Here is a 288,358-nt window from a genome sequence, read left to right as displayed (position 1 = left end):
TAGCAACATTATATATGACAAAATAGACTTCAAAACAATGGCCATAACAAGAGACAAAGAAGGCCACTACATAATATTAGAAGGAATGATTCACCAAGAAAGTATAACCCTTGTAAACATATACGGTGTATACCCAATAATAGAGCACCCAAATATATAAAAAACTAGAGGCCCAATGCAAGAAATTAATGAAAGGGTAAGCCTTTGAAGCCCCAGCTGCCTTGTGCCTCACAGCCCCAGCTGCTGCCTCAGCCCTCACAGCCCTGGCTTCATATGGAAGGTTGTCCGGCCAGTCATTCTGTTGTTTGGTCTAATTAGCATATTAGTTCTTTATTATATAGGATAAACTCTTGGTTGACTTTAAGGAAGAGATTGATAGCAGTACAGTCATAGTAGGGAACTTTAATATCCCATTCACATCACTAGAGAGATCTTCCAGTAGAAAATCAACAAGGGAACAGAGGCTTTAAATGACACACTAGATCAGATGGATCTAACTGATATTTACAGAAAATTTCACACAAAAGCAACAGATATACATTCTTCTAAGCTCACATAGAACATTCTCAAAGATAGATCACATGTTAGGACACAAAACAAGTGTATACAAATTAAAGAAGAATGATAACATACCAAGCATCTTCTCAGAAAACAATGACATGAAGTTAGAAATCAACTACAATAAAAAAAACAACTCAGAAACACAAATACATGGAGACTAAATAGCATGTTATTAAAAAAATGAATGGATTACTAATGAGATCAAGCAATAAATTAAAAAATTCCTGGAAACAAATGAAAATGAAGACACAACCACCCCAAATCTATGGGATGCAGAAAAGCAATCCTGAGAGGGAAGTTCATAGCATTATAAGTCTATCTTAAGAAACAAGAAAAGCACTAATAAACTATCTAACCCTACAACTAAACAAAGTGGAAAAAGAAGAGCAAGAAAACCCTAGAGTAAGTAGAAGGAAAAAATAAAGATGAGAGCAAAAATAAATAACATAGAGACTAAAAACACAGTATGAAAGATAAATGAATCCAAGAGCTGGTTCTTTGAAAAGATAAACTAGATTGATGAGCCCTTAGCCAGAATCATCAAGAAACAAAGAAAGGGGACTCAAATAAATAAAATCAGAAATAAATGAGGTGTTATTAAAATGGACACCACCGAAATACAAAGGATTCTAAGCAAATACTATGAACAAATATATGCCAACAAACTGGACAACTTGGGCAAAATGGACAAATTCTTAGAAACACACAATCTTACAAAACTCAATCCAGAAGAATCAGAAAACTTGAGTAAGCCAATTACAATAGATGAAACTGAAGTGTCATAATTAAAAAACTCCCAGCATATAAAAACATTGACTGGATGGATTTACAGGAGAATTTTATCAAACATTCAAAGAAGAACTAGTTTAAGGATGATCCTCAAACTATTCCAAAAAAATTCAGAGGGAAGGAACATTTCCAAACACTTTTATAAATCCAGCAGTATCCCAATTCCAAAACCAGATAAAGGCACTACAAAGAAAGAAAACTACAGTCCAATATCTTTAATAAACACAGATGCTAAATTCCTCAACAAAATATTAGCAAATTGGACCCAGCAATGTATTTTAAAAAAGTATACACCATGATCAAGTGGGTTTTATTTTGGGGATGCAAGGCTGGTACATTATTCACAATTCAATAAATGTGATTCATCACATAAACAAAGTGAAATATAAAAATCAAATGTTCATACTAATAGATTCAGAAAAAGCATTCCACAAAATCTAGCACCTTTTTTGATAAAAAAAAAAACAAAAAACTTTTAGCAATGTGGAAATAGAGGGTTTAAACCTTAGTATAATAAAGGCCATATATGACAAACCTGCAGCAAACATTATACTCAATGGGAAAAATGCTAAAAGCATTTCCCTTAAAAACAGGAACAAGACAAGGATGTTCACTTTCACTACTCTTATTCAACATAGTACTGGAAATCCTAGCCATGGCCATCAGAAAAGAAGAGATAAAAGACATCCAAATTGGAAACGATGTAGCAAAACTGCCATTATTCATAGATGACATTATATTGTACACTAGAGGCCTGATGCATGAAAATTCATGAAAGAGTAGACCTTCCTTCCCCTGGCTGCTGGCAACGGCTTCCCACTGGCACCCGGGACAGAGCCTGGCTTCCCTCGGGCCACCTGCAGGCACCTGGGACCTGGGCTGGCTTCCCTCCAGCCCCTGCTTCATCAGGAAGGACATCCAGAAGACGTCCAGTCTAATTAGCATATTACCCTTTTATTATTATAGATAGGAAACCCCAAAGACTCCACCAGGAAACTACTAGACTTAATAAAGGAATTCAGCAAGATAGCAGGATACAAAATCAACATCTATAAATTGAAGGCATTTTTATACACCATTAATGAACTCTCAGAAAGATAAACTAAAAAAAATCACAATCAATTTAATATTGTAACAAAAAATAAAATACCTAGGTATAAATTTAACTAAGGAGGTAAAAGACCTGTTTGGAAAACTATAGGCATTGAAAAAAGAAATAGAAGATACAAACAAACAGAAGAATATACCATGTTTATGGATTGGTAGAATTAACATAATTAAAATGTCAATACTAACTGAAGCAATCTATAGATTCAATGCAATCCCTATTAAAATACCAACGGCATACTTCACAGAACTAAATCAAATACTCCAAAAATTTATATCAAATCATAAAAGACCCTGATAGCTGTAGCAATCTCGAGAAAGAAGAACGAAGTTGGAGGCTCATGATACCAGATATCAAACTATACTACAAAGCTACTGTATTCACAAAAGCCTAGTACTTGCACAAGAATAGGCATATAAACCAATGGGATAGAACAGAGACTCCAGAAATCGACTCAACATTATGGTCAATTAATATTTGACAAAGATAGCAAGACATATAACACAGTCTCTTCAAACAAATCATATTAGGAAAACTGGATTAACACATGTGAAAAGATGAAATTAGACACCAACTTACACCTAACATGAGAATAAACTCAAAATGGATAAAATATTTAAATCTAAGCCATGAAACCATACAAATTCTCGAAAAAAAACATAGGCAGTAAAATCTCAGACATCATGCATAGCGAAATTTTTGCTGATACATCTCCTAGGGCAAGAGAAAAAAGAAAAAAACACACAACTACAACAAATCTGACTATTTCAAAATAAAAATCTTCTGCCCAGCAAAAGAAATCTGCCTCAAAATGAAAAGGGAACCCACTACATGGGAGAACATATTTGCCAATGATATATCTGATGAGGGGTTAATGTTTAAAATATATAAAGTACTCATATAACTCAACAAAAAGAAGACAAACAATCCAATTAAAAAATGGGCAGAGGATCTGAATAGACAGTTCTCCAAACAGGACATATAAATGGCCAAGTGACATTTGAAAAAAGCTAAAAGTGACTAATTATCAGAGTGGCTGAATGGATAAGAAAACATGACTTATATATATGCTGCCTACAAGAGACACACTTCAGAACAAGTGACTCACAAAAACTAAAAGTTAAGGGATGGAAAAATATCTATCAGGCAAATGGAATTAAAAAAATGGGGTAGCAATACTTGTATCTCACAAAATAGACCTCAAAATGAATGCCATACCAAGAGATAAGGAAAGCCACTTCATAATACTAAAGGTATGGATACAACAAGAGGATATTACTCTTATAAATGTATATGCTCCCAGTACAGGAGCACCCAAATACATAAAACAACTTCTGAAAGATATCAAGGGAGAGATCTACAGCAATACAATTATAGTAGGGGACTTTAATATGCTATAGACATCACTGGATAAATCCTCTAGACAAAAAATCAGCAAAGAAAGAGCAATCCTAAATGACTCAGTAGATCAGATAGACATGATCAACATCTTCAGAACATTTTACCCCAAAGCTAAAGAATATACATTCTTTGCAAGTGCACATGAGGCATTTTCAGAGCTAGACCACATATTGAAACAGAGGCAAAGTGTCTTCAAATTAAAGAATATTGAAATCATATCAATCATCTTCTGATATCACAATGGCATACTATCCTACATAATAAAGAGATAATATGCAAATTGACAACCATGTCCTTGCACAAGATGGCTGCCCCCATGTAGTCAAAAGATGGAAGCCCCCATGTGGTTACAAGATGGCAGCCACAAGATGGTCAGCAGGGGAAGGCAGTTGTGGGTAATCAGGCCATCAGGAGAGGGCAGTTAGGGGTGACTGGGACAACAGGGGAGGACAGTTGGGGGCAATTGGGCCAGCTGGGCAGGGTAGTTGGTGGTGATCGGGCTGGTAGGGGAGCAGTTAGACATCGATCAAGCTGGTAGGGGAGTGGTTAGAGGGTGATCAGGCTGGCAGGCAGGTGAGTGGTTGGGAGCCAGTGGTTGGATTGTGAGAGGGATGTCAGACTGCCAGTTTAGGCCCAATCCCACAGGGATCTGCTGGTTTAGGCCCTGCAGTCAGACATCCCCTGAGGGATCCCATATTGGAGGGGGTGCAAGCTGGGCTGAGGAACACCCCCACCCCCCAGTGAACGAATTTCATGCACAAGGCCTCAAGTTAGAAATAAACTACAATAAAAACAGTTATGAAAATGCAAACACTTGGAGGCTAAATAGCATGTTATTAAACAACTAGAGGCCTGATGCATGAAATTCGTGCTCGGGTAGGGTCCCTAGGCCTGGCTGGCGATCAGGGCCCAAAGGGTTTCCCACCTCCCCACCTCCCCGTCTCCTCCTTTCTTCGCCACTGCCAAACATTTTCTATGAAGCTAGCATTGCCCTAATCCCACAACCAGATAAAGGCACTACAAGGAAAGAAAATTGGAGGCCAATATCCCTGATGAACATAGATACTAAAATCCTCAACAAAATCATTGCAAATTGGATCCAGAGTTACGTTAGAAAGATCAGACACCATGACCAAGTGGGATTTATTCCAGGGATGCAAGGCTGGTACAATATTCATAAATCAGTAAACATGATAAATCACATAAACAAATTGAGAGACAAAAATCACATCATCATATCAATTGATGCAGAAAAGGCATTTGACAAAATCTAACATCCTTTTCTGATAAAAAATGCTCAGCAAAGTGGGGATAGAAGGATCATACCTCAACATAATAAAATCCATATATGACAAACATACAGCCAACATCATACTCAATGTGCAAAAACTAAAGCCATTTCCCCTAATAACAGGAACAAGACAGGGATTCCCACTCTCACCACTCCTGTTTGACATAGTCCTGGAAGTGCTAATCATAGGGATCAGACAGGAAGAAGAAAAAAAGACATCCTAATTGAAAAAGAACAAGTAAAATTGTCATTATTCACAGATGACATGATATAGTACACAGAAAACCCTAAAGACTCCATCAAAAATCTACTAGACTTAAAAAATGAATTTGGCAATGTAGCAGAATACAAATTTAACACCCAGAAATCTATGGCTTTTTTATACGCCAATAATGACCTCACAGAAAGAGAAAAAACTAAAACAATCACATTTATTATTGCACCAAGAAAATTAAGATACCTAGGAATAAACTTAACTAAGGAGTTAAAAGACCTGTTCTTGGAAAACTACAGGACATGAAAAAAAGAGATAGAGGAAGACATAAACAAATGGAAAAACATACCGTATTCATGGATTGGTAGAATCAACATCATTAAAATGTCCATACTACCCAAAGCAATGTATAGATTAAAAGAAATCCCCATTAAAATACCAATGGCATATTTCACAAACCTAAAACAAATTCTCCAAAAATTAATAGGGAATAAAAAGTAAATAAAAAGACCCCGAATAACTGCAGCAATTTTGAGAAAGAAGAACAAAGTTGGAGGGATCATAATACCAGATATCAAGCTATACTACAAAGCCATTGTTCTCAAAACTGCCTAGTACTGGCACAAGAACAGATATATAGACCAATAGAACAAAACAGAGAATCCAGAAATCAACCCAAATCATGATGCTCAATTACTATTTGACAAAAGAGGCAAGAGCATATAACATAGTCAAGCTATTCTCTTCAATACATGATGTTGAGAAAATTGGACAGATACATGCAAAAAAAATGAAACTAGACCACCAAATTTCACCATACACAAAAATGAACTCAAAATGGATAAAGGACTTAAACGTAAGATGGGAAACTATAAAAATCTTAGAAGAATCCATAGGCATCAAAATATGAGACATATGTAGTAGCAATATCTTTATTGATACAGTTCCTAAGGCAATGGAAACAAGGAGAAAATAAAGAAATGGACTACATCAAAATAAAAAGCTTCTTCACAGCAAAGGAAACCATCAACAAAACTAAAAGAAAGCCACTACATGGGAGAATATATTTGCCAATGTTATCTCTGATAAGGATTTCATCTCCAAAATTTATAGGGAACTCATACATCTTAACAAAATGAAGATAATCCAATCAAAGAATGAGCAAAGGCCTTATATAGACACTTTTCTAAAGTGGACATACAGAAGGCCAGGACACATATGAAAACATTCTCAAAGTCACTAATCACCCAAGAAATGCAAATCAAAACAATGAGATACCATCTAAAACCTGTCAGAATGGCTATCAACAAATCAACAAACAATGACAAGTGCTGACAAAGATGTGGAGAACAAGGAACCCTTGTGCATTGCTAGTGGGAATGCAGACTGATGCAGCCACTGTGGAAGACAGTATGGAGTTTCCTCAAAAAATTAAAAATGGAACTGCCATTTGGACCCACTAATCCCACTTCAAGGAATATATCCCAAGAAATCAGAAACACCAGTCAGAAAGGACATAAGCACCCCTATGTTCATAGCAGCACAATTTAAAATAGCTAAGATTGCCCAAACCGGTTTGGCTCAGTGGATGGAGCATCAGCCTGCAGACTCAAGGGTCCCAGGTTCTATTCCAGTCAAGGGCATATGCCTTGGTTGTGGGCATATCCCCAGTGGGGAGTGTGCAGGAGATAGCTGATAGATGTTTCTCTCTCATAGATGTTTCTAGCTCTCTGTCCCTCTTCCTTCCTCTCTGTGGAAAATCAATGGAATATATTTTAGAAAAAAAAATAAAATAAAATAGCTAAGATTTGGAAACAGCTGAAGTGCCCATCAGCAGATGACTGGATTAGAAAACTGTGGTACATCTACACAATGGAATACTATGCTGCTGTAAAAAGAAAAGAACTCTTACAATTTGCAACAGCAGGCATGGACCTGGAGAGCATTATGCTAAGTGAAATAAGCCAGTCAGGAAAGATAACTATCACGTGATCTCTCCCATTTGTGGAATATAATGAACATCATAAACTGATGAACAAAAGCAGATCCAGAGATAGAGAAGCAGCAAACAGACCTTCAAACTTTAGAGGGATGACAGAGCAGGGGAGGGTAAGATATCAACCAAAGAACTTGTAGGCATGCATATAAGCATAACCATTGGACACAGACATTAGGAGGGTGAGGGCATGTGCAGGGGGGTGGGGGTAGCTGGGGAGTGGTCAATGGGGGAAAAAGGAGACATATGTAATACTATGTGTAATACTTTAAAGAATAAATAATTTTTTTAAAAAAAAAGAGGGATCTTTTATCCTTTGGGGCAACATAGATGGACCTGAGACCATTATGCTAAGTGAAATAAGCCAATCTGATGAAAAAAAATATCATTTGATCTCACTTATTTGTGGAATCTAATGAACAAAACAAATTGACCAACAAAATAAGACCTGAAGCATGGAGGCATGGAACAGACCACCATACCTTAATGTGGGGGTTGGGGGTCGAGGAGAGATACACCAAAAAACTTGTATTCTTATATGCATAGCCCATGGACACAGGAAATACAGTGGTGAAGACATAGGGGAGGGGGTGTGGGCTGGTTGCAGGGGTATAAAACAGGGGAAAATGGGAGACATCTATAATACAGTCAACAATGAAATGGAAATTTCACTTTGGTTTGACTATAGGACTTAACTAGTAGAGTCTTATCTAATAAAAGAGAAACATGAAAATTAACCATACTTCCGCTACACTCAAAAGCCATGCCTACCAGCCATGCCCACCAGCCAATCAGAGCGACTATATGCAAATTAACCCAACCAAGATGGCGGCAGGCATGAGCTGGAGTGAAACAGGAGGCTTGGGTTGCCCCTAGGGATGGAGAAAGCCAAGCTTCCCGCCTGCCCTGGCCTGCTGTGGGACCCACTCAAGGCTACACAGTTTCAATTATAGAAGATAAATAAATCCCAGATACCTGCTTCTAGCCGCTGTGGCCTCCTCTCAAAGAGGGTCTGGGAGCCTGGGTTGCCCGGGGCCGTGGCCAGGTTGCAAATAGCCATTAGACCCTCTCCCAGGCTGGCTAGGCACCCCAGTGGGGACCCCCACCCTAAAAGGGGTGTGGCCAACCGGCAAACAGCCATCAGCCACTCACCCAGGCTAGCCAAGCCCCCAGCAGGGAACCCCACCCTGAAAGGGGTGTGGCCAGCCTGCAAACAGCCATCAGCCCCTCACCCAGGCTGACCAGGCACCCCAGAGAGGACCCCCACCCTGAAGGGGGTGTGGCCAGCCTGAAAACAGCCCTCAGCCCCTCACCCAGGCTGGCCACACCCTTATGGGGTGAGGCTCCCTGCTGGGGGGCTTGGCCAGCTTGAAAACAGCCCTCAGCCCCTCACCCAGGCTAGCCACGCCCCCATGGTGTGAGGGTCCCTGTTGGGGGAGCGTGGCTAGCCTGCAAACCACCACAGGCCCCTTTCCCCAAGGAAACCTCCACCCTGATCCGGGACACCCTTCCGGGCAAACCAGCCGGCCCCCAACCATACACCAGGCCTCTATCTATACCAGTGGTTCTCTATTTTCCTAATGCTGCGACCCTTTAATACAGTTCCTCATGTTGTGGTGACCCCCAATTTCATTGTTACAAATTGAACATAATTAAAGCATAGTGATTAATCACAAAACAATATGTAATTATATATGTGTTTTCTGATTGTCTTAGGTGACCCCTGTGAAAGGGTCATTCGACCTCCAAAGGGGTCGCGACCCACAGGTTGAGAACCCCTGATAAAAGGGTAATATGTTAATTAAACTGGGAGACCTTCCAGGAGACCTTCCAGACATTCTTCTGGACAAAGCCATGGTGGCGGGGCCGAGGTAAAGGTGGTTAGAGGCCAAGAGGTGAGGGAAGTTGTGGGTGATCAGGCTGGTGGGGGGCAGGGCTGTTGCGGGTAAGCAGGCCATCAGTGGGAGTCAGTTGGAGGTGATCAGGACAGTGGCGGTGGGGGGGGGAGTTTGGAGTGAGCAGGCCAACAGGGGCACAGTTGGGGGAGAGCAGGCTGGCAGGGGGGCGCATTTGGGGATAAGTAGGTGGTTAGGAGGCAGCAGTCCTGGATTGCGAGAGAGATGTCTGACTGCTGGTTTAGGCCCAATCCCTGTAAACCGGCAGTAGGACATCCTTCAAGGGGTCCCAGATTGGAAAGGGTGCAGGCTGGGCTGAGGAACACCCCTCCCCCATGCACAAATTTCATGCACTGGGCCACTAGTAGGTTTTATAAAGACTAAAAAGCCATAGTGCAATGGTGAATGCCAGTTTAGGAGATTGTAGCCTCACTTGAAGACTCATGAAAACTGAGGATTAAGCAATTAGCTTGCTTTGGAAGGTTTGTTTTGTACTGTGATCAAAATAGTGATTTAGGAACATGTTACCTAGCAATGGCATCCTTAATAACAAACACTATCAACAACAATATTAGTAAGTTTACTGAAATAGGCCAATAATGAAGAATTAAGGATCTGGATCCAGTTAGTAGAGCGGCAGGAGGGTTGGGAAGGAAGACATGAATGTGTGTCTGGACAGAAGCATCAAAGAAGAGAGAGCAGTACAGACAGGTGGCTGAGGTTCTAAATCCATAGGCTGGAGAGTAGGAGAAAAACTAGTTTCCAAAATGATTAGATTTTAGTGAAATCAGTCACACATACCGAGCTTGGGATATTCATAGTGAAGGCTGACAGGCTGATAAAAACCCACCCTAACCTCTAGAACCTGTGAATGTTAAATTCTATGGTAAAAAAAAAATGAAAAGACCCCCAAGTTTGAGATGGAGAGTCTGCCTTGGACCATCAGGGCGGGCCCTTCTGTGTTTACACACAGAGGCAGAGGGGAGCTTGTCACAGGAGGAGGGAAGATGGTGGCACCACCTCAGCAAAGGGAGGATTAAAGTTCTGTACTGTGGCCTTGAAGGTGGAGGAGGGCTCATGAGCAGGGCCTGGTGCAGCACAAGGAATGCAGCTCCAGTCTGGAAGGCAGGGATGCAGAATGTCTGGAGGGAGCTGGGCCCAGTGAAACTGGTTGCAGACCGCCTGCTTCCAGATTCATAAGAGAACCAATTTGTGTTTTTTAATTACCACTGTGTCTGTGGTAATTTGTTGCAGCAGCCCTAGGAAACTAACATGGAAGACATGACCAGAATGGGGGACATGGGTTGGGACAGAGAAATAAGACTAGGCTAATCTGAAGGTACTCTTATGGCTAAGAAAAGTAAACTCTGAGCCAGGTAGCTAAGGAACAGAGAGACAGAGAACATGTTTGAAAGGGAGAGAAGTGCTAACTAGAATTTAATTAACAAAACAAAATAAGATCAGAGTGTGGACTGATTGGGAAGGATAAGAGAGAAAACTGTTAAGGTTTGCTGCAGACTCTGAAGCTACACACCCTTCATGGATTTTTAGAATATATGCAGGTCTTCAATTATTTTGGTTTCTGATCTCTTAGTTATTTTCAATTGGATAAAATTGACATATAACATTATATTGGTTTCAGGCATATTACAAATTCAATATTTGTATTTATAATAATAAAAGCATAATATGCTAATTAGACCAGACAGCCAAATGACCTTCTGGATGTCATTCTGGACGTCCTTCCGGACAAAGCTGGAGCAGCGGGGGCCAAGGCAGAGGTGGTTAGGGGCAATCAGGCAGGCAGGGGAGCAGTTAGGGGCGATGAGGCAGGCAGATGAGTGGTTAGGAGCCAGTGGTCCTGGATTGCGAGGGGGTGGAGGCCAAGATGAGGGACCCACCCCCGCCATGCACAAATTTCATGCACTGGGCCTCTAGTATAATATAAAGTGCTCACCACAATAAGGCACCATACAGTTGCATCCATCATCATACATAGTTACAATTTTTTATTGTGATAAGAAATTTTAAGATCTATTCTTTTAGCAGCTTTCAAATTAAAATGCAGTATTATTAACTACAATCACTATGTTGTATACTATATTGCCATGATATTTATTTTATAACTACAAGTATGTACTTTTTGACCACCCTAACTCATTTTGTCAATATGGAGGTTCCTCACAAAATTGAAAAGAGGACTACCATATGATTCAGCAATAACGCAATCTCACGTCTGAGCATTTATCTAAAGTAAACAAAAACACTAATTTAAAAAGATATATCTACCCCATTTTTTTTCAATAGCCAAGACATGGAAGCAATGTAAATGTGCATCAATGGATGAATGAATAAATAAAATTGGATACACACACGTGTGTGCGCACACACACACACACACACACACACACTGGCGTACCTTTGAGCCATATAAAGAAAATCTTACCATTTGCTACAATGCAAATGGAAATTGAGGGCATTATGCTAAGTGAAATAAATCAGACAGAAAAAGACACATACTGTTGGATCAGATTTTTTTTGTCTAAGATTTTTATATCTGGTTGAATTATATAGGTTCTGTATGTCAAGGATTTCATTTTGAATAATGATAACTTTCTCCCTCTAGAGAAGCAAAAAGTTTCCTAAACAAAATTAGGTTTCTCACAGCCTTCCTCCTGCATTCAACTCTCTCTCCTATAGTCCCCACCAAAGTGATTCTGCTCTCTTTGGGACTGTTTCTATTCATACCTATTTCTAAATGCATTGGGTGGTGACTCAGGATGTCTGCTTTATAGTGTAGTTCATGGGAGCTTTTAGCCAGGCTTGCACTACCTACTTAGCAAGGATGACATGACATTTCCCTGACAAAAACTGAAGAAATTCACATCATCAGTCATCTCTTCCAGCATCACTGTAGGTTTAATATCAGCTTCATCCATCACTCAATGCTTTTTTATTACTTGATCTTTGACATCCATCAAAAAAGGTCTTCTTCACTCATTCATTTAGGCAGTTATTTCCTAAGCCTTCACCATTATGGACTTATTATTCCAGGACTCTGGTTGGCTCCCTATAATTATCAACACCTGATGACTAAGTACTTTTTAAAATATATTTTTATTGATTTTAGAGAGGAAGGGAGATGGAGAAAGAGATAGAAACATAAGTGATGAGAAAGAATCATTGATTGGCTACCTCCTGCACACCCCCTACTGGGGATAGAGCCTGCAACCCGGGCATGTGCCCTGGCACCCTTCAGTGCGAAGGCTGACACTCTATCCACTGAGCCAAATTGGCTAGGGCTGACTAAGTTTTCTTGCTATTTCTTAATACCTTTTGGGACTTTTTTTGTATTTCTCTTATTTCCATTCATTTCATATTAAAAGCACAACTTTGGAGCTGAAAATAGTAGTGAAGTTCATAAACTAACCCGCCCATCTACACCTGTCAAATTAGCATCAGAAAAACGGAGTCTCAGACTAGTTAGATGATTTTTCCCAGGGGAAGACAACTAGTTATCAAAAAATGCAATGCCGGAACCCAGTCTTCCTATGTCTCAAGCCAAAATAAATACATTTTTCTGATGTGAGATATTCTTCCATTTCCCTAAAAGTTTGACCTTTTGTGCCCACATTTATTTCTATAACAATACAAACTCCAAAAGGATGAAATCTGGATATTAAACCTCTGGGAATGTGTTTTGTATGCAGAACATATACTTTTTTTAAAAAAATTAAATTCTTTATCAGTTAAAATATTGCATGAGTCTCCTTTTCTCCCCATTGACCTCTCCCAATTAGCAGCACGTGCCCTCATCCCCCTATAGTGTCTGTGTCCATTGGTTATGCTCATATGCATGCATACAAGTCCTTTGGTTGATCTCTTACTCCCTCATGCCCCTCCTTCCCTCATAGGTTGGACAGTCTGTTTGATGCTTCTATGTCTCTGGTTCTAGTTTTGTTCACCAGTTTTTATTGTTCATTATAGTCCACAAATGAGTGAGACCATGTGATAGTCATCTTTCTCTGACTGGCTTGCATTGTTTATCTTCCTTTTGTTAAGTTGTATGAGTTCCCTATAAATTTTGAAGATTACATCCTTATCTAAAATAACATTAGCAAAGATGTTCTCCCATGCAGTGGCTTTCTTATTGTTATGTCAGTTAATGGTTTCTTTTGCTGTGCAGAAGCTTTTTATTTTTATATAGTCCCATTTGTTTATTTTCTCATTGTTTCCATTGTCCTAGGAGTGGTATTGGTAAATATATTGCTACAACATATGTTTGATACCTTGCTGCCTATAAATTCTTCTAAGATTTTTATGATTTCCCATATTACATTTAAGTTGTTTATCCAATTTGAGTTTATTTTTGTGTATGGTGTAAGTTGGTGGTCTAGTTTCATTTTTTTGCATGTGTCTGTCCAATTTTCCCAACACCATGTATTGAAGAGACTGTCTTGACTCCATTGTATGCTCTTGCCTCCTTAGTCAAATATTAATTGAACATAATGGCTTGGGTCAATTTCTGTGTTCTCTGTTCTGTTCCATTGTTCTCTATGTCTGTTATTGTGCCAGTACTAGGCAGTTTTGAGAACAGTGCTTTGTAATATAGCTTTATATCTGCTATTATGATCCCTCTAACTTTGTTCTTTCTCAAGATTGCTGCAGCTATTCAGGGTCTTTTTTTTATTCCAGATGAATTTTTGGAGAGTTTGTTCTAGGTCTGTGAAATATGTCGTTGGTATTTTAATGGGGATTGCATTGAATCTATAGATTGCTTTGGGTAGTATGAACATTTAAATGATGTTGATTCTACCAACCCATGAATATGGTATGTTCTTCCACGTGTTTATGTCTTCCTCTATCTCTTTTTTCAGCATCCTGTAATTTTCTGAGTATAGGTCCTTTACCTCCTTGGTTAAGTTTATGCATAAGTATCTTAATTTACTTTTTATATATATTTTTATTGATTTCAGAAAGGAAGGGAGAGGGAGAGAGACAGAAACATCAATGATGAGAGAGAATCATCAGTTGGCTGCTTCTTTCATGCCCCTCACTGTGGATGGAGCCCGCAACCCAGGCATATGCCCTTGACTGGAATTGAACTTGGGACCCTTCGGTCCACAGGCCGACACTCTATCCACTTGGCAAAGCTGACTAGAGCTCTTAATTTATTTTTTGATGCAATGGTTAATGGGATTTTTTGTTTGTTTGTTTCTCTTTCTTTGAGTTCATTATTGGTGTATAAAAAAGCCATAGATTTCTGGGTGTTAAGTTTGTATCCTGCTACATTGCCAAATTCACTTATTAAGTCTAGTAGATTTTTGATGGAGTCTTTAGGGTTTTATATGTACAATATCATGTCATCTGCAAATAATAACAATTTTACTTCTGTGAAGATACTCTTTTCACCTTCAATTTTTAATGATAGCCTTTCTGGTTATAGTATTCTTGGAATGAGTCTCTTGATTTGCATCACTTTGTGTATTTCATTCCATTCTATTCTGGCCTGATGTGTTTCTGTTGAGAAATCATTTGATAGTCTATGGGACATCCCTCATGGGAAACTTTCTGTTTCTTCCTGGCAGATTTTATGATTAACTTTGTTGTTGATATTTGCCAATTTTATTATGATGTCGGTCTTTTTGGATTCACCTTATTTGGGACTCTGTGTTCTTCTTGGATTTGTGTGGCTTTTTTCATCCCAACATCAGAGAAGTTATTTGTCATTATTTCTTCAAACATTTTTTTTTTATACTTTGCTCTGCTTCCTCTCTTTCTGGCACACCTATTATGCAGATGTTGTTTTGTTTCCTGTTGTCCCAAAGCTCCCTTAGGCTCTCCTCCTGTTTTTTAAGTATTCTTTATTTAGAGTTGCTGTTGTCCTTGTATGGTTTTTCTACCTTATCTTCTAACTCACTCATGCAGTCCTTAGATTCCTCTAGTCTACTGTTGAAACTTTCCATTGTGTTCTTTATTGTGGCTATGTTATTCTTCATTTCCTTTGATTCTTACACATGTTGAATTTGTCTTCCCTCCTTTTCAGTGTCCTTATAATGATTGCTCTAAATTTTTTCTCTGACAAATTGCTTGCCTCCATTTCATTTATTTCCATTCTGGTAATTCCTCCTTTTCTTTTGAATGGGGGTTGTTTCTTTGTCTCCTCATTTTTGCTGTTGCTTTGTGATTGTTACTACGTATCAGATGAAACTGCTATGCCACCCAGATTTTTTGAATTTGTCTTACATAGTAGATGTTTTGTGGGACCCAGTGGTACAATATCTCCAGTCTTCTGGGCTGGGCAATCTAGAGATGCCTCTTACTTGGGATATTTGGGTTCCCTTGGTGCAGTTTGGTCTTGAGTGTTATTGTCCCATTTGTGATGGAGTCTCCTCTCAGGGTGTCTGGTTATGTGGCTAACTCTCTAACATGTTGACTGAACAGCACAAAACACAACTCAATAAGACATGACACAAAAGGAACAAAACACAAATGTACTCAGGACACTGACAATCCCAGTATAAGTGACCACCAGAGAAAATAAAATTAGGGGAGAGATAATAGAGCAAATATGATCGAGGAAAGAAAAAAATGGTAAGAGAAAAATGAAAAAGAAGAAAAAGAATATATATATACGATCCTTCTATCTGCTCTGGGATAAGGCGCTTGGGACACATCTGGCTATTCGGTCACCATTTGCCCCCCCCCCCCCCAGAATGTATATATAGATATGGAGAAAACACCACAGAACAAACAGATAAACCAAAAAATGCAACCAACAAACACCCAGAAAAGCAGGTGGGTCAGAATCTGAATCTGTAGAGGCAGAGCTTATATACAGAACATAAAGTTAAGGAATTAAATGTATATGAGGAGGACCTCGGTTCAGTATAGAGGAGGCAGAAAGAGGATAAGTGAATAAAAAGAAAAGAAAGATAAAGAAAAAAATTAAAAGTATAAAAAATAAGATAAAGTAACAATAAATAGAATGAAGAAAAATAATTCAAAAAAATAAAAATAAAGAAATAAACAAAAAATTCCCTCACCCCCCAAAATAAAGAAAAATATTTAAATAAAAGATAAAAATAAAATAGTGAAGTGTTTGTTTCAGCCGAATTTTAATGCCCCATCAGGGCTCATTTAAGATCCCACTGTACTGTCTGCCAACTCTCGGTTTCCTGTTAAGTAGTCAGCACCATGTTGAAGTTCCAAGTGATCCACCGCTCCTCTGTTTGTGTCTATCTCCACCGCCTTGACTGTCAGTAGGTGGGGCCAATCTTCCCACTTAGCCTGTCTGTCCCTGTCAATCTTAATTTCTCAAGCAACTGTTTGTTTCAGGACTATAGTTAGGGAGGTTGCTGTGTTTCTTTCAGGGACTGAAGCACCTCTCTTCAACCCAGTCCCTGAGGTCTCTAAAGGCTATTCAGATTTGTGTCCTTTGTACCACTCAGGGTGTAGCCTGTTTGGCTGTATTGGTTGTCTGGAGACTGCTGGGAAGGGCTAGCTCTTAAGAAGAAAGTGGCTGCTTAGGTCAGGATGGTCAAGAATATCCTAGTGCTGGATTCCTGGTCACCTCTCCCCAATCTGCTCTTCTTCACAACCTCTCCCCAGATTCCACAAGTGCACACCTCCACCTGAACCTCAAAGATGGGTGAGTGTTTGTATTCGAAAGATCCTATGAACTGGGTTTAGTGAATAAAAACAAGGACCAAAAAGAGGGGAAAGAGCTGTGCCACTGAGAGTTTCTCTCCCCCTGGCACCACACGGCTTAGACAGTTCTTCAGGCTGCCCCATTGGGGTCAGCCTCTCATGGCTGTGGAGTTAGATCTAGAATCCCCTGCCACCAGCAGCCCCATGGACTTCCTTTCCACAATCAGATGTTATGCCTGTCCCCAATGGACATGAACTTGGTACCATGTGGCTTCCTTCTGACTCTCTTGGCTCAGAGGTATCACAACTTTCTCCAGCACAGAACCCTGATCCTACTGTTGTCCAGGTTCCTCTGCCCTTGCTGACTGCAAATTGTCTCACCAGCTGTATCTACTTCACCAATTCTGGTGGATGTTATTCAATTTAGATGATCCTTCTATCTGCTCTGGGATAAGGCTCGGGACACATCTGGCATCTGGCTATTCGGTCACCATTTGGTCCCCCCTCCCCCCCTCCTCGCCAGAATGTATACTTTGACCTTTTAATTTGCTATGAACTGTATTTAGAGGAAAAATAAACAGGTTGCTGCACTTTGTCTCACCCATTTCAGAAAGAAGTCAGAGATCAAGTAACTGATGGATCTAGGAACCAGACTGACAGAATATCTTAAATGTGTCCTGAGAATTGTGGGAAACATGTCAGACTGTAGAAATTTATTGTTAAGTTATTACAGAGGTAGCTCAGTGCAGTATGTTCCCAACTCTGTTATTGGTGATGCAGAGAGGAGAGGGTTAAATTTGTTCTCTTTTCTGGGAGCTTAAAGTATAAAAGACATCCACATGTTTATTATATCAATTTGATACCCAAAGAGCAAAAAAGGCATGCACACAGACACACACAGCACTTAAAAATATAATAAATGTGAATAAATATATGTGAGGGATGGTAATTTATTTCTTAAAGCAAGTAGGCTATTCTGTTTATAAAGAAAGATTTAAAAGAAACAAAGATAAACTATTTATAATATCTAGCTGTAAATATATTACTGATATGTAGATAGAGATATACATGTGGAACTATAACTACTGGAAGCAAAGATCAACAGTAATTAATACAAATGCAAGAAGTCCAGTCAGAAGGCTGAATAGGGTTTTGATATTCAGAAGGCTGAATGTCTGCATGTTATTACCTGCTGCTGACTTAATGGCTGAAGGCATCCCCCCTAACCTGACAATCTTTCACTGTTTACTAAACATTGCCTTTGATATGTCTGTTTGCATTCCTAAAAGGCAATTGTGTATTCTAGTAAATAAAAAGAAGACAGGTGCGGAGATTCAGTGGAGCTTAGTCACTTGAACTAAGTTCACATCTGGCTTCCCCCATAATTTCAACATTTATATTTCTTGTCTTGTGTATTAATTTGCATGTCAGCCCTTTCTTCACGCCTTTGAACCCAGGCCACGTGGGCTGTGGCTTCACACATAACCACTGGCATCTACTTCCTGACCTTACTTTGACCTAGACCTGTGCCTAAATCAGTCTGTATTCAACTTACTTGGTCAGAATATTATGACTCAGGTTCTGATAACCTGTGTTTTGTTCTGGGTTAGAGACTGCACTAAACTTGCTTCCAAGTGCCTACCTGGATTTTTTGATAGGGTCTTAGTAAATAATAGAGAAAAATTGAACAGGTTTTTGTCAATACAATTATTTATTGTTACACTATTATCTAAGAACAATTCTACCCAAAACATAGGCAAGGAACTCAGATAAACCAAGCCATGATATTAATACCATACACCTGTATAATTCTTAAAAACTTCCATTTATAAGGCTGTCTCTTTTTTTAATTAAATCTTTATTGTTCAGATTATTACATTTGTTCCTCTTCCCCCCCCATAACTGCCCTCCTCCCAGTTCTCACCCCACCCTCCGCCCTCACTCCCCACCCACTGTCCTCATCCATAGGTGCACGATTTTTGTCCAGTCTCTTCCCGCATCTCCCACACCCTTTCCCCCCACCCCAACAATAGTCAGTCCATTCCCTTTCTATGTCCCTGATTCTATTATAATCACCAGTTCATTCTGTTCATCAGATTATTTATTCACTTGATTCTTAGATTCACTTGTTGGTAGATGTGTATTTATTGTTCATAATTTGTATCTTTACCTTTTTCTTCTTCCTCTTCTTAAAGGATACCTTTCAGCATTTCATATAATACTGCTTTGGTGGTGATGAACTCCTTTAGCTTTTCCTTATCTGTGAAGCTCTTTATCTGACCTTCAATTCTGAATGATAGCTTTGCTGGATAAAGTAATCTTGGTTGAAGGTTCTTGGTATTCATCACTTTGAATATTTCTTGCCACTCCCTTCTGGCCTGCAAAGTTTCTGTTGAGAAATCAGCTGACAGTCGTATGGGTATTCCCTTGTAGGTAACTGAGTTTCTTTCTCTTGCTGCTTTTAAGATTCGCTCTTTGTCTTTTGCTCTTAGCATTTTAATTATGATGTATCTTGGTGTGGTCCTCTTTGGATTCCTTTTGTTTGGGGTTCTCTGCGCTTCCTGGACTTGTAAGTCTATTTCTTTCACCAGGTGGGGGAAGTTTTCTGTCATTATTTCTTCAAATAGGTTTTCAATATCTTGCTCTCTCTCTTCTTCTGGTACCCCTATAATTCTGATGTTGGTACGCTTGAAGCTGTCCCAGAGGCTCCTTACACTATCTTCGCATTTTCATATTCTTTTTTCATTTTGCTTTTCTGGTTGGGTTTTTTTTTTTTTTGCTTCTTCATATTTCAAATCTTTAATTTGATTCTTGTACTCCTCTGGTCTGCTGTTGGGAGTCTGTATAATATTCTTTATTTCAGTCAGTGTATGCTTAATTTCTAATTGGTTCTTTATCACAACATCGAGGGTCTCATTAGATTTCTTGAGGATCTCACTATATTTATTGGTGGTCTCACCAGTCTTTTCGAGGGCCTTACTAAATTTATCGGTGGCTTCTAGACAGTTCTTGAGAGACCTTAAAAGTGTGGTTTTGAACTCTATATCCTCCATTTCTGTCGTTTGTGTCCTGTTTCTTTGTCTCCGCATTTTTTATGCTTTCTTGGTGCACCCCCTTGTGGTCTTTGTGCGCAGTCTTGTAGTTAAGCCTTGATTGTTGTAGGTAATACTGGGGGGGATTTGACCTTATAAGGCTGTCTCTATGTTGTACTTGTTAAGCCACTTCTGTTAGCCTCTCCGGATCCACCCTGCACCCTTCTCTCCATCCATTTTACTCTGGAAGACTCACTGGATGGATGACATCATTGGGGTCCCTTGCTTTCGAGTTTCTAGTTAATTAACCTAATGCAGAGTTCACAGGTCAGAGGGCCAATAGAGTGAGGCTCAGATACCTACTTCCCTAGGTATCTGCTCTTGCTAGGGTGCCTTGGGGTGATTAGTCCTATGATGAAGGTCACTGTCCCCCTCTATATAGTCATCTCTATGAACTCTCCATATGTTCTTCAGTACCTGTTTCCTCCTCCAAGCCCTTTGAGACTAGGGATGGCAACAATTCTATGGTTACTAGTTTCAAGCTACTGCACTCATTGCATCTGGAGCTATACCTGCCTCCGGCTCACACAATCATGAATAGTGCCTTATTAACCTACCTCAAATTATCCTAATTTGGTTATGTCAACTGTTTCCTTCTATAGCCCCAACTAATATGCTTTTCTTAAACTATTGCAGCCATAAGAGAAAAAATGTAATTTCCTTCCATATTTTTAACAAATCCTAAGGAAGCTTAGGAAAGTATTTATGCTGAATGGCTTTAGATGACAATTTGTGAATGTTTCCCCCCCCCTGTTGTTAAATTCTCCTGGTAGAGAAATAATTCTGTAGATAACCACTATGGTGTACTGTTCCTCTAGACATCTGGGAGCACAAGAGTGGTAATCTAATGTTAGAAAGTATTGAATCTTATTCTACAAATGTAAAATAAGTAGATACAGGCAAACAGACATTAAGAACATGTTCCAATTTATTAAAGTCTTTAGATGTTTTCAGAAGCTCAAAGGCCAGTCTTAGAAAGTACTCCATTGATAAGTCACTAGGACTATATAAAACACAAGTGACATCCTGAGTAATGAGAAACTTACAAAAGCTGACTCGCCATCTCTTCTGCTGATGCACTCAAGGGTGTTCTGAGAAGTCTGCACAATATTTTGGTTTTGGTTACTTGCTTGAAGGTGATAAGGCCAGATGGTGGGACTTAGGCACAGGTTCCTTAAAATGAGCTACAGTAAATAAATATACACTGTTGAAAATAATGAAGCCAGGTGAGTCTTTTATTTAAATTAACTTTTACAAAGCCATGGTTGTTGACACAGAACTTCAACATGGACTTTGTGACTCCATGTAGAGTGTGTATCAAAGTTGAAGATATTCATCCCCTGAGAGAATCCTAATGGAGTCTTGATTAAGTTTTCAGGATTATTTGTCTTGAAAGAAATGATGAGAGATTATGCAAGTTAACTGGCTATTTAGTACATCTTTGATATGTTTTTCAATTCAAGAGTTAATTTTAGGCTACCTAAAATTTTATTACCCTGAGCATCCACTGAAAGACTTCTATGATGGATCAGTATAGGCAGGATTATATGATAACTATTATCTAAAATAAAATACAATTTAAAAATAATATAATGTGTTGTTTATGGATAAATAGTGTTGGCTATTGAATGGTTTGAATGTCAGTTACTTCTCCCACAAATATCAGGATTTGTAAGTGTGAAAATCCACAAATCCGCAACACACACACACACACACACACACACACACACACACACACACAAACAGATTAATTTGATTACCCACAGGAGCAGATGAAAGTGTTCTAGATTAAAATTTCCAGCATAGGATTTGCTGAGGCATACAGCACCTGATATCAGCATTTTGTATTGTTCCTCTTGACTCACAAGCAAGTTTTGATTTTGCCACTAAACATGAGAAATCACTCTTCCCACAGAATAATATGATTAAAATAATGGACTTAATAAAAGAAAAGGGATCTCCAAAACACACTACTGAGAGTGATTATATCAAGTTGTACATGTGACTGTGGAAACATTCAGATGCCTCATTTTAAAAAGAGTTTTTTTGGTGTGTATGCGTGTGTGTGTGTGTGTGTGTGTGTGTGTGTGTGTGTGTGTGTGTACATTGTGGTAGTCTATCAGAGTGTTCAAGGCTTTGTAGCGACACAAATCTGTGTTCAAAATTTTTTTCCTCATGTACCAGTGATGTGACTTGGACAATTTGTTTTTTATCCCCGACTTTCTGGAATTTCATCTATTAAAAGAGATAATTACAGTTTCAGTATTAAATGTTAAACACCAATGGACTTCATTCAGAATAAAGAAAATACTATGGATTCACCACTTAAATATTAGATCTGAAATTGAATGAGCTCCTGATCAGGTGATATTTCCAGCCTGCAGTCCCATGTTCATTATTGGGACCACTTCCTTGGAATTGGCACCATACTTTTCCTTGCCTAATTGTGATGAATACTGGATATGTGAGACTCCTCTAAGCATAAAATGGTTTAGTAAAATTTAAGTACTTTAGCGCTGGTGCAATTTAATCAGAGTTCCTGGGGTCATGCTAAAAGGAAACTTCTCAGGAGACTGAACTCTGGATACAAGGAGTTTAAGATAGGGTACAAGTCACCGTTTTCTTTCCCTTTAACTCATCCTGTCTTTACTCCTTTCCTTTCCCCCCACCCTTCTCCTCTTATGTAGAATATTCACTTGGAGGTAAGAGAATTTCATATACTATATGGAAGCCATGCCAACACCTTCCTTCCCCCAGAATGAATTTTTTCTCTTCAATGCTGCAATACTCTCTATGTGTACTATCTACACTGATAGTGTCTTCCTCCTCCTCCACTTTGTTCCCTTCTCCTCTTCCTCCTCCTACTTCCTCATCCTCCTTCTCCTCTTATTCAAATCAATTCTTCCCCTTTTTATTTGGTATGGAGATAAATGTCATATTTTGAACCATCAGAGGAGAAGGAGACAAATATTGTCTCAGTACTATTATGAAAAGGATTTGGGCCTGGAGGACACACCAAAATAATCTCGGGCATCTTACAAGGAGACTAGGGACCACTCTTTGAGTGCTGCTGGCCTGTAACCACAATTCCTATCTTCTTAGTAACATATTTTCTTCTTTAAAAGGTTATAGCCAGTTCTCCAATGTTTTCTGACATTGTTATGCTCAAACTTTGCTCATATTAAATCTTTTTCTATGCCCTTGGATAAATTTTCTCTATACCTCCTCATACTTATAAGTCATCTCCTTATTGACTTATTTTGCATTAATGTAGAAATACTTATTTCATTTTTCTTGACATTTAGCCACTTAAACACGATATTTAAGTGACTGGAAAGATTTTTCTATTATATATTTAAATGTTCTGTTCTCTATGTTTTGACTTTTCTTCAGAGAGAATGCCATGTCCAAGTCTGGTCATCCTTGCTTTTCATGTCTATTATCTAATCAAATTATATCTCTATTTGCATTATGAGTTGTCTTTTTTCCAATGCATCTACCATGATTATCTTAAAACTTCTATATTTCAGAAATCCAATTTTTCATTCATGTCTATTCTGTTCCTTGCTATATCTAATTTATTTATGAGTTCTATTTTTGTTTGTGTACTCATTTTGAACCCTTAGCTCTGAAATATTTCTTTTTATGTGATTGTGCATTTTTATCATTTTTGTCTTTGAAATTACATTTGTACTGAATTATATTCTAAGTTACTCTTTTCTGTTGCAAATTACTGGTACAAATTTTATGTGTATTCTTCCATTCATTTCCCTTTAGAGATGCTTTTATTTTTTATTTTTTTAAAATATATTTTATTGATTTTTCTACAGAGAGGGAGGGAGAGGGATAGAGAGCCAGAAACATCGATGAGAGAGAAACATCGACCAGCTGCTTCCTGCACACCTCCCACTGGGGATGTGCCCACAACCAAGGTACATGCCCTTGACCGGAATCGAACCTGGGACCCTTCAGTCTGCAGGCCGATGCTCTATCCACTGAGCTAAACCGGTTTGGCTAGAGATGCTTTTATATTTGTGTGTGTGTTTGTGTGTGTGTTTCAAATCCTCATCAAAGGATATGCTTTCATTGACTTTATGTTATTTATTGATTTATTTATTTATGCATGTATGTATATGTGTGTATATATATATATATATATATATATATATATATATATATATATGTATGTATTTTTGCTTTTTAGAGCAAGTGGAAGGGAGAAGGGGAGAGGGAGAGACAGAAACATCAACGTGAGATAGAAATATTGATCTGCTGCCTCCAGAACCACCCCCGCCCCCCCCCCCCCGCCCACACACACACACACACAACCAGGGATGGAAATTCTGTTAGCCTCCAGGTACTGGTTTGTAAAATGGGTATAATGGTATCTATTAGCAGGGTAGACTTATCACAGGATGTTTACTCTGAATCTATGCTCATATTTATTTAGGATTTATAATAATGCACATAGAGATCCCAATATAACATATGGCACTGAAGGAAGTGACAGTGATGATAGTAGTAAGAGTTGCCCTGTGAGGGAAGGAAAGCTGGTGCCTTCAGGGAAATTGTTCCCAATCAAGTCTAATTCATTTGTATTCCCCAAGCATTTTTGTGTGCTCCATCCATCCCTGGACAATTTTCTTATGTACCAGTTCCCAGAAGCAACAAGAAGATAAACGCAAAGTGAAATGTGAACTTCCAAGTGAATTAAAGCATCTGTCAGTGTGATCAGTTCTAAATTGAAAAGTAAACTTAATTAAAAAGGAAAGAAAACTCTTGCTGACAGAATGAAATTGAGGGTTTCAAGGCTGACAAAGATGAAGCTGTGCTGAGAAGCTCATAATTAAATGATGGGGTAGACATCTCACAGGATGTTTACTCTGCATCTATGTTCATATTTATTTAGGGGTTTTTTTTTGTCTTCCAAAAATAGATACTATAAAATTGAGCACACAATTAAATTATACCTGTTGTGCTCCAATTCACCAAACCGGGCACATTTTGATTTGTGCATTTAGACAGTGTGCATTCAAAATCGAACATGAAGTGCTAGGAAATGTCTCCATAAGCTAATTTCCTGGCACAGATTAAAGAGCTGGCTGTTAATTGTTCTCTGAACTCCTCTAAGCCTGTCTTGCTGTTTTTGAAGGTCAAGCAAGAGGCTGCAATGTGAATTTGCAAATGAAATGTGCAAAATGGATCTTGAAGTGTGAGGTATAGATTGCTGGTGACCAGAGGTAAACAGAATATATCTGATAAGATTTCAGAGGGGCAGCAACAGTTAAAATGTTTAAAATTCAGGTGATTCTGTGGTTTTCTAATTAGTAAACGTTTAAGTTTGAACATATGCTAACATTTGGGCATATTTTGTTTAGTTTTTCAAGAAAACAATTTAAATTTTTTGGCTTATGCTTTTACATCACCTCCTTCCTTTATCTCTAGAGCCCTTTCTACATGAACACTATTAAGAAATCCGTATATGAGATTACCACTTATTGTATAATGTTTTGAGTCTATATGTGTTCATTTACACACATTACATGGTGTTTTCTTGTGTGTAAATTCAATTATATAAATGAAGTGCTCCTATATGGGCACACAGAGAAATATAAAGTACGGTCATTGCCATTCTGCTTATATTAGTTAAAAACTGAAAAAAAAACACCAATATAATCACCTATGAAAGATTGATTGAACTATAATTTATTCACACAGTGAGATATTTAAAGCAGTTTAAATGAATGAACCATATCTATGTGTATTAATATAACTATATTTCAAAAATATAACTTTGCATGATAAAGTTGCATTTTAGTTTTTAAATGCATGGCATCAGGATGAGAAGAGTTGAATGGGAAAACGCCCATGGTCTGGGTGTGAGAGAGACACATACAGGGCATGGAGTGTCACTTCTCAGTTGTTTTTGCAAGGTTTTGGCTGTGTGACTGAGGTCTTGTCAGTGTCATATTGGAGCAAGACTTCACGGTTTTGTTGGTCTGACCCATTCAGATATCCACTTGTATCCTTCCAGCCTGGCCTCTTTCCCTCTCCTAGATGGATGCAGAGGACCCAGAGGAAGAATCTTCAGCCCTAGAGGGTGGGAGGGAGACTGAATGGGAACAACCTGGAGCCCCTCCACAACACACACTGTTCTATGATATGGGCAAGAAAATATCTTTTATTGCATTAAGCCACTAATATTTTGTGACTGAAGCTCTACCTGACATGCTCAGTGTGTGCATGATAAACCTGTTTCTAAATCACTTCTCAAGGATCCACCCTGATATGTGGTGCATCTGTAAGCAATTTGGAGAATATCAGCCATGAGAAATAATATATCTGTTAAGAAGGACTTCTTGTGGTTAATTGGGTCAAAATTCATAATCAGAGGCTAGCAACCATTGGTTATGGGGTCTGCTTTTCATTGAAAAGCCACAGATGGGGCTGCCAAGCCTCCTGCACTGTGCTCCTGCACTCTGAGCTGACCCTTAAAAGGACTTCCTGGAATGTATTTTCAACAATAAGGATGAGACCATCTTCATCCAAATGAAGCTGTGCAGCTGTATCAAATTTACATCTTTATTGATCAATCAGAGTGGCTCCACAACAACCAATCAGAATGTGTGGAGCCAGCCAATGAGGACAGTACTATTTGGACTACTTAAATTGTGCAGATTTGGATTTCTCATTTGCATGAGAAATGGACCAATCAGGGGCTAGTGGTGGGAATTTCTCTCTATATATGCCAACCTCCCTTTGTCTTGGTGGCCTACACTATTGTCTGCCTTTCTCAGACTTGACCTGCAACACTTGGGTCGCTACACTTGAGCAGTTTCACTAGAAAACAAAAGTCTCTTCTTTCACGCACCTCAGATTGGGGACTTCTGGTGGTATTAGCTTGGTGGCAGTGAACTTCAGGTAACTAGAGGAAGAGCAGGAACAACTAAGCCTCAGTTCTCCTCTCTGGAAAGAACATTGTGTCCTGTGCCACATAGCTTCTGGCTCTGCACTTGCTGCTGTTTCCCATCACCGTTTAGCAAGATCTGAAATAAGTGCCTGGCTGCTTTGGGTCCTGCATAACATTATTAGCCCTCCTGCTGGGGGAAAATTAAAGCAGATCATAATTATCAGGATTTTTAGTCTAGACTCATAATTTCCCTGGAAATGCATTTCTCCAAAAACTTAGAAGGTATTTAGTATATTGGCTTCCAGTCCATTCTTCTTCTTTTTTTTTAATCCTCATCAGAGGATTTTTAAATATTGATTTTAGAGTAAGGATGGGAGATGATAGATGATGACAGATAGATGATAGATAGATAGATAGATAGATAGATAGATAGATAGATAGATAGATAGATAGTAGAAAGATAAAGAGAGAAAAACATTGATGTGAGAGAGAAACATTGATTGGTTGCTTCTTGGATATGACTTGACTGGGATCAAACCCACAACCTAGGTATGTGCCCTGACTGGGAATTGAACTCACAACCTTTTGGTGTGTGGGTCCAACCAACTGAGCCATCTGGCCAGGATGCTTTCAGTCATTTCTATAGCCAATAACCACATCTGAACTCTATTTAATTACACACAAACACACACATACACTTTTTTTCCTGTTTGTTTCCCTTTCCCCATGCCTTTCTCCAAAGTTTTTGTGAAGGCTCCCTTAATTTATGGGCTTGAATGAAAAGACCACATGATTAATCTAATGCTACTCTGAGTTTATGTATCTAGCTGAGATAGTTTAATAGGTCATTTTCACTCACATTATTTGTTTTTAAGTAACTTTTAAAATAGTTGTTTTAAACACATAAGAAATTAGGAAAATAGTAGAGAGTTTTCATATAACCTTCACCCAGTCTTACCCAATGCTAACTTATATAATCATATCCCAAGAATGGAAACTGGGATTTAACACTGATACTATTAACTAATTTAAAGAACCTTATCTGAAGTTCATTATTTGGTCCACTAATTAGTGTCTTTTTCTCTGTGCTATGGCCCACATTGTTTGCAGTTGTCATGTCTCTGGCAATCTGTGACAGTTCCTCAGTTTTGTATTTTATGACCTTTCACTTTTGAAGAGTACTGGCCAACTATTTTGTAGAATGACAATCAATGTGGCTATGTCTGATGTTTTCTTATTAGATTTGCGATACTTTTTTTGGCAAGGGATACTTCAAATATGACCTATGTTCAGTACATCACATCAATGTACATGTCTTATTACTGATGAAGTTAATTTTCATCACTTGGTCGATATAACTTAAGGGTTTCTCCACTGTAAAGTTACCATCTTTCCCCTTATAATTAATCAATATTTGGGAGGAAATACTTTGAGGCTATGCAAACTCTATGCCCTGACCGAGAAGTGAACCTTGACCCCCTGGTTCATGGGCCCACACTCAACCACTAAGCAGGCAAAGAAAGTAGGTCTTAAATTATTAAATAAAGCTTGAATTCTTTGTGAGCTTTAGGTTTCTGATTTAAATGTATTTTTATTCTTGGGTTTGACACTTCTCTTATGATGCAGAATTAATCACAAGGTGCTTGAGAAGACTGATTAATGCTGGACTGGACAAAACTTCCTCCAACCTCCCCACAGATTGCCTGGTAAGGGTAGGCCTCTCTGTTCCCTGCCCCCTTCTATTTTCTATATACTCTGAACTCCAATGAGGTTGAAAAATTACTAATATATTATTGTCCTTCTCTTGAGTGCAAAGGACATAAGAACTCCTGTGAACCTTAACTTTCTACTTCATAAAATTGAAGGTTTTATGTTCAGGACTTGCTCAGGCTTGTCCTTTAATGAAACACTTGGTCCAAACACTTTTATCATTAAAAAAGTAATAATGAATCCGTTAGGAAGCTACAGAGGAGGGTGGAAGGTTAATACTTGTTAGAGAACAGGAAACAATTTAGCCACAACAGCCAATGAATACAGATTTCCTTTATTCTCTTTAAAGTCTCCAATAACATTTTTAAACACCACTCTCTATTCTCGCTGACATCCACATATGAGGCCTAAATGAGAGAAGTAAAACTGACCCTTCAACCAGAAAGCTCTACGACTTGCAAGCTGTAGCAGTAAAAATGAATGCTTTCAGCAGTGACCCGAAAGCTCTGTGAGATCTTTAGGACTCAACAAAGATGAAATTCCACTTAGAAGTGTATCTTTTGCTGCTTCTTTGAAATATTAAAATTCACATATAATTATAGTATTTCAGTGAAAAGGCAAATATCACCGACCAATGACATAAACCCATCTCATGATATATTCCCATCTCACCTGTCATTGCTCACTATTAATTAGAATACTTGATTGATTAAAATAATTCCATTTCCTGACCAGGCTCAATAGCAACATTTAATTAATAAATAGGAACAATTATGATTTAGGCTTCCTTCCTGACTGCAGCCCTCAATTCCTTAATGTGAATAGAACCATGGAATCAGAAAGCATATTCAGTTTGCCACGTAAGGGCTAGAGAGTTACCACTCTGTCAATGTGATGGGACAAACAGACCCTGGGAAACATGGGGAAGTTATTGGGTTCTTCCAGGAGAAAGGTACTGCAGTTTGGCTATTGGAGGACCTCCAAACCCACTTCCCCTATAGACACACCCTAGTCCAGTAGCAAGTCATACCTGGTAGAATGCAATTATTTCCCATTGTCTGCTTCCCTCCAAAAAAGTACACATCTATATGTTTACAACATTTGGCATAACATTTCTTGGGCATTGGTTGAACTCCTGAAGTTCATACAATGACCTCATATTGAAACCCCTAGTTGAATACATTCTACATTCCAGAATTGATATGAGTGCAAAATGACTAGTAATAGCATGGGGTTTTAGCTTTCTAGGAGCCTACAGTCAACTGGAGAAGAGAGTGACCTTAGCAGACTATTATACCACAGAAGGAATGGGGAGAGAATAAAAGATGCAATTTGAATTCTTTGGAAGGATACTTATAATTATCTTGGGAGAGGGCTCAGATAGATTCTCAGAGAAGAATGTTTTACTGACAGCTACATGAAGAATGAATTAGCCAAGCAAAATATGTGAAAGTGTGCCCTCAGTGGATGGAAAATAACATGTAATCTCTTGTCTGAGGCAAGATATCACAGAGAAGTGTTTAGAAAAATAAAAATAGTTTAATATGAATCCAGTATGGTGAAGGGATTAGGCTGGAGGACAGAGTGAAAGCCATATACTCTCCATTTTAGGACATTTGATTTTTTACCCTGAGTGCAAGAGAAAAAGCTAATTAACATTCTAGCCTTGGTGTGAAAATAGTTCAAAGACATAAAAATAGTTAATGTTTGCTATCCCAAAGGAAGCCATTCTAGTTAGAATGTGGTGTGTAAGAGCATGGAATCTACTGCCCCAGGTTGCCTAGACATAAGCCTGGTTTTATGTCCTACTAAGCGCTTAAATTGGGAACATTATTTAGCCTATCTCTGCTTCAGCGTCCTCATCTGGAAAACAGAGAAATTTATGCATTTACCTAGTAGAACCAGTGTGAGGACTGAATGAGTTAACATGTGGAAAGTGCATGGAACAGTGCTTGGTACACAAATGCTACTTAGATTTTGCTTATTACTGTCATCACCATCATCATGACCAACAGGATTATTCAAAAAGGTGTCATGTCAATAGATAAAGTTTGTAACAGTGCAAATAGAAAGAAGTAAACTGGTTTGGCAGTGTGGTGACTGATTAGATGTATCACTAAGGAAGTGAATCTCCATGGATTTTTGGGTTTCTGTATTTAACAATTAGACGACATACTAGTATGTTGTCATCATCCTATAGACTGAGGTGTAGGAAGATGGAGTCTTCATGTATGCTGATTTAGACATGTCTCCATGTGAATAACACAGAATGTAGTTAGCTACAAAACCACGCAGTTTACAATCCAGGACTAGAGGTACTGACATACAGCCACTGATTCCTACGTGAGTAGGCCCTCCTTAAATGCCATTTATTCTAAAGAGGGTCTACACCTTTCTAAGTATACTCAGTTGATCTGTATGTGACTTTGTGGGTTAGGTGAGTTTTATGTCTATTTTGTAGATGAAAAAAATTGAAGAACAAGTGTTTTCTCCCATGAGCACATATTGCTGAAAGAATTGATAATAAAAATAGCCCATTTCTCCTTTATTCAGACTTCTGCTTATCTTTTTCTCTTATAATGCAGGCATTAACTAAGCATCAACTAAGGTAGTCCATGCATTTATTTAGATTAATAAAATTGGCTCAAACCCTCTTCTACCTGTAGTAGGAGGCTTGAGCCATTCCCAGTCTTTCTAGGAATGTTAGGAAGAGTGATATGGTTTATGGATTTTCTACATACTATGTTTCCCTGTGGAATCAATTTTCCTTTAAAAGTGCTGTATTTCTGAAGCAAATTCCTAATAAGTTGGCTAGCTCTCCTTCTCCTCTCTCTTTTAATTATACCACAAAGTCAAGTTATTTTTTATTTTGGATTAATTTTACTCTATGTTTGTCCTTGTTTCCTATTAGCCAGGTGTCAAGTTACCAAATAGTTCACCAAATCATTCCAACAGCTGTTAAGAGTTACTACCCCCACAACGATGTACTCTATTGTTAGTGTAATCTCTCTGAAACGAATGTTTTCCCCTTATTTTTTGAATAAGTTACAAGCTGGACACTGCTCATTGCAATATTTAGATATCACCATACAGGAAAGAACCCCATCCACCATGTCATCCTAACAGCACCAAGCATGAGCAGGTGTTCGTTACAAAAAGAGAAAAAAAAAGATGTTTTTTTCATTGAATTCAGTTTTAAAGATATTTAGCCAATATTGTGTTTTCTCTCTCTCTCTCCCTCATTATCATTTTCCCCATGTTTTTCACTGTCTAATTGGCATCTCAAGAGTAACTAAGTCACCAAAGGAGAGAAAATGATTCTGTGAGGATCCAATTAAACCCCAAGTGAAAGACCAAAACAATGTGAGGACAGGTAAGTCCAAACAAACGACAATAAAACAGCATATTCATTTATACCTCTGTACCTCATAAATTATGTCTCAAATGTTTTTCATTTGATGAACATGAAAGTAAAACACATGAATCTTCATTAAGTGTCAGAGTGATATTGTAGAAGCTTAATTATTACCTTGGAAACATGTTTATTATGTAGATTAAGAAAAGTGATTTCATACAATATGACTATTTTTGTAAAGACTAAAAATCTATAGGTATATCTGTGTTACTGAAGGAAAAGAAAGCCTGAGGGATATGCCTGTTCATGAAAAGACCAACAATAGGCATCTATTTTGAGAAGCAGAACAAAAGATGGTCTTTCTTATTTATTTATCTTCATTTACCAAGTTTACAATGAAAATTTTTATTCCATTCTATCTTTTTAAGTGACATATAATTGACATACAATATTCTATTAGTTTAGTTGTACATTGTACTGATTTTGTGTTTATATAAATTATAAAATGATCCCCATGATAAGTCTAGTTACCATATGTCACCATGCAAAGTTATTGCATTATTATTGATTATATTCTCTTTCTCAATTTTAAATCCCTATGACTTACTCATTTTATAACTGAAAACTTAAACCTCTTAATCTCTTTCACCCATTTTCTTTCCCCCCCCTCTGGTAACTACCAGTCTGTTTTCTATTTCATTCTATTTTTAAAAAAATATTGTTTAATTTTATAGAAATATATGCATAAAAGATATACATAATCTACCAGACATGTGCTTAACTCAGTTATCAAAATTAGCATTGTCAATAATAGTAAAAACTGGTATCAAATGTCTCCTGGTTGTTTTAAATAACATCTTTTCTTATGGCTGAGTAGTATTCCACTATATGTGTGTGTGTGTGTGTGTGTGTGTGTGTGTGTGTGTGTATATATATATATATATATATATATATCATATCTTCTTTATCTAATCATCTATGTCACCCCAATAAATTTAATTTAAAAATGCACAACTATATATATATATATATATATATATATATATATATATATATACGCCTAAGCGACCATTATGACTGAACAACAGGAGCAACCAGAATGAAGTCTACCAGTCCCTATGATGCGCACTGACCACCAGAAGGCAGACGCTCAATGGAGGAGCTGCCCCTGTGGTCAGTATGCTCCTACAGGCAACATCCCATATCCCCTTCCCCCAGCTGGCCAACCTCCCACAGCCCCTTGCCCAAGCTGGTTGGCCAACCTCCTGTGGCCCCTCCCCTTGGGCCCCAATAGGGGGACAGCAGGCCAACCTCCTGTGGTCCCTCCCCCTAAGCTGGCCAGCCCCCTGACTGGCCAGCCAAATTCCCAGGGTCTCTCCCCTCTGCTGGCTGGCCCCCTCAATAGGCCTCGATCACCAGCCAGGCCAAAGAACCCCACCTGTGCACGATTCGTTCACTGGGTCTCTGGTAAATGAATACATGCAAAAAAGTCTTCTGGTATGATGCATTGAGAAAGACACTACATTACTTTTGATTTACTTCAGCCCAAAATGCATAACTACAATTAAATGAGGACAAAAATCATGCAAACCCTAATTTTTTTAAATTTATAACTTCACTGTGATTATGTGAGGAAACATTATTGCTTTTAGGAGATAAAAGTTCAGGCTTCGGGGGATGCAGGGTCAGGATAGTAAAATAGAAAAAATAAATGTTGGAATGAAGGAAGGAAGGAAGGAAGGAAGGAAGGAAGGAAGGAAGGAAGGAAGGAAGGAAGGAAGGAAAGAAGGAAGGAAGGAAGGAAGGAAGGAAGGAAGGAAGGAAGGAAGGAAGGAAGGAAGGAAGGAATGTGGGGAGGAAACAATTAGCATTTTAGGTATTTATTTTAGCTATTATCTTGAGCTCTTTGAGATTATTGAGATTCAACTTTAAACTTAATTTTAATTTGTAACACATTGCCTTGCAATAATTGATGTGTACGTTCCTAAAGAAGGGTAGAATAAATGAATAGGGTATTTTAAAGTAGGCCTAGTACATAATTTTCTTGTCACTCCTGAGAAAGTAAAACAAAACTATGTATGGATGACATTTATAATATTGACATAGTGACTTTATTCATAGTAGCACCAAACTGGAAAAAACCCAAATGTCTATCAATAGCAAAATAGATAAATCATGTTGTATTTGTATAATAGAAAATTGTGCAGCAATAAACAAACAAACAAACAAACTACTGCCCTAGCCCAGTGGTCAGCAAACTGCGGCTCGAGAGCCACATGCGGCTCTTTGGCCCCTTGAGTGTGGCTCTTCCACAAAATACATGTGGGCGCACATGTACAGTGCGATTGAAACTTTGTGGCCCATGAGCAGAAGTCAGTATTTTGTGGAAGAGCTACACTCAAGGGGCCAAAAAGCAGCATGTGGCTGGCGAGCCACAGTTTGCCAACCACTGCCCTAGCCAGTTTGGCTCAATGCATAGAGCGTCGGCCTGTGGACTGAAGGGTCCCAGGTTTGATTCTGGCCAAGGACACATGCCTGGGTTGTGGACTCGATCCCCAGTTGGGAGCATGCAGGAGGCAGCCAATCAATGATGTTCTCTCATCATTGATGTTTCCATCTCTCTCTCCCTCTTCCTTCCTCTCTGAAATCAATAAAGAAATATATTTTTTTTAAAAAAACTACTGTTAGGCATAACAACATGAACAGTTTTATTGATATATAATGTTGAGTAAAAGAAGCTTGTCACAAAAGACTTTAGATTGAATAATTTCAGTTAGCTCAAGAACAGGCAAACTATATCTATGATGATAGAAATGAAATAAAGCTTACCTATGGGGAAGAGGTAGACTGATTGGGAAGTGTATTGGGAAAATTTCTGGTGTGCTATATCTTGATTTCATTGATAGTTATATAAGCATAAATGTATAAAAATGCATCTCACTGTATCTCTAATATTAGCATGTTTACCAAATGTATGCTCTACCAACTTTCAACTTATTCCATACTTGCAAAAAGATGAAACTAGACCACCAACTCACACCATACACAAAAATAAACTCAAAATGGATAAAAGACTTAAATGTAAGATGGGAAACCATAAAAATACTAGAGGAATCCATAGGCAGCGAAATAGCAAACATATGTCGAAGGAATTTCTTCTCTGATAATGCTCCTAGGGTAATGGAAACTAAAGAGAAAATAAACAAATTGGACTACATTAAAATAAAAAGCTTTTGCACAACAAAGGAAACCATCAACAAAACAAGAAGAAGACCCACTGCATGGGAGAACATATTTGCCAATGATATCACCAATAAGGGTTTAATCTCCAACATTTACAAAGAACTCATGAAACTTAAAAATAGGAAGATAAACAATCCAACCAAAAAATGGGCAAAGGACCTAGATAGACACTTTTCGAAAGAGGACATACAGAGGGCCGAAAGACATATGAAAACATGCTCAAAGTCACTAATTATACGAGAGATGCAAATCAAAACAACAATGCGGTATCACTTCACACCTGTCAGAATGGCTATCATCAACAAATCAACAAACAACAAGTGTTGGAGAGGATGTGGAGAAAAAGGAACCCTTCTGCACTGCTGGTGGGAATGCAGACTGGTGCAGCCACTGTGGAGAACAGTATGCAGCTTCCTCAAAAAACTAAATATGGAACTCCCATTAGACCCAGTGATCCCACTTCTAGGAATATATCCCAAGAAGCCAGAAACACCAATTAGAAAGGATATATGCACCCCTATGTTCATAGGAGCACAATTCACCATAGCTAAGATTTGGAAACAGCCTAAGTGCCCATCAGCAGATGAGTGGATTAGAAAACTGTGGTACATCTACACAATGGAATACTACGCTGCAGTAAAAAAGAAGCAACTCTTGCCTTTTGCAACAGCATGGATGGAACTGGAGAGCATTATGCTAAGTGAAATAAGCCAGTCAGAGAAAGATAAATACCACATGATCACACTCATTTGTGGAATATAGAGAACAACATAGACTGATGAACAAGGACAGATCCAAAGACAGAGAAACAGCAATCAGACTATTCATCCCCAGGGGAAAAGTAGGGGAGGGTGGGGGTAAGGGGAAGAGATCAACCAAAGGACTTGTATGCATGCATATAAGCCAAACCAATGGACATGGACAACAGGGGGATGAGAGCATGAGTGGGGGAAGGATGGGGGTTAATGGGGGGGAATGAGTACACATTTGTAATTCCTTAACTAATAAAGAATTTAAAGATAAAAAAAAATAAATGCACTCTATCATGTTCTCACAATGAAATTCCCTAAAGATGCATTTCTCAGAATGTCTCCTTATTATTAAGTGGTACATGAACTTTACAACATCAGAAATTACCACCACAGTCAAGATAGTGACCACATGTATTACGCTGGAAGGTATCTGCTTTCCTGACTATAATCTCACACTCACATATCTAATAACCACTATCTGCTTTCTGTGACTATTTGTATGTTCTACAGTTTCATATAAATACTAGAGGCCTAGTGCATGAATTTGTGAACCAGTGGGGTCCCTCGGCCTGACCTGTGGGATCAGGCCAAAACCAGCTCTCCAACATCCCCTGAGGTTTCCTGGATTGTGAGAGGGCATAGGCCAGGCCGAGGGACCCCACTGGTGCACGACCAGGGAGGGATGCAGGAGGTTGACCAGCTGGGGAGGGACTGTGGGAGAGCTCCAGGGCATTCCCATCCCATTTCGTTCAGTCCCAATTGGCCAGACCCCAGCAGCAAACTAACATATCAGTCAGAGTGTCTTCCACCTGGTGGTCAGTGCATGTCATAGAGAGTGGCTGAGCATCCTTAGCATATCATTAGCATATTATGCTTTGATTGGTTGAATGGCCAACTGGTCGACAAGGCTCTTAGCATATTAGGCTTTTATTATATAGGATACTCTTTTTGGTCTGAATTCTTTCACTCAGCATATTTTAATGATTACTCATGTTGTCATGTGTACCAAATGTTTATTCCTTTTTATTGTTGATTACTAAGTATTACATTGTATAAATACACACACACGCACACACACACACACACAGTTATATTTTTTTCCAGATTGAATTGTGCTTGTAATATGTGTTATTATTTGTATGTAATTTCATTAGATATTATGTAAGCAGATGAAATTTTACAAAACAAATATTGTTGAACCCTTAACAACACAGGTTTGAATTGCATGGGTCCACTTATATGCAGATTTAATATATATATATATATATATATATATATATATATATATATATATATATAGTCAGTCTTCCATATTTCCAGGTTTCACCTCTGCAAATTCAACTAACCACAGATTAAAAACAGTATTTTCCATCTGCGATTGGGAATCTGCAGATATGAAGGGCTAACTGCGTGCAATATTCTCTGCTACTTTATATAAGAGACTTGAGCATCTGTAGATTGGGGTATCTGTGTGCCTAGAACCAGTTCCCCACAGATACTGAGGTATAGTTATGTTTTGGGAAGTCAAAATTTATATGTAGATTTTCAACTGCATGGGAAATAGGCACCCCTAAACTTGCACTGCTCAAGGATCAACTGTAATTCTTTTTCTTATTAAAATAAATCATAACACCATGGAAAGAATAAACAAAAGAAAGTTGCTTTAAAATATTGCTTCTAAATTAAGAATGGGTTGATGCAGATTTAGTATGAAGAAAACGAAATTAAGTTTTAGGATTTCTTATCTCCACAGGTTCTCTTTGCAACCTGGAGGAGCTCCTAGCAATATATTTTTATAAAATTTGTGAAAGTGAAGTATTTCAGTTTTAATTGGTCAAAGCCTCTGTGTGTTCCACTCCAGGTACCTTCCATTGTGCCTCACCTCTAACCTTGCAGTTTTGGAATGAGGCAGATGTTGAGTTCTCGCTCAAGAGCTATTAAATTGGGAGTACATTTATCTGATTTTTAGGCAGGATATTTCTGCTGTTTAAAGTCAGATTTTGTTTGCACAAATGTGAATTATTATTAACTATCATGCTGTAAGAATTACATACAGGAGGAGTTGTGCAGTCCTTTGTACTTACTCACCAGGCATCAGGAAGGCATGGGAGTTATTCTATGGTGCTTGTTACCAGAAGTATGTGGGTAGCTTTGAAACGTATAAAGCCAGAGCTAATCCACAGAAAGTCTTTCAAATTCTTAAACCTGTTAAAACTCATATAACCCACATAGCACAATCATACTGAAAACATTGTTAATGTTTTTCAAGTTAGAGAGTATTTAAGATTAATCAAAATAGTCCACAAAACTCAAAATGACCTATGTGAATTTGATAATGATCCTCATTATGTTTAGGTTATCATTTAGCAAGCTGTAAAGCTGAAAAGTTCAATAATAAAAACAAATTTTAAATCAATAAATCTAGAAGAAATATTAAGTGATCTTTCTGTTCTGTTTGTATCAGTGATATTACAATAGTATTGTTATATGAAGAGGCAATCAAAATGGTGCAGCCAAAAATATAGAGCCAAATATTATAAAGATAGTCAAAGTGTAGATTATTAAAAATTATATCTGGACATCTTTATGATTTTTGTGGTATTTATTAGCTCTTTGAAAACTTTTAATTTGTTGTGATTTCTTTTCCCATTCTAAATAAATATTCACTTTCTCAACTTTGTTTTAACAAATTTGTATTATTTCTCTTAAATATTTTTGTAATTATATGAGCTTCAGGGCCTTTAAGACTTTCACTCAGTCAGTGAGCAAACAGTAAATGTTTGGAGAGAAAAATTATAATATTTTGAGGGTACCTCTATTTGGTAAACTTTATGTCTCTTTAAAATTCTGTGTGCTTTACATAGTAAAATTTTGATCAGCACCAAACTTAGGGAATAAGCCTGGTAACACAAGATTAGTAAATACATGTAAAGTACTATCTTATCATAAAACAATGTTTGAGGTTATGTGTGTATCATTTTTAAATATCTCCTGCTTAAATACTTTTAATTTGCTGATCTAACTGATGACAAATATCACCTTAGGTAGGTGCACATTCTATCTAATAAAGATGGAATATGCAAATTGACCATCACACTGTCACAAAGATGGTGGCGTCCACAGCAGAGGAAGGGTTTCTGTAACACAAGATGGCTGTACCCACAGCGGAAGCTGAGTTCCAGTAACAAGCCTTAATTAGCAATCAGCAGGGACCTGAGGCTGTGCCCCCCGCCCACTTCCCTGTGGGGCTTGATGGGGGACCTCAGGCTGCACCCCCACCCTGGCGTGGGCCAGGGGACCTCAGGCCTTGCCCTCCACCTGGTGAGCCTTGATGGGGGACCTCGAGGTATGCCCCCCACCCTGGTGCTGGACCGGCAGACCTCAAGCTGCACACCCCCCCCCACCAGCAGGACTTGACAGGGGACCTGAGGCTGCACCCCCCACCAGGTGGGGCTTGATGGGGGACCTGAGACTGCGCACCCCTTCCAACGCTGGTCTGGGAGACCTGAGGCTGTGTCCCCCGCCTGGAGGGACTTGACAAGGGTGGGGCCTCAGGCCATGCTGCCCACCCTGGCACTGGGCTGAGGGACCTCAGGCTGTGCTCCCTGCTGTGGCGGGGCTAGATGGGGGAATTGACAAGGGTGGGGCCAGCCGAGTCTGGTTCTCACTCAATGGGGGTGGGCCCGCCAGGGTCTTGGTCTCACATGATTTTGAGGCACCGCAGGTGGGCAGGGATTTGACCCTGGGTCCCATGGCATGCCCCAGACTGTGACAGGAGGAAGATTTTAACACTTTGCAGTCCAATTTTATTTTTGGAATTCAAAAAGTCTGGTCCAAATTAATTGATGGGATTGAATGTTGAACTTTTTAATGTTCTTATTTTAAAGTTTAAACCAAAAATTCACTGGTTATATTATTAAGTATGTTCAATCAAAGAGTTTATTCTTTAAAACATTTCATAGTGTGGTATCTTTTGAAACATTTCCCCACATGCAAACCAGGTTTGCGGTCACATGTTTCACAAATAAAAATTATTTCCCTTCTTCCATCAGGCACATTTCTTTTGGAACATACAATACAGTCTTTGTGCTTCCCCTCTGGATGCTGAATAATGATATGAAGCTTTCCATTTAGTCTCTGTTCCTTGTCCGAATTGGAAGTCCTTCCTCTCTTGGTTGCAGTAGTTCCCTGGCGGAAGTTGCCAATTAGCTCAATCACCAACTCTCTCCGGTGTTTTATGTGCCTCAAAGTGTTTGTACCATTTCTTTTGCAGCATTCTAGGTAAAGGATGTGCCCGTTTATTATTGATACCTCCATACCCCAGAAAAACAGCTTTCGCACCATTTTAGAGTCATCCGAAGGAAGCAGTAGGAAGAAGTGTACTGGTCTGCAATATCAATCCCACCCATATTTTTTGTATAGTGTTCGATAACACTTGGTTTCTCAGCTACTCGGACCTGTCCACTTCCCTTTTCTGGATACAGCCTCTGATGAAGATGTTCTCTATGTACTGAGCATTGAAACCACACATTTGTCTCTCCAAGTCAGGAAAAGAATGTTATAATCGCTTCTAAATGCAATTTCTTCCCCTGTCTTCAGCTTGAGCTTTTTGAGAAACATGGGGACATCTCGCCTGTTAGTAAGTAGAGTCCCAGTTAGGTGGCACCCTACAGCAGCTAGCTCTTTAGTCAGGGTAGGACTTGTATAGAATTGAACAGTGAACAGATGATAACCTTTGATGTCAGGCCATGACTCTCTTAGGTTGTTGTAAAGTTGCAGGACAATTCTAGATGTGAAAGGAAGGTCTGGTTTTATAAGACTATTAGTAGTGATTTTTCCATGGTAGGGAATGAAGGTATAAATATAGCTGGAGGCAGAGTCTGCTAAAACATATATCTGGATATCCCATTTAGTGGGCTTTTTTGGATTACATGTCATGAAGGAAATCTTACCCTTGAAGCCAATAACAGACTCGTCCACTGCAAGATTCTGGCTAGGAATGTAGTATTCTCTGCATCAATCATCAATATAACTGAGGAAATTACTCACCTTTTATGTTCTTGTTTTCAAGCTGTGGTTGTTTGGGCTTGTGGTTTCTAAATGAAGCATCCAAAAAATCTGAAAGAAGCATTTTCTGGTGAAAATTGTACTGAAAAAAAAGGATCTTATATATGAACTCTTGGGACCGATACTCTTTCATATTTCGATGGCCAACCAATCCCATATTTATGATTACCCCCCAAAAATCCCACATTTCATCTTCTGACACATCATTCCAGTTGTTCCATATAGAGTACTTGGATAATGCTTTGCTTGCAATATTCTCTCTAGCATAATTGTTGGTCTCCAAAGTTATCTGTCTCACTAGACCTCAGCTCGACTTTGGACCTGCTCCTAGCACCTGGTCTGTTGAGTCAGCCTCCACGTTGGACCGAAAAGGGTTTTATTTTACATTTTACTAATTTTCTTTCATCTCTGACACTTCTATTATAGAGAAAGGGCAAATAGCAATACTAAAATATTTCCTCTAATTAATTCCCTTTTAATGTGCATGAATTTTGTGAACCGGGTCACTAGTCTACTATAATTAAATGGAGGTTCCACCATTTGGCAGATACTTCTCAGACTTTGACAAGATCTCATTTCACAGGGAGGCCAAGAGTGGTGTGGAGCTCCCTTTCTTCCAATCTCTCTCTCGACAAACTCCCTACATAATCTATGTTTGCAATCTAAGTATTGTAATATAAACATGCACAAACACACACACACACACACACACAAACACACAGCTTTACATCAAGTTGTAGAACACATTGTCTTTCTTAAGTTTCTGCTATATAGAAATTTGGGAACTTCCGTGGATTCAGTCCATTTTTATATAACTCAGTGTTGTACAGGAAGACAGAACTGAGGCATTAGGGTAAAAAAATACCTTGCTCAAACTCATCTGAGTTAAATAATAGGTAGGCTGTATCTGTCTGATCCCAAACAACTCCATTCTCCTACTTCTGAGGTTTTCCCCCAGTTGCAACCTTCTAATAGTTGCCTCCTTCACCACACTAACATTTCAGCATCCTCTAAGGCTGTGCCAGATGATTAGGCTTCATTCTTAAACATCCAATGAGTTTGGGTATCTATATATATAAAAGCCTAAATGACCATTACGACGGAACAACTGGAATGACCAGAACAACCAGTTCCTATGATGTGGACTGACCACCAGGGGACAGACACTCAATGCAGGAGCTTCCCCCAGCCTGCAGGTCCCAATCTCTGATGGGGCCTGCCAATCAACCTCCAGGTGCCCCCCCAGGCTGGCAGGCCCCAATTGCCCAACTGGGGCCGGGCCCCTGGGCTGGGATGGGGAACTGGGGATGGGTGGTGGCAGATGTGGCCTCTTCCCCAGGGGGGCTGAGGGCCAGCTCCCTCCTTGGGGCTGGTGGCTACCTCCTGGATCCCTCCCCCATCCCTCCTCCCGGCTTCTCCCCCCCGACCAGTAGGCCCCTCCCCCCAGTTGGCAGGACCCGATCTCCTTATTGGGGCTGGCCCTCAGCTGGGGGGAAGGAGGAGGTGGGGAGGTGGGGAGGTAGGGAACCTGATCGACCATGATTGCTGACCAGACCTAGGGACCCCACCTGTGCACGATATTTCGTGTACCAAGCCTCTAGTACTAGATAAGCCTTGTCTTTGGCAGTTTGAACTGCTATAGCAAAGTATTATAGACACAGTCACTTGTAAACAACAGAAATTTATTTCTCACAGTTCTGGAGGCTGGAAGTCTGAGATCAGAATACCTATCTGTCAGGTACTGATGAGAATCCCTCCTGGATTGCAGACTGATAACTTATATTTTTACATGGAAGAGAGCAGAGAGAAGGGTCCCATGTCCCCTCCTTTTTAAAAAAATCTATTTTATTGACTTCAGAGAGGAAGGGAGAGGGAGGGAGAGAGATAGAAACATCAGTGATGAGAGAGAATCATTGATCAACTGCTTCCTGCATGCCCCACACTGTGGATCAAGCCCACAATCTGGGCATGTACCCTGTCAGGGAATTGAACCATGACCTCCTGGTTCATAGGTTGAAGCTCAACCACTGAGTCATGGATAGGATCCTACTTTTTAAAAATAAAGATATTAATTCCATTCAGGAAGGCTTCATCCTATAACCTAATTCACTTCTAAAGGCTACATCTCCAAATATCCTCTGATTGGGGAGTAAGCCTCAATATATGAATTTTGCAGGGATACAAACATTCAGTCCATGGTAAGCCTTAGTAGCAAAATTGATATGAATGAAACCAGTGAATTATTAGAATAAATTTTGTTATATATGCATATATATTTATTGCTTTTTTGAAATATAAATTTGCAGTAAATATAAAAATATTAACATCATTAAATTATTAAGCATTAATCATTTAGATGTTTATTCCCTCTTTCTGAGAAAATCATCCTAACATTTTGTAACATTTTTTTTTGCTTTCTCAAGAGAATACAAAGAATATACAGGTATAATTCATATTTTCAGAGAGATAATCTATCTTCATCTCTACTACAGTTAACATTTCTTACAAAAATAAATTAAATAGAAATAAAATGTTAGAATAACAAAAAAAATAAAATAAAACCTCTACCAAATAGCAACATACTCACTTTATTATACATGTTTTTGTGCTCTCACTTAAAACCCTTTTACTTATTGATAATAAAAATTGCTGACAATCATTTATGGAGTTCTTATTACAGTAGTGGTTTTATGTTTATACTTTATGTAAAATATCCCAGAATTTTATCAGGTTGATAATACTATATAATAAAAGGGTAATATTCAGATAGACCGAACAGCGGAACGACAGGTCACTGTGATGTGCACTTGATCACCAGGGGGAAGATGCTCAATGCAGGAGCTGCCCCCTGGTGGTCAGTGCGCTCCCACAGGGGGAGCACCACTCAGCCAGAAGCTGGACTGATGGCTGATGAGTGCAGCGGTGGTGGCAGGAGCATCTCCCACCTCACCCCAGTGCTAAGGGTGTCCAAATGCCAGCCTAGGCCCACTCCTCACTCCCCAAGGATTCCTGGACTGCAAAAGGGTACAGGCCGGGCTGAGGAACCTCCTCGCCCCCCAGTGCACGGATGTTGTGCACTGGGCCTCTAGTTAGTTAATATCCCACTAACAACAAACTTCTTAACTCATTAATTTAAATGAGTTAAGATATAGGGAGAAATTTTTACTTAAATGGAAAACTACGCATGTTATCTGACTCTAGCCTTTCATGGACTTTGGACTACTTTACAATTTTGCTAAGTTGTAGATGACAGTTGGGAATGAAAAGTTATGTCTGTAGACATGCAAATATATTTTGCTTTCCTTCCCCATCGTGAAAAAACTGTTTTTACATCTATTTGTAAGTTTATTTCAATATTCCTTTAGTCCATTTTTCCTTTCTTTATGTTTTTTTTTAATTGGGTATAACATATTATCAATTCTCTTATTATTGAATTAAATAAATATTTTTTAAAATGTTTATTTTATAGACGAGTCATGACCTTACTTCTTGAAAATTATCCTTTAACAAACTATAACCTAGCATGTGTGTCTTAAAAATATATTTTATAAAATACTAGAGACCTGGTGCACAAAATTCATGCGGGGGGGGGGGGGAATCCCTCAGCGCAGCCTAAACCCTCTTGCAATCAGGGACCACTGGCTCCTAACCGCTCACCTGCCTGCCTGCCTGATCGCCCCTAACTGCTTCTGCCTGCCTGCCTGATCACCTCTCACTGCTCACCTGCTTGCCTGATTGCCCCTCACCTTCTCTGCCTTGGCCCCCGCTGCTGTGGCTTCATTTGGAAGGACATTCAGAATGATGTCCAGAAGGTCATTTGGCTGTTTGGTTTAATTAGCATATTATGCTTTTATTATTATAGATTCTCTCTGATTTCTCAGAGTTCTTTTGCTACCTTTCATCACTGTAAGGTTTCTATCTCTAAATACAGCCTTATTTTGCTACCAGTTTTAACTGTTGGATTTCACTGTCTCTCATTTTTATTAAAGTCCGTGAATTTGTGACAGTTATCTTTCTTATTCAGAGAGGAGAACTTTCAAATTTACTTTGGGTAAAGAGTTGGACTCTTTGATATGAAACAGTGAAAGGAGTGGTAAATGAAGTGTTTGATTTAAGGAAATATCAGATATGCGTCTTTGTTAGCAAGCTGGTAATTACTTAAAATGACGTCCTTCAAAGTCTCACTAGACAACTGAAACAGAGATAGAAACCTGCTCTAAGTGTCCTTTTAATAAAAGAAATAAAGGTAGCTGAAAAGTAAAGGAACTGCAATCAATCCTCTCCATACTCCAACCACATTTACATCTGTCAGTTTCTAGGGCAGAGCTTTCACTTGTGTCAGTGAGAACTATGGGGTTTTCCTGGTCAATCCCTGCTGACTAAATCTTGCAAAGGAGTAGCTTAGGTCCTTGTTTCCACACTGTCACAGCCGAAACACAGATGGTTATATATGATTTTAAAAACTAATGTGACTGAAAGTCTCCTAATGAAGCCAGCACTCTACCAGAGATAGACTAACACCTGAGGCCTTGAGCCAAGGAAAGATGGTGAAGTTGATTTTCATACCTGACTGGGTTTTGTTTGTTTGTTTGTTTGTGTTTTTTGTCAAATGTGTCAATAATAAATTTAAAGTGTTTCTCTTTATCTAAAGACCCAGAGCATAAGAAGCTATTTTTATCCTTTATGCAAGCCATTTATTTTTCCCCAAGAAGTTAATAAATTCAGGCTAATTCAGTAAATGCTCTTTTTAAATTGAAATCTTCTGCTTTAAAGTTCATCATATCCTGGAGCCTGGAGACTGTTCTTTTTTTCCAAGTTAAATGAAAGCCCCTCTTCCTTCTCCTTTTTTATTATTTGCTATTCATTTATTTTAGAGAGAGAGAGAGAGAGAGAGAGAGAGAGAGAGAGAGAGAGAGAGAGAAAGAGAGAAACACTTATATGCCCTAACCAGGGATCCAACCTTTAACCTAGGTATGCTCCCTGACCAGGAATCCAACCTGCAGCCTTCGGTTCAGGGAACAATGCCCCAACCAACTGAGCCACCCAGCCAGGGCATATGTCTGTTTGTTTGTTTTTTAAAAAACAATATTAAAGTCTGTATCTAAAGGTCTGGCTGGGTATCTGAGAGTGTTTTTCCCCTATGGAAATGAGAAAGGGTTCATTGATTAGGGTAGTAGGTGACAACATTGCTATTAAGAAGGAAGAGAACTGAGTAGAACTTGGGGAGCTAAAGTGGGAGGAGGGAAAGATGAAGTGGATGCAGTGGGAGGATGTTTATTGTGAATGAACACACTTGCAGATTACCAATGTAAATGCAGTCATTAGTTCAAACTTTGCTCTTATTGAAAAGCACTGAAAGGTGATATTTTTCCATTTCTGTGTCATTGAAATATTTGAATTTTTAAAGGAAAGTTAAAATAATTTACTTTGAATCTGTGACCATATTTCATAGGCATTGTTTGATTTGTTCTATTTCAAAAATAATCTGTAACACAAAACAGTTTTTTAAAAACAAACAAACAAACAAACAAACAAACAAAACACAAACAAAAGCACTCCAACTTGTGAAGAGGTTGTTTCGCAGAGTAAATGCATTATAGTATTTCACTATAGACTACCATTCCCTAGAAAAATTAGGTCATGGCACCATGAAGGTCTCCGTTAGACTAATGAGTTAAATGGATACTGATGAAATTCTAGAAGCAAAAAGTTATAGCAGATTAGGATATCATGCTTTTAATACCCTAATCCTCCACAACATCCTGAGGGCAATATTAATAACTGCCTCAGTATTTGGAATTTGGCATAGTCTACCAAGTATCTCAGGGAACAGCCTTTAAGTTGTCTGTACCTACAACTCTAGTTGAATAAAAAGCAAATACTTTTTTAGTACATCCCATTTGCTGTCCTCTGTGTACCACGCAGGCCTTTGCCTCTATTTCCTACCAATGTCCACCCCTGAGATCAGCAGGAGCACTTTTTCCTTTATCACTGCAGCTTGTAAACTGAGTCAGCCATCTGCTTTAGAGAATGGGAAATAAGGCAATGTTTAAAATGTGAGCATTTTCTTGCTCTCTATTTTCAAGCTCATAGTGTTAACTCAAAAATAAGTTTTCACCCGGTGGGGTTCTGAAATTGGCTCCTAATTGCAATTGCTTGAGAAAATTGATTTTGTGCATCTCTTCCCAGCTGTCAGTGCAGTGATTTCAAATTAGTAGCTTAGAATTGATCATGGTGGAAGTAGTTACATTATCAGAGGTTCCTCTGTGGTATCATGGGAAATGAATTTCAGGGACACACACATGGAATATTTTAAGCAATAGTGGCAAGATTTATTAGAGTGGAAAGGAATAGCATGCCCTCAAAGAGGCAGAGAGCAGGTAGGCTCTAGTAGTGGATGCCCCAGGGCCCCTGCTAAGCCTTCCTATAGTATTTTCTTGGGTTCAGAAAAGAGAATCGTCAGAGGTTTGGGGCCTTATCCTACCAATTTCCCCCCGGATTTTTCCAGGACAGTCTTCTCCCTTTTATGTTCACCATTTTGGCTCCTACTGCACATGCCTCATTGTTCCCTTTGGTCATTTGGCTGCTACTGCTCATGTGCTTATCCCTTTAGCTATTCCTCCCTCCCCCATTCATCCAGTGGAACAGTGTGGGTGTGGGTTGTTCCCTGGGGTGATTGTGTTAGCATAAGCAGCTAGTTAGATATTAACAAAAGAGAAGGGAGCTATACTGGCTAAGCCTGATTAACTAGATAGCTTTAGTTATAGGTTAAGAGAGGGGTTCTATTCCCATGGTTGCTGCTGGGATGGAGTTCTTGCCATATCCTGAGAAAAGGAATTTTCTATGACTTTCTGGGGAGGATACAATATAGCAGAAAGCTTTATTTTCATCAAATTACACCCCTGGGTTTCCAACTCATTTCCCTCAGTCCAGTCATAAAAAAGTATACCTGGAGCTTCAGTAGAGCTAAACTCAGAGCCCAAATCAGAGTTTCCTTTCCATGTTGGGCCAGGTAGTTTGGCTTGCATTTTCCCACTGCAGTCTATTGCATGTGGGGTCCACATGGCTGTGGGCCTTCCGAGCCAATGCAAGGAAACAGAGGCAAAAGAGCCCCACAAGCAGAGAGTTAAACACAAAAGGAGAGAAAATTCCTTTGTTTAGGTGATTATGTATTCCCAAATTTTCACACCCATTCTGTCCAATGATTTCTGTTCCCAGGTGTGATTAACAATTACCTTTTGTGTGTTACCCCAACTTTACTGGGCATGTGTCTATCTTCCCTTTGTTGGGTCTCTTAGCCTCAGTGATCTATACGGAATGGGCCAGTGTGAAATTATAGCTTTCTGGTGAAGCTGCCCAAATGGCATACCTATAACATCTGGCCTTCCCTTTGTTCCTTACCTATTATGTGAGAAATGGCAAACCTGAAAATTTCAAATGATGGACTAGGAAACAGACGCATGACAAAAATGAGACTTTTAATAACACTTTTGAGAGTGGGTGCCCATTGTACAGGAACATGTTGGGCAGGGAACATAGCCTATTTATTTAGTCCCCCCTCCGGTTCCTCATTGGCCGAGTACTATTTGGTCACCTATTTCCTAATAGGTCGCCTAGGTCTTGCTGTCTCCCATTGGGTTATTTTTTAAAAATGGGCTGGGGCCTTTTCTAGTTGCCTCCACCTCCCTTTGTCTAGGGAAATCTTCCTAGGACATGTGCTACTAGCCAAGTGTACAGCTTTCATACCCTTCCCCCACACCACATCCTGTTTGCTCTGGGGAAATTCAGTAACCACCTGGCCACATGCTGTTTCTTTTCTATGAAGATGAGTCATAGAGGCATGCTTTCTACAGTTATTAATAATAAGTTTAATAGCCCTAGCCAGTTTGACTCAGTGGATGGAGCATCGGCCCGCGGACTGAAGGGTCCCGGGTTCGATTCTGGTCAAGGGCATGTACCTTGGTAGTGGGCACATCCCCAGTGGGGGGTGTGCAGGAGGCAGTTGATTGATATTTCTCTCTCATCAATGCTTCTAACTCTCTATCCCTTTCCCTTCCTCTCTGTAAAAAATCAATAAAATATATTAAAAAATAATGAGTTAATAATAATGGTATCACTACAGTTTCACAGACACTTCAAGGGACAGTCACATCCTCCACCAAAGGGACTTAATCCCTGAGTGGTAAGGAAAGACCAGCTTTCTAATCTACATGGGAACAACCAGCCTGTTTGCCAGATTACCGTGGGGGAAGGATAAAAGAAGCAAGGGAGAAATTCCTTTGCTAGGCACATGCACAGTAGAAGCCAGATGATGAAGCAGAATTTTGAGGGCATCTAAAATAATAAAAGCATAATATGCTAATTAGACCACACAGCCTAATGACCTTCCGGATGTCATGCCGGATATCCTTCTGGATGAAGGCACAGTGGCAGGGGCCAAGGCAGAGGCAGTTAGGGGAGATCAGCAGGCAAGCAAGCAGTTAGGGGCAATCAGGCAGGCAGGCAGAGGCAGATAGAGGTGATTAGGCAGTCAGGCAAGCCAGCGGTTAGGAGCCAGTGGTCCTGGGTTGCGAGAGGGTTTGGGGCCTAAACTGGCAGTCAGACATCCCCCAAGGGGTTCAGGATTGAGAGAGGGTGCAGGTCAGGCTGAGGGGAGGGACCCTCCCACCCCTGTGCACAAATTTTGTGCACCGGGCCTCTAGTGTACAATAAGAGTCAAAATGGCAACCATAAAGGGAGGAGCCTAGCCTAGAAAAAGCTGGGAACAGAATTGGATAGGATAAGGACACAAAACCCAGGAAGATCCAGGATTGAAATTGAAAAGGGGGAGAGTCCAGCACAGTGCCCAGAAAACCCAGGAAACAGATTGGATGGTTTGAAAGGCAGCCTGCTTGTTCCCAAACCAACACAATATATGGAGGATTAGCAAGGACCTTGGGGCAGTTCCTCCTAGAGCAGCCGTAGGCAAACTATGGCCTGCGGGCTGGATCCGGCCCATTTGAAATGAATAAAACTATTGAAAAAAAAGACTGTACCCTTTTATGTAATGATGTTTACTTTGAATTTATATTAGTTCACACAAACACTCCATCCATGCTTTTGTTCCGGCCCTCCGGTCCAGTTTAAGAACCCATTGTGGCCCTTGAGTCAAAAAGTTTGCCCACCCCTGTCCTAGTGCCTGCTCACCTCTACATCCCTGAAGATGCATTATCTCTTTTCACCCCAATAAATCTTGCCACTATGCTTAAACTTCTCCTATGCATGTGGCTCTTGAAAATTCTTTTCACACGACTCTGCAAGGACCCATTTTCTCCAGCAATAGCTTTCTTTTTCTCCAGCAACAATTCAAAAGCTTGTCTTTCCTGCCCACTCAAATGTTAATCCCTGTGATGGAGCCATTTGGGCTATTCCTTGGAGAGACTATGAAACTGCCCTTTCCTAGTTAATTCAATTTAATCAGATGACTGGCTCCCTTCTCTTTCATATTATCTAACTGCCTACTGAAAGAGTTATCCTATAGAAATCAGTAAATGCTGCACACCAGAGATTGTCTTGTTCCCCTTGGTTTACCAGCTCACAACTGAATGCTGCTAACTTTCTCTTTTAACTCAAGAGCTATCTCAGGTGAAACTAGTCTATTTTGTGTAAACAGGTTTCTATATACCACAAAATTCTTTTGTAAAATTCTCTCATTTCTGTTATCTGAGACATTACTTCTTGATTTATTTTTTCCCTTTCCAATTTTATCCAGTTAAACATCTTATCTTTTGGTTGTCTTTAAATTTAAATTTAAGATTAATTTAATTTAAGAATGCATTCATGCAATTTTGAAGGCTGACAAGTCTTAAATGTAAAAAAAAAAAAAAGATACCTTCACAGCAACATCAAGACTGGTGTTTCACCAAATATCTGGGTACCATTGATAAGCTGATACCTGCAATTAACCATCATAGTGGCTACTCTTAGATTTTTAAATAAACATGTTTTGCATATTAAAATTAGTTTATTTCCTTTGTAAAAAAACATGCAGAAATAATCTTACTTGCTTATGGGAAAGGAAAAGTGAATGTTTACTTTTAAGATAAAGTGCTTTGGGATCCTGAGACCAAAGTTCAATGTCTTTCATCTGGTCTTTCCTCTGACTTACTGTAGACTTTACATGGATCACTTAACTTTTCTGTGCCTAAGTTTGCTGATTACCAAAGTAGACCTTGCTAAATGTGGTCTCAGCAAACCTGCTACTTATGGTTAATGAAATTCATGTATATCTCTTCACACTCCTTTGAAGAAACGGGCTATGCGAATGTAAATATTATTATTTTCATATTTAACAGGTTCATTAAGAACTGCCCCAAGGTCCTTGCTAATCCTCCATATATTGTGTTGGCTTGAGAAAAACCTGTTAAATATAAAATGATCCTGTTAAATATAAAAATGTACAAATTATAGCTAATTACACATGTACAAATTCTACCATTTAATTCTATCATTAGGATAGAAATAAATACTTCTGAATTTATTCTTTGGCTATTCAAATTAAAAGGCTTTCTGAAGTACTTGAAGTGCTGTATTGGGAATGTTAACTAAAGTTTATCTTCACCCAGACATTTATACACTTTCATAATTACTATCATTTTCTGGCAGATATTCACCTCAATATTATATATATACAAGAGGCCTGGTGCATGAAATTCATGCACGGGGAGGGGGTCCCTCAGCCCGGCCTGCACCCTCTCTCAATCTGGGACCTTTCAGGGGATGTCTGACTGCTGGTTTAGGCCTGATCTTGCAGCGGGGCCAGCTGGGGAAAGGGGCCAGAATCGTTGTGGTCTCTGGTCATTCTGGTTGTTCTGCTGTTTCAGTCACTGGGCTTTTATTATATAGGACTAGAGGTCTGGCACGTGAAATTTGTGCACAGTACAGTCCCTAGGCCTAGCCTGTGATCAGGGCCATCTTCCCTGACTGCTGGCAGCTGGCCCCGTCCCCTCCTGCCACCCACACCCAGTTCCTTGTTTGCCATCAGGCAATCAGAGCCTGCTGGAGAGGGGGAGGAACCGAGGTCAGCCGTTCCTCCTGGTGGCTGGCCCCAAACCTGGCCACCACCAACCCCCCATTCCCCATTCACCATTGAGCGATCAGAGCCTGCTGGTTGGGGAGAGGGACCAAGAGGTGGTCAGTGTGCCTCATAGTGACTGGTCAAGTGGTTGTTCTGGTCATTTTGCCATTCCATCGAGTTGCATATTATATATATACTAGGGGCCCGGTGCACGAAATTCGTGCATTGGATGTGTGTGGGGGGGAGTGTCCCTCAGCCCAGCCTGCCCCCTCTCACATACTGGGAGCCCTCAGGCGTTGACCCCCATCACCCTCCAATCGCAGGATCGGCCCCTTGCCCAGGCCTGACGCCTCTGACAGAGGTGTCAGGCCTGGGCAGGGGACCCTCATTTCCCCCCATCACTGGTTCTGCCCCCAGCCCAGGCCTGATGCCTCTGGCCCAGGCATCAGGCCTGGGCAGGGGACCCCCAGACCCCTCCGATTGCTGGCTCTTCCCCTTGGCCAGGCCTGATGCCTCTGCCAGAGGCGTAGACCCCCATCACCCTCTGATCGCCTGATCGGCCCCTTGCCCAGGCCTGACGCCTCCGCCAGGGGTGTCAGGCTTGGACAGGGGACCCCCATTTCCCCCCAATCACTGGCTCTGGCCCCTGCCCAGGCCTGAGGCCTCTGGCCCAGGAATCATGCCTGGGCAGGGGACCCCCATCTCCCTCTGATCACTTGCTCCACCCCCTGCCCAAGCCTGATGCCTCTGACCCAGGCTTCAGGCCTGGGCAATGGGACCATCATATCCCCCCAATCCCCGGCTCCGCCCCCCACCCAGGCCTGATGCCTCGGCCAGAGGAGTTGACCCTCATCACCCTCTGATCAGCAAACACCGGATCGGCCCCTTGACCAGGCCTGAGGCCTCCGGCAGAGGTGTCAGGCCTGGGCAGGGGATCCCCAGCTCCCCGCGGTTGCAGGCTCTGCCCCTGCCCAGGCCTAACGCCTCTGGCCTAGGCGTCCAGCCTAGGCAGCGGGGACCCGCAGTGGCAGCGGCCCCGCGATCGTGGGCTTCGCTTTAGGCCCAGGCAAGGGACCCCTAGCTCCCGGGACTGCCAGCTTCGACTGTGCCCAGCTCCCATTGCTGGCTCCACCCCTACTTCCTGCTATCACTGGCCAGGGCGGAAAAGGCACCTGATTCTCCTATCATGGCTGGGGGGCAGGGCAAAGGCGGCCCCAGCTCTTAGCTCCCCCCTGGGTTTCCGATAACTGTCAGTGGCAGGGGGCTTCTTCCTGCTTTCCCTTTTGCCTCCCTGCATTGTGCCTACATATGCAAATTAGTTGCCATCTTGTTGGCAGTTAACTGCCAATCTTAGTTGGCAGTTAATTTGCATATAGCCCTGATTAGCCAATGAAAAGGTTAGCTCGTACGCCAATTACCATTTTTCTCTTTTATTAGTGTAGACTAGAGCCCCGATGCACAAAAATTTGTGCACTTGGGGGGGAGGAAGAGGTCCCTCAGCCTGGCCTGTGCCCTCTCGCAGTCTGGGACCCCTCAGGAGATAACGACCTGCTAGCTTAGGCATGCTCCCGGCTGGCAGAGGGCAGGCCCAATCCCTAGGTGCAGCCCCGGGTCGGGCTCAGAGCAGGGCTGATTGGGGAGTTGGGGCACCAACCCCTCTCATGCACAGAGCAGGGCGGATCAGGAGGTTGGGGCGCTACCCCTTGTCACTCACAGAGCAGGGCCTATCATGGGGGTTGGGGCTCCATACCCTGTCACACACAGAGTAGGGTCAATCAGGTGGTTGGGGAGCTCCCCCCTGTCACACACAGAGCAGGGCCTATCAGGGGGTTGGGGTGCCTTTCCCTGTCACGAACAGAGCAGGGCAGATAGGGAGGTTGTGGCCCCGACCCCTGTCACACACAGAGCCACAGGGAGATCAGGGGGTTTGGGTGCTGCCCCCTGTCACGCTGATCCCGGTGCCAGGAGGCCTCGCGGCTCCACTGATCCTGGTACTGTGAGGCATATTACCCTTTTACTATATAGGATAGAGGCCTGTTACACGGGTGGGGGCCGGCTGGTTTCCCCTCAAGGGTGTCCTGGATCAGGGTGGGGGTCCCCACTGGGGTGCCTGGCCAGCCTGGATGAGGGGATGATGGCTGTTTGCAGCTGGTCACACACCCTTCAGGGTGGGGGGTCCCCACTGGGGTGCCTGGCCAGTCTGGGTGAGGGGCTGAGGGCTGTTTTCAGGCTGGTGGGTGACTGAAGCTCCCAACCGCTCCTTTCTTTCTTTTTTCTTTTATTCTGGGCCAGCTTTAGCTCTGAGGCTTGGCTCCAGCTCTTAGGCCTCCCCTGCTGAAAGCAGGTATCTGGTTTGTTTGGGTTCTATAATCGAAACACTGTTTCAACTCCAGCTCTGAGATCCTGGCTGGCTGAAAGCAGGTTTCTGGGGTTTTGTTTAGCTTCTATATTTGTAACAATGTTTCAAACTGCAAGCTCAGAGGCTGGCAGTGGCAGGCGGGGAACGTTGGAGTCCTCAGTCACTGAAGCAAGCAAGCCTCATGTTCGCTTCAAGCTGCCTGGCTGCCAGCCGCCATCTTGGCTGCCAGTTTATTTGCATATCGCCCTGATTAGCCAATGGGAAGGGTAGCGGAGGTATGGCTAATTACCATGTTTCACTTTTATTAGATAGGATACACACACACACACACACACACACACACACACACACACATACTAGTGGCCCAGTGCACAAAATTTGTGCACATTAAAAGGGAATTAATTAAAGGAAATATTTTAATATTGCTATTTTGTTTCCATCTCTCCATCCCAGTCTCTCCCAGTCTCTGTCTCTTTTTGTCTTTTTAGCAGTCCTCCAGGTCTCCCTGCCTCCCTCTCTCCCTCTTGCTCTTTCCCGGCTGGGACAGGTTGGGGCCAGTGGGGGAAGCTCCACACTCTGCCCACCCTGGACCCTCATTCTGAGAGAGGCCCTGAGAGTGAGCTGGGAGGGAGGGAAAGAATGGGAGAAAAGTCTGTGAGCTAGTGGGCACCTGTGTGTGCCTGTGTGTGTGTGCATTTGTGAGTGAGTGTGAGTGCCAGCCCCACCTTCCCTGTTCCTGTCCCCACTGCCACATGTCCTCACCCACCAGAGCCTGCTGTGTGCCAACCTGGGCATTAGGTCTAGCCTTCTGTCATTTTGGATGTGACAGACCCCAGCTCTTTATATGTATAGATATATACAGATGTGCTCCAATCCTTCCACTTCCAGGGAAAGGGGCAAATGAGGGTTGCTGAAAGTCATAAGGGAGGCAGCAGGGTGAACTTTTTTTATTTTTTTTTTTGGGGGGGGACAGTTTCCTCCTGATGAGGAGCTTCAAAGGACAGAGCCTACGTCTGCTACCCTCTATCTCCAGAGACAATTTCTGATTGGCATCTGGCAGGACAGAACAGTTGTAGGTACAGGACTGGGAGCGCCTTTTTGCATGCAGCTCCCTGGAGAGTCTCTTCCAGCCAAAGAAAGCTTTACTCTAACCATTTCTCCCAGAACCAGGGCTGCTGGGAAGTCTGGGGCAGGAGGGCAGAATAGAGGTGAGGCAAGGCAGGCAGGACAGGAAGAAGTATGGGGTAGAAGACTGGGGGTGAGGGAAGGAGAGGGTGCAATCTGTGTGTGTTGCGTGGGAAGGAGGGCTGGCACAGAAGGAAATTGGGGGCAGCATAGGAAGGTTTGGAGGTACTGGGGAAGTAAGAGGGACCTGCAGATGCCAGAACAGGAGAAAGGATCTATGGAATCAGGTGGGGGTCACGAGGGTGAGGACAGACTAAGTCCCTTCCCCAGACCCTGCCATCCCAGGTGGCTAGTGGGAGGGGTCCATAGCGAGGAGCTGAGTCCCCTACACTTTGTGTCTGAGGCTCCAGAACATGTGGCCAACATGTCCTGATCCTGCCACCCCCACCAAAGTGCTGCCATTTGGGATGTATTTGCAGACACATAGATTGTTTTAAAGTTATCTTTTTAATTCATTCTGTTTCCCACTTGTCATTTTTTATTGAAAAGGTGGGTTCTTCTGCTGTGTGTTCCTTTGCGGGGGCAGCAGGGGTGTTCTCCACGGGCAGAGATCCGATGAGAGACAGAGACAAAAGGCCCAGGGAGACATGGGGAATGAGTAAGCAGGATCAGACAGCAAGGAACAGGGAGAGAGATGCACAGGGTGAGAGAGACAGACACAGAGAACCCAGGAAGGCTAAGGGAGGGACTCAGCCCTAAGGGAAGAGCAAGAGTGCTGAGAAATCCTGCTTTGGGATGGTGGATCCCTCCACCTCCAACTAAGGCCCCTGGGGCTGAGCTTGCTCTCCTCTGTGCTCTGGTTCCGTTCAGCATAGCCATGGCTGAACTGGCCTCAGGGAAAGGGCTGGAAGGATGTGGCGGGCAATGGACTGAGTACTCAGGACCAGGATCGCTGAGGGCTAGGGATCCGAGACCAGACAGAGAGGAGGACCTGGAGGCGTTCCCTCCCAGGTCCCCACACACCTGTTTTTGAGCAAAGTCCAAATCCCAAATCCCATGTTGAGGCTCTGGAGAGTGGCGGCCCTGGCCTGCTGTGCTGCCTAGGGTGAGTTTCCTAACCTTTCTGAGCCCTGGCTATGCCACCTGCATATATATATGGCAAGATTTTTGATTAAGCATTAGTAAGTTTCACAAATATTACAATTAAATATCTCCTTTCTGGTCAAAATCATAAAACATTAAATGTGCTTTTTAAATTTCAGACATAGAAAATTAATTATGGGAAAATATTGAATCTTAAAATTTCATAGGTTTATGTTATTGACCATAAAAATACATTATTTAAAGTTTAAAGTAGTGGCATCATTTATTTATTTTATTATGTACAAAATTCCGTATTGCTTTATATTAGGAAAAGTGGCTAAAATAATATGAATAATTCTGTAATAAACAAACACCTATTTGTTTTCAAATTTTCCGAAATATTTATGGAAGTGGGGAATCTTGAGTTTAGTACTCACATTTTCAATGTGATTACCCCCACTATTTGTGTAGACACAACTTAGTTTCTTTTTTTTTCACACATGCCTTGTTTTATTGTGCTCCACTTTACTATGTTTTACAGATGTTGTATTTTTTTTTCTTCAAATTGAAGGCAAGGCACTCCACCAGAAAAGCATTTCAGCTTGCTTTATTGCACCACGTGTTTTATCGCAGTGGTGTGTAACCTCCAATAAGGTCTGTCGATACCTGAGTTGACTGATCTGTGGAAAGCAATTGGATGTTTAGCTGAGGGTAAGTAATGCAACTTTGGAGAGCACCTTGTCTTCAGTGCAATTCAGCAACTCTCCAGTTTTAGGCAATGATCATCTGTGCTCTTGTTTCCCTTTAGGAGGAATGTATCCACTGAGACGGGAGGACAAATTCCATTTTTACAAGCTTGTCTTACTTTGAGCTTCATTTTCTTCTTTTCAGGGTCATGAATAACGGCATGCCTAGTGAGGCTGTTTCATTGCAAAAGTATTGCCACAACCAGTGAGTTTACATAGAAACGGAGGCCATTTCTTATGAAAAGAGAGAATATGGCTCTGAAGGTTCTACCACAGCCTTCTCTTGGACATCGACACACATCCCTTTCTGGGTTATGCATTTTCATATGTTGCTTCAGATAATCTTTGTGTTTAAATGTTTTCTGGCATATTTCACATATCATGTTTTCTTTATGGGTTTCTAGCACATGTTTCAGAAGCTCTGTTCATGATTTTGCCACAGAGGAGTATTCTTTTTGACATTTGTAGCCCTCATGTACCTTCCCATGTCGCTTCAGCCTGCGGGGTGCACTGGAACAGTGTTTCATTGCTATGCTGGCACTGATGTGTTTTCAGCTGCTGATAGTCTTCTTACAACCTTCAAAACTGCATACATATTGTTTTTGTTGATTTTCATGTTTGTGTTCAAAATGTTTCTTCAAGTTTGATTTTGTGTTGAATTTTTGGTCACAGCCACTAGCTACCTACACAAACAAAAGGTTTTTCTCCATTGTGAAGCAGGGCATGGTGGCTCAGGTCCTGACAAAGGCTTTGCCACACCCTTCATGGTCACAAAGGGTCTCTCCCCCATGTGCTTGCACAGGTGCACATCTAACTTCCAGGCCTTATTCTAATAGGAATTCTGGAAGGAGCAGATGAACCTTCTAGGAAGCCTGGGGAGCAGCAGGGCAGGGCTCTCACTGGCCCTGACCAAAGCCTCAATGATGGTCACAGATGATACCAGCTCAGGGACTAATGCCAGGGGCTCCAAAGCACCCCACAACTTAGTTTCTTCTCATGGCTAACCTGTAGATCTAGACTTTTAATTGCAATCTCTGAGATTTAAAGTAACTACAAAGGATGGTCTGAAATAAAAACTTTTGTAATTAAAGAGCAGTTTATAGTGGGTCGTCATGCCCTAGGCTGGTATCTTCCCTAAAAAAAGATCAACTTTGATTTTTACTGAGCCTATTGTCTTTTTGAATCTAAAATAACATACCTTTGGGATGTCAGGGTAACTTGTAACTTCCCTTTTTTCCAGACTCCTCAGGGTACAGCCAATGCACCAGGGTGAAACCACAAATTCCCTCCTTATTCTTATTGTGTTAATTGTTGACTGTTAACTATCTTGTAAAAGAAGCATATGTCTATCATTTTACTTTTTATCTAATCCCAGAGGTTTCACACTTTGCTTTCTTCCACCTCCCTAATCTATCACCACTGGATTTCATGTAAGCCACACATGTCTCCTCATTTGATGATAATTTGTAAAACTAGGTGAAAAACTGCCATTCTCCAGAGCATTGTCTCAATATGATGACATTCTGTTTCATGGCAATTGTTGACAGTTTGGCTCAAGTAAACTCACAATGTTTCTAACATTACCATGACCAAACAACACAAAATGGGCTCAGTTTTGATATTTAAAAAAGTCTCCAAAATAGGAATTATAAACATAGTCACAACTAAAGGAAAGCATATTTTAAAAGTAAAAGGATGTGTAATAGCAATATTTCATCAGATAAAAGAATTTAAAAGAATTTGCAAACTTGGGGGTAGATGAATAGAAATTGACCAATCTAAAAAACATCAAGAAACAAACAATGAAAAGAAATGAACAGACCCTCTGGGAAATGTGAGACACTATCAGGTGCACCATCACATCTACACTAATAAAAGAGAAACATGGTAATTGGCGTACGACTGCTACCCTTCCCATTGGCTAATCAGCGAGATATGCAAATTAACTGGCAGCCAAGATGGCGGCCGGCAGCTAGGCAGCTGATGCGAACAGGGAGGCTTGCTTGCTTCAGTGACGGAGGACTCCAACGTTCCCCGCCTGACTTGCCGGCCTCTCAGCTGCAACTCTAAGTAATTATGTTGCAAATATAGAAGCTAAAAAGACCCCAGAAACCTGCTTTACTCAGCGGGGCTTCAGCCAGCCGGACCACAACATTGTATCAAATACAGACGGTAAACAAAGGCCAGAAACCTGTTTTCAGCAGCCGAGGCCTCAGAGCTAAAGCTGGCCCAGAATAAAAAAAAAAAAAGAAAAAAAGGAACGGTTGGGAGCTTCAGTCCCAGCCTGAAAACAGCCCTCAGCCCCTCACCCAGACTGGCCAGGCACCCCAATGGGGACCCCCACCCTGAAGGGTGTGTGACCAGCTGCAAACAGCCATCATCCCCTCATCCAGGCTGGCCAGGCACCCCAGTGGGGACCTCCACCCTGATCCAGGACACCCTTCAGGGCAAACCAGCCAGCCCCACCCATGCACCAGGCTTCTATTCTATATAGTAAAAGGGTAATATGCCTCCCAGCACCGGGATCGGCGGAGCCTCAAGGCCTCCTGGCACCGGGATCAGCGTGACAGGGGGCAGCGCCCAAACCCCCTGATGGCCCTGCAGCTCTGTGTGTGACAGGGGGCGGGGCCCCAACCTCCACGCCCCCCACAGGCCCTGCTCTGTGTGTGACGGGGTAGAGCCATAACCTCCCCATTGGCCCTGCCCTGAGTATGAGAGTGGCGGCGCCCCAACCCCCTGATCGGCCCTGCTCTGTGGGTGATAGAGGGCGGCACCCCAACCTTCTAATCCGCCCTGCCCTGAGTGTGACAGGGGGCGGTGCCCCAACTCCCCTATTGGCCCTACTCTGTGAGTGACAGGGGGGAGCTCCTCAACCCCCTGATTGGCCCTGCTCTGTGCATGACAGGGGGGAGCTCCCCAACCCCCTGATGGACCCTGCTCTGTGCATGACAGGGTATGGAGCCCTAGCCGCCCTGATGGGCCCTGCTCTGTGTGTGACAGGGGGTGGCGCCGCAGCCCTCCAATCGGCCCTACCCTGAGCATGACTGAGGGTGGCATCGCAACCTCCCAGTCTGCCCTGCTCTGTGCATGACAGGAGAAGGCGCCCCAACTCCCCAATCAGCCCTGCTCTGAGCCCAACCAGGGGCTGCACCTAGGGATTAGGCCTGCCCTCTGCCACCTGGGGGCAGGCCTAAGCCAGCAGGTCGTTATCTCCCAAGGGGTCCCAGACTGCGAGAGGGCACAGGCCGGGCTGAGGGACCCCCCCTTCCCCCGAGTGCTCAATTTTTTGTGCACCGGGCCTCTAGTACATAATAAGAGCACCAGAAAAAGAGGAGAGACAAAGAGGAACCAAAAAACTATTTCGAGGAATAATAGTAGAAAATGTCTCAAATGCATTTTAAACAGTATTTTTCATATTATGGAAGCTCAATGAGTTCCACATAGGATAAATACTTCTTGTTTATCTTTCTTATGTAGGTCTTCTTTTTATTATCTTTGTGTCTGTCTTCAGTTCCACAAATGGACACATCATAGTAAATATCAGGGTTACATTGGAATTAGCCTTTTAGCTTCCTCAATAGAAATAGTGGTCATCCTTATATTTTCTGCAACACTGAGTATATGTATGCACATACAGGAACCCTATAATGAATTATCAAGGATCCTGAAGATAGCAGAAAGCACTGATTAAGCCAAGGTTTTATCAATTATAAATATTACCATAAATCCTTTTTTATCCTCATCTGAGAATATATTTCCATTGATTTGAGAGAGAGAGAGGGAAATATCAATGTGTGTGTGTGTGTGTGTGTGTGAGAGAGAGAGAGAGAGAGAGAGAGAGAGAGAGAGAGAGAGAGAGAAAGAGAAACATTCATGTGAGATAGAAACATCAATATATGCCCTGACCAGGGAGTGAACCTGCAACCTAGGTATGTGCCCTGTCCAGTACTGGAACCTGCAACCTTTTTATAGGGACATAAATAGAATAAATAGAATATTGGGGACTGAAACATGAATTTTAGGGGAATACAGGCAGGCTTAGGGAATTTTTAGAATTGGGGTCCATGGAAAAAAACATGGCTACAGCCTGGGAGAAGGTACATTTCCATAACACAAGGAAGCCAGGTGCACTTACATTTCCAAAAGACAAGGGAGCAGCAACAGTTGCATTTACCTAAGACAAGGAAGTAGCAATTGTGCCTTAAATAAATAGGGCCTTATTTTTATCATAAAACTAAAGTCTGGATAAAACTAGGGCCAGTCTTAGTTCAGCTATTCCACATTGTCGTCAAGGACCCAAGGTCTTTTTATCCTTCTGCTCTTTTATCCTTTTGTGTAGACTGGATTATTGTTCTCAGCCATTCACTCTCCTCTGCAATATAACCTTGCAGTGTGCTAGAATGGGTTGATGTTGGACTTGGACTTGCAACATGCATTTGCCAATTGAATGTATATGGAAGGAACTGTGTGTGCTAGTTCTAAGCCAAGATCTTAAGAGATATTGTACTCTCATGCACTACTATGATCCATCATAAGAAGAACTATCTTAGGAAGCCACTGACACAGAAGAATGAGGAAATACATAGAATAGACTTGAACAAAACTCATAGCTTGGAGCCAAGTCCAGCAGAGACAGAGATGACTTTCACATTTTTGAGCAAGAAAATAAATTTTATTGTTGTAATGCACTGAGATTTCAAGGTTTCTTAGAAAGAAAAATTGACTAATATACTTTGCATGTTGACTTTCCATCCTTATGCCTATAGCCTTATGCTCTCAAAGTGGTTACAAGCTCCAAAAATCAGTAATTGTCTTCAAAGGCAGAAAGTTGGGGGTGGGAGGAGAGCAACCAAGGTGGAGAAAAACCTCCTTGTGACTCTTTCTTATCAAGGAATAAAGATATTTCCCAGAGAAAAATTATCTACACTAATAAAAGAGAAAAATGGTAATTGGCGTACAACGATACCCTTTTCATTGGCTAATCAGGGCTATATGCAAATTAACTGCCAACTAAGATTGGCAGTTAACTGCCAACAAAATGGTGGTTAATTTGCATATGTAGGCACAATGCAGGGAGGCAAAAGGGAAAGCAGGAAGAAGCCCCCTGCCACTGACAGTGATCAGAAACCTAGGGGGGAGCTAAGAGCTGGGGGGCAGGGCAAAGGCGGCCCTGGGGCCGCCTTTGCCCTGCCCCCCAGCCATGATAGGAGAATCAGGTGCCTTTTCCGCCCTGGCCAGTGATAGCAGGAAGTAGGGGTGGAGCCAGTGATGGGAGCTGGGCACGGTCGAAGCTGGCAGTCCCAGGAGCTAGGGGCCCCTTGCCTGGGCCTAAAGCGAAGCCCACAATCGCGGGGCCGCTGCAGCTGTGGGTCCCCACTGCCCGGGCTGAATGCCTAGGCCAGAGGCATCAGGCCTGGGCAAGGGGCCGATCCTGCGATTGGAGGGTGATGGGGGTCAAAGCCTGAGGGCTCCCTGTATGTGAGAGGGGGCAGGCTGGGCTGAGGAACACTCCCCCCCCCCCCACACACACACCCAGTGCACGAATTTCGTGCACCGGGCCCCTAGTTCTATTATAACAAAAACTGCTTTATGTAGTAAGATTTTAGGACTTAATCTATGATATAATGTAAAACTTGGCTACATTTTTTCTTTGTAAATATGCAACTTTTTGGCCTAGAAAGCATTTACTAGTCAGCAGCTTATTATTTTTTCACAGATATTAAAAACCAATCAATATTAATAGTGCTGGGAAAGAGCTGACCTCTCAGTAGCTAAGTGAATGTTCAAGGTAAAATCTGATGTTTTCACCCTTCTCGTAGAAAAAGCATGTGTTAGCTCCATGAAGAGCAAGGTGTTATTTTGATAAGCTTATGCTCTCCCACTTTGTAACAAGTGTTTCTTTATAATTCCCCATGACAACTTTTCCAAACTGACTAATGTGAATAATACTACCAAATTATTTCCTTAATGATGAAATAGTAGTATTTTGAAGAGTAGCCTGTTTGCAAAGAAACAGAGAATTCTGCAGATGAGTTTTAAGTTCCTGATTTCAAAGTTGTGATTATTGTTTCTGGCAGTAGTGGGCAAATGGAAATTTGTCATAAGAGATGCTCTGCTAATTGATGTGTTTACATAAGTTCTAGTTTCAGTTATAGTTTTCATATTCTGCATTAAAGGAACATAGATATGACTCATTAATATCACATATTTTACATTTGGAGAGGGTAAACTAATATACTAATGTTAAATAATAAGTCTTGAGAAGTAATGCCATTTAAAAAACTTTTTATTTAAATTTATTGGGGTGACATTAGTTAGTGAAATTATATAGGTTTCAGGTGTATGATTCTATAATATTTCATCTGTATATGTGTTTACCCCAAGTCAAACTTCTTCCATCACCATTTACCCTCCCTCCCTCTCCCCCTCCCCCCGCACTATCTTCTACCAGCCCCATCACCTTTTCCTCTGGTAATCACCATACTGTTCTGTTTCTATGAGGTTTTTCTTTCCTCAATCCCCTTTTTACCCAGCCCCCAAACCTGCTCCCCTCTGACAACAGTCAGCTTGCTCTATATCTAGGATATTGTCTCTATTTTGCTTGTTAGTTAATTTTGTTCATTAGATTTCACATATGAGTGAAATCATATGGTACTTATCTTTCTTTGTCTGGCTTGTTTCATTTAGCATAGTGCTCTCCAGGTTCATCCATGCTCTCCCAAAGGGTAAGATTTCCTTCATTTTATGGCCAAGTAGTATTCCATGGTGTAAATGTACCACTGATTTTTTTTAAAATATATTTTATTGATTTTTTACATAGAGGAAGGGAGAGGGATAGAGATTTTGAACATCGATGAGAGAGAAATATTAATCAGCTGCCTCTTGCACACCCCCTATTGGGGATGTGCCCACAACCAAGGTACATGCCCTTGACTGGAATTCAACCTGGGACCCTTCAGTCGGCCGGCCGACTCTATCCACTGAGCCAAACCGGTTAGGGCACCACTGATTTTTTTTTTAACCACTCATCTGTTGATGGACACTTGTGCTGCTTCCAAATATTGGCTATTGTAAATAACTGCAGTAAACATAGTGGTGCATATATTCTTTCAAATTAGTGTTTTGAGTTTCTTTGGATATATTCCAAAAAGTGGAATCTCTGGGTCATAAGGCAGTTTAGATTTTAATTTTTTTCTTTTCTTTTTAAATTTATTTTTATTGCTTTCAGAGAGGAAGGGAGAGGGAGAGATAGAAACATCAATGATGAGAGAGAATAATTGATTGGCTGCCTCCTGCACATCCCACACTGGGGATCAAGCCCACAACCTGGGCATGTGCTCTGACCCAGAATCTAACCATGCCTTCCTTGTTCATAGGTGGACACTCAACCACTAAGTCATACTGGTCAGGCTGTTTTTAATTGTTTAATGTAACTGCATACTGCTTTCCACAGTGGCTGCACCAGTCTGCATTCTCACCAACAGTGTGGGAGGGTTCCCTTTTCTCTTCATATCCTCATCAGCACTTGTTTGTTGATTTACTAATGACTAGAGGCCCGGTCATGAATTCATGCACCAGTGGGGTCCCTTGGCCTGGGTTGTGGGATTGGGTGGAAACCGGATCTCTGACATCCCCCAAGGGGTCTCAGATTGAGAGAGGGTGCAGGCCAGGCTGAGGGAACCCACGGGTGCACGATCGGGGCTGGGGAGGGACATGAGAGATTGGCCAGCTGGAGAGGGACCACAAGAGGGCTCCAGGACATGTCCAGCCCCTCTTGCTCAGTCCTGATCAGCCAGACCACAGCAGCAAGCTAACCTACCAGTCAGAGTGTCTGCTCCCTGATGGTCAGTGCATGTCATAGCATGTGGTTGAGAGGCCTTAGAATATCATTATCATATTACACTTTGATTGGTTGAATGGACAACCAGAAACTTAGCATATTAGGCTTTTATTATATAGGATAGCCATTTTGACAGGTATGAGGTAATATCTCATTATGGTTTTAATTTGCATTTCTCTGATGATTAGTGACTTTGAACATCTTTTAATATGTCTATTGACCATCCATATGTCCTCTTTGGAGAAGTGTCCATTTAGGTCTTTTGCACATTTTTTAATTGTATTGTTTGATTTTTTTGGTGCTGAGTTTTATAAGTTCTTTATAAACTTTGGTATTAATCCTTTATCAGATATATCATTGGTGAATATGTTCTCCCATTCAGTGGGTTTTCTTTTTAATTTTGTGGATGATTTCCTTTGCTGTGAAAAAATGTTTTAGTTTGATGTAGTCTAATTTGTTTATTTATTTTCTTTTGTATCCCTGAGATGATATATCAGAAAAAAATATCACTACAAGAAAATTACAAGATTTTACTGCCTATATTTTTTCTATAATTTTTATGGTTTTGCATCTGACATTTAATTTTTTATTTCATTTTGAGGTTATTCTTGTGTATGGTGTAAGAAGGTGGTCTAGTTTCGTTTTTCTTCATGGATCTGCCCAATTATCTCAACACCATTTATTGAATAACCAACTTTACCCCATTGTATGTTTTTGACTCCGTTGACCATTAATTGACTATAAATGTGTAGGTTTATTTCTTGGCTCTATATTCTGGTCCATTGATCTATATGTCTGTTTTTATGACAGTAACATAAACATTTGGCTGTTTTGATTACTATGGCCTTATAGTATAGTTTGATATCATGTAATGTGATTACTCCAATTTTGTTTTTCTTTCTCAAGATCACTGTGGCTATTCAGGGACTATTGTGGTTTCATATAAATAGCTGGGATAGTTGTTCTAGTTCTGTGAAATTCACTATTCATAGGAATTGTGCTGATTCTGTAGATTGCTTTGAGTAATATGGGCATTTTGATGATGTTAATGCTTCCTATCCATGAGCACAATATATGCTCCCACTTATTTGTATCCTCTTCAGTTTCTTTCTTCAGTGTCTTATAATTTTCTAAGTACAGGTCTTTTACATCCCTCGTTAAATTTATTTATACATATTTTATTTCTTTGATGCAATTGTAAATGGTGTTGTTTTCTAGTTTCACTTTCTGACAGTTCATTATTGGTGTATAAAAGTGCAACTGATTTCTGGATATTTATTGTGTATCCTGCTACTTTACTGAATTTATTTATCAGTTATAGTAATTTTTTCTGGGGTTTGTTATATACAATTTGATGTCATCTGCAAATAATGACAGTATTACTTCCTCCTTTTCAATATGGATGCCTTTTACTTCTTGTTATTGTCTGATATTTTGGCTAGGACTTTAAGCACTATGTTGAATAATAATAGTGAAAGCAAACTTCTCTGTCTTGTGTCTGATCTTGAGGAAAAAATTATTTTTAAAAAATAAATGACAAAATCCATTTAAATTTCAACTCTATATGAAGTTCAGTGGGTTCTGGTGAGGAGAAATATGAGAAAAATACCTGTGCTATACTTAGAATTTTCCCCTTTTCTTAACGTGTCCACTAGTTTCAAATACATTGGTCTTACTAGCTTTCTCTGCCTCTAGGATAACCCTTTTCCAGAAGTCTTCAGGAACTTATTGCAATAGACCCCAGCTAATGATCACACTTTCCACGGTGTTTAGGGCCCACACCACAATGGACATGGGGATGGGAAGGTACACGTTAAAACACGACAAAAACTTTCCAGGGCTGGCATATAACACTCTTGTTTCTGAGAATTTTACAACCTAAAGGAGCTCTTCATGATACCCTTCTTAGAAACCAGGCTCTGTTTACCTGCTTCTTTACCAACAACTCACACAGAGTTGCTATCCAAAGGGACAAATATCTACTCAGACCCTCCTCACAGCAGGAACTTGGGAAACTTGTCCTGTTTTCAATTTTATTTCAGAGTAGTTAGGGCAGCCAAAGGTAGGTCCTTTGCTAGTATTTTTTTCCCGTGCATATTATCACCTGTGAAAATGAGCACAAAATATAGAACACTGAAATGGAGCAATATAAGTGACACAGCAATTCTTGTACAACATAGCGATATTTTTCACTTCTGATTTTAAAAAGCCTTTCCCTCCAGGTAAAATGAAAGGCATTCTCCCAAGGCACTGTAAACACTTCAGGAAAGAAAAGAAGGGAAGAAGGCAAATGCAGTCACTTTGCTTTGAACTCAGTGGCTTGAGAGGAATGTCTCAGCAAGTCATAACTGTAACACATATTTTCATATTCTGAGTCACAAGATCAGCATCAAATTGCAACTCACAAATAAGTAAAGAGCTCCATTGCTCTTTGGCACCTACTATGTGCCAGGGATGTTTCCAGATGCTTTACATACCCTCATTGACCCTTATTCACAGAGGAGGTGGCTATTTTGCAAATGAAGAAAAGGAAGTGGCCCTCACCAGTTTGGCTCAGTGGATACAGTGTTGGCCTGTGGACTGAAAGGTCCTGGGTTTGATTTCAGTCAAGGGCACATGCTCAGTTTGTAGGCTCAATCCTCAGTAGGGGGCATGAGGAGGCAGCCAATCAATGATTCTCTCTCATCATTGACATTTCTATCTATCTTTCCCTCTCCCTTCCTCTCTGAAATCAATAAATATATTTTTTTAAAAAAAGAAAGAAAATGAAGTATAGAGAGGTTACCTAACATTTTCAAGGACATACAACTTTTGTCTTGCTTTTACATTATAATAAAAATGCTTGCCTATATTTACTTCTTTTTTGTTTCATAGCTGAGGAATTGTGTCAGAGTTTTCAAGTGGCTTTCCATGGTCACATTTCAAGCAAATTGTAAAGCAAGCCAATTAAAGCATATCTATGCTTGCATCTGCTGCTGTGATAGGGTCTGTGTGGACATCAACTGGGAGATGGTTAGAAATGCAGGAGGTTCCAGCCAAGATGGCAGTAAAGATAATTCAGTACTCAAATCCTCACACAATCACATCAAAATTACAACTAAATAATGCAACAACCATCATTCACAACTATGATGTCTAGCTAAACAGAAGTACTATAACTAAGAATATAAAGAAGAAGCCACATCAAAACTGGTAGGAGTGGCATGCCCCATCACAGGGTTCCAATGCTGGGAAGAGAAGCCCCCACAACTTCTGGCTGTGAAAAACAGTGGTGATTGTGGCTGAGTGGCATGGTAAAGGTTGCTCTCGCTGGTTTGGCTCAGTAGATAGAGCATCGAACCTGGCTCAGGCTTCTCGCCAGCTGCCTGTTGCTTTGCACACTGCTACATCCCTCAGGGGATGTTGGGCTGCTGGTTTGGGCCCAATCCCCGCAGGCCTGGTCTTCGGGGATTGGGTGAAACTGATAGTCTGATATCCCCCGAGGGGTCCCAGATTGCGAGAGGGTGCAGGCCAGGCTGAGGGTCCCCACCAGTGAACTAATCCATTCACTGGGCCTCTAGTAGTTAATAATATCATAATAACTATGTATGGGGTCAGATGGGTATTAGATTTATCAGGGTGATTATTTCCTAAGTGATATAATGTCTAATCACTGGATTTTATATCTAAAACTAAGATAATATTGTATGTCAACTGTAAAAAAAAAAAATTATTTAAAGTAAAAACAATAAAGAAATGGAGAGTTTCAGGCCTTACCCATAACTGGTGGATCAAGATCTGCATTTTAATAGCCTTCTCCTTATTATGTGATTCCCATCTACACCAACTTTGGATAGTCACAATTTCATTACTCCAACCCCCTCAAATAGACAGCTTGGCAAGTTAAACATGTCAGGTTTCTAAAGCAGTGGAAGACTTTTCCCAGCTTTATTGAAGCTACCTGAGACTGAAAAAAACCTTCCCCTTCCCTCTTCCACTTGTGCCTCACAACCCTGCCTGGCCCCATCCCAGCACCCACCCAGACATCACTGTCCATCCTGTATATAGAATCTTCAGTTCTTTTCAATTTTCTTTTCAATTAAACTTAACCACATGAAACAGCAGTAACCCTTGTTGCTGGCTCACTTGTGAAGAGGCTGACCTGTTTCTTTCTGGAGTGCCTCCCAAACAGCTCTTCAGTTCTATGAGTCTGTCACCGCCCAATGGGGTGAGCTGAGCCCCTGAGCCTCCCACTCCCTTGTGCTGCATACCTGGAGTTTTGCCTAATGGAGCGTTGACTGGCCATGCCCCCAGCATTAGACCATTACTATCAAGAAACATGTCCTATGTGATGTAATGATGAAAGGGCATTTTCACGGGCACTAAGCAACAAGGAGTGCAGACATGTGGGCCTTCTGCACTGCTTAGAACTTGTAATAACACTTTAAGGCTTGGGAGGATTTTTAAAACATAAAACAGCAAATTTTTGTATTATCTATTTATTACTATGCATCTCGCTTCTGTTATAATAATCTGGCATCTATGTATTGTCATCCTAAATTTACAGATGGGGAAAGTGAGACGGGGATTTGGTATGAGTCTGAAGTCCATTCTGAGATTTATTTTTACAGAATATTAAGGAATATTGAGACTTCTTATGTTAGACCTCACATCATGATTGATAACTCAGAAACAAATATTTTTCCTTTGGGACCATTTCCATTTATTCAGGCAATGGCTTACTATCCTCATTCATGCAGGTGATGAGTTATTAAACAAAGCATAATATATATCTTCATTATCATAGACAACAAATGTCACTAATAAGCATAACTTCACATTGGATTTTCTTAGTGAATCTAATGTTAAAAAGTCCTTTTCTTAGTGGACAACTGTGGCCAAAAATATATATGATTCATAATTTCTTCCCAAGATTGCTTAAAATGATAGTGGTTAGATTATAAATCTGCTTAGATATGATATCTTGATTTTATTTATATCATTGAAGTTATCTTTCAATTTATGGAAGTATCTTCATGTTTCATTTTCTCTTTGACTCAGTGTAAGAAATATCATAGAAACTTAGAGGTCATTAATTTCAACCTCCTCACTAAAACTTTTGTCTAAATATTTTTAAAAATAATTTATAAGTTTCCCCAGTTATTTGTAGATTGCTCTTAATCAAATTATTAAACTTTGCTTTAATGAGCAATTTCTGCAGAAACTGTTTTTCAATTATAATTGCAAGCATAAAAGTGATTATAGTAGATTGTTATTCTTCTACCTTTAAATGAAAAGCCATTTTAGCTACTTAAAAATCTAGTCCTGAATAGACAGTAGACTCTGAAAGAATAAAAGCTGTATTTTCAGTGTGCATATAGTATCGAGCAAGTACTATTTATTTACCTATTCATTCAGGAGAGACTTACTGGATGTCAGGCACTATGATAGGTTCTACAGATACTATGTAAATGAAATGCATATTACTTATTGTCTCTCCTACTAAACGGTGAGGTCAGAGTTGTTTTTTATTTTGCTCATTGCTGCCCTGGCATCTAGAATGGTGCTTGGTACATAATCACTGTTCAATATATGTCTGTTGAATGGGTTGAATAAAGGAAATGAATAATGTCATCAGTCTAGTAGAGGAGGTAAGAAAAAACAAAATATATGAGATTATTTTCAAATTATGACAATTGCTCTGAAGAAATAATACCCTAATTTCTGACAGGGAATAATGGAGGGAAATGTTCTTTTTTTATTTTTAACATCTGTCATAACCACTTTTGGTAAAGTCTTGCCTAATTATGACTATTAAAATAATAATGTAACATAATTTGTATGGTAGAGAAACATTTCTTTTTTATAATTAGCTTATTGGAGTAGTTTAAGGGTGGTCCTTGTAAAAATTATCAACTATATTTGATTAGTGCCTGCCAGCACCTTGCACTGTCCAAGATTCTGAAATCACAGCAATGAACAATACAAATACAGTGAGGCTCCTGGCTCCTTCCTGCTCTGGGCATCCCAACTATGGAATCCTGGGATGATTCCCAAGGTCACTGACTGCAGATGTGTGAATCAGGAGCAGCGGTTCTCAACCTGTGGGTTGCGAACAATAAAAATACATCCTGCATATCAGATATTTACATTATGATTCATAACAGTAGCAAAATTACAGTTATGAAGTAGCAATGAAAATAATTTTATGGTTGGGGGTCACCACACCATGAGGAACTGTATTAAAGGGTCGCAGCATTAGGAAGGTTGAGAACCATTGCAGGGTCAGGATTCAGGGCAGATACATCATAAAAATTCTTTAAGACACATTTAAGGTCCAAGTTACCCTTCAACCTAATAGTAACAGCTATCCCGACATTCATCTATGGCTTAGAGATCCAGTCCAGGACAGTTGTAACACTTTGTTTAAAATTTCTGAGTTTTAATCCCCTAATTAGTAAAACAAGGGTATCGAACTAGTTCTTGGATACCTGAGTAGTTCCTAGGTGTTTGCTTGCCTGAGTATAATTTGATTTTTTTTTTAAATGGAATGCTAAAATTCCAATTGAGAGAATAGTAAAATGTATAGTGCGTTTTGAATCTGTTTGCTTTCTAAAATAGGGATATTATTTTTTTAATGATTTCAGCACTTCTATTCCTTACCTTAGATTTATATTATTTCACATTAAAAAAACACAAAAAAACCCCACACTTGGGTGCAAGTTTTCAATTACTTTTCTCTAATATGACTGCACAATTTAACATAGAAAAAATTGGGGGCATTCATTTTCTTTTGTAATGGGGGTGGTGGTGGATATAGTCAATGAATGTGTCTTTTTACTTGTCTTATTTGTCAGTTTTTGTTGTTTTTCTTTTATTGTTTTTAACCAGTGGAAAGCAGAAATTGGGAGCAAATTTTTTTCTGTTTGGTTATTCTCCCATTATAAAATTCCTTCTGTATAGCAGGTCTTTTAAGAAAACAGTAGGCAGACACTTAAAATTAGATGATAATTGCCTTCAGTTTAGTGACTCACTCCTCAGGAAGTGCTCTTTGCTGTTTACATTTTAATTTTTGATTTTTCCAGCTGGCCTAAGTGCTTAGAGGTAAGCATAAGAAACCTGGCAGTCTGCAGTATACACTGTGTGAAGCCATCTGTTTGTATGGTATAAAAGGCAGCTCTTTGGGTGCCATTTTCATCACTGTGGAAAGGCAGCATAGCATTTATTCCTTCCCAGTCATCTCCTCTCATTGCATTCCCCATCAGTTCCCCCATTCAGTGGATGACCCAATTAATGTCAGGGACAGTGGGTTTGACAGCTTGCCAACACAGGTGCGCTGCAACTGTTCTTCTGTTTTTATGTTCCCTTCTATATAAGGAAAGAGAAAGAGTATATTTTCCTGGTTCATAGGTCAAAGCTCAACCACTGAGCCACGCCGGCCCGGTGAAAGAGCATATTTTCCATCACAGAGCAAAGGATCTGACAGAATATCTGATGTATTTTTTTGAAAATAAAGCTTGGAAAAAATAATAAAAGAGTATTTTATTTTGTAAGACAAATATTTATTCAGTTTATTATAATATCTAAAATGATAACTGCTCACTAATTAATTTAATGATAAATGTGACTAAATATATACTATTTTTCAGCAAATATATGTATACCAAGCATCAAAGATGAGTAAGGTATCAAAGGTTCATTGACCAGTGATGAAGAAAGAACTCTATAAATAGCACATAAAAAACATGAATATAAATGTATAACATAAACCAGAACATCTTATATAATGAAAGGCTAATATGTAAATTGTCCCCTCGACCAGGAGTTCAACCGGGAGTTCAACCAGGGGGCAGGGCCAGAGGCCAACCGCCCAAGGCGCTTCCCCTGGCCAGCACTGGCAGATCGGCCCCCATTGGGGAGGGCTGGCCAGACCCCACCTGTGCACAAGTTCATGCACCAGGCCTCTAGTAATTACTCTAGCAAAATATGTGTGGTATGCTGTGGAGGCATGCTGGAGGAAGCCATGTGTTCTGCTGGGGTCGTGAGGAAAAGTTCGTGGTGAAGATGACATTTAGCTTGGCTGTGGAGGAGGAAAAGTGTTCAGGAAGTGGGATCTGACATCAATGATATAAAAGCAGTTTGGGTGACACTCAGAGAACCAAAATGGCAGAATATGCTAGCCAGGGATTATTTTATTGAATCTAGGGCTAGTAAGGAGAAGAAGATATGACTATGAAGTACTATGAGCTACTGGTAATTATTCTATGCCATGCTAAGCAATTGGATCTTATAATGCAGGCAGTGGAGAACCACCAAAGGTTTCTGAAACACTATCTATATAGAATTCTAACCTAATAGGGAAGTGAATGTAAAGGAATAAGTTGCAGTAATGGAGATCTTAGAACATAGAGATCCTTGATGACATACATCAATAGAAAACCATTAAAAATTTATTAAGCACCTGCTAGGTGTTCGATGCTGGGGATAACATGAATTTAACAAAATCACTTACCTTGAGAAATTTATAGGCCAGTGGAGAAAGCTAGACAAGTAAATATGAATATAACAATATAACTTAGAAAAATACTTCTTGGAGTTTGAAAAAAATAGTGACTACAGTGCCACTGCATGCTGTGAATTGTCTGGGGATATAATAGAGCAGACCACCTTTGAATGTTCCAGGTAAATGGAAATGTTCAAAAACAAGGAGTGTGGTAGGTGTTGTGAATGGGATATTATAGTCTAGTCAGAATGTATAAAATAAAACAATTCAGTCTAGATATTATGGTGACTATAAGCAAGACGAGGAAGGATAGATTTGGAATGAGGAAAAAAAAAACTTGCTGTGTTTAGTTTGGAGAGTATTAAAGTTGAAATGACAAGAGATAGTCAGAAATGTAGCTAGACCTCAGGAGAAAGGAGAAAATCTGAAGATATTTATTTGGGGGTCAGCATCATAAAAGTGGTAGAGTCATGGAAAAGTATGAGATTAAGTAAGAAAAATATGTAGGAAAAAATTGAAGAAATGCTAAAAGCAAGCAGACACTGTCGATAAGGAACAGTTGGAGGGGAGATAGAAATGAAAAGGCACACCACAAAGGACAAGGAGGAGAGGTTTTTCGAAGTGGGATGAGCAATTGATTTGCAGTTGGTTACCGGCCACGCTAGAAAAATCACTTCCACTAGTTCGGTAGCAGAGCACATTGGGTTTTAATGGTAATTTTAACTAAGAAGAGAATATTTGTAAGAAAGTGGAAACAAAATAAACAGTAATGTTTTAAAATGTTTGTTGGGAAAGAAAAGATGAACAAGGGTAATTACTTAAGGGTTTAGATTTTAAAGAAAAAAAAAAGTAAATGATATATTTGAATATCTATTTTAGGAATAGCAGAAGTGAGTCAAAAAGGGAAGACTAAACATTCAGCAGGGAGGGACATAAGAACAGTGTGGGGCCTGAGGTCATGGTTAGTCATTAATCCACCGCAGGGTGTCAGTCTTCGTCTCTTTCCTGAGGTAGGTATGCTGGTGTAAACATGAGTAATATGTGCTAGGTAGGCATTTTCAGCTAACTACTCTATTTTCCCTGTAATATATGAAAGAAAGTTATTTTATGAAAATGAAAGGGTTATATTAATAGGGTCAGATGAAGAAAAATGATGGTAGTTTGAAACATTCACTGGGAAATAGGGTCAGAAAAAGACTACAGAACAGTACCAAATAACCAACCAAACAAACAAACAGCCTTAGTGATCTATTTACTTGTGTTTTAGGAACACATCTCTGTAGTCAAACAACTGGGTTTCAATCCTTGATCTGGCCCCAATCTAGCAGTATGACTCTGGGCAAGTAACTTAGCCTCTCTAAATGTTTCCATATGCAAAATGAGCATAACAAATATGAGATAATATATGTGTTGTGCCCAGATTTCAAGATTCCCAAGGGCCCACCAGGGAGCCAGCCAGTCCTATGCAAAAGCAAAGAGTCCTTCATTCGAACTAGTTCGGCTCCCTGACCACACTCACCGATGCAATGGTAAGCCCAGTGGCCGGGAGAGAGTGAAGCCTGATGGGACTGTGGGTTTTATAGGGGGGTGGAGTGAGGGCAGGAGAGGGGACTGTGGGCCCTGCCGATTGGCCAGGCGTGAAAGAAATCCTGGGCATGGCCAGCAGGGGCCTGGGCTTCCGGGAAGAAGGTACTCTCCTAAGCACATGGCGGCTGCCCCAAAAATGGAAGACCCAGGGCAAGATGGAGGGCGCAGTCCTCGCCCCTCGATAGGCGTCCTTCCCCGAAGGCTGCAGGCCGCTCCCCAGCACCCAGGAGCCCGGGGCGCTGTTCCCCTGCTGGAGGGGGCTCGGGCTGCCCCTGCTCCCCCCAGAGCCCCGGGCCCGCCCCTTCTCCTCGGCCCTGCCCCTTCTCCTTGGCCCTCAGCCTTTCTGGGCAGGAAACTAAATGGGGGGGGGGCGGCCAACCCAGCGCTGGTGCCGGGAGATGGGCGGGGAAGGGCTGGCGGGAGCCCGCTGCGGGGAACGCGGGGACCGACAGTGGGGAGCGCTGGGCATCAGGGCCTCTAGGTTGAGGTCTCGCCCTTTCAATATGTAATTCTCTTGAACTTGAATTAATCTTTTAGAATTGTACTCTAGTTACTTTAGACCTTAGGAAATGGGAAACTTAAGAATTAATCAGCCCCTGGTCTATGTGGCTATTTGTTGGGTGTTGTCTTGTGCACCAAGAGTTTGCTGGTTGGATTCCTGGCCGCCAGGTCACACGCCCAGATTGTGGGCTAAACCTCTGGTTGGGTCATGCAATAGGCAGCCAAACAATGTACAGCTCTTGCATGGATGTTTTGTTGTTTGTTTGGTTTTTTTCTCTCTCTCTCTCTTGTTTCCTCTCTCTCTAAAGATTAATACAAATTATTTTTAACAATTAGTCAGAAGACAATATCAAAAATGAGGAATTAAGATGATTGAACATATAAGAAAACTGAGGGGCTATCTTAATGGAAGGATTTGATCTATTCAGTGAATTTTTCTCCTGTCCTTTACAAAGTATACAAAAATGAGTAACACTTTTTTCATTATCAATTAAAAAAGAATTAAAAATGATAAAACTGTTGGTTTGCTTCAGTGGATAGAGCCTCGCCCTGTGGACTGAAGGGTCCCAGGTTCAATTCTGGTTAAGAGCACATGCCTGGGTTGCAGGCTCTATCTCCAGTAGGGAGCATGCAGGAGGCAGCCAATCAATGATTCTCTCTCATCATTGATGTTTCTATCTCTCTTTCCCTCTCCCTTCCTCTCTGTAATAAAAATATATATTAAAACTAATGATAAAACTTATGTACAGCAGAAAATATTAGTGTTATATATTAAAAAAAACTATCTGAGAGTAAATTATATCCCATGAACCTTACAAAATAAATAGTAGTCTGTATATTGGGAATTGAGACAAATAGGCCACAATTTTTATGTATCCTAAAGAGTTAACTGAGTCATGAAGAGAGAAACAGAAGGAATGGGTTGAGAAAGAAGAATAACTCACTGAAGATAAATTCCTAGGTTCTGATCATCTTTTCTGAGTCTTGATATCAATTTTATGTGGTGTACTTATCATTTCTTTAATAGCCAAAAGTTATATGACTCATAATCCACCCTTTGTATCACCTACTGAGATATCACTGTACCATATAATTGGGGTAAAGGGCATAAATGCCAATCACCCAACTAGATTGTAAATCTTTTAAGGCAAGGAATGCCTTCTGCACATTACATCTGCCATTATAAATAATTGCTCAAAATAATCTCTCAATATATGTCAAATGCATGGATGGATAAATTAACTAATTAAGCACTATAAAATATTATAAAGCTGGATGGTTTTATGTGTACTTTCCACATTGTGTATGCAAATGTACACTGTAAAATCAAGTTTGCAATCAATCTAAGATTTTATCATATGTGAGTCATTAGAAGTGGTTTCCACTGTTCACCACCTTAGGCAGTGAAATATCAAAATCCTTTTGTTGGCTTCAAGAGTAAGTTTGGAAGATGAGCTGCTCAAGGTCTACCTGTGCAAGAAAAAAGTTATACATTTTCTTCACGTGCCCTTGACTTCAGAAAATAATATAGGGAAGTATGTCATTACTAAAGCTACCAAGAAAATATATCACCTACCTAATGTGTATTAAACCTGCCTCCTTTAAATCTTTTCTATCAGGTGTTTGATGTGTGAGTCCATTGTTTTCAACAGTTGGTATCTATTACCCTGAGAAGAAGTGAATGATACACTAACCAGTGTAAAGCAATCTTTCCAGAGAAGAAAGATAATTTTAGTTTTTTAGTTTTTAGAATATTTCTATTTATTTTAAGAGAGAGAAGTGAGAGGGAGAGAAGGAGAAAGAGAGAGAGGGAAACATTGATGTGAGAGTAAATTAGTGGGTGCTCCCTGCTGGGAATCGAGGCCAGGACCCTGGCATGTGTCTTGACCAGGAAGCGAACTTGCAACCTTTGGGTTCACAGGACAATGCTCCAACCAATTGAGCCACACCAGCCTGGGCAAGGACATTTTATTAAAAAGAGTCTGCATCTAGAAAATTTAAAAATAAGAAACATATTGTCAGATTGAAATTGGAGTTAGGCTAACACCTGCTAGAGGAAGGATCAATAGGACCCTGGATGAAAAACAACAAAAGAAAATCACTTCAACATTTCGATAATATCCCTCTTAATTACTGCATTCTGCCATTACTGATTTTGACTGCATGAAGAGGTAAACACAATAAATTATACCTCATATGAATAGCCAAACAGCATCAGAACAGCAGTCATTATCTAAATGCATTTTGCATTAACTTGCCAGAAGATACTCAGTGACTCTAAGGATTATGAATTCTATAACAATTAAAATCCAAAATAATAGATGAAGGTTCTGAAGGTGATTGTTGGACTGCTGCACAGTGATTTCCTGTTTTCAGAAAAAAAAATGGTATTATGGATTTTGAGGTATAGATGAAAAAACCAATAGCAGATATATAAAATCTTGCATCTTGGTGTGCCGGGGTCCAACCCCAGCAGGTCCAGGGGTCCCCAAAGGCGTGGACGGAGTCGGCGAAGAAGGAATGACATGGAGGCAGTGTTCAGGTGATCATCATAGCCAGGTTCTCTTGTCAGGATCTCCAGCCAAGTTCTGGTCTCGATCTCCAGAGAGGTTCTGCTTCGGATCTCCAGCGAGGTTCTGTAGCCATGTTCCCTCGCTAGGTTCTCCAGCCAAGTTCTGTCCAGGCTCTCCAGTCAGGTTCAGTGTCCAGGTTCCAGTCAGGTTCTCCTGCCAATCTCTGTAGTCAGGTTCAGTCCAGGATCCCTTGCCATGTTCTCCCGCTAGGCTCTGTCTCTAGGCTCTGAGGCCAGTCCCTCTCCAGGATCCTCCGGCATGCTCTCTCCAGCGAAGTTCTTCTGTCTCTAGGCTCCGTGTAGGTTCTGTCTTCTTGATTCTGTTCTAAGTTCTGTCTGTTTCTGTCTTGTTACAACTGTATTTATACCAGTTGATTCAATCCTATCAATCTCTATTACAAAGGTTAGGGCGTTTCTTATCTCCATTCCAGGGAGAAAAGATTATGTAGTTTAAGCATGATTGTTCGTAGTTAAAGGGATTAATTACCCACCTGGCACTTAGTTGAGGGGTTTTATTCCCTCCCTAACTTCAGGGGAAAATCCCTACCTGGGGAAAACAACCTTTCTCAGAGACCTTGGTTAAAACACATAGTGCCAAGAAGGTGAGCAAACATATTAAGAACAGTATGCCATATATGCCAGGTCCCTTGAAACAGCAAGCATGGACCGGCTCCCGGCATTGGTGAAATGCTAGTTTCAAGCCAATGGTATTCTCAAGGTTGGTAGTAGTTGCTTCTATGAAATGCAAAGGCTTGAATAAATTTTTTTACTTCAGCATTATTGAATATTTATAGTCAGGTTCTCCAGAATGAGAAACTTTTTCTATATAAAAAACCCTTACTCATTTTCAAAATGAATTGGTCATTTAAAGTCACTTGAAACTGTACTATCCCCTTTGAAAGAAAAGTATCAATATTATGGCATGCTTACAAATTTGGATGTCATTTAGTTCAGATAAATTTTATTATAATTAATAACAGTCTACATTTCCTGAACACTGTACATTGCAGAATATTTCACATACGTGATTATAGTGGATCCAAACAAGAGTCCCAGCTTTTTATACTCCATATATCAAATGAAAAACATAATTTAAAATTGAAATATCTATAATAATAAAAGGATAATATGCTAATTAGACTGGACATCCTTTCGGACGAAGCCAGGGCTGGAGCGAAACCCGGATCCCAGGTGTCTGCTGGTGGCTGAAAGGAAGGCTGGGTTCTGGGTGCCAGAGGGAAGCTGGTGCCAGCTGCCGTGGAAGGAAGGCCTACTCTTGCACAAATGACATGCATCAGGCCTCTAGTATTGTATAAAGAGTGGTAAGTGTGAGATCAGTGTCTCATCAGAAATATAAGTGAGGCATAAGAATCTACAGGTTTCTTTTCTTCTTTTGGGAAATGTATTTGTTATACATGTGTGACTTGAAGACAAAGTAGCCTCAGGCAAAATGAAGGGATGCTGAGCTTGCCTTTCAAACCCCCCTGCTAGTCTTTCTGCTTTGGCAGCCACTAACTCAGCTGAAACATGGGCTTTTGAGAGCGCCCCAATGTGACAGATCCTGGGTAAGACTACTTGCCTTTGTCTTTTGGACTTTTCTCAACCAACAGCATCATTTAGCAGGTGGCCAGATGGTCAGATACCAGATCTTTCCCTGGGTCATCTGTGTGCATAGAAACATAGAGTGAAGAGAGGAAGAGCTATCAAAACAGGCTTATGATCACTGCCTGTGTTTATCATTTATTAGCTCTATAGTACTAGGCACTTATTTAATATCTCTGAAGTACTGATTGCTGATTCATAGCATGAAGATTAAAATGCCTATATTGCAAAGTTTTTGATATGATAAGAGAATATCATAGCAAATCACCTGTGAGATAATAGAAAATATATATTGGTCTCCGTCCCTTTTACCTGGCACAGAGCACCTGAAACCCTTAATTACCTAAGTAATAAGAGTACAAGCAGCATCTTTTCCCCCAATATTTATTCTTTGACCCTGGTTCTTAACACAGGGCTCCTGAAACCCTTATAATTTTCTGGGTGATAAGAGAGTCTTTTATTTTAATAAAGCAACTCTGTTTGGGCTTCTGGATGGCTCCTGGTTACTAGAAAGCCAAGTTATAATTAGAAGCATGGAACAGATTAATGGATCTCAGAGAAGGCAGGGGTTGGAGATTGGCTGGGGAGTGATTACCCTGGGGAATTTATATGCATATATGTATGTATGCATAGCCCCTGGACAAATAATAGAGTGGTGAAGGCCTGGAAGTGGCAGGTGTGGGATGGAGGGGGCAACTGGAAAAACAACACAAAACAACAACAACAACAACAAAAACAATAAACAAAGGGAACATCTGTAATACATTCAACAATAAAGATAAATTAAAAAAACACAAAAAAATAAATAAAAAAACAATGATGATGATAGCTAGCATTTACTGAGTGCTATTTATTAGATTCTATCAATTGACACTTTCAATTCCTTAATGATAGTACATATTATTATTTCTATTTACCTAAGAGAAAACCATGGCTCAGAAGAATAAAATGATTTACATTTGCAGCTGAATGTGACTCATCAAGACTCGCCCCTTAGCACTTGACTTTAGAGTGGATGATTGTTGCTAATTCCCTTACTTCCAGAAGAGAAAAGGATGCCAAAGGGTCACTTCAAAATGTGGATTGTTTTGTTGTCTATACTGATGTTTAATTGGTGTGTATATAGAGTGTCCCAAAAAAATGTATACATAGACTTTGAATAATTATAAAGGCAGTGTTTATTAAAATACATTTCATTTCAAAATTTTTTTATTATTTTATTATTATTATTTTTTTATTGCTAAAAGTATTACAAAGGGTACTACATATGTGTCCCTTTTTCCCCCCCGCCCTTAACAATCCCCTGGCCGCCCCTACCCCCCACTGTCTTATGTCCATTTGTTATGCTTCTATGCATGCATACAAGTCCTTCGGTTAATCTCTTACCCCCACTTCCTCCAGCCCCCCAACCCTCCCCGGCCTTCCCGCTGCAGTTTGACAATCTGTTTGAGGCAGCTCTGCCTCTGTATCTATTATTGTTCAAAAGTTTATAATGGAGAGGAACCAAGATGGCGGAGATATAGGCAGACGTGTCCCAGGTCGTGTCCCGGAGCAAATGGAGCGAGCAGCTGAAGCTAGTAACACTCACACCGAATTGGCGAAATTGCTCAGCTGGTGAGAGGGTTTGCAGCCCGGAAGAGCAGAACTCCCCTGGAAAGGTAAAAAAAAAACAGGGATTTGGGCAGGAAAGTTTGCCAGACCTCTGAGCCCAGAGAGTCGGAGGGAGACCGCGTGGCAGACAGCCGCGTCCTTTGGGACAGGGACAGCCCCTGACGGGGGAAAGGAGAACCGCGGGATTCCTGGCGCCGCCAGGGAAATTGAGAGCTGGGTTCTGTGATCACGGAGGACTGAGCCTAAAGGGGGCAGCCTGAAGAGCTGACCTGACCATGCAGTCCCGGTAAGAGAAGAAGCTTACAGAAACCAAGCCTTCCCCGTTTCCGCGGCCGGCATTTGTTTGTTTGTTTTCACTGAATCCTGTTCATGGGACATTTCAGATACAGACACTCACCTGTGCTGAAGAGAGGGAGAGTGTGCTGAGGAGTGGAATTTGGGGAGAGACTGGGGAAAGAGGGGGAGCCGGGAGAGGTGGTAGTGAATTGAGTGCTGAGTCACCCCTGAGCCCAGGACTGGGGCAGCCACCCTCTCCTGAGAGTGAGTCTCCTCCCCGCAGCCCCCAGGCAAGGAGCACAGCCACACCCAGATTCCACCCTGTACGAGATCAAGGATTAAGATAACCTGATCAGTCCCTGGGAGTTAACAGGGTCTGGCCTATAGGGGGATTTTCAATCCCAGCAACAACATAGCGCTGGTAACTAACTATTACGCAGTCAGCTCTGGGCAGTGAACTTCCACTGGACAGAGAGGCCCTATAGCCTCAGAGGCCAACCCCAGAACACTGCCACCCAGAGGCTGACCCACAAACTGACTCTTTGCTAAACACAAAATAAGGCAGTCTGGGAAATAAATGCGGCATGCTTTAAAATAAGGACTGTGGTTTACAACACAGAGGAACAGTATATCGCAGGGAAACTCAACACTCTCCTGAATACCTGGAAGGTCTAAGGAGAACCACACTGAAGAATAGAAGAAACGAAGGACTTTCACTACTGCAATTTTTTTTCTTTTTTCACTTTTTAACTAAGAAACCAATTTTTTTTCATTCTTTTTTTTCTGTTCTTTTTTTTTTCTTTCTTTTCTTCTTTTTCCATCACCTGATTTTACCCTTTTAATTACTACCTTCTTATTTTTAACCAGTATTATTACTGCTACCATTTTACCATTTTTTAAAGTGCCATTTTATTTTTTCTTTATTTTATTTTGGGATTAGTGTTCACCATTCTATTTTCATCATTATATTATTGGTTGTTTCTAGTTTGCATTCATATCCAGGGAGCTGTTGCTGGAATTTGTTGGGATTAATGGCTGTTCTATAGGAGTATTCTCCTCATATAAAAAGTCTCTTCCCTCTTCCACTTCATTCTCTCTTTTCGCTCTTTTTTTTTTTCTTTCCTTTTCTCGCTTTTATTTTCCCCCTTCCTTTTTCCCAATTTCATTTTTGCACTCCCTTTTTTTGGTCCCTACTTTTCTTTTCCTTTTTCTCTTTTATCTTTTTCTCTTCCTTCTTCCTTATCCCCTAATTCTCTTAATTCAGGTGGTCACCTGCCGGGGTCCAACCCCAGCGGGTCCAGGGGTCCCCATAGGTGTGGACGGAGTCGGCGAAGAAGGAATGACACGGAGACAGCGTTCAGTTGATCAGCAGCCTAGCCAGGATCTCGAGCCAAGTTCTGGTCTCTATCTCCAGAGAGGTTCTGCTTCGGATCTCCAGCCAGATTCTGTGGCCAGGTACTCCAGTCAGGTTCAGTCACCAGGTTCTAGTCAGGTTCTCTTGCCAATTTCTGTAGTCAGGTTCAGTCCAGGATCCCTTGCCATGTTCTCCCGCTAGGCTCTGTCTCTAGGCTCCGAGGCCAGTCCCTCTCCAGGATCCTCCGGCATGCTCTCTCCAGCGAAGTTCTTCTGTCTCTAGGCTCCGTGTAGGTTCTGTCTTCTTGATTCTGTTCTAAGTTCTGTGTGTTGCTGTCTTGTTACATCTTTATTTATACCAGTTGATTCAATCCTATCAATCTCTATTACAAAGGTTAGGGCGTTTCTTATCTCCATTCCAGGGAGTAAAGATTATGTAGCTTAAGCATGATTGTTCATAGTTAAAGTGATTAATTACCCGCCTGGCACTTAGTTGAGGGATTTTATTCCCTCCCTAACTTCAGGGGAAAATCCCTACCTGGGGAAACAACCTTTCCCAGAGACCTTGGTTAAAACACATAGTGCCAAGAAGGTGAGCAAACATATTAAGAACAGTATGCCATATATGCCAGGTCCCTTGAAACAGCAAGCATGGACCGGCTCCCGGCAGTCACCTTTAATTGGGGTTATTAATATCGTGAATATATTTTTGTATAGTGCCTGGTACGTGGTGCCTTGTTGTGTTGTATTTTGTGCCTTTAAATCAACGCAGCAGATCCAAGCAACAGCAACCTCCTGAGCACCACATCCTCTGCTGAGGAACAGCATCTGTACGTGAAACCTCGCCCCACGAGCCAGAAGAGCCACCACAGCTGTGAACAGCACCCACCAGAGGAGCTGCTGACAACTGAAGAGCAGCTGCTACCGCAACCGCCCGAAGAGCAACCACAGACCAAGGAGTCACTGCCACCAAGGGAGCAACCACTGAACAACTCAACGTCTAGATATGTCAGTGAGATCAAACATGGGTAGACAAAGAAACCCCCAAAGGAAAGAGAAGGAGGACTCTCCAGAAAAGCAGCTAAGTAATACAGAGGCATGCAACATGACTGATAAAGAATTCAGAATAAGGATCCTAGAGTGCATAAACCGGATGGAGGAAAAAATCGACAATCTCTGCAAGAAGCAAGAAGAAACAGATGAAAAAATCGATAACATATGGAAGAAGCTAGAAGAAACAGATGAAAAAATCAACAACCTAAGTAAGACCCAAGAAGAAATGAAGAGTGATATAGCTGCAATGAAAAACTCCATTGAAAGTATCAACAGTAGACTAGGAGAAGCGGAGGACCGAATTAGTGAATTAGAAGACAAGGAAGCAAAACACACCCAAAATTTACTGCAATTGGAGAAAAAAATTAAAAGACAGGAGGAGAGCCTAAGGGAGCTTTGGGACAACATGAAACGAAACGACATACGAATAATAGGAGTACCAGAACAACAGAAGGATGAACAAGGATTAGAAAACCTACTCGAAGAAATAATATCAGAAAACTTTCCTGAGGTGGGGATGAAAAAAGTCACACAAGCCCAGAGAGTCCCAAACAAGGTGAACCCGAAAAGACCCACACCAAGACACATCATAATCACCATGGCAAATGTTCAGGACAAAGAGAGAATCTTACAGGCTGCAAGAGAGAGACGGAAAGTTACATACAAGGGATCTCCCATTAGATTGTCAAATGACTTCTCAACAGAAACACATCAGGCCAGAAAAGAATGGACTGAAATTTACAAAGTGATGCAAAGCAAAGGACTGAATCCAAGAATACTCTATCCAGCAAGGCTATCATTCAAACTTGAAGGGGAAATAAGAAGCTTCACAGACAAAAAAAGGCTAAGGGAGTTTGTCACCACCAAGCCAGCAATGCAAGGAATGCTAAAGGGACTGGTATAAAAATAAGAAATAAAAAGCTCAGAAAGAAAACAGCCACACAAAAAAAGAAATGGCTACAAACAAGTACCTTTCAATAATAACTTTAAACGTAAACGGACTAAATGCTCCAACCAAAAGACATCGAGTGGCTGAATGGATAAAAAAACATGACCCATACATCTGCTGTCTACAAGAGACCCACCTCATTAGAAGGGACTCACACAGACTGAAAGTGAAGGGATGGAAAAATATCTTTCAGGCAAATGGAAAGGAAAAGAAAGCTGGGGTAGCAATACTTATATCGGACAAAATAGACCTCAAAGTGAAGGCCTTACCAAGAGATAAGGAAGGCCACTTCATAATACTAAAGGGATCAATACAACAAGAAGATATAACCCTGGTAAACATATATGCACCCAATGTAGGAGCACCCAAATTCATAAAAAAACTCCTGGAAAATATCAAAGGAGAGATCGACAACAATACAATCATAGTAGGGGACTTTAATACACCATTGACAGCACTGGATAAGTCCTATAGACAAACAACCAGCAAAGATACAGCAATCCTAAATGACTCACTAGATCAGATGGACTTAATAGACATCTTCAGAACACTTCACCCCAAAGCCAGAGAATATACGTTCTTCTCAGGTGCTCATGGGACATCTTCAAAAATAGACCACATATTGGGTCACAAACAAAGTATCCCCAAATTCAAGAATATTGAAATCATAAAAAGCGTCTTCGCAGACCACGATGTCATAATATTAGAAATAAACTACAATAAAAACAACCCAAAATACTCAAACACCTGGAAGCTGAATAGCATGCTATTAAATATTGATTGGGTTACCAATGAGATCAAAGAAGAAATTAAAAACATCCTGGAAACTAATGACAATGAAAACACAACAATCCAAAACCTATGGGACACATTGAAAGCAGTCCTGAGAGGGAAGTTTATAGCTCTACAGGCCTATCTCAAAAAACAAGAAAAAATGGTAGTAAATCATCTAACTCTACAACTCAAAGAATTAGAAAGAGAGCAACAAGAAAACCCCAGAGTGAGCAGAAGGAAGGAGATAATAAAGATTAGAGCAGAAATAAATGACATAGAGACCAAAAACACAATACAGAAAATCAATGAAACCAAGAGCTGGTTCTTTGAAAGGATAAACAAGATTGATAAACCTCTAGCCAGACTCACCAAGAAGCAGAGAGAGAGGACCCAAATAAGTAAAATCAGAAACGATAGAGGCGAAATAACAACAGACCCCACAGAAATACAAATGATTGTTAAAAAATACTATGGACAGCTCTACTCCAACAAACTAGACAACCTGGAGGAAATGGACAAATTCCTAGAAAAATACAACATTCCAAAACTCAATCAGGAAGAATCTAAAAATCTCAACAGGCCAATAACTATGGACGAAATTGAAGCAGTCATCAAAAAGCTTCCAGCAAACAAAAGCCCAGGACCAGACGGCTTCACAGGGGAGTTTTACCAAACATTCAAGGAAGAACTAAAACCTATCCTCCTCAGACTACTACAAAAAATCCAAGAGGAAGGAACACTTCGAAGCTCATTCTATGAAGCCAGCATCACCCTAATACCAAAACCAGGTAAAGACAACACAATGAAAGAGAATTACAGGCCAATATCCCTCATGAACATAGATGCCAAAATCCTCAACAAAATCTTAGCAAATCGGATACAGCAGTACATCAGAAGGATCATACACCATGAGCAAGTAGGATTTATCCCAGGGATGCAAGGATGGTACAATATCCGCAAATCAATAAACGTGATACATCACATAAACAAATTGAAAGAAAAAAACCACATGGTCATATCAATTGATGCAGAAAAAGCATTTGACAAAATTCAACACCCATTTTTGATAAAAACTCTCAGCAAGGTGAGAGTAGAAGGATCATACCTCAACATAATAAAAGCCATATATGACAGGCCCACAGCCAACATCATACTCAACGGACAAAAACTAACACCATTTCCCCTAAGAACAGGAACAAGACAGGGATGCCCCCTCTCACCACTCCTGTTCAACATAGTACTGGAAGTGTTAGCCATTGCAATTAGGCAAGAAGAAGAAATAAAAGGCATCCAAATTGGAAAAGAGGAAGTAAAACTGTCCTTATTTGCAGACAACATGATATTATACATACAAAACCATAGAGATTCCATCAAAAAGCTACTAGACTTAATACATGAATTTGGCAATGTAGCAGGATACAAAATTAACCCCTGAAATCTGAGGCATTTCTATACACCAATAGTGAACTTTCAGAAAGAGAGATTATAAAAACAATCCCGTTTACCATTGCACCTAAAAAACTAAGCTACGTAGGAATAAACTTAACTAAAGAGGTAAAAGACCACTACTCAGAAAACTACAGGACGTTGAAAAAAGAGATAGAGGAAGACATAAACAGATGGAAGAACATACCGTGTTCATGGATTGGTAGAATCAACATCATTAAAATGTCCATACTACGCAAAGCAATCTATAAATTCAACGCACTTCCCAGTAAAATACCAACAGCATACTTCAGAGATCTAGAACGGACTTTCCAAAAATTCATCTGGAATAAAAAAAGACCCCGAATAGCTGCAGCAATCCTGAAAAAGAACAAAGTAGGTGGGATCTCAATACCAGATATCAAGTTGTATTACAAAGCCACTGTTCTCAAAACTGCCTGGTACTGGCACAAGAATAGGCATATAGATCAATGGAATAGAATAGAGAGCCCAGAAATCGGCCCGAACCAATATGCTCAATTAATATTTGACAAAGGAGGGAACAACATACAATGGAACCAAGAAAGTCTCTTCAATAAATGGTGTTGGGAAAATTGGACAGATATATGCAAGAAAATGAAACTAGACCACCAACTTACACCATACACAAAAATAAACTCAAAATGGATAAAGGACTTAAATGTACGACAGGAAACCATAAAAATTCTAGAAGAATCCAAAGGCAAGAAAATCTCAGACATATGCCGAAGCAATTTCTTCACTGATACAGCTCCTAGGGCACTTGAAACTAAAGAAAAAATGAACAAATGGGACTACATCAAAATAAAAAGCTTCTGCACAGCAAAAGAAACCATCAACAAAACAACGAGAAAACCCACTGTGTGGGAATACATATTTGCCAATGACATATCTGATAAGGGCCTAATCTCCAAAATTTATAGGGAACTCATACAACTTAACAAAAGGAAGATAAACAATCCAATCAAAAAATGGGCAAAGGACCTAAATAGACACCTTTCAAAAGAGGACATTCAGAAAGCCAAGAGACATATGAAAACATGCTCAAAGTCACTAATCATCCGAGAGATGCAAATCAAAACAGCAATGAGGTACCATCTCACACCTGTCAGACTGGCTATCATCAACAAATCAACAAACGACAAGTGCTGGAGAGGATGTGGAGAAAAAGGAACACTTGTGCACTGCTGGTGGGAATGCAGACTGGTGCAGCCACTATGGAAGACAGTATGGAGTTTCCTTAAAAAACTGAAAATGGAACTCCCATTTGACCCTGTGATCCCACTTCTAGGAATATATCCCAAGAAACCAGAAACACCAATCAGAAAGGATATATGCACCCCTATGTTCATAGCAGCACAATTCACCATAGCTAAGATCTGGAAACAGCCTAAGTGCCCATCAGTAGATGAATGGATTAGAAAACTGTGGTACATCTACACGATGGAATACTATGCTGCTGTAAAAAGGAAGGAACTCTTACCATTTGCAACGTCATGGATGGAACTGGAGAGCATTATGCTAAGTGAAATAAGCCAGTCAATAAAGGAAAAATACCACATGATCTCACTCATTCATGGACAATAGGGACCATTATAAACTTTTGAACAATAATAGATACAGAGGCAGAGCTGCCTCAAACAGATTGTCAAACTGCAGCGGGAAGGCCGGGGAGGGTTGGGGGGCAGGAGGTAGGGGGGTAAGAGATCAACTAAAGGACTTGTATGCATGCATATAAGCATAACCAATGGACATAAGACACTGGGTGATAGGGGAGGCTAGGGGACTGTCTAGGGCGGGGGGATAAAATGGATACATATGTAATACCCTTTGTAATACTTTAAGCAATAAAAAAAAAGTTTATAATGGTCTCTATTATCCATGAATGAGTGAGATCATGTGGTATTTTTCCTTCATTGACTGGCTTATTTCACTTAGCATAATGCTCTCCAGCTCCATCCATGCCGTTGCAAATGGTAAGAGTTCCTTCTTTTTTACAGCAGCATAGTATTCCATCGTGTAGACATACCACAGTTTTCTAATCCATTCATCTGCTGATGGACACTTAGGCTGTTCCCACATCTTAGCTATGGTGAATTGTGCTGCTATGAACATAGGGGTGCATATATCCTTTCCGATTCGTATTTCTGGTTTCTTGGGATATATTCCTAGAAGTGGGATCACAGGGTCAAATGGGAGTTCCATTTTTAGTTTTTTGAGGAAACTCTATACTGTCTTCCATAGTGGCTGCACCAGTCTGCATTCCCACCAGCAGTGCACGAGTATTCCTTTTTCTCCACATCCTCTCCAGCACTTGTCGTTTGTTGATTTGTTGATGATAGCCAGTCTGACAGGTGTGAGATGGTACCTCATTGCTGTTTTGATTTGCATCTCTCGGATGATTAGTGACTTTGAGCATGTTTTCATATGTCTCTTGGCTTTCTGAATGTCCTCTTTTGAAAGGTGTCTATTTAGGTCCTTTGCCCAATTTTTGATTGGATTGTTTATCTTCTTTTTGTTAAGTTGTATGAGTTCCCTATAAATTTTGGAGATTAGGCCCTTATCAGATATGACATTGGCAAATATGTTTTGCCAGGCAGTGGGTTTTCTTGTTGTTTTGTTGATGGTTTCTTTTGCTGTGCAGAAGCTTTTTATTTTGATGTAGTCCCATTTGTTCATTTTCTCTTTAGTTTCAAGTGCCCTAGGAGCTGTATCAGTGAAGAAATTGCTTCGGCATATGTCTGAGATTTTCTTGCCTTTGGATTCTTCTAGAATTTTTATGGTTTCCTGTCGTACATTTAAGTCCTTTATCCATTTTGAGTTTATTTTTGTGTATGGTGTAAGTTGGTGATCTAGTTTCATTTTCTTGCATATATCTGTCCAATTTTCCCAACACCATTTATTGAAGAGACTTTCTTGGTTCCATTGTATGTTGTTCCCTCCTTTGTCAAATATTAATTGAGTATATTGGTTTGGGCCGATTTCTGGGCACTCTATTCTTTTCCATTGATCTATATGCCTGTTCTTGTGCCAGTACTAGGCAGTTTTGAGAACAGTGGCTTTGTAATACATCTTGATATCTGGTATTGAGATCCCACCTACTTTGTTCTTTCTCAGGATTGCTGCAGCTATTCGGGGTCTTTTTTTATTCCAGATGAATTTTTGGAGAGTTCGTTCTAGATCTGTGAAGTATGCCATTGGTATTTTAATGGGAAGTGTGTTGAATTTATAGATTGCTTTGGGTAGTATGGACATTTTAGTGATGTTGATTCTACCAATCCATGAACACGGTATGTTCTTCCATCTGTTTATGTCTTCCTCTATCTCTTTTTTCAACGTCCTGTAGTTTTCTGAGTAGTGGTCTTTTACCTCTTTAGTTAAGTTTATTCCTAGGTATCTTAATTTTTTTGGTGCGATGGTAAACGGAATTGTTTTTATAATCTCTCTTTCTGAAAGTTCACTATTAGTGTATAGAAATGCCTCAGATTTCTTGTGGTTAATTTTGTATCCTGCTACATTGCCAAATTCATGTATTAAGTCTAGTAGCTTTTTGATGGAATCTCTAGGGTTTTGTATGTATAATATCATGTTGTCTGCAAATAAGGACAGTTTTACTTCCTCTTTTCCAATTTGGATGCCTTTTATTTCTTCTTCTTGCCTAATTGCAATGGCTAACACTTCCAGTACTATGTTGAACAGGAGTGGTGAGAGGGGGCATCCCTGTCTTGTTCCTGTTCTTAGGGGAAATGGTGTTAGTTTTTGTCCATTGAGTATGATGTTGGCTGTGGGCCTGTCATATATGGCTTTTATTATGTTGAGGTATGATCCTTCTACTCCCACCTTGCTGAGAGTTTTTATCAAAAATGGGTGTTGAATTTTGTCAAATGCTTTTTCTGCATCAACTGATATGACCATGTGGTTTTTTTCTTTCAATTTGTTTATGTGATGTATCACGTTTATTGATTTGCGGATATTGTATCATCCTTGCATTCCTGGGATAAATCCTACTTGGTCATGGTGTATGATCTTTTTGATGTACTGCTGTATCCGATTTGCTAAGATTTTGTTGAGGATTTTGGCATCTATGTTCATGAGGAATATTGGCCTGTAATTCTCTTTCATTGTGTTGTCTTTACCTGGTTTTGGTATTAGGATGATGTTGGCTTCATAGAATGAGCTTGGAAGTGTTCCTTCCTCTTGAATTTTTTGTAGTAGTCTGAGGAGGATAGGTTTTAGTTCTTCCTTGAATGTTTGGTAAAACTCCCCTGTGAAGCCGTCTGGTCCTGGGCTTTTGTTTGCTGGAAGCTTTTTGATGACTGCTTCAATTTCGTCCATAGTTATTGGCCTGTTGAGATTTTTAGATTCTTCCTGATTGAGTTTTGGAATGTTGTATTTTTCTAGGAATTTGTCCATTTCCTCCAGGTTGTCTAGTTTGTTGGAGTAGAGCTGTCCATAGTATTTTTTAACAATCATTTGTATTTCTGTGGGGTCTGTTGTTATTTCGCCTCTATCGTTTCTGATTTTATTTATTTGGGTCCTCTCTCTCTGCTTCTTGGTGAGTCTGGCTAGAGGTTTATCAATCTTGTTTATCCTTTCAAAGAACCAGCTCTTGGTTTCATTGATTTTCTGTATTGTCTTTTTGGTCTCTATGTCATTTATTTCTGCTCTAATCTTTATTATCTCCTTCCTTTTGCTCACTCTGGGGTTTTCTTGTTGCTCTCTTTCTAATTCTTTGAGTTGTAGAGTTAGATGATTTACTACCATTTTTTCTTGTTTTTTGAGATAGGCCTGTAGAGCTATAAACTTCCCTCTCAGGACTGCTTTCATTGTGTCCCATAGGTTTTGGATTGTTGTGTTTTCATTGTCATTAGTTTCCAGGATGTTTTTAATTTCTTCTTTGATCTCATTGGTAACCGATTCAATATTTAATAACATCCTATTCAGCTTCCAAGTGTTTGAGTATTTTGGGTTGTTTTTATTGTAGTTTAATTCTACTATTATCCCATCGTGATCTGAAAAGAGGCTTGGTATGATTTCAATCTTCTTGAATTTGGGGAGACTTTGTTTGTGACCCAATATGTGGTCTATGTTTGAGTCTGTCCCATGAGCCTTTGAGTGGAATGTATATTCCATGGCATTGGGGTCAAGTGTTCTGAAGATGTCAATTAAGTCCATCTGATCTAGTTAGTCATTTAGGATTGCTGTTTCTTTGCCGATTTTTTTGTCTAGAGGATTTATCCAGTGATGTCAGTGGTGTATTAAAGTCCCCTACTATGATTGTATTGTTGTCGATCTCTCCTTTGATATCTTCCAGGAGTTTTTTTATGAATTTGGATGCTCCTGCATTCGGTGCATATATGTTTACCAGGGTTATATCTTCTTGTTGTATTGATCCCTTTAGTATTATGAAGTGGCCTTCATTATCTCTTGCTATGGCCTTAACTTTGAGGTCTATTTTGTCCGATATAAGTATTGCTACCCCAGCTTCCTTTTCCTTTCCATTTTCCTGAAAGATATTTTTCCATCCCTTCACTTTCAGTCTGTGTGAGTCCCTTCTAATGAGGTGGGTCTCTTGTAGACAGAAGATGTATGGGTCATGTTTTATTATCCATTCAGCCACTCGATGTCTTTTGGTTGGAGCATTTAGTCCGTTTATGTTTAAAGTTATTATTGAAAGGTACTTGTTTGTAGCCATTTCTTTTTTTGTGTGGCTGTTTTCTTTCTGAGCTTTTTATTTCTTCCTTTTACACCAGTCCCTTTAGCATTTCTTGCATTGCTGGCTTGGTGGTGATAAACTCCCTTAGCCTTTTTTTGTCTGTGAAGCTTCTTATTTCCCCTTCAAGTTTGAATGATAGCCTTGCTGAATAGAGTATTCTTGGATTCAGTCCTTTGCTTTGCATCACTTTGTAAATTTCCGTCCATTCTTTTCTGGCCTGATGTGTTTCCGTTGAGAAATCATTTGATAATCTAATGGGAGATCCCTTGTATGTAACTTTCCGTCTCACTCTTGCAGCCTGTAAGATTCTCTCTTTGTCCTGAACATTTGCCATGGTAATTATGATGTGTCTTGGTGTGGGTCTTTTCGGGTTCACCTTGTTTGGGACTCTCTGGGCTTGTGTAACTTTTTTCATCCCCACCTCAGGGAAGTTTTCTGATATTATTTCTTCGAATAGGTTTTCTAATCCTTGTTCATCTTTCTGTTGTTCTGGCACCCCTATTATTCGTTTGTTGTTTCGTTTCATGTTGTCCCAACGCTCCCTTAGGCTCTCCTCTTGTCTTTTAATTTTTTTCTCCAATTGCAGTACCGTTTGTGTGTGTTTTGCTTCCTTGTCTTCTAATTCACTAATTCGGTCCTCCGCTTCTCCTAGTCTACTGTTGATACTTTCCATGGTGTTTTTCATTGCAGTTATATCACTCTTCATTTCTTCTTGGGTCTTACTTAAGTTGTTTATTTTTTCATCTGTTTCTTCTAGCTTCTTCCATATGTTATTGATTTTTTTTCCTCCATCTGGTTTATGCACTCTAGGATCCTTATTCTGAATTCTTTTTCTGTCACGTTGCATGCCTCTGTATCACTTAGCTGCTTTTCTGGAGAGTCCTCCTTTTCTTTCCTTTGGGGATTTCTTTGTCTACCCATGTTTGATCTCACTGACATATCTAGAAGTTGAGTTGTTCAGTGGCTGCTCCCTGGGTGGCAGTGGCTCCTTGGGCTGTGGTTGCTCTTCGGGCGGTTGTGGTAGCAGCTGCTTCTCAGTTGTCAGCAGCTCCTCTGGTGGGTGCTGTTCACAGCTGTGGTGGCTCTTCTGGTTGGTGGGGGTAGGCTTCATGTACAGCTGCTGTTCCTCAGACAGAGGGTGTGGTGCTCAGGAGGCTGCTGTTGCTTGGATCTGCTGCATTGATTTAAAGGCACAAAATACAGCACAACAAAGCACCACGTACCAGGCACTAAACACAAATATATTCAGGATATTAATAACCCCACATAAAGTTGACCACCCAAATTAAGAGAATTAGGGGATAAGGAAGAAAGAAGAGAAAAAGATAAAAGAGAAAAAAGAAAAAAATAGTAGGGGGTGGGGAAGGAGTGCAAAAATGAAATTGGGAAAAAGGGGGGGGAAGAAAAAAAAAAGCTGAAAGAGAGACTGAAGTAGAAGAGGGGATGAGACTATTTATATGAGGAGAAAACTCCTATAGAACCGTCACTAATCCCAACAAATTCCAGCAACAGTTCCCTGGAGATGAATGCAAACTAGAAACAACCAATACTATCAAGAGAGGCAAGGGAAAACAGAAGCACAAAAGTACCCGGGGGGGGGGGGTGGAGGGAGCGGAAAAACCAGCAGAAAAAAAGAGAAAGAAAAAGAAAAATAGCCTCACAACCAGTCCTAAAACACACACACACACACACACACACACACACACACAAAAAAAAAAAAAAAAACAAATAAACAACAACAAAACAATATACTCAACAATCAAGCAAACAGCAACAAAACAATAGAAAGATAAAAGAAGAAGAAGAATAAAATTTTGGATAGTGAAGAAAGATAAGGGACATGTGTATAAGGATTTAGAACAGTGGATTGGAAATAGGATATATAAGTAGGGTGAAATTTTGACAGTAGGTAAACAGAAGGAATAGGGAAAATCTAAAGCAGGAATAGGGTAAGAGAAACAGGACAACAAAAGGGGAAAAGTGAGGGAGAGGGTTTTAGCATAGAGGTAAAATTGAGGTAGGGAAAATTGATGCTAAAGGAACGATGAAAATAGAATAGAGAACACTAATCCCAATATAAAATAAAGAGAAAATAAAATAGCACTTTAAAAAATGGTAAAATGGTAGCAGTAATAATACTGGTTAAAAATAAAAATGTAATAATTAAAAGGGTAAAATCAGGTGATGGAAAAAGAAGAAAAAAAAATTGGTTTCTTAGTTAAAAGGTGAAAAAAGAAAAAAAAATTGCAGTAGTGAAGGTCCTTCGGTTCTTCTACTCATCAGTCTGGCTTGCCTTAGTCCTATCCAGAGCTGGTTCTTTAATTGTTACCCTGCTCTGTGTTGTTGCTGGGGTTCTCATTTTAAAATTGATTTAAAGTGTGTATACATTTTTGAGGATACCCTGTATTTTCTCAGATTTTTAATGTCAATAACCAGTCCATAAAAAACAAACAAACATATTTTGACTTTTAGCCTATTATATATCCAAAGATAGACTGATATAAAAGCTCATTTTGAGGCTGGTTTCTGCTTTCAAAGAAAGGAAACAAAACTGTCAGAACCAGTGGTGAATTGTAGGCAGGCTGCAACCAAAGGTGGCGTGGTAACAGCACTCTGACAAATAGAGAGCTAGAGTCAACATGAAAGTGCAGTGAGACAGCCTTACGGTGGAAGCTGATTTAATGGTATTCTCAGTGCGCAGCAGTGTGGCGTGCCTTCGCAAAGCTGATCTGTTTATCTCCTTCTCTGCAGCAAGTAGAATTGTGCTGGGGCTCTGCCAGCAAAGCAAAGCTTGCTTATGGGTGGTGATGCTGTGGAGTGGAGCTTTCCATAGAGGTCCAAGCAGAAATGCCACACACCCAGCACAGTGACCTCGGTAATCAAATACTTACTTTGGGAACTTCATGTTTCCCAAAATTCTGTTGTTTATTGAATATGGAAGGCGAATTGTTTGTCTATAAATAACTAAATTCTTTTTTTAAATATGTTTTTATTGATTTTTTACAGAGAGGAAGGGAGAGGGATAGAGGGTTAGAAACATGGTTTGGCTGGCTCCTGCACACCCCCTACCAGGGATGTGCCTGCAACCAAGGAACATGCCCTTGACCGGAATCAAACCTGGGACCCTTCAGTCTGCAGATGGATGCTCTATCCACTGAGCCAAACTAACTAAATTCTAATGACTTCACACATGACTGGTAAAGAGAAACCCTGATAACCATATCTCTAGGGCTGAAGTGAGTTTTCCCTTTTCTGCCCTAGTTCCTGAAATAAAAACTTATTGAACTGTTTCATTGCCTGTCACCACTTTGCAGCACTGGGCTTAACTGACATTTCCCAAAATTTAGATACAATCTAGGTAACTATAGGCTATAATCTATAGAACTATTATAATGGGTGGAGCCATATGAAACTGCCAATGTTTGACTGTATTTGACCCAGTTTCCCCCTTTTTTCACACATTAAACATGAGGCTGGCATGCTGTTGTTGGGTCAAGCCAGTGAGAAGGTCTCTGTCTTCTTTATAATCAGTGTCTGAAATCCCCTAACCTCCTGCTACAGAATCTCCAGGGGCAAACTGCTTCATGCACACTTCGTGTGCTCCCATTTTAGGGAACATAATTATTTTTAGACATTCAAGGTAATGTATATGATGAAATGTGTCCAGCCATAAAAAAAAATATAAGGAAACCCTGTTATTTGCTATACGATCTATGGATGGCATTTGAGGGTATTTGAAAAGAAATAAGCCACATAACATAAGACAACTACCACTTGATATCACTTATATGAGAAATCTAAAATGGTCAAACTCATAGAAGCAGTTAGTAGAGTAGAATGGTGATTGCCAGGAGCTGGAGGGATGAGGAAATAGGCTGGTATTAGAAAGAAAGAAAAAGTTGGTTATGCAAGACAAACAAGTCCTAGAGATCTATTGAACAGTGAAGGGTGATAGGAAGGAAAGACAATAAGGGAAAGATCTGGCTGGTGTGGCTCAGTTGTTTGAGTGTGATCCCATGCACCAAAAGGTTGTCAGTTCAATTCCCTGTCAGGGCACATGCCTGGTTGTGGGTTTGATCTCCCGTCAGGGTGCATGTGAGAGGTAACACACTAAAGTTTCTCACATCGATGTTTCTCTCTCTTGCCCTGTCCCTTCCTCTCTCTCTCTAAAGTCAATAAAAATATGTGTATTTTTTTAAAAAAAGACAATATAGGGTAGAGTGGCAAAGACACCATCTGAGAGAGAAAATCTGGGACCCACTACATTAATTGGTGACATCTTCCCCACTGTTCTCCATTCCTCCATTTCTTCCCATAGAAGAAATACCGCTCTTATTCCTGAGACTCTGGGTTGTGAGTCTTGTCCACATTGCTCTTTTCAAAACCAGAATGGCTAAGAAGCCACTTTTAGGGAAACTTGCTATTCAGAAAAGAAATGAGTATATATCAAGGTAAACCAAAATGAATGGTGTGCTCACTTTGAGTTTACCAGGAAGCTGATTCAAAAATCGTCTGTCAGTCCTCTCTACCAAAATGTGGCCTACATATTTCACCAACGTCAAGGACTGTGGTCACATGTAACTCTGGATTCATTATTTTTTGCTGCATAGTTAAAGTATGTGCAAAGTTTACAAAGGAGGCATGATGTAAAACTGCACCAGAGAGTAGAAGCTCCCTTCATTTCTGGACCTGAAGTGCTTTGTGTAAGGATGAAACACCATTTGGGATCCCCTGCTACATTTCACCACCCTACCTCCATGTCCTGTCCTCACTCTTGGATGCTACATGACACTCATCCCAGCAACCTGCACATGCTCTGCCTTGTGGTTTCTAAGTGGACAAAGGAGAACTACAGGGTGTCACCGAGAGGATGGTCACTGTATAAGTTCCAGAACTAATAAGAACCATTTAATATTTTTATAAGTAAACAAAAAAGCTAATAACAAAAGTGGGTAGCATAATTTTAGTTTTGTAAAACTAGAAAACAGCATATGTATTTATGACTAAAATATAAAAATTGTTGAGAATAATTATTTCTGTGTTGATAGGGTTATGATGATTTTTTTTTCTCTTTGTTGTTTTTACTGATTTCTCTAAATGTCCTTCAAAGCTATAGTAATCACATGGTCTGTTAAAAAAAGTAAAAGACTTGATGGTAGCACATGACGCTGTGTTGCTGATGACAGTGGTCATTTATGAGTGGCAGGGTTGAGGATGATCTATGCTTTCACCTTTATAATTATGAGCTATTCATAATTCATTAAATATATTTTACAACATAATTTTACATTAAAACAAATGTTATTATATATACATTATTGATTTCAGATAGGGAGAGAGAGATAGAAACATCAATGATGAGAGAGAATCATTGATTAGCTGCCTCCTGCACATCCAACACTGGTGATCGAGCCTGCAACCCCGGACATATGCCCTGGCCGGGAATTGAACCAGGACCTCCTGGTTCAGAGGTTGAAGCTCAACCACCATGCCATGGGCTAAATATTATTTTATATGAAAAGTTAGTAGTATGTTATTCAGTCCATTGAAAGTTAATTTTGGGGCTAGTGGGACTATCTAAATTATTTCCACTTTCCCCACATTCTTAGACTTTTCTTTCCAGATAAATTGCAAGAAAATTGGAAATGGTGAGTGTGTGGCTGGCTGGAGAATGTTAGAAGTCATAAGACCCCAGTGGTTATATAAGATATACCTTTGCACGTGCACCATGTTCTTGCTGTGCAATAATGCCCAAAGACTGGCTTCTGGAAACTGAGACTGGCGCAGCTAGCTATTCTTTAACTGCTATTCTATCCACTTACCGTTGGTCCTTCTGTCTACCTCTCAGGATGAACAAGAAAAGTAGGAATTTGCAGCTTCTGAATGTTCCACATGCTGAGCTGTCTCCTTATCTGAGCACCACAAGATTGAATGTAGGAGGTGAGGCAGTATCTCAGTGTCATTTCTTATGGGGAAGGGAAGCAGTACTTTCTGCCTGTGACCATTGCCCCAAGAAGCAACTCACATCCCTTCTGCCCATGGAGGCCTTTTCTCCTTATTCCTTTCAGGCATGGCAGAACACATTCAGATTTCACACATAAATCTCTTCTCAGTCCAGGACATAGGCACAGTGATTCCCCATAGTGACTTAAAAGTGAAGATTGACAACTTAGCTTCCATATCACTATGCATGTTTGTGGGCTATCTGCCCCAAAATCTGAATCAGTGAATGATTAAAAAATACAAATTAATCTTAACAATCAGTCTTAACATATAATTAGAAAGATGAGTTGGAAAGTACATCAATAGATGTTATCATTATACTAGGGGTCCAGTACACAAATTCATAAACCTTAAAAGGAACTGTGGGCCATGAGGCTGTGGTGAGCACAGGGGCGGGTCTCAGCCCACCCTTCACTCCCTCACCCGGCCCCTCCTGACCTGGCCCCTGGTTCCCTGTCCACCAGAAACCCTGCTCCCGCTGCCGCTGATCCCACATGCTGACAGTGCCTGGAGTGATTGGGGCCAGCACCAGCAGCGGGTGCAAGTGGCGGCTTTGGCGCCAGCTGCAGGTGGGAGCGGGGCCAGAGCCAGCAGCAGGTGTAAGTGGTGGCTGCTGCTCTGATCACCCCTCAGGAGCAGGGGGAGGTGGAGAAACCCTGAGGAGCAATCAGGGCTGGAAGCCACCACTCACACCCACTGTCAGTGCTGAGCGATTGGGGCTGGCGCTGGACACCAGCAGCAGGTATGAGTGGCAGCTCTGGTGCCACAGTGGGTGCAAGCACCTGGTGGGACTACGGTGTGCTGGAGCCAAGAATTTTCAGTAACCGTCAGAGGCTCACCCCAATGATAGTGACGGGTACCTCTCCATGGTCTGGCACCCGTGCTCACCTGCTCCACCATCCTGCCATGGCTGATGCCCGTCATGTTCTGCACTCTGCCGCTTGCTGCTGACGCCCTCCATGTTCCTCACGTCCCCTGGTGATCAGCGCACATCATAACAACTGGCTGTTCGGTTGTTCCGCCATTTGGTCTATTTGCATATTAGGGAGAATATATATATATTTGATTGATTTGAGAGAAAGGGAAAAAACCCACATTGATTCTTTGTCTTACTTATTTAAGCATTCATTGGTCGCCTCCTATATGTGCCATGACTGGATATTGAACCCACAACCTTGGCACATTGGGACGGTGCTCCAACCAACTGAGCCACCCGCCAGGCTATAACATTATATATTGATAGAAAAATGCTTCTTACAAAACATCACGGGAAAATGTACCTTTCCATATAGATTAACTTTTCTATAGCTGAAGATAAAAACATTATGAACATGGAAACTTTTATTTTAAGCATTTTTCTTTTTTTTCTCCCAAAACATATTACCCTCTACAATAGTGCACCGAGAGAATGTTAACATTTTAATGGATTTAAAAGCATTATGATGAACATCAATTCAAGGACTAATTTTCAATGCAATGTGCCTCCTTCACAGACTATTGAAGAGGAAGAATTTTCACTTATAGCCACTGCGGACTTTTTGGTAGCATGTGTGTGGTCGATATAAAACAACAATAAGTCTAAGCACCACTAAGGGAAGCTTTACACACTGGCACGACTGCACTGCTGATTTGAATCAGAGCTAATCACAGTGACCAAGAGTCCTGATTAGACGGCTACTGTGTGGTTTCTTGGAATATAGGGCTTTCAGTGCTAAGATGAGGACATTTTCAGGAAAAGTAGGGATTTATTTATCCTCATGTTCATCCCCTGCAGCACAGTGATGCATGTGAAGAGGGCAGAGGGATTGGTGTTATTTTCTCCTAATATGCAGAGTTGTGAGAGTAGATTGCTTTTATTTAGTTGGTTAATTTACATTTCTTCCTTTCATCAGCAGTGCTCTCCTGTATTGTGATTTCTTGCCACTGCTATTACCAGCCTAATTTACCATCTTCTCTTCTAATCTGTTTCTCCTCTGCTGCCTATCACCTCTGCTTTGTCTCTCTTTTCTATCTTTTCTTCTCCGCCACTGCACGCACTCCCTCCTGTTATATCCTCGCACTTCTCATTCTTATTCTGGGGTTTTTGTTGCCAGTCTCAGCCTTCCCTAGATCACATTTGAATTTTAGATCTCTTTCTGCCAGTGAGATTCTTCTCACTTAGTAAAACTAACCTGCAGGAAACAACACCTGCTGTCTTTGTCTTGCTATTATTTTTAACCATATTCCATGTTCGGGGCTCTCAGTTATTCTTCCAAGGGTATTTCTATTCTAGCAGGTGATATTCTCAGAGCTCTGACTTCCAAATGAGAGTGTTCTCATTGTGTAGCCAACAAATACTAATCATTCACAAGTCATTGTAAGTGTTATACGGAAAAGTAATTTCATGTTGAGTAAGTTTGAGAAACACGAGATTGTGTGCATGGAAATAGGTATGCTATGGGAAGCTTTCCCAGACCCAGGGCTGTCCACTGTGGATCACCAATCTGAATCTTCATGTTCCCCAATGTGTGGTTGTGAGAGCTGCATTGAACATTGCCAGGGTGCCATTCACCATATAGTCACTGAAGACAATGAATAATACGGCATTTTCCCTGGCAGATGGCAATGAAGTGTTTTTGAGGAAGCAGTACCATTTGCCAAATTGTAGAAAGTCTTTGAATTTGGTAGAGATGGAACTGCAAGCAGGGTTTTCAAAACTTTATTCAAGGAACATCTTATGGGCAGGTGTTTTAGGCACCGAAACAAGGAAAAGTAGCTTTAATAATTTCAAAGCATATGTAAGCATTTCCTTTATTATATGATCATTATTACCATCTCCTTCTTTAGTGATTGGTTATATATTGTATAAAAAATAAAGTAGGTAGAATGGCAGATATCATTGTGAGCAGCCACAGGCATGAGAAGATATATTTCTCAATTCTCCCCTGTCCATTATCTGCTATCAAATTTACTATTAGCTACAATGTAAATGTAGATGACCAAGCAGCTTTAAATCTAGGCAATATGGGAGGCCAGCGCTTCTCACTCTTAGCAGTTCACATTGCACATGATCTGCATTATAAATTCTGTGGAGCGCTGCCAAGCGTCCCATTTCTTTTTATTTAATGTAGTTCAGTGTATTTGATACTGTGCTTTCCAAACTTGTTTTATTACAGAATACCACAATGCTTTAACACTTCATTGTAATATATGGCATTAGAGCTCATTTTGGGAACTAGCACAATTTATTTTGCCTCCTTTAGAATTTTCTTCTTTTATGCCCCTTATCTGCAAGTGCCACTATTTTTCCTACACTGTGGGATTTCAGGACACTTCTTATACATAAGAAAAATATTTTATTTTTACTTAAGTAAAAAGTATTTTAAAGGAGAATGAACTAATCTCTTTGACAGAGTGCTTTAAGAACAGTTCTGCCTGATAAAATAGTTGTATTACTTTTTATATCCACATCTTTTCAAGTTATATTGTTTTATGGTGAACAGCTTGGGAAACACAGGAATAAATTGCTAAAATAAATTTTGTTTACAAATTTAATATACACTTATCATTATTGAAAGAAATAATTTGTCTTTGGAAATAATACTGTCTAGGGCACAGAGGAGGAAAATCTCTTGAATAAAGTTAAGGTTTCTGAAACAGATGGATCATCAATATTTTATAATGTCTTTTTCATATTTAAGACTCCAAACGCTTTATAAGTGTCAGCACAGTCTGCGTGAAATCTCTGTTAGGTAAGTGATAGGCACAGTTTAATAAGCCATTTCACAATTTGAAAACTGAGCAACCTGAAAGCTCATTTTCTGACTCTAATTTGTTGAGAAAAATCCTTGCCAAGATGAATATTGATCAGAATGTAAGGAGGTACAGATCTATAATGGAGAACTGAGAAAAGACTCAAAAGAAGGTGATTGTGTTTGCTCAGGATAGGCGATGCTTCTATGGGAGGGCCCTGAGTCAGAGACACCTGGGGTCTTATTGAAATGTGATTTGTAGATCTAATCACAAGAGCTGGATTAGGTAGGTCTGTAGTGTAGCCTAATCATCGCTGATGAAAGAAGCTATCCATGTGATACCTGTTACCGTGAAGTTTGAAATTCACTGCAATAAAGTGGTTAATGACCATGGTGCCTCTATTAAGTATTGGGTTTAGAAGATGAGGACATAACATGGGCATTGGAGCAGAGAAACAACAAGGGACTTATCTGCATCATCTAAGGTAAAGGCCAAAGCAAGTTTCTGGAGCGCCATTATTTTCCCTCCATTTGTAAAGGAGAATGAAGTGAGGACTAAGGATGGGAGTGTGGAGATGATCCTAAGATTGGAGATCAGATGGCTTTGCACACTGACATAAGAGGAGGATGTGAGCAAAAATATACACTATGCCATCTGAATTATGATCCTGTAGAAAGGTTAGCAACAGGGACACTTCCCTGAAGGTAAAATACCCAATGAGGGCTGGTAATCACTCAACCTCGGACTGTGTTAAGCATCACAGAGGTTGCATGGATAAATAAGATGAGAGTCTTTCTGAAGCCCCCAGAGTTGGAAGATATAAGAAGTTTTCCAAATACTCCCATCATCTTAAGTGTCAGTGCCTCACCTATCCAGACTGAGAAGATTGATATAAATGGAGCCATTTCAAAATGGAGTCAAAGCTGCCATCCCAGAGGAATGGCCTTGTGTGTCTTACTCCTTGAACCATTAGAATATTTGAACTGGGAAAAATCACCTTTGGACTGGACCAAATCAACATTGTCTACAGACCATTGTTTGTAAAGCTAACAGGAGAGCTGGCCTCCTGACCACACAACTGATGATTTTGGACATTCTCTGATATCTAAAACCAGTAATGTGTAGCTAAGAAGTAATTTAGCTTAACACCAATGGAAATTCTTTTCTTCTATTTATATAATCACTTTCCTCCCTTTTCTCATGAAGACCTCTAGCTTTATTTCATATTTGGAAGGTAATTTAGTTTTTTTACTGAATCTATGGCTCCCAATTGCTTTTTTTTTTTAACTCAAGCAAACACGTGCTACTTCTCACTTAGTTTTTTGTTGTTGTTGTTGTTGTTGTTGTTGTTGTTGTTTTGTTTGTGTATTTGTTTTTTAGGTTAGCAAAGCCTCATAAAGGAGGTGAGTTTGTGTATTTCAAAGTAAAAACCCAAGGATTTCTTTTTCTTTCTTTTTTTTTTAAAGATAGATCTTGAAAGGTGGTGCCTCAGACAAGGAGGAAGGGTTTAACTCTGAGAATTTGATTCAGATTTCTTGGCACCTCTGAGGGGACCCAGTGCATGGTTGGAAATGTCTCCCAGAGTCACCCTGTGGTGGGAACTCCTCTAATGATGCAGCATGGAAAGGAACAGTGTCGAAATGCTGTTCCCTCCCAGGGGCCTCCTGGGTCATTCAAGGATACAGCTGGTAGACAATAATAATCCTATTTTACCCTCTTAAATGCTAACACCCTTGTGAAGGGTAAAGTACTCAATCCATAATAATTAAGCTTTAATGAATCAGGGGGTAGAATTTTCTTGTAGAAAATACTGTTCAGCTGGGCAACTGTGCAACATTGGGCTGACACTGTGGCTTCGCTGGCTTCTGAAGATTATTCAGTAAATTACACACATCAGTTGTAGACAACTAACACCACCAAGTTGTCCTGTAGACATATAGACTCAATGAATGTCACCCTTGTCTTTTACTAATTTGTGATGGTCATCATCTCATTATTACAAAATGCCTGAGTTTGTTAACCATGACTTCTTGTCTCTGACGTTTTGGGTTACCTGTAGCTAGTGCAAAAGTCAGAATACATGTTAATCTCTTATTCAAGCTGGCATATACATAACTATCATATTCTTTTCTATGTTTTTATTCCCATATTGTTAAAAAACACTTTCCATCAAGTACAGTCTTAATAAACAGCCCCAGAGTTCTGTTGAGAGTGATAGAATTTAGATTTGTTTCTACCTACATTAAAGAAATAGACTATTGTGACAATGTGATGTCTTCAAGGTAAAACAGCATAGTGTTCAGGTTTATTATAAACAACTAGAGGACCAGCGCACGATTAAATCATGTGTGTATAGGATCCCCTAGGCCTAGCCTGCCATCAGGGCCATGTCCACCACCCTTTGATGCCTCGCATGCTCCATGGACTGGACACTGCTGGCGCCCTACAAGGCTCTGCCAAGCTGCTGGTGCCCTGGGGGGTAGGTGGGGAGGGCGAGACCACAGACCCCTCCACCGCAGGCCTCATGAGCTCTTTTGTGCCTGGCTGGTTCCCATTCCTCTCTCCTCAGTGTTGAGTGTCTGAGCCATTGGCTGCTCTGAACCCTTTGACTCTTTCCCTTAGTAACAGCTTTTACCTTCTGCCTCAATTCCTCTCTCAGCTTGCGTCCCCCCCCCCCCCACCACACACACACACACATGCCACCTCCCCTGGTGGGAGCACCTCAGCTTGCTTCCTGGGGACCTACTTGGCGCTCACCGCCCCTGCCTGCCTGGCGCCCATCCCCCGCGCCCTCTTCACTGCTTTGCTGCATGGCCCTGCCTGCCCACCCCTGCCTTGCTGCAATCAGAACCTGTGGGCCACAGGCAGGAGAGTCACTCCATGCACCTCCTGGTGACCAGGCTTTGGTCTTTGCAGTGTTACAGTCACTGGCTTTTTATAGAGAGAGAGATTATAAAAATTCCTTATCCACAGTGAAATGTGGACACAATAGCTCAATAACATTAGCCTCTGCTGTTAGCCATGACAAGAAGTGGTGTAGGAAATTACTGTTGACCTCTCACAAGGGAAGTAAAAATAAAGGCAACACTCTAATTCACTACAGCCAAATAAACTTGTTACATTTTGTGTGCTTCTAAAGTTAATGAGATAGCTAACATTTCCTGCTATGCCAAGACAGACTTATAATAGGGAAATCTATAAAGGCTAAATCTAGAGTCTAACAGGATGTATTTCCACAGCAATTCAAACTTTCTTTTAATTAAAGTCATAGAGATTTGGGTTCCCAGTGTTCCAAAGAGCTCACATAAACAGAAAAGAATAATAGAAGAGGCAGAGTGATGGAGAGAACTGCAGTATCACAAGTATTAGTTAAAGTGTTCCATATTAGGTAATAAGATATGCTTCATCCTATTAAAAGACTAAAGCCAGGAGATAACCTATATAGAAATAGTATATAAAAGAATGATTAGAAAATGAAATATAACCAATAAAACATTGATAAAACTTAATCATCTGTCATCTGCATGGATAGCACCAACCCATGTAAACATTCAAACATAGATCAAAAGCTTGGCGGATGGCATTTTTATTCCAAGGGATGATGTAAGCTGGTTAGAAGAGGCCCATCTATTATGTTTGAAGTAAGATCAAAAATAATTTTTATATATGCACTTTCAAAATTCACTCTGGTACTGCTGAGGTATTAAGGAAATCTCTGAAGAAAGCAGCCAACATTTCTGTCTTTAGTTCAGGTGACCTAGTTTGGATCTAAGTACATGTATAACAGATGAAAAAGACAAAATGTGAAGGCAGTATTATAGTTGAGATTATTGTACACCCAAAACTCCAAAAAATCAAATTTGTGGTTCCCATGGCAACTGTAACTCTGCCACACTTCACATTATAGTAATTACTGCAGTGAGAGCTCTATACTTACAGCTGTGAGATATTTGGGGCTGTAATTTTTTATCTACTGCTTGTGATACTTTCAGAAAAATTCTTATCTAGGGCTCTAGTTTTAAAGTTTGTATCTACTGAATGATGAATAATGTTGGCAAGTGTGAGAGAAATAGTTGAAAGATTCTTGTGGAAGAGAAGCCTGGACAATTTGGTTTTATTTTTCAAATATATATATATATATATATATATATATATATATATATATATATATGTATATATATAGTGTTTACTCTTTTTCACATAAAGGCACTTTGAGAGCACAGATTGGTAGTGTAAGAGGTTTTCTACCCAGTTACACAGAGTCTATATAGAAATATGCTCATATAATACAGACACACATGCACGTGCCTACACTTAGATCCTGAAATGTAGTAAGCAATTTATATAACTTAAAATATTTATAAACAAAGATAACAACATTTTATAATACTATAGAGTTCAATGAGAGATATACTAATTTTTATATCTTTTTAAAGAAGCTGGATATCATCTTTAGGAAGGTGGTGCTTGATTATGAAGTTAGGTCCCACACTTTGCCACCAACTAGATTATGACTTTGACCAGTGTATGGACACTGTAAGCTTCTTATCCACCCACCATAATTCCTCTCTAACAGAATACCAAATGGGTTTGGATATACATCTTTCTCCAAGGGATCTCAAAGGAGAGTGATCCATTCCCAGACAACATATTTTATCCTCTTTCCCTTAAGTGTTCTGATCTTGTAAGGTGACTCAGTTGTGGTCAATGAGAAATAAGGTCAATTTATAGGGGTAGTTCCTGGGAAAGGTCCTTTGACCCTAAATCATGGGACAGGAGGAGATAGTCTTCATCTGTGTACTGGGCATTGTCAAAGTTAGCTGTGTTGCCTAAACCAGCCTAGAAAAGCAGGTGGAAAGTCTTACCAACACCAAGAAAGTCAGAGGAGAGAGAGGAACAAAGCAGGATTCTTAAACACATCTGAGCCATATAAACATCTGGAAAACCTATTTTTCTTCTTGGTTTATCCATTATGGACGATATTAAATTCCTTATTTTTAAGTCAACTTAAGTAAGGTATTTTTTTATTGGCTGCCAAATTCACCCTTTCTGATATTATAAGTCATTAAACTCTCTGACTTTCAATTTCCTAATTTATTATACATAAATAATAACAGCCTTCCAGGTAAATCAGAAAAATATTATGAACTAAAAAGTAAGTATATTGATATTTATGTATATATTTTATATGCTTAGTATTGTGCTGGGGCCAGCTTGTGCCAGCTCACAAGAGCCAATTTTCATTTTCTGAAACTTAGGAAGCTAGTTGAAATCACATCATTAAATTAAATAAGTCATGATAAGATATTTATACAGTAGTGGCCCCTTATCCATGAGGTACATTTCAAGACCCCCAGTAGATTCCTGAAACTGCTTAGTACCAAATACTATATACTATATTTTTCCTATAGGTAGATACCTGTGATAAAGTATAATTTATAAATTAAGCACAGTAAGAGAATTAAAATAATAGCTGATAATAAAATAGAGGGAGTTCGTGATTTCTTTTTGGCATATCTGAATTTCCAACATCACTATTCTTTTTTTAAAATATATTTTTTTTTGATTTCAGATAGGAAGGGAGAGGGAGAGATAGAAACATCCATGATGAGAGAGAATCATGGATTGGCTGCCTCTTGCACGCCCCCTACTAGGGATTGAGCCCACAACCCAAGCATGTGCTCTTGACCAGAATCAAACCTGGGACCCTTTGGTCTGCAGGCCAATGTTCTATCTGCTGAGCAAAACTGGTTAGAGCAGCATCACTATTCTTTTGTTTTTAAATATATTTTATTGATCTTTTACAGAGAGGAAGGGAGAGGGATAGAGAGTTAGAAACATCGATGAGAGAGAAACATCGATCAGCTGCCTCCTGCACACTCCCTACCAGTGATGTGCCTGCAACCAAGGTACATGCCCTTGGCCGGAATTGAACCTGGGACCCTTAAGACCACAGGCCAACGCTCTATCCACTGAGCCAAACTGGTTAGGGCAAGCAGCATCACTATTCTTATGCTTTGGGGCCATTAAGTAAAATAAGGGTCACTTGAACACAAGCACTGTGACACCAAGACAGTCCAACTGATAACTGCAATGGTTAATGGGCAGTAGCCTGTACAGTGTAACATGCTAGACAAAGGGGTGATTCATGTCTCAGGTGAGACATAGGAAAGACATGATATTTCATCATGCTGCTCCAAATAGATTGAATGTAAAACGTATGAATTATTTATTTCTGCATTATTTTATTAAATCTACTAGAGGCCCGGTGCACAAAAATTTGTGCACTCAGTGGGGGGTCCCTCAGCCCAGCCTGTGCCCTCTCGCAGTCTAGGACCCCTCGGGGGATGTCCACTTGCCAGAGGGGAGCAGGCCTAAGCTGCAGTCGGACATCCTTAGCACTGCTGAGGAGGCGGGAGAGGCTCCCACCATCACCGCTGTGCTGGCAGCCATCAACCTGGCTTGTGGCTGGCAGAGCTCCCCCTGTGGGAGCGCACTGACCACCAGGGGGCAGCTCCTGCATTGAGCGTCTGCCCCCTGGTGTTCAGTGTGTGTCATAATGGCCAGTCATTCCCAGTTGTTCTGCTGTTAGGGTCAATTTGCATATTACCCTTTTATTATATAGGATAGAGGCCTGGTGCATGGGTGGGGGGCAGCTGGTTTGCCCTGAAGAGTGTCCCGGATCAGGGTGGGGAGTCCCGCTGGGGTGCCTGGCCAGCCTGGGTGATGGGCTGAGGGCCGTTTTCTGGCTGGTCACACCCCCTTTAGGGTGGGGGTACCCACTGGGGTGCCAGGCCAGCCTAGGTGAGGGGCTGATGGCTGTTTGAAGGCTGGCCAAGTCCTTCAGCAGGGACCCTCACCCCACGGGGGTGTGTCCAGCCTGGGTGAGGGGTGAGGTGCTGAGGGCTGTTTTCAGGCTGCCCACACCCCCTTCAGGGTGGAGGTCCCCTCTGGGGTGCCTGGCCAGCCTGGGTGAGGGGATGATGGCTGTTTGCAGGCTGGTCACACTCCCTTCAGGGTGGGGTCCCCATGGGGTGTCTGGCCAACCTGGGAGAGGGGTTGATGGCTGTTTTCAGGCTAGTCTAGCTCCCCAGTGGGGACCCTCACCCATGGGGGTATGGCCAGCCTGGGTGAAGGGCTGAGGGCTGTTTTCAGCCTGGCCACAGCCCCTTCGGCGGGGGGGGGGAGTGGGGGGGGTCCCTGCTGGGGTGCCTGGCCAGCCTGGGTGAAGGGCTGATGGCCTTTTTTTTCAGCGCCTCCTTGAGCAGAGGCCAGGGCAGGCTAGAAGCAGGTGTCTGGGATTTATTTATCTTCTATAATTGAAACTTTTTAGCCTTGAGTGTAGCCCAGGGACAGCCAGGGCAAGCGGGAAGCTTGGCTTCCTCCATCACCAGGGGCAACCCAATACTCCTGCTGGCTCCAGCTCTGTGGCCGCCGCCATCTTAGCTGGGTTAATTTGTATACTCACTCCTGATTGGCTGTTGGGCGTGGCTGTTGGGCGTGGCTTGAGCATAGCAGAGGGATGGTTAATTTGCATATTTCTCTTTTATCATATAGGATTTGGACTATGGTTAGACATGGGTAACAAATCAGGGGAAACAACCCCTTGGATAAGTGGGGAGTACTCTACTATGTATAAGGACTACATATCAAGGCTCTCCTGTACTTCAAAGAGCTGGCTATTAAGAATTTACCAGCATGCTATTATTCATATCTATCCAGGAAACAAAAGCAGAGGATCCCAGGATGTCTTGAATATCCCAAGAAAGAGATAATTTCTAGTTTTAATCCATACTTGGTTAATGGAGTAGTCAATTTTCTTTAGACATCTTCAATCTGTTCAGAAATTTTCTTCCTTTATATATTTTCCAGACCCTGACTCTAGATACCATGCTTTTGAGGAACACAGCCACTTGTGCCCAAGCCCAAAAGAAAACATTAATAATAAGTATAGGGAGTTCCCATCTTCATCTACATTCACCCACCAAATATATATTGAGATCCTCCTGCATCAGGCACTGTAGCAATGGGCTAAACATCTGGTGTAAGATTTAAAGCATATGATGCTTGTCCTCAGAAAATTCACATTCCTGTTGTAAAACACAGGTAATGCATAAGTTGCCTTTGAAGAATAAAGATTTCAGACACCTAGTTAGAAATTGTCCAGGAAAAAGATGGGTTATGTAGGTTAGGAAGAAGGCAAAGGAAGAGAGGTAAAGCAAACCATCAACCATTTGAGAACTACTAAGTTACTCAGTTCTCCAGTGACCTGGGCATATAAAACAGGTAATTGAGAGTAGAGAAAAGCAACATCAGGAAGAAGTGGCCAACAGAACCAAATTTTACTTAGACATAAAGTGTAATAAGGAGTGAAAATTATCCACTGGATTTATTGTTTGGGGTATCGCTGTTGATCTCAGAGCAATTTGAGCAAAATAATGAGCATGGGTGTCTCATTATAATAATAGAATAAATGGGAAGTTGCAATATATATATTACATACTATACTTGTATGTGTTTGTATGTGTGTGTGAGAGGAGAGAGAGAGAGAGAGAGAGAGAGAGAGAGAGAGAGAGAGAGAGATGAGATGAGATGAGATGAGATGAGATGAGATGAGATGAGATGAGATGAGATGAGATGAGATGAGATGAGATGAAGGGAAGGAGCCAAGAGATAAAGTTATAGAAGTAAGAGGAAATAATCAGCAGGATCAGAGGGAGTGATTTGGAGGGGGATGAAGGAATGTGAAAGGATCAATCTGAAACAAATGGAAGAATATCCTTTTATTCAGGATGTAAAAGAAAATTAGTAAATGTTGGTGTAGACATAAATATATTTGTAAATTCAGTTGAGAGGAGGGAAACAAGAGATAAAATCACTCAGGACAACATACAAATCTAGAATAGTAGAAAACCAACATAAAACTGAATTGAATGCATAAGTGAACTATTTCCAACACAGATAGAGGGGGAGGCAGTAAAAGGAAAGGCAAAATGGCTGGGAAATAGTAAAACATTTAATAGAAACTGGTGCCATAGACTCCAAGAAAGAAAAAAAAGAATGTTAAAAAGGATGGCATGGTCCACAGGTTAAAATGCTGCAGAAAAAAAAAAAAAAGCAGAAGCTTTCATCAGAAAAACAACAACAACAAAAACCTTTAGAAGCTACTAGACAAGTGTGGAGAGCTAGATATTAATGGGTGAGAAGAGACGGGGACAATATTCTAGGGCAACTTAACATGTGTAAAAACAGACTTGTAGCCGCAGTTGGTAGACTTGTGGCCTATATCATGCTCCAGACTCTTCTTTCTCCCCCTGAGCCCTAACGTACGAGTAATAGCTAAGAGTCTTACCCTAACAGACAGCACATTTACATTTCAACAAAGATGTCCAAAGAATTAGGGAGACAGAAATTTTGGGCAGGTCAGAGGAATATGATATATTTTAGTTCTAAAATTCTACCAGGTGAGTGCCTATATACGTAAGTGAAGAAAACGTTGGGCATATGGAACAGGCTCTGCCTGTTAAGAATGCTTCATACTCAGGTATATTTTTGTAGTTGCTAGAATAATTTTTTATTTTTGTATGGTGTTTTCTGATGGTCTCATGCTAGTTGTTTATTATTTAAAATGGTGTCTTCTATTTATTTAATCATTTCATAACTAGTAATTTATGTTCTTTACCTGACATTTTTAGTAACTGAAATCATAGTAGAGTGAGGAGGAAAGGAGGACACTTATAATGGGTCTGTGTTGTTTTAGTCAACACTCCCTCAAAGTTGATTCTCTCCCTCCCCTCCCCTCCCCTCCTTCTCCTCCCTAACCTTCCCCTCCCCTCCTCTCTCCTCTCTTCCCTTCTTTCCCTTCTCCATAACATTTCTATGGATGCATATTAAGAGAAGGAGATGTCTAACTAATCTTGTTGTACAAGCAATTTATTATTGAGGCTTCCATGGCTTTTTCAGACCTGCTGTGGTGGAGATCACCACATCACTCTTTCAAATGTTACTTAATTCATTTTATTCAATCAATGAATCCTATCTAATAAAAGAGAAACATGGTAATTAGCGTACGTCTGCTACACTTCCCATTGGCGAATCAGCAAGATATGCAAATTAACTGCCAGCCAAGATGGCGGCCGGCAGCCAGGCAGCTTAAAACTAACATGAGGCTTGCTTGCTTCAGTGACAGAGGACTCCAATGTTCCCTGCCTGCTGCTGCTGGGCTCTGAGCTGCTAAGAAACATTGTAACAAATATAGAAGCTAAACAAAACCCCAGAAACCTCTTTTCAGTCAGCGGGGATCTCAGAGCTGGAGTCGCAACAAAGTTTCAAATACAGAAAGTAAACAAAGCCAGAAACCTGCTTTCAGCAGGGAGGTCTCACAGCTAAAGCCAGCTCTCAGCTCCAGTGACAGCCATAAATCCAAGAATAAAAAAAAAAAAAAAGGAAAAAAGGAACGGTTGGGAGCTTCAGTCACCCGCCAGCCTGAAAACGGCCCTCAGCCCCTCACTCAGACTGGCCAGGCACCCCAGTGGGGACCCCCACCCTGAAGGGGGTGTGACCAGATGCAAACAGCCATCATAGCCTCATCCAGGCTTGTCATTCACCCAAGCGGGACCCCCACCCTAATCCAGGACACCCTTCAGGGCAAACCAGCCGGCCCCTACCCATGCACTAGGCCTCTACCCTATATAGTAAAAGGGTAATAGGCCTCCCAGCACCGGGATCAGCAGAGCCGCGAGGCTCCTGGCCCCTGGAGCAGCGTGACAGGGGGCAGCACCCAAACCCCCTGATCGCCCTGTGGCTCTGTGTATAACAGGGGGGGGGCCACAACCTCTCTATCTGCCCTGTTCTGTTCATGACAGGGGAAGGCACCCCAACCCCCTGATCAGCCCTGCTCTGTGCCTGATAGGGGGGAGCTCCCCAAGCCCCTGATCTCCCAGCAGCTCTGTGCATGACAGCGGCCGGCGCCCCAACTCCCCAATCAGCCCTGCTCTGAGCCGGACCAGGGGCTGCACCTAGGGATTGGGCCTGCACTCTGCCACCCGGGAGCAGGCCTAAGCCAGCAGGTCGTTATCTCCCGAGGGGTCCCAGACTGAGAGAGGGCACAGGCTGGGCTGAGGAACCCCTCTTCCCCCGGAGTGCACAAATTTTTGTGCACCGGGCCTCTAGTATTTAATAAGTGCCTGCAGTGAGCCAGGTACTGTGCTGGAGCAGCTGGAAAATAATGAGTAGAAAAATAGAACCTGCCCTTTTCACATAAAAATTGCAGCCTGGTAGGGGAAATAAATTGCCCAATATACAGATGCAAAGATGTAAAAGGACATCTTAGAGAATGTTTTGCTGTGGACACACACTGTTCTAGGATGGCTGTGATGACAGGTCTGAGTCATTCTGAGGGGAAGAACAGGTTCCTTAGGACATGATGCATTTGGCAAGATGGGAAGAAAGAATTAGGCCTGGTGAGTACATGACAAAGTTCGGGTGACTGGTATGAAGAGAGGAAAAAACGAGTGATAGAAAGCTAGGCTCAGAGTTAGGCAGTTGTCAGACTGAGGGGGGAATGTTTCTCTATTTCCAGTCTCTTTTAATCAGGAGTCAAAAACATAGAGATCTGCACTCGAGAAAAGGTGTAAGAAAACAGAAGCCACATGTTCAACCTCACCAGAGCTTCCTCCAGTGAAAATATTTTAGGTGTCTTAATGATTTCTTAGCCATGACACCCCATCTACTTCTCTTTTAAAATATTAAAAACTGTTAAACTAAAGAAATTAGGTAAGTCAGTATTATTTTATATTTTCCCACATCCAAATTATGCAAAAGCATCAACTTAAACTTTGCAGAGAACTACTTAGAACATATTTTATTACTTAAATTAGGGGCCCTGTGCATGAATCCATGCACCTTAAAAGGAAATGTGGGCCATGAGGCTGCAGTGGGCACAGGGGCAGGTCTCAGCCCATCCTCCATGCCCCTGCCCAGCCCCTCCCACCACCATGGCCCTGTCCCCCCACCCCTGTCCCATCTGCTAGCAGCCCTGCTCCCACCATCGCCTTTCACATGCACTGATGTGATTGGGTTTGGTGCCAGCAGTGGGTGCAAGCAGGGCCTGTGCCTTCAGTGGTTGTAAGCAGTGGCTGCTGCCCCGATCACTCCTCAGGAGCAAGGGGAGGTGGAGAAGCCCCAAAGGGTGATGGGGACCAGCCGCCACCACTTGCACCCACTGATGGCATCCAGGGATTGGGACCGGCACTGGGCACCAGCTGCAGGTGCGAGCAGGGTTGGGGCCTGCACCAGTAGTGAGTGCGAGTGATGGTTCCAGTGCCAGCAGTGGCAGGGGGTGGTGGAGAAGCCCCAAGGGGTGATCGGTGTTGGCAGCCGCCGCTCACACCCACTGATGGCACTGAGCGATCAGGGCCGGCGTCAGACACCAGCAGTGGGTGCGAGCGATGGCTCCAGTGCCCGCAGTAGGTGTGAATGCTGGGTGTGACCACAGCATGCAGGAGCAAAGAATTTTCAGTAACCACCAGAGGCTCACCCCAATGACAGCAACCAGTGCCCCACGTTGGCCTGGTACCCTAGCTCACCTGCTCCACCAACCCGCCACAACTGACACCCACCATGTTACACACTCTGCCACCTGCTGCCAATGCCCACCATGTTCCACATGCGCTCCCCGGTGGTCAGCGCATGTCATAACGACCAGTTGTTTGGTTGTTCAGTTGTTCCACTGTTCGGTCTATTTGCATATTAGCCTTTTATTATATAGGATAATATATGCAATCAGAGTCTGTCTTTCTCATTCAGTGTCATCTCTAACTGGCAGCCAAAACAGTTAAACAACTATTCCACCAAAAAAAAAAAAAAAACCCTAACATTTAAGAATAAAAGAGTATCAATTGTACAATAATCATGCATTCATTAACTCATTAAGTTAATGAAAATATTAATATTGACTATGCTTTGGGATCTATTCTTTATCTTAAAAGTAGAAAATGAACTTTTGATAGTTTTATTTTCATTAGCCACCTTATCAAGATCTGCCAGATTTGTTGTCCACTCAATTATAGGTTGTACCAAATTCCCTTCATGCCACTTCTAGTGAGACAGCAAGCTGACGGACACCAAGAAGACAGAAGCCAAAGCAGTTTAAGGAGATGCCCAGATGACTGAGTGCTTTGAATTGGACTGTTCTGAGATATAATGGGGACAATTACAGGCAGCCCAGGGGGAATTAGTGGCTAATCAAGAACTCCAAGTATTTTAATGTATCAATCTAGGTACTGCCCTTGTCTCACTTTTGGAAAGGTCTTGGAAACAGTCTGCATTCTGACAGTGCTCTGTGAACAACATTTTTGTACAGGGGAGGGGAAAAGTAAACCAACCTTTTATATAGCATCAACCAGTGGGCCCGATTTCTAATAAATTTTCACCAGATCCACCCCAGCATTACCTTTTTTTATTGTAAGAAATGGGTTAAAAATAATATATGACTAATAGTTCAACTTAAAAGTCAAAAGGAAGAGATCCCAGGAACCAATACTATTTTAATGACACAGAAGGAAATGGCTATGTATCTATTGACACAGAAGGAAATGGCTATGTATCTATATAACTACTGCATTTTCTGGTTTCCTATACCCAATCAAGCCAAATCAAGTGTATGACATTCGAGTTGTGGCTCTACTATAATAGTGTATTTGAATTTATCTACTTATTGTTCCAGCTGTGAGTAGCCTAAATTCCAACATCTTTAATTCAGGCTATTGATGGGAGGGCAGAAAAACTTAGCTTTTCATGGAATAAGTCACTTCTCTCCATGAAAATCTTATGGTATCTTAGAGTTAAATCTATCTTGGTTTTTATCCGTAGGCAATAAAGACAAATCATGAATTCATCTTTTCTGACTGTCCTGAGGGAATGTGGATCTGTCTGTCCTCTGGATGCATTTAAAGTAGAGAATGTTGTCATCTGCAGGGTAGTTCATCTGGAGCCATTCTTAAAGGCCAGGAAAGCCTGAGTTACCTCTGCAAATCCGCTATGACAGTGACCTCCCCTGGTAAGCCTAATGGGAAACTACTTCCGTCTGCGCTGCCTTGTGTGAAAGGCAATAAGTTATGACACCTATGGTGATTCCAAAAATGGCATTGCTGCCCACTGAGTGCTGTTTTCTGTCTCTCTAGGAGGGTAGACTCTTGCTTTTGTGGTACTTTTCAGTAATGTAGAAAACTGCAAAGAGGCAAATGCTTACCAGGATTTCCCCTATCACACATCACTGGCACTTGGCAAGATTATTTTTCTCCTACAGTGATGAAATATAATATTAAATACATATCTTCAAAATATAAAATGTGACCCTGGCTGGTGTGGCTCAGTTGGTTGGAGCATCAACCCATTCACCAAAACGTCATGGTTCAATTCCTGGTCAGACTTCATGTAGCAGGTGGCCAATCAATGTCTCTCTCTCTCTCCTTTCCTCTCTCTCTAAAATAAAAAAAAAATTAAATTAAAAATCTGATAGCAATCACTTCTTATCTGGCTGTTTATTGAAACTTTTCATCTGGGTTCATTAATGATCTTTAAATAAAAGTGATGGCAGATAAAATTGGAAATGGACCAACCCAAGGCAGAAAATGGAATGTCAATTTCTATGAAAAACAGGAGACATGAAACTAATGTCAAACAGAAAACAGTTTCAATGTCACAGATAATACCACTTAGCAGTTTATATCATCATAATCTAAAAGAACTGAAGATATAAGTGGACAGAATTGTTATTAAAAGAAAGACAAAGAGGCTGGCCAGTATTGCTCAGTGGTTGAACATTGGCCTTGAACCAGGAAGTCACAGTTCAATTCCTGTTGAGGTCACATGCCCACGTTGTGGGCTCAGTCCACTGTGGGGCGTGTAGGAAGCAACCAATCAATGATTCTCTTCTTATCATTGATGTTTCTGTCTCTTTCCTTCCTCTCTGAAATCAATAAAAAAAATATTTAAAAAAAGACAAAGAAAAATATTAGGAAAAATAAACATATTTTTCACTCTATAGTCTGTATTTAACTATAAGTTTCCTATCTAATAATAGACAAACATGGTAATTGACCATACCTTCACTATGCCTCCCATTGGCTAATCAGTGCTATATGCAAATTAACCGCCAACAAAGATGGTGGCTAATTTGCATACCGCAGGCAGGGCGGGGCAGCACAAGCTACCAGTGCGCCACCATCCAGGGCAGGCCCGGCCCCGCCTTGCCCCAGAAGCCCCAGAAGCTGGCCCAGCTTTGCCACCTGGGACCTGATCGGGTCCTGGGCAGCAAGGCAGGCTGAACCCAGAAGCCCCAGAAGCCAAGACAGATTATGAAGGTGAATCAAAAACAAAACCCACTTTAAATATAAAGACACATATAGATTAAAAGTAAATGAATTAAGCTGCAGCCCGTTTTGCTCAGTGGATAAAGCGTTAGCCCATGGACTGAAGGGTCCCAGGTTGGATTCCAGTCAAGGGCATGTACCTCAGTTGCTGGCTTGATCCCCAGTCCCTATCAAAGCATGTTCAGGAGGCAACCAATCAATGTGTCTCTCCCTTTCCCTTCACTCTCTCTAAAATTCAATGGAAAAATATCCTTGGGTGAAGATTAACAAAAACAAAGTAAATGGATTAAGTAACATTAAAGAGATTATAAGAAAAATATGTTCCAAATTTTGTTAGTTGTATAATGGTTATATTTAAATTATTAACACCTGAGAAATTGGGTGAAGGGTACATATAATATGCTGTAGTATTTTATAGGTGTTTTTTTTACATGTGTGAGATTATTTCAAATTAAAATATTAAAAAAATAAAAATTAATAAAATATTTTTTAATATATTTTATTGATTTGTTACAGAGAGGAAGGGAGAGGGATAGAGAAACATTGATCAGCTGCCTCCTGCACACTCCCCACTGGGGACATGCTCGCAACCCAGGCACATGCCCCCGACCAGAATTGAACCCGGGACCCTTCAGTCTGCAGGCCGACGCTCTATCCACTGAGCCAAACTGGCCACGGCAAAAATTAATAAAATATTAATTGAAATGTATCTGCATTACATTAAAAATCTCCTAATTGCTTCTAGCATAATTTATTAAATTGTGCTAAAATTTACAAGGGTTCAATTAAAAAAAATCTTAATTTTAAATGATATAATAGAAAATATATAATAGTGCAGTTATAAGCACTTATCTGAAAATAAAAATTTAAAGAAGTGAATTTAAAGAAGGGATTAGCCAAAGAAAATATATGCACAACCCATGGACACAGACAACAGTATGGTGATGGCCAGAGAGAAGTGGTGGGCAAGAGCTGGGTAGAGCGGGCAAAAGGGGGGAAATAGGGACATCCTATATAATAACAATAAAAAGCTAATATGCACATTGACTGAATGGCAGAATGACTGGTTGCTATGATGCGCACCGACCACAAGGGGGAAGATGCTCAATGCAGGAGCTGCCCCCTGGTGGTCAGTGCACTTCCATATGGAGAGTGCCACTCAGCCAGAAGCTGGCTCATGGCTGGCCAGCGCAGTGGTGGTGGCAGGAGCCTCTCCCACCTCCATGGCAGCACTAAGAATGTCCAACTAATGGTTTAGACCTGATCCCTTGGGGGCCTAAGCCTTTGGTTGGGCATCACCCAAGGGCTCCCTGGCTTCCAGAAGGATGTCTGACTGCAAACTTAGGCCTGATCCCTTGGGGAGTGGGCCTAAGTCGACAGGTGGACATCCCCCAAGGGGTCCTGGACTGTGAACGGGAGCAGGCCGGGCTGAGGGAACCCCCCACCCCCCCACCGAGTGTACAAATTTTTGTGCACCAGGCCTCTAGTCCTATCTAATAAAAGAGAACCATGGTAATTGGCGTATGATCACTACCCTTCCCATTGGCTAATCAGCGAGATATGCAAATTAACTGCCAGCCAAGATGGCGGCTGGCAGCCAGGCAGCTTGAAACTAACATGAGGCTTGCTTGCTTCAGTGACGGAGGACTCCAACGTTCCCCACCTGCTGCTGCAGGCCTCTGAGCTGCAACTCTAAGCAACTATGTAACAAATATAGAAGCTAAACAAAACCCCAGAAACCCGCTTTAGTCCATGGGCTTCAGCCAGCAGGATCGCAACATTGTAAGCAAAGGCCAGAAACCTACTTTCAGCAGCAGGGGCCTAAGAGCTGGAGCCAAGCCTCAAAGAGAAAGCTGGCCCAGAATAAAAAAAAAAAAAAAAGAAAAGAAAAAAAGGAGCAGTTGGGAGCTTCAGTCACCCTCAGCCTGAAAACAGCCCTCAGCCCCTCACCCAGATGGCCAGGCACCCCAGTGGGGACCCCCACCCTGAAGGGTGTGTGACCAGCTGCAAACAGCCAACATCCCCTCGCCCAGACTGGCCAGGCACCCCAGTGGGGACCCCCACCCTGAAGGGTGTGTGACCAGCTGCAAACAGCCATCATCCCCTCACCCAGGCTGGCAAGGCACCCCAGTGGGGACCCCCACCCTGATCCAGGACACCCTTTTGGGCAAACCAGCCGGCACCCACCCGTGAACCAGGCCTCTATGCTATATAGTAAAAGGGTAATATGCCTCCCAGCACCAGGGTCAGCGGAGCCGCGAGGCCTCCCAGCACTGGGATCAGCGTGACAGGGGGCAGCGCCCAAACCCCCTGATCACCCTGTGGATCTGTGTGTGACAGGGGGCGGGGCCACAACCTCCTTATCCACCCTGCTCTGTTCGTGACAGGGGAAGGCACCCCAACCCCCTGATCAGCCCTGCTCTGTGCCTGATAGGGGGGAGCTCCCCAACCCCCTGATCACCCTGTGGCTCTGTGTGTGACAGGGTGCGGCACCCCAACCGCCCCCCCCCACGGGCCCTGCTCTGTGTGTGATGGGGTAGAGCCATAACCTCCTCACCGGCCCTGCCCTGAGTGTGAGAGTGGCGGCGCCCCAACCCCCTGATCGGCCCTGCTCTGTGCGTGACATAGGGCAGTGCCCCAACCCCCTGATTGGCCCTGCCCTGTGTGTGACAGGGGGTGGCGCCACAACCTCCCCATCGACCCTGCCTTGAGTGTGACAGGGGACGGTGCCCCAACCCCCCAATCGGCCCTACCCTGAGTGTGACTGAGGGTGGCATCACAACCTCCCGATCGCCCTGCTCTGGGCATGACAGGGGGTGGCGCCCCAACTCCCCAATTGGCCCTGCTCTGAACCTGACCAAGGGGCTGCACCTAGGGATTGGGCCTGCACTCTGCCACCTGGGAGCAGGCCTAAGCCAGCAGGTCGTTATCTCCCAAGAGGTCCCAGACTGTGAGAGGGCACAGGCCGGGCTGAGGGACCACCCTCCTCCCCCGAGTGCACAAATTTTTGTGCACCAGGCCTCTAGTCTACATATATAAAAGCCTAAGCGACCTGACAACTGGCTTGTAGCTATAACATGCACTGACCACCAGAGGGCAGATACTCTGACTGGTAGGTTAAGTTGCTGCTGGGGTCCTGTCAGCCCCCAATCTGTTTCATCCGCATCCCAGACCCAGACAGGAGGGAGAAGGGAATATACCTGAAGACTAGCTCTTGGCACAATGTACCTCTGAAGCTGAAAGAAGCTGGTATTGTTGACAGAATGTATCCGAAGACCAATTATTGGCACAACCTACCTCTGCAGCCTAAAGAAAGCAGCATCATTCACAGAATGTATCTGAAGAACAGTCATCAACAAGTACTACCAATACTGGTAGGAAGTGACTTCACAGCAAAAATGAAGTAAATGAGGATGCAATTATCGAACATAGTTGTGATGGAATGACTGTTACATGTCAATTTTGTCTAACACAAAATTTCTCCAATGGAAAAGGATCTGATAGAAAATTTACTTGATGTTGTAGCAAAGGTAAAGTTTGTCCAACTGATATACATTTTCCAGAATGCCCGGCATATTAAAAAGAATTAATGATAAATGAAGATTCTATCAGTAAAAATTTCATGAAAAATATTTGTTCAATAAATAGTTCTTTTGCTTTTGCTTCAATGGGTGCAAATTTTGCATCACCATCAGGATATGGGCCATACTGTTTTAGAATATTCAGACAAGTTTATCACCGTACTGGAACTTTACATCTTTCCGATGGTGTTTCTCAGAAGTTTGCTCAACTCTATATTTTAAATACAGCTGAAGCAATGAGTAAAAGATTAGCAATGTCAGAAACCAAAGTTGCTCAAAAAGACTCATGATCAATATCAACAACCTCATGAATGAAATAAATAAACTAACAAAATCATACAAGATGCTACATGAGGTAGAAAAGGAAGCCCAATCTGAAGCAGCAATGAAAGGTATTGCTCCCACGGAAGTAACAATAACGATTAAATATGTTTGTAACAGTGATCTGGTAGATATAATTATCCCTGTGTAACCAAAGTTGCCATCATATTCAGATACAAAGATGGAGAACCTCCTATCGAAAGGGACTTGCTCATTCATTGTGAACCAGATCCCAATAATCTGAACGCCACCAAAATGAAACAAATCAGTATCCTGTTTTCTGCATGAGATGCAATGACACATCCTTTTCTTTTTTCACATGGTGAAAAAGGCTGGGGAACAGATATTGCATTAAGACTCAGAGATGACAGTGTAATTGACAATAATACTAGATGAAATGAAAGGACACGAGTCAAAAAAATGCACTGTTATGGATTTCATCTCTCTGTCCAGGACATGTTCAATCCTATTTTAAATGCAGGAAAATTAAATCAACAGTATATTGTTGATTCATATTTAAAAATGGAAGCCAATCGAATAAATTTCATTAAAGCAAATCAATCTAAGTTGAGAGTTGAAAAATATAGTAGTTTGATGGATTATCTCAAATCTAGATCTGAAAATGACAATGTGCCTATTGGTAAAATGATAATACTTCCATCATCTTTTAAGGACAGTCCCAGAAATATGCAGCAGCGATATCAGGATGCTATGGCAATTGTAATGAAGTATGGCAAGCCCTATTTATTCATAACTATGATGTGCAACCCCAAATGTGCAGATATAAACAATTTAAAATGCTGGCAAAATGTTGAAAACAAACCTGACTTAGTAGCCATACTCTTTAAGCTGAATGCTCTTTTAAATGATATATGTAAAATTGATTTATTTGGCAAAGTAATAGCTAAAATTCATGTCATCGAAGTTCAGAAACATGACTGCCTCACACTCACATATTATTGATATTAGATAGTGAATCCAAATTACAAACAGAAGATGACATTGACTGTATGGTTAAGACAGAAATTCTGGATGAAGACCAATGTCCTCAACTTTTTCAAATTGTAAAATTAAATATGGTACGTGGACAATGTGTAATACAAAATCCAAATAGTCCATGTGTGAAAAATAGAAAATGTTCAAAGGGATATCTGAAAGAATTTAAAAATGCAACCATTGGAAATATTGATGGATATCCCCAAAACAAATGAAGATCTGGTAGCATCATGTCTATTGGAAATAAAGTTGTCGATAGCACTTCGATTGTTCCTTATAACCCATATTTGTGCCTTAAATATAACTTTCATATAAACGTTGAAGTTTGCACGTCTATTAAAAGTGTCAAATATTTATTTAAATACATCTATAAAGGGCATGATTGTGCAAATATTCACATTTCTGAAAAAAATATTATCAATCATGACAAAGTACAGGACTTTATTGACTCCAGGTATGTGAGCACTCCTGTTTGGAGACTTTTTGTAATGCGATTGCATGACCAATCTCATGCAATCACAAGATTAGCTATTTATTTGCCAAATGATCATAATTTGTATTTTCATACCGATGATTTTACTGAAGTTATAGATAGGGCTAAAAGGCATAACTCAACTTTGATTGCTTGGTTCTTACTGAATAGAGAAGATTCCAGTGCACATAATTATTATTATTGGTAGATTCCACAACATTATCTACTAGAGGCCTGGTGCATGAAATTCATGCACTCGGGGAAAAGAGGTCCCTCAGCCCAACCTGCAGTCTGGGAGCCCTCAGGGGATGTCTGAAGCCATTAGTCAGACATCTTTAGCGCTGCTGTGGAGGCAGGAGAGGCTCCCACCACTGCCACTATGCTCATCAGCCGTGAGCCTGGCTTCTGGCTGAGCATACTGACCACCAGGGGGCAGCTCCTCCATTGAGCGTCTACCCCCTGGTGGTCAGGGCACATCATAGTGACTGGTCATTCCGCTGTTCAGTTGATTTGCATATTAACCTTTTATTATATAGGATACTAATAATCAACAAATATGTAAATTGACCATCCCTCCACAAATGCCCTCAGCCAATCAGGAGTGAGTATGCAAATTAACCCAACAAAGATGGTGGGTGCCAAGTGGCCAGGGTCCCCGGGATGCCCTGCTGCGTAGCTGGGATGACAAAGTGGGCGTCCACGGGACCCTGCCCGCTCCACGCCTGTGGCCAGCACACACGTGTGCTGGTGCCAAGAGGTTGAGGTCCCAGAGATGCCACTGGAGGGTCTGGTCCTGTCAACCCAGCCTGGGGGTGGCTGAAGTTCCCAGTCCTTTTGGTTTTTGCAGCCCCTGGACCGGAAGCGGAAACCAAGAGCATGGGAATTCTGAGAATTGTAGTTCTGGTGGCAGTCCCTGGACCAGAAGTGGAAGCCCAGAGTGTGGAGAGCATCAGGAATGCTGGCAATCATTGTTCTGGTGGCAGATGTGTTGCTTGATCTCCTAGACACTAGAGCAAAGTGAGGCTGGAGCAAGTTACTGTTGCAAGTGGGAGATGGAGGGAAAACAAAGGTGAGAGACATAAGTAAAGTCAGAGTGTTGAGGAAAAATTAAAAGGAAGTTATCCTGCAACTTCTAGGAAATCTCCACCAATGGAGCAAAGAAAAAAAAAACAAACCTCTATTATTCTGTGAGCACCAAACCAAACTGTGTTGGGGTCCCAGACAATTTGCTCATATGATTGCAAAGATAGACAGAAACTCCCAGATTGGAGAGGGCCTCCCTGAGGGCTCCCAAATTGGAGAGGGTGCAAATCGGGCTGAGTGACCCCCTCCCACCCCATGGACAAATTTTGTGCACCGGGCCCCTAGTGTGTTTAATAATTCTTCATGGAGAAAAAGCCAAAAGGGCGGTGATAAAGTATTAGGTAGACTGTTATCTTTAGAGAACCAGAATGGTATTACCTTAGACTTTTGCTTCTGCACATAAAAAGTGTGATAAGTTTTGGTGACATGCGAACTGTAGGAGGTGTAGTTTATGATACATTTCATGAAGCTGCTAAACATCGAGAATTATTAATCAATGACACTATCTGGAAAGATATGATTGACGATGCAATCATCCTTAATATGCCCAAACAACTACGGCAACTTTTTGCATATATATGCATGTTTGGATGCCCTTCTGATGCAGACAAATTATGGGATGAGAATAAACCTCATTTTATTGAAGATTTTTGTTGGAAATTACACTCAAGAGAAGGTGCCTGTGTGAACTGTAAAATGCATGCCCTTAACAAAATTCAAGAAGTATTCACATTGCATGGAATGAAATTTTTGCATTTCAAACTTCCAGACTATCCTTTATTAATGAATACAACTACATGTGATGAATCTTATGACAACAATGCAGAGGTTTTGATAAATTATCTGAATAATGAACAGCTGGCAGCCGTTCAGACTATAACTTCAGCCATCAAAGATCAAACTGTACACCCCAGATGCTTTTTTTTGGATGGTCCAGGTGGTAGTGGAAAAACATATCTTTGTTAAGTTTTAATACATTATATTAGAGGTCGTGGTGTACTGTTTTACCCACAGTGCCTACAGGAATTGCTGCAAATTTACTTCTCGGTGGATGAACCTTTCATTCCCAATATAATTATCAATGCCATTAAATGAAACTTTAATTTCTAGACTCAATATAAAGAGTGAAGTAGCTAAAACCATAAAAAGTCCCAACTTCTCATTATTGATGAATCACCATGTCATCCAGTCATGCTATAAATGCCATCGACAGATTCCTGAGAGAAATTATGAATTTGAATGGTGGGAAAGCTCTTCTCGGAGGGGATTTTCGACAATGTCTCAGTGTTGTGCCATATGCTTTGTGATCAGCCATAGTACAAACGAATGTAAAGTACTGTAATGTTGCCCTAACTGGTTTGGCTCAGTGGATAGAGTGTCAGCCTGTGGACTGAAGGGTCCCAGGTTCTATTCCAGTCAAGGGCATGTAGCTTGGTTGCAGGCACATCTCATCCCCAGTAGGGGGTGTGCAGGAGGCAGCTGATCGATGTTTCTCTCTCATCGATGTTTCTAACTCTCTATCTCCTTCCCTTCCTCTCTGTGAAAAATCAATACAATTTATTTAAAAAAGAAGTACTGTAATGTTTGGGGATGTTTCAGGCAGTTGTCTCTTAAAATAAATGTGAGATCAGAGGATTCTGCTTATAGCGAATGATTAGTGAAACTTGGAAACAGAAAACTTGAAAGCAATTTTCATTTAGGAATTAATATTATTAAAATCCCCTGTGAAATGATTTGCAATGATCTATTATTGAAGCTACCTTTGGAAATAGTATATCTGCAAGTAATATTAAAAATATATCTAAATGTGCTATTCTTTGTCCTAAAAATGAACACATTCATAAATTAAATGAAGAAATTTTGGATATACCCAATGGAGATCTTCACATCTTTTGAGTGATGATCACATTGATTCAACAGATGATGCTGAAAAGGAAAATTTTCCCATCGAATTTATTAATAGTATTACTCATTCGGGAATGCCGTGTCATAAATTAAAATTGAAAGTAGGTGCAATCATCATGCTACTGAGAAATTTTAATAGTAAATGGAGTTTTTGTAATGGTACTAGATTTACTATCAAAATATTGCGACCTACCATAATCAAAGCTGAAGTATTAACTAGATTTGCTGAAGGAGAAGTTGTCCTGATTCCAAAATTGATTTGTCCCCATCTGACATTTAAATTAATTCAAAGACAGTTTCCTGTAATGCCAGCATTTGCAATGACTATTAATAAATCACAAGGACAAACTCTAGACAGAGTAGAAATATTCCTATCTGAACCCATTTTCGGACATGGCCAGTTATATGTTGCTTTCTCTCTAGTTCAAAGAGCATTTGACATTAAAATTAAAGTTGTAAATACTTCATCACAAGGGAAATTAGTCAAGCACTCTGAAAGTGTTTTTACTGTTAATGTTGTATACGGGGAGATAGTAGAATAAGTTTAATCAATTTATCAGTCAATGTTGATTTTATATCATGTTTTATTGTTTTTATTTTTATATCAGGTTTTTGTTGTTTTATATAATGTCTTTGTTGCTGTTATATCATATTATTATTGTTTATTTATTAATAAATTTATATATTATTTTCATGTACATTTTACTAATTTTCTTTCATCTCTGACATTTCTATTATAGAGGAAGTGGAAATAGCAATATTAAAATATTTCTTCTAATTAATTCCCTTTCAATGTGCACAAATCTGTGCACCAGGCCATTAGTCTAATATAACTTTTGTGGCTGCAGAAACAAAGAGCTGTCTAGAGTGTCCTCGCCAATGTAGGATACTGTTGAAGTTTCATGCAAGGGCACTGTGGCCATAGTTAAGCAGTTGCTGTGAATGTATGCATGTGTGGATGAGAGAGGTAAGAAAATTGATTTTAGATTAGTTCTAAAACTTTAAAAATATGGACTATGCGTGTGTGTTTTCTTCTAAAAGCACAACACAAAGCATTTCCAACGGTTCTCTCCACTTTTACTGCTGAGATAGGAACAAGTTTGCAAAGTGGGCTGTCAAAAAGCCAGATACTTTTCTGCATTCTGGTTTTACCCTAAGCCTCTGATGCTTATTCTGTGTATAAATTATACTTCCTGCTCCCACCAAGAACTGTAAATACTGTTCCCATGTTTATGCTTATTTTGACCTATGATGCAGGTTGTTTCATTATTTTTATTTATACAGAGTGTCTATTAAATGTTTGCACTATTTTGATTGCTCTACTATATGTTGATGAAAGCACACATAGGGGAAAATTTTCATCCATATGTTTCTTTCATTATGCAGGACTCCTTCTTCATAGAGAAATGATTATGTTTGTGACAAAATGTAGAAGAAACAAAATCCTCTAAGAACAGAAAAAAAATAAAGGTAAGACAAAATGTCTAGATTTTAAAAGAGGAGAGTCAAGCATTTCTATATTTTAGTTTCAGGTGTTTTGTTTTGCTTTTACCTAATATTTTGAAAGGTAAGATTATACCCTTCTAACTTGCCATTCCTCTTTTCTTTAAATTGTGTGGAAATTCCTTCTGTTTCCATATTGCTTACTACATTTTTTCCTGATTTCTTCATTTTCTAAAATAATTCATTTTACTGTTTCTTTCTTGTGTGAACATTTTTCTCTTACTGTTGTCATCTGTGTCCCCAACCCTCCATCCTGCTGAATTCCTTTCCCCTCAACTCCCTCATTCCTGCATAGGCTACAGACCCATATTTGCACATCTGTCTGCGCTTATCATCTGGACACCCAAGAGGCTTGGCATAGCATGTCCAAATGAGCATTATCATTTAATTCTTCTGTTAAGTCACTTTTACTGGTTTCTTTATATCTGTCAGTAGCCACAGAAGGAAAGCAGCTGAGCCAGTACCTACATCACAACCAACAAGATACACACACTTAGAGCAATGCTTGCCCCATGGAGGAAGTAAAGACTATAATCCTGTGCAGGAGGAGCTCTGACACTAGAGACGTTTGGTCTGGGGGCCAGTTTTAACTAAGATGAAGCCATGGAGGCAGAGCAAGACTCCAGACCTATAGGGTAAACTATATGTGAACTTCAACTTTATTCCAAACCTATTGGGCTCCTAAAATCAGCAAATGTGATATTCTTAATGTGAAACTTTACTTCTTTCTAGGGATCCATAGTCTTATCTACAAATATTTACAGAAAAACAGGAATCAAAGCTGAAGAGACATCAAATGCAAACACCAATAGAACAAACCCTAAGGAAATAATATTAATAGAGTGGAAAAGAAAAACATTGAGATAAACAGTCACCATGAATAATTGAGATGTAATTCATTATAATGAAGCTGAGGATAAGCGGTGAAGGACTCATAGCTCTACTAAGGGTAAAAAGGTAAGTAAATGATGAAATTATTGCAGAAATTTAAAACTACACAAAAAACTTCATAGTGAAAAAGAAATGATTTTACCTTTAGAATGAAAGGGCCAACAGGGTACAGAGCGGACTAATAAAATGTATACTACTTGTAAGGCCTAAATATATGGCAGATAATCCTATGTAATAAAAGGCTAATATACAAATAAACCAAACCACAGAACCACTGGTCGCTATGATGTGCACTGACCATTAGGGGGCAGATGCTCAACACAGGAACTGCCCCCCTGGTGGTCAGTGTGCTCCCACAGGGGAGCGCTGCTCAGCCAGAAGCTAGGCTAACAGATAGTGAGCGCAGTGGAGGTGGCGGGAGTGAGCCTAAGCCAGCAGTTGGACATCCCCTGAGGGTTCCTGGACTGCAAGAGGGTGCAGGCCAGGCTGAGGGACCACCCTCCACCCCAAGTGCATGAATCTCATGCACCGGGCCTGTAGTAGGATTATAAAATGTAAAACAATTGCTAAAAAAATTATTTCTAAGTACTTAAAGGACTAAGGTAAAAATAATTATCATCTGGAACTTAAATTCCCCTGACTTTTAAGAGACCACAAGAGTCGGTGAAGTTGAAAGGAAAAGGAAAAGCTTGCAAAGAATAGTGTTTTCCACTGTGCAGTGTGAGGAAACAGAGGAATATATGAGCAAATTTATTTTGTAAAAAGCTGATATAATAAGCAAAAGAAAAAATTCAATAGAAAAAATAGGCAAATGGGTAAACTCACAAGCCACAGAAATTTAAATGGCCAATAAAGTAGTTCAAAAAAACAAATAATATAAAAAGTAATAATACTTTTCATTCTGAAGATTTTTAAAATTAAAAATAATATTGCTTAAAATGTAAGTGCTTACTATTATATGACACTGAAGTAAACACTTTACAGAGATTCTCTCACTCAGTTCCCATATGAAGCCTGTGATGAATGTATTGTTAATATTACTATCCCTTCTCAACAGACAGAACATTAGCCTTAGAGAGATTGTGACTCCATTACACCCACTCCTTCACCTTTTTTCACTCATTAAGTTATAGCAGTCATTTTCCTACCCTTATCACACCAATGATTTTTATTTCTAAGCTCAGCATTATTTGATTATTCTGGTCTCTACTTTTTAGTCCTCATCTTTATTGACATTTCTAGGTGTTAGTGCTGATCACTTTGTTTTTCTTGAAGTACCTTCTCTTGATGGTAGCCCCAATATTTGCAAGTTTATTCTGGCTCTCTTTGCTTCAACCTTAACATCTCGCTTTCCTTATCCTCTATCTCCCAAACTCCATAGTGCTCTATATGCATTAGTTGTGAAAAAGTTAATTTAAAATATGTAGTCTCTCTTGCAGACAAATTATTACATCTAGCTATAAAATGAAGTTGCACAGAGAAAAAAAAATAAATGTCTTAATAAAATAATAAGTATGGCAACTATAACCATAGTTTGCAAAATCAGAATATTTCACTACATATTATTAATGTTTGAAAATTATACTCTTAATTATGATGTTTTTTTGGTATAAATGTGACTAGAAAAAGAGTACAACACAGTAACTCCCTGATATATAGCAGGATAATAATCTACTACATATTCCAAGTTAAAGAAATGAATAAACAGAAACAACTATCCTTAAAAACATGAAACACTCAGTTTACCTTCCTTTTTTCAAAACTGGTATTGGAGCTGAATCATAGTCTTGTTAAATGAATGTCTCACTGAACTATCTCAAACTATGGATGCCATCAAGCATTCTGGAATGCCATCCATATAGATAGCAAGCTTCAGAGACTTCAGAATCATATAACTTATTGACTTGGGTAGATTGATACAATGGAGATAAATGATATCTCAAAACAAGCATCTAGCAAAAGGTAATCATGGCTCAGTTATTGACTGTACCCCAGGTTAAGAGTTGAAAAATGTTTGAGAAATATTGGACTCCATTGTCCCAGGGGAGCCTACAATAATATTTAAGGGTAAAACTATAGATTCAATAAATGTATTCAGTGTTTCCAAATCCCAAATATTAAATTTGATAATTTAAAAAAGAGATTAAAATTATCAGGAATTCTTAATATTAATGTTATTTTTCAAATCCATAACTCTTTATTTACATATTTTAACATAACAAGTGTCCATAATACTAAACAGGACATCATATTTCTGTGGTAGAATTTCACTAAAGGTTTTCTTTTTAAAATTGTACATATATGTAAATATATCTTATAAGTGCATGGTTTGTTGTTAATATGTATTTCAATATATTTCAAAATACTAAAAAACAGAAACATTTAAATATTCAGAAAGATAAAAATGATCTATACTTTTGACAGTAAAAGCAGGCATATAGAGAAACATTAATATCAAAGAAAATGTGTAAAAATTGAATGATAATGCTATAAATATTTAACATTAGAAGCTATCATTCTTAAAATGAAATACAAAAAACCAAAGTATTAATTGTCCTAGCCTATAATCTTGATCTTTGTTTCATGAAAAATATTCCGAATGTAGAAAATGTCTGATACTATACTATTATTGAATCTGACTCTAAGCATCTTCTTGTTGGGTTTTGCTGACCAGTTCTAATACTGTGTTGTTGTTTTTTCATTGAAATAATTATATTGCTTTTTAAAGTAAAATTTTAGGTCAGTTTTTATCTCCATGTCACAACATTACCATCTTTTTTTTTTTTTCATTTCTTCTGTTAAATTATTTACAGAGAACTTGAACCTATAGCTAGTAAGGTTAACAGCAATTCACAGAATCTGCTTATGATATTGCCATTTTAAGGATTTTTTTCTTGCCTGCAAAGCTTGCTATTTATTGAAACACTACTCACAGGAGTTATACGCAGTATACTATGCATATAAATGTATTGATGTTTATTCTATTTGCAAATAGACTACAGGGGAAAATGAATATCTCATCACATATTGTTTATGTGCAAAAATAACTGTTAATGGCACATAGAGCCAGGAAAACATGTACAACATAGCAACGCCTGCAAGTGAAACAGATAAGAAAGAGATGGCTTCTCTCCTACATGCTCCTATTCTGCTCCAGAGAAACTTTTGATGATTATCAGCTTTTGCTGCTCATGCTTTCCATTTGTTGTCAAAGATTCCCTTGAATTGGTAATGTCTCTATGTTGTTTGTTAAGCTTGAATTATCTTACAAAAATAGAGAATTATAATAGATTTCCTGTTTCCTTAATTTATTGAGTAATTTCTCACAAGATTTAAGAAATGCCAGGGAAAAAGTCCTACACAGAAACATTAAACTATATAAGAGGCACAGCTGGGAGAAATAGAACATTTCATTAAAAACCATTATTATAAAAGCTAATGCTTCTTTTTTTCTCTCAGTACATATTTGTTAAATGCATATATGGGGAAGACATTATATGAAAGAGAAATAAAGAGTAGTACAGAGCCTTCATCTCTGACAGCGCCAAAGAAGCAAGGTAACTTAGTAATACATAAAATAGAACATAAATAAATAGAGGCTGAAAAAAGGAAAAAGTAGAGCTAATACATAATGGAAGATAAGTGGAAGATGAGATAGTTCAGTCCTCTCTCTTCCAAAAAGATTCCAAATATCTATCCCAAACTAGGTCTTAGATAAGTGATAGAAATGGTTTAAAACAAGTTTTTAACTATTTCTGATTAATTCAATATTAACCCTTAAATATCACTCCTGGATCTGCTTTTATTTCTGCTATAGAAGCTTTTAGCAGGCTAACACACCCAGTGAAAACAAATAGAAAGGCAATAAAATCCAGTATAAAATGTATATAATATTATATGTAAATGCATATAACATATAATACTATATAATGTGTAATTTTATTTATAATCTATAATAATAAAAGCCTAATATGATAATTAGACTGGACAGCTGAATGATATGCTAATCATTACAGATGTCCTACTGGATAAAGCCACCATGGCGGGGACCGAGGCAGAGGCGGTTAGGGGCGATCAGGTAGGCAGGTGAGCAGAGAGGATCAGGCAGGCAGGCAAAGTGGTTAGGGGCGATCAGGCAGGCAGGCAAGCAGGCAAGCAGTTAGGAGCTAGTGGTCCCGGATTGTGAGAGGATGCAGGCTGGGCTGCAAAAAGATATATAAAAACTCTACCCTGAAAGGAAAGAGAAACATTAATTAGATAAATTAAAGGAAACCTAAATAAATGAGAAGGCATATAGGGTGTCTCAAAAAATGTATAAACACACTTGGAATAATTATAAAGGCAGTGTTTATTAAAATACATTTAAATTTAGAAATTGAGTTGTTAAAGTGTGTATATATTTTGGGGGGACGCCTTGTATGTATCATTTTTCTTAAAGGGATCAATTTATCTCCTTTACTTTTATTAATAGGATAGGTGTTTTATATTAGTCTTAAAATTTGATATTATATTTTCTATTTTATTTTTCCTTTGTTTTCTACCATGGATTCCATTGAACATCTTTGTGTAGTATGTGGTTGTGTGTTTCTCTTAAAAACTTGTAAATTTTGTATTTGGCATTGTGTTATTTTTGTGTTCATGGCAGCTGAATTTTCTCATTTAGTTTTGTATTTGGCACTGAGTTTGTAGCTCCCATATCTACAAAGATGCCAATTATCTTGTTCCCTACTATAAGTTGTACCTGGAGCTCCTACGGGGAAATATTAATACGTTGGAAGGTGTCTAGAGGAGCCCTTGGGCCTCCAGATGTGTCATTCCTTTCTGACATGTCTAGGTGAGGGTTTTTATCCTTTATTTTTCTTTTTGAGTTTCAAGCACTCCTTTCTCCCACATAGGGTAGGGCTGTTGCCCCATGGCCCTGCTCTTTATAATAGGCACACTGATTGGTATCTAGTGAGTCTTTTTCTTTTCCTTTCAGATCCCCCCTCTCCTTCTGGTTTCCTGCACTGTTTCTAGGAAAATGGTAACCCGCTTTAATTTCCTTGTTTCCAGGGCATGAACTTTAAAGGCTATGTCCACCAGCTGGGAGGGCTTTATTCCCAACACCCTGTCTAAACAGTAAGAAGATCCGCCTTCTAATATCCAGGACATTTTGCCCAATAAAAATTATGTTTACCATCTGGACATTTTCTGGTGTCCATGGGTCAGCATCAGTGTGATTTCTGTAGTCCTGTTAGGTCCTTTCTAAAAATTCAGAAGGATCTTCACTTGGTTTCTGTTGAATGGCCTGCATCATATTCAGGGTCTTGTTTAGGTACCCCTTTCTTAAGCCCATCCAATATGCACGCTTTGCAATGTGCTAGGAGAGCTAGGTCCCCACAATTTGGGTGCCAGTTGGGCTCTGTCAAGGAAATTGCCCTGACCGGGTTGGGGGTCCCATTGGGATTCTCCTGTTGGAGGCGGTGAGCCTCTTCATTTGCCTTATCTATAGCTAACCACCTTCCATCTGCTGATAGAGGATGCTACCGAGAGCCTGTACATTTGCCCAGTTTGGATGGTGAGTGGCAAAAGTGGAGGTGTTGAGATCTGCCATTTTCTGAGGTCCCTCCCTAGATGAGAGGTTGGAATTCTTCCAATTCAGTAAATCTGAAGTGTAAAATGGAGTAGTGGCCTTCTTGGTTTATTCATCCTATCCCTGCCCAAATTGGGTGTCCTGCCCTTTCTTCGAGGGGGAGACCATTCCTTCATCTTATAAGGTGGGGCTGTTGCCCCCATGGGCCCTATTTCAGGGGTACCTAGCAGTGGGGTGGTGCTGGGGAAAATCCTCCTGCTGCCATTCCTGGATCCTGGGGGGTTCAGGGCACTAAGGAGACTCATCTCATTATTCTTTCCTTCCTATGTCTTATTATCAGGAAAGAGTTTTAAAGCCAATTCCCTTCTCTGCATCATTTGGTTGTTCCCTTTCTTTGCTGAAACCTTAATGCATAAAGACATAAATAACTGGACATAAGAGATTTTGTCCCATTTCCCTGACCATTGGCAAAACAATTACAACTGTGTTTTAATTTTGGGAACCATTTAGGGGTCATTTTCCCATGTAGTCTAAAGTATATATAGGCCAGCAGCATTAGAATAGACAACCAATTTCTTTATGGGATCATAGTTGTACATGGAAAAATCTGCTAAAATTCAGCCTAGTGTACTCCCTTCTGGAGTTGAAACAAAACAACCTCTGATGGCACCAAAGTACAAACCTAAAACCATAACCATAGAAAAACCCAGACAAAGTGGAAACATATGAACAAAATTTGGATCCATACTTCTGTTATTCCAAACATGTGCCCAGAAGCAAGTCCTAGCATCTCCTCTCCTGCCAACCAATGCTGCAAGTCATCCTAACGGACCCAAATGGCATGAAGCCCAAGTGACATGATGACTAAGCAGCAGGAACAGAGGATCCCTGGTGTGCATGCCGGTTCGATTTATCCAGTCTTAGAGTCCATCTGCTCCTTAGAAACCCATTTTCTTTCACCAGCCAAGTGTTTCAGGGAGCACAGGGACATTCCCCCAGGAAAGCTCTTGTAGCTGCTGGAAACCCCCACAGTCCTGCTGCAGAGTGGGCCTGCCACGGGCAACTGGAACCAGAGCCTCAGCCCTCCAGGACTTACCAAGTTCCAAACTGTCCTGACAGAGTCTCCAAAACTGTAACTGAAAAAAAAATGCAGGTTCAGCTACCAACCACAGTGGAAGCCAAACTCATGAGACAGGTTCTGGTGCAAAAAATAAATTAATAAATTAAATTAAATTAATAGAGGTTTTTATTCGGGTGCCATGAAACTGAGAGAATTGTGAACTCCAGTCTCAAAGACCATCTCCCTTTCTTGCTCAAGCCCACAGTTCTTAGAGATAGAGAAGGGAGGGCTTTTTTTCCCCTATTCAATTATCTTGCTAGCCTTTGGCATGCTCAGGTTCTATCCATTCATCTTTCCAGCTTTTGGTGCACTCAGTGTAAGAACCTTCCCGGGCAACATCTTGGCCAATGAGGGAGACTCTCTGGTGCCCCAACTGGCTGTCTATGGTTATACATTTACATAATGGAATACTACTCAGCCATTAAATAAAAAGGAATCTTACCCTTTGCAACAGCATAGATAGACCTGGAGAGCATTATGGAAAGTGAAATAAGCCAATTAGAGAAAGACAAGTACCATATGATTTCATTCATATGTGGAATCTAATAAACAAAATATACTAACAAAAAATAGAAACAGATTCATAGATAGAGAACAAACTGATAGCTTTCAGAGGGGAATGGGTTGGGGCGCTGGGTATAAAAGGTGAAAGGATTAAGGAAAATATTCAGAAAAAATTCATAGACACAGACAACACTATGGTGATTACCAGGGGGAAATGGGGTGGGGCCAGGGAGAAGAGGGTAAAGAGGGGATAAATGGTGATAGAAAGAGTCTTGACTTGGTGTGGTAAACACACATGCAACATACAGATGATGTAGAGTAGAATTATACACTAGACACCTAAATTGTACATAAATCTATTAACTTACTAATGTCACCCCAATAAATTCAATATATGTTTTTAAAATGGTGATGGAAAATCTGGACATCTATAAAAAAAATAAAGCTTTATTCATGCTTTACCCTTTACAAAAGATTAATGAGTGTTTTTTAAGACCTAAATATAAAAGCAAAAGTTATGAAGACTTTAGAAGAAAATGTAGAATTTCTTCATGACATGGGGGAAAGGAACATATTCTCAGCTAGGACAAAGAAAGCAAAGAAAGTGTTATCTCAATTTCCCCATGTTTTTAGTTTTTTTCTATAATTATCTGCTATAACTTCCATATTCTCTTAATAAGAGGTGAAGTTTATTTTGTACCCTTTGAACCTATACTGGTTCTGTAACTTGCCTTGCCCAAAATATGTGGCAGAGTAATGGTGCTATAGCTCTATGACTCAACCTCAAAAGGCAGTTTGTCCTTCACCTGTCTCCTTCATGGGAATAGCTCCTGACTAGCTGGCTGGAAAATGATGACACACGAGGTGGGAATTTCAAATGCTACAGCCAATCAAGCCCAAACATATGAGAGAGCCAAGCCAAGTTCAAGAGAGCTGTGTACTTGACCCTCTTCTGACCAGCTGCATATGAGCCTAGCCAAAATCAAAGGCCACCCAACTGATAATTTATCAGACAGCAATAGTCACTGATATTATCTTTGGTATATTAAATAATCTCTCCCAACTTCTATATATTTTTTCTATAGTATCTATTTCTTAGACATGTGGAGAATAGTTAAGATAACTTATCCAAATGGCTTAGAACTGTTGAAAATGCATACATGTTTAAAATTACTGGCTATTAATACCATCTCCACTACCTCAAAGAGCTTCCATGATGACCAACTCAAAAATATGACTGCCCTGCTCAGCTGGTATGGCCCAGTGGTTGAATGTTGACCTATGAACCAGGAGGCCACTGTTCCATTCCTGTCAGTGCTCATGCCCGGGATTCAGGCTTGATCCTGGTTGGGGGAGTGTGAAAGGCAGCCAATCAATGATCCTCCCTCATCATTTTTTTTTTTATATAAATTTCAATACTTTTATTTATTTATTTTTTTTAATACGGTCTTTTTTTTCAATAGTTTTTTTTTATTGCTTAAAGTATTACAAAGAGTATTACATATGTATCCATTTTATCCATCTCCCTCATCATTGATGTTTTTATCTCTCTTAACCTCTCCTTTTTTCTCTGAAATCAATAAACATATATTTTAAAAATATGACTGCCAAATTCTTTGGAAATATAAAGTATATACATGATTTATTAATGTTTGCCGAGACAGTTGTCATTTGTCTCAATGCCATCCAAATTGTGGCTTGTCAATTTAGATCAAGTTTAAAGTTTAGTCATTTACTTCAGTTTCACAAAGTTAAGAGCTCTCTCAAAGCACAGCACAGAGGACCATAGGTGACTGTTATTCCATATCATTGTCATTTCTGAGACTAACATCTTCAGTCACATTTTTAAAAAATATGTTTTTATTCATAAAACAAGTCACCTAACTGAAACCTTGTCCAAGCCTTTCTCCCCACCATATACCAAGATCATTTTCAGAGAACTTGTCCCCTTAGGTACACTTTCCAAGCGAATGGACCAAGTGGCCCAGCACAGGAGAAGGACCCCTTAAAACTCCAAATGCTGCCTGTGCATGAGATCAAGGTGACTGCCAAACGTTCTGGGGTTTGTGCAAGCTTTCCATCACTCAGTTGGGGAAAATGAGCAGGCCTCCTCAAACAGAAAATATTTAATATCCAAAAGCTTGCCTCAAAAGAAACATGGTTTTCACACTTGGCGGTGGACAGTGGGGCACCCTTTGGGAGCTCTGCTCCACTGGAGACCAGTGACAGCAATATTTTGTCTGGATCAGGAATCACTCTCCAGAAAGTTGAAATCAAGGCTGGTCTAGGCTGACATTTTAAAACAAATGTTCACAATCACCACTTTTCTTTTACAAGGTGTAGCCAAATTGCACTTGTTCAGAACATTGCTTTTAAAACACCTAACCAACATTTTCCCCATTTCTTTGACTAAGAGACTATGATAAACCCTAACCTCTCTCACTTCTTTATGTCCATTAGGGTAACTGAGAAGAGGTAGTAGCAGCTATGTGTGACCCCTCTGGTATGAGGACACCTGGAGCCTGGCCCATATTTCTAGGGTAGCTGGTGTTAAATCAGTCATCCTCCTTGCAAACCTCTCCTTGTGGGTGGGATACGTATAAGAATACTAGCCTCATGGAAAGATTAGAGTTCTCTGGCTGGGGGGCTGTACACCCTGGGTAAGACATTTCTGTCAGCATTCTTTAAAGTAAAGATGAAAACACAGAAAGCCTGCACATCTACTATTTCAGGAGACATGGTACAGCTCTCCTGTTCTTGGCTTAGTGGACATTTTATGAACCAGGAGTTGGATGTGATGAATGTTCACTGTAAACCTCATAGCTCTGTATACACTTGTTGTCAGAGTACAGCAGCCTCAGGTGGGGACTGGCTAGTGATCCATGAAGAAAGGTCTTATGCTTCCTAGTCTAGCAAACTCTTAAGTAAACTGGGTTATTTTCTGCAGGACTTCTTAGAGCCCTGAAAATGCTAAATACATAATGCAGCTGAAAGGAAGAAGTAGAATATGCAGTGTCCCGCAAACTCATTTGATAATGGCACACATTTTTCCCCACAAAGCATTGCATGTGATTCTCAGAAAATATTGTGCAAAATACAGCCTTTGACGGACCATGAAAAAATACATGTGGAATACTTCATGTAATCCTAGTAACAGGAAAAAACCTTCAGTCAACTGGGATGATTGAAACCCAAGGCTCTCTAGCATGTCTCCTAGATCCCAAGTTAAAAGCTCCCTTATATAATCACAGGGCATAAAACAAAGTACTGTCAAAAAGAATATTTGGGTCATAGTGAGATCAAGTCTCCCATGGATGTCCAGGAATGCATTAGGCTAACAGATAGAGTAAACGTGCATTTGCACTAAGTACACCCATGAAAAAAGGAGGCAGATTCTAAGTCAGTTTCCATGTCTCTCCTTTCTTGCAACTGCCAGCTGCCTATCTGCCTGCTCTCAGGGCCCCAGGCCTTTGGGCACATTGTCTCTTCTGCTAGCAGGAACATGGGATACTTTTGACTCCATGAATGATACCATTAAGTGTAGATAAATGGTTATTACTAATGATATCCAAGAGCCAGAGAAAATTAAATTTTCTCCTTGGATAGCTGTCTGTGTGGTGGGAAGAATTCTGGACTTGGCTTTAGGAGATTAGTAATCCATTCTCAATAAATAACTCAGATCCTACACTGCCACTTCCTCATCTTTATGATGAGATTCAGTAAGACAATCTAGAGCAAGCATGTCAAACTCGTGGCCTGCAGGGTACATGTGGCCCACAACAAATATTTTTGCAGCCCAGCCAATATAACAATAGGTAAGAAACATCTTAATAAAAATTGTGTAACTTAACTTTTACAATGTCCTGTTATACATAATCTTAATATATAAAAACCCTGGGTCATAAGGACCAGTAAAGACTGTGGCTCAACCAACCAGAGGTCAGTCTGAGGGGGCTGTGAATTAGGGTCAGAGAAAGGCCTGAAGAGAGAAGCAGGGACTGACCCGTTGCCTCTGTGGCAGCTTTTGATCAGCACTTGTTTCTCTATTTCTCTCTCAGTCTGGACAGCAGCGGCACTTCTATTTCTCTCCAGGCCTCCACCAGGGTTGCTGATCAGCCCCATCTTTCTGATCAGGCCCTGTTGATAGGCCCAGAGATGCTGACTGGCATAGGAACCAACCAATCAGAAACAAATGTGGGTGCTGTGAAGAACCAATGGCTGCCTAGGAGGTGGAGCTTCTGACACTGACTGGCATAAACACCGACCAATCAGAACCAAATTGGCCACCAGAGGAGGGCAGTTGTGGGGGAGATCAGGCCAGCAGGGGAGAGCAGTTGGGAGCAACCAGGCCAGGAGGGAAGGGCAGTTGGTTGGGGGGGGGGAGATCAGGCTAGCCAGAGAAGGCAGTTGGAGGCAACCAGGCAGGCAGGTGAGCAGTGAGGAGCCACTGGTCCCAGATTGTGAGAGGGATGTCCGACTGCTGATTTAGGTCCGATAACACAGGGATCAAGCCAAAATCGGCCGAAAAACATCCCCCAAGGTGTCCCCAATTGGAGAGGGTGCAGGCGGGGCTGAGGGAACCCCTGCTGTCCATGCAAGAATTTCATGCACTGGGCCTCTAGTTATTAATAATGAACTACAACATTCTCTAATGACTAATTAGTATAATCGTGTTGCATTCATTTCCCTTATGCACCTTACACAAAGGTGCACCATTTCTCTCCACTAATACTAGCAGCAAATATTTTAACAGACGATTGCCACATCCTTAGTCTTGTACTGACTTGTTTGGTGTGTGCAACAGGAAATATTTCGCTTTCAGTGAATAAGAAAAATAGGTTTATTTGTGTTAAGCTTATTAATGTATGCAGTTATTCAGTGTCTGGTAAGTTAATGTTCAGGAAAAAATATTAACTTTTTTAATGTTCTATAATTTTATGTTAATGTTTACTCATTTATTTCAGCCTTTTGTATTCTGCATGTCTCTATCGAAATAAACCTACATTTCTATGAAAATTGAAGCTTTTGGTTTTTTTGTGACCCACATAAACTTAAATCTTGTTTATTTGGCCCATGTTGGTCTTTGAGTTTAACATGCTTGATATAGAGGGTGCCTGTACAGATAAAGAATCAAAGTGTCTGAATCTGTATCAGACCACATTTTCTCACTTTACCTTAGTCAACACCCCCTTGGTATTTGTTGAATGATAGCTATCCTGGTCCCTTAGGGAAGGAGAAAGGACATAGGAAGGGCACTTACAAAGAATTTCTAACCTTCTCTATGCAGTATACTGTTCACAGCAAGAGCTATTTAGTGATGGTAGCATCATATCCCCAGAGGGTTACAAGATGGTGTAGGTGTAATGGCACTAATACCATTGCTAATTCTTGTCTGTAGTCATTGCCCTTCTGGGTGCTTGGGTAACAAATTCCTGTCTCCCTTCTTCCCTGACTCCCTTTCTTTCTTCGTCTGCTCCTTTATTCATCAATTATAAGAAGTAATATAGTTTTAGTGTAATGTGAAATTTTGTCTGCCCTTGATTAAGATGCATCATATTTTGAAGTTGTTCACTTAATTTAAGGTTCATGTGTCTTATTCCAATATGTTATAGAGCAATGGGTAATTATTACCCTCAAAATATTTCCAAAAGTATTGGACTGAGTAGTACAGAATTAGATTTAAGTGTGACAAATGGCATATAGCTTACAGCTTAATAATAATTGTGTTCACAGCAACACACAGTGAAATTTACCCAAACACTGTTCTCAATAAACATTAATACTTATAAAAATAGAAGTTGTTGTTTTAGAATCCCCTTTCATCTTGAGACCCAACTTACTGTGAAATCTAAATAGCCACATATACTTCCAAGTGGTATTAATACAATAGTACTAAATCACTACTTCTATTCTTCACACTGAGCTGCAAAACAATGTTCCCATATGGTTGAATTGTTTATTTTCCTAGTTAATAGGGTCATTATACACTCCACAAACAGTGCATCTTGCATTATGCTTGTACTTCTTTCCACGTTCAAGCTTAATGGGTCTGACATTCTACTTTTTAAAGGGTTGTTTCCAATTGTTGGAAAAAGGGATTATATTTAAGCATTTTATGTAATTGCTCAGATGTGCTCATTAAGTGATAAAAAGAAAATTATATTGCCCCAATAGTCTCTACAAGGATGTTTTAAAATAAGGCAATCATTTTCAAATGGGTATGTGTTCTTTCTCAGGGTAACTCCATATACCATACTTATTTCAGAAAATAAAACTGAATTCCATTCATTTATTAGGGAATAATATTCTAAAACTCTCAAAGTACAAAATGCTTGAGTCATTTGATTATGTTACCAAGATCTAAAAAGCAGGATTTACCTGGTGGTGGGATGGATAGAATATGCTTCCACTTCTGTGAGGGCACATGAAGATGTGAAGGAACTATAAAATGCCCCTGATAACTCTAAAATAGCCACTAAATAATAATAACTCTAAAATGGTATTTATCATTTGCCATGGAATATTATTTTACATTAGAGGTTTATTCTGTGGGATTAAATCGCCAAGCCTTTGAAAGGGATATAGTTATATCAGGTCTAACTTTTGTACCTGACACCCATGAGATTAGCTTTCCTGCAAGATTTTGTTGAAGAAAGCTCAGAAGTATGAGCTTATTGGTAGGTATTTATAAAATAAAGACTGAAAGCTCTCAGACCCTCAGGGAAAGATGGTCTTTGGTGTGGCCACACTGACATTATCCTAATCTTATTTAAGTCCAGCCTTAATCAAGAGACAGCCTTGCTGTGGCTGGAAAAGAAAACACAGTCGAGGACTCCAGTAACTAGCCGGAGCTGCAACTTTCCATGATTGGCTACTTTAATCTACTGGCTTAATAGGCCATTGTGGGAATGCTTTTTATGTGAGCCACCCCAAAAGCACTGTAAAAGCCTATTTTGAATAAATAATATAGAGCTGAAGTGGAAGGCAATCTAAACTAGAGGTTTATCCCTCCACCGATACACACATACACACACACACACACACACACACACACACATTTATTCACCAGGGCCACTACTGTCACCCTTAATAGTCGGTAAATGACTTGTAATAAGTGCTGATAATTATATATAATCACACTTCTAGGCTCCTAGAACATAAATCTTTGGCCTGCCAATGCACTTTTGACCCCAACAACTTAGATATTAGAATCTGTAGCCAATAGTCAGCAACAGAGGACAATAGAACATGAGGAATGGGAGAGGTAACATGTAAGATGCAAGTAGAGCAAATAACTGACATGTAACAGGCACTAAATATAGCACAGAAAATCTATTTCTTTATGTTTGTTAGTTTCAAAGCATAAATTAGAATATTCTTAGATGACTGGCTTCAAAGACAGATTTTAAAACCAAAGGTCATTCAACAAAAATGTAGATGTATCACATGATCTCATTCACACGTAAAATCTAATGAGGCCCGGTGCATGAAATTCGTGCATGGGTAGGGTCCCTAGCCTGGCCAGGGATCAGGGCCATCTGCGGGACAACCAGCAGGGAGATTGGGGGCCCCGCTGGCACCCACCTTGGCTTGCCTGAGGTCTGCGGGCTGGGGGCAGATCCTGCATTGAGCGTCTGCCCCATGGCGGTCAGTGTGCATCATCATAGTGACTGGTCATTCCACCCATTGTTCTGCCATTTGGTCAATTTGCATATTAGGCAACCACCCTATCCACCTGCTCTGTTCGTGACAGGGGAAGGCACCCCAATCCCCTGATCAGCCCTGCTCTGTGCCTGATAGGGGGGAGCTCCCCAACCCCCTGATCGCCCTGCGGCTCTGTGTGTGACGGGGTGCGTCGCCCCAACCCCCTGACTGGCCCTGCTCTGTGTGTGACAGGGTGCGGCACCCCAACCCCCCCCCCCACGGGCCCTGCTCCGTGTGTGATGGGGTAGAGCCATACTCTCCCCATCGGCCCTGCCCTGAGTGTGACAGGGTGCAGTGCCCCAACCCCCTGAGCTGCCCTGCTCTGTGTGTGACAGGGGGCGGTGCCCCAACTCCCCTATCGGCCCTACTCTGTGAGTGACGGGGGAAGCTCCTCAACCCCCTGATCAGCCCTGCTCTGTGAATGAAAGGGGGGAGCTCCCAACCCCCTGATGGGCCCTGCTCTGTGCATGACAGGGGGTGGCGCCGCAACCTCCCCATCAACCTTGCCATGAGTGTGACAGGGGGTGATGCCCCAACCCCCAATTGGCCCTACCCTGAGCGTGACTGAGGTTGGCATCCCAACCTCTTGATCCGCCCTGCTCTGTGTGTGACAGGGGGTGGTGCCCCAATTCCCCAATCAGCCCTGCTCTGAGCCCAACCAGGGGCTGCACCTAGGGATTGGGCCTGCCCTCTGCCACCCGGGAGCAGGCCTAAGCCAGCAGCTCATTATCTCTCAAGGGGTCCCAGACTGCGAGAGGGCACAGGCCGGGCTGAGGGACCCCCCTCCCCCCCAAGTGCACAAAGTTTTGTGCACCGGGCCTCTAGTATCCTATCTAATAAAAGAGAAACATGGTAATTAGCCATATGTCTGCTACCCTTCCCATTGGCTAATCAGGGCGATATGCAATTTAACTGCCAGCCAAGATGGTGGCCAGCAGCCAGGCAGCTTGAAGCTACATGAGGCTTGCTTTCTTCAGTGACGGAGGAAACCAACGTTCCCTGCCAGCCTTGTCAGCCTCTGATCTTGCAGTTTGAAACATTGTTACAAATATAGAAGCTAAACAAAATCCCAGAAACCTGCTTTTAGCCAGCCGGGATCTCAGAGCTGGAGTTGAAACAGTGTTTCGATTGTAGAACCCACACAAACCAGATACCTGCTTTCAGTAGCAGAGGCCTCAGAGCTGGAGCCAGAGCTAAAGCTGGCCCAGAATAAAAAAAAAAGAAAAAAAGGAGAGGCTGGGAGCTTCAGTCACCCGCCAGCGTGAAAACAGCCCTCCGCCCCTCACCCAGACTGGCCAGGCACCCCAGTGGGGACTCCCACCCTGAAGGGTGTGTGATCAGCTGCAAACAGCCATCATCCCCTCATCCAGGCTGGCCAGGCACCCAAGCTGGACCCCCACCCTGATCCAGGACACCCTTCAGGGCAAACCACCCTGCCCCCACCCATGCACCAGGCCTCTATCCTATATAGTAAAAGGGTAATATGCCTCCCAACACCTGGATCAGTGGAGCCGTTAGGTCTCCCAGCACTGGGATCAGCGGAGTCCAGAGGCCTCCTGGCACCTGGATCAGCATGACAGGGAGCAGCGCCCAAGCCCCCTGATCGCCCTGCAGCTCTGTGTGTGACAGGGGGCGGGGCCACAACCTCCCTATCCACCCTGCTTTGTTCGTGACAGGGGAAGGTGCCCCAACCCCCTGATCAGCCCTGCTCTATGCCTGTTAGGGGGGAGCTCCCCAACCCCCTGATTGCCCTGTGGCTCTGTGTGTGACAGGGTGCGGCGCTCCAACCCCCCAATCGGCCCTACCCTGAGCATGACTGAGGGTGGCATTGCAACCTCCCAATCCGCCCTGCTCTGTGCATGACAGGGGGCAACGCCCCAACTCCCCAATCGGCCCTGCTCTGAGCCCTACCAGGGGCTGCACCTAGGGATTGGGCCTGCCCTCTGCCACCCGGGAGCAGGCCTAAGCCAGCAGGTCATTATCTCCCGAGGGGTCCCAGACTGTGAGAGGGCACAGGCCGGGCTGACAGATCCCCCCTCCCCCCAACGTGCACAAATTTTTTTGCACCGGGCCTCTAGTATATATATTACACTAATGCAAGTTATTGATTATTGATAATGGGCAAAATCAGAGGTCCTGGTGCACTATGGGGAAATGTAAAATCTAAGGGTTATTATTATTTAGATATAGCAAAGCCAACAGACCAGGATATGATTGCCATTGAACTATAGTTTACTACTCACTGCCCCCAGGAGGAGAGAGCACCCAAGAGAACACTGGGGTCTGGGAGAAAGTAGAGGAGAGGGGGATACTGTGAGCAGGAGCCTGGACGGTGGTTTTTATTTGAAGGACCAGATGAAAAATGTTCCAGAGGCTTAGGATTTTAGTGTGATGACTTCAGTGGGCTGTGGGCATAGGACTGTCACTTGTTGTCTAGTGCCTGCCTTGGTGTCAACAGGGTAGGGGAACAGTGCTCCCCAGTGTGAGCGACCCACAGAGGAGTTGGGTGCAGTGTGGACACTGGCTTGGGTGGTTTGCATTTGGAAGGCACACTCAGAACTTGGCTGACTCTGAGAAGGGAAGTCCCTCCATGGTCAGCAAGACCCAGATATAAAAGCATCAGAACATGGAAAATAAGACATGAGTATCAGAAGGAACTCTTGGAATTTCCACTTTTCTATATCCTTAAATTTTTGTAGTCTATTAATAAACAAAAATGTAATATGTAATGGTTGGTTCATTTTAACAAATGAGTCTGGAATTTCCTATGTGTTTTGGACTAAATCACATGTGGTTTAATCTTTGAAAGTTAATAACTGAACTAATTGCCAAAGCAAGAAAATCACCCTACCCTCCAGCCAAACTGTGCATCAAAGATTGACCTTTGAATGATATAAACAAAAGTATAGAAACAGTATGTGGTGTGATAATACAACAGCTGAAATGCAGGCTGCAATCTATGAGAGGGAGAGAGAGAGAGAGAGAGAGAGAGAGAGAGAGAGAGAGAGAGAGAGAGAGAGAGAGAGAGAGAGAGAAATTCCTTCTGGCTTCCCAGAATTCTTAAAATCTTATTATCGTATTAACTGGGAAACACTTTGCTAACAGATTTGCTTTTTCTATGTCTTTCCCACAGCTCTGCTTGCAGGGAAGTAAAAGGAGTTAAAATGCTGGTGACTGGCAGGTTCTGTCATGCTGTAGTGGGACTTTTGTTCCATTAGCCTGTTTTTGTTTTCAGAGAACATTATGAAATCCATGAATAAACCAGGTTTAATTTCATCATGCTAAACAATGCCTTGCCAAGGAAAATGATGGACTCTATGAAAGCCTCTCTTATCTGCAGGGAAAAGCCACTGTCCATGAGTCAAGGGAAGATGTTATCTCTGAAGGAAAAAAGTAAAAAGATGTAGACACACTAGCATCTGAAGCCAGGTTTGTCTTCCTCCGAGGGACTAGCGGTTTTTAAAAGTCTTCGAGGTGTGTAAAAGTTGCTGGAACTACTGACAATCTCCAGTTTTGGAGGAATATTTAATGGGAAAATAGAACTACATATGGAAGAACAAGCAGGACAAGAATAGGTCTTTGGTTAAAAGCATCTTTGTCAAATATCAAGAACAGAGAGGCTTGCAGTTTTCCATCAAGAAGCCCAGCCCACGGAAGCTGCTGGTCTCTTGCTCAGGGCAGGGAGAGGTGCGTAAGAGCCTCTGGCAGTCTGCAGGTTGTGCTTTCTCCTTCGCTTCCCTCCACTCCCAGTTCACTTCCTAACAGGCTTAGTCATGTCCCCATTAGATGAGATGTTCCCCTGAGTGTGCTCCAAACTGCCAAGAGTGCAGTCTCCCTACTCTCTCCGGGTCCAGTTAGAGGAAGCCTCATCTAATCAGGAGGACTCCCTGTGCTCAGCAAGCTCTTAATCCACCTCTGATGCTCAAAATTAATAACATTGCAAGAGCCAGTGACAAAGTATTTCATTTGTTCTCCATGCCTTTGCTTGTCATGCAGAGATCTTGTGGCGATCTCCCCTACACAGGATTCGAAGGCCAACACTCCAAGCAGGGCCCAGCCTTGGCAGCAGGGCTGTGAGTCATCCTGCTGCAGGTAACCTCTGCTGCCCAAAACAACGGGGCCCCTCCACAAACTCAGCATCGCCTCCCTGCTCTTTCTGTGAAGCTCTTCTGGTCTGTGAGGTCTCATTTACAGGATTAGATGCATGCTGCTTCATCACTTACGAAATTCAGAAAGTAGAAGCATTTTTTTTAATCTTTGGTTACCCCAAAAGAGGATGTGCCATTCAATGGTAAGGGAGCAGGAATAAAGTTCCCTGTTCCAGGGATAGAAGGGAACACGAATGGAGTCCCGCGTACATGGAGTATAAAAGGGTAGATGAAAACGCTACTGGCTCTGAAGATGGAAATTCAGGAACGGAAGCGCTGGGGAAGCAGACTGAAAGGATTGAACACCGAGGTGCTTGCTGCAAGACCCTGGCGCTCTTCTTTATCCAGCTCCCTTATTTTGTGTTCTGTTTTGTTTTCTCTTTTGTTGGGAGAAGGATTTGAGAGAGAATAACTCCAGGAAGCTGCTTTAACAACCTCAAAACAAGAATACGTTGCCAGGGAGTTACAATATACTTCAGTTTATTTTTGCTTTCACTTTTATTTTTGTATGTTGACATTTAGCTGTGTTTCAAAACGATTCAGTTGAAAGACACAATGGAGAGATTCTGTTCATACATCCAATCCACTGCAAGGGAACATCTCAGCTTCAGACCCCGAGCTGAAGTTTTTGGAAACCATTTTGTCTCCTAACAGCATTTAGTTGCTTTTATCTCCTTACTTTTGATTTTTAAAAAAGTCTCTCTCTTTCTTTGTAAAATTTCATTTTATAAAAAAAGACTGATGGAGGACATTGACGCTGGAAGCTCTTCCATTCAGAGGACAGAAATAGCGTGATGCCCAGAGCGCACTGCATGAAACCCTCCCTGCCTGTCCTTCCCCAAAGCCCTCACTGGCTCTAAAAATATTCTGAGAACAGAAATGGTACATTGCAAGGACACATGGACTACCTTTTATGCAATGATTAAGCTATACCTCATCTTCTGTGTTTTTCAAAGGCTGTTTGCTCAAAAGTGAAAGACAATACTGGCAAGAATCTCATGTTACCTGGTTAATTTCAAAGTCACCCAGAGCCCAATTGTCTACTGTTTCTTGGTAGCCTAAGGGAGGGGCTAAAGGGCAGTAGAATATCTTTTAACCTTGGTCTCTAAAGTGGCTTGCTCAACTTGGCCATGTGAGAGATAGGCTATTACAGATTCCCTTAATGATGCAAACAAAGGATTTAAGTTACTTTGTCACCAGTTGGTAGCTGATGTTGGTAGATACATGCAAATGGGAGGCATGGCACATAGCAAACCAAATGGACATTTAAAATGCTGCTGTTCACCCTGATTGGTTTGGCTCAGTGGATAGAGCGTCAGCCTGTGGACTCAAGGGTCCCGGGTTCTATTCCAATCAAGGGCATGTACCTCAGTTGCGGGCACATCCCCAGTGGGGGATATGAAGGAGGCAGCTGATCGATGTTTCTCTCTCATCAATGTTTCTAACTCTATCCCTCTCCCTTCCTCTCTGTAAAAAATCAATAAAATATACTTTAAAAAATAAAAAATAAATAAAATGTTGCTGTTCAGTTAGGCAGTCTACAAATTATACTATTAATTTTAAACTGGAGTGAAATCAGACCTCATACATAGTAGTTATCTCAAACTTTGTTTAGAGATGAGTTGAGGAAGACCTATTTTAACACAAAGAGGCCAGATACTGGCAATAACAACAGAGAGACATACATAGTAAATGAGCACAGAGAAAGCTTCTATAAGCTATTCATATGAACCCAAACAGTGACAAGTGTATGGTACTTCTTCCAAAATGCTCTCCCTCAATGTGTGTCACTACTGTGACAGAAGTTAAAGACAAGTTTGAAAAACTGCCTGCAGTTCTCTTTGTTCTAATTACTTTCACTAAGGATAGAGCTAAACTGACTAATGTGAAACCATGTAGAGCATAGAAGGCTTCTACTGAGGAATATAGATAATGATTTCACAAACTGAGGCCATAAATTGTCCCCATAAACTATTGTCCAGGTTCATGAGACTGACCAATGGAGTCTAATCTCAGTTACTATCACATGGACAGTGTATGACAGTGTCAGGAATGCATGCATACTAATCCTGTTTTTCATAGAATAATCAGGGATTTGCTATTAAATCCTTGATTCAAAATCACAGTGGCTAACGTTTATTGAGCTCTCAGTGACAGCTACCATAATAGATGCCTTATATAAACTCAATATCACAGCATCACTATGAAAAGTTCCTGTTATTGTGTTTATTTTACAGAATAGGAAGGTGAGGTGTTTAAAGATAAATAAACTACACAGCTAGAAAACAGTGGAGTGGAATTTCAAACCCAACCAATTGACTTTAAAATTCATGTCCTTAATTACTACATTACATTTCCTGTTATCACAACTTTACAAACTTGCATGAGTAAATCTAAGTTTTAAAAATCAAATGCATTGATTTTCATTTCCCAATATTAAATCTCCAAGTTATCTGTGTTGTTTATTTTGACTACATTGGGTTAGACATTTATGAAAATTGAACAGCCCTCATCATGTTTTCTCTAGAACTTGGTGCTTCTTAAAAAAAAGAAAAGAATACTCTCATTGACCTCATCATTACCATCACTGCCTATTTACTGAGATGAGAAATATGTTATTAGTCACAAAGATCTGATAGACTTGCTTGTGGTGTTTTATTCATTTTTCATGTCATCACATGTTTGAAAATATAAAAAGTGTAATATCACACATGCAAGTAAGTAGTTAGAGACTATTCTTATTTGTATTCTTATCAAGTACCACCACTTGGATATTCATGAGCAACTCCTTGGAAAATCAAGCATGTGGCCTGAGCCTTTTAACAATGGCATGAGCTATTTTACTCCAAGGTTTCCTGGAGAAATAATATCTGTACTGCACTTTCCATAGAAATTGCAGACTTAATTGACTATAGGCTACACTGAATGTGCGCCCTTCCTTGACAGAGGGATCCACGTTACCCAAGCTGTGCCCTTGAATGGATGAATTCATTCATCCTGACCTTGTTATGCCATCAATGTAACAAGAACACCAAGCTAGGTGATTCTCTCCTGTGTAAGCACAGACAAAGCACAGCACTTAGGACAGGGTTGGTGGCTGTCACCAAGATTTGAAATGACTGAAGCTTTGGTATGATTGTATAGCTGGAATAAAACCAAGTAGAGGCATAGGAGCACAGTTTTTGTGAAAGCACTTCAACAAAAAGTGGGTAGTCGGTGACTTCAAGAAGCCATGAAAAGTAGTTGATCTTTTCAGTGACTGTTGGTAACAGGTCCGCTATTCTATTTTCCATTACATGTAAACCAAGATAAATAGTTTTTATATTAGGCAAACGAAGCTAGTTTTACTGATTTTTTGTCTTTCTTTTGTTATTTGCAAGCCAATAAGCAACATTCAAAAGAATATTAATAATATATACTTACCCAGGGATTACTATATTGTTATATGCTAGGCAACAGGCACTAAAAAGGGAGGATGGACAGGTTATTAATTCATGCAACTAACTTACTAAATAGTCTTATTTCATCCTTTCAACAACCGTAAGAGTATGCAGTCTCATTATCACTAAGTACAGTCAAGGAAACTGAGAGTCCAATTAACTGGGTAACTTGCCCAAGTCCTATAAATAAAATAATAACATATACAAACTCAGCAACTGTTTTACTGGTTTTACATTACACTCACTGTCTTGACCATAAAACAAGGGATTTCCCACAGAATAGAAAAAATGTGCATTGAAGAATTTTTCAAAGCTAAGGATATATTTATTAATTCAACAAATATTTATCTAGATATTATCACATGTAGATAAAAACAGAAAGTAACAATAATTAATAGTCACTGAGACGTTCTATAGGCCAGACACTTTAACTCACTATCTCATTTGAATATTATATTATGCAGTAGTTACTAATATTTCCCAAATTATTTTGTTTAAAAAGTGAAGGTTAGATAGTGTTGGCCACTTGCTTAGGGCCAATGTGGTGAGTGATAAATGATAAAATAAATCTCTGGAATTCCAAATCCCAAGGTCTTAAATTTCACATTAACTGAATAAAGCCAGGAAGTGACATTACAGATAAATGGAATATGAAGATGCACCTGAATTATACTGAATGGAGAATGACACAAGCAGTTGAGTCCTTCATCTGATTCAAAGAAGGCTGGATGATTGTTGTAAAAAAGTGAACAACTATCAGAGAGTTTGTGTGCAGTGGTGATACATTGATAAGGTCTGTTTATGCTATTGGCATATTATCAATATAGCTTAAATTGCAAGTTCTCTGTTCAACAGTGGTAGTAAATTTTTATAGCTCTTCACTCCTCAACTAGACATCCATTTATACCCAACTATATTAATTAAAATTTTTTTTTGTTGTTTGTAATATGAACCCCTTCAAACCCACTTAAAGAAAGGACAAATATAGGCCAAGAATATGGAAGCAGAATGTATTACTGTGTCATGGGAATAGTCAATGACTAGTTACACCAGACATCGTTATATCTAGATGCTCAAAAAATGTCATAAAAGTATGTCTCTCATTCATTACTGCTCCCATCTCTGCTTCGTTCTACAGGTGATGGCAGAGATGATTCTTCAGTTCACTTGGCCCTTAGCATTTGTGACCAGAAAGAGATTAATCTCACTATTTATATGCTCATAAGGATACACAGTAAAGGATTCAGCTCTGGGTCATATGCCCACCACTGGTCTAGTCTCCAGTCAAGGGGAATTCTGATTGACAAGGAGATGAGGACCTTGAGCTTGATTGTTCCATCAAATTAGAAAGGGCAGTTCCCAAAAGAAAATATGAGTTATATTCCTTTGCAATAAAAAGGAAAGATAAGCACACACACACACACACACACACACACACACACACACACACACACACACACCAGATGTCCTCTATTGCAGTGCAGATTCCTGTATGATCTGAGGGAAATTGCAACAACAAAACAACAACATTTCTCAGCCCTGTCTTCCCAAATGGTCTCCCTTGGACACAGGAGTTTCATTGTTAATTATTTCTGAGGATAAGGCATTGAGGGTTCTTTTTAAAATGGCAAATATGTTAATGGGAAGGTAGACGCATTAAGCCATTATCAGTGGTACAACTTATAAGAAAAGCGCCTTTCAGATGGCCTATTTATCTTGTAGTTTTGCCCAGGGCAGGCTTGCTTTGAGTAACATGTGTTTCTGAAACGGTGGGTTCAGTTAATAGTCAATGAAAAAACAAAATGAATTGACCTTTGAGAAGATTAATCTTGTACTGTGGACTCCATAGCAGGTGATAATTAATTCAGAAGCTTGAGTACATTTTATCCCTGAGTTATTGGGATGGCCTCAGGAGGAAAGGGGTGTCTGAACCCCGGAGATAATAATGATGCAGCTCAGCATTTAGTAGCATGCACCTGGCACTACACAAGGCCCATTACCTATATCATCTAATCGAATCTGCTCAGGAAAGCTGTAATACATACACTTTCACTATTCCCACTTTATGATGAAGGACATTTAGTAACTTATTCAAGATCATACAACTATTAAGTTGTAAAATGGGATGAACACTCAAGACTACTTGATTTCAAAAGTCTGTGGATGCTCTCAGGCTGCGCCAGCACAGATGCCACAGACAGAACCTGTGCAGCGAGTGAGAGTGGACTCAGGTGTCCTTCCAACTCCAAGGGACACACACCCGCAGGGGTCTTCAGAGATTATTTGTGGGAAGGAGCCAGCCATAATTGTCAGGTTATGTGGTTCCCTCAACACTCCTTTATTGTTCCTCCCCCAGTTACTGGTTCTTGAATGTGCTGGCAACTTCTCTATAGAAGTATTTCCTGGACATGAAAGATTGTATAGCTAACAAGAAAAGAGCATTAAGAAAAATCACCAGAAGCTTATCACCATGCCAGGCTGGAGCCTAAACTACTGACTATATTTGTCTTTGCTGGGGGTCTCATAGTGGTCACAGCACTCTAGGCCAGGCCCTTTCATGAAGACTATGATGGGCAAGTCACTGTCTGCAAGTGAGAGTGTAGCCCCAACCATGGGGAGCTGACCTTCCCATCCCCAGGAAAGCTCTGTTTATGCTGTGTCCTCCCAATATCCACATTACTAGTCTTCAGCTTAGGGAGCACTTATTGTTTAAAAAAGTCAGATGATAGATTTAGCTATATTGACCTTGGAAATCTACCTGGGAGCTCATAAACTTGCATCATTTGGAAAACCTATACCCTGTATTTTGCATGTTAACACTTTCTATATTTTCCTAAAGTCTTGCTTCACCTACCCAAACTCCCATTTTTCTCCTAGATTTAAAATCCTGGACAATTTTTTATGAACCAGCAGGAAATTGGTTTTTAGCAGTTGAGGGAGTTTAGTGTCATAATTAACCTAGGGCTTGTAAACCATGTTTCTGCAAAGAAAGAGTATTGGTTGTGCAAGTTCCAAATGCACGTATACACTGAGGTTACATCAAATGTTTGCACAGAAAATCTGTAAAAAATAAATATTTAAGAGCCACAAAGTATCTGAATTCCTACCTCACTTCAAAAACACACCCACAATAATTACAGTGACAACCTGGTATTTCATTTGGCATCTGAAGTGGGGAGAGGAGAAAGGCCTGTAGGTCTAAGCCCTTAACCTATCAGATCTGCTGCTGTAGATAGTTTCAGAATTCAGCTAAATTGTAGATCACCTAGATCAGTTGTCGGCAAACTCATTAGTCAACAGAGGCAAATATCAACAGTACAACGATTGAAATTTCTTTTGAGAGCCAAATTTTTTAAACTTAAACTATATAGGTAGGTACATTGTTATGAACTTAATTAGGGTACTCCTCAGGCTTAGGAAGAGCCACACTCAAGGGGCCAAAGAGCCGCATGTGGCTCGCGAGCCACAGTTTGCCGACCATGGACCTAGATCACGTCACAGAATTGATTGGTGGTATGGAAAGGAAAAATGAAAATATACATTGAATTGGATTGAGAATCATGAGTTGGTGTTAGAGACATAGGATTTGCTAGAACAGCCCTGGTTCAAGGACACATGCTTGGGGAAGAGATAGGATAAAAGGGCGGAGGATGAGGAACTTTTGATTCCTTGGTGGCCATGTGGCCACACATGGTGTGAAGCAGCAGCTATGCTGTTGCTTTACTAAAGGTAAAGATCATCGCTGGAATTTAGTGATGGATCCAACTGCCAAGGAAATGCAAACTAATAAGAAAAATATAAAATATATAATTCTTCTTTTATTGCTATCTATAATACCTAAAATGAAATTAAAAGAGAGTACTGGGTCAGATTTGATATTAGACCAAACTCAGATTTCAGTGAATTTGAGTTTTGGCCACTAGCCTCAAAGCTGTCCCCCAAGATAAAAATGGTTCAGGAACAACAGAACGTATCTCAAAGGCCCATGGTCACCAAGAAGGTAACCAATGTAGAGGAAGAGCAAAACCAAGAATCTATCAAAACCAGATTTAGTGTGAACAGGGCCTGAGACCCATGGCTGAACCCTCTGCTGTGGACCCAAAGCCTTTTACACAAGGGAACACAAGGATGGATAAAATGTCCAGGGAGCAGAAAAGAAAAGTTTTCAGGATTCCTTGATATGGGAGTCCCACAAACCATGTTACCAAACCCATTGGTGAAGCCCTCATTCAGGCTAAGATAAACCAAGAGAACTTAAAAGTGTAATGGTTACTAGGATTATGAAAGTTGGAATATTTAAGTAGTTATTATGAAAAGAATTTGTGACAACTGTACTTAAATACTTAATGAAATAGATATTATGTCTGGCTGGGAAACAGTTCTCCTATCTAGTATTGTAAAACTGAAGCCTATGGAAGAAGTCTTAATTAATAATGGAGGCTACGGTTAGAAATGTAAGAGTTGATGAAATTAAGGTAAAAATTGATATGAAGAATTGATTATGTTTAAACAGGCTTTATGTGAAGTGGTTGTATCTCTTTTACCTGGTTGTATTATGGAAGATGAACACTGTATCTGACTGAAGAACATTCTCCTACCCATGAGAGCTTTTTTTCTGACCTCATCCAATATTTAAGGTTTAAGTACAGTACAACAGAAGACTTGCAATATGCCCTTTAAGGCGATATCAATGAGGTCAGAAACAAAAGCTCTCATGGGGATAACAGTGCCCAGAAGAGTTTCATCATAATATGGAAATGGTTTATACAAGACATTGTTATTGGAAATGAGCAGGGAGATTCTTTACCATTAGGAGTGACTCTGGTACTGGGTAATGAGCTGTTCCATTCTAATGTTACTTGGATAGGGCCCTATAAAGAACCTTTGAGTGACTGAAAAAGATCTGCTTGTTTTGTTGACAGCAGACCCAAGGTGAAAGAATATCCTCTTTGGAAGGCCATCACTCTGATTGAGGAAGGTGTGCTGAATCACATGCTATTTTCCTAGGAGTGGTGAAAGAATAAATCACAGGACACCCAGCTCATATTGGAAAACTGCTTGGTGGTATGGAAAACCACACCCATTACCTACCACCACCCCACCTCACACACATTAAAATTGAAATCACAAGTTTTAATTTCCAGAGCAGTTTTTTCATAATAGCCTAAAGGTGGAAGTTACCAAAATGTTTATTAATGGTTGAATGGATAAACAAAATGTGGTCTGTCCACACATGGAATATTATTCATCTATAAAAAGGAATTAAGTGCTGATACATAATGCTACAACATGGGTGAACCTTGAAAACATGCTAAGTGAAATATACTAAGCTAGAGGCCTGGTGCACAGATTTTTGCACTGGTGGGGTCTCTCAACCTGGCCTGCATCCTCTCAGAATCCAGGGCCTCTCAGGGGATGTTGGACTGCCAGTTTCAGGCCAATCCCCAGTTCTGGCCTGCAGGGATTGGGTCAAAACCGGCAGTCCAACATCCCTCAAGATATGTAGTAGTGCGCCAAGTGGCAGGTGGCCTGGGAGGAGCCCGAGACCAAGCCGGGCCAGTGCTGCGCCACTCCCTCTCATCCCAGTGCCACTCCCGCTCATCCCAGCCCCACTGTGCCTGCTGCCCCTGCTCAGTAGCGCTGCTGAGGAGACTGTGCTCTCCAGCTGTGAGACCTGTGTCTGGTGCCCAACAGACAGCAGCGGTGTCTGCCCCCTGGTGGTCAGTGCACGTCATAGCAACCGGTAGACCTGTCGTTAGGTCATTCAGTCGCTTAGGCTTTTATATATAGACTAGAGGCCCAGTGCACAAAAATTTGTGCACTCGGGGTGGAGGGGGGGTCCCTCAGGCCAGCCTGTGCCCGCTCGCAGTCTGGGACCCCTCGGGTGATAATGACCTGCTGGCTTAGTCCTGCTCCTGGGTGGCAGAGGGCAGGCCCAATCCCTAGGTGCAGCCCCTGGTCGGGCTCAGAGCTGGGCCGATTGGGGGGTTGGGGCACCGCCCCCTGTCACTCTCAAGGCAGGGTCGATGGGGAGGTTGCGGTGCCACCCCCTGTCATGCACAGAGCAGGGCCAATCAGGAGGTTGGGGCACTGCCCCCTGTCACTCACAGAGCAGGGCCCATCAGGGGGGTTGTCCCCTGGAAACGCCTGAAGCACTGCCATGATCATGCCAGGGAAACTGTACCCGCCCAGCCCTCAGCCCCAGGCCCCTTCCCAGAAGCAGGCCCCGCCCTCAGCCCCATCAGATTTGGATGCCTTTTATTTCTGTTTCTTATATAATTGCTGTAGCTAGTACTTTTAATACCATATTGAAGAGAAATCTTGTTTCTGAACTTAAAGGAAAAGCTTTCAGCTTTTTACCATTAACTCTAAGTTTTTCATATGTAGCCTCTATTATGTTTAGGTATGTTCTTTCTATATCCACTTTGTTGAGAGTTATTATAAAAATAATGTTGAATGATGTCAAATGCTTTTTCTGAAACTTTTGAGATGATTATATGATTTTTATCCTTCATTTTGTTAATGTGATGTATCATCACAGTAAGCCATCCTTGCATCCGTGTGATAAATCCATCTTTGTCCTGGTGCATAATTTTTAAATTTATTGTTGAATCCAGCTTGCTGATATTTTGTTGAGAAGTTTTGCATCTATGTTCATCAAGGGTACTGGCCTGTGTGGCTCAGTTTATTGTGGTGTAGTCCTGTATACCAAAAGATTGTGGGTTCGAATCCTGGTCAGGGCACATACTTAGGTTGCAGGTTCGATCACCAGTTCGGGCACATAAGAAGGGTAGCCAGTCAATGCTCTTTCACATGTTGATGTTCTCTTCTCTCTCTCTCTCTCTCTCTCTCTCTCTCTCTCTCTCTCTCTCTCTCTCTCCCAAATCAATGAGCATATCCTGGAGTGAGGATTAAGAGGGGGAAGAAAAGGATATTGGCCTATAATTATCTTTTTGCAATGTGTTTGTTTGGTTTTGGTATCAGAATAATGTTGGCTTTATAGAATGCACTTATAAGCATTCCTTCTGCTTGATTTTGTAAAAATAGCTTTAAGAAAGAAAGGTGTTAATTCTTTGGATGTTTGGTAGAATTCACTAGTGAAGTGAATCATCCTGGTACTTTATATGTCAAGAGCTTTTTGATTACTACTTCATTTTCATTACTGGTTATCAGTCTGTTTAGATTATCCATTTCTTCCTTGTTCAGTCTTAGAAGGTTATGTGCATCTAAAAATATATCCATTTCTTATAGATTGTGGAATTTGTTGGCTTATAATTGCTCATAGTATTCTTTAGTGATTTTTTATATTTCTGTGGTGTCAATGATAACTTCTCTTTCATTTATAATTTTATCTATTTGAGATATCCTTTGTTCTAACTAAGTCTGGGTAAATTTTTGTTAATTTTGTTTATCTTTTCCAAAAAAACAGCTCTTATTTTCATTAATATTGATTGTTTATTTAAATTCTCATTTTGTTTATTTCTGATCTGATCTTAATGATTTTCTTCCATTTACTTTGAGTTGTTTTTTTTATTTTTCTAGTTCCTTTAGGTGTAAAATTACGTTGTTTACTTATTTCTTATTTCATGAGGTAAGCCTGTATACCTAGGAATTTCCCTCTTAGAATTGCTTTTGCTGCATCCCATAAACTTTAAAATATTGTGGGGGTTTTTTCTTCATTTGTTTCAAGTTAGATTTTGCTTTTATGTTTTATCCATTGATTGTTAGCAGCATGTTGTTTAGTCTCCATGTATTTGTGTTTTTCCATTTTTCTTCCTATAGTTGATTTCCAGTTTTATGCCATCGTGGTCAGAAAAGAGTCATTATATTCTAATTTTTTAGGATTTACTGAGACTTATTTTGTGGCCTACTATATTATCTATCCAGGAGAATGTTCCAGGCATCCTTGAAAAAATGTATATTATTCAGCTTTTTAATGAAATTATCTAAAAATATATATTAAGTCAATATCTAATGTGACATTTAAGGCAATTGTTTCCTTATTAATTTTCTGTCTGGATGATTCATCTGTTTATATGAGTTGGATATTAAAATCCCCTGCTTTTATTGTGTTATTGTGAATTTTCCCCTTTATGTCCATTAATATTTGTTTTATATATTTAGGTGCTCCTATGCTGGATGTTTAGACATTTACACTTGTTATATCGTCTTATTGGACTGACCTTTTTATAATTAAGTAATGTCTTTTTTTTAGCAGTCTTTGTTTTATAGCCTATTTTGTCTAATATGAGTATTGCTAACCCAGCTTTCTTTTTATTTTTATTTTCATGGAGTAATTATTTCCATTTTTTCAATTTCAGACTATAAGTATCTTTTGATTTGAAGTGAGTATCTTTTAAGCAGCATATAGATGGGTCATATTTCTTAATCCATTCAGCTACCGTATGCCTTTTTATTGGAGCATTTAATACATTTAAATTTAAAGTAATGGTCGATAAGTACATACTTATTGCCATTTTATTCTTTTTCTTTTTTTTTTCTCGTTTTTAAAATTATTATGATGAAAAACACATTACATACAATTTTCCATCTTTTTTTCATTATTGTTCACTTTCAATATTATTCTGTATTAATTTCAGGTGCACAACATAGTGGTTAGACAATCATATACTTTACAGAGTGATCCCCCTAATCTTTCAAGTACCCCCCACCTCCGCCCATACATAGCTATTACAATATTATTATTTTTTTCCTCCTTTGAATTCTCTCTGGCCACTCCTATGCCCCAGCTCATGCCCTCAACCTCCTAGTGACTCTGACCACTGGTAATGCTTATATGCATGCATATAAGTCCTTTGGTTGATCTCTTACCCCCTGCCCTCCCCTGTCTTCCCTCTGAGGTTTGACAGTCAGTTTGATGCTTCTCTGTTAATTCATTTTTGGTTGTTTTTATAGTTCACCTCTGTTCCTTTCTTTTTCTTGTGATCTCTTCCCTTGTGGTTTGCTGGGTTTCTTTAGTGTTTGGTGTGGGTTCCTTTCTGTTTATTCTTTGTGAATATCTTATAGGTTCCAAATGTTTGTTAAGCTGATAGTGTTTTAAATTCAAATATATTCCACAAAATAATAAAATTTTAAGTACCACTTCTACGCTTTATATTTTTGATGTCATATTTTAGATTTTTTTTTCTGTGTTTATCCTAACTTATATTTGAGTTGTTTTGTACTTCTATTTTTTTTTTACCTTTGTAGTGGCTTTTAAGATGTGATTCTCCATATTTATTAAATATGTGGCTTTATTTAGATTTTATTCCTTTCTCATATTTTCTTAGTCCTGGTTATGGCCTTTTGTTTTCTATTTAAAGAAGACCTCTTACCTCTTCTTATAAGCTGTTTTAATAGAAATGAGCTCATTTAGTTTTTGGTGTCCTGAAAACTCTTTATATCTCCTTTAATTCTGAATGTTAATCGTACTGGCTACATTATTCAATGTTGTAGCTTCCTGTTTTTTAGTACTTTAAAGATGTCCTGCCACTCCCTTCTGGTACTGTAAAATTATTGCTGAGAAACCAGCTGATACTCTTACAGGGTTCCCTTGTCAAAACTGTCTCTGTATTTTTAACTTTTGTCATGTTAATTACAGTATGTTTTGGGGTAGGTCTCTGGGTTTACATTGTTTGAAACGCTGTGCCTCTTGAACCATTTCTTTGGTGTTTTCTGTTTGTTTGTTTGTTTGGGGACTTTGTTTATTCAAGAAATATTCATCTATTTTTTCATTTTGTTTGACTTTTTTTCTGTTTGTTTATATGAAATAGACCAAATAGATATCTCTCCAAGTCTCAAAAAACTGACCTTGTGTAGAAGAGACCTCTATGTAGACTTGTGTGTGGGGGAGGGTGGTTTGGCAGACTTGTTGGACTCCTGCAGGTGCCTATGGTTTCTGGGATGCTTTCCCATTGAGCTACAGTAGCTCAGAACAGGGAGGACAAGTGTGCGTGGTAATATCCCATTGATCCTGTTTGCTTCCTTCCATTTAACGCTAACATGAACACAAGTGAGGTCTCTAGGAATGTACTGCACTGATCTTGAAAAAAGCCTGGAGCACCTGGATAGAGTTCCCACCAACCCTAGGAAGGTATTATGCAACGTGAACAAAGGCATACCAAATCCCTTAGAATTCCCACAGTTCCCAGAGAGCTCTCAGAGTTCCCAAGCCTTGTCTATATGGTCTACATGGCCTTTCTCTTGATTGTTATAAATAAAAGCAAGCTCTTTGTAGGGTGGGTGTAATAAGTAGTTCTGTTAGGTTGGTTGGAGCTGCACAGGGTTTATGATGCCCAGGGCACTGGATTTTGGAGCTGAAGTGTCTCCAGGCATGGAGGCCAGGAACTGTGGTGACTACCTGTTGTTCTTGTTTGCTCCTTTGGTTCAGAGCTGAAATATGCTTAGGAACTATGACTTGGAATGCACTTTGGTAATCCTGCAGGTAGGCCAAATTCTTGCCCACCCTATAAAAGTAGAGGGGGAGATAAAGAGCAGCACACATTGCACTTCTGACTTTGTAGAGTTCCTGAGCTCCCAGAGAGCTGCAGTTTTCCATCCTTCTCTATTCAGTCACTTTGGTTTGTTGTTTAGAAGTTGTTCATTCAGCCCTCCCTTGCCTCTCAGGAATAATTCCTCTTCATTTAGATGTGTATTTCAGTGAGCTCCTGGGAGGAGCGAGTTCAGCATCCACCACTATCTTGGACCAATCTGGATGGAGTGTTCAATCTATTAATACTTACTGAAGTTAGTTAAAGTAGGGTTTATATATGCCATTTTCAAATTTGTTTTCAACATCATCTTTTTATTGCTCTTCCTCTATTATTGTATTTTTTGTGTTGAACATGTTTTCTAGTGTTCCATTTTTATTATCTTAGTATTTCTTCTACTATATGTTTTTAAGTTAACTTCTTACTGGTTGCCCTGGAGATTTGCATTTACCATCTTAATCCGTAACAATCCATTTAAGATTAATACTAGTTCCATTTCAATAGTATACAAAAAGTTTTGCTTCTTTGTATCTCTCTTTCACCCTTTCTTTTGTGGTGTTATTGCTATATAAATTTTATCTTTAAAAAATGTATGCATCTCAACACAGATTTATAATCATTGCTTTATGCAATTGCTTTTAAGTCAAATAGGAGGAATAAACATTATAAAAACACACTTATACTCTATTTTCTATTTATATATGTAAATAGCTATAAAATATAGTAAGTTCTCACATCATGTTGATAGGTTTATGGAAACTGCAACTTTAAATGAAAGGATGTGCTATAAAACCCATTTTACCATAGGCTAATTGATATAGCCAAGACTTTCAGTTCCTATGGCATATTTCTGGTCACAAAAAGCATCACCAAACTTCTAAAGAAAGAACAAAGACACTTCAAATATCAAATATTAAAATAAATGTGAATTGAGCATATATTTAAGATTAATAAAAAGTAAGGTAATTGTTTTCCAATCCACTCATTCCAGTTCAGGGTTGTTGTGGCCAGAGCTCATCCCAGCACCTCAGAATGCAAGGCAGGAACAACGCTGGACAGGATGCCAATCCACCCCAGGGCACACTCACACACACACCCTTGCTCACTCACAGTGGAACAATTGAGACATGCCAATTAACTTAAACTGCACATTTTGGGGATGTGGAGGAGAACTGGAGAATTCAAAGAAAACAAATGCAGTCATGGGAGAATGTGCAAATTCTACACAGGCCAACAAACTCATGGGGAATCTATGTTGATTGCATTTTTTTTTCTTATGTTGGGCAATACTTTCTTGTTTCTTTTCCATTCTTATGATTATTTGAAAACTGGAGTCTTTAAATAGTATTACATGACATAATATAATGATATACGATGTTGTGTAATATAATATAATAATAAGTAATGAAATAGAATAAAATAGAATAGCACTTCAGGTCCTTCCTTCTGTTCAGGATTTGTTGTGTCTGTTTATTGTTTTTGTTGTTATTGCCACTTTTATTTATTTGTTTAAAGGCTTTGCTGAAAAAATTCTGTAAAGTTTGTATTACTTGTAATTTGTGGCCACTGAAAGCTCTGGTTAGTTTAGTGGTGATTATTTATTTACTGAATGGACAGGCATTTTCTTAAATTTCAGGAACCAATAAGCTTCCCAGGATTTGCTTAGCATCTCTGTGTGTGTGTGTGCCTGTGTGTGTGTGTGTGTGTGTGAGTGTGTGTGTGTTTAGGCATGCCTGAAACATTCAGCCAGGCAGTTTAAAAATCTGCCTTGCCTTAATTTTCTGCTTTCTCAGAGACTGAGTCAGGTAAAACAAAGACAAGTATTTGTGAGTGAGATTTTCTAGGGAAATCCCAGACAGATCAATAATGATAATTTCCTGATAATGGCTTTTAAAAGAGCTCTAAGTTGTGTTGACCCTTGTAGTAGCTACTAGGCTGCCGATTTTCACTGTGCCCATAAGATACTAATTCTCTGAGATACCATTGAGCTGGAGAGAGGGGTTAAAAAGATGACAATTTAAAATGCCATGAAATACTGTTCTTATTGAGATTTTTCATAAGCAAATGCTCCCAGCATTACTTTAGCCTTTGGTTATTTCTTAGCATTCCTTAAAAAAATTGATTTTGCCCATTTATTTTGGGCCAAGGTTTTCTGTTTTTATGGAGAATTTGAAATTATATCATCTGCTCTTCCTAGTGATATCACTATTCTCTGTAACTTGGAATAAGCCAATATTAATTAAATAGGACACAGAAAGTATTAAACATAAAATAAAAATGACTACATAAACATAATTAATACTTACAACTTTTGGACTTTCAAATTCATATCTAAAAACTATTAATCAAGCTACAAGTTTGGAGATTAGATAGATATAACAAACAACTTGTATCTGCATACTTAAAAAAAGAAAACTTAATAAAAATGGGCAAGAGACTTAAACAAAAATTTCACAAAGGAAAATATATACAAATGTCCAATAAACACCCAGATCTTAGTTTCTAAACATCATTCTCTAATAAAAACGGTTACCTTATTAAATGGTAGATGCCACAGCTGGGACATGAAAAGTCTGAGATGGCCCTGGAATAAATTATTGTACCAGAAAATGAAGAAGTGCTAAAAAATAATGTGAACATATCACAGTGACACAGAGGTATTGTGGGCTTGTGCTGGTCAATTCTAGGAAAATTTGAGCATGAAAATAAATAATTATAGTAATGGATTATCACCAATTGAATAATTTTTCAAATTTTTTAAATATATACCAATATAAATAAGCTAAACAGGTAACCAAATAATAAAAAAATGAAGAATAGTAATATCTTCCTTACAATATAGTGTGAATTAACATAAAAAGAATGGAAAGGTGAGAAAATTATCAATTTGTCTTAAAACTAATAGGTGAAACTTTAATGTGGAGTTGGATAACTAAATGTCTAAAATTATCTCCCTTAAAATTATCACCACACAAAATTTACCTAACATAAAAACAGCAACTTTAATGTAGAAAAACCTGGCAAATACTATCTTAACAGAATATCATCCTAATATGATGTCCTGAGAAGGATGTAATGTCAATTTTATGCTATTGCTTAAAACAAAACAAAATAACCATAATCTAATCATGGGGAACACCAGACATTCAAATTGAGGTATCTTATAAAAAATAATTGGTCTATACTCTTACAAAATATCAAAGTCATAAAAATTATGGAATGGTTGAAAAACAATTTCAAATTTTAAAAGACTAAAGAGACATATCAATTAATTGCATTGTACAATCCTGCATTTTATCCTAGACTGGAAAAGAATAATTAAAAAAGACATTTGGAGGCAATTAAAAAAATTCAAATGATCATTATATATTTATCTTACTTAAATTTGTTAATTTTGCCAATTATATAGCAATTATAAGAGAATGTCCTCATTCTTAGGAAATACTGAACTATGTAGGAACAAAGAGACATGATGTTTCAAAAAATTCATACAAAAATACATATCTATCTCCATCTCTATCTAAATCTACATCTATACCTCTATCTATCTATCTATCATCTATCTATCTATCATCATCTATCATCTATCATCATCTATCTATCTACATACATAAAGAGCCAGTGACTGTAATGGCCATAATGACCGTTAGGACCGTTCACTATAACGCCCACTGTGACCAGCCAACCATCTAGATCAGGGGCAGGCCAGCCAGCCAACCTCATGGCCCCTCCCCACTGCTGGTCTGCCCCTGATGGGACTCTCCCATCCTGATCAAGAGCTTCCTTTCCCTAGTGATGACTAGCCTCCTTGCAGTTTCTTCAGCCCAGGAACATGACTTGCTTTATAGCCAGGTGCAAACATTTCACACTTTAACCAAATGTCTGTAAAGTGTTTTCCCGTGCCTCATCTCATTTGATCCTCACAGAAGTCCTGGAGTATGTAGATAGGAGACTAGGCAGAATCCTATTTTCTATTCATTAGCCAGGAAACAGATATTTAGAAAGCTTAGAAACTTGACCTGACTGAAAAGAAGTAAGAAATGTTGAACTTTGAAAATGACTTCAGGTTTTCTCACTGTGCAGAATATAGTCAAACACTGCTGCAGTTAAATATTTTACCCTTTGTTCTCCCTGCGTGATCTACAATAATAATCTGCTTCACATTGATATTTACTGCTGTGTTGCTGACAATTACCTGAAAGAGCAGTTGGGGTGCTTCACTGGGCTGGAAAAAGTTTAGCTAAATTAGAAAGCAGGTCTAATTAAGCAATTTTATTCTATATATATAAAAGGCTAAGTTGATGTGTGCATGTGTGATAAATATAAAGCTCTTGCTGGTGTCAATTTAACGTGTGTTTTGATCTGTCATTGTCAATCGTGAATTTGGTTGACACTTCTATTATAGAGAAGGGGCAACTAGTAATATTCAAATATTTCTTCTAAGTAATTTCCTTTAAATGTGCATGAACCAGTGCATCAAGCCTAGAGGCCCAGTGCACAAAAATTTGTGCATTCAGGGGGATCTGTCAGTCTGGCCTGTGCCGTCTCGCAGTCTGGGACTCAGAGGGGGATATCCACCTGCTGGCTTAGGCCCGCTCCCCGGGGGATTGGGCCTAAGCTGGCAGTCAGACATCCTTCTGGCAGCCTGGGAGCCCTTGGGGGATGTCCACTTGCCAGAGGGTAGCAGGCCTAAGCTGCAGTCAGACATCCTTAGTGCTGTTGAGGAGGCAGGAGAGGCCCCACCACCACCACTACTGTGCTGGCAGCCTTCAACCTGGCTTGTGGCTGAGCAGAGCTCCTCCTGTGGGAGTGCACTGACCACCAGAAGGTAGCTCCTGCATTGAGCATCTGCCCCCTGGTGGTCAGTGTGTGTCATAGTGACCAGCCATTCCCAGTTGTTCTTCTGGTAGGGTGAATTTGCATATCACCCTTTTATCATATAGGATAGAGGCCTGGTGCACAGATGGGGGCCAGCTGGTTTGCCCTGAGGGTGTCCTGGATCAGGGTGGGGGTCCTGCTGGGGTGTCTGGCCACCTGGGTGAGGGGCTGATGGCTGTTTGCAGGCTGGCCAAGCCCCCCTGTGGGGACCCTCACCCCATGGGTGTGTGGCCAGCCTGGGTGAGGGGCTGATGGCCGTTTTCAGGCTGGCCACGCCCCTGGGTGACCCAAGCTCCCAGCCCCTCCTTTCTTTCTTTCTTCTTCTTTTTTTCCCCAGGGATTTATTTATCTTCTATAATTGAAACTTTGTACCCTTGAGTGGAGCCCAGGGCCCGCCAGGGCAGGCAGGAAGCTTGGCTTCCTCCATTGTTGGGGGCAATGCAAGCCTCCTGTTCGCTCCAGCTCTGTGCCCGCCACCATCTTTGTTGGGTTAATTTGCATACTCTCTCCTGATTGGCTTGTGGGCATGGCTTGAGCATAGCAGAGGGATGGTTAATTTGCATGTTTCTCTTTTATTATATAGGATATATATATATATATGTGTGTGTATATATATATATATATATATATATATATATATATATATAGAGAGAGAGAGAGAGAGAGAGAGAGAGAGAGAGAGAGAGAGAGAGAGAATTATATTACAAGTGGTGAATATGGATAAAGGGAATATGAAAATATCTTATTTCATTCTAGCAACCATTCTACATTGAAATTTTACCAATAGAAAATGTTACCAAAAATAAAGAAAAAGAACAAAAAGCTCAAAAAACAAAACATAATGGTAACATCTTAATCTTTATATCATTTTGTTTACCCTTTTTGTCTCACTTTGTTTGGAATTTGACATAATCATTTCTTTAATTGGTCTCCATCAACCTATCTTTACCTATGCCTTCTTATTAATTTGGATCCTTTTTTTCTGTTTACTTTATCAATTTTTTTTCATGGCTCCCACCTGTAAAAGTGGGTATTCCCCAGACCTCTGCTCTTTCCTATCAATATTCATTCTCCACGTGACTTCATCCAGACTCATGGATCTATGTGCTGATGACTCCAAATTCATATTTCCTAAACTTCACACCCATAAATTCACTGTCCACTCAACATCCATCCCACTTGAATGCTCAATAGGCTTTTCAAACTAAGTTGAATGTCTGACCTTCTCCATAACACACTAATCTTTAAATTTTCTTCTCCATCCGCGTTAATGGTAAATCCTTAAAGTCCTCCTTGATTCTCCTTTTGTTGCTTTTATACCACATATCAAAATCCTATTGGTTATTATATCAAACTAGAGGCCCAGTGCATGAAATTCATGCACTCCAGGGGGTCCCTCAACCCATTCACCCTCTTGTAGTCCAGAAGCCCTGTTAGACTGCCGACTCCCATGGGGAGCAGGCCTCAGCCGGCAGTTGGACATCCTTAGTGCTGCTGAGGAGGCAGGAGAAGCTCTTGCCACCACCGCTGTGTTCCTGAGCCATGAGCCAGTTTCTGGCTGAGTGATGCTCCCCCTGTGGGAGCGCACTGACCATCAGGGGCAGCTCCTGCATTGAGAATCTCCCCCCTGGTGGTCAGTGCACATAATAGAGACCAGTCATTCTGCCATTTGGTCAATTTGCATATTAACCTTTTATTACATAGGACACAGAATTTCATTACTTATACTACTACCTTCATAGTTCAAGCTACTATCATACTTGCCTAAAATAGTTTAATAGTTTTCTGTTTTTAATTTAGTATACTTGATTTTGACCTTGATAATTGATTTTAAACATAGCAGCTAGAGTGATCCTGTTAAAACACAACTTGTGTCATGTCACTGCTTTGCTCAATGTCTCATCTCACTCAGTAAATAAACAGAACACTTACTATGACCTGAAGGTTCTGCATGATCTCTCTCTGACTGAACATCCTGTTTATCCCCAATTTACCTCTTCATTCATTCTGCTCTAATAAGGTTGGACTTCTTGCTATTTCTCAAACATATGTGTATACTACTATCTCAAGGGTGTTCACAGAGCATCCTTCCTTCATGTGCTCACTCACATACCTCCCTTGGGAGCGGACTTAGAGAGACCTCAAGTGAGGCTTCCCCCGGTCATAACAATTAAGATGGCAATGCCTTGTACAACTCCCAGCTCTTCCTAGCCTTCTCCCTGCCTTATTTGTTTTACTTAGAACCATGTAAAATGTGTGTGTTTGTATGTATTTATCTTATCTAGTTTTGTACTCTCCCACTATAATTATTTGTGAGAGAAATCCTATATAAGGAAATAGAAAAGCACACTGAGACTCAGAGGAGGTGCGGAAATAAAGTGCAGAGGTACAGAGGCGCATGCGGAAAGGGCTGGCAACTGAGGAAGCTGTTGTCTTTTTCAATCGGGATGGAGACACATGCTCCTGCTCTGAACTCCAGTTCCAGGCGAGTCTCTGGGGACCCAGACTCATACAGGGAGAAACTGGACTGTCTGGCAGTGGGTGGAACTCAAGGGTGGGTTTCTCTCAGAGGTGCTTGCAGCAATTACTGTGGGACACTGAGACCCGGGACCTCTTAGGGCAGGACTGCGGATCAGCCATAACTGTTTGCTCTGCCCTGTTGATTCCCTGAGACTCCACCCCAACCAAGCTGTGCCCAGAGGCTTTTGCATATGAATGACCTGGCCCTTTGCAATGTAAAATTACCTAACAAACTGCAGCTGGGTCAGAGAGATCCAGAACATCCAAAAGAAGGCCCAAGGCCCCACAGAAGCTTGCATTGCTTCACAGCTGGGCCTCATCTAGGCACCTCCAAATCCCAAAAAAAGAGGAATCTTCAGATCTCTCCGTAGCACCTGCTGGGTAGCCTCAGGCAGAGGCTAAATTAGCACCTCCTTAGAGATCCAAGTGCCAGTGTACCCAGTGGTCAGAGTGGGACCATCCATTTTACAACTTCTCAGACCCATAAGGAACACACTCAGGGAGCAGACTTAGTGAGCACCAAAGCCCCACTGAAGCAAGTCTTGGCCCAGAAGGGTGTCTCCAGCACAGAAGTTCTCCCACCATAGACACAGCTAATTCTCATAGCCAATTGGCCTGGAGGTCAATTCCTCTCAGTGATACCAATTACAATCAATGTTTAACTACAAGAAGACTGTTCACACAGCCCACAAAGGGGTGCACCAAGAGTGTCCACCTCAGGTAATTGGGGAGGCTGAGCTACTGGGCCCTACCACAGAAAGCCACCCTATCAACACAGGGAAGCAGCCAAAATGCAGCGACAAAAAAATAGGTCACAAATGACAGAAATGGAGGAAAGCAAACTACTGGATATATGCCGGGGTCCAGCCCCGGGGGTCCAGGGGTTCCCAAAGGTGTGGACGGAGTCGGCAAAGAATGTTTTACACGGAGACAGTGTTCAGAACTCTCTAGCTCTCTTTAGTCTCCCTGAATCTTCCTGTGCCTGGCTGAGGCCACAGAGAAAGATCCTGAGGCAAGCTGAGCCTTTATTTTACAGTCAGAGGTAAACAAGGTAGTGGTTACCAAAGTTACACTGTTCTTGTGAGTTTCACTTGTTTTTGTTCTTGTTCTTGCTGCACTTCCCTCAGCCCATTAGCTTCCCAGGTAAGATCTAGGGAGCATCATAAGGTCAAGCCTAATTATGCTTAAGAGGACTGTGCCCCCTAAGCTGGGACTTGTTTGTGACTTTGCCAACAGGTCAGTCCGAGGCTTAATCCTATATCAGCTCCCCACAGATACAGAGTTCAAAACCAAGGTTATAAAACTTTTCAAGAATTTTCTAGAAACCACCAATAAATTTAATGAGACCCTCAATAAATTTAGTGAAACCCTCAAAAAATCTAGTGAGACGCTCAAGGATATGAAAAAAGACCAAATAGAAATTAAGCATACAGTGACTGAAATAAAGAATACTATACAGAGATCCAACAGCAGACTAGATGATCCCAAGAATCAAGTCAAAGATGTGAAATACAAAAAAGTAAAAAACACCCAACTGGAAAAGCAAAAAGAAAAAAGAATCCAAAAATATGAAGATAGTGTAAGGAGCCTCTGGGACAACTTCAAGTGAACCAACATCCAAATGATAGGGGTGCCAGAAGAAGAGAGAGAGCAAGATATTGAAAACCTCTTTGAAGAAATAATGAAAGAAAACTTCCCTTACCTGGTGAAAGAAATAGACTTACAAGCCCAGGAAGTGCAGAGAACCCCAAACAAAAGGAATCCAAAGAGGACCACACCAAGACACATCATAATTAAAATGCCAAGAGCAAAAGACAAAGAGAGAATCTTAAAAGCAGCAAGAGAAAAAGTTAGTTACTTACAAGGGAGTACCCATAAGATTGTCAGCTGATTTCTTAACAGAAACTATGCAGGCCAGAAGGGAGTGGCAAGAAATATTCAAAGTGATGTATAGCAAGAACCTACAACCAAGATTACTCTACCCAGCAAAGCTATCATTCAGAATTGAAGGTCAGATAAAGATCTTCACAGATAAGAAAAAGCTAAAGAAGTTCATCACCACCAAACCAGTATTATATGAAATGCTGAAAGGTATCCTTTAAGAAGAGGAAGAAGAAGAAAAAGGTAAAGATACAAATTATGAACAACAAATACACATCTATCAACAAGTGAATCTAAAAATCAAGTGAATAAAAAATCTGATGAACAGAATAAACTGGTGCATATAACAGAATCAGGGGCATAGAAAGGAAGTGGACTGACAATTCTCAGGAGGAAAGGGGTGTGGGAGGTGCAGGAAGAGTCTGGACAAAAATCGTACACCTATGTATGAGGACAGTGAGGGGAGGTGGGTAAGGGCAGAGGGTGGGGTGGGGACTGGGTGGAAGGGAGCTATGGGGGGAAAAAAGAGGAACAACTGTAATAATCTGAAAAATAAAGATTTAATTTTTTAAAAAAGAAATCCTATATAATAAAAGGCCAATAAGCAAATTGTCCCCTCGGGAGTTCGAATGACTGGGAGTTTGACCGCCTGCTATGACATGTGCTGACCACAAGGGGTGGGGACAAAGGAAGGCCCTGGCTAGCAGCCAGCAGCTTATGAACTGTAGCACATAATATACATCAAATATTTGTTGAATAAATGAATAAAATATTTAAATTTACTTTGGAATATCATGAACCTGGACTATAGTAAGAAACTTGACCTCTTATCTCCTCCAATTATCTTATCACATTAATAAACTGACTAAGACCCATTTCTTCCATGAAACCTTTCAAAATGGCCTTTTAAAATAGTGCAACAATTATTGTATATGTGTCTCACATATGCCAGGTACTTGCTAGGTGCTAGAAGGAAAATTTGTCCCTATAGACTGATGATACTAACAAATAACATGTAGCAGACAAAACAAAACTCATAAAGTGACAAAATAGGATGCTGTATTCTTCTGTAATAATGTATATCTTGTCCATGTTTTGTTACTTAAATTTCTACTGCAATAGGTAATAAAAATGACATTAGATTTAAGTGTATGTTGATATTTCCAGTATGATGAAGGTGTTGAGTGTGAAATGATCAAAGGAGGGTCTGGAAGCAGTAGTTCGCACAACTGAAAGCAACCAATTTATCTAAAGGAGGATAAAAAAGGTTGGACATTACTGAATTTGTGTTAAAGATTCAGACAAAAGCCTTTGGCATAAACAAATGGGAACTATTGTGTCAGGGTTACATGTAGAAGTTCTCTTTAGTCTTTAAAACAGCAACTATTTACAAGACAATTCAGGGGCAAGGTAGCAAGTTTTCTTGGTCCCTGATCTGCTTTTCCAGTCTGTTTTCTATCATAAATTCCTTCCTGAATGTCATGGGCAGCTCAACCCCTTATAGGCAGATGGAGATCATGCTAAATAAATTATACCTTAGATTTCTTTCCTTTGGGTTTTGCTCTACTAGCTTCCCAAGCAGAGCAAAGTGAAAATGATCAAACCAGTGTATTCTATAATGTAGCTGTTGCTATGAGAAATACATACACACACACACACACACACACACACACACACACACACTCACACACACACACATACACGAAGCTGTCTATATAAAAATCCCAAGATATATATATATATATATATATATATATATATATATATATATTTGATTTTTTACAGAGAGGAAGGGAGAAGAATAGAGTGTTAGAAACATTGATGAGAGAGAAACATCGCTCAGCTGCCTCCTGCACACCCCCCACTGGAGATGTGCCCGCAACCAAGGTACATGCCCTTGACAGGAATCGAACCCCGGGACCCTTGAGTCTGCAGGCCGATGCTCTATCCACTGAGCCAAACCGGTTAGGGCAAGCCCACCTTTTTATACTATAGTCACAGCCATGTATAGCCACATCCTAGTTGACCCAATAAAGATAGACTGACAAAAAGAAATGTAGGAAAGTCAAAAGTGCATAAATAAAGAGGAATGCCAGAGAAAAGGCCACAAAAACACAGCTCTTTAGTAATTAGTGCTAAATTGCCTGAGGCATATTTACATACAATACACTCATGCTGATAGCCTAGCAACACAGTAATTTAACACTAGTTTATTTTCTGATCATTTTTCCTTCTCCTGAGCTTTTGTAAGTTCTGCATGCTATTATCAATCTACATGAACCTTCCTCTTCTTAGGGGGAGCTGCTTTCCAATTCTGTGAAGGCCCGATTATTTGGGGGCTGAAAAGTGTGTACATTTCCCCTTCAGGCCCTTGGGTGCTCTCTACTCCCTGTTGCAGGATGGCCTTGACTTTGGATGTGCACAAATTCAGCAGTTTATGCCAGTGCACTGAAACTGCACATTTGACCCCAGGGCAAAAAAAATATGTAATCTCACTGTGTAGTATGTCTAATGTCTGCCTCCTGCTTTCTTGACTTTTGACTTCTTGATTCCTGGAGACACTCAAGGAGCAGTTGGTGCATATCTGTTAATTCCTACAGTGTACTGAACCAATGGGCCATCCTATGCTTATTGTCTCCCACCCACCTAATGTGCTGCACTTGGATTGTTCAAATACATCCTTCTGCTCACTCAGATAGGATGAATGTACATTTCCAGAACACTAATATCGCCCTTGGCAAGCAAACTCTTAGAGGCAAAAAAATGGTCTTTGTATTAGGTTGGGGAATGCTCACTAGAGCAGATTGAGAGCAGGATCTGTTGGTATTTAGCAGTTAAGAGAAGTTTGAAAGTTAAATCATGCTTGAAAAGGGAAGAATACATGTGCCTTAACTGACACAAATAGCCAATTATTCACAGGCAAAATAGGTCACTGATTTGTGTCTTGGATTGCATATTGGTTTGGGGAGGCTTCCAGCTCATTTCACATATATGATCAGAGCCAAAGGAATCAAGCATCCATGTACATAGGTCTGTCATTGACTCCAACTTTGGGTTGGATCCAAGAGAATAGATAAGCGGAAGAATAAAAGCAAGGAATTTTAGCCCTAGCCCATTTGACTTCATAGATAGAGCATCAGCCTGCAGACTGAAGGGTCCCGGGTTCAATCCTGGTCAAGGGCACATACCTTGGTTACAGGCTCCTTCCCAGGTTGGTCCCTGGTTAGGGCGTGTGCAGGAGGCAACCCATCAATGTGTTTCTTTCACATCAATACTTCTCTCTGACTTCCCCTCTCTCTTCCACTCTTTCTTAAAAAGCAATGAAAAAATATCCTTGAGTGAGGATTTAAAAAAGAAGAAGAGCAAGGAACTTCATCCAGCAAGCATTTATGATGTGTCCACATTGATTGTCCCAGTCCTACTGAGAATGTCCCTCTTTGGCTTTCTCTCTGTTCTCCATGCTACTCTTTTTCCTTTTACTCAGTCTCTTAGAGCGTTAATTGGTTATTTCCTCTTGAAGTCCCTTCCCCTTTACCTTTCTTTCACAGGTTATTTATTCTTTATTCTTTCCTGAGCAGTTAGCAAGTACAGTAGGTCCTCAGGTTAAGTCAGAGATCTGGTCCTACAGAGCGACATAAAGCGATTTAGGTTGGAACCCACCTACATAAGCACCTACGTCACTCACCTGGAGCACATACACAGCAGTAATGAAGTGAAACAGTAAAAAAAATTTTAAAGAAAGATAACAATTCCTGACCTTTACTTATGGTAAATAAATAATAAAAAAAACATAAAGCACATATGTACATATGTTGAAATGACGGAACTTTTTTAATATAAATAAATGGGAGATGGAGATGTAACCATGAAACGACATACATTGAGTCCGATGTAACCTGAGGACTGCCTGTATAACAAGTATCAAAGTTTTCCTTTTATGTTAGAAGTTTTCCTTGTTTGTGGCATGGATAGTAAGTTATAATCATTATCCCTTATGCTTGACCCAACAACTGTATATATAAAAGGAAAGTTTTAAGATTTGAAATTAGAGGAAAGAACTAAAGCTATAGTATTTCCAGTTGGAATCAAAATTTGTTTGGGCGTGTGTGTGTTTGTGTATGTGTGTGTGTGTGTGTGTGTGTACATGCATGACATCTGTATGTATCAATAAATTTGTATTTATGTTTATACTCATAAATTTATTGTGGGCAATTATGTGAAGACAAAGTGAAAACTGGTGATATATTAGTGTTACTGGACCACTTCTGCTCTGGTCCAGCATGACCCAGGAGATTTTGTATGTCAGGTGACATCCTGGTCCTTGACTTGTGCAGGAAAAATTTCAAGACATGAGTCCAGATGAAAGTGAAGGTGAATTTATTAAGGCTTAGGACAGTGAGGCGAGTAGAAGAAGCAAAATACACGTCTGGGGAAAAGGGGCACAGGCGTGCTCAAAGAAGAATGCCCACCAGAGCTTTTTTACCAGAAGGGTTTTATCTATTTTCTCTAGGCAGGCAGGAATTCTGTGGGGTCCCAGGGGAGGGTTTCAACAGAATATTCCTTAGATTTCCAGGTGTGTCATTTAATATTCTGATGTACCAAAATGAGTGTGTAGCAGAGTCAGAGGTCATTCTCAGGTTAGTTTCATCATTATCTTGGATTAGCATGGCTCTAATTTTTTTTTATCTATCTCCCTAAGGTGATTTAAACCACCTACTCTTAGATATCTTTGGATAGGGAGGATAGACTCTTGTGATTTATCAGCTGGCTGTTAATTGCCCAGCCATTCTGGCCATTTGTTAGGGGTTAGGTGAGGACAGGTGAAGTCTTAAAATTTATACATAAATTAGATAGTAAGGCAGATCTCACTGGTAATCTTTTTTTTTTAATATATTTTATTGATTTTTTACAGAGAGGAAGGGAGAGAGATAGAGAGCTAGAAACATCGATGAGAGAGAAACATCGATCAGCTGCCTCCTGCACATCTCCCACTGGGGATGTGCCCGCAACCCAGGTACATGCCCTTGACCGGAATCGAACCTGGGACCCTTCAGTCCACAGGCCGACGCCCTATCCACTGAGCCAAACTGGTCTCGGCCTCACTGGTAATCTTAAATTTCATCTGAGACATAAATGACTGAAAGAGCAAGACATGTAAAGATCTGTGAGAAGATGTGTCCACAGAGGAAACTACTCGTGCACAAGCCCAATGCAGGAAGAAGAGTGGTGCGCTCAATGAAAAGGAGAAGGTCCGTGAGACTGAGCGCCATCCTCAGAGAGCAGGTTGACAAAGCAGGTAGAAACCAGTCCTGTAGGGTCTTGAGGCTACATTAAGGATTTTGATATTTTTATTCCAATCACAGAGCCAAACACTAAGCAGATTTGGAACATACTCTGTCTTGCAATTAAAATTATTAGTTCAGCAGCTATGTATAACAAGAAGAGAAAAAGACAAATTAGTTAGGACACTTGACCAAAACTCCCGGTTGGCTTAGGCTAGAGTGGCAGTGGTAAAAGTGGAGAGAAGTTGTCATATAAGAGACATTTTATGGGCAGAAACTTATTGATGGATTAGATGCAGAGAATGATGGAAAGAGAAAGAACAGCTTGGCTTCTGGAATTTGAGCCTGAACAACTGCATAAATGGTAGAGACATTTATTGAGATAGATGAGACTGTGGGGGAGACAACTTGAGAGATTGTAAAATAAGTGACTATTTTTGATATGTTAAGTTTGTGTTACCTTTGGCCATTCACATGGAGTTGGAGATTCATATTGAATCCAACAATGATAATATGGGCATCATTAATAAATATGTAAGACTTTTGAAAAGGTTATGATTGAAATTACATGAAGAAAAATGGTGACTAGGTCAGAGAAGAGGATTAAAATAAGCCATGCACACATAAGATAGAGAGCCTTGCTTCTTACTCAGTGTATGGAGCTGTGATTAGAACTTGTTCTATCCATTGAACAGTTACCTATTTTAGGAAGAGGCTCACAGGTTGCCAGACTCCAGCATGAGCCGCAGCCTGCACCAGGATGAAAGGAACAGAGACAATATCCGTCAGTATCTGAGAACTATATATAGCTCTCAGGGAAGCCTGAACATATGTTGCATCACGTGGGTCCCTCCAGGCTGCATCTCTCATGCAAGAGGACAGAACAAATTTCTCAACATCACACCATCACATAACATGGATTAAGAAATAAGCTTTATTAAGAAAAGGGAGCCCTGACTGGTTTGGCTCAGGGGATAGAGCATTGGCCTGCAGACTCAAGGGTCCCAGGTTCAATTCTGGTCAAGAGCATGTACCATGGTTGTGGGGAAAACCCCAGTAGGGGGTGTGCAGGAGGCAGCTGATCAATGTTTCTCTCTCATTGATATTTCTAACTCTCTATCCCTCTCCCTTTCTCTCTGTAAAAAAAATCGATAAAATATATTTTAAAAAAAGAAAAGGGAAAACTCTTTAGGCCAGGGTCAGCATAACAGAAATTCCAATACACCCCCCTTACCCCCCTCACCACCCCCACACTCTCATTATTCTTTAGAGATGCAGAGCAGGCAGGACACCTGCTGAACATGGTCTAGCTTTCTCTCTAATGCAACTTCCCCTTCCCCTCTGAAGTTCTCTCTTCTTATATTGCAAGCTGGACAAAGTGAACATGGCAGTAGGGAAATGGACTTACTGGGGACTGCCTGTCTAGATTTGGGTGCCAGCTATTTCTGGGACAGCTGCTCAGTTCCTGTACACTTTGGGCTTAAGGGATAGTAAATACTTCCAGTAGAGAATGAGAGCCTCTCCCACCACCACAATCCCAAGAGCTTGTTGCCAGCTAAACCCAGGGATTCCCAGTGTTACACTGTGGTGCTTAAGCTTGATCTCCACAAAAAGGTAGGCTCCTGCTCTCAGCCTCCTTACTTGATCTTTTTGCTCTGTACTAAGGTCTTCTCTAATTTTGGCATTTTATTAATCCTCAAATTAATTATATTTGTTTTCTTCTGCAGAGACTTACAACTCAAAATGATTCTGGGTTCCAAAGACCATCCAGTGAGTGGTGGAGCAATTAGAATCTAAATTTCAGAGTGAACAACCAAAGGACTTGTATCCGTGCATATAAGCCTAACCAATGGACACAGACAACAGGGCATGAGGGCATGAGTATGTGTGTGTGTGTGGGGGGGGGTTGGGGTTGGGGTAATGGGGGGGAAGAAGACACATATGTAATACCTTAATCAATAAAGAAATTTAAAAAAAAACAACATTGAGATAACTGCAAGTCCTATTACTCCAAAGTGGTTTCACTTTTGAAGTTTAGCTAGCACGCAATATATTGTTGGATGTAGCCATTCTATTGTTTGCTTGAATAATTGTGCTTTCCACGTTTATATAAAAATTTTAACTAATTTTGCTCTTTAATTCATTATCTTTGGCCACATTTTTTTTCATGAATTGAAATCTCTCTCTCTCTCTCTCTCTCTCTCTCTCTCTCTCTCTCTCTCTCTCTATATATATATATATATATATATATATATATATACTAGAGGCCCAGTGCACAAAATTTGTGCATGGGCAGGGTCCCTAGGCCTGGACAGCAATCCAGGCCAATCTGTGGGGCAACTGGCAGGGCGATTGGCGGAGCGGGGGGGGGGGCGGGGGGGCGGCGGGAGGCCTGCTGGCATCTGCCTTGGCTGGACTGGGGCCTGCAGGCTGGGGGCAGCTCCTGCATTGAGCGTCTGCCCCCTGGTGGTCAGTGCACATCATAACAACTGGTTGTTCTGCTGGTCATTCCACAGCTCAGTCAATTTGCATATTAGGCTTTTATTATATAGGATATATATATTAGAGGCCCGGTGCACAAAAATTTGTGCACTCGGGGGGGGAGGTCCCTCAGCCCAGCCTGTGCCCTCTCGCAGTCTGGGACCCCTCAGGGGATGTCCACCTGCTGGTTTAGGCCGGCTCCCTGGGGGACTGGGACTAAGCTGGCAGTCAGACATCTCTCTGGCAGCCCGGGAGCCCTCAGGGGATGTCCACTTGCCAGCGGGGAGCAGGCCTAAGCTGCAGTCGTACATCCTTAGTGCTGGCCATCAGCCTGGCTTGTGGCTGAGCAGAGCTACCCCTGTGGGAGCACACTGACCACCAGTGGGAAGCTCCTGCATTGAGCTTCTGCCCCCTGGTGGTCAGTGTGTGTCATAGTGACCAGTCATTCCCAGTCATTCTGCTGTTAGGGTCAATTTGCATATTACCCTTTTATCATATAGGATAGTGGCCTGGTGCACGGATGGGGACTGGCTGGTTTGCCCTGAAGGGTGTCCCAGATCAGGGTGGGGGTCCCTTTAGGATGCCTGACCAGCCTGGATGAGGGGCTGAGGGCCATTTTCAGGATGGCCACACCCCCTTCAGGGTGGGGGTCCCCTCTGGGGTGCCTGGCCAACCTAGGTGAGGGGTTAATGGCTATTTGCAGGCTTGCCAAGCCCCCCAGAGACCCATGCTCCCAGGCTCTCCTTTTATTTTTTTTTCTGTGATTTATTTATCTTCTATAATTGAACCTTTGTATCCTTGAGTGGAGCCAAGGGCTGGCCATGGCAGGTGGGAAGCTTGGCTTCCTCCATTGTCAGGGGCAACCCAAGCCTCCTTCTGGCTCCAGCTCTGTGGCCGCCACTATCTTTGTTGGGTTAATTTGTATACTTGTTCCTGATTGTCTAGTGGGTGTGGCTTGTGGGCATGGCTTGAGCATAGCTGAGGGATGGTTAATTTGCATGTTTCTCTTTTCTTATATAAGAGACATATATGTGTATGTATATATATGTACATATGTGTGTGTGTGTGTGTGTGTGTATATATATATATATATATATATATATATATATATATATATGCATTTTTATTTTTATAAACCTTTATTAATTCTGATCCAGGCACTTTGCTAGGACATGAATCCCAAGGATCAACAGGATATGCTGTCTGCCCTTTAGGTATATCGAATTTATTTATTTATTTATTTTTATTGTGTAAAATATTACAAATAGTAGTGCATATGATTACTTTTACCCCCATTGGCCTGTCCCGAGACTCCTTTACCCCCTGACACATGCCCTCACCTCCCCAATCCCCCAGTGTCTTGCATCCATTGGTTATCCTTATATGCATGGATTCAAGTCCTTTGGTTGATTTCTACCCCCACAAACCCTCTTCTGCCTTCTTGCTGTGTTTGATAGTCTGTTTGATGCTTCATTGTCTCTGCATCTACTTCTGTTCATGAGTTTATCATGTTCATTATATTCCATAACTGAGTGAGATCATGTGATATCTATCTCTATCTGACTGACTAATTTTGCTTAACATAATACTCTCCAGTTCCATTCATGCTGTTGCAAATGGTAATAATTCCTTAATTTTAACAGCAGCGCAGTATTCCATTGTGTACATGTACCACAGCTCTCTAATCCACTCATCTGCTGATTGGCATTTAGACTGTTTCCAAATCTTAGCTATTGTAAATTGTGCTTCTATGAACACAAAGGTGCATATATCCTTTTGGATTGGTGTTTCTGATTTCCTGGGATATATTCCTAGAAGTGGAATTAGTGGGTCAAATGGAAATTCCATTTTTTTTAATATTTTGAGGAAACTTCATACTGTTTTCTACAGTGCTTGCACCAGTCTGCATTCCCACCAGCACTGCATGATAGTTCCTTTTTCTCCACATCCTCACCAGCACTTGTCATTTGTTGATTTGTTGATAATAGCTATTCTGACAGGTGTGAGATGGTACCTCATTGTTGTTTTGATATGCATCTCTCAGATGATTAGTAACTTTAAGCATGTTTTCATATGTCTCTTGGCCTTCTGTATGTCCTCATTCAAAAAGTGTCTACTTAGCTCCTTTGCTCATTTTTTGATTGGCTCATGTATCTTCCTTTTGTTAAGTTGTATGAGTTCCCTATAAATTTTGGAGATTAAACCCTTATCAGAGATAACATTAGCAAATATGTTCTCTCATGCAGTGGGCTTTCTTGTTGTTTTGTTGATGGTTTCTTTTGCTGTGCAGAAGCTTTTTATTTTGATGTAGTCCCATTTGTTTATTTTCTCCTTAGTTCCCACTGCCTTAGGAGCTGTAGCAGTAAAGATATTACTATGACATATGTCTGCTATTTTGCTGCCTATGGCTTCTTCTAAGATTTTTATGGTTTCCCGTCTTATGTTTAAGTCCTTCATATATTTTGAATTTATTTTTGTGTATGTTGTAAGTTGGTGGTCTAGTTTCACTTTTTTGCATGTATCTGTCCAGTTTTCCCAGAACCATTTATTAAAGAGACTGTCTTGACTCAATTGATGCTTTTGTCTCCTTTGTCAAATATTAATTGAGCATAATGGCTTGTGTCGATTTCCAGGTTCTCTGTTCTGTTTCACTGGTCTATATGTCTGTTTTTTTGCCAGTACCAGCCAGTTTTGAGAACAGTGGCTTTGTAAAATAGCTTGATATCTGGTATTGTGATCCCTCAAACTTTGTTCTTCTTTCTCAAGATTGCTGCAGGTATTCGGGGTCTTTTTTTAATTTAAAACATTTTATTTTCTTTCAGAGCACACTTTATAGCATTGTATTTTGGAAATCAGCATATAACCAAACAACAATAGCAAAAGAAAATAAAACACCTTTCCTTAAGTACCACTTCCATCTCTCATTTGAAATATATTGATGAAATTATTCATTTCCACATGAAAGATAAGTTACTAAAATAATTCTGAGCAGTGTTGATATAAGCTACAACTTAAGCCCAACTATTTCAATTATGAGTATTATGATTTCAGATTTTCAAGGATGCAACAACAATACATTGAGTTGTTACTTTCAAGGCAAGAAAGAAAAAATCACTAGCAAATGCATGATTTGGACCATCATTGTAATTTTTAAAGAATCTTTAGGTAAGCCATATTTATTTGAGGAGGTAAGTAGGAAAACTTAAAATGTTTGAGATACACCATCCCTACTATGAACTATATCACAGACACAGAGTTAAAACATTCTTGGTAAAATAATGTTGAAGGATCTATACAGGGTGGGCAAAGTAGTTTACAGTGTTAATTACATGAAAAAGTTTGTTCTTGTATTATTATTTATTAATTATTGTATTATTTCCCATTTGAACAACTGTAAACCTACTTTTGCCCACCTCCTATATACCACAAATTTAGCAAAACATCACTAGTAAAATGAAATTAAAGGCTGGACCAGTTATACCTCACTAGCCACATTGATTTAATGTGCAACTTTAATAGAAGAGATCCACCAGGTAGCATGTGATGCTTTTATTCTGCTGGTCTGCAGAGAACTTTGCTGTGATGAAAAGTAATATAAAGGGGAAGAAACCTCCACATGCCTTGCAAAAAGAAACAAATGTCTCATAAGTGTGCAAACTCGGGAATCAAAATCTGTGGATCTATAAAACATTGTTAAATCAAAAAATAGAAATTTTGAATGGGCAGTTGTGGTTCATGTTTCTTATTTGGTGTTCTTGAACACTTACCTAGTTAGAATGCATCTGAGCCCATGGGCTAGTTTTTAATATTTAAAAGAAACCAGCTTCTAAGCATTGTCAATAGTGACGGTCTTTCTAGTAATCTAAACCTCCTAAGATATTTAGGCTTTTGTAGATAAAGGTGTTTTGCTAAATTTGGGGTATTTTTTTATTCCAGATGAATTTTTGGAGAGTTTGTTCTAGGTTTTTCAAGTATGCCAATGGTATTTTAATAGAGATTACATTGAATTTATAGATTGCTTGGCTAGTATGGACATTTTAATGATGTTGATTCTATCAATCCATGCAAATGGAATATCCTTCCATTTGTTTATGTCTTCTTCTATCTCTTTTTCAGCATCCTGTAATTTTCTGAGTACATGTCCTTTACCTCCCTGGATAAATTTATTCCTAGGTATCTTAATTTTTTGTTGCAAAAATAAAGAGGATTGTTTTCTTAGTATCTCTTTCTGTGAGCTCATTATTGGTATATAAAAAAGCCATAGACTTCTGGGTGTTAATTTAGTATCCTGTTACATTGCCGAATTCATTTATTAAGTCTAGTAGTTTTTTGATGGAGTCTTTAGGGTTTTCTATGTACAATATCATGTCATCTGTGAATAACAACCGTTTTACTTCTTTTCCAATTTGGATGCTTTTTATTTCTTCTTCTTGTCTTATCACCATGGATAGAACCTCCAGTACTATGTGGAACAGGAGTGGTGAGTGTGGGCATCCCTGTCTTGTTCCTGTTCTTAGGGGAAATGGTTTTAGTCTTTGCCTATTGAATATGATGTTGGCTGTGGGTTTGTCATATATGGCTTTTATTATGTTGAGGTATGATCCTTCTATTCCCACCTTGCAGAGAGTATTATCAAGAAAGGGGGTTGGGTTTTGTCAACTGCTTTTTCTGCATCAATGGATATGATTATATGGTTTTTATCTCTCAGTTTGTTTATGTGGTGTATCACGTTTATTGATTTGTGGATATTGTGCCATCCTTGCATCCCTGGAAAAAATTCTACTTGGTCATGGTATATGATCTTTTTAATGTAATGCTGGATTCAATTTGCTAGAATTTTATTGAGAATTTTGGCATCTATGTTCATGAGAGATATTGGTCTGTAATTCTCTTTCTTTCTATTGTCTTTATCTGGTTTTTGGATTAGGGCAATGCTGGCTTCTTAGGAAGAGTGTTGCTTCCTCTTAAATTTTTTGGAATAGTCTGATAAGTATAGGTTTTAGTTCTTCTTTGAATGTTTAATAAAACTCCCTGTGAAGCCATCTGGTCCAGGGCTTTTGTTTGTTGGAAGTTTTTGATTACTGCTTCAATTTCCTCCATAGTTATCAGCTTATTCCGATTTTTTTATTCTTCCTGGTTGCATTTTGGAAGGTCGTATTTTTCAAGGAATATGTCCATTTCTTTTAAGTTTAACAATCTGTTGGAATAGAGTTGCTTAAGGCATTTTTTTTTTTTACGATTCTTCATATTTCTGCGGATCTGTTATTATTTCACCTCTTTCATTTCTGATTTTGTTTATTTCGGTCCTCTCTCTTTGCTTCTTGGTGAATCTGTCTCTAGAGGTTCATCAATCTTGTTTATCCTTTCAAAAAACCAGCTCTTGGTTTCATTGATCTTTTGTACTGATTTTTTGGTCTCTATCTCATTTATTTCCACTCTGATCTTTATTATTTCCTTCTTTCAGCTCACTCTGGGCTTTTCTTGTTGCTCTCTTTCTAATTCTTATTGCATGCCTCCACTTCACTTATTTCCTTTCTTAGTGATTCCTCTTTTTCTTTCTTTTGGGGATTGTCTCATTGCCTCCCCATTCTAGCTATCACCCACCAGAAGGTCCAAGCACCAAGTTGCAGGTCCCTGAGCCATGTGCAGTGGGAGTGTCATGCCATTTGAAAGTTTCTATAAAATAAAATATGATTAAAATATCTCTCAATTTATTTAAGGAATTTTATCAGATTTTTTTATAGTTTTCCTCATATAGATTCTAGATATGTTTTGTTAGATTTACAGAAATTATTTTTATGTTAACATGTTCCCTTACTTTCTGAGAGGTTGGCTAATTTAATTTATGCTGCATTACCAGAAGCATCTAAAACCCCATAAAAAAGTACAGTTCCAAATAATACTGATTTCAGGCACTTTCTCTAAATTTGTCAGTCCTTGCTCCAATGTTACCAGATTACCAGTTCCTCCAGAAGTAGCGGTGTGACAGTAGGGGTGAAGAACTGAATGAAGAACATCGTAAACTCCAGGAAAAGAGACATTTCCAACATTGCATAATAAGAAAGCTCAAGTTTGGCATCAGACAGTGTTCATGTCTTAGACACCAAGAAAATGACTTCTGGTCAATTACCCTCATAGAGTTTATGTAAACTTTATACTCATGAACTAGATGTTATTTGTATTAGAAATTATATGTACAAACCACTTAGATGGGCAGAGAGGACATTAGTAACAGAAATTACACAATGTATTACTTAGGGCTAAATAAGTACATGGAGGAAAATTATGCACAGTACTAAAAAAGAGTCCTTTGTGAATACTGAGATACAGGGGTTAAGGGATTAGCAAAGATAACTCCTTAGGGAAAACTATAAAAGCCCTGAGCCTGATTTGGGTTTGGAAGTTATACTGATTATCCCAACATCTATAATAATAAAAGTGTAATATGTTAATTAGACCAGATGTCCTTCCAGATGTCCCTGCTTCCAGACAAAGCCTCAGCAGGCAAGGGCCAATGCAGAGGTGGCTGCAGCCACAGCAGGGGCCAAGGCCTTGGCGTGAATTTCATGCATCGGGCCTCTAGTCTATATATATAAAAGCCTAAGTGACTGGTACAACGGAACAACTGGAATGACCAGTTGCTATGATGTGCACTCACCACCAGGGGGAAGACAGTCAATGTTGGAACTGCCCCCAGCCTGCAGGCCCTGTTAGCCAACGAAGCCTTTTGGCCAACCTCCCAGTCCCTCCCCCTAGCTGGCAGGCCCCGTTTGCCTGATTGGGACTAGGCCCCCAGGTTGGGACAGGGAACCAGGGGTGGGTGGCAGTGGATGTGGTCCCTTTCCCAGGGGGTCCAAGGGCTGGCTCCCTCTTTGGGGCCAGCAGCCAACCTCCCAGGTTCCTCCCCCATTCCTCCCCCTGCCCAGCAGGCCTTGATCGCCCTGACACCCACCCACCACAGTGGTGGTTGGCCCCTTCCCCCAGCCAGCAGGCCTCAATCTCCTGATTGGGGCCTGCTGGCCAACCTCTCAGTACCTCCCCCTGGCTGGCAGGTCCCAATCGCTCAATAGGGGCCGGGTTCCAGGCTTGGCTGGGGAATTGGGGGTGGGTGTTGGCAGATGTGGGTGGTGAGGGAAGGAGGAGGTGGGGAGGTGGGGAATCTGATTGGCTCTGATTGCCCAGGCTTAGGAACCCTACCCATGCATGAATTTCATGCACCTGGCCTCTAGCCTAACTATAATGCCTTATGTCATTCATGTATTCAGCTCACTGGATAAAGCCTTATACCACTTCAATGTTATCTTTGAGTTTGACTACTAAGCCCATGCGCTTCAGGAGTTTTTACTGCTCCACCATTAGTTCACATACTATTTAGACTTACTGTGATCAACATTCTTGATTCACTCTGCAGCCTCAGGGATCCCATTTTCTCTCCAACAAGAAATCTCACAACTTATGCCTATTCTTGGTGTTGACCCATCTTTAAGTCCTTAAGTGAGACAGGAAGAAGGAAAAGTAACTGGCCTTAGAGTAAAACATGCTTTTGAGGGGAGTTAAGATTCTAATCAGTTTTGAAATCCTTTCAAAACCAGGAAAATCGAGTTCTGAATTTATACCTTTGTCTCTGAAGTAAATCCTTAAAATGTTTTTGAGTGGCTTCTTAATTTTTTTTGTTCTCCATTCCTCAGCATTAATTCATTCTCTGCAAATTTTAGAATTAGGAAAGTGTCTCAGAAGATGTGACTATGAATTTTTTAAGCAGAAATAGGTCAACTGATGTCACATTTCATATAACTCTTAGCATTTTCTAGTGAAAAAAGAAAAATTTGCTCTTAATTAATGATAAAGAAACAGCAGAAAAAGGATTAAGATACTCTCATTCCTACTGTTAGATAGCTACCAGGTCAGGAAAAAGGGGGAGGGGGAAAGAAAGGAGAATTTATCTCACCAATTAAACAAAGAAGTTGGCCATCGTAGGACTTGCCAAACAAGATGACCAGATGTATGTACAAACATTCTGAGATAAGCCACAACAGTGTAGAAGGGGACTTTGAAGTCTAGTCTGCTACCCAAGATATCTGGCAAGGGAGCTTTGAAACCTATAGGAAGAAGGATATAAAACCTCTTGAACTCCCAGTAGGTGAGGTACTCAGACCGGTTGAGTTACCAGCTTGGGCTTAAAGCCAAATGCATTCTTTAAAAAAAAATATATATATATATATATATTAATATATTTTATTGACTTTTTACGGAGAAGAAGGGAGAGGGATAGAGAGTTAGAAACATCGATGAGCGAGATCTATCAGCTGCCTCCTGCACGCCCCCCACTGGGGATGTGCCTGCAACCAAGGTACATGCCCTTGACCGGAATTGAACCTGGGACCCTTCAGTCCGCAGTCCGGCACTCCATCCACTGAGCCAAACCAGTTAGGGCCCAAATGCATTCTTAATAAATTTGCTTGTTTTGCTCTCTTAATAAATACATTTGCTTTGCTTCAATGCTGCCTTTTGTCATTCATATGAATTCCTTCTTATAAGATTGTTAAGAACTGAGGATGAGAGACCCCTCACCTCTGACTCATGGGGCTCTCCAGTTAAATCTTTTTGGGGGGCCATGACCCGGATTAGTGACTGGGATCTGACTCATATGCTGCTGGGTCATCTTTGCTTTCCACTGACAGACCACAGTGAGTTCAGTCCCTCTGGGGGTTTCTTTTTCTGTTTTTCTCCCAAGATATAGGGGAGTTGCAGCATAAAGATTAGCAAGACATACGGGGCCTGTGCCCAGGGGCAGAAAATTGAAAGGTAAAACCAAATGAGTTCTTGGACTCACACAAGCTCCAAAAGAAAAATAAAGGCAATTCCTCCCTCCAGTTCAAGTCTCAAATGCCTTATATGAATAATGGCTTTGTGGAGATGACTGGATTTGAACCTAAGATGTGCAAAGGTCTCATAGCAACTTCCATTTCACTTGTAATTAACTGACTGGCTCACCTCGGGATGCACACATAAGGGTTGGCCACTCAGCACTCTGAACCATCTAGTTATTTTAGATGGCCAGGAGAGAAACAGACACATCAGAAGGATCAGAATGGCCAGAAAATAATGGCCCCTGAAAACCCTTTCCACAAGCAGCACTTTTGGACCCATTACATAAAATCCTGAGCTCTTCTGTCTCTGGAGCATGGGCTGGAGAAAAATAAGTTTAAATCATCAGTCAGTTGTCAATGTGCTGCACCTCTCTGTCCCATATGGCTTCTGAAAACTCTACCTACATCTGTATTTCCCTTGAAGGAAATGCAGAAAGGGACATTGTTATGTCTGGCAGGCATCAAGGGAACAATCATTTTGGAACCTCTCCAGTTTCAGAGATATTATCTTAAGAGACCAGAGGTAGTTCCTCCTCTAGGTTGCCTTTACAGACATTGTCTGGAAAGGTGTTGGCCAGAAGCTACTAACCAACAACTATTGCTATTATGTAAAGCAAAGGTACAGGAAGACACCCTGGTTAAACAAATTGAAGATAAGATCTTCAGGTTATTATCTAGGCTAATCTGCGTCCTTTATTTATTGGGGGTCTGGTTCGATGATAAATATGGAATAAAAGAGATAAAGGGACCTTCTTCAAGTGTATACTCTGAGCTCTTATACATAACTTGAGACCCACGAATAATTTCTTAAATATCTTAAAAAGGCTGAAAGGTGCAGCAGGGAATGTTGGCTTTGTCCTACTGAACCTTACCAAAATTTAGGGGATATCAGTACATTATTTGGATATAAACAAAGCATCTTCTAACCTATCTTCTTCTATGAATGGCTCCTCAGGACCCACAAGACTGGGGGAATAGACAGGAATGGCAGATTTTCATAAACTCCAGTAGACAAATATATTGGATAGCAAAATTTATTGAGGGAATGAGAATATTCTAACACCCTGAAGGGTCCTGTCTTTACAACAGCTGGCAGGACTAGAAATACTACAATTCTTGCTCCAGCTAGGTCTTTGGCAGGAAAAATAGATCAGTAACTGGTGGAATTGTTGCCTAAATAGAATACAAATGAAATTTAAAGGTATAAGACCTCCATCTATAGTACAGGAGAGGAGGGATTGGTAGCAAAGAAGTTTTTAAGTCAAATTGGAATAGAGGCATCAGGAGCAGCTCAGAAGACCAGCATGGAGTTGAGTTCCCAATCTGAGTGGGATAAAGTCAATTTTCAGACCATCCTGGTCATTGGTAAAGCCACCCTCAGGGATGGGGTAGACAAATGTATGAGTAACCGCAGCCAGGAATTTGGGTTACACAGTAAGACTAGTTAATTCTGGAAACTCATGCCTAAGAAGGGATGCCTTCTCCAGGCGGTAGAAACAACATAGATGTAATAGGGACTCCCATTCTCTACTATGATATCCTCTATTCCCTTTCAGATGGCAAACCAAAATTCAATACCACAAGATTCACCTCTGGGATGAATACTAAAGAACTGGAAAATTTTGACTTTCAGGCCTTAAAAAGAAAAAGATTAAATTTCTTTTGTAATACAACTTGGCCCCAATATAAATTAGGAGATGAGGAAGTTTGGCTCAGAAATAGAAGCCTAAATTATAATACAATCTTGCAATTAGACGTATTATGTCTAAGGCAGTGAAAGTGGACAAAAAAACCATATGTCCGAGTCTTCATGGTCCTGAGAAATAACTCCAAATCATATAAGAACTGTAAGGTAGATCCTTTGCTCTTAGCAGGCATAGCAAAGAAAGAACTAAATCTTGAAGGTGATTGCCCATTTAAACCCATGGTTTCTCAACAACAAATTGCCCCAGAACTAGCACCATCCTCTGCTGAATCAACCAGTCAGGGGTAGGATAAAACAATAAATTGCAAAAACAAACAAAGAATACCACGTTGACTCTCCCCTTTGAGAGAAGCAACCAGGACAGGGAGAAAATAATAAGAATTCAGATACCATTAATGGTCATAAAGGACAGGTTGGGGAGTTTTACAGATGGCCATGGCAAATTTATCCAAGAACCGAGGAAGCTCACCTTAATGTATGATTTATATTAGAGAGATATTAATCTAATCCTCCAAGAATCTCTGACCACCTCAGAAAGTAATAGTATTAAGGGAAAGGAATTATCCCATGAAAATGAAATCCACACACAAAATGATAACTGTCAACCAGGAGTGGAAGCCGTGTGCTATTCTAATCCTAATTGGGACTATGATTAGGAAGATCAGAAATGGGCCAGAGACCACATGCTTTTTTAGCCTCCTGCACAAATGAAAGCCTCCAAAAGAAACCTGTTAATTTAACAAACTGGCAGCCATTGACCAAGGTCCCCAAGAAAATCCCACCCCCTTCATAGAAAGGTTAATGCGAAGCTTTAATTAAGGATACCAATCTCAATCCTAATGATCCAGGTGGAGAAATTGTCCTGAAAGATAATTTCATGACCAAATCAGCCCCAGATATTAGGAGGAAACTATAGAATTAGGAATGGGGAAGCTATCCCCATGGAAGTGATGCTAAAAGTAGCATCTTTGGTGTTTCATAACAGAGATCAAAAAGAGGAAGAGCATGCTTTAGAAAAGGAGAAACACAAAGAGAAAAGGCAGGCCGAGCTTCTTGCTACCCTACAAGGGCAGAGGACAATGGTGCCATGGAATGGGGAGCCCAAAGCACTCATTCTGACAATTGCCATACATTCAGGAAGCCCAGACACCAGAAAAGGAAATGCCTTGGAAATGGGCCTCCTTGGAAACTGTGCTTCAAGTTCAGCAATTGGAAGAGGGACTATCCCAAAGGCAAGAGAGTCCCTGGACCGGACACTACCCATAAGATGGCCTTGAACTGAAGGGGCTCTATGCTCCTTTCAGATCTTGCTAAGAACATCATCATTGAAAAGATGGAGCCAAGGGTAACCTTGAAGTGGCAGGAAGGCCCGTTAATTTCCTTTTGGACACAGAAGCTGTTTCCCTGGGTTGACCTCCTGCCAGAGACCTCTCTCTTCCATTAGCAGTATTATATAAGAGGTAGACAGAAAACTCAAGGCACAATACTTTGCACCAACTTTAAATGGCCTATGGCAGTGGTCGGCAAACTGCAGCTCATGAGCCACGTGTGACTCTTTGGCCTCTTGAATGTGGCTCTTCCACAAAATACTGAATTCTGCACATGGGCCACGAAATTTTAATCGCACTGTACATGCGCGCCCGCACGTGGTATTTTGTGGAAGAGCCACATTCAAGGGGCCAAAGAGCCGCATATGGCTCACGAGCCGCAGTTTGCAGACCACAGGCCTATGGGAAGTGACTACTTTTGTGCACCAATTCCTAATTATGACAGAATATCCCACTCCATTGTTATTGAGAGATATTTTAGGTAAAGTTAAAACCTTAGTGATTTTTGAATGGATTTGGATAGTTCTATTCTATTTATGACCTTAATAAGAAAAAAGGAGCAGCTAAAATAGACATAGACATAGATCAGAAGCTTAAACTCCAGGTCAGCCATGGGAACTAGAAGGCAAGGCTATAGGACAAAGCTGGCCATGATCAGACTGAAGGATACTAACAAATTTCCAAATAAGTGGCATTATATTATAGATGTCAAAGCAAGGGAAGGCCTACAAAACGTTATTACAATATTCATTGGTCATGGTGTGCTGGTTCCTTGTAATTCCCATTGCTACACCCCTAACTTACCTGTTAGGAAAAAAGATGGAACATATAGGTTGGTCCAAGATTTTCAAGCTATCAATGAAGCTGTAATTCCTATACACCCCATAGTGTCAAATCCATATACAATTTTGGGAAAATTACCTTTCAAACTCAGTGGTTCTCAGTATTATATTTGAAAGATGCCATCTTATATATCTCACTAGAGGCCAGGTGCACGAATGTGTGCCCAGGTGGGGTTCCTAGGGTTGGCCGGAGATCAGGACCAATCACAGCCATCTGGCCCAGTCCTGATGGAGGCCAGGCTGATCAGAGCATGCTGGCTGCAGGGAGAGATGGAAGGAGAGACCAGGGGAGGTTGGCCAGCTACAGGGAGGAACCAGGGGAGGTTGGCCAATTGTGGGTGGTTAGCCAAGGAGTGCATTGACCACCAGGGGTAGCTCCTGCATTGAGCATCTGCCATCTAGTAATCAATATGTGTCATAGTGACTGGTCAACTGGTCGTTCCAGTCATTCCAGTCATTCACTCATAACAGTCACTTAGGCTTTTATATATATACTAGAGGCCCGGTGCACAAAAATTTGTGCACTCGGGGGGAAAGGGGAGTCCTTCAGCCAGGCTTGTGCCCTCTCGCAGTCTGGGACCCCTTGGGAGATAACGACCTGCTGGCTTAGGCCTGCTCCCAGGTGGCAGAGGGCAGGCCCAACCCCTAGGTGCAGCCCCTGGTCGGGTTCAGAGCAGGGCCAATTGGGGACTTGGGGTGCCGCCCCTGTCAGGCACAGTGTGGGGAGGATCGGGAGGTTGCGATGCCACCCTCAGTCACACTCAGGGTAGGGCTGATTGGGGGGTTGTGGCACCGCCCCCTGTCACACTCAAGGCAGGGTCGATGGGGAGGTTGCAGCACCACCCCCTGTCATGCACAGAGCAGGGCCCATCAGGGGGGTTGGGGCTCTGTACCCTGTCACTCACAAGCAGGGTCGATCAGGGGGTTGGGGAGCTCCCCCAAGTCATGCATAGAGCAGTGCCAATCAGGGGGTTGGCGAGATCCCCCCTGTCACTCACAGAGTAGGGCCGATAGGGGAGCTGGGGCAACGCCCCCTGTCACACACAGAGCCGGGCAGATCAGGGGGTTGGGGTGCTGCACCCTGTCACACTCAGGACAGGGCCAATGGGGAGGTTATGGCTCTACCCCGTCACACACAGAGCAGCGCCCGTGGGGGGCGGTTGGGGCATCCCACCCTGTCACACACAGAGCAGGGCCGATCAGGGGGTTGGGGCGCCGCACCCTGTCGCACACAGATCCACAGGGCGATCAGGGGGTTGGGGAGCCCCTCCCTATCAGGCACAGAGCAGGGCTGATCAGGGGGTTGGGGCGCCTTCCCCTGTCACGAACAGAGCAGGGTGGATAGGGAGGTTGTGTCCCCACCCCCTGTCACACACAGAGCCTCAGGGCAATCAGGAGGTTTGGGCACTGCCCACTGTCACGTTGATCCCGGTGCAGGGAGGCCTCACGGTTCTGCTGATCCCGGTGCTGGGAGGCATATTACCCTTTTACTATATAGGATAGAGTCCTGGTGCCCATGTGGGGGCTGGCTGGTTTGCCCTGAAGGGTGTCCTGGATCAGGGTGGGGTTCCCCACTGGGGTGCCTGGCCAGCCTGGGTGAGGGGATGATGGCTGTTTGCAGCTGGTCACACACCCTTCAGGGTGGGGGTCCCCACTGGGGTGCCGGGCCAGTCTGGGTGAGGGGCTGACGGCTGTTTTCAGGCTGGCAGGTGACGGAAGCTCCCAACTGCTCCTTTTTTTCTTTTTTTTTATTCTGGGCCAGCTTTAGCTCTGAGGCTCCAGCTCTTAGGCCTCCGCTGCTGAAAGCAGGTATCTGGTTTGTTTTGGTTCTATAATCGAAACAATGTATAACTCCAGCTCTGAGATCCAGGCTCGCTGAAAGCAGGTTTCTGGGGTTTGTTTAGCTTCTATATTTGTTACAATGTTTCAAACTGCAGGCTCAGAGGCCGGCAAGGCAGGTGAGGAACGTTGGTTTCCTCCGTCACTGAAGCAAGAAAGCCTCATGTTAGTTTCAAGCTGCCTGGCTGCCGGCTGCCATCTTGGCTGGCAGTTAATTTGCATATAGCCCTGATTAGCCAATGGGAAGGGTAGTGGTCATACGCTAATTACCGTGTTTCTCTTTTATTACATAGGATACTAGAGACCTGTTGCACAAGGAGATTCATGCTATAGGCCTTCCCTTCTCCTGGCTGCGGGCACTGGTTTTTCTCCGGCACCTGAGACCCAGGCCTTCACTCTGGCTGGAGCCGCCTTCCATCCTCTGCCGCGGCCCTGGCCAGAGCCGCCTTCTGTCTTCTGTCTTCGCTGCTCCAGCTGGCCTTCAGTCTTTGCTCTGCCACTTGGAGCCTACGTATGCAAATTAACAGCCATTTTGTTGGTGGTTAATTTGCATATCACACTGATTAGCCAATGGGAGGCACAGTGAAGGTACAATCAATTGCCCTGTTTGTCTATCATTAGATAGGATATCTTATCTAATAAAAGAGAAACATGGTAATTAGCATATGACCGCTACCCTTCCCATTGGCTAATAGGGCGATATGCAAATTAACTGCCAGCCAAGATGGCGGCCGGCAGCCAGGCAGCTTAAACTGAACATGAGGCTGGCTTGCTTCAGTGACGGAGGACTCCAACGTTCCCCGTCTGCCTTGCCGGCCTCTGAGCCTGCAGTTTGAACATTGTAACAAATATGGAAGCTAAACAAAACCCCAGAAACCTGCTTTCAGCGAGCCCCGGGATCTCAGAGCTGGAGTTGATACAGAGTTTCGATTATAGAACCTAAACAAACCAGATACCTACTTTTAGCAGCTGAGGCCTCAGAGCTGGAGCCAAGCCTCAGAGCTAAAGCTGGCCCAGAATAAAAAAAGAAAAAAAAGAAAAATGGAGTGGTTGGGAGCTTCAGTCCCAGCCTGAAAACAGCCCTCAACCTCTCACCCAGACTGGCCAGGCACCCCAGTGGGGACCCCCACCCTGAAGGGTGTGTGACCAGCTGCAAACAGCCATCATCCCCTCATCCAGGCTGGCCAGGCACCCCAGTGGGGAACCCCACCCTGATCCAGGACACCCTTCAGGGCAAACCAGCCGGCCCCCACCCATGCACCAGGACTCTATTCTATATAGTAAAAGGGAAATATGCCTCCCAGCACCGGGATCAGTGGAGCCGCGAGGCCTCCTGGAACCGGGATCAGTTTGACAGGGGGCTGTGCCCAAACCCCCTGATCGCCCTGAGGCTCTGTGTGTGACAGGGGGCGGGGCCACAACCTCCCTATTGGCCCTGCTCTGTTCCTGACAGGGGAAGGCGCCCCAACCCCCTGATCAGCCCTGCTCTGTGCCTGATACGGGGGAGCTCCCCAACCCCCTGATTGCCCTGCGGCTCTGTGTGTGACAGGGTGCTGTGCCCCAACCCCCCCACCCCACGGGCCCTACTCTGTGTGTGACACGGTAGAGCCATAACCTCCCCATCAGCCCTGCCCTGAGTGTGAGAGTGGCGGCGCCCCAACCCCCTGATCGGCCCTGCTCTGTGGGTGATAGTGGGCGGCGATCCAACCCCCCCACCCACAGGCCCTGCTCTGTGTGTGATGGGGTAGAGCCATAACTTCCCCATCGGCCCTGCCCTGAGTGTGACAGTGGCGGCGCCCCAACCTCCTGATCGGCCCTGCTCTGTGCATGACAGGGGGAGCTCCACAACCCCCTGATCGGCCCTGCTCTGTGCGTGACAGTGGGTGGCACCGCAACCTCCCCATCGACCCTGCCTTGAGTGTGACAGAGGGCGGTGCCCCAACCCCCCAATTGGCCCTACCCTGAGCGTGACTGAGGGTGGCTTTGCAACTTCCCAATCCACCCTGCTCTGTGCATGACAGGGGGCGGCGCCCCAACTCCCCAATCGGCCCTGACCAGGGGCTGCACCTAGGGATTGGGCCTGCCCTCTTCCACCCGGGAGCAGGCCTAAGCCAGCAGGTCATCATCTCCCGAGGGGTCCCAGTCCAGACTGCGAGACGGCACAGGCCGGGCTGAAGGACTCCTCCCCGAGTGCAAAAATTTTTGTGCACTGGGCCTCTATTGTGTGTATGTATATATATATATATATATATATATATATATATATATATATATATATTTATATTTATATTTATATTTATATTAGAGGCCTGGTGCACGAAATTCATGTAATGGGGTGTTCCTTAGCCCAGCCTGCACCCTCTCCAATGTGAGACCCCGCAGGGGATATCCAACTGCTGGTTTAGGGGATCAGGCCTAAACCTGCAGTCAGACATCCCTCTCATAATCTGGGACTGCTGGCTCCCAACCACTCACCTGCCTATAGCCTGATCACCCCCTAAACACTCCCCTGCCAGCCTTATCAACACCTAACTTCTCCCCTGTTGGCCCGAATGCCCCCAACTGCCCTCCCCTGCCAGCCTGATCTCACCCCCAACTGCCCTCCCCTTCTGGCCTGATTGCTCCCAACTGCCGTCCCCTGCTGGCCAGATCACCTCTAATGGCCTCTGCCTTGGCTCCCACCACCATGGCTTTGTCTGGAATGAAGTCAGATGTCCAGAAGATGGCCAGTAGACCTGGTCTAATTAGCATATTACCCTTTTTTTAATATAGATTGATTATATAGAATAGGATTGCTTAAATAGTGGGGGTGGGAGCCTTTTTCAGCAGGAGGAGTTGCTCTTGGCAGACAAAAACACATAATCCCTATATCTGGAGTTACAGCCAGCCATATGCACTATACTGCCAAAGCGGTCATTAAAAAAATTGAACCACTTTCTTACACCTTACACCAAACAGCTGTTGCCCTTAAAACCCTTCCTCAGTTTCTGCCCTTCACAGTTCACCCAGATTAGGTTCTGATTGCTCAGTTTCTATGCCAGTCAGTGTCAAAAGCTTCACCTCCTAGGCAGCCATTGGCTCCTGGCACTTTACCCAGATTAGGTTCTGATTGGTTGGTTTCTATGCCAGTCAGCATCTCCAGGTCTATCTCTGGGCCTGATCAAAGAGGCAGGGCTGATTAGCAGCCCCAGTGGAGGCCCAGAAAGAAACAGAGGTGGCTGCTGGGGAAGCCCAAAAATAAAGAGAGAGGCAACAGCTGCCACAGAGGCTGTGGATCAGACCCTGCCTCTCTCTCTGCAGGCCTCTCTCCAGGTCTAATCTGCAGCCCCCTGGACAGTTAGTGCTGGGCAGTCAGTGCAGGCAACCCTGAACTGACTTATGGTGTTTGGTTGAGCCTTCGGTCATTAAGGACCCTGGCTCTTTATATATAGAGATACTAGAGGCCTGGTGCATGAAATTTGTGCATGGTGGGGGGATCCCTCAACACGGCCTGCACCCTCTTAAAATCCAGGACCCCTCGGGGGATGTCTGACTGCCAGTTTAGGCCCATGGGATGGGGCCTAAACTGGCAGTCAGACATCCCTCACACAATCCGGGACCCCTGGCTCCTAACCACTTGCCTGCCTGTCTGATCGCCTCTAACTGCTCACCTTCCTGCCCGATCACCTCTAACCGCACCTGCCTCGGCCCCCACCACTGCAGCTTCATCTGGAAAGATGTCCAAAATGACGTCTAAGTCATTCAGCTGTCCGGTTTAATTAGCATATTATGCTTTTATTATCATAGATAGATTGGATAGAAATTGCTGATTCTTGTTTGCTATTGAATGAACAGATGTCCAAGTACATAAACACAGCTTTAATGGACAGTTCTTTCCTAAGGATCAGAGATAGCCCACATTTATTTTTGTTTGTTTGTTTTTAATTTTTCTTTATTGTTGAATGTATTACAGATGTCCCATTTGTTGGTTTGTTTTTTTCCCACTGAACCACATCTTCCATTCCCAGGTCTTCACCACTCTATTATCTGTGTCCATATGTGCTTATAAGTTCCCTGGTTAATTAATCCCCACCCACCACCCACCCTTCCCTCTGAAATTCATTAGTCTGTGCAATGCTTCCATGTCTCTGGATCTATTTTATTAATCAGTTTATTTTGTTCATTAGATTCCACATATGAGTAAGATCATGTGATACTTATCTTTCTCTGACTGGCTTATTTTACTTAGCATAATACTCTTCAGGCCCATCCATGCTGTTGCAATGGTAAGAGTTCTTTCTTTTTTACAGCTGCATAGTATTCCATTGGGTAAATGTACTACAGTTTTTTTATCCATTGATCTGCTGATGGGCACTTGGAATTGTTTCCAAATCTTAGCTATTATAAATTACCTTGCTATGAACATAGGGATCCATATACTCTTTCTGATTGGTGTTTTTGTTTCCTAGGATAGATCTATTCCTAGAAGTGGGATCACTAGGTAAAATGGCAGTTCCATTTTTAATTTTTTGAGGAAACTCCATATTCTTTTCCACAGTGGCTGCACTAGTCTGCATTCCTGCCAGCAGTGTACAGGGTTCCTTTTGCTCCACATTCTCACCAACACTTGTCATCTGTTGATGATAACAATTCTGATAGGTGTGAGGTGACACTTATTTGTCCTTTTAATTTGCATCTCTTAGATGATTAGTGACTTTTAGCATTTTTTCATATGTCTCCTGGCCTTCTGTATGTCCCCTTTGGAGAAGTACCTATTTAGTTTTTGCCCATTTTTAAATTGGATTGTTTGTCTTCCTTTTGTTAAGTTGTATGAGTTCATTATATATTTTGGAAATTAACTCTTTATCAGATGTATCATTGACAGATAAGTTCTCCCATACAGTGGGCTCCCATTACATTTTGTCGATGGTTTCCTTTGCTGTGCAGATTTTTATTTTGATGTAGTCCCATTTGTTTACTTTCTCCTTAGTTTCCTCTGCCCTCAGAGATGTATCCATAAACATATTGCTATGAGAGATGTCTGAGATTTTGCTGCCTGTGGTTTCTTCTAAGGTTTTTAAGGTTTTACCATTTATATTTAAGTATTTTATCCATTTTGAATTTATTCTTGTGTATGGTGTAAGTTTGTGGTCTAGTTTAATTTTTCCCCCCATATGCCTGTTCAGTTTTTCCAACATCATTTATTGAAGAGACTGTCTTTAATCAATTGTTTGCTCTTGAATTCTTTGACAACTATTAATTGAGCATAATGGCTTGAGTCTATTTAGGGGGTTTCTATTCTGTTCCATTGATCTATATGCCTGATCTTGTGTGAGTACCAGGCTATCTTGAGTACACTGGCTTTGCAGTATAACTAGATATCTGGTATTTTGATTCCTCAAACTTTGTTCTTCTTTCTCAAGATTGCTGCTACTATTTTTGGAGTCTTTTAAGATTCCATATAAATTTATGTAGTGTTTATTCTACATCTGTGAAATATGCCATTGGTATATTAATAGGAATGACATTGAATCTATAGATTGCTTTAAGTAGTATGGACATTTTAATGCTGTTGATTCTACCAATCCATGAACACAGTATATTCTTCCACTTGTTTATATCTTCCTCTGTCTCTTTTATCAATGTACTGTGGTTTTCCGAATAAAGGTCTTTTACCTCCTTGGTTAAGTTTATTTCTTGGTTAAGTACCTTAATATTGTTTTGTTGCAATGGTAAATTGGATTGTTTTTTGTTTGTTTGTTTCTCTTTCTGAGAGTTCATTATTTGTGTATTAAAAACCATCGATTTCTGGGTTTTAATTTTGTACCATGCTATGTTGCTGAATTCCATTATTTAATCTAGTAGTTTGTTGTTGTTTTTTTTGGTAGTATTTTTGTTTATTTGTTTTTATAGAGTCTTTAGGGTTTTCTATGCATAATATCATGTCATCAGTAAATAATGACAGTTTTACTTCCTTCTTCCAGTTTGGATGCCTTTATTTTATCTTTTTGTCTGATCATTATAGGTAGGACTTCCAGTATTATATTGAATAACACTGGTGAAAGGGGACATCCCCGCCTTGCTCTATGCCGGGCTGGGGTCTCTTCTCCAAGTCCCGCAAGAGAGAGAGACGTGAACAGGTTCGTTTAAGTAGGAGGCGCTTTTGGGATTAAAGAAAAAATGAAAAGACAGACACAAAATAGAATAACAGCTTGGGCTGGGTGTGGCGTCTGCCCTCTGACTGGAGGGACAGATGCAGAGAGCCTCAGCACCACAAGCAGATTTATTTATACTTGAATAATAGGAAGTTACATCACATCTGGGAGGGACTTGAGTTCCTGGCGACATCATGAGATCCATCCCCTTAACACTGGGCAGGAAAGTCAAACTGAGTGCCAGCCGTGGGCAAACTACGGCCCGAGGGCTGGATCTGGCCCTTGGAGCCGAAAGAGCGGAGGGTTGTTTTGCTCTCCCCTCCGCTCCTTCACCAGCAGCAGTGTTAACATGGCAACGTCGGGAAACACAGCCGCAGCTCCTTCTTCTGAGTCCAGTTTAAGAACCCATTGTGGCCCTCGAGTCAAAAAGTTTGCCCACCCGTGAGCGTGAGCGTCCCAGTCTGTTGACCAGGGTCGCCCTCAGGGCGTGGCTCTGCCTTAGCTCTGAGTTTCAGCCAACATAATTAAACCAAGTGTTTTTTGCCAGCGTCCCTTAAGATTGCTCATGTTCTTAGGGAAAATGCTTTTAATTTTTGCCCATTGAGAATGGTGTTTGCTGTAACTATGTCATATATCACCTATATTATGTTGATATACGATCCCTCTATTCCAATTTTGTTGAGAGTTTTAATAAAAAATGGGTGTTGGATTTTGTTGAATGCTTTTTCTGCATCAATTGCTATGATCATATAATTTTTGACTTCCCAATCTATTTATGTGATGTAGCACATTTATTGATTTGCAAATATGATACCAGCCTTGATCCTGGAATAAATCCACTTGTCATGGTGTATGCTCTTTTTAATATATTGTTGGATCTGATTTGCTAATATTTTGATGAGGATTTTAGCACCTATGTTCATTAGGAATATTGGCCTGTAATTCTCTTTCTTTGGAATGTCTTTATCTAGTTTTGGAATTAGGGTAATGCTGGCCTCATACAAAGAGCTTGGAAGTGTTGCTTCCTCTTGGATTTTTTGAAATAGTTTGAGAAGAATATGTATTAGTTGTTCTTTGAATGTTCGGTAAAACTCCCCTGTGAATCCATCTGGAACAAGGCTTTTGTTTGCTGGGAGTTTATTATTATTATTATTATTATTATTATTATTATCGTTATTATTGACTCAATTTCATGAGTAGTTATTGGCCTATTTAAGTTTTCTGATACTTCCTGGTTGAGTTTTGGAAGATTGTCCTTTTCTAGGAATATGTCCATTTCCTACAGGTTTCCAGTTTGTTGAAATATAGTCATCCATAGTATGTTATTTTATGATCCTTTTTTATTTTTTGTGGAGTTAGTTGTTATTTCCCCTCTTTTATTTCTGATTTTGGTTATTTGGGTCCTCTCTCTTTGTTTCTTAATGAGCCTGGCTAGAGGTTCATCAATCTTTGTTTACATTTTCAAAGAGCCACCTTTTGGTTTTATTGATCTTTTTATTGTTGGTTTGGTTGTTTTTTTGTTTGTTTGTTTTTGTTTGTTTGTTTTTTTAGTCTCTATATCATTTATTTCCACTTTGATCTTTATGATTTCCTTCAATCTACTTACTCTGGGCCTTTCTTGTTATGCCCTTTCTAATTCTTTAAATTGTAGAGTTATATAGTTTATTAAATTTTTTCTTGTCTTTTGAGGTAGACCTATAATGCTATGAACTTCCTTCTCAGGACTGCTTTCACTGTGTTCAATAGATTTGGGGTTTTTGTGAGTTTATTTTCTTTTCTTTTGGGATGTTTTTTATTTCTTTCTTGATCTCTTTGGTAACCCTTTTGGTCTTTAATAACATGCTATTTAGGCTCCATGTGCTTGAATTCTGTTGAGTGTACTGTAATTGATTTCTAATTTCATGCTATTGTGATCTGAGATGCTTGACATGATTTCAATCATCTTAAACTTGTAGAGACTTAGCTTGTGTCTTAATATGTGGTCTATCTTTGAAAATGTCACATGTGCACTTGAGAATATAGTATCTTCTGTAGCTTTAGAGTGGAATGTTCTGAAAATGTCTATTAATTCTATCTGATCTAATGTGTCATTTAGGATGGCTGTTTCCTTGTTGATTTTTTGTCTAGAAGATCTATCCAGTTATGTCAGTGGGGTATTAACATGCCCTACTATGACTGTATAGCTGTCAAAATCTCCCTTAAAATCCTCCGAAAGTTTATATATGTTTTGGGAGCATATATTTTTGCCAGAGTTATATCCTCGTGCTGTATCAATCCCATTAGTATTATGAAGTGGCTTTCATTTTTCCTTGTTATGGCCTTCACTTTGAAGTCTATTTTGTCAGATATGAGTTCTGCTACCCCAGCTTTTTTATCATTTCCACTTTCCTGGAAACATTTTTTCCATCTCTTCACTTTCATTCTGTGTGAGTCTTTTATTCTGAAGTGGGTCTCTTGTAGACAGCATATTTACTTATTCCTATGTCTCTTTATTGTAGCATTTTAGCTATTTACATATAAGCTTATTATTGATAGGTGCTTAGTTATTGCCATTCTTATTCTTTATGCCTGTGTTCTTCTTTTCTCTCTACTTCTTCTAACAACAGTCCTTTTTATCATTTCTTGGGGTGCTGATTTGGTGGTAATAAACTCTTTTAGTGTGTGAAGCTCTTTATTTCACCTTCAATTTTGAATGATGGCCTTGCTGGATAGAGTAGTTTTGGGTTCAGACCCTTTGTTTTTATTACTTTGTTTCTTCATGCCATTTCCTTCTGGCCTGAAGTATTTCTATTGAGAAGTTAGTTGAGTTCCCTTGTAGGTAATTTTCTACTTCTCTCTTACAGCCTTTAAGATTTTTTTATTTGTCTTTAATGTTTGCCATTTTAATTATTATGTGCCTAGGTGTGGGTCTTTTGGAGTTCATCTTATAGGTAGTCTCTATGTTTCCTAAATATGTGTGACTTTTTTTTTCACTGGGCTAGGGAAAGTTTCTGCTATTGTCTTTAAAAAAGTTCTCTATCCATTTATCAGATTCTGATCCTTCTGGTACCCCTATAATGTGAATGTTGTTTTGTTTCATGTTGTCCCAGCTTACTTATTCCAACAAATATATCTGTTTCTCAAAGACAAGATTACGCTGGAAAATTCTGTCAGGGAAAACTCCTACATTATTCCCACCTGGCTTTAATGGCCAACTCCTACTGAAAAAGTATAGGGACAGACAACTTCTGCCTCATTCATAATAATTCTCAGGGAAAAGCCTTTATTATGTCCTTTCTTCTTCTTACTCTGAGCTTTTCCTGTTGCATTCTTTCTAATTCTTTTAGTTGTAGTGTTAAGTAGTTTGTTAGAGCTTTTTGTTATTTCTTGAAGTAGGTCTGTAATGGTATGAACTTCCCTCTCAGGACTGCTTTTGCTGTATCCTATAGATTTTGGATTGTTGCCTGTTCATTTTCATTTGCTTCCAGGAAGTTTTTGTTTGTTTGTTTGTTTGTTTCTTCCTTGATTCCATTGGTAACCCATTCATTGTTTAATAACATACTATTTAGCTTCCATGTGTTTGAATGCTTTTGAGTGTTTTTATTGTGGTTGATTTCTAGTTTCATGCCATTATGGTTCAAAAAGATGCTTGATATGATTTCAACCTTCTTGAACTTGTAGACTTATTTTGTGTCTTAACATGTGGTCTATATTTGAGAATGTCCCATGTGCATTTGAGAAGAATGTATATCCCGCAGCTTTTGGGTGGAAGGCAGGTGAATTTGAAAGACTGAAGTGTGGGCCTCACTGGTTCAGAGGCAGCTTGTGCACACTGTGCCCACTCAACCTCTTCTCAATCCAGAGTGAGACGATCAGAAGGTGAAAGATTCCAGATGCTGCAGGCTGAATTGGGTCTCCCAGATCCACCCCCACAAAATTCATATATAGAAGTCCTAACTTCCAATGTGATGGTATTAAGAGGTAGAGCCTTCAGGAGATATTTACATTTAGATGAGGTTATGAGCATCATGTCCCCATGATGGGGTTGGAGTTTTTATGAGGAGATACCCTAGAAAGAGAGTACATTCTCTCTCTCTCTCTCTCTCTCTCTCTCTCTCTCTCTCTCTCTCTCCCTCTCTCTCCCTCTCTCCCTCTCTCCTTTCTCTGCCAAGTGAGGACACAGAAAAAAAGGTGGCCATCTGCAAACCAGGAAGAGAGCACTCACAAAACAAAATCGGCTGACAACTTGATCTTGGATATTCTACCCTCCAGAACTGTAAAAAATAAATGTCTCTAGTTTAAGATGGCCATTCAATGGTATTTTGCTATGGCAGTCCAAGCTGACTAAGATACCAGATGAGGAAAATCTGGCCATAATTCTTGACAGATGCAAATTATCAGTATATGGAAGAATTACATCAAATAGTGAATACTATTTTCTTTTTTATTCTCGGAACACATATTAAGTGTGTGTGTATATATTATATATATATATATAATATATATATATATTATATATATATATATAATATATATATATATATATATATATAATATATATATATATATAATTGATTTCTAAAGTTGGGCCATCCATTTAGTAAAAACTCATAACTCCCAGGCAACTTGTCTGAAAAAATCTGACTAAATACAGCAACAGTACGTGGCAGCCATAGTAACACAAATTCAAAAGTAGAGCATCTTAAAACTGCACATGGGCTTGCAATCTGGACAGTTCAACTTATAAAGGAAGAGCTCTTCCATGCTGAAAACAGTTGTTAGCCTCTGTTGTCCCAAAGCAAACAGGAATTTGTAGTCATAGGACCTTAAGTATCCTTATGCACTTCCAATTGCTATTGGCCCAGCAGGTTTAATGGAGAGCAGTTGTTTGCAAGTGCAGATATTCACTGATAAGAGGATCCATTACTTCTTATCCTTGTGAGTGCACAGCTGCTATGGTAGCATCTGTGCCAACCTCTACTGTAATCCTTAGCCTAAAATAAGATGGGGAAATGTCAGTGGATGACATCACCCTCCCAATGTCGATGTCACCTGGGAGGGCTACATTTATCTTTTCAATGGTACAACCTATGTAAAGCCTAATCAAGAGCTGGAGTTTTATTAACTTAAAATCCTTTTATAAATATAAAAATAAAATACGTTGATTTTTAAAAGCTTGGAACTGGTAATAAGAAAAGACATAAAGTTATCCTGTCACCTCAATAAAGGGAGAAAAGCACTATTAAAATTTACATTTAAAAACTACTTGTTTCTAGCACTGATTTTTTTAAAGTTCAAATTTCACTGAAGTCACACATAAATCTCCTTGTATCAAAGTCAATTCGTTCAGATCAATTATATGACATTAAATCATTAGTCTATGCTCTCAAATTCCTCTGTAACACTGAAGAGATCCAGGGCCATTATTTTCTCTACTACAGGATTAGCATCTTCCTGGTCAGAGTTATCAGCCCTCCTGAAAACACCTAAGGGGGGTCAGCACTGAGAATGAGCATCAGCTCTGACCTAAATGCTCAATACCTGTGGGACAGACATCACATTCATTCATTCTCTACATTTTCTAAGATTGCTTCAGATCTGAAGCCAGAGCCCAATGACTATATAAGGCAAAGAGAATAAGTTCAACAAAGACAAGTAATATTTTAAACATGATGGTCACAATGTGTAAAATTGCACTGCTGATATTTCACATGGCCCCTGAAATCTAGTCTCTGGTTCAGTGTTTCCTGTCTCAGTGAATGTCAAACAGCCGAGCAGGATAAAAACCTGGGAAGCTTCCTGGAAACCTCCCTGCCACTCATTCTATCATGTTTAAACACCCACCTATGTGCTGGGAATCTCCATAACATCACTCAATCTATCCACTCCTCTCCATCACCACCAGCTTAGTCCAAACCATATCATTTTTCAACCACAGTGTTCCCCTGACTGGGTGTTTTGCACCAACTCAACACACTGCCTTCCACCCATTTATTGTTTTTTTATTGTTTTTGTTTGCCCACCGGTCCATTTTTAATACTACAGCCAGAGTGCCCTGCACAAAATACACATCTGATCATGTCACATCCCAACCTCCTCCCTATCCACACTTTTCATTCACTTCTCACAGTTAACCCAAGTCACATTTGGCACTTTCTCAGTTTCTTTTGCCTTCCTGCTCTCCCTTTCTTCACAGACTTGAAACCTGCTCCTCCTTCTGTAATGCCTTTACCTCCCATCTGGTCTTGATCAAGCAATCTGGGAAACCCACCTTCCAGGCTGCGTCAATTATGCTACTTGGTAAGCTTTCAAAAAGGAAAAACAAAAAAATCTTTCCAAGTGGTTTATATAGATGTCATTATTTATTTTGTTTGTTTGACAAACTAATTAATGTCTGATGCCCCACCCCCATGATTTATACCTTTCCAAAGATCAAGGATAATTTCTGTTTGTTTTTTTTTCTACAATTCCACAATCCTAGCACAGTGCTTAGAACATAGTAACTGCTTAATAATATTGGTTGAATTATCATATGCAGACTTTGGTAAATAATTTTATAAGTAATAAGTAATTATGATGGAGTTTATCAGTAATTATGATGGAATTTTTTTGTACATTGCTGAAATATAGCATTGATTTGGCTTAAATAATCGATCATAGGTGGTATTATATTTTAGATTAGCATTTTAATTCATGAAATTATCCATTGAGTAACTTGTTTGAAAAATACATATTTGCCAAAACAACAACAACAAAAAAAATCCAAAAAACCCCAGTGCTGAATACCCTCAATAAACCTATAGTTGAATAAGGAGGAGAAGAAATGACCTATGCTTAAAAGAACATCTGCAGTAAGAGGCAATTTGTGATGAGTTCCTAAAGATTTAAAGACAGGGTGCTTAAGGAGTGTAGGTGAGAAAAAACAGCTTTCTTTTTGCTTGTTTGATCTAGGAAGACTCTGTAGAGAAAGTAGCATATGAAATGGGCCATAGAAAATGAGTAGGGATTCAACCAGTAACTGGCTGAGGAATACACCATGCTTTCTCAAAAAAAAAAGGGGGCAATTCAAGTCATTTTAAAATGTTCTACTTATGGTGTAAGGACTGATTTTGAATATAGTTTTAATGCTCAAACACCGTAATTCTAAGAGATTTGTTTAATTATTTTTTAAAAAAAATTATCTTTATTTTTGAAAGTATTACAGATGCCCCCTCCTTTTTCCCCATTGACTCCCTTCCACCCCACCCTGATCCCCCTCTCCAGTCCTTCACTGCACTATTTGTTTAATTTAATGACAATAAAGAAGCAGAAAGGTGGTGATAAGAAGAAAAGTAGAAAATCTGGAGTTTTTTCAGTTGTAAATATATATATTTAAAATTTATCTTTATTGCTGAAAGTATTACAGATGTCACTGTTTTTTCTTATCTTGGAAGACCATAGCTCCCCTGCTTATTTCTGAAGCAGGTTGACAGGCAGGGATAAGGTTTATAGCATCCTGCTCCAAAGAACCTAGTCACAACCAGAAAGAAGCCATAGCACCTGGCTTCTGTAGGACTGAAAGCCTGGTCTGCCCCAGGCAGCACAGCTGGCTGAGGCTGGTGCTGCAGGAGGCACTGTTAGCAGGGACCCAGCAGAAGGGTGCTGGCCATGGCACCACTAAGTGAAGTCTGCCAGGACATGTATCACAACGCCCTTCCCTAATACAAAGCAAAATGTGTGGAAAGAAAATGTACACTCTGTAATTAAAATTATTCCCCACTTACCAAAAAAAAAAAAAATTAATGGAGGATCTTTAAAAAAACATTTATGCCTGGACCCCACACCCAGAGATTACAGTTCAGTTGGCCTGAGATGGGACCTAGAAATTAGCTTTTATAGTCAGTGACCTATGAAAAGCTCTGAGTTAGACAAAGAAGGGACTTTCACAGGACTATTGGGAGATAAACTGCATGTTTTCTCCAGGGAAGAGCTGAGCAGTCAGATAAAGACTCAGTGAAGCAACAGAGAGCTGCCCACACACTTGATCATTGCCTTGTTTATGTTTCCCAATTAGAATCTTACAGTTGTGATTAAATATTTATCTCTTTGTTTATTGTCTGCCTATCCTATTGCACTATCTACATGACAGCTGGGATCTTGGTGTTTCATTAACCACTGGGCACTTAGTAACTAGCCCAGTGTCTTGCATATAAATGATACTCAACAAATATCTGTGACAATGAATAAACAAAGACAATTAATTACCTGGCAATAGAGCAACGAGGTAGCTCTGCACACCTTTAAAAGGAACACTACTCAGGGAAGTAAAAACAATTCCTTAACATTCCAGTCTCTGAAGTGAATAGCTGCAGGTTTTATTTATAATATGGACCACCTGCCCAGGGCAGGAAGGACTGGCCATGCGTTGGTGTAAGCCAGCGGTTCTCAACCTGTGGGTCAAGACCCCTTTGGGGGTCGAACGACCCTTTCACAGGGGTTGCCTAAGACCATCGAAAAACACATATATAATTACATGTTGTTTTTGTGATTAATCACTATGCTCTAATTATGTTCAATTTGTAGCAATGAAAATACATCCTGCATATCAGATATTTACATTACGATTCATAACAGTAGCAAAATTACAGTTATGAAGTAGCAACGAAAATAATTTCATGGTTGGGGGTCACAGCATTATGAAGGTTGAGAACCACTCGTCTAAGCTAAACAGTCCCAAAATTGATTCAGGTGCACAATCCCTGGATACCATATTGCTTTTTAGTGTGAAAAGCAATTTATTCCTTTTTATGTTCTAGGAAGATAGTTTTCTAACAAAAATATATAGCTCCCTGAAATGGGGAGGAAGGAGAGAGAGAGAGAGAGAGAGAGAGAGAGAGAGAGAGAGAGAGAGACTCACCAAGAATCAAACCCACAACCTTTTGGTGTACAGGATGACTCTCAAACCAACCCAGCCACCTGGCCAGGGTGATACATCACATATTTTTAAGAAATAAAATTTAAAGGAAAGAGAAATTGCCATTTAATTGTGTGTGTGTGTGTATGTGTGTGTATGTGTGTGTGTGTGCTGGAAAGCAGATCCAGAGAGTTTTTAAAGTCATGATAAAATAAAAGATTAAAATTGAAAAATGTTGATCTAATTTTTCATTTCCTTACAAAAAAAAATTAGTCTTGGATTTAACAGCCTAACTCACTCCTGGGTGCACAGCTTGTTGGAAAAGGGTGTTGCTCAGGACTACAGAAGGGGGAACTGCCCACGTTCGTGCTGACCATATCCTGCAGCTATTATGTCACCCTACAAGTGGGGTCCATTTTGACATTCTTGTTTTGAGCTTATGCCAGGTAACAGGCCTGCCTAGATCAAAAGGAAAAAAGAGAGAAAAAGAAACAAACAAACCCTAAGGCTTGGTTAGATCAACATTGACGTTAGAATTACATTTCCCAAAGTTGGGATTTTAACTGGAATTCTCTTTATTCTTTCTGCTCCTTAAACTTCCAGGACTTAAATTAGTAACTGGTTTCATGTAAATAAATTATAAATTATAGATGCTTCCAAAACATATCATCAATAAATTTTGATTTGGTTGTTTTCATTAAAAAATAACCCGCGGATAAGTTATAAAAACTACTAACATGACTAAAATTTGATGCATTTTCTCATCTAAAGGCATTTGGAAGTCACTAAACACCTTTATTTTTGGAAAACTAATTAAAAGTAATTTGTGTATGTTAGAAAAATGCTTCCCAAACTATATGTGCCAAAATAATGTTTTTAATTTCCACTTTTAAAATATATATAAATAAAATTACCTAAATTTTTTAAAAAATAGGTAATAAAAACTTCAATTTAAAATTAGATTCAACAGGTATAAAATTACTCAAATGACTATAAAAGTTTCAAAGGCTTAATTTATTTGGTTTTTTTGCCTCAGAGTAGCAACAACTGTTTGCAGACCAGCTTCAGCCCATGGGCCACACAGTAAGCAGCACTGGGTGAAAACTGTTAGAATCAAATGAACACACTCTTATGGAGAAATGATTGACTCTTTTTTAAAAGACAAAATATGTTCATGGCATTGGTTATCTCTCAAAAAAAAAAAGCTGTTTCCATATTTAACCTCTTTCCTGGTTGTGTTTAAATCTTGTATCCAGATTTAGCTCTACAGAATGCTCAGTGGCTCATCAGGAACAAAGAGCTGGAGAGTTTTATGTGGCCAATAGATGTAACACTCATGGCAAAAAAATGTTCTAAATTTTCTAATAGCTTTTAGGGCTTTCCTTTTTCATTTTTTTCTATGCTTTGAGAGTTGAGCAGAACATCAAATATTCTTAGAGGAATAAAGGGTAAGGACATTTTGGTGCAAATTTACTTTACATTACTTAAAAAAATTGGATACAATCATCTTACAAGTTTGCTGGTTCTAGCTTGGGTAATTCCTTTGCAATTAAGATTGATTTCACTTTTTTAACTTGGTGGCTCTATATAGCTAATGGAAAAAGGAAGATTTTGAAATAGGCGGTTAAATTTCAGACAATCTAAATTATCAAGCCAAATCCTTTCAACAAATCTTTTTTAAAGTGAATAAAGCTTATTAACTCTTGGAATTAAAAAAAAAATGCTCAAATTTTAATTTCCACATTTTTTAGATGTTTAGACCTGTCCAAACAAGAAGTCAGGGACCACATTTGTATTGGTGACAGATTCCTGGTGAATACATGAAAGAAGCTTATAGTGAACACTGCCTCATCAGATAATAAGGTGACAATGAACTTTCCACTTTCTCCTGGAATTTCTGCCAAGTCTGTGTAAGTGACAGATGCAGGTACATCTCATACTCTTTATGGTGGTTACTAAATTTTTAGTAAACACCAGTCTCTATAGCAGCACATAGAGTTTGTTATTGCTACTCATGGGTAAGTATAAGGTTTAACATAGAAAATAAATGTGTACATATATACACACACACAAATTCTTAAAAGCACAGAAAATAATTATTGCCAGACATTAAGCTCTCCAGATGTTTTACTTTCTCACTCTCAGCTTTCACTGAGAGGCATCTAAGAAAGTTGAATGTTCAGATGAGGGTTTAAAACTTAGCATCTTTGTATAATGCTAAAGATAATCTTCGTTTCACCTCACAACATTCTCATGTTTGATAATGATTATTGAGAGAAATCTTTGACCTATAAGAATTTACCAAATATGACTTACAACATGTAGATTATGACCACAACATCTCACTTTTCTTGAACCCTGAAGACTGGATTTCTAAAAATTCATTTTCTTAACATTCTTCCTCCTGAGCCCATAAAATACTTTTTAAAAAATAAAAGTTACATATATTTCTTTTATGGTAATAACTATCATATAAAACCAAACTAGAGGCATACATCATCCATACTGGTATCATTCTAGACTTTTGTATTTCTCTAACTTCAACCATTCCTAGATCTCAGCACTCTTGCATTATTGGATTTCTTTTTTCCCTGCTCCTTTCCACATTTTGGGTTCATTTGATTAACAGTGAAGACTGATTGTCTATTTTCATGTATTGGAAATCTCACCTGAAGTTTCCTGATGCAAAGATAACTTTCTCCCTATTTATCAAGCTGGTGACGAAGAAGTGCACACTCACTACCCATAACCTTATTGTGCTACTTTTCATCCAGGTCTTTTTTACCAGACACTAATTTTTCTTATGCAAAGATCCCCTCCCTCCTCAAAGGTTGCTCAATAGCCGTCCTGGTCTGTCAGCTCAGCATGTGAAGGCCATTAATGCATAATGCATAACACGTTGACAGACATAGTTGACAGACAGTTTCTGCCATTGCTGTTTAAGCAGCCTTCAGCCATAATTAGATCCCTAAAATCCTTTTTACCCTAAAAATCTGAAGGTGAATCATGACCCCAAGACCCACACATCTAAAATAACTTTCTTATATGTATGTGTAAACACTTGGCTAATATATTGTATGAACATATAAGTTATTGTCCAAACCAGGACACTTCAATAGTAAAAGGGCCACTATTAATACACCAGGTCAGCAGGTGCAAGCCAGAATCCTTCTGCATGAAGTAGGGCATATGCTCAGCTTGTGAATCTATGGCATAAAAGAAACTGCAACACTGTTCCCATAAAATGTAATTATCTACATCGTTTGCACATTGGGAAGTTTTATTGCTTGCAAATCTCATTTCTTATAGTATTTAAATAGCCAGATTAAGACTGCATTGCACACATTAACAGCCCTGGAAGATTTCCCTGAACTGTTGTTAGACTTACTCAAAACAGCTTTTCCTATGTACACACATAATTTGCAGTTTGCTAGTTTTATTCTGAGTTTGGCATTTTATCATTTACCTGTGCTGAACACTTGCCCTTTATAATTACCATCTTATGTTTTCAAACATTTTGGCATCCATTTAACCTAGGTTAGCCCTTTGCAGAAATCTCTTCAAAAGAATAAGGAATATGGAAGGAAGGAAGGAAGGAAGGAAGGAAGGAAGGAAGGAAGGAAGGAAGGAAGGAAGGAAGGGAGAAAGATATTGTGTTTTACATAAAAATCATCTGTGAAGAGCTCTCAGTGAAATGTAGAACATAATGAAATAACGATACATCATAAATAAAAACCTCCCTTTTTCATAGAGAGTACCTTTTTAGAAAACATTTGAGAAGTCGTCTTTAGTATCTTTTTTTTTTTAACAGACACCATCAATCTTTGACAATTTTTTTCTCAAATTTGGAAAGTAGTTTTTAGATTTAAGAAAAGGTAAGGTATTTTTAGTTATTTCTTTATATTTTTAAAGAAAAGTGTATATAGTTTTGGTGTACACATAATACTTTAATATACAAATGGTAAAATAATGAGTCAAACTAATTAATATCTCCTAACATGGTTACCATTATTTTGTGTGTGATGTACACATGAAATCTACCCTCTTAGCATATGTCCAGTGTTCAGTACAGTATTATTAAATGTAGTCATTAAGCTTGTAAATTAGATTTCCATAACTTCAATTTTATTCCCTTTGACTGACATCTCTTCATTTCTCCCACTCTTTCAGCTCCTGGTAACCAGAACTCTCCCACTCTTCCAGTCCTGGCTCTATCAACAGCCTCCTGCTTCTGATTTCTACTCTTTTTTGTATGTGATATCATATACCATTTATCTTTTTCTGTGTTATTTAATGTAGCATGATGTCCTCTAGGTTCACACACATTGTCACAAAAGGCAGGATTTTCATCTTTCTTGTGGCTGAATGATATTCCATTATATATACCTATACCTTCCCTTCCTTCCTTATATAACACTTCTTATCCATTTATCTGTTGATGTGTACTTGGGTTGTTTCCATATTACAATGGAAATTTTCCCTATACCAGTGAATAGAAAGACAGAGATAAAAAGACAAGGTCTACAAGACACACAGGAAGACTGAGGGCAGCACAGTGGAAGAAGGCACTGGGATCTTTAAGAAATGCAAGGACCCAACCACAGGTAAGGGATACAGGTGAGCATGAACAGGGAACCTCTTCCAATCACCTGGTTTTAGCTTGAAATATGCAATAAAATATCAATTTGTCTTTATTTCCTATCTTCAGAACAACTGAAACAAAGCAATTGAGATAGGATCTTGCAAACTAGACAAGTTCCTTGTATGTAAGTAAGTTATATAATAAACTTTATGGGAGCAGTGTTTGGTTTATCTCATGTCATATGTTGGTAGCTTGAATTGCCATTGGGTGAAAGCATTATGGTTTGGGATAAGCTAAGAAACTGGATGTTCTGACAAAGTGGTCAAAAGAAAGGAATCACAAAACCCACTCACTCATTGAGAAGGAAGGTATAGAAGAAGTTGTTTTACTTTATTGAAAAATGTCCCCAAAACATGAATAATTCTAGGTGGCTTGATTTTACTTGAGATACTGCAGTTGGTGTAGGATGTTCTTATATCTATATAATAAAAGTCCAGTGACTAACCGTTACGGTGGAATGACCAGAACGACCGGTCGCTATGACGCGCTGGCCGCAGGGGCTGCCACCAGTGCTGCTACTGAGCCCAAGGGCCCTGGGGCCAGTTGCACAGCCACTGCTAAAGCACCGGTAAAGAACACGAAGGTGGCCAGCGTGAGTGTGCAGCTTGAGATGAAGGCTCTGTGGGACGAATTCAATCAGCTGGTCATCAAAATGATTATCACCAAGGCTGGAAGGACAGGGCGCCCCTCTCCCTGCTGCAACCCTCCCCAATCTCAGGCAGTGGGCTTTGGCCCAATCCACACGAGCAAGACTGAGAAGCAGGGTGGGGGTATGGCCTGACCATTTGTGGGTCCCTCTTGGCATGGACCAGCTCCTTCACTCTCCGAGTCCCGGCTCTATCGACAGCCACCTGGAATGCTGGGCCAGAGAGTACTGCTCAGGAGGCCAGGAAGGTGGTGGAGAGAAACCCTGTGGACCTGCTGCCCAACCAGCAGCCAAAGACCCAGCACCACCAGAAACAGACTGTCTCAGAGCACACCGAGCTTGGCGGGAAGGCAGCTGCCTGTGAGGTGCCTTGCCACCAGCCAGCTCCCAGTGGATCCCACCTCAAAGGAAACTCAGTCTTTGGTTCCTTAGTTCAGTATCAAAGAGAAGCAGCGGGGCACATTTTAGGGGAGAATTAAGACTCTAAAACAGTGTCTTCTGTTCCGTGGAGATTGCTTCCCAGTTGTCTTAGTCCTAAACTATGGGTGATTGTGGGGCCCGCGTCTTCCAATTGGCTTGTATTTGTTGTAATGCCCCAAAGAGAAGAAGGGGGACACGTTTTTTCGATGCAATGGATTTGACCAATAGACAAAGGCAAGTTCTCGGCTGTGTCTAATGTACTCACAGAGACACCAGCTCTGTGTTTGCCTGGCCAAAGGGAGCTCAGGGCCGGTTTGCAGAGCCTTTTGGTGGTTTCTGTTTCCTTGCTGGGGCCATCCTCCCTGGGAAGCCTGGGGCCCATGCTCAGCTCCAGCTCAGTGGGTCTTCTCCAGGCCCCTCCCTGAGGCTGGCCCTACCTCTGATTACCCCCCACAATCCCGATAAGGGGTGGGACAGCCAGCCAACCTCCTATGCCCCCCACCCACCAGCCCACCCTGATAGGCCTGATCGGGGCAGGCTGGCTAGACCCCACCCCTGCACGAATGTGTGCACTGGGCCTCTAGTTTGATAAATGTGAGTGTGAAAGTAGTAAAGTGAGTCAGAAAAGCTAAAAAAGTAATGTGAGAAAATATTTTTAAGTTTTTGTTGGAATTTTTTTTTTACAAGTAATGCAGTACTCTGCAATTTAATCCTTCACTATACTATTGCAGCCAAAAGTGATTAAGATAGAGTAGCAAGATAATTGGATGATTGGATTTATTTACTGGGATACAGGTCCTGAGTCAAATAAGCTCCTTTTCATATTATTATTTTTGGGATGTTCAAAATAGATAGTAATTTGATATGCTTCTCCCAAGGCAAGCACAAGAGTGATAAATTGTCACCCTAATCGGTTTGGTTCAGTGGATAGAGCATCGGCCTGTGGACTGAAGGGTCCCAGGTTCCATTCCAGTCAAGGGCATGTACCTTGGTTGCGGGCACATCCCCAATAGGGGGTGTGCAAGAGGCAGCTGATTGATGTTTCTCTCTCATCGATGTTTCTAACTCTCTATCCCTCTCCCTCCCTCTCTGTAAAAAATCAATAAAATATATTTAAAACAGAGCGATGAATTGCAAATAATGGACATTAGGATGTTTCTCAATCTTTAGTGAGGGTAACAAATCACACTGAAAATGTTTTATTTTATATTAAAGAAATATGGATTCACAAGTCACTTATATAGGGATTCTGATTATTCAAGCCTGAGATGTGGTCATGGCACCTATGTCATGAACATTTTCATCTTGGGTGAATCTTTTTGAATCTGTGTCAAGCTGACATTTCCCAGGTTACAACCTTTTAGCCCATCTGAACCAGCGATAGCTCCATACAAGTTTTGTTAGCACCCACCTCCAACTTAAAGCCCTGGTGCCCTTCCACACAGCCTGGTGGTACAGGGAGCCCTCAACCAATGCAGAAGAGACTCAGTGGTAAAGTTCCCAGACTCCAGTTCTTTAAGGTAGAATCCTGATGCACATTCTACACAGCCCCTCAGCAGCTCCAGTAGGACAAAGCCCCAGGTGCTCACCATAGTAATCAGCTTCCTCATGCTGCTCTGGGCTGCTGTTTCAACAGTTCATTAGTTCTCTCTTCAGCTATGTGTAATCTGGTTAACTACTCAGTGATTTTGTTTGACTTTTATTTTTTGAAAGTTCTTTTGCAAATCTGTGTGGTTATTTTTAAGTCTTTTCCTGCTTTCTAACTGATGTGAACCCATCCTTTCCATGTATCTCAGACACAGTCATGTTAAATTTCTTATTATTTCAATTATCTGAAACTCGAGGCCCAGTGCACGAAAATTCATGCAAGAGTAGACCTTCCTTCCCTCCACTGCCAGCACCAGCTTCCCTCCGACACCCAGGACCCGGGCTTCCCTCCAGCCACTGGCAGGCATCCTGGACCCAGGATGCTTCTCTCCAGCCACTGGCAGGCACCAGGCCTTTGCTCTGGCCCCAGCCTAATCTGGAAGGACGTCTGGAATAACGCTAGGAAGGATGTCCAGTCTAATTAGCATATTACCCTTTTACTATTATAGATTCTTAGAGTCTTAAAACTGTTTCTCTTGTTTCTGCTGATTTTCAACCATGTGTTTTCTTTTTGAGTTTGATGAACTTTGATAGTGAACTCTTATTTGCATTCTCTTAATTGGTGGAAAATCTGAGGCCATAAAATAAGAAAGTTTTTTCCCAAAGCACTGCATCTATCCCACTAGGGTCCAAGGAGTGTTAGTGACCTGGACCCACAGCAGACCCTTTCAAAGACCCTAGCAATCATGCTGTGGTTTTGAGTTCATCTTTCATCCATGGCAATGGCCTAAAGTTTAGTTTACTTATCGCAGTAAGGATGCTGGTAGTTGTCCAAAACATTGACTTTCCTTCATTTTGTGCTTACAGTTTATATCTTATATCAGATTCCATTTCATAACTTTTAGTAGAGAGTGCTATGCTATGAATATTTCTCTTACTTGATGTAGTCCAAAAGAACCATTCAAAAATATGGTTCCCTTACTAATAAATATTTAGTCTTTCTGTGTCAAACCCACTAAGCTATATATGCCTAAAAATACCTTTACCCTTAATTTAACTTCAACATTTAAAAAACATAATCCTATATAATAAAAGCGTAATATGCTAAATGTCCAGTTGTCCAGTTGTCTGTTCAACCAATCAAAGCATAATCTACACTAATAAAAGAGAAAGATGCAAATTGACCATACCTTCATGAAACCCACCAGCCAATCAGGAGTGAGTATGCAAATTAACCTAACAAAGATGGTGGGTTAATTTGCCTACACAGGCACTGAGCAGCCAGGGTGTGGAACGCCCCAGCTGCTCCAGGCCTCTGGGCAGCGTGGGAAGGTGGAAAGGCAGCTCCAGCCAGAGCAAAGGCGGTGCTGGCAGCCAGTAGAAGGAAGGCCCATTCTTGCATGTATCTTCATGCATCAGGCCTCTAGTATGCTAATATTATGGTAAGGAATCTCAACTGCTTGCTATGACATGCACTGATCACCAGGGGCAAGATGCTCTGACCAGTAGGTTATCTTGCTGTTGAGGTCTGGCCGATCAGGACTGAGCGAGACAGGCTGGACATGCCCTGGAGCCCTCCTGTAGTCCCTCCCTGGCTGGCCAACTTCCCATGTCCCACCCAGGCCCCAATCATGGGTGGGAGGGTGGGAGTTAGTCAACCAAAGACCATCCTATATAATAAAAGGCTGATATGTAAATTGACCAAACGGTGGAATGACCGATTTCTATGATGCACAGTGACCACCAGGAGGTACACGCTCAATGCAGGCAGTGCCCCCTGGTGGTCAGTGTGCTCCCACAGGGAGAGAGCCATTCAGCCGGAAGCCTGGCTCATTGTTGGCAAGTGCAGCCATGGTGGTGGGAGCCTCTTTCACCTCCTCCGCAGTGGTAAGAATGTCTGACTGACGACTTGTTAGATATAACACTCTGGATATACTTATCTCTTCTTCAACATTTTTAAAATGTTACTATATTTCCAATCGGAATCCTTTTTGTCTGATGTATGTTAGTGTGGTCTTTTTGCCTTCAATGTTCTTATATTTTATTCTGTTACTAGAGACCTGGTGCACAAAAATTTGTGCACCTGAGGGGGGGGGGGTCCCTCAGCCCAGCCTGTGCCCTCTCGCAGTCTGGGACCCCTCAGGGGATGACCACCTGCTGCCTTAGGCCCACTCCCTGAGGGATAGGGCCTAATATGGCAGTAAAATATCCCTCTGGCAGCCCAGAAGCCCTCAGGGGATGTCCACTTGCCAGTGGGGAGCAGGCCTAAGCTGCAGTAGGACATCCTTGGCGCTGCTGAGGAGGTGGGAGAGGCTCCCACCACCACCGCTGTACTGGCAACCTTCAGCCTGGCTTGTGGCTGAGCAGAGCTCCCCCTGTGGGAGTGCACTGACCACCAGGGGGCAGCTCCTGCATTGAGCATCTACACGCTGGTAGTCAGTGTGTGTCATAGTGACCAGACATTCCCAGTCATTCTGCTGTTAGGATCAATTTGAATATTACTCTTTTATTATATAGGAGTGCTGGCCAGCCTGGGTGAGGGGCTGATGGCTGTTTGCAGGCTGGCCACAGCACCTTCAGGGTGGGGGTCCTCCCTGGGGTGCCTGGCCAGCCTGGGTGAGGGACTGAGGGCCATTTGCAGGCTGGCCATAGCCCCTTCAGGGTGGGGGTTTCTGCTGGGGTGCCTGGCCAGTCTGGGTCAGGGGCTGAGGGCCGTTTTCAGGCTGGCTAAGCCCCCCAGCGGGGACCCTCACCTCACGAGGGTGTGGCCAGCCTGGGTGTGGGGCTGAGGTCTGTTTTTAGGCTGGCCACAGCCCCTTCAGGGGCAGGGAGTCCTGCTGGGGTGCTTGGCCAGCCTGGGTGAGGGGCTGATGGCCGTTTTCAGGCTGGCCACGCCCCCCAGCAACCCAAGCTCCCAGCCTCTCCTTTTTTTCTTTTTCTGGGATTTATTTATCTTCTATAATTGAAACTTTGTATCCTTGAGTGGAGCCGAGGACCATCCATGGCAGGCGGGAAGCTTGGCTTCCTCTGTCGCTGGGGGCAACTGAAGCCTCCTGCTCACTCCAGCTCTGTGGCCACCTCCATCTTAGTTGGGTTAATTTGTATACTCGTTCCTGATTGGCTGCTGAGCATGGCTTATGGGTGTGGCTTGAGCATAGCAGAGGGATGGTTAATTTGCATGTTTCTCTTTTATTATATAGGATACTATATGCACTCGTGGGGGAGGGGGTGGCCCTCAGCCCGGCCTGTGCCCTCTTGCAGTCTGGGACCCCTCGGGAGATAACGACCTGCTGGCTTAGGCATGCTCCCGGGTGGCAGAGGGCAGGCCCAATCCCCAGGTGCAGCCCCTGGTCGGGCTCAGAGCAGGGCCGATTGGGGAGTTGGAGCGCTGCCCCTGTCATGCACAGAGCAGGGCGGATCGGGAGGCTGTGAAGCCCCCCTCAGTCATGCTCAGGGTAGGGCCGATTCGGGGGTTGGGGCACCGCCCCCCGTCATACTCAAGGCATGGTCGATGGGCAGGTTGCAGCGCCACCCCCTGTCACGCACAGAGCAGGGCCAATTGGGGGGGGGGGGTTGGGGCTCCGTACCCTGTCACGCACAGAGCAGGGTCGATAAGGGGGTTGGGGAGCTCCCCCTATCACACACAGAGCAGGGCTGATCAGGGGGTTGGGGAGTTCCCCCTGTCACTCGCAGAGTAGGGCCAATAGGGGAGTTGGGGCACCGCCCCCTGTCACATACAGAGAAGGGCGGATCAGGGGGTTGGGGCGCCGCACCCTGTCACACTCAGGGCAGGGCCGATCAGGGGGTTGGGACACCGCAGCCTGTCACACACAGAGCTGCAGAGCAATCAGGGGATTGGGGAGCTCCCCCTTATCAAGCACAGAGCAGGGCTGATCAGGGGGTTGGGGCGCCTTCCCCTGTCACAAACAGAGCCGCAGGGCGATCAGGGGGTTTGGGTGCTGCCCCCTGTCACACTGATCCCAGTGCTGGGAGGCATATTACCCTTTTACTATATAGAGGCCTGGTGCACGGGTGGGGGCCGGCTAGTTTGCCCTGAAGGGTGTCCTGGATCAGGGTGGGGGTCCCCACTGGGGTGCCTGGCCAACCTGGGTGAGGGGATGATGGCTGTTTTCAGCTGGTCACACACCCTTCAGGGTGGGGGTCCCCACTGGGGTGCCTGGCCAGTCTGGGTGAGGGGCTGAGGGTTGTTTTCAGGCTGGCAGGTGACAGAAGCTCCCAACCGCTCCTTTTTTTCTTTTTCTTTTTTATTCTGGGCCAGCTTTAGCTCTGAGGCTCAAGCTCTTAGGCCTCCACTGGTGAAAGCAGGTTTCTGGCCTTTGTTTACCTTCTGCATTTGAAACAATGTTGCAATCCAGCTGGCTGAAGCCCAACGGACAAAAGCAGGTTTCTGGGGTTTTGTTTAGCTTCTATATTTGTAACATAGTTGCTTAGAGTTGCAGCTCAGAGGCCGGCAGTGTCAGGCGGGGAAAGTTGGAGTCCTCTGTCACTGAAGCAAGCAAGCCTCATGTTAGTTTCAAGCTGCCTGACTGTCGGACGCCATCTTGGCTGTCAGTTAATTTGCATATCGCCCTGATTAGCCAATGGAAAGGGTAGCGGCCATACGCTAATTACCATGTTTCTCTTTTATTAGATAGGATATTAAAATCAATAATGGAAAAAACAACAGGATAGTTGGGATTGTAATTGTCCTCTGAAACAGCACAAGACTAAAGTAATATCAAATAATAACATTCAAATATATCAACTAAATGAATACCTATGAAATATAAGTTTGAAATGAAGTCAGTATTAAAAATTCAGGCCAGAATTATTGTAAAAAATTGTATAGTTGTAAAATCTCTAACTAACTGAATAAAATAATTCTGGTTAAATGTATAGCTCTAGAGAAATTATGTAAATTAATTGGGGGGGTTTGGGGAAAATATCACATGTAAGTATTATTTAATTGCCAGTTGGAAAACAACCCATCCATGGGCTCTATAATCACCATCCACTTCAACTCTTTTCTGTGCTCTCTGCAGAAGACAGCTGCAAGCTACAGTTCCCTGAATTCCACAAAGTTTGGTCCACTAAGTAGAAGCATCCATTCATTCAAGAGTTGGAAGATTTTTGGTACTTGTGGTTAGCAAGAGTAGTTTTGGAGACACTAAGATCTTATGGGCATTGTCCCCTTAAGTATTTGGCAGATTTCAGCATTGAAAAAAATCTGTTCCCTTTTCCCTTTCTATATGTCAAAGAGCAGTTACTTCCTGTTCCTTGCTTCCCAATGATGACAAAGTGCTCTTTTAATCAGGGGTCACAGTGGTTGCTTCTCACTGCTCTTCTTTTTGTTACAGTTGTCAGTGCGTGGTGTCAGCCATTGTTGAGGTGCAGTTCTGTGCACCATTCCTGGAGCAGCCTAGAGCCAATGCCTCCAGCCCATTTTATTAATTTTCATGCTTTATAATAGACCATTCTCCTTACCCAGAGATTTGCATTTCTTGCAAATGAACCCTAACTGATACACAAAAATAACACAATACCAAATAAAAAACTTACACGTTTTTAAGAGAAACACACAACCACATACTACACAAAGATGTTCAATGAATCACATGATAGAAGACAAAGGAAGAAAAACATAGACAATATATCAAATTGTATGATTAATATAAATATGTTATTAATAAAAGTAAAGGAGATAAAATGATTTCTTTAAGAAAAAGATACATGTTTTGACAAAACTACACAAAAATAATATCGAATTGACTCAAAGGTAAAAGAAAAAAGGTATAAAAATATGCCAAATAATAATAAATAAAGGTAATAAAAGGTAATAAATGAAGTATTATAAAGAAAAAGCTTGATATCAGGGGAGAAATAACTCAAGTGAACAAAAATAATCACTAATTAACGATAAAGGGTATAGACAGTGGATAAAAGAGAGATACATTTTATGAATAAAAATGATAGGTTATAAGTATCTAGTGAATGCTATTTATTCAATTAAATTTTATTCACATTCTAAGTAACTGAAAAACTTTATGATAGTTGGGTTTTGAATTTTATGACTGTCTTTACTGTACCAGTTAGATTAATGATATGAGTTTTTTCTTAATTACATATTGTGATGAATTATATTGATTGATTTTTAAATGTTGAGCCAATTTTGCATTCCTAATGTAAGCAACGTTTGGTCATAATGACTTATCCATTCTATTTATGTTTGAATTTAATGTGCTAATATTTTATTGAGATATTTGTATTACATATGGACCAGCTTCATAAAGCGCATTGGTAAATATTCTTTTCTTCTCAAGTCGCAGTTAGAGTTGTAAAGGCTGTCCCAAAATTCACGCAAGAAGTAATCTTGATAGTACACACAGGTTTATAGTTAAAAATTGTAAATTTTTTATTGATTTATTAAGTATACAGTATAAGGTTATGTATGGAATAGCATATCATGGCCTCCATGACTTTGCTGACACAACTGCACTCTTTTGTTGAAATTTTCAATGACCATTTTGCATAAATGTGGCTGAATTTCAATGAGGCTCATTTTCATCTTGATGGCTTGGTTAATCGACAAATTGTCGCATTTGGGGCTCAGAAAATCCACGAGTGATTGTTGAGAAACAAATTCATCCACAACGTGTCACTGTTTGGTGCGGATTTTGGGCTGGAGGCATCATCGGACCATTCTTCTTTGAAAATGCGGCTGCTCAGGCACTAACAAAAGAGTGCATACGTGCCAGCAAAGCCGCGGAGGCCATTTACCCGATATGCTATTCCATACATAACCCTATACTGTATACTTAATGAATCAATAAAAAATTTACAATTTTTCACTATAAACCTGTGTATACTATCAAAATTACTTCTTGCGTGAATTTTGGGAGACTTTTTATAAGACTAGTATTATATCCCCTTAAATATTTAGTAGATTTCAGCATTGAAAAATATCTGCTCCTGGAATTGTGTTTCTCAGTGGTTGGAGCACCTGCCTATGCACTAAAGGGTCAGGGCACATACAGGTGACAGCCAGTGGGTGTGTCTCTCTCACCTCTCTCTCTCTCCCTCTCCTTCTCTCTCTTTTCCACTATTTCTAAAAAATCAATCCTATCCTTAGGTTAGGATTAACCAAAAAACAAACTAAATTTCTCTTACAGATAAAGGGACATTCAGATATTTTTTGTCAATTTTATAAAATTACTTTTTATAGTTTTTCTTAGTTTGGCAAAGTTATTAACAATATTTCTTTATTTTCATTTTATTATCTATAGTGATGTCACTTCTTTTTTCATCTTTAGCTGAAGACATGCTTAGAGAGAGTAAGGGAGAGAGAAAGAGAGAAACATTGATATGAGAGAGAAACATTGATCTATTGGTTGCCTTGATCAGGAATCAAACTGGCAACCTTTCCATGCACACGATGGTGCTCAACAAAGATACTCAGTCTGGGCATAATGTCACCTTTTAAATTTCTGATATTTATTTTATTTTTTTAATCCAACTTTGCTAGAGATTATTTTAATTAATCTTTTCAAAGAAAATCCTTAGTTTTATTTCCTACTGGTTTCAGTTTTAGTGTATATTATGTCCTGTATTCTACTTATTTTGTATTTAATTTGCTCTTCTTTTTATAGCTTTTATGAGGAAAAACTCAGAACCTTTAATTTTAATCCTTTATTTATTACTAATGTAGGCATTTAAATAATATTTTCCCTACCATATGTAACACTTTGCTAATGTCCCACAGTTTTTTAAAATATGTTTTTATGAATTTCAGAGAGAGGAAAGGAGAGGGAGAGAGAGATAGAAGCATCAAGGATGAGAGAGAATTCATTGATAGACTGCCTCCTGCATGCCCTCCCACTGGTGTCTCAAAAATGTTTATATGTTGCATTTTTGCCCTGATTGGTTTGGCTCAGTGGATAAAGCGTCCACCTGCAGACTGAAGGGTCCCAGGTTCGATTCTGGTCAAGGGCATGTACCTTGGTTGCAGGCACATCCCCAGTGGGGGGTGTGCAGGAGGCAGCTGATTGATGTTTCTCTCTCATTGATGTTTCTAGCTCTCTATCCCTCTCCCTTCCTCTCTGTAAAAAATAAATAAAAAATATATTTAAAAAAATTTGTATATGTTGCATTTTTATTATCTTTTTGGGGTGATTTTCTTATTTGACCAATAGGTTAGTTAGAAATTTCTGATTTTTCAAATTTTTGGATGCTTGCTAGATATATTATTGTTTTTCTTTTTTCTGTGTTGGCAATATATTTTGTAAAATTTTGGTAAATCAAATATTTTATATCAATTTTACACCCAGTATATTTTCTGTCATGATGCATCATCCGTGTATATTTGAAATAAATGTCATTGTTGGTTGCAGTGTTCTGCAGAGGTTGATTAGATCAAGGTTTATTGTAAAAGTTGTTCAGATCTTCTGCTTCCTTATAGATTTATTTTTGGGGGTGCGTCTAGTTGCTCTACATGTAACAGAAAAATATCCAACTATTTTTGTGGATCCATCTGTGTGTGTTTTTTTCCTTTTAGCAGTTTTTACTTTGTATATTTTGAGAATCTGTTATTAGGTACACACAAAGTTAATATTGTTATGTCATCCTGTTGAACTAATATTTTAATCATTGTTAAATAGCACAATTTATCTTTGGTAATACTGGTCTAATTGATAACATCAGTAATGCCAATATCAGTATTGTCTGATATAAACACAGCCATACTAGCATGTTTTTACCACCATATTAGTGATTTTTTGTCTCCCAGGCTTTACTTTTATTCTATCTGTATCTTCACATTTATTATACTTCTCTTATAGATAGTTAAATATTTATTTTTTATTCAGTGAGATAAATCTATATTTAATTGGAATATTTATTCCATTTATATTTCATGTAATGGTTGATATGGTTTAGTCTATTAACTTGCTGTTTGCTTTCTATTTGTCTCAGGTTTTCTTTTCTTTTCTCTCTTTTTTATTTGTTTGTTTTTTCTGTTCCTCTTTTCTGGCCTTCTTTATAGGTAATTAATTTTTGTCTTCTCTTGGGTTTTTAGCTATATTCTTATTCATTAATTATTAGAGATTTTTCTATGAAATAATGCATTTTAAATATCACTATTTACTTAAAAGTAATACTGTTCACATCTAAGTTGACAAATAATGATTAATATATTTTCCTATAGTTTATGATTACGTTGTTATATTGCAATTCTGCATAAACTATAGATTTCATCTTACTATAATAATTGTATTTTAATTTCTGTTTGTGATTTTTCAGAAAATGAACTTTAATTTTTACATAAATGTTGATGATTCCTAAGGAAACTTGGTTTATTCCTAAATATTCCTGGAAAAAGTGGCATATGGAATTGTATCCACATTGAGTCATAAAAACAGGTCAGATTCTGCCTTGAAAGAAATCTTTATAAAGGAGGTTCTTAGAAACAGGTGGGAGGAGTGACCATCCACCGGGAGAGAGAATGAAGACTGTGCAACTTCTGCTTTCTTCATAGTGTTTCCAGGACAAAGCCTACACTTGTGTTTGCTTCCTGTATTTTATGCACACGTCTTTACTATTTAATGCAGGATTCTGGGACCCACAGGAGCAATATAAGCACACGCCTTTTGTGAGAACATATATAAGAAGGTTAGTCATTTTTTTTTTAAGCATCTCTGAGACATTTATTTTTCTTCTCATGCAAAGAGTTAATGCTAATGAATAATATTGCAGTTTCCTGAAATGGAAATAAATTTAGTGAAAAATAAACACTTAACTTTGTTCCACCTGGGTTCCCTTTGACTCACCCAACAATGATAAAAAACAAACAACTTCATTCCTTGAGAAACTTACCTGTCAAAAAGCTTTAAAATTCAGCACTAATTATTATACATTGTGCTATATTCAAATACAGACATTAACTCAAATTATGACTACTTGGCATCAACAAGGCCTCTGGGTGTGCAGACATCAGCACTTTTACCTAAAGCGCTATCTGGAATAAGAATATCAGATCATTTTACTACTAAACTAAGCTGAGTAGACATATGTGGAATTGCAGGCATCCCTGAATACCAAGATGGAATCTCTTTATTTATTGTTGCAAACATCTTAGTGAGACAATGTTTGCAAAGTAAAGAAAATGAAATACTGCATTTAGAATCTTTAATGTGTTGGATACAGGAAAAGCAGAAGCTTTCACAAGGTTTCATAACCAGCGATTTTCAAATTTTGTGTGACCAGTATCTTCCAGGAAATGTATTTAAAAATGCATAAACTAGACCTTGTGCCAGAGCTCCTGTTTTGGTAAATCTATCCCGGATGAGAGCCAGGAATCCACACGTCTAAGAAGCATCTAAGGGTTTGCATTGTGTGTTGTTCTACGTCTAAGAAGCATCTAAGGGTTTGCATTGTGTGTTGTTCTACTGTCACATTTTTTGGAAACACATCCAAGAAGATTTCTGAGTAAAGATGACAGGATAAAGCCACCTCACAACCTTCTTTCCAGCACTTACTGAGAACACATTAATGTTTTAAAACATGTGCCCGCAGCATGCAAACAAGGAGCACAGCCTCCTGCTGCAAACTTGTGAAAGTGGCAGCTAAGAAAACCCACAAAAGAGTGACTGATCTCCAATCTAATAAAGTATAAAGAATTTAGAGAGGACCCTCTTAAAAAAAAGATTCTTAATATGGGAAATGAAAATGCTGCCAATGAGAAATAGGTAAAAGAAAGCAAGTAATCAAAGGGTATTACTCTCTCTTACAGAAGCAAACTGTTTGGACTTACTGGATTTGAGGAATGACTCAAAGATAATAGGTATATCTATTTAAAAATTAAATACACATCTCACTTGATAAGGCAAACCTGGCACACCATCTCAGAAGTAATTATAGATTCCACTCTTCTAATAGTGTCATAATCTGATCTGGGCTCCCCACAGCACACTCAGCTCAGGCCCCCAGCTTAGGTCTCAAAAAAAGTGGGTGAAATAGAAAATAGTCTGTCTGCACTCATGCCTGTTAGGAGAACAATAAATTAACATGCATTAAATTAGAGAAGCATGCTTTAGTGCCTAATCAAGACTAAAAGAAATGTCCTGGCAAATTTATTCACATTCTAGACAGGGAAGAAGAGAAGGGAAGTGAAAGAAGAAGGGGAGGAAAACAATATACAGAGCAAAACTCTGATTTGAAAAACAGATGAGGAAAAAAATACATCTTTGAGTTGTTCATGTTCAAGAAGAATTTAATGAGGTCACATTATCATGAAACAAGCTCACAGGAGATGTGATTCAACAAGAGTTTTAAAGGTTTATACTAATGTATTTATAATCCTATATAATAAAAGGGTAATGTGCAAATTGACCATAACAGCAGAACGACTGGGAATGACTGGCCACTATGACACACACTGACCACCAGGGGGCAGACGCTCAATGCAGGAGCTGCCCCCTCTTGGTCAGTGCGCTACCACAGGGGGAGCTCTGCTCAGCCACAAGCCAGGCTGATGGCTGCCAGCACAGTGGTGGTGGCGGGAGCCTCTCCTACCTCCTCAGCAGCAATAAGTATGTCCAACTGCAACTTAGGCCTGCTCCCCGCTGGCAAGTGGACATCCCCGAGGGCTCCTGGGCTGCCAGAGGGATGTCTGACTGCCAGCTTAGGCCCAATCCCCCGGAGAGTGGGACTAAGCCAGCAGGTGGACATCCCCCAAGGGATCCCAAAGTGAGAGGGCACAGGCCAGGCTGAGGGACTCCCCAAGTGCCCAAATTTTGGGGCACTGAACCTCCAGTACTAATTATAATTTAGAGACATCAGAATTCTAATCCAATAAAAGAAAAGAAAGATAATTCTGATTTCAAAAGAAAAAAAAGCAGGTCAAATAAAATGAAAAAAGTAAAGAGAAATGACAGGATCTAAAAGGATAATTTGTGTTGAGAAAACAACATCTGAAACAGAAAATTTTAAATGTATAACAGAATAAACATATTAAAATATAGGAAAAATCTGAATTTGATTTAAAAACTCTCCATTCTATGGGGAAAATTGAAAAAAATTACCTAATAATTATTCTTATTAAGATTTGAATTTTAAAAATAAAGAAAATCTCTTTAGCCACATAGGAAATAAAATTAAAGTACATGAGGAAGACAAGACTGTTGTCAGATTTCTTCATACCATTATATGAGTGAAGAGCAATGCTAACGCTGACTCCTAGGTTTAGGTACTTTAACACCTAAATATGCTGTGTATTCCCCAGATCCATTAGATTGAGGCCAAATGACAAGTTCTGGCTCAATGACAAGAGACAAAGAAACATGTGTGACCCTAGAGTCCAGGCAAATGAGTGATTGTCAAGTCTCTGATTTCTCTGATCCCCTGCCCTGGCGAACTTAGTGACCATGTATTAAGATGAAACAGGCACTAAATGTGGGCACTCCACAGACTTGAGCATCTCAGTGACTACAAGGAGCAGAAAGAATCCTTTGCTACACTAAGGTTTTCAGGTTAGTTTGTTTCTGCAATACAGCCTATCTCCTAATAACATGACCCACTTTCTTTGTAAGTAATCAAGGTGTCTAAGATTAAAGGCAAACATCAGAGAGTCTCCAATGTGAACACCTCAGTCAGTAGAGTCCCAGAGTACATTTTTTCAACAACTGCTACATGATAAGATCCATTTGGGAGATGAATCAAAATAGAGAATACAAAAATGGAAAAGGTATAATAAAATAACTAGATGGAGAGATCTGAACCAAGTTGAATATTGAATTAAAATTAAACAATGGCAGGTATATATTTAGAACAGATGAAAATGTTATAAACCTTGACACATTAAAGTATATATTATATCTAATAAAAAACAAACAAGAAAAACAAAAAGCAAAGGGGAGTAAGAAAAAAGTATGAGAGTGCTCATTTTTTCATCATTACAAGTGATAAACTCTTTCTTAAATGACTCTAACATTTATTTATTATTTTTAACATTACCTCTAATTTTAAAAATAACTTATAAAATTAACTTTTCAATTGATCAAGAAATATTTTGTCAGTTTCATATCAGTTTATTTTTTCCTCCACTACAAGTAAAAAAATAAATGTGACTTTTCAAATTTAATATACAACATGCATAAAAAGATTCTGTTTTAATTAAAATATTTTATCTGGAAAGTGATTCTTTTTGTCTCTTTTGTTTTACATTTTCTGCATTAATTAATTATTTTACATTGAATGTATGCTAATTTTAATGCAAAAAATATAAGGTCATTGAAGAGGAGAGGGAGACATAGATAAAGTAAAAGACAATAAGTTAATTCATAAATTTATACAAAAATACCAGGAAAAAATACTATAAGATTTTTTTATTCTGAAGTTAAATCCATTTATCTTATTACAGTTCATTTGGAAGAGCAAACAAGCAAGGGTAACAAAAACAAAAAACAAACAAACAAACATTGAATGAGAAGGCTAGTACTATTAGACATAAAAATAATATGAAAATAGTAATTAAAAGTGTTAATGTCAAATGCATAAACAGAGAGAACAATGGAACAAAATAAAAAATCCTATTGCACATGGAAGTTTTATGATATGATATGAAAAGGCTGCATCTTAAATCAGTGAAAAAATGATGGACTTCTGAACAAGAACATTTTGGGATAGGAAAATCTATGTGAGGGAAGAAGTAAACTGGATCCATTCCTCACACACGAGCGAATAATTGACCACATACCTCCAAGAAATAAAGAAAAAACTAACGAACAGAGAAATAATAGCATAAAAGTATTAGAAGAAACATGGATGAATCTCTTAAAAACCTGGGAATGGAAAATCTTTCTTATCTATATTAACAAGTCAGAAGTTAAAAGAGAGAAAAGGATAAATTTTTCTATTAATATAAACAAACAAATACTCAAACACTTTTAACTGGGGAAAAAAGCAAAATAAACAATGTAACTAAATAAAACATGTAAAAATCTTTTTTTAATGTATTTTATTGATTTTTTACAGAGAGGAAGGGAGAGGGATAGATAGTTAGAAATATTGATGAGAGAGAAACATCGATCAGTTGCCTCCTGCACACTCCCTACTGGGGATGTGCCCACAACCAAGGTACACGCCCTTGACCAGAATTGAACCTAGGACCCTTGAGTACACAGGCTGATGCTCCATCCACTGAGCCAAACCTGTTAGGGCTGGAAAAATATTTTTGTAAGCCATATCACAAGAGTATTTCTAGTCCTAAGAAAGTTTCCAAAAGTACACCATAAAACTAAAAAGGTAGAAGAAAAATGTATTAAAAAGAAACAGTCAAGAGATAAAAACAGACAATTCACACAAAAAAGATATGTAAATGGTCTTTAAAAATTGATAGTTGTTCAATCTATCTCATTATAAGAGAAATTAATTTCAGAAATGAATTAAGAGAAATTTAAAATACACTGCCATGAAGGAGCCTGCCCTACTCACAATCATTTCCTTGGCAGAATCCTGCTGCTAAAATGTCCTGTTAACAAGACACCTCTAGACAAGGGCCTAACCATGGGCCTTGTCATAGTAATGTTTGAAATGATTAAAATACAATACTTACAGTTTACAAAGAAAAACATTTTTTTAAAAAAAATATATGTTTTTTATTGATTTTTAGAGAAAGAGAGGAAAGAGAGAGAGAATCCTAACTGGGGATTGAACCACAACTTAGGCATGTGCCCTGACTGGGAATTAAATCAACCACCAATCTGTCTGTGCATGGGCAAGAAAAAGCATTTTTTTAAAAGGAAAACTAAACTGAAATATAATTTTTCCTAGTCAGATTAAACCCTAAAAGTGAATCATGCCTTAATCTGAGGAAAAGCTTTGGGAATACAGTATGCTCATATTTTGTAATATTCTGTAATAGAGATGCAAATTAATTCAACAACCATAGAGAGGAATATAACAATATCTAGTAAAATTACCTAGAGATCTAAAGATAGATAAATTGACAATGATATGTTAAATGCAACCAATAATGGATTATCCTCTATAATAAAAGCCTAATATGCAAATTGACCAAACAGTGGATTGACTGGTTGCGGGGGGGGGGGGGGTGAGCTGGTGAGCGGGTGGTGCCAGGCCAGCCAAGGCAGGTGCCAGTAGGCATAGGGAAGGGACAGAGATCTGGGCAGCAGCAAAGGGATGATGGGGGGTGGGGCCAGCTGGATTGCCTCCTGCAGAGGGAGGCCACTGGCGGCAGTGGTGGGGCAATGGGGGGCAGGGCCAGCCACTCGCTGGCTGGCCTGCCGGTCAGTCAGACAACCCCTGAGGGCTCCCAGACTGACAGAGGGCACAGGCTGGGCTGAGGGACCCCACCACCCCCACCCTCCCCACCCCTGCCTCCCAGCTGAGTATACAAATTTTTGTGCACCAGGCCTCTAGTTAAGAATAAAATTATATTGCTGTTTTAAAGTATTATACATAATATGATAAAGCAAATAAATAATTATGTAAATGATATTGGGAGCCAACATTCTCAGTATAAAATAAAAAATGATATGTAAAAATACTATAATGTTACATTTGAATTGGAAATATCATTATGAACTCATTATATAATTTTCTTTTGAAAATATGCATTTTATACCTCTCTCTAATAGAAAGGCCCAGCAGCAATGATTAACTCAGTTACAAGGAGAATGCTTAGTTTATAGGTTGTTGTCTGTTAATAGTGATTCCCATTAAAAGAACCAAGGCTCATTGGGACAAATTTTCCTGTCTGGGCAGAAAATGTACAAGTTATTTCTAAATTATCTTGTAACTAAAAGTAGACATCAGTAAAGAATTCTGGAGTTACAAGCACACATGAGCCAACTTGAAATGGCTCTAACTAGCCTCAATCTAGGACAATTAGAATATTCAGAACAGTGACTATGATGAATTGAAGCACATCAAGTATCTTAAAATTCATGAGATGCTAATCAAAGTAACTCTGGAGGTCATTAGGGCATTACTTTACTCTGAAAATTGGTAAGTAAAGAGAAAGAATAAAGGTTATCTTTTCAGAAGAAATTTCTTTATCAGATATTTTGTTACTCTGCTGTACAGTTTATAAGAAAGGCATAAGATAACCTTTATTCTTTCTCTTTCTTTACCAACATCACAGGGATGCAAATAGCAAAACCTCCTTGTGAAAAATTTCATAAGGCAAATGACAAATGACCTGGTTTCTTCAATGAAGAAAAGGAGGAGAATACAAAGGGCACTGAATCTTTGCTTATTGCCATGAGCTCCCTAGAATGTCCAGTCCTTTGTTTCTTCAGAGTAATTATGACAGCACCCGGATCATTATCAGAGCATTTGCATGGTGATGATATGATCATCTTATCCATCAGTCTGTATTAAATAACAAGTATGTAGCCAAGCTGTTATAGATCCAACTATATTTGGTGCCTTTATGGAGGCCTCTTCACTTGAAGGTATGATCATAATTTTCTAACTTGATTGAAGTTCTTTTGATTGCTTTAAGTTGGGGGCATATTTAAATTCACTAAAAGACATTTTAATTATTTATGTTAGTCTGTTATTATTTTTCTTATTACTAATGTTGGCAACATAGAACTGTGTACTTGGTGAGAAAAGGAAGACAATGTTCATATTTTTATATATTGTAGGAAAATCTCACTCTATGTGCTACTGCGTCTCATCATATCTAATTGTTATAGGAATTCTGTTTGTCGAAAGTGAATGGATGAGATACTGTTTTCAAAAAATGCCCCCCCCCATTATAAACAGATATTCTTTGGCTGACTTAAAGACTCCCATATTTGAAACAATATTGATATTAACTTAATATTTCAATAAATAGATTGAGTAGCGCATATAACTAATGCATATATCTAGCAACTTGGTAATGGTGTCCCAAAATACTTATTCATTCTAAGGTATCCCTTTACTTAAAATTATTCTGTGCTCTTAGGCGGTCCCCAATGTCCTCCACATGTCAAAGGCTGTCTATCCCCTCACCCTCTGAAGGCCAGCTGACCGACAACTGTCTGTATTCACCTGGAAGCCTTTGAAATTTTGGACAGGGCTCTGCAAAGTGCTTTCAGTGAGATCAATGTCAATTGAGTGAATGCTGAGTCTTTGAACCAGGCAGGGATTAAAACATAAATATATAGAATATTTTTTAAAATGCTAAAAGAAAAAGCAATGCTATCAAATAAATTGCCTCTGTGCAGAGCCTGGTCAGAACCAGAAAGCGCACGCTGCACTTGGCAGGGGTTCTTTTACCATAAGCAGACAGAAAGCCCTGCAGCGCTGGGAGACACCCCCACTTACTTACTGACACACATGGAAAATAAAATAAAATCGGAGCAATTCCTCTCCATGTCTTTGTTTAAAATAGAAGGGGCTCTAAAAACAAGATGTGGGGGAGATGAAGGCACAAGATGAGGCCCTAAAAAAGAGAGACAGAAACACAGAAAGTAAAAACAAGAGTCTTCACTCAAACTTAATGCAATGCTATTTCTGTTTATAGAGATTTTAAACATTTCGTCCTTCCCAGAAATATTGACAAATTATGGTAGTTTCACTCACCACTGAATGGAGATTATGTTGGTTGTGGTCTGCCTCCCAAATAGGGACATGGCGAAGATTAATGAGGATCTGGGTGCTACGCTGATTCTATCTCCAAATAAGGTTATACTCTGGGATATTGAAAATTAGGACTGCAACCTATAAATGGGGGGAGAGGACAATTCAGTCCACAATAATCACCAAGACTCTAAGCAATACAGATTGTTGCCATAGAAATGCATAGATAAACAGACCACATAAATGTGTCCAATGCAATACTTCTCAGCATGTGGCTGACAATATGAGAAGACAAAACATCCCTTTTCATGAAGGATCCCAGTGGATTAGCTATGGATATTAACCTTTATGTTGCTCCCCCACTCTCTGGTGTGTGTGTGTGTGTGTGTGTGTGTGTGTGTGTGTGTGTGTGACTTTTAGCAGAACCCTCATTCTGAATCTCAAAGGGCCCTGGTAGAATTGATACAGCCCAACAAGTCAGTGGATTTTATAACCTCGCACAACCTCATGGCTCAGCAAATCACTTGGATATAAAATATTCAACTCTGTCAACACAGTGTCTTCATAAGAAACATGTTACTTATTCTGTTTCTCTTTATTTTTTAATTTAAAATATTGTATGAGGCCTTTTTCTGACCTTTTCTGCTGTTTTCTGGAAAATAAACCTAAACACCTGCTTTTTCATCACATAAGCATGTAAGTCCATTTACATACTTCGGCAAATTTGACACCTCCACCGGCTGGTTTTAAAATAATGGGAGTCAAACCAACCCAGGAAGAGTGGAGAATGTTCAAGAAGTAGAAAAGGGCCACTAGCCTGTGTCACCCTGTATCAGAACCCCGTGGCTTAGACTGTTCTCTGCAATGCAGTCTATACCTATATTTTAGAAATAGGAATGAGTGTGATGACCCAGGAGTGTTCAGCAGTAGAGGAGAGACCCAGCAGCAAGGAATGTGTACCTGAGCCCTTTTCAGCAGGAGGACTAAGATAAGGGCAGCCTGGTGGAGCCTTAGGGTGGAATCACCAAGGAAAGCTGGTAGGGGCATGCATGATCTACTTGCAATACAGAGGGGCAACTGCAGCACTTTGGTGTGCATGTGCATGTGGTGCATGTGTGTGTGGTTCATGCGTGTGTCAGGTGTGAGAATGTATAGCAGAAACAAAGTTAAAGCCATGAGCAGGGAGAGCAAGATGTGAATGGGAGGGTTTCCCCCTATTGGCCCATGTGTGAATGAGGGCTGCTGACTGAAGACCACTAGAAGCCAGCAGGAAGGATGAGCCTTCAGAATTGAATTTTCCCTGTGCAAGCAAAGGAAGCAAGCCTGTGGATGGTCCATCTGGAGACGCTGTGCAAATTCAAAGGGGCACCACTTCCTCAGGACATTTCATTCCCCATAAGCTGAAAATGTCTTGTAGTAAATATATGAATCTATGCAAGCAATGAGGTGCCTGTCACTCCCTAGAGTTGCATGGGGCACAACCTGCAAGACCTCATGTGACCAACCTGTAGTGGCAGCTGCTGCTGCTGTTCCAGGGATCTGATTTCCATGGGTGGGCACCTATGTGCCAGAACCAAAGTGTCAGGAAGGATTGGCCACCAGCCCCATTGTTCACCATTAGTGGGGCCAGAGACAGCATTACCAAAATGGACCTAAGCATACCTGGTAGCCAGAATCTTCATTGGTCTCAATCCCTGACAGGTCCTCCAGGGATCCAGGTCCACCTGTGTGAGCATTGGAGGTGACTGATCAGATCAAGAATTAAAGAACGTTTTTAGGCGAACACAGGGACTCTCTTGAATGCCTATCTTAGAAAAAAGAATTTGAAAAGTAAAGTAATGAGCTAAACATTTGAATTGAGGATTTACTAAAAGATAGTCAAATATCCCCAAGGTAAGGTGAAAGGAAATAAAGAAGCTGACCCAGTTAGGAAAAGTGAGGGTTTTTTTAATCAATCAAGAGCCCAACAGAAACAATTCCTCCCCACCTCTCTCTCTTTTTCTCTCTCTTCTCCTTCCCCGTGTTCCCTCCCTCCCTCCCTCTCCCTGTCTCTCTCTGTGTCTATCTCAAGTGTAGATTATTTATTTCAGAAACACACACACACTCACATTTTTGAAAACTTCTGTCCTTTGCTTAAGTGAAAATGTGTAATCTCTGACTTCTTCCCAAGTCATAAATGTATAAAAATAAGAATAATCTATTAAGCAAATTTTGGAGACTCTTTAAACCCATATGTTCATGTTCTAGCAGACTAAGTCTTGCCATGGCTTTTGAACTGTTGTACATGGCAAGGAGGAGAACACAGTGCATGCCTAGGACAGCCAGAACAGCACACACCCAGGGCACACTTTCAGCCCTGAGTGAAGGTTGCAGCATTTGCCATCTGGGAAGCATGCTTTAAATTTGGTGCTTATATCTCTGTAAACAGAACTATAACCATCAGGTTGATTGAGCATTCCTCATGTTTTGTATTAGAAGGAAGAGAATAGATTACAGGAGACAAGGGCAATTATAAGTCAATGTATATGGGTGACTGGAATCCAACACCCTATAATAACACATTGATTTCAATGTTTCCCCTCCAAAAATAACTTCTTAAATATTATTCAGGGGAAATGTAGAATAGCCCGTCAATCCAGGCAAAAGTAAAGTCTATTAACTGGAAGAAAATCACTCAAACTGAATTGGTCTCATGTAGAAATAGTTCAAGTCAAGCGAGAAAGCACATACTAAAATAAGGATTATGGGGAAATTGCTGTCATTTAATCTCGGTCCAGATGGGTGGAAATAAGAACATGGATCCCTGATTTGCATAACTTTTTGATCCCTGAGCCACAAGAAAGGACTGCTTCAGCATCCAGTTAAGGCCTCTGAATTTAGAAAATCATCTTGTGTCCCAGAGCCAGTCATTCAGCCTCACACAAATGTCTCCCTTCATGTATGAAAAGACTAATCTTTTGGCTCAAGCTCAGATGTTCACTTCGGGAAAGAACACATGTTTAAAAAGCTCCTTTAATCAGAGCCATGCAGAAGGAAAGTGGCTTATACAAACTATAGCAGTTCACGCAAGGCTCTGTGTGTGGTAGGAAAAATGCTCTTCTAGAAGGCAGGCAATCTGGATTCAAGTGCTGGTCTGAGACGTTTTAGCAACAAGGCCTTGATTGCATTATAAAAACATTCCAGTCTCAATTTGCTCATCTCTAAATCAAAACAGCTGTATCTAAGGAACTTGCTGTCACTACTATCCTGTACTTCATGACCCCTGAACACATATACATGTATACATGATAGATGGTAGATAGATAGAGTTGATTGCCCCGACAGGGATGTGGTAAATAAATAACTCAGCTCTCTCACCCATAGGACAGGCTAACTCTGAGCTGTGTCTGGAACTCTGGCTGCCCACTTGCTTGACAACATCTGCTTTCTTGTTTTCCCTCACTTCCCCCCTCCCCTACATGAGCTTTCTGGGACCAAATAAAACTACTTGCCCTCTATTTCCTCTCCCAGTGTTGCCTTCTGCAAAATGCAGGAAGGAGGGCCTCTTTGATGAACGCCTAGAGTGAGTGAGAGAGCAAACCATGAAGATATCTCAGTGTTTACAGGCAGAGAGGAATATAGGAAAAGACCTCCAGGTGGGTGGTGATCACGACAGCCATAACAGAACCTATGGAAATAATAAGTGGACATTGAATTTATAGAGGAGGAGGCAAACCAGAGAGGAGCCTGAGGTATTATTTACAAGTTGGAAGAGCAGTAGAAGGGAAAGAAGTGCTGAGTTGAGTGTTGCTTGTCAACACGTTCCCATGTACTGGCACCTTCATGTGTTCAGGTTTTCATTCCAAGGTCAGGACACCTGGGTAAGAGCCCTGCTCTGCTCTTCCTGGCCTCAGCAGGATCCAGTCTCTGTCTCATGCCCTCCTCTGCACATGGAGAAGGTCATTGTAATGCAAGCACAGTGTCAACCCCCGAGAAGACACCCAAATAATGTGAGTGATCATTTGTCCTGCCCTTCCTCTTCTTTTCTTCCTCCCTCATTACTATTCCCAGAACTCCTTTCCTTCCCAGAAGACATCACCTTCCATATTTTGGCACCATTGACCTCCTCTGCCAGCGGCTCTTCAACAAGCGTGCAACCACATCGTTGGGATTACAATTGACTTCTTGGGCATGTACCTTCAACTATTTGCTTCTCTATACAACCTACTTTCTGCTAACTTCTGTAGCAAACACAAACACACACACACACACACACACAAACACACACACACACACTCCCTTGCTGAATATTCTAAAACACCCATAAGCCCAGAAAAATTATTAAAGAAATGTAAGTGATCTTTTCATCTGTAAAATGTAGATAATAATAGTGTGTATCTCAGAGAGCTGTTGTATTAAATGAACTCACATAGGTAAAGTATTTCAAATATGCCTGTATTATTCACTCCTTTTATACTGGAAGTAGATTTTATTCCATAAGTGACTACTAATATTTACCTCTAACATCAAAATTATTAAGTGTTTCTGTTTACTTAAAAGTTGCTATCATAATTATAGGGAAAATATAGCAACAAAATATCCAAGTAGACTATTAAATTCATAAGCTCTAGACTGACAGAACAATTATCTTGTCCCTAAATGAATATTTTGTACCAGTTATGAAATCATCCCATTCATGTCCCATTGTCTCTATTCAATAGTTTTCATATTTCATCAATCATCTTTGCGTTTCATGTGTCATTGAACCATATGCCTTTGTCAGTTAAAATAGACAACTAAATAACAACCACAATGTTATTGTCATTAGTTGAGAAATCCAATTTAATAAATTTTTAGAAAGATTTCTCACTTTTAATATTTGCAGCATTTTAACATTTATGCCTTTGGTAATTAGTAACATTTTAAAGTTCACTGATGGTTCAAATTTTTTAAAGTTTTGATCTATATGCCAAAGCCTATAATTGGAAAAATAAGTTTGAAGTTTTCACATTCTTTGGAGAACCTCTTGCTATTTATTTTTAATCCACAGCAGGAGAAGTATTGCTGTCCATCTAATTAGAAAGCATATAATCAGGAACCAAATAAAAAAATGTGTGTAGAAAATCTAGGTTATCTATGGGAGTTTCTAAACCAAGACAACTTCTCACCACTGCTTAGAGCATTTCAGCCAATTCCTCCTGGAGCTAAGCTGAGCTTAACTAAGTATATTCTCTATTTACTACTCAAACTAACAACTACATTCAAGAAGTCATATCTGCTCTAAAATATAATAAACTAGAGGCCTGGTGGTCCCTCAGCCTGGCCTGTGCCCTCTCGCAGTCCGGGAGCCCTCGGGTAATGTCCAACTGCGGGGAGGCAGGAGAAGCTCCTGCCACCGCTCCTGTGCTCACCAGCGGCAAGCCCAGCTCAGGGCTTCTGGCTGAGTGGCACTCCCCCTGTGGGAGTGCACTGACCACCAGGGGGCAGCTCCTGCATTGAGCATCTGCCCCCTGGTGGTCAGTGGACGTCATAGTGACCGGTCATTTGGCCAGGCAGTTGATTTGCATATTAGCATTTTATTATATAGGATAGAATAAAAAGAGCAATCTGCTCTATTAAAAAGCTCTAGAGAGATTACTTTGAGATTAGTTGTCTTGTTAGATAATTAATTTCATTGTTTTCTCTTGGCAATAAAATCATAAATTTGACTAAAAGAATGAAATATCTATGAAGGATGCAAATACCCCAAAATAGGTTAATTGTTTTAAAAAAGATTTATAACAGCAAATCTGGTGAAAACTTTTTGTCCTAGTTTTGTGTGCATGTGCCTGTAAAAATCATAAATGGAGTACCTACCCATTTTTAATACAAGTGATAGGAAAGTATCAAAAAAAAAAAGAGAGAGAGAGAGAGAAGTTATCTGGTAAAAGCAATGGCTAAGTGACTGTGCTGTGTTTTTTGTCTGCCCTACTTTTAGTACCAGAACACCTCTGTTGGAATAGGGTGCATTGAAGCCAGGCTTGGGATAATCTTCCCTAGGAACTCTTGTAGCTAGGTGAGGGTATCCAACTAAAAGTGATATATACTATATCACATGTTTATGAGGAAACTACTGAGCCTATTCTCCTTCATACTTACTATGGGCTAGAACACAGATTGACAAAAATGGACAAGGAGCACACCTTAGGGCAGGGGTGGGCAAACTTTTTGACTCGAGGGCCACAATGGGTTCTTTAACTGGACCGGAGGGCCGGAACAAAAGCATGGATGGAGTGTTTGTGTGAACTAATATAAATTCAAAGTAAACATCATTACATAAAAGGGTACGGTCTTTTTTTTTTTTTAGTTTTACTCATTTCAAATGGGCTGGATCCGGCCCGCAGGCCGTAGTTTGCCCACTGCTGCCTTAGGGTGTGGTAGAGAAAAACAAAGGTCCCTGAAGGAGCTCTAAGAACACAGCCTCCTATCAGCTCTTAACCACTTGTCTGCCTCCAGAATATTATATGATAAATAAATATTCTCCTGTTTTGTTTAAACAACTATATTTTTGGCTTCTTTGTTACAGCAGTTTAGCTTAATCCCTAACTTGCTCATGAACCTATATTCCACTATCCTAAAATAATGATCAGCCTTATGATTTTTGGAATATTGCAATCCAACTGATTTTATATTATATTATATATTATTATTATTATTATTATTATTATTATTATTATTATTGATGTAACCCATTTCTCACCCTATTTCCCACCTCCACCCAGCCCCTGGCTCCCCTCCCCGGGCAGTCACCATACTGTTGTCTATGGGCTATGCATATATGTACTTTGGATAATCTCTTCACCCTCTTTTGTCCACTCTCCCCTGCCCCGCTTCCCTCTGACATTTGTCAGTCTGTTCCATGCATCCATGCCTCTGGCTCTATTTTGTTCATCAGTTTATTTTGTTCATTAGATTCCACATATTAGTGAGATCATATGATATTTGGATTTTTAAAGACTTAAAAATAAATATGATTGAGATCTGAGTCTGTATATAAATTTGCATTTTTCCTGTTAATTCTCTATTTTGCTTAATATACTTTCTGTGTCATTAAGAAATCCTTCATCAATAATGTAGATAATAATTATAATAGCATTGTTTATTGTCATTATAAGGGCATTACTTGTTGTCATCTTAAGGATACTTCCTAATGATGTATGATAATACCAATAAAACATAAATTTGATACTATTTTATAAAATATATTCCAAGAATCAAAGAAGAAAGCATTGATATTCTTTCATAGCACAATTTTCCCATTTGTCAGTAATTGTTGGTACTCAACTCTCTTGGACAGGGTAAGTGTTCAATCAATTTTTCAAGAATGAGGTGTGAATAATATGAGTCTATGTCTAGCTGGAAAAGATTTTCTTTTGCCTTTACAAATAAAAGGCCACCTCACCTAAGTATAAATTACTGTAGCATCCCTTTTTTACCTTAAAATTCCAAGGTGTTTTCTTTTACAAAAATAAAATTTAGTTTTTAATGAAAGTGAATATATGCTTATTTTCAACATTTTTCAAATACACATATAAAAATAGTTTTTAAAAAATTGAAAATTTTGTAAGCCAGATAAAACTCTTAATATGTTGGTACATTTTCATTCAGTTTTTTATTTTCATTCTAGAGGCTCAGTGCATGAAATCTGTGTATGGGGGTCCCCTCAGCCCAGCCTGCACCCTCTCCAAACCAGGATTCCTTGGGGGATGTCCCACTGCCGGGATCGGGCTTAAACGGGCAGTGGGACATCCCTCTCACAATCCTGGACCACTGGCTCCTAATCGTTCACCTGCCTGCCTGCCTGGTAGCCCCTAACTGCCCCCTGCTACTGCCTAGGTCACCCCCAACTGCCCCCTCCCTGACGGCCTAGTCACTCCTTACTGTCCCCCTGCCAGCCTTGTCACCCCCAACTGCTCCCCCCATGCCGGCCTGGGTGCCCCATGCAGCCTGCTGTTCAGTCTTTTGGTCATCCCTCACTAAACCCCCTGCCAGCCTGGTAGTAGGCAGCCATCCTGTGAGGGCATTAGGGTTAATTTGCATATTACCTCTTTATAATATAGGATATGTGTAAATATGTGCATGTACATTTTCTTATTAAATTTTTTTCCAAATTTATGGAGACGTAATTGATATATAATGTGTAATTTTAAGGCATACAAAGTTAACTTTGTATAAATATAACTTTATACATATATATAGTGAAATGATGAACACAATAAGATTAGGTAACACATCCATCATCTCACATGATCTAATTTTTTGTGGGTGTGGTAAAAACATTTAATATTTACTGTCTTTGCCACAATATATATAATACAATATTATTTATTATAGTCACCAATACTGAATATTAGAGCTCCAAAACTTATTCATCTTATAACTGGAAATTTATAGGCTTTGACCAATATCTACTCATTTTCCATTTTTCCCAGCCACTGGCAACCACCACTCTGCTATTTCTATGAGTTTAATTTCTTTTTTAGATCTCACACATAAGTAATACTATACATTATTTATTTTTCTCTGTCTGACTTATTTCATGTAGCATAATGCCCTCAACCTGCATCCACGTTGTTGCAAAAGTCAGGATTTCCTTCTTTCTTTCTTTTTTTTTTTTTCTTGTTGGGAGGTGGGGTATTTTATGTATTTTATTTTATTTTTAATTCTTTAATGTTTAAAGTATTACATAAGTCTCCTTTTCCCCCCATTGACCTCTTCCCAGCCATTCCCACCCCTAGCACATGCCCTTACCCATTCCCCCCACAATTGTCTGTGTCCATTTGGTTATGCTCATATGCATGCATACAAATACTTTGGTTGATCTCTTACCCCTCCTTCCTCTCCCCTGCCATCCCTCTTAGGCTGGACAGTCTTTTTGATGCTTCTATGACTCTGGCGCTATTTTTGTTCAACAGTTTATGTTGTTCATTGTATTCCACAAAAAAGTGAGATCATGTGAAATTTATCTCTCTCTGACTGACTTATTTCACTTAGCATAATGCTCTCCAGGTCCATCCATGCTCTTGCAAATGGTGAGAGTTCCTTCTTTTTTACAGTAGCGTAATATTTCATTGTGTAGATGTACCACTGTTTTTTAATCCACTCATCTGCTGATGGGCACTTAGGCTGTTTCCAAATCTTAGCTATTGTAAATTGTGCTGCTATGAACATAGAAGTGCATATGTCTTTATGATTGGTGTTTCTGTTTTCTTGGGATATATTCCTAGAAGTGGGATCACAGGGTCAAATGGCAGTTCCATTTTTAATTTTTTGAGGAAATTCCATGCTGTTTTTCACAGTGGCTGCACCAGTCTGCATTCTCGTTAGCAGTGCATGAGGGTTCCTTTTACTCCACATCCTTGCCAGCACGCCTCATTTGTTGATTTGTTGGTGATTGTCATTCTGGCAGGTGTGAGATGGTACCTCATTATCATTTTTGATTTGCATCTCTCAGATGATTAGTGACTTTGAGCATGTTTTCATATGTCTCTTGGCCTTTTGTATGTCCTCTTTTGAAAAGTGTCTATTTAGGTCCTTTGCCCATTTTTATTGGATTGTTCATCTTCCTTTTGTTAAGTTGTATGAGTTCCCTGTAAATTTTGGAAATTAGACTCTTATGGGAGATAATATTGGTAAATATGTTCTCCCATGTGGTGGGCTTTCTTGTTGGTTTGTTGATGGTTTCTCTTGCTGTGCAGAAGCTTTTAATTTTGATGTAGTCCTATTTGTTTATTTTCTCCTTAGTCTCTGGATTTTCTTCTTTCTTATGGTTGAATAATATTCCATTGTATATATGTATATGCATTATATCATCTTTATTTATTCATCCATTGTTTCCATGTCTTGTCTGTTGTGACTAATGCTGCAATAAACATGGCATGCAGATATTTTTTTCAAGAGGGTGAATTCATTTATTTTGAATATATATCGAGAAGTATGTTTGATTAATCATATGGTAACTTTTTTTTTAATTTTTTGTGGAACTTCATGCTGTTTTTTATTGTTTGTATTAATTTATATTCCCATTCTCATAAGAAAAACAACCTTTTAATCCTTTTTGTGTGTGCCTATATGAAATGATGGATATTAACTAAACTTATTCTGATAATTATTTCATAATATATGTAAGTCAAATCATTATGTTGCATATCTTAAACTTATACAGTACTCTGTCAATTATATATCTTAATAAAACTGGGGGGGGGGATAAAAAATACTTAGGTATTCCATTGTTGGTTTCATATGTTTACAATTATTATATCCTGTTGATGAATAGCCCCTTTTATCTATGTAGTGAGTGACCTTATCTGTCTTTTGTGATATTTTTTCATGACTGTCTACTTATCTGATATAAGTATAGCCATTCTACTCTCTTTAGTTTACCATTTGAATGGAACATCTTTTTCCATCCCTTCACTTTCAACCTGTGTGTCCTTAAAGATAAAGTAAGTCTCTTGTAGGAAGCAAGAGACTTATTGGATCTTGTTCTTTTATCTATTCAACCACTTTGTGACTTTCGATTAGAGAATTTTGCCCAACTGTGTAAAGTAATTATTTATACATAACAACTTATGATTGGCATTTCATTAATTGTTTTCTGACTGGTTTTTATTTCTTTTGTTTCTTTCTTCTTTTCTTCCTGTCTTCCTCTGTATTTTATTAGTTTTTAGTATTATGCTTTAATTCCTTTCTTTTTTTTCATAACTACTATGGGTTATATCTTTGTAGTACTGTGAGAGTTACATAAAACATGTTATAGATATAACAGTCTATTTTAAGCTGATAACAACTTACCTTAAATCGCATTTTATATCTTTTTACATTGTGAAGTCTTTAACAAATTACTGTAGCTATGGTTACTTTTAACAATATATTTTTTTAACTTTTATTATAGAGATGAGCAATTTACCTATCACAATTAGAGTATTAAGGTATTCTGAATTTGAGTATGTATTTACCTTTAACAGTGAGCTTTGTACTTACATGTTTTCCTGTTGTTATTTAGAATCCTTTTATTTTAACTTGAAGAACTTTTGTTATAATTTTTGTAATGCAGGTCTAGTGGTGATGAACTCCCTTAGTTTTTGTCTGTCTGGAAATGTCTTTATCTCTCCTTCATTTAAATTTTGCTGGAAATTTCTTTATCTCTTCTTTATTTCAATTTTGCTGGGTACTGTATTCTTGGCAATGTTGTTTTTTTTTTTTTTTTTTCAGAACTTTGAATATGTTATTTCACTCCCTCCTGTTCTTCAAGCCTTCCACAAAAAAAATCTGCTGATAACCGTATAAGGAGTCCTTTGTATAAAACAAATGTTTAAATAATTTTTATTTTTATTTCTTTCTGCTCTTTCTGGGACACCTTGATGCAAATATCTTTTTGATTGATGGTGCCCCATAATTCATGTAGGCTTTTTTCATTTATTTTTCTTTTTATGCCTCCATCAGGTTTCTTTCAATTGATTTGTCTTCAAGTTTGTTGAAGACAAATTATTATCAAGTCTGTTACTGGAGGTCTCTATAGAATTTTCCAGTTCTGTGATTTTATTCCTCAGCTATAGGATTCCTGTTTTTTAAATTAAAATTCTCACTTTCTTCATACATTGTTTTTCTGATTTTGTTTAGTTGTTTATCTGTATTCTCTTGAATTTTATTCAGATTCTTTAAACCGATTTTCCATTTATTTGGGGTCAGCTATTAGAGCTTTTAAAATTTTCTTTGCTAGTGTTATATTTGCCTGATTCTTATGATCTGTGTAGCCTTGCATTGACATCTGTGCATTTGAAGGAAAAAAAACATTTCTTCCAGTCTCCAATCTTTACGGACTGGTTTCAGAAGGCAAATACCTTCTCCTGTCTGTTCACCTGGCTGCTGGAATTACCACTGTAACCCCAGATCAGTCATTGGCAGGCTAATTACCATGGGCCAGATGGGCATGGATCCTGTCTGGTCAATGGGGAAACAGAACTGCTTCCAGTACTGGTTCAGTAGGATGACAGTGGGACAGCAGCTCACTTCTAGGTCCAAGTTGGGTCCTCAGACAGTGAGCTTATTACAAGGTGCCTAGCTGGTGTGGTTTCTGCCAAGTCCCTAGGAGGGTGATATCGGATTACTGGATGGGACTCTGGGTGGGCAGGAATAGCCCTGGCCACAATTGAAAGGGCATGAAACTGGGCTGTTTTAGGTTCAGCAGCCAAGACTGACCTCTATACCTGCCTCTGAAGTCACAGATAGGCATGTCTCCTGTCTGGTACCTGGATGGGTGGGACTGGTCACTGACTATAGCTGGTAGAGCTGGAACTGAATAAGAAGCTCCTTCAGGATCTCTGAAACATAGATGAGAGTGTCTAACTATAACTCTGGGCTGGCAGATCTGTTGGGGGAACACATCTGTGATGGTGTTGGAACCAAGTAGAATGCCTTTACAAAATTTTCAGGGTTGCTGATAATAGTCTCCCACTGCGTCTCTGTGCCAGCTCATGGCCTGCAGCTGGGAGGGTGCTGATGTTTAGTATAAGATTCTTTCAGGAACTCTGAAGGAACAGATAGAGTGTCTCCTACAGGGTCTCTGTTCCAGAAAGACTGTTTACAGGCAGCAACTGGAAGGGGTTGAAGCTTAGTGATAAGCCCTTTCAGAATCTGACTGATTTGGGCAGGTTTGCTTACCTTCATGGGCTCCTAAACTACAGGTGGAAGGGACTGGGGTTGGTTGCTGGCCACTTCAGGGTCCACAGCAGGGCCAAGGTCTGAAGGCCTGTTACCAGAAACACATGTAGACATGACTCCCCCTGAGTCCCTGAAATGTTACTGGTTACAGACCCAAAGCCAAGTGAAGCTGTAGATGAGTTCCCAGGGGTAAAGAATTGTTTCTGTGTGTGTAGCCAGGACTACAGTCAGTCACTAAGCCAATAGTTCTGAGCCTGCTTTCTCATAATGGCTATTCTCTGTCTTGGACTGCACCAGGATTTCAAAATCTCCTACCTGGATCCTAAAAATCTCACTCTAGCATTTTTGCTCATCTAAATATGCCAAATTACTGTTGTTGAGGGGATAATAAATGCAAGAAATCTCTTATCTGGCCATTTTTCTGACATCACTCATTTTTATAGAGTTTCCTTCATTTTTTGCTGTAACTTAGTATGGCAAATAAAATGTCTGAGGTCATGCAGATTTTTTAGAAGAAATCTGTCTCTTATTCTGTGTGTGTGTGTGTGTGTGTGTTCTTGCTGCTAGGATACTTCCATTACTCTTTCTCTTTTGGGTTAAACTTTGGATTCTTTGAGGAGAGGTTGTGGTTGGAATATAGCCAATTCTTTAAATCAACATATTCAAATACTTTTAAAGATCAAGAAAGTTTCTACTTACATACTTGGCTATTACTTCTTTTTTCATTTTAAATTGGAATTATTGTCTTACCTCCATGTCTATCAACTTCTTCCTCAATAGTTTTTCTTTCCGCCCCTCTTGACCTCTCTTCTTTATTTTTAAGCTACAAAATACAACATTTATTAACTCAAAATTTCTGTTAGACAAAAATTTTAGAGTGCCCTTGGTTGGTGTTGCTCAGTGATTATAGTGTCAGTCCATGCACCAAAGGGTTACAGGTTCAATTCCAGGTTAAGGTCATGTACCTGGGTTGCAGGTCTGTTCTTGCTATCCCCTCCTTCCCCTTCCCTTCCTTTATCTTTAAAAATCAATGGAAAAATATCTTAGGGTGAGGATTAACAAAAATAAAAAAAGTGAACTTAAGGAGAGCTTAGCTGTGTGTTTCTGACCTACCAGGTTGGTTGAAGTTGTTGTCATCTTAACCCATAACCAAAGTTCGAGGTTCCATTTTCAAAATAACTACTGTCAGAAGGCCACAGTTCCATCTTCATCAGGCTGCTTTAGTGTTCTTATGATACAGGCAACTACTTTTTCCCAGAGGACATGATTCAAGAGACAGCAAGTAGGAAGCAGCAAGTCTCAAGCCACAAACCTTCATCTCTGCTCCATTTTTTTCATTAGAAGTGAGTCACTATACCTACACTCTAGGGAAGCTCCATTTCTTAAGGGAGAAATATCAAAGAATTTGGGGATACATTTTAAAACCAGTACAATGAATTATCAAACTTCTTTTGTCCATCTGATAGGAGGAAATGGTATCTCCTCTGTGTGACGGTTTTTTTAATGAAACATCAGTTTATTATAAGGAAACAATTGTTTCTATAGCCACACATTTCTTGTTTTGTTTTGTTTTTTTTCACAGTGATGGGTCTAGAGCAGTGATTCTCAACCTTCTTAATGCTGTGACCCTTTAATACAGTTCCTCATGTTGTGGTGACCCCCAATTTCATTGTTAGAAATTGAACATAATTAAAGCATAGTGATTAATCACAAAAACAATATGTGATTATATATGTGTTTTCTGATGGTCTTAGGCAACCCCTGTGAAAGGGTCATTCGACCCTCAAAGGGGTCGCGGCTCACAGGTTGAGAACCGCTGGTGTAGAGGATATTATCCTAAGTGAAATAAGTTAGATAGAAAAAGACAAATACCATATCATTTCACTTATAGGTGGAACCTAAAGATCAATATAAGTGAACAAACAAAATAGAAACAAACTCACAGATACAGGAAATGGACTGATGGTTGCCAGAGGGGAGAGGGATTCGGAGATTAAGAGATAAAGGTGAGCCAAAACCGGTTTGGCTCAGTGGATAGAGCGTCGGCCTGCGGACTGAAGGGTCCCAGGTTCGATTCCGGTCAAGGGCGTGTACCTGGGTTGCGGGCATATCCCCGGTGGGGGGTGTGCGGGAGGCAGCTGATCGATGTTTCTCTCTCATCGATGTTTCTAGCTCTCTATCTCTCTCCCTTCCTCTCTGTAAAAAATCAATAAAATATATTTAAAAAAAAAAAAAAAAAGAGATAAAGGTGAAGGGATTAAACACTACAAATTGTTAGTCACAAAATAATCATGGGATATAAAGTATAGCTTAGGGAATATTGTCAATGATATTGTAATAATTGCACAGGACCAGGTGGGCACTTGAAATATGAGGGTGAGGGGGGTAAACACTTTGAAATTATATGCTTGTCCCATAGTTTTAATATGCATTTCCTTGTTATGAGTGAGGGTGAATATCTTTTAAAAAAATAACTATTTGTATTTCTTTTCTGTAAACTTTCTGTCTATGATATTTATTGGTGCTTTGGTCTTTAAGAATATGCAGTAGATATCTTTTTAAATAAACTGTATTTTTAAAACAGTTTTAGTTAGATTAATGGAAAACATTGAGATCATATAGTTTCCATATATTCCCTCACCTATTATCCCTATTGTACATATCTAATATTAGTATTGTACATTTATTATAATTAATGATCTGATGTTGATACATTATTATTAACTAAAGTTTCTTCTCTATTCACATTTTCTTACCTTTTATTTGATGTCTTTTTCTCTTACAGGATTCTACCTTAGGGTACCACATTACATTTACCTGTCATCTCTCCCTTAGTCTCCTTTGGCTTGAACAGTTTCTCATAGTCCTAGTTTCTTATGGTCTTGATAGTATTGAGGAGTACTGGTCAAGAAGTTTATAAGATACCATCTCTGTTGGAATCTGTCTTAAATTTTTCTCATGAGTAGAGTGGGACTACAGATTTTTAGGAAAACCACAAATGCAAAATGTCATTTTTATTACATCATATCAAAATACATGCAATCAGCATTACTTACCACTGTTTACATTGACCTCAACAACCTGTCTGAGATGGCGTTCGTCAAGATTTCCTGGCAAATTACACTGTTAAGTTACTCCTTCTGACAGTTTACTCTTTGGAAAGAAGTTTCTATTTGCAGCCCACACTTAAGGAGTGGGGATTTATGCTTTCCTTCTTTAAGAGTGAAGTATTTTCATAAATAATTTGGAGTTTTAGTATAAGGGAAATTTTTCTCTACTTCCTTATTTATTTATTTAACAATTTATGTCTGTATAGACTCGGGTATTATTTAATACTTTGGATTATATTTTAATACTACTTTATTTTGCACTCCACTTATTCTAGCTTTGACCATTTGGAGCTCCTTAAGTTGGCTCCTGTGTCTCTTTGACACAGACTATCCAATAATGGAGGATTTAGGTGGGGAAGGTGAAGCACTCAGTTACTTTCTGACACTACAAGATGCCCGTGGCCCATCCTGTTCGTTTCACACCAGTTCTAGAATCAGCCATTTCTCCAAGGAGTCATGATTCTTTTTATTGGGCAATGGTATTAAAAACAAGATCTTGGCACTTAGTTGTGCTAATTGCTACTGGAATATAATGTATTTTAGGGCTTTACAGATGACAGATTAAATAAATATATCTGTATATATTAATCCATGTACATGCACATATCCACAAATATAGTTGACCCTTGAAAAACAGGGATTGCATTTTACAGGTCCACTTGTAGGAAGTACTTTTTTCTAAAAATGTATTTTTTCTTTCTTACGATTTTCTTAATAACATTTTCTTTACTTTGTCTAACTTCATTATAAGAATACAGTAGATAATATACATACCATGCAAAATATGTGTTAATTATGTATGTTATCGCTAAAGTTTCCAGTCAACAGTAAGCTATTAAGTTTTTAGTGAATCAAAAGTTATATGCAGATTTTTTTACAGGAAGTAGGATTTATTGGTGAGTGTAAGGTGAGAGCAGCACAGAGACTCTCATGAGTGAAGGACCCACCATTTGCCCAGGGGACCACAATTAGGGATGTATTTGATCTCACAGCCATCTGGGATGAGCCACTTTTCAGCCACCGTGTCTTCAAACTCATGCACATTAAACTTAGTACAGCCCCACTTCTTGGAGTTGTGGACCTTCTGGTGGCCAGGAAACTTGAATTTAGCTCTGTGTAGGGCCTCAATAACATGCTCCTTGTTTTGCAGCTTGTTGTGGATGGACATGATGACTTGGCCAATGTGGACCCTGGTCACTGTGCCCTGGGGCTTTGAGAGGCACCTGGCATACCTATCTTGAGCCTGTCAGCACCATCACAGGACAACAGCTTGTTGATGTGGCTGATGTGGAAGGGTGTAGCCTCACTCAGGTGTGAAAGCCATCTTTGCCACAGCTTTTCACCATGTAGTTAGTACAAATATGGGCAATTCCAGGACTTTGGATGAGAGCTGCTCATATTCATCTGACAACATATGGAAACTCATCCACTTTTGTCTTCTTCTGCCCCTGGTCAAAGATGAGAATTTTAGCATCAGGGACACCTCGGCAGAAGAGAGACTTTGGTACAGATGTTCTCACAATACCAGTCACGCCTGTGGGGCAGCACCTGGATCTTCAATGGCATGCAGAAGGGAAAGAGCTATATGCAGACTTTTAACTGGGGGGTTGGTACCCCTAACTTCTTTATTGCTCAAGGGTCAACTGTATTTATATATGCAACCACCTGTACTGTATCTTCTTAAGCTAAACATGTTTTCATACTGTTGCCTTCAATTCTAATTTACTACCACACGGTCCATTCTGACCCCATCTTTATCCATAAACTCCCAGTCCAAAAGTGCAAAACCTGTCTTCTAACACCTGATATCCATTTGCTTAACTGTCTAATTCTGGTATACACACAGAGCAGTGTCAGGATTGTTAACACATACCCAGAGGAAACAATTTTATCAACTGCAATCCAGTGCTTTGTGAAATTCCCTTTGCCTTTACTCTTATAGGCTTCACTTAGTTCCAAAGTTACTCAGGTCCATATCATTCCTCCCATCTCTTTCAGTGAGGGTATTTCACACATTTATAAATGCAGTTAGATTATTTTGTCACTGTCTCAATTCCTTCCTGGAAATGTGTTTTGCTTTTTACTCTGTAGGCATTAAACTTATCTTTGTTCTATAAGTATATTAGTTTAAAAACATGTATAATGTCATATACCCACCATTAAAGTATCATATAGAATAGTTCACTTCCCTAAAAATGCTCTATGGTTTATTTATTCAACCTTCAGTTGCTCCCCTCAAACCCTTGGCATCCACTGGTCTTTTCTTTATCTCTATAGTTTTGTTGATGTTATTGTTTTCAGAAAATCATATAGTTGGAATTCTACAGTATAGGATGTTTTCAGACTGGCTTCTTTTACTAATATGCATTTAATATTCACTCATATCTTTATTAAAATATATGTATTTATTGATTTCAGAGAGGAAGGGAGAGGGAGAGAGAAATAGAAACATCAATGATGAAAGAGAATCATTGACCGGCTGCCTCCTGCATGCCCCCTACTGGAGATTGAGCCTGCAACCCAGGCATGTACCATTGACTGGAATCAAACCCGGGACCCTTCAGTCTGCAGGCCGACGCTAAATCCACTGAGCAAAACCAGCCAGGGCTTCACTCATATCTTCTTGTGGCTTGATAGCTTATTTCTTTTTATTGTTGAATAATATCCTGTTATGGAATAACCACAAAGGTTATCTATTGAATGATATCATGGTTGTATTCATCTCTAGTGGTTTTGAATAAAACTTCTACAAATATTTTTTTGCAGGTTTTTGTTTGACCATAAAATTTCAACTGAATTTGGTAAATCCTGGGTGCACCATTGCTGGCTTCTGTGGCTAACTCTGCTTAGCTTTGTGAGAAGCTGACAATCTGTCTTCCAAAATGGATGTCCACACAGATCCTTTTTTGCATCTGTACTTTGAGAGGTTTCTTAACACTGTTCACCATATTAGTGATTAAATTTTCCATGGCATCATTTGTGCTGATTGCTGTAACCAATGTAAAATAATTTATTGTACTTTTCAGTTACACTCAATTATTCAAAAGACTCTTCTTTATATATATTTTCCTAGTTTATATAATCTCTCAATAACATTTTGTTCTTATTTTAGTAAGGACATTTCTCCTTTTTTCCCTTTATATTGAAGGTACTAAATTGCTAAATAACTTTCCAAAGTTGTCTTCTATTTGCCATAATATGTCATTTTCAGATGCCTGATCTTCATTTGAGTGTTCAAGATAATAATTTTTCTATTTTTTTTCTGGTGAATGAGAAATTTGTGCTACTAATTTGCACTGCCAAGAATGCTTTGATTATTCTTAGCCTCACTCTTTAGATCTTTAGCTGGATAACAAGGATATATATCTAATGTCCAAACTCTAATGTTAGGCCTGCAATTTTTAACCATGCATTAGTTGGGATTAAAGTATCTCCCTGAAGCCCTCTACTGGTTCTGTCACATCTTGTGCAGTAAGTTCTTCAAAATACAGATTACTACCAGGGTTCTTTTCTTTGTCTCCACTTCTCCATATTATGTTTCTCATATTGAAATTATACCTCTCCAAAATCAGAATCCTACCACAGCTCTAACCCAGTTGTTTTCCTGGATTGTGTCCTCTGAATACAGAAAGTATTTAGCATGGGGAGCAGCAAAGGTGGGGGCCATGAAGGTTAGTTTTCTGCAAGGAGAACAAGAAAAACATTTTGACACCAACATACACTCATAAAGAAGTGACTGACTTCAGTTTGTATAGAAGCTATGATTTCTTAACTGGAAGGCAGAAAAGACTTAAAAGACTTGCCATAAACTGTGTACTTAGGAAATATAGCGTATATTCTATACTTTATTTAATATGTGAAGTAAGATTTTGGTTTTTCTTATTTATGCTCAAGTATTTTCATGGGATTTGGGAAAGACTGCATCCAGGCTTCTGCTCAGATGCCATTTGAAAGTAGATGTCTATAAAATTAATTTTTGTCTTCCTTTTGTTTAAAAAAATTACAATATCCAACTTAGAAAAGAAATTAAAAAAAAATTCTCTAAATAGTTACCTGAGTTAATGTTACACAATATACATTTTTATTTTTTTTATTTTTTTTAAATATATTTTATTGATTTTTTACAGAGAGGAAGGGAGAGAGATAGAGAGTTAGAAACATCGATGAGAGAGAAACATTGATCAGCTGCCTCCTGCACATCTCCTACTGGGGATGTGCCCGCAACCCAGGTACATGCCCTTGACCGGAATTGAACCCGGGACCCTTCAGTCCGCAGGCCAACGCTCTATCCACTGAGCCAAACCGGTTTCGGCACATTTTTAAATATGTTAAAAAGTTTCCTCTTAACTATGTGCTTGCCTAAATATTTTTCACAGCCTCTGAAAGTGTGTGTTTTGATATTACTAAGTGGAGATGCATGTGTTTATCATCTCTTTCCTTCCAGTTTGCTTCCCTGTCACTTTGGAGAGACCAGTCCCATTTTCAAACTAGAAGAGGCATGTAATAATGAGAAACTATATATATATATATACCAAACTGCAGAAAGGATTCAAAATCTAAGTTGAAAGTAAGAAATATTTGTGTGTCAGTGGTCAGCATGAACAGCAGTGAGATTTTTAGGTTGAAGTTTAAGGGAAAGTAACTGACTCACAGTGGGTTAGGAATTGAAAATAATTAGCAGATGATTAATAACAAAGGGACACAAGTCATCCCATAAGTGAAAGGTGACTCTGGCCCTAGCCAGGTTGGCTCAGTGGATAGAGCATCAGCCTGCAGACCAAAGGGTTCCGGGTTCAATTCCAGTCAAGGGCACATGCCTGGGTTGAGAGCTTGAACAATGTTCAGGAGGCAGCCAATCAATGATTCCCTTTCATCATTGATGTTTCTATCTTTCTCTTCCTCTCTGAAATCAATAAAAATATTTTTTTTAAAAAGGGAAAGGTGAATCTGCTGTAAGGCAGGGTTTTCTCCAGCCAGAGCTCACCTGAGTCCTTGCTTCTCTAAGTACTAACTTGGGAGGGCAGAACCTTAACCAATACAGGCCAAATAGTACAGCAGGTCAAGGAAGAAGAAGCAAGGAAACCATGGCTATATAACTTTATTTCAATTCATATATTTTCTGTGTGACTAATGAGTTTATACCAGACCCCATGGTAGCACAGGACGGAATATAAATAGTAAACCCAGAGCCTACCTTGAAAAACAAACATTTAAAGAACTACCCACAATACAAACATTTGAAGAATTATCCACAATACACAAGGAAAATTACATTCATGTAAGCAGAGGTACAAAGCAGAGAAAAAGGCATTGGATTCTGCTTGAAGTGTTCAGAAAAATCTCCACAGCTAAGGTGGCATTTCAATGATATTTTAAAGGTCCCTTTTGGGGCTGTAGAAAAGTGGGTTGTTGGCAGAAGGCATTTCAGATGGCTAAGTGATGGACCTTGCAAAGGATCGGTGTAATCAAAATCGGTGAAAGAGAGATGATTAAAAGCCAGACCCTGCAGTTGGGAGACACTTCAGAAAGGAGGCAGGAAAGGGAGTGAGCATCAGATCCTACATAGGAGTTTAGATTTATTTTTAAAGTAGACAATTGTGAGTTTCCTGAAGGTAGTAACACCATCTGATCCATTTAGAAAAAAACAACTGCAAAAACAACAAAATAGTCTTTCTTGACATAGTTGCACATAATTCAAATAAGAATAGTTTTTGGCCCGCCATTTAGGTTCAGCGGTTGAGAAACAACCCATGAACCAGGAGGTGGAAGCTTGATTCCCTGTCGGGGCACATGCTAGGATTGTGGGCTAGATCCCCAATGGGGGTGGTGCGGGGGAGGCCAATCAATGATTCTCTCCCATCACTAATGTTTCTATCTCTCTCCCTCTTCCTTCTTCTCTGAAATCAATAAAAAATATATTTAAAAAAAAGAATAGTCTTTGTAGAGTTCCAGTTCAGGATGGTGCCACAGGAAGATCCTGTACTCACTCAACACTCAGTTCCTCCCAGGATACACTTAGTCCACAGGTATAGGAACATTTGCGCTGAAAAAATAAAAAACACACACAAAAAAAACTCAAGATGGCAGAGTGACAACTACACATTGGACAAACAAGAAGGAAACAACATCAAAGGTGGTAGAAAAGACTGGGCCACAATCTTGCCATAAACACTACCCCTGGTGTAGTGCCCCCAAATCGAGAAGGAACTCAAAACCTGACCTGACCCTGAGGAGCAGGGGGTTGGAACCCCCACATTGGGCATCCCAACTTAAAAGACACACACTTGAGAGAAGAGCCCTGAGAAGCCTCTCCTGACCTGAGAAACTGCCTTTAAAGTGCCTGCAGCTCAGGCTCACCTGGCCCAGAATGCTTCTCAGAGACAGCCATAGGCACAGACTTAAAGCAAAGGAGGCTCACCTGCTCCTTAGGAAGGCAGAGCCTCCAGGATGGGCACCTAGTTTAGCATCCGCATCTGGGAGCCTGCTGGAACCACTCTGGAGATGGAGGCTTATGGGCACTGTCTCTGCTGCTCCCCTTGCCACGCCCAAGAGCACTGGAATCTCTGGAAGAGAGCTTTGCACCAGCTGGTGCCCTGATCTTTGCGACTGCACCTGGCAGTGGTAGGAGGGGAGGCTCTTGATCCTGCTCCTGGCTCTGGAGGTCAGGGAGGCTTGAGTTCCTGGTCCCAGAAAGGAGCCCTTACCCATCTGGCACCCTAATTTTTGCAGCTGCTGCCAGGGGACACTACATGGCCTGGCTATGCAGCCAGTGGGGTTTGGGCTCAAGGGTCTCACAGGACTGTAAATAATGGAGAGAGTTCTTAAAGGGCTGCTACTCCCAGGGCACAGCCAGAGGCAACAGACCCAAGAGCCCTGTGTTTCTGTGAAGGAAGCCTTTTAATTAATCACCAGGGCATGGCCTGAGGGTTGCCATTCTAATTCAACAGCCATGTAGGGGCTGACTCACCCAGACCTGAGACCTCAGGGGGCAGGCACTGCCTTCCCACTCTCTCTGGTTCTTTGAAAAGATTAAAAATAACCAATCTTTACCTAGGCCAAGGGTGGACAACCCCTGGCACGCATGCCAAATGTGGCACACCAGTAACTTTTTCTGGCACTCAAAATCTTCTCATAATCTTCCATTTACAATTGTGAATCTCTGTTCTCAGTGATGAATTTTGTTAAGTCTCATAATAGGAGTAGCCTGATGGATGAAAGTAGTAGCTCGTGCATATCTCTGAAGGTTGCAAAATATAAACCTGATGTAAAATCTCTGTCATCAGTGATGCAGTAGCAAAAGTCCCACTGATAATATCAAGCGGAGTCATAAAGTTTTCTGTTGGACTATCAGTGTACATGTATACATTAAAAAAATTTTATTTTTCATCATCATACACTGTGTTTTTGTCGCTCAAATGAATTTTATTATTTCTTCAAGGTTCTTTGCATATGTACACCTTAAGAGATATCAAGTAGGCGTAACATGTTCTCAAAAAATTAGGGTTGACACGCAGAAGAATTCTGAGTCAGAGATTTTGCTGGTTTTGGCACGCACTCACAAAAAGGTTGCCCACCCCTGACCTAGGCTCACCAAGAGGAAAAAGAGAGGACTCAAATAAAATTACAAATGAAAGGGGAGATGTTACAACTATACCACAGAAATACAAAGACTACTATAAATAATTTTACACTAACAAATTGGACAACCTGGAGGAAATGGATAAATTCCTGGAAGCATACAATCTTCCAAGACGGGATCATGTTTAATAGATAAATTGAACAGACTGAAAACTTGTTAGGAGATTAAAAATGTAATCAAAACCTCCCACAAACAAAAGTCCAGGGCTAGACTGCTTCCCTGGTCTACCAAATACTAAAAGAGAAATTAACACCAATCTTTTTCATATCTTCCAGCAAGAAAGAAGAGGTTGGAACTCTTACAAGCTCATTTTACCAGGCCAGCGTTACCTCATTCCCAAAACTAGACAAAGATGCCAAAGAAAAGGAAAATATAGGCCAATATCTCTGATGAACAGAGATGCAAACATTCTAGATTTTCTCCTATGCTATATTCTAGGAGTTTTATAGTTGTCCATTTTCCATTTAGGTCTGTGGTCTCTATTGAGTTGATTTTTCTGAAGTATGTAATCTCTGTGTCTGGACTAATTTTTTTTTGCAGGTGGATGTCCAGTTGTTCCAGGACCATTTGTTGAAAAGACTTTCTTTGCTCCATTGTATTTCCTTTGTTCCCTTGTTAAAGATCAGTTGACAATATTTATGGGTGTCTATATCTGAGCTCTCCATTCTGTTCCATAGATCTTAGGGTTAGGGTTATGGTTTGGGTTTGTATATTCTCTCACCAATACAGTTTCAATTGCTGTAGCTTTATGGTAACTCTAGGAGTTGGATAGTGTCAGTCCTTCCAACTTTGTTCTCCTTCTCTTTCTCCTTCAATATTATATTGGCTCTTCTGGGTCTTTGCCTCTTCATATAAACTTTAAAATCAGTTTTTTGAGCCCTAACTGGTTTGGCTCAGTGGATAGAGCATCGGCCTGCGGACTCAAGGGTCCCGGGTTCAATTCCGGTCATGTACCTTGGTTGCGGGCACAACCCCAGTAGGGGGTGTGCAGGAGGCAGCTGCTCAATGTTACTCTCTCATCGGTATTTCTAACTCTCTATTTCTCTCCCTTCCTATCTGTAAAAAATCAATAAAATATATTTTATAAAAATAAAATCAGGTTTTTGATATCCATAAAATAATTTGCTGCTATTTTGATGGAGATCTCATTGAATCTATAGATGATTAGAGACATCTTAACAATATTGAGTTTTCCTAATCATAAACATCAAATATCCATTTACTTAGCTCTTCTTTGATTTTCATCCATCATCGTGTTGTAGTCCTCCTCATATACACTGAGTGTCCAGATTATTAAGACCACCTGACGTTTGTAAGCAAATTAGCTATAATTTTGAGCTGAAATTGCTAGAGGGCCAGACCATTATAAATAGGGAAGCAGGTTGTTTACCACGACAGTAGAAGTGATTTTTTTCTAAAGATATGGGTAAACAACTCGATTTAACAGCCTTTCAACGTGGGATATATTTGAATGTGAGTGGCCAGATTGTTATGACCATCCCATCAGTACTTCGTTGGACCACCTTTTGCCTTCGATAGTGCGGCAATTCTTCTTGACATTGACTCCACAAAACGTTGAAAGGTGATTTGAGGAATCTGACACCATGCCTGATGAATAGCACTGTCCAGTTCTGTGAGATTTGGTGGTTGTGAAACCAGCTGCCTGATGGCTCTTCTAACTTCATCCCACAAATGCTCAATTGGATTGAGGTCTGGTGATTGTGGGGGCCACCTAAGCAAGGTAAAGTCTCCCTCATGTTCTTGAAACCACTCCTGCACAATACGAGCACTGTGGCATGGCGCATTGTCTTGTTGGAAGAAGCCATGTCCATTGGGATACGCAATCAAAATGATAGGATGAACTTGATCAGCAAGGCTACTTAGGTACATTGTGTTATTCAGAAGTTGTTCCACACGAATTAAAGGGCCCAAATTATGCCAGGAAAACATGCCACAAACTATAACACTGCCCCCACCAGCTTGAAGGGTTGTACTCATGCATGTGGGGTGCATGCTTTCATGCTGTTTCCGCCAAATTCTCATTCTGCCATCTGTATGATGCAACCGAAAACGTGATTCATCAGACCACAATGCTCAACTGTCCAATTCTTGTGTTCCTGTGCAAATTGGAGACATTTTATCTTGGTAACTGCAGACAGCAAAGGTATTTGAACAGGCCTTCAGCTTCCATATCCCATACCATGCAGTGTACGGCTAATTTGCCTACAAACATCAGGTGGTCATAATAATCTAGCCACTCACGTTCAAATATATCCCATGTTCAAAAGCTGTTAAATGGTGTTTACCCATATCTTCAGAAAAAACAACAACACTTCTACTGTCGTGGTAAACAACCTGCTTCCCTATTTATAATGGTCTGGCCCTCTGGCAACTTCAGCGTGAAATTATAGCTGATTTGCCTACAAACGTCAGGTGGTCATAATAATCTGTCCACTCAGTGTAGATATTGCACATATTTTGTTAGATTTATACCTAAGTATTTTAATTTTTGAATGGTAATTATGTAAACATAATTTTGTATCTTTCAAATTTTGAAACATAAATGTATTCAATATTCTAAGTTTTAAATTAAAATAATAAAAGTGGAAGTAATGTGAGGAAAAGATGGCAGAAATGAATATTAAGGGGCAGACCCAGCTCCCAACCTGCCTTGCCCAGCACTGCCAGTGCCATCCTCCACGGGGCTTCTTGCAGTCCAGTCTCATCCCACCCCACCCTGCTCTTGTCACTGATATTATATTTGAGGGACATTTTATTTTCTTTCTTGTATCACCAAATAGAGTATAATATCCTTAAAGGCAGGCACTATTTCTTCAACTTCTGTTGATGACCAGCACTGAGGACAGGGACACATATATGGTAGGAGCTCTAAAAATATTTTTGATAGTTTAAATATAAACAATATCTATAATGATCCTAAACCACTCTAAGACATCAATATTAATATTGTATAGTCACCGAGAAGTGCCACAGAGTCTGTGGAAGTGCAGCTTCAGGCCCCTCACCATGTCCAGCTTTTATTTTCCAACATTGTCTCATACATTTTTTTCTCGTTTCTTTCATCCTTGTGGCCCCAGAGCTGCAGGAGGATGACTGACTGCTCAGGATTAGCATGAGGACCCTTTAAAGCTCCATAAAATCAAAACAAACCTTATAGCTTTAAAATATGGGTTAGAAACTTAATAAAAATGTAAATGGGCATGACTTTAAAAGAGCAAACATTGCAGCAGGGTACAGACCTGAGGAAACAGTGCATCCCAGCTATAAAAATGGTTTTATAGAGGGAAGGCAAATATCTGCCAACACAATTTAAAGTTTCTCACACGTAAAACAAACTTCAAACGTCAAAACCAAACTTTATCTGAAAGCTTATTGCTATACTTCAAGCCATCTTCTGTAATAACTTTCCATAAAATATATACAGCATTTCCACATTTCTCCTCTCTTTTTCAGTAGGACAAATTCTCAGTTGACATATTTTAGTTTTTCCAGAGTCATCTATCTGTATACTTTGCAAGAAATGGAAATAGGAATACACAGAAACAAAGGAAAATAAATTATTTTTATATACAAACATTAGGAAATTACATCTTTTCAACTTTCCAAGTTACTTTGAAATTGAGCAAATACCTCCATCCAAACTGAGGCCCCTTTCTCACATTTTGTTTAACGTGTAAATACATTGGCTCTGATAACAGATCTACAGATATTTACATTTTCAATTTGGAAATAGCAAGTTTTAAACACTTTCTGAGGCTACAGTGAATAAAGAATGTCTTTCCGGCAGCTCAAATTTCAGAAAAGAAGCCTAGTGACCAGGGGCAAAGTCAATGATTCCTCCCTGCTATTTCCTGAGGAAGCTTGGTGAAAGCAGATGCCCGGGCACCTCCTCCAGGAAGTCTCAGGACCTACTGAGAAACTGGTTTATGTTGAACTCCCACACCCTAGTGGAAATGGCAGGGTATCATCACTGGTAATGCAGTAAGATAATTGGTACTTCTTTGACATTAAAATAAAGATTTAGCCTCTTTAACTTTTTCAAGTGGAAGGCACATATTTCCCCAAGTCTCTCCTGGTAAGTGCTTCCAAAAGAGTTTGTACAAACAAGCTGGAAGCCAGGGGATCCCCTGCTGAGGTCCTCTTATCTTAAACGTGTAGGTCACTGGGCTGTGTGTGTGTAAGTCAGAGCCATAGGCATCAGCCTCACTGGGGAGGCTTCATTTAGGAAGCAGAATGTTTAGCTTTACCCACCTATTTAAGAGTCTCCGGAATATGCATTTTCAACTAATCACCCTCAGTTATCTTCATGCTGGTTAAATGATGGAGACACCAACCTGTGCAAGTAGGAGAAGCCTGGGGAAGCTGGCAGCAGCCAGGGAGGGGGCTAGACATCCTCATGCTAATCCTGAGCAGTGTCAGTCATCCTCCAGCTGCTCCTGAGCCCACAAGCATAAAATAAATGATAAATAAAATGTATGAGATGATGTTAGAAAACAAAAACAGGACATGGTGAGGGGCCTGAAGCTGCACTGCAGCACCAAACCCAGAGTCTGTGGCACTTTCCCAGATGAAGAATGTTTAATGGGGTTTCACTGTCTGGAATTCATCACACACTTCTCAGCACAGCGCTTTCCATCACATCCCCCACCCCACTCATACTTTCTCATGCTGTCTCCCACCCATTTCTTTATATACCCACAAACAAACCCCACCTGGCACCCCTGTTCCTTTGCCTATGCTGTTCTCAGAAGCACCTGCTTGGTCCTGTCTGAAATGCCAGATTCTTCATTAAGGCTTTCTGATGCCCTGATGTCACTTCTTTCCAAATCCTCATTCCCTCTTATGAGGACTGTCACCGTCAGCCTCAGGTTCTGGTTATTTGTGTGCACACTAACCTATCCCTCTGCCTGGGCTGAGGTCAACCTGAGAAGGTGTTCTGCGTTCTCATCATCATTGAATTCCTGTCTGGAAGTTTAAAGATCAGTGCACATATTGAAGATACTCAATAAATATTCATTGAACTACACTGGACTCGGTAAATCTTAAAGTCAAATATGCTATGCATAATGAAAAATAGTGTATTAAGTTCAAAACTGTCCAGCTTAATGAAAGCATGAATAAGACACCAAAAATCTTATTGAAATATGAGGAACTTGTACTGCTCACTCACCTCCACCAGTAGATTGATCCCACAGTATGTCCCTTCTCCAGGATCCCGCGTGATTTGCAAAGCAGACTCAGTCCTTTCCCATCCACCCCATTCTGCCCTTCATCCATCAGGCACTGACAGCACAATCTAGGACTTCTCAGGGAGGCAGAAACCCCAGGCAACTTGTCTCCTTGTCCAACAAAGGGCTTTTCATGGCAACTGCATATTCAAGGAACCATTAAGTGTCAGATGAGAGAGTGAACAAAATGATTGATGGCCTATTTCTTCATGAGAGCACTATTTGGAACAAAAAGCCTGATTATCAAACCATTGATACAAAAAAAGAAGGAGCTGATGGCATCTTCTGATTATGAAAGAAGGCTTTCTGCCGATTTCATCCTGAAGACTATGTTCTGAGGCCTCCAAGTCACGTATAATTACACTTGGCTAACAGGGCTTCAGATCAGGGGTTGCTGATTTATAAATTAGCCACATGGTGCCTTATGAAGGGTTTGTTGGGTTCCCCTAGGCATTTGCCTTGGGAGCTAAAGGACTCTGGCCTATTGGGTTTGGAAGGACATGATTCTATCAATTCAGCTCAGTCTGAGGAAGCTTGGAAAACACCAAACTCCTCTGATTGGCTTGCCCTTTGATTGGATTCAGAGAACATCTGTTGCCTGCAGCTAGCCATTTCTAAAGTGTCTAACCACTGGAGCTCATTGCAGACATGAGCTGTGATTGGTGTGCATGGAACAAAGACAAGACATACATCTTCATTCCTCTCATGAGGAACTAGTGCATTTTCTCGACAGGCAAATATATATTTCATATACGAAATATTGCAACAGGGAGACTCCAGTGAGATTAAAAATATAGTTTTTACCTTTCCCTTTTTATTTTCCATACTCCTATGGTTGCAAACATACAGAAAGATGAAAATAATATCTGCCAACAACAACAGAGGTCAATAGTTCTTAAATCATTTTTTCCTATTTTATTGATCTAAACATAGGAAACAAGGAGTTTTGTCTGACTCCAGGGCAGAAACACTCAGCTCTCTTTGAAAGAATTGCTCCAACAATAAAGTTAAGAGAGAAAGTAAAGAAAACTCCTAGAGTCAGAAAGTGGTTTGGATCAGAGAAGATTCCTGTTCTGGGTGAGGAAGGGGAGGGCCATCAGTCAGGTCCTCCCAGTGCAGCCTACAGCTGCTCACTCACCTTCACCTGTGTCCCTTGCTCAGTCTCAAGTCTGCGGTGCTCACTCTGTATAGTCCCCAAGAGTTTGTAATGGACTCTGTGTCTAGATTTGACATTATTTTTACACATTTTCACATAGAATACTCTCAACTTCAGAGAAAGGGAAAGTATACGGACAGTAAGGATGTAGAAATACAAGGGTTTCTGGTCAAAGGATTAATCAGAGTAAAGTTTTTAAAAATCAGTTTTTTAACTGATACTGACTTTCAAATCAGTAAGTCTACTTTTGAGGATCCAGTCTAAGGAACCAGCCAAAATGTGGACAGATGTTCAGTAACAATGTACTCATGGAAGCACCTGAGACCCCGTTGCCCCCAAAACTTATAGCTGCACAGTGGTGGTGGCCCAATCAGTAAGGGGCGGTGAAGGAGGAAATAGGTAATGCCCCATGCCAATAGACATGGGAATCCGTGGCAGTGTGCTCAGGCTCTTTGGAAGGTTTTATCTCTTTTAATCTGTACACCAACCCTCCGGAGTACTTACAATTGCTACTGTGACTGGCACCTCTCACCGACACCAGAGAGGTGTCATCAGACAGCCCCCTGAGTCAGAGGAACAGGGCTGTCCCCAAGCTTGACCCTTGACTTATCGTATAAATGAGTTTATATGAGAGACCTTGACTGGGTTGTGAAAAGCCAATTGATTAAAGCAATTAAAGCATGCACCTTTATTGAAGAAGCAAGGCAAGCAAACCTATACACCTGGCTTATGAAGCGCAGAGGGGCTCTCAGCTAATCTGAAGAGCAAGTTGGGTGGGGGTCAGAGGCATTATATACCCTCCTGTCTACAGGCTTCAAAATCCCTCTTCTGAATATCTTGGTAAAGATTAGTTCTCAAGGTCCCTTTCTTTACTTTGTTGTCGCCTTCCCAGAATTCATGAGAAGTGCCTGGCAACTTTATCTTGCCAAGCCTTGAGACTGCTGGCTTCTCTGCTTAGGGAGTAAAACTGCCCTTTCTCTCCCTCTTTTCCTACATTCTCTCCTTAGGGAGGTTTTTAACCATTTGCTCTCAGGTGTTCTTGTCTGGGGAAGATAAGAGCTTGTTAGTTACAAGCTGGCTGCAGATTGCCCACACTGTTTGGCCTTGTTTTAACTTTCTTGTCTCAGTTTTCTGCCCTGGAATTGTCCTAGCTTTTCACTGCCCTGTAACATATCTGCCATTGTCCAATGGACAAACAGGCAGAGAAAGGTTAACTGAAACTATAGAAGGAGTTAGTAGAGCAGAAGTTTACTCTCAGGCATTTCAAATCAAGAAGTTGGGCATTTAACCGTTTTCTTTTACTGAAAGAGACCCCCCTGCACACATGCAAACACACCTCATTGTTCATTGAGACCCATTACCACAATGAGCCATGAGTTTTCCCCAGAGGGAGATATCATCCTTGGTGCTGAGTGTAGAAAATGCCTGAGAGCTGTTGATCTAAAGAGGGAAGATCCCAGAGAAGTCAGGCCCCTTGACCCCTGGAAATCCCCCCTCAATATAGTTATGTTCCTTACAATTTCCCCGATAATGATGTTTCTACCTACCTTAATTAACATGGTACTACCAGAATTGACTTTTTTTTAATGAATGAGAATCAGATGTGACTTCTAGGTCATCATTTTACCATCAATTCTTCCTAAAACCTACTTGGAGCCAGGTACTGTGCTGCTGGCTGACTCAGTGTGGACTTGACACATGCCCCAATCTGTAAGGAACTCAGCTCCAGTCAAGAAATCAATAAAAATATAAATAAATAAATAAAAAGAAAACAGACAAGAAGTAAGTGACTCTATCCATCATCGGTGATCTTGGAATGGGCAGGAGGATGCAAATATCCAGGGGCTTCGAGTATTAGTTCATATCACATCCTGAATTCCCTTTTCTTAATGCCACCTCTCAGTGAAGCGGGGGAGGGGAACCTAATAGAAATAGAACCATAGATGTTTAATGATTATTCACCTTATTAACTATAGATAAGAAATTTTCTTATAGACTCTGGGAAATGAGGATGTGCTGCAAGAAGAAAAACAGAGCTATAAAAAGATAAGAGATACCTTCGGGCTCTGATGGGTCCATTGCTAATAAAAGAAAAAGAATTTTGAGAACAAAGGACAGGGCTCGCTTTGATTTGGTTGCTGTGCCTGGACCCTGACCTCCTCCAGGAGTATGCCTCAGGAATGTTGACCATTCTCTGGTCCTAGGAGAGGGCTGATCAGTTTGTAACATCATAGAAAATTAACTACCTTGTTATCAGACTTCAAGATCCTGGAAGGAGGCACACAGACCATGGACTCTGCAGCCTTTATCCTGCCCCGCCCCCCTCTTTCCACCTAGCCTTTCTTCCCTATCCCTATATATTCAGTTGGCTCATAGGAGGTGGCCGAGCAGAATTTTCAGGATGACGGCTGCTCTCCCATACTGCCAGCATTAGTGGAATATGCGCATACATGATTCAACCCTGTCTCTGATTAATTTGACTCAACTAATGACATGCATCCTTGGACCCACTGTGTCCAGTTTCATCTGCATTTCTTACAAAATATCATTTTATTCAAAGAAGCAGAATGCCGTATATGTTAAAGTCTCATTAATGGAAGATTCTGGTTAATTGATCTTGATATAACTGACTTTTTCAGTACATGTTCATTGTATGTGAGTATTCAAATCAATTTCTTCTACACTGTCCTAACTGGTTTGGCTCAGTGGATAGATCATCGGCCTGCAGACTGAAGGGTCCCAGATTCGATTCCGGTCAAGGGCATGTGCTTTGGTTGCGGGCACATCCCCAGTGGGGGGCGTGCAGGAGGCAGCTGATGGATGTTTCTCTCTCATCAATGTTTCTAACTCTCTATTCCTCTCCCTTCGTCTCTGCAAAAAATCAATAATATATATATATATATATATATATATATATATATATATATATATATATATATTTAAAAAAAAATTTCTTCTACACTAAGCATTCCTCAATGAAGCCTTAGAGAAAAAGAAAAAAAACAAAAACAAAACTGGATTTATTTATTTTTTGTGGGGGTGAGGGTCACAGGTAAAGTACAAGATGAAATTCCAGACAGATGGAATACATTTGTAGAAGTCACACTAACTAGATGAAGGTATCTGAAAAGTTATTTTACCACAGAAAAATATTGCATGTGATATACTTCAGAATTTCAGGTCTGCCGGAGACCAATTCCAGCATGACAGCAGGGCTGCATCTGGGAATGGCTGAATGGCACTTCCCCAAACCTGAATAGGATACATTAAATTGATTTCTTGGCTGCCAGACAGCTAAAGGCATCTTAATCTACATGTTATTGTCTCCTACTGGCCAAACACCTGAACAGCCATAGGCTAATTTCCCCATTCTGACAATGGACTCTGTAGAAACCCTGACCTTTAGAAGTGTATATCTCTGCCTTGCCTCAGGACAAATTGTGTTAGTAAAAAGCATGGGGTCCTGGGACGAGGAGACCTGAGAACTTAAATCTTGGATCTTAGCTCCTTTAGCTAAGCTCCTCTGACCCCAAAATACCTTTCAAAATTAGGCTTTATCTCTGGACTCCTATTTAATCTATGCATAGCCTTCTCCAGATTCCTGAACCCTTCTTGATGCTGGGACAAGAACCCTGGCACAGGTCCCTTGTGGGGGCATACAATGTCAAAATATTTACTTTGTTACATCTGAATGCATTATTCATAAAACATCATTTTGGTCAATTTCCAAGAGTAGTCTCATAATAACAATTTTTAAAGTAAGTCTCCACTGAAACAAAGATGATCACATCAGCCTGTTGCCCTCTTGGAGATGAGGTAGTTTCTTATATGGGTAGTTTCCCCATATACCTACCTTCCCACAACCTTCCACCTTTAGAAGCACAAATACCTAAAGTAAATACTGGTTACCTTTGCCTTGTCACTTCACACGTATTACCCATTGTTAGAATGTAAATAAGCTCCAAATTCTAACCCTTCCTGCGAGCCACACATCACTGAGCTCCTTCGGGTGTCTGTGAGTTGTATGTATAAATAAGCATGTTTTTTTCTTGTATTTTCTCAGTTTGATTCACTGGGCTCAGGCACTAGCCCTAAGAGGGTAGAGGAAGAGTTTTTTCCTTCCCCTACATTAGCAATAATTTTTTTTTTCCAGTCAGCCCAAGTACAAAAACACTTGGCTAAGGGCATTGGCGAGAGAATAGGGAAAGGGAAGTTGTCAATTAGCACTCCAGAGAAACATCTGTATACATATGTGCACACACCTCTGAGGAATCATAGAAGCAGCACTATCAGGATCTTAGGAAAACACTGCCCCAAATTTGTGGGAGCTGCGAGGAATTACACTCTTGCACATTCTGCCACTTCCTGGCTCTCCAACTTTGGCCTCCCCATCCTGAATGCTAGTATCCTCATCAGAAAAGGTAATCATATTCACATTATAAGATTGTGAGGAGGACTGGACAGCACCTGGCTTAACATGAGGTAGCTGCTCCTACCTTCTCCTTCTCTTTCCAACATTCTTGATGAGGTCAATTTCCAAAGGCATTGGATGAGAGTGAGCTGAGAATTCCTCATTGTGTTTGAAGTTATAAAGTAACAATACAAATGCAACCTTCCCATATGGGTTGTTTGTCACTTTCAAAGCAGTGTCATGTCTATCCCAACATCTGATCTTCAAAGCCATCCTACTACATGATCCTAAAAGATGAATGATTCATAGATGGAGTGCATTTAAAGATAAAGTATAAAAAGACGTGGGCATGGTAAGGCAGGAAGAAGATCATTGTTATGCCCAGATTTCAAGATCCCCAAGGAAACCACACCAGGGAACTAGCCAGTTCGATGCAAAAGCAGAGGGTCTCTTATACAAGCTCGCTTGGTCCTCCCCTTGCCTCCATTACTGGGTGCAAGAGAGAGCCCCAAATCCCAAGAGAACAAAGAATTTATAGGGCTTGGGGTCGGGGGTTGGGGCAGGGTGCAGCTAGGGTCTGGTTACACAAAGACGGGGGGGGGGGGGGGGGGCAGCATACTTTTGGCCTTGGGCTAGTTTCCCCCGCTTTCCCATTGGCCTAGATAAGGGCAGGCTGAGTAACTGATACACCCTGCGGCTTTTTCTTGGAAGAGGGGTTAAGGACACAGCCATCAGTCCTGCTCTGTCCTTTCATTCCCCCCTTGTCTTGGAACTTCTGGCTCAATCATGAGACGGACTGCATTTCTATTCCACCGTTGCTAGAGGCCCGTACTGGGCACACAGAACTATCAATTGAACTATTCTTATAAGCTTAACAAATGGTCCGGTTGAAGGGAAAGAAACCATTTTAGCTTTAACAACTTCTATTGAAATAGGATTTTTCTTCTTAAAATTCCTCCATGGCTATTAAAAAGCCAAATCAAGATTAATTTATTTACCGTCCTGATGTTTGCATAAACACAACAAGAATGGTAACTGACTACCTTTGCTGGAATTTCATGGTTGAACCTTAATGTGCCCCGTAGGGCCAGGAAGCCAAGCCATCCAGCTGCCATCAAGCCTGCCTGCAGTATCTGCTGAGTTAGGTGAATCCCTCACCTGTAGCAACTCCATCTGAGCCCACGGTCCAGGCTTTAAGGCCCATCTCAGTAGCCCTCCTACTTGTTGCGGCCCAGAGTGTGTGGGGGTTCCGCAGGGATGCAGAGGCATCTTTACTGCTCCCCTTCTACTCTTATCAACCGCCAGTGATGGTAGGGCATGGGCCTGATGCTCCAGCGCCAGCCATCTTCAGGGCTCCCAAGCAGGTTACCAGGCTTTCTTCGTGGTCTTAGTGGCTTCAAGTCTTTAGAGTTCAGACAGGGCTCTTTAAAACATGATACTCCAGTCAAAGTTTTCCATTAATAAAACCACTATTAGGAATCAGTCTTATTGGATCTATGCAAAGAAACGTATTTATTTAGCATTGCCAGATTTCGGAGGAATTACATAAGGAGAAAAACATACTGATTTACTCTAAGATTTTCTGACTTTCCCTGCTAATTCCTTTTCATGGATTTAAAACAAAACAGTAATTGTTGGTATAAAACCTTCTTTCTATGCATAACCATGCCTCAGACCTTCTAGTCTAAACAGGCTTTTTCCAGCTTTACTACCCCTAACATGGGCATGGTGACTCAGGCCTGCAAGACAGTATTACAGGCTGTCAACTGTTAGCTGTCTCTCAACAGAGACCAAAACCTGATGGGCACCCTTCTCTGCCCAGTTGGGCACCTGCCCTCTTGGCAGCTAGACACCCTTTACTTTTGGGGGTCACCCCACACAGCTCCCTTCCAGGACAGCCAACATACATTCAAACCTGCAAAAGAATCAAAGGTTAATATAACATATCAATACAATGAAACATAATATTGGCATCATGGCCGCTTCAGGTAGACAAATCTTATACTAAACATGTGATCCTATAAATGGTCCTTGTCTCTTTGGAGCCATGTCCATGAAGATGCAGGCATTATCTAAGTGTATTACACAGTATTGTGGGGGCTCCTGGTGACAGGAGCGATCGCGAGTCATGTTACCGGCATCAGGCAGGTCAAGCACTCCGTAGCTTGAGCTTGAGCGGGTTGCGTTGATCTCGATCGATCGATGCTCCATTTGGTGATGAAGTCTTTCCGGATGGACCCAGGTCACGACGCCGTCTACCTTGAGAGCAGTGGGGGTCATCAGCACCACAGTGTAGGGACCCTTCCAACGTGGCTCTAGGGTCTCCCAGCAGTGCCTTCTGATGTAGACCCAATCTCCTGGTCTGTGCTGATGAGGAGTTGGGGTTGGGCTGGTCTCGTAGATGGCACGGAGGCAGGGCCAAATGTCCTCGTGCACCCTCTGGAGCCCTCTCAAGGAAAGAGATTGTTAAAGAAAAGCCACCCAGTCCTCGCCAGTCTCTGAGTCAGATTCCTCCTCTCTTGGAGAACTTCGAAGTCCTGATGGCTTCTAGGTAACCCTGTTTATCAGTTACAGCACTCTGCTTTTTTGTCTTTCTACCAGTTCCCTTTGTGGCAGAGCAGCAACCAGGCCTCTTTCAAGGGAGTGCGCTAGAAGTGGGTATCAGCCCCTCCTTAGCTAGCAGCAACAGGTACCAAACTCTTTCAGTACATTTGACCAGCTTCATTCCCGCCCACCTTTACAGATTCTAAGGCCCATTGTTTTCCTTTAACCAGCAAGCTAAATGACACTGGCCTGTATTATTTAATTCAGCACAGGCAGGGGGAAGGGCCCATGAAATCTCTGCCCTGAGGAACTGTGAGCCCCACCCTTAAATGTCCCAATCAGACTAGAAAAGTCACAAATATCTTTTAAATCTACCCCAGAATTCCAAAATCCCAACCTAGCACAGAATATATTTCCACACTTACATGAACAAATACAGTCTTGGGATCTTGAGCAGGTAACAGGAACACCACCCAAGTCCCCTGATGGGGGCCTGACAGGAACAGATGTGGGGGCCTCCCTTTCCCACGTCCCAGGACGGGATTCTTGACCTATGTCTCATCCAGATAGTAACGGTACTCATATTGAACAAGGAAATCAAGACTAAATAGACACGATAACTAGATACATTCCCCATTAAGAACTTTGAGGTGCATGCCACATTTATACCACAAAATACCAACAAATCAGTTTCAGTTGTGTCAAGATACAGAGCAAGACCCTGAACAGAGGTGGTAGAAAACTGCCTAGGAATGCTTCTTTTCTATCTTTCTAAAAGATAGGCCAGATTCGAACCCTTAGCCAGTCCGAGTTTCGACTTCCCTCCGGAAGTCCCAGAGATGGTGAATACCATCTAGAAGCCATTCCTCCAGATACAGGACAAGTCCCTTAGAGATTCTTGATAATCTACATCAGTAATCCATTTATACAATCCCCTAAAAGTTAAAGAGGAAGGAAAGAACCATTCAATGTCCTTTAAGAGGATTAAACACATTGGATCCTCTGACGTTTCAGGGGTACCAAGGCAGGAGAAGTTAGGCCATGTCCAGCCCTTCTCACAATCCATCATTAGTGACCAGTCCCAGCTCACTGGTATATCATCCATTTAACATTTCCTTTTTCCTCCTATCACACCAAGGCCATGCTTTCCAGGTAGCTAGAACTCTTAGCCTTAATTCTTAGGTGATTAGCAATACATTTTAAAAGACACAGAAATTTCACTAGTTAAGCAGAGACAGCATGCAATTTAAACCACAGCTTTGGGTAAGCACATTATCTAGAACGTAGGTTAAACTTAGGCATATATTAGCTGTTTATACCTTTTATAATCATTTTAAAGAATATCAATTAAATTTAAACTGGTCCTTGCATCAAAAATCTTCAGTTGAGGTCACAAAATCAATCCTCTCTTCTCAATCAGACCAATAAGCAAAGGCATTTTCAATTAATAGATTAACTTCTATCATTTAGGCTTCATACTAGGCATATTTAGATCAACATTTCAGTATTATAAATTTCAATGCTTTTAGATGATTTGAACTTAAAAGTTTTAAGTTTCCAGCCAATAAGCCTGGCATAGCTGCTAAATTTCAAAATGGTCACAATTTTCCTGCTGGGGAAGTCATAGCTATTCATATGTAAACTTGACTATCAACTTCCTGGTGGTACTTGCCTCAGGGAGGGAAATTTCAAAAGAGCTACTTTAAATGGCCTTGGGAAACCAGCCTGTATTTCTTTTTCAGGTTCATCTTCGCCATTTTTAAGGCCAAAACAGTCTCGGGTTTTTATTCTGTACACAGCAAAAAGTCAAGTTCAGTTCAAAACTACGCACACTCATTTTTAAACTGGCCTTTTCCCTTTACATGTGCACAGAAATCCCGGATGCATTTATAAATTTGTAAAAGCTTTTCAATTACAAGGATTTTAATTTTAGAATACTTGGGGAGGGGGTGACCTGTTTCCACAGACCCTCACTCAAGCGGCCGCCCGACCGCCACACAAAGGAGGGGGGAGAGCAGTCCCCCTCCCTCCACACTTTCACCAGACATTCATTCAGAGTTTAAACAATCCATTCAATTCCTAACAACTTCCCCATTCCTGAGGGAGCTCTAAAGCCTCAGCCAATCTCCTTGAAATGATTAATCACAATACCTAAAGGAGCAGTCTTAGTCCACCATAACGTCCATCCAGCAAGTCCACAAAATAAAACGGAAACACAAACAACTAAAGGGCCCAAGAAAGTACAGCCTTCCAACTCCATGGAAGCAAAAACCGAAAAGCTAGATGATGGCTGCGTGCCAACCAGTGGGAGCGACCCGCCTTTTCTCAGATTGAGGGGTTCCTACAGACCTTCCGACTCCCCGGAAGCAAAATTTCCCCTCTTCATATGGAGGATAGAGGCATCCCCCGACTCCTCCCACCTGTCTCAGATTGAGGGGGTTTCTACAGACCTTCCGACTCCGCGGAAGCAAAGCTATACCCCTCCAGATGGAGGATCGAGGCGTCCCCCGACTCCTCCTGCCCTTGATCCCCCTGTGCATCCACATTAGATCATGCGGGCGATTACGATTACAGATTTCAGAAGTGAGCTCACAGCGGACAGATACAAAACACACAACGACACAAACAAGACCTACCGTGGTCAGTCAGGCCCTCCAGACTGGGGGTCCCTCGATGGTGTTGGGGATCCCGGCGAGCCCCCAAAATGTTATGCCCAGATTTCAAGATCCCCAAGGAAACCACACCAGGGAACTAGCCAGTCCGATGCAAAAGCAGAGGGTCTCTTATACAAGCTTGCTTGGTCCCCCCCTTGCCTCCATTACTGGGTGCAAGAGAGAGCCCCAAATCCCAAGAGAACAAAGAATTTATAGGGCTTGGGGTCGGGGGTTGGGGCAGGGTGCAGCTAGGGTCTGGTTACACAAAGACAGGGGGGGTGGCCAGCATACTTTTGGCCTTGGGCTAGTTTCCCCCGCTTTCCCATTGGCCTAGATAAGGGCAGGCTGAGTAACTGATACACCCTGCGGCTTTTTCTTGGAAGAGGGGTTAAGGACACAGCCATCAGTCCTGCTCTGTCCTTTCAATCATGAAGAATTTAAGCTGTAGATGGAGTGGAAGACCCTTTTAAATGTTTTTTTCCAGGGTGGTGATGGTGCTCTCATGGATGGTGTGTGTGCATTCTGAGCAGCATGCAGAATGAATGAGCATGTCAGAGGGGAGGCACCGGTCCACTGAGGCACAGGGATAGAGCTTAAAGGAAAAGAGGATAATTACACAGTATCTCTGCCACTTCAATATGTATGACCTCTCTGGTAAGAAACTCATCACAGACACTTGCCTTTCCTCCAGCCTCTGCCCCACCCCACCACATGCAAAAGCCTGGTATGGATTAGGAATGCAAAAGCAGGCGAAATGGACTGATGAGGGGAAACTGAAGGGAAGGGAAAACAAGGTAGCCAAGGACATCCCAAGGCTACTTGTGTCTGACAGAAAATAAAAGAACTGAAATTTATTCATACTCTACAGCTGCAGGAATGTGAGGCCCTGAATAGACTGTCAAAAGGAAAATCACTCTGTCTTATTTCAAAGGCATAGGAGACACTGGAGGAGGGCGAAGGATAATGAGCCAAGCTCCCAACCCTCTGTTCAATCACAGTGGAACTTAATATTTCACCTGTACTGCACCCAACAATGAGATCCTTCCAGAAACCTATTAATGATGACAAGGACTGAATTTTCATAACAGCTTGCAAGACTATGACAAAACAGAATACATTTAAATATCCAAAACAGAAAATACCCGAAGTCTGATTAAAGACTGCTCTGGTTGCTTCCCTGCCCCACATGGTGGGTGCACGGCATAACCTGCTGGGCCATGGGAGCACTGGGCTGGACTTGCTTGTAGAAGGACTGCATTTACTTGCTCTTGATTAGGTCCCCTAAGTGAGTGCCTAGTCAGACATTCTTTTAATTACAGATTGTTATGCCTTATCCATGCTTCAAGGTTATTTCTGTTTATTTGAGACAGTTTTCAGAAAAGTTGCAAAAGACAGGTATGCATGTGAGAAGGGCCATACTTCATTGCAGAGATTGCTGTCTTTTCTGAAAAAGTGATGACTATGTTGCTGGGATGGGCAGCTGCAGTGATGAAGCTAGCACACCCTCTCTCAGCAGGGGAAGTGGAAACAAAACGATAAACATGACAAAAGATTTATCCGAGCCTGGCCAGTGGTTGAGCATGGACCTATGAACCCAGAGTACACTGGTTTGATTCCTGGTTTGATTCCTGGTCAGGGCACATGGCTGAGTTGCCAGCTGGACCCCCAGTAGTGGGCGTGCAGGAGGCAATAAATCAATGCTTCTCTCTAATTGATGTTTCTATCTCTCTATCCCTCTCCTTTCCTCTCTCTCTAAAATCAATTAAAAAATAAATAACAGATTTATGCCAGGGAAGCACCAGAGCTGGGGTGGGGTTCACTGCTGGCTTGAGCCATCATATTCTTTCATTATAAGTATTGATTTTTTTCTTTTACTGAGTAAAAATATAACACATGCTCATTATTTAAAAAATTAAAGTATATTGTACAAAACTTGAGTATAAAATTAACCTAAAACCACACTACCAAAAGATTATGACAACTTATAATTTGGTGAACTTTTTTTCAATCATTCATTGTTATTTTTTAATATTAGTGTTATTACTTAACTCAAAGGGTTCTCCACTGGGGATGTTCTATTCAAGAATAAGTATAGTTATCACATGCTAGTTTTATATGCCTGCACAAGTAAACAAGGCAGGGCCTCTACATCCAAACTCTGTCTTTCCCAGGGAATTTTATCCATCCCTTATATAAACTATTTAAACACTTACATGTTAATTTCTTCTTTGCAGTTGGCTACACTTATTGGGCTGGGTTCCTGTGAAGCTTGTCCTGTTCACAGCTGTGCTACATTTCAACATTTAGCTAGAATTTAGTAAGAACTGCTCAGACCTCATCCTATCTAATTGTGTCAAGGTAGGGTTTTGATCATTATTTGTTAATTTAGCTTCATACATGAATAATTTCTTGTGCTTTTAAATGTTATTCTATAACATCAATATTAAAAGTTACACAATATTCTATGTATCCACTGAATGGACCTGACAGCATAAATTTGACAAATACCCTATTTTAAAGTATGTAAGTTGTGTCTTTTTTTAATATGAGATTTTTTCAATAAGCATTTGTACATGTGAATACTTGCCTCATTTTAAAAAATTATGTCATTATACCAGAATCAAACACGTGGAGATTTTCTATTTTATGGTTTAGGTCAGTGGTTCTGAACCTATGGGCCGTGACCCCTTTGGTGGTCGAATGACCCTTTCACAGGGATCACCTAAGACCATCCTGCATATCAGATATTTACATTATGATTCATTACAATAGCAACATTACAGTTATGAAGTAGCAACGAAAATAATTTTATGGTTGGGTCACAACATGAGGAACTGTATTTAAAGGGCCAGAAGGTTGAGAACCACTGTTTTAGGTGTTTCCTCACAGACAACTCAATTTTCCTTCTCTTTTTTTTAAATAATTATTTATTGTTGAAAGCATTACATATGTCTCCCATTGACCCCCCCCCCCAGCCTGCCCTCGCCACTGCCCTAGACCCTCACTGCCCCATTATCTGTGTCCATGGGCCATGCATATATGCATACGAGGTCCTTGGTTGATTACCTCCCACTTCCCCACCTTCCCTCCAAGATTCTGCACTCTGTTCCATGCTTCAATGTCTCTGGATCCACTCCATTCATCAGTTTGTTTTGTTACTTAGATTCCACATATGCATGAGATCATGTGATACTTGTCTTTCTCTGATTGACTTATTTTACCATGTCCCTCCATTCTGTCTCAAAGGGTGAGTCTTCTTTTTTACTTCTGCATAGTATCCTATGGTATAAATGTACCACAGCTTTTTTATACACTCATCTACTGATGGGCATTGGGTTGTTCCCAGATCTTAGCTATTGTAAACTGTGCTGCTATGAACATAGGGGTGCATACATTCTTTCTCATTGGTGTTTCGGGTTTCTTAGGATATATTCCTAGAAGTAGGATCACTGGTTCAAATGACAGTTCCATATTGAATTTTTTGAGGAAACTCCATATTGTTTTCCAGTATGCATTGCCACCAGCAGTGTACTAGGGTTCCCTCTTCTCCACATCCTCGCCAGCACTTGCCATTTGTTGATAGTAGCCATTCTGACAGGTGTGAGGTGATACCTCATTTTTTTTAAATTTGCATCGCTATTTATTGTTTAAAGTATTACATAAGTCTCCTTTTTCCCCCATTGACCATTCCCCGGCCCTCCCCACCCCCAGCACATGCTCTCATCCCCCACCCCGATCTATGTCCATTGGTTATGCTCATAATGCGTGCATACCAGTCCTTTGATTGATCTCTTACCCCCTCACCCCCCACCTTCCCTCATAGATTGGATAGTCTATTCCAGGGGTCCTCAAACTTTTTAAACAGGGGGCCAGTTCACTGTCCCTCAGACCGTTGGAGGGTTGGGCCATAGTTTAAAAAAAAACACTATGCATCGAAACCAAGATGGTGGCATAGGTTAACGCCGGAGATTGCTGTCTCGAACAACCACTTCAAAAAACAACTAAAAGACGGAACAGACATCATCCAGAACCACAGGAAGGCTGGCTGAGTGGAAATTCTACAACTAGGAGGAAAGATAATGTCATACCCAGACTCAGAGGAGGTGCAGTGCTGAAGTGAAATACTAAGGTGCGGAGTGCACGCGGAGCGGGCTGGAGGTGGAGGGCGCGGTTGTTGTTTTCAATCAGGAGGGAGTTTCAGACTCTGAGTTCCAGATCCAGGCGAGTCTCTAGGGACCCAGACTCAAATGGGAGAAGCGGGACTGTCTGGCTTCGGTCGGAACTCAAAGGCAGCTTTCTCTCCGAGGTTTGCAGTGGTTGCTGGGACTCTGTGAGGCAGAGCACCTAGGGACAGAACTGAGAGCAGCCATAACTGCTCGCTCCAGCCCGCCCTGTAGATCCCCAGGGACCCGCCCCACCCAAGCCCTGCACAGAGCCATTTGCTGGATAGCCTCAGGCAAATGCTAGATTAGCACCGCCCTAGAGATCCAGCACAGAAGCTCTCCCACTGCAGACAGAGCTGACTCTCATAGCCAGTTAGCCTGGAGGTCAAATCACCCCCGGTATTGCAGACACCAATCAAGGCTTAACTACAACAAGACTGCGCACAAAGACCACTAGGGGGTGCACCAAGAAAGCATAAAAAATGCGGAGACAAAGAAACAGGACAAAACTGTCAATGGAGGATATTGAGTTCAGAACCACACTTTTAAGGTCTCTTAAGAACTGTCTAGAAGCTGCCGATAAATGTACTGAGATCCTCAAGAAATCTAATGAGACCCTCGATGTTATGATAAAGAACCAACTAGAAATTAAGCATACACGGACTGAAATAACGAATACTATACAGACTCTCAACAGCAGACCAGAGGAGCGCAAGAATCAAGGCAAAGATTTGAAATGCGAAGAAGCAAAAAACACCCAACCAGAAAAGCAAAATTAAAAATGAATCCAAAAATACGAAGATAGTATAAGGAGCCTCTGGGACAGCTTCAAGCATACCAACATCAGAATTATAGGGGTGCCAGAAGAAGAGAGAGAGCAAGATATTGAAAACCTATTTGAAGAAATAATGACAGAAAACTTCCCCCACCTGGTGAAAGAAATAGACTTACAGGTCCAGGAAGCACAGAGAACCCCAAACAAAAGGAATCCAAAGAGGACCACACCAAGACACATCACAATTAAAATGTCAAGCGCAAAAGACAAAGAGAGAATCTTAAAAGCAGCAAGAGAAAGAAACTCAGTTACCTACAAGGGAATACCCATACGACTGTCAGCTGATTTCTCAACAGAAACTTTGCAGGCCAGAAGGGAATGGCAAGAAATATTCAAAGTGATGAATACCAAGAACCTACAACCAAGATTACTTTATCCAGCAAAGCTATCATTCAGAACTGAAGGTCAGATAAAGAGCTTCACAGATAAGGAAAAGCTAAAGGAGTTCATCACCACCAAACCAGTATTATATGAAATGCTGAAAGGTATCCTTTAAGAAGAGGAAGAAGAAGAAAAAGGTAAAGATACAAATTATGAACACAAACATGCATCTATCAACAAGTGAATCTAAGAATCAAGTGAATAAATAATCTGGTGATCATAATAGAATCAGGGACATAGAAAGGGAATGGACTGACTATTCTTGGGGGGGAAAGGGGTGTGGGAGATGCGGGAAGAGACTGGACAAAAATCGTGCACCTATGGATGAGGACAGTGGGTGGGGAGTGAGGGCGGAGGGTGGGGCGGGAACTGGGAGGAGGGGAGTTATGGGGGGAAAAAAGAGGAACAAATGTAATAATCTGAACAATAAAGATTTAATTAAAAAATCTATGAACAAATTCTTATGCACACTGCACATATCTTATTTTGAAGTAAAAAAACGGGAACAAATACAATATTTAAAATGAAGAACAAGTAAAGTTAAATCAACAAACTTACCAGTATTTCAATGGGAACTATGGGCCTGCTTTTGGCTAATGAGATGGTCAATGTCCCATTCCATATTTGTCACTGCTAGTCGTAACAAGTGATGCAAGTGTGCATCAGTTAGTCTAGATCTGGTTGGAGATTTCAGATGTTTCATTCTGGAAAAAGGCTCTCCTAACTTCAAAAAAAAAAAAAAAAAAGTCCCTACTAACTGCAAAAAAAAAAAAAAAAAAAAATAGACCTCCTAGCTTCAAAAAAAATAAATCCTAACTTGTTCTTACCTTGGTCCTCAGACAGCAGCAGGCTCTGCACAGGCAAGCTCATGACTTGTCCAATCACACCCGAGACTGAGGAGGAGTCGATAGGCAGAGAGAAGGAGGGGAGTCGGAGAGTGCGGTGCACATTCCACACATACGCACTGCAGGCCCCGGATGAGTCGGCTGTTAAGCAACAAGCAGCGGGAGCAAAAACACCTGGCGGGCCGTAGTTTGAGGACCCCTGGTCTATTTAATGCTTCTATGACTCTGGTTCTATTTTTGTTTATCAGTTTATGTTGTTCATTATATTCCACAAATGAATGAGATCATGTGATATTTATCTTTCTCTGACTGGCTTATTTCGCTTAACATAATGCTCTCCAGTTCCATCCATGCTGTTGCAAATGATAAGAATGCCTTCTTTTTTACTGCAGCATAGTATTCCATTGTGTAGATGTAGCACAGTTTTCTAATCCACTCATCTGCTGATGGGCACTTAGACTGTTTACAAAATCTTAGCTATGGTGAATTGTGCTGCTATGAACATAAGAGTGTACATATCCTTTCTGATTGGTGTTTCTGTTTTCTTGGGATATATTCCTAGAAGTGGGATCACTGGGCCAAATGGGAGTTCCATTTTTAATATTTTGAGGAAACGCCATACTGTTTTCCACAGTGGCTGCACCAGTCTGCATTCCCACCAACAGTGCACAAGGGTTCCTTTTTCTCCACATCCTCTCCAGCACTTGTTGTTTGTTGATTTGTTGATGATAGCCAGTCTGACAGGTGTGAGATGATACCTCATTGTTGTTTTGATTTGCATCTCTCAGATGATTAGTGACTTTGAGCATGTTTTCATATCTCTTGGCTTTCTGTATGTCCTCTTTGGAGAAGTGTCTATTTAGACCCTTTGCCCGTTTTTAAATTGGATTGTCTTCCTTCTGTTAAGTTGTATGAGCTTTTTATATCTTTTGGATATTAACCCTTTATCAGATATATCATTGCCAAATATTTTCTGGGGAGGGTCTATTTCTGAATTGCATTCTGTTCCACTGGTATATGTGTGTTCTTATACTATGTTATTTATTGTGGCTTTATAGTAAGTCTAAAAATCAGGTATGGTAGTCCTCCAATTGTGTTCCTTTTCAAATGTGGCTATTATTAATTTAGCTATTCTATATAAATTTTAGTATTAACTGTGTCTTTCAGAAAACTAGTCTGTTTCATCTAAGGTACCAGCTTTAATATCTGTTTATAATGATGTCCCCTTCTATTCCTAATATTGATTTTTTTCTCTTTTTGTTGGTTAATTTGACTAAAGGATTATCAATTTTATTGGGAGGGTTTTTTTATGATTATAAAATGTTCATCATTTCTAGTAATAGTCCTCATTTTGAAATCTGCTTGTTACAATATTACTATAGACTTCTGGCTTTGGTTAGTATGATTTATCTTTTTACTTTTAACTTACATTACTTTATATGAAAGTAATTTACTTACAGATAGCATATAGCATACATGTAGGGCTCACTTTTTTTTTTTTGAGAGAGAGAGAGAGAGATAGAGAGATAGCAAGAGAGAGGGATAGATAGATAGAAACTTCGATGAGGGAGAAACATTGGCTGCCTCCGACACGCCCCCTATGAGGATCCGAGCCCTGACTAGGAATTGAACCTGGGAACCTCTTGGTTCATGGGTTAATGCGTAACCACTGAGCAACACCAGCCAGTCTCACTTTTTAAAATCCATTCTGAGCATGTCTATGTTTTCATTGGATTGTTGAAAACAGACCATTTACAGTTAATGTAATTATCAGTATGGTTGGTTTTAAATCTGCCATCTTGCTATTTGTTTTTCACCTGTCCTTTGCTTTTTGTTTTGTTTTATAATATATTTTTCTTGATTTCAGAGAGGAAGTGAGAGGGAGAGATAGAAACATCAATGATGAGAGAGAATCATTAATCCGCTGCCTCCTGTATGCCCCCCCACCCCCACCACCACCAGGGGTTGAGCCTGCATGTTCCCTGACCAGGAATTGAACTGTGACCTCCTGGTTCATAGGTCAATGCTCAACCACTAAGCCACACTGGCTGGGCCTCTTTGTTTTACTTTTACAATAATCACTCTAAAGTTTACATATACATCTTATCACCATCTGCTTTCAGAAAATACATCTTTACTATTGGAAGGTTTTTATGCTTCAATTTCTCTTCTGTCCTTTCTGCTATTGCCATATTTTGTAATTCTGTTATGAATTCCACAATTTGTAGTCATTATTTTAGCTTCAAAAGAGTTTCCTTTCTGTTTACAAAATGAGGGGAAAGTCTTTTGTATAACTCATATCTACCATTCCTAGTGCTCTTCATGCCATTGTGCGGTTCCAACCTTCTATTTGTAGCATTCTGCTATAATTTTCCTTTGCCTCATAAACTTTTAGTATTTGAGGTGCAGGTTTTTTGTGTAAATTGCCTCAACTTGTTGAAAGTATTTCACTTTCAGAAGGTGTTTTTGCTGCATAAAGAATTCTAAGTTGACGGTCTCTTCTTTTACTATTTAAGATGTTATTTCTTGTCTTTTAGCTTTCAAGGGTTTCTGATGAGATATCTGTCATTCTTCTTTCCTCGGTCTTCTCAATCTTCTTTAATATTTTTTTCTGGTTGGTTTTTAGCATTTTGATAACTAGATGTTTTGGTATGGTTTTGTTTATTATAATTATCCAAATACTTGGTGTGCATTGAGCTTCTTAGACCTATGGGCTTTGTCATTTTCATCATATTCAGATATGTTCTGACCATGAATTTTAAATATTTTTGCTCTTTCCTCAGTCCGCATTTTTTCTGAGAGTAATTACACAAATTTCATTTTTTTATCTCATTGTCTTTAAGATTCCCTCTTCTTGAACATACGGAACATTTAGCATTGCTTTATTAACATCTTTTTCTTTAAAATCTTTATTGTTCAGATTATTACAGTTGTTCCTCTTTTTTCCCCCCATAGCTCCCTTCCACCCTGTTCCCACCCAACCCTCTGCCCTTACCGCTCCCCCACTGTCCTCATCCATAGGTGTACAATTTTTGTCCAGTCTCTTGCCGCACCTCAACACTCCTTTCCCCCCGAGAATTGTCAGTCCACTCCCTTTCTATGCCCCTGATTCTATTATATTCACCAGTTTATTCTGTTCATCAGATTTTTTATTCACTTGATTGTTAGATTCACTTGTTGATAGGTGTGTATTTGTTGTTCATAATTTGTATCTTTACCTTTTTCTTCTTCCTCCTCTTCTTAAAGGTTACCTTTCAGCATTTCATATAATACTGGTTTGGTGGTAATGAACTCCTTTAGCTTTTTCTTATCTGTGAAGCTTTTTATCTGACCTTTAATTCTGAATGATAGCTTTGGTGGGTAGAATAATCTTGGTTGTAGGTTCTTGCTATACATCACTTTGAATATTTCTTGCCACTCCCTTCTGGCCTGCATAGTTTCTGTTGGAAATCAGCTGACAGTCGTATGGGTACTCCCTTGTAGGTAACTGACTTTTTTTCTCTTGCTGCTTTTAAGATTCTCTCTTTGTCTTTTGCTCTTGACATTTTAATTGTGATGTGTCTTGGTGTGGTCCTCTTTGGATTCCTTTTCTTTGGGGTTCTCTGCGCTTCCTGAATTTGTAAGTCTATTTCTTTCACCAGGTAGGGGAAGTTTTCTGTCATTATTTCTCCAAATAGGTTTTCAATATCTTGCTCTCTCTCTTCTTCTGGCACCCCTATAATTTGGATGTTGGTTTGCTTGAAGTTGTCCCAGAGGCTCCTTACACTATCTTCATATTTTTTGGATTCTTTTTTCTTTTTGCATTTCTGTTTGGGTGTTTTTTACTTCTTCATACTTCAAATCTTTGACTTGATTCTTGCGATCCTCTACTCTGCTGTTGGATCTCTATATAATATTCTTTATTTCAGTCAGTGTATGCTTAATTTCTAGTTGGTCCTTTTTCATATCCTCAAGGGTCTCACTAGATTTATTGAGGGTCTTACTAAATTTATTGGTGGTTTCTAGAAAATTCTTGAAAAACTTAAAAACCGTGGTTTTGAACTCTATATCCAGTAGTTTGCTTTCCTCCATTTCTGTCATTTGTGACCTGTTTCTTTTCTCCACATTTTGGCTGCTTTCCTGTGTTGATAGAGTGGTTTTCTGTGCTAGATGTCTTATAGGGCCCAGTGGCTCAGTCTCCCCAATTACCTGAGGTGGACACTCTTAGTGCACCCCTTTCTGGGCTGTGTGCACAGTCTTGTTGTAGTTAAGTCTTGATTATAGTTGGTATCACTGGGAGGAATTGACCTCCAGGCCAATTGGCTGTGAGATTTAGCTGTGTCTATGGTGGGAGAACTTCTGTGCTGGAGACACCCCTCTGGGGCAAGACTTGCATCAGTGGGGCTTTGGTGCTCACTGAGTCTGCCCCCTGAGTGTGTCTCTTATGGATCTGAGGAATTGTAATCTGGATGGTCCCACTCTGACCACTGGGTACACTGGCACTTGGATCTCTAAGGAGGTGCTAATTTAGCCTCTCCCTGAGGCTACCTAGCAGGAGGTATGGAGAGATCTGCAGATTCCTCTCCTTTGTTTGGGGTTTGGAGGTGCCCATATGAGGCCCAGCTGTGAAGCAATGCAATCTGCTGTGGGGCCTCGGGCCTTCTTTTGGATGATCTGGGTCTCTCTGACCCAGCTGCAGTTTGTTAGGTAATTTTAGATTGCAAAGGGCCAGGCCGTTCATATGCAAAAGCCTCTGTGCACAGCTTGGGTGGGGCAGGGTCTCAGGGAATCAATAGGGTGGAGCAAACAGCTATGGCTGATCCTCAGTCCTGCCCTAAGAGGTCCCGGGTCTCAGTGTCCCAAGGTAATCACTGCAAGCACCTCTGAGGGAAAGCCACCCTGAAGTTCTGCCCACTGCCAGACAGTCCAGTTTCTCCCTGTATGAGTCTGGGTCCCCAGAGACTTGCCTGGAACTGGAGTCAGGGCTGTCGGGAGCTTGTGTCTCTCTCCTGATTGAAAAAGACAACCATGTCCTCAGTTGCCAGCCCTTTTTGTGCGCACCTTGGTATCTCTGCACTTTACTTCTGTACCCTCTCTGAGTCTCAGTGTGCTTTTCTCTTTCCTTCTAGTTGTAGAATTTCCACTCAGCCAGCCTTCCTGTGGTTCTGGATGATGTCCGTTTTGTCTTTTAGTTGTATTCTTGAAGTGGTTGCGGGAGGCAGCTATTTCCCGTTGTTTACCTATGCCGCCATCTTGGTTTCCCTCCATTTTTCTTCTCTTGAGGAGGCATGGGTATTTAGGCCAAAAAACCATCTCTCAATGACTTTATGAAAGTTGAGAACTTTCGTAAAATACCTGACCAAAATCCTCCCCTGCACCTTTTTGTCATCTATGTTTTCACTCCAGAAATTATTTAAACAAGAGACAGTCGTAGATGTTATATTTTAAATCACTTTGGAGATGAAACATTTTAACTCAAATTATTTCTGTTCATGTGATTAAACCATATTTCAATACCCACACACCAGCAGAATTTGACAAATACAGAGAGAACAAACCATTAACTTCTTAAAAAGGGTAAAATTAAAGGGGATAAACATTGGGCACATAGAAAATGAAACTTACACTTGTCACAGTGTTTCCTTACTAATTTGACTAATACAGTGCTGCCTTCACAATAAACCAAAACAAAAAAACAAACAAACAAAAAAAACAAGTAAATAATTGATGTCTGAGAATTAGAATTTATTTTCTCTCTGGGAAAAAAACCCTACATACATACATCAAAGGGCTTGCCTTTCAAATAAAGTGGATTAATGAAGATAAATATACCTTCCTACTTGAAGCAATAGCAATAACATAAGAGACAAAATATGGTAAGGGTGGTTTTTATGACACTGTATTTTAGGTGTGGTCCCTGACAGATGAATGAGAGTAGCTCCTAAGAAATAACAAATTAGGTAATCTTAGCATTGCCTAAGCTTACTTACAAGTGAAAGTTTTTGGACTGCAGTTTACTATGAATGGCAACACCCAGGTATAATTCAGCAGATTTCCTGGGTGGAAAGACAAAGCAGTGAGCCAGAAAAGACTGAAGCAGCTAGGGTTACAAGGAAGATTATTTAACTACTAATAAATCTGCAAAGAGTTCCCCTCAAGTATACAGCAGAACAGTAATCATGTAAAAAAACAAATGGAGATAGGAGGAAAAGCTATCTGAGAAGACTAGGGAATCATAACCAAAGCAAATTTGGGAATACAGATAGAACCTATTCTAAGAATCCAGCCTGGAAATTCTCAACACATAGATAATAGGTAGTGTCATGAGAAGAAATTTGCCTTAGTAGTGAGGAATAATTAGCCATAGATCAAAGGCTACTCTGGTCCTAAGATAATTCTTAAAGGAGAGACATAAATCGTTCAAACTATTTCCAGGTTTTTGACTGTGTACTAGAACAGATATCAAAAATATATTAAACTGAGTAGATGGATATTACACTCATCTTTTCTAAGGACCAAACCAGAATTACAACAAAATTATATATGATTCCTCCTGAATAATCAGCTGAAGACCACCTAAAGAGAAGCCTTATAACCAAGGATTTACAGAAGAAACTACACTGAGACTGGTAAGAAGGGCATAGATACAAAAAGAGCTGGCCTCATTCTCAAGGGCAGTGTGTGGCTGAGATTCCAAAGGGATATCTCAGTTGCAAAGGTTCACCCTGGGAAGCATGGGCCTAAAGGCCAGACCAGGTTCCCCAACCCAAAACACCAGAGCTAGGAAGAGCCATCCACATGAAATCTGGCTGTGAAAAGCAGCAGGGTATCTGTCCCTCAGGGATAGATAAGGATATTCCATTAGAGAAAAAGGTACCTCTTAAAGAGCCAATGTGCAACATTTCATTCACAGCCATTCACATGCAGTTCTGGCAGAAGACTGGTGGAGCGGACTAGAGTCACGTGATGAGAGTCTTGGGCTTGTGCCTCTGGGGAGATAGTTGAAGGGACAGCTGCCAAGATATCTGTGCTGAGTCATTTTCTCATGCCAAGGTTGCCATCTTTCTTGAGTGGAGCAATCTCCTCCATGTGACATCAACCTGTGGGAAAGCAAGAGCCCCACTCCCTGTATGCTGCCATACCACCCTGCAGAGCTTACTCCCTGTTTAGGCATCAGGTGCTTGGCCAGGGTGTAGAGGTATGGACATACTCAAGGTGTGTCAGTGACTATGTTGTATAGCTTTGGGGCAGGGCTTATTCCCCCCTTTCCCATGAACCAGACTGGCATTTCCCTCTCTTGTGAGATCTGATAGAAACACTCTCTAGGGTTCCTGAGTCCCCACTCATTTGACACCTAAGGCTCCAGTGAGTTGTGTGGCTCTGGATCAACAGCCACACTTCCCACTTTCCTCAAAGTCTGACCAGCACCTCCCACTTATGGGATATCCACTAGCCCCATCCCCCCAACTTACAAAAAGCTCCACCCTGTTGAGCTCCATTTCTTTCCATAAGAATGTATGACAGACTGAATTGTGTGGCTCTAAAACAGGGTCCATTTTTCCTGTTTTGATCCATGCCTGACCAGAGTATAGCCTTCCTTTCAAATGGCCTAATCTTGGTCTGTTTGGGCCTGATAAACTCTGCTGGCCTTATCCTGAAAATTCCCTGAAACCCCAACACAGCACAAAGGTGTACAAGCAACCAGTGGGTGGCAACTAGGCTTGGTATAACCTAGGACATTTGCTGAGTAGCCTCAGGCCCACCACCAGCACTGAGTTTGAACCTGTATCAATCTGGTGAACAACACTTGCACCTATCTGGTGACTTACTGTGAAGCTACATCATGAAACTCCAGTACAAACAGATGCTCTTTCATTGACTGAGCCTAACAAGCAGGCTGAGGAGGTAAAGGTGGATTTGGGGGTGTCTTGGAACTTTTGCTGACCTTCCCCAGATCCAGGTGCTAGTAAAAGCAAGACTTGATGTGCATTTTGGTCCTTTCCACTCAGGCCTAGTAAAGGCAGCCACAAACTATCTATTGCTCATACCTCCAAACAACTTCCCCAGAGCCAGTCACAGGTAGCATATTAGTCTGCACCAAACTTCATTCCAAGAGGCCCAGAAACAAAACACCCAGTGGACAACTTCAACATTAGAGCAGGAACCAAAACGCTTCAGAAGTGGTTCATCCAAAGGAAGATCACAGAAGGCACCAAACCCTGCTGAGGTGAATTCCACTTTGTGTGGTTAGCATCTGCACAGCAGCTCACACAATGGATCAGAGTTGAGTCTCAGTCAGTGAGCCAGAGGGTAGATCCCACACATGACCATGCTAATAGCAATCAAGACTCAATTACAATAGGAGGGCCCACATAACCAACACAAAGGACATTCCTGAAGCACCCAGCTCAGATTATCAATGAGGCTGTACAACCAGATCCTACAGGACACCTACTATATAAGACAACACCGCAAAGACTGGGAGTCATAGCAGATCTATTTAATATATAGAAACGAACACAAAGGTGTAGCAGAATGGGAAGACAAAGAAACAGGCTCCCCAAAACAGCTATAGACATGGAGTTCAAACTAACAATTAAAAGGGAGCTTAACAGGATGAAAAATAACATAGAAACCATAAAAAAGTTCAATCATATATATAGATTAAAAAATCTGAAATGAAGAATACACTGGAAGAATTAAAAGTTAGGATGGATTAAGTAGAGGATTGATAAGCAATTTGGAAGACAAGGTAGGAAAACACATGTAATCAGGGCATCAAAAAGAAAAGAATTTAAGAAAATGAGGTTACTTTAAGTGACCTTTGGAACAACATGAAGTGTAACACAATCCATACCATAAAGGTTCCAGAAGAGTAAGGGATCAAGAAACTATTTGAAAAAATAATGACCAAAAATTCCCTTAACCTGATGAAGGAAAATGACACACAAATTCAGGAAGCACAGAGAGTTCTAAACAAGATGACCCCAAAGAAGCCCACACAAGGACATGTGATAATTAAAATGGCAAAAGTTAATGACAGAGTATCTTAAAAGCTACAAAAGGAAGATTGTTATCTACAAGGGAGCTCCCATAAGACTTCTAGCTGATTTCTCAACAGAAACATTTCAGGACAGAAGGGACTGGCATGAAATATTCAAAGTGTTGAAAAGCAA

At 40.5% G+C, this 288,358-nt stretch overlaps 2 pseudogenes; both read right to left on the bottom strand.

Annotated features, from left to right (window-relative positions):
- Positions 1-57,323: 57,323 nt before the first annotated feature.
- LOC132231891 (transcription factor IIIA-like) lies at positions 57,324-247,353 on the bottom strand (annotated as a pseudogene).
- Positions 247,354-250,254: 2,901 nt separating this feature from the next.
- LOC132231890 (large ribosomal subunit protein uL16-like) lies at positions 250,255-268,054 on the bottom strand (annotated as a pseudogene).
- Between the last annotated feature and the right edge of the window lie 20,304 nt (positions 268,055-288,358).

Source organism: Myotis daubentonii, chromosome 3 (genome assembly GCF_963259705.1).
Source record: "Myotis daubentonii chromosome 3, mMyoDau2.1, whole genome shotgun sequence".
NCBI lineage: Eukaryota > Metazoa > Chordata > Mammalia > Chiroptera > Vespertilionidae > Myotis > Myotis daubentonii.
This window is presented reverse-complemented; position numbering and strand designations above follow the sequence as displayed.